Source organism: Marmota flaviventris, chromosome 13 (genome assembly GCF_047511675.1).
Source record: "Marmota flaviventris isolate mMarFla1 chromosome 13, mMarFla1.hap1, whole genome shotgun sequence".
Classification (NCBI taxonomy): domain Eukaryota; kingdom Metazoa; phylum Chordata; class Mammalia; order Rodentia; family Sciuridae; genus Marmota; species Marmota flaviventris.
The window spans coordinates 89,411,560-89,699,917 of record NC_092510.1 but is presented as its reverse complement, the minus strand read 5'-3'; the positions used below and the strand labels follow the sequence as shown (position 1 = coordinate 89,699,917).

General features: G+C 40.8%; 1 protein-coding gene across 1 annotated transcript; it reads left to right on the top strand.

Moving 5' to 3' along the window:
- Positions 1–150,071: 150,071 nt before the first annotated feature.
- On the top strand, positions 150,072–268,920 carry Brinp1 (BMP/retinoic acid inducible neural specific 1). Its single transcript, XM_027939392.2, has 7 exons — positions 150,072–150,289; positions 206,194–206,384; positions 213,363–213,532; positions 216,428–216,533; positions 238,617–238,853; positions 243,528–243,750; positions 267,780–268,920. Exons 1-7 carry the CDS (start codon positions 150,072–150,074, stop codon positions 268,918–268,920), a joined length of 2,286 nt encoding a protein of 761 aa, XP_027795193.1.
- Positions 268,921–288,358: the final 19,438 nt, after the last annotated feature.

The following is a 288,358-nucleotide window of genomic DNA, read 5'->3' as shown; positions in this document are numbered from 1 at the left end:
TTTAACAAACCCTAGTATTCCACAACCTTGGTAAATGTGCTTGCTACTTCTTTTAATCGTTTTTTAGATTCCCACCATTTTTCTTTGATAAGAATCTTTCCATTTTTTTTCATGCAGGTAAATTCACCTCTTTCTTTCTTATTTTTATGCCATTTACATTGTTTTCCTGTTATTGCAAATAATTAGGATGTCCAGAACCATGTTGTATAGAAATGATCAGAGTGTCACTCCTGGCCTTGCCCTGGTTCTCAGGACAGCAGTGTACAATGTGACACCCTACAGATTTGCCCGTAAGCCTTCTAGATGTTCTTACTTGAACAAGTTTCTTTGTATTCCTCATTTGTTTTATCATAATTTGATGCTAAATTTTGTGTAAATCCTTTTTCTGCTTTTATACTTCATTCTGTCAATATGGTGAATTATATGCATTTTTAATTATTACTGAGATAAAATAAGCAAAGAATAAAATTAACCATTTTAAAGTGGACGATTCAGAGAGGATAAAATCAATCTTGCATTTCTGGGATAAGCCTTTCATGGTCATGACAAATTATCCCTTTTAGATAATATACTTGATTTGCTAACACTTTTTACAGTGTTTTTGTGTTGTGTGCATGAAGAAGACTGTTGTATAATTTTCTTTTCTATTTCTCGTAATATCTCTGTGAGTTTTGGCATAAGGTTTAAATTTATGTTTTTTTTTTTTTTTTTTTTACCAAATTGGGGGATGTGTCTGATCATTATTTAATCAAATAGTTCTTTCTATCCATTCTTTCTCTTCCCCTTCTGGAATTACAGTGACTCCTATGCTGGATATTTTGTTATTGTTTCACAGGTCTCTGGATTTTTTTGTCATTGTTTTAATTTTGTTCTCACTTCCTCAACTTAATGGGTTATTTTCCTCTGGCTCCATATTTATTGACTCCTTCCTGTGTCATTCCTGTTTTGGGGGGGTGGGGGGATACCAGGGATTGAACTCAGGAGCACTGGATCACTGAGCCACATCCCCAGCCCTATTTTTGCATTTTATTTAGAGACGGGGTCTCACTGAGTTGCTTAGTGCCTCTCTTTTGCTGAGGCTGGCTTTGAACTCGATCCTCCTGCCTCAGCCTCCGAGCTGCTGGGATTACAGGCGTGGGCCACCATGCCAGACTCTTTGTCATTCTTATACTGGTTTTAAACTCATTGAGTCATTTTTTAAAAGTATTGAATATTGTCATTTCTGGTTCTAGGTTTTTCATTTGCTTATTTATAGTTTCTTAATTTTCTTTCAATGCAAGCATATTAAGTTTTACCTCATTAAACATAGGAATTCGTTTCTTTAAAGTAGTTGTCAGCTAATTCCAACATCCGGGTCGTCGAAGGGCGGCCTCTCATTATCTTCCTCTTGAGAATGGGTGATATTTTCTGGGTTCTTTGAATGACAAATTATCTGTGTTTCCTGAACACTGTGGATATTATAGTGTGGAATTTGGAGATTCTGTTATATTCCTCTGTGCAGTGTTGATGATTATTTGAAGCAGGAAGTTACGTGGGATAGTCTCAAATTGCAAAATCTGTTAGGTAGCCACTCCCCTCTTGGCTCTGATTCCCTGCCCTTAACTTGGCCACTTGTCACCTGCACTACACGCTGGCAGTTGACAGGTCAGGAGGGATTTGGTTAGTATTCAGGAAGAGAATTCAGGCTCTTCTCCGGGGGCTTCTCCCTCACTCTTCTGTGCCTGTAGTTGACTCCCCGTCAGTCCTGGGCATTAGGCCAGACAGAGGCCCCAGGGATGGAAACTGCCCTCACATTGACAGCCCCCAAAGGGAAAAATTGTCCAGTGCCTGCTTCTTCCTCTACATTTTAGCTTCTCTCTAGAATCTTCCCATTTTTTTTCATTATCCAGGGCCCCCCTGCCCTTTTGTGACAAAGAAGTATCACAACGTTAGTCTAAGACTTAATTGAAACATTAAGAAAAGGACCAGAATCATAAAGATCATTTGAAAGAGATGAAAAATGAAGGAAGCTGTGTCCTTCTAAACAGCAAGACATAATCCCATGCTAAATTAAACAATGTAGTATCTGCGCAATAACAGAGTGCATCCAAGTGATATCAAGAAAGTATCGCAACCATATTGAAAATGCAGTGTGTTATAGAAATGACACTGGAGCGAATGTGCAGATGATGAATTGTTCAATAAACAGCATTCGTAAAAGTTTTCCATGTGAGGAGAAAAGTTAGAATCCTATTTCACAAAATGTTCAAGAGCAAGTTTCACATGTATAAAGAGCAAAATATAGGCCTAAGTTAAGTAATGGTAGAATACAATTGATAAAAATAAATCTAACTTGGGAAATCCTTTTTATTGAAGTCACAATACCCAGTAGACACAGAGAAGAAAAAATACTGATTTATTATGTGTATGTGTGTGAAACACACACAAAGATTGTGCAAACATATGTGCAACATATAGGTAAGAATATATATATATATATATATATATATATATATATACACACTTTTTATTATATATATATAAAAATTTGAAGGACTTGGAAACATTTAGAGATGATAAAACAGATAAAAGATTTATACACAAAATATACAAAAAGTTTTTACAACTTATTATCATATATACAAATTATGATACAAATTTTTATCAAATTATATCATGTTATCAAAGCAAATGACATATTTGATTAATTCATCAAAGCTTTAGGCCACTGATTGTAAAGTGGCTAATTAATATTTTTTTAAATTGTTGAACATCCTTCATAATTAAATAAATGACAATTGAGTCAATTGAGATATTATTTTTTCATTCAGTCAAACAGGTCTTAATGCTGCATCTGTACCTGGCAGGTGATACCTATAAAATAATATGTAAATTAACCTTCAGTTAATACTTACAGCAACTATGGGTACATCCTCTGTGACTTTTGGCAGTTCCTTGTACCTAGTAGGTAGATTGAAGGATAGCCCATGTCTCAGTAAAAAAACCAAAAACAGATAAGCATGGACCCCTGCCCTAACACATAAGTAATGAGAGTGGTTGTATTAGTCTTCTATTTCTAGAGTTAAAATTATCTCAACATCAAAAAGGCTATCTATGCTAAGTTCTAGGCCAACATCATTCTAAATGGAGAAAAATTGTAGGCATTCCTTCCAAAAACTGGAACAAGACAGGGATGCCCTCTTTCACCACTTCTATTTAACATAGTTCTTGAAACACTGGCCAGAGCAATTAGATGAAAGAAATTAAATGGATACACATAAGAAAAGAAGAATTCAAATTGGCACTATTTGCTGATGATATGATTCTATACCTAGAATACCCTAAAAGTTCCACCAGAAAACATCTAGATCTAGTAAATGAATTCGGCAAAGTATCAGGATATCAAGAAAAATATCAGGATATCAATACCCATAAATCAAAGGCATTTCTATGTATCAGTGACAAATCTTCAGAAAGGGAAATGAGGAAAACTACCCCATTCTCAATAGCCTCAAAAAAAAACTTGGGAATCAACTTAATGAAAGAGGTGAAAGATCTGTATAATGAAAATTACAGAACCCTAAAGAAACAAAACAAAGAAGACCTTAGAAGATGGAAATATCTATCTTGCTCTTGGATAGGCAGAATTAATATTATCAAAATGACCATATTACCAAAAGCACTATAAAGATTTAATGCAATTCTGATCAAAATTCCAATGACATTCCTCATGAAAATAGAAAAAAAAGTAATAATGAAATTCATCTGGAAAAATAAGAGACCCAGAATAGCTAAAGCAATCCTTAGCAGGAAGAGTGAAGCAGGTGACATTACTATATCAGACTTTAAACTATACTACAGAGCAATAGTAACAAAAAACAGCGTGGTATTGACACCAAAACAGACTGGTAGACCAATGGTATGGAATAGAGGACACAGAGATTAACCCACAAAACTACAATTATCTTATATTAGGCAAAGGTGCCAAAAACATGCATTGGAGAAAAAATAGCCTCTTTAACAAATGGTGCTGAGAAAACTGGAAATCCATATGCAAGAACATGAGATTAAACCCTATCTCTCAGCATACACAAAACTCAACTCAAAATGGATCAAGGACTTAAGAATATAACCAGAGACCCTGCGTCTAATAGAAGAAAATGTAGGCCCTAATCTCTATAATGTAGGATTAGGCCCCACCTTCCTTAATAAGACTCCTGTGGTGTAAGGATTAAAATCAAGAATCAATAAATGGGATGGACTCAAACTAAAAAATTTCTTCTCAGCAAAAGAAACAATCTGTGAATACAGAGCCTGCATCTTGGGAGCAAATCTTTTCCCCTCACACATCAGATACAACACTAATTTCTAGGGTATACAAAGAATCAAAAAGCTAAATACCAAAAAATAATAATAATAACCCAATCAGTAAATGGGCCAAGGACATGAACAGACACTTCTCAGAAGATGATGTACAATCAATCAACAAATACATGAAAAAATGTTCATCATCACTAGCAATTAGAGAAATACAAATCAAAACCACTCTAAGATTTCATCTCATTTCAGTCAGAATGGCAGCTATTATGCATACAAACAACAATAAGTGTTGGTGAGGATATGGGGACAAGGCACACTCATACATTGCTGGTAGGACTGCAAATTGGTGCAGCCAATATGGAAAGCAGTATGGAGATTTCTTAGAAAATTGGGAATGGAACCACCATTTGACCCAGCTATCCCTCTCTTCAGTCTATATCCAAAGGACTTAAAAACAGCATACTACAGGGACACAGCCACATCAATGTTTATAGCAGCACAAGTCACAATAGCTAAAATGTGGAACCAACCTAGATGCCCTTCAATAGATGAATGGATAAAAAAATTGCATATATATACAATGGAATTTTACTCAGCAATTAAAGAGAATAAAATCATGGCATTTGCAGGTAAATGGATAGAGTTAGAGAAGATAATGCTAAGTGAAGTTAGCCAATCCCAATAAAACAAATGATGGATGTTTTCTTTGATATAAGGAGGCAGATTCATGGTGGGATAGGGAGCAGGAGCATGAGAGGAATAGACAAACTCTAAATAGGGCAGAGGGGTGGGAGGGCAAGGGAGGGGGCATGGGGTTATTAATGATGGTGGACTGTGATGATCATTATTATCCAAAGTACAGGTATGAAGACACGAATTGGTGTGAATAGACTGTGTATACAACCAGAGATATGATAAATTGTGTTCTATATGTGTAATAAGAATTGTAATGCAATCCACTGACATATATAAATAAAAATAAATTAAAAATAAAATTATAGTGACATTTATAACACAAATTTGTTATCTTACAGTTCTGCAGTTGAGGCTTAGCTTAGATCTTTCTGGGCATTGAAGCTTTACATCCACCCTGAAGGCTCCAGACCAGCACCCAGGACCTTGCACATTCCTTGGCTCTTGTTGTCCTGCCCCCAGCTTCAGAGTCAGCATTGCATAACTCCCCGCCAAGACTTCTATACTCCCAGCTTTCTTCAGATTATGTCGGAAAGGTTCTTTGTTTTATGAATTCATATGATTTGTCTGGGCTTGGGTGGATAATGCAGAATAATCTCATCTCAAGATTAGAGCCATAATCACACCAGCATTTTTCCCTGTACACTTTAAAAAGTGACATACTCACAGGTTGAAGAGAATAGGACATGAAGAATAGGACATGTGACCGACATTCTGTTTACCAAAATCTAGAGGGTTTTTGCATTATTTTTATTGTTGTTGTTGCTGTTATTATTATTAAACAGTACTGAGGATTGAACCCAGGGTACTCTACCACTAAGCTACAGTCCTTTCTTTATTTTCCTTTCAGACAAGGTCTCACCAAGTTGTCCAGGCTGATCTTAGACTTGCAGTCCTCCTGCCACCTCCTATTGAGTAACTGGGGTTGTAGGTGTGTGCCACACAAAGTAGCTTCTGCAGGTTTGGTAGTATTTTTTTCTGTGAAAGGTATCATCTGCAAAAGGATCCCTTTGTGCAGGCTTAAAGTTCAACAAAATATGCCCTTCCAGTAAAGAGAACACTGTAAGTCTTCCTACAATCGAGTTTTGTATTCTTCACTAATATTAAAGGAACTTGTGTCTTTCTCCTTTGTCTAGTGACATCCATTCATCATCATAGCCCTCGCAGCAACCAGACATCTCATAAAATGACCAAAAAGAAAAAAAAAATCTTAAAAAGTGATGATGTGGTGTGTTGGTGAAGATTTGAAGAAATAGTACTTCTGTGTAATGTTAGTGAGTTTTTAATTTGGAGAAGTCATTTTTATTTTGAGAGGCATTATAGCAGTTATATATTAAAATCTCAGAAACTGCAAATATTTTTCAGTATAACCACTTCTTCGGAGTCTATCCCACAGGAAGCATTCTAATCTCACAAAGGCAGGCGCAGAGATGTTCTGTTCACCACTGGGTTGGTTAAGGCATATCTGGAAGAATTTCAGTGATCATTAATAGATCATGAAATATATTGAAGTAGATTCACACTTGGGCATATTATATTGTTAAAGAATAAAATAGATGTACATAGACTGAAATGGAAAGATGACCAAGACGTATAGCAAAGTAAAAGAGTAGGCTACAATATGAAAGAATATAATCGTATATGTACGTGCAGTACATGTATGTATTAAGTCATGAAAAGATCTGTGAAAATACAAGCAAAAATTTAACAATGATCTTCACTGGGAAGCACACTGAATATTGGATTGGGCATAAACGCTTAAAGGCAGTTCTTCATTGTTACTTATAATTTTAAAATTGTCTTAAATACATTTTCAAATAAAATGATTTTTTAAAAAAATGAATACAAGAAAAACAAGATACTCTTTATTTCAAAATTTGATCAACTCATGATTCTTTATCCCTTAATCAAATGATCACTGAAAGATCTAATTCCAGTGATCTTACTCCAGAGATAAGCATTATTATCCCCTTTTCCAGGCAGACTTATAAGTTGACTCTCCAGCCACCTACAGCCACTTAGCAGCAGGACTGGAAGAGCCACCTCTCTGTTCACTCACAGCCATGTGTATGGCACAGCTGGTAAATGGTGGAAGCGAGTTTCAAGGCACTGATCTGAACCACTGTCTTTTCTTTGTGGACTCAGTTCTTCCCTCTATAGCCACCACATCCCCTCACAAAAGGTGAGTGTACTTCTCTCCCTCATGTTTCAGAGCTTGGCCATGAGATGTGCTTTGGCCAATGTGATGTTAGTAAATATGATATAATCAGGGAGTTGAAATGTGCCTGCTCGGTGGAGCTTGTCCCCTTGGACTTCTGTCATTTCCAGCAGCATGGCTTCTACTCTGAGCTCCAGAACAAACCTGAGAGGACTAGAGTCACTTCAGGTAACCAACAGTCATGCTGTGGGTAGAAGAAAAGAATCCCTCCACTGACCTGCAGATCTATGTGCTAAATTGATTATTAATCTTTTATGTTCCTGAGTTTTGGGATGTTTTGAAAATTCATATGTGACTTTTTATTGGTAAGTATTCAACCAGAGAAGAACTGCTGGGCATATATATGCATGAACATATACACACACAGAGGCTCATTGCACCCACTCGTAGGTACATACATATAAAGCCCCTGTTATGAGGTTTTGGGCTTATGTAATTGTGAGAGCTGGCTAAGCATCTCAGCAGAGCTGTTGTCTTTGCATGCCGGAACCCAAAGCTCAACAGGCTCAGTCAGGAAGAGAGAAGGTGAAGGTCAATTGGGGAAATGAAAGACAGGTTCAACTCACAAGTATAAGCTGGAACACCATGATGCAGGACTGAAACTCCTGTTAGTTTTTGTTACCTCTGCCCTTAATAATGGATGAATTCTGCAGAAGCCATGAGTATTCTTTGTCGTAGACCTAAACACCTAAACACACACACACACTTGGCCCAGGGTGGGTAGAAGCTGAAAGAAGACATGGTACCTAGAATAGTTGCAGGCAGAGCTTCTGCATGAAGCCACAGGTGAGCTGGCTGATCAATAATAACTTGTGTGAGCTATTATCAATAATAACACATGGGTTCTACCCTCTGAAGTTTCCAAGGATCTCCCTTTTGGTGCGACCTAATGGAAATATTCAAGAAGGGGAATTCTGAGAATTCTAGTTCAGCCTAGACATGCAGATCTATTATAAAGTGGTCATAGGCTCTGATAGTTCCCTTTAATAGACAATGAGAGTCCCCAGCGTGTATATGGGACAGGATTCATCTCATAACTGATAACTGGTAGAATTGATATTTATATTAAGTTTTCTGATTTCTGGCCCTATTTCTTTTTCTACATACAATGGATGAATCCTTCATGTCATTTTTATCTGTGATTTTTTGTGAGCCTGGAGGAAGCCATCATGAGTGGCAGCACCTGGAGACCTTCCCAGGGAAAGTGCGAGAAAGGAGGAGCAAGAGGGAACAAGACAGGGCGAGAAAGACACCTGGTGCAGTAGAGCCCTTGGACAATCTGTCTCAGGCCTGCACTTTGCCCCACTAAGGGCCTGTGCAGGGACAGTATATGATAATTAACCAAGAGTCAAAGAGATGGACAGGGCAAGAACAAGAAAGTGACTACACCCTGAACATGGGGTGCAGGTACAGATACGGAAATCCCATGGCCAAGCTGAGGAGGAGAAATAACTTGCACCAATGCCTCTGATGTGTCCAAGGGGTGAGGACAACTTCAGGGCAGACCATATGCTCTAGGCGTGTGGGGCTCTAGGTTTTCTGATCAGCGTGGCACACTGCACGGCACATGATAATCACTCAATAAGCACCTGTGAATCGGCGCATATTTATCTCAGACTTTGGTATAAAGTAGGTTCAGGTTTAAAATTGCTACTTGATCACGGAGTGCTAAAAAGCTGGGCACATTGTGTTATCTCTCTTGGTCTCAGTCTCTTTATCAGTAATTGGAGAATAACTGCATTATCCAACTTGCATGTAAAATGGCAGAAGATACATACAGTATCTGGTTCATAAGAAACAAGAGTGTCAGAAGTGTTATTGCCTGCTATGCTGACTAGAACCTCAAGTCTGAGACATGAATATAATAATATAGTCAAAGAATAGTTATCAAAATTTGGGTGTCAAACAAGGATATGGGCACATTGAAAACAACCAGGGCAGAGGCAAAAAAAGAACCAGAAGGCAAGTTGAGTGGCTCATGGGGTTCCTTAGAGTTAATCAAGGACTTGTGTAAACTCCCCATCAATTCCCGCCCCCCTACAGCCTGGCCCTGGGAGTCTGGAGGGGGCTGGGGAGCAGGCAGGCCTGTGCAGGTTGAACTCAGCTGTCTGTCTCTGTGAGCCAAGGCCCGAGGGGAGGCGGGGGCAGGCTGAGCGCAGGATGATACAGTGGAGCTCCTAGCAGAGAGCAGCTAGAAGATTGCCAGGTGATTTACAGCCTTTAAATGGCTCTCCCCTTCTGCAAAACTCTTAATTTAATAGACAAACATCTTGGGATAAGGGCTCACTAGAGACAGAGCTGATGGGATAAATGTTGGAAGATTAAAGACCTACAGAGGGGAGTGCATAATTCTATTATGAAAATGGGAAAGAACTCTTCCAGCAGAAAGATTCCCCACCCCCTCAACAAATGGAGAACTTGAGAAAATCCTCTAACAAGGGATGTGAGGTACTGAATGTTTCAGAAAACCAGACTCAGAATCGGCATGCTCGGAAAGGGCCTTAGTCACTAAATTGCCAAGCATCTCTTCAAACTGGGATGCAGGTGAGAAGCTGAGTGATGGGAAGGTGAGGCATCTCATCAAGGTGTCTTATTAGCTAAGTTGGTTCCCAGAGTTTGGTGTCTGGGCTCCCAGTCTAGCCTCTTTATGGCACAGTGGAGTATAAACTCTTGCTTCTGTCTTACACCGTGTGATTAGTTAGCTAGGTTCTGTATTCCAAGTAATAACAAAGTCTAGCAAAGTGCCAGACTCATAGTAGGTCCTCTGTAAGTACTTGATGAAGTGTCTGGAGAGCCTCAGGAATATCTTCCTAGAAATTCAACCCTTTTCTTGGCAGGATGCATGAGGCTGGTGCCTGGAGTTGACTGGGTCCTTATCTCTTCAGCCTCTGCTTTCCACTCTATATCCCCCACTTCCAACCAGCTCATTTGCTAGTCTCAGTGATATTCTTCCAGATTTAGCAAGATTTCTGTAACACAGTCGTCAGTCGCTGGCCTGAACACTGCTGTAAGAGAGCCTTAGGGAGAGGCAGCTGGCTCAGGCAAGGCAGCAAGGTGGGGACGGGGCTGAAGGTGGGGAAGGGGCTGGGTTGATATTTACAGGTGGATCACTTAAGTAAACGTACATTAGATTAGAGTTGATCCATGAACTTGATGTTGACTAAAGTTTTCAATCTAAAAATTAGTAAGTGTGTTGACTATAGATAAAAGAGTAGAATTGGCAGATATGTTAGAGAAAACAAGCCTAGGGAACTAGAAACATTAAACACCTGGAAAACCCAGGCCAGGCTCTTTGGAGAGCTGTCTGATCTAGATGTAGCCCACCCAGGGGTTCCAGTGAAGACTGATCTTTCAGGTATGGTGCTTTAAGTCTTGATGGGCAACATTTTCCTCTTGTAAGTAATTATGCCTTAACTGGAGCCAGGGCACTGAAATGTGTAAAAACTACTAGAGGATGCCTCTGTAAGTGTAGATACAAACATTTGCGAACACTGATAGCAGTGGTTATGCCAAAGTTCAGGTCCTTGGTCCACTAAATTGCATGTGCATGATTTAGAATGATTTGTGTCATCTCTATAAGTTTCAGTTTTCTCTTTTGTATTGTGGGTATGACCAGACAACTAATTTAGGTGGGTTTGGGGGACACTTTAATGAGACCTAGCATAATGCCAGGCCTAAGTGGGTATATGTTGTTGGGGATCAGCTCAGCTTAGCCTGTGTTTGTGTGTGTGTGTGTGTGTGTGTGTACGCGCGCGCACTGAGATGTTTTACTTTTGTATACTGATTGCTCATGCCTATGAAAGTATTCTCAGATAGCCATAAATGCTAGCTATCTGCTGGTAGCTTCCTTCAGAGAAAGTGCTTTATGTAGCTTCTCAGTTTTAGAGTGCTTAACCTCATTTTTGAATACTGCTATAATTTCTGGTTTTTGACATCCATTCAGAATTTAATTTATACTTATAATTGTTTTCCTCTCATGAACCATTGGATGAAAGTTTCTCATTATTTTTCTGTGTATTTTCATTCATTGTTTTAAAAAAATCAGGCTTGACAAGACATTCTTTGGTTTTATTCACTTGAATGGTACTTACTGAATACTTATTATGTGCTAAGTGTGGCGTTCTTTTTATATTTTTTAGTGCCTTATCTTCATATTCTGTAGTGATTTTGGAAGATTTTTTTTTAAATATATAAGAAAAAAAACCACAAGGAATAGTTATGCTATGTATAAATTTTATTCTCAACTACAATTTCCAATGTTAACAAATAGTTACAGTGTATACAGATTTATTGATTAGACTATTTCATGGTGTGAAGTTCAGAGGAACAAGCAATATACTGAGTAATTATCAGAATTCAATAACTGCTTGGCTAGAACCCTGGGTCAAATATAAAAAGATAAAGTTGAAAATGGACCAATATCCAGTGACCACTTGGTTCCAAATCCCCAAAATCTATAAATACAGGATAAGGGAGATAACAGTTTATGAGAAGATTGATTATAAGTTTAAGGGTGGGGCTGGGATTGTGGCTCAGTGGCAAAGTGTTTGCCTAGCACGTGTGAGTTACTGGGTTCCACCCTTAGCCCTCCATTAAAAAAAAATAAACAAATATAATAAAGCACGCTGTCCACCTACAACTACAAAAAAAAAAAAAGTCTAAGGGTGCACTTCCATTTACGTGCAGCAGTGTTACAACTCAACAATGAACTTTGAGTGGAACAAAATATGCTGCTGATGCTGTTACAGGCTGAACAAAGAATGATTTCCTGCTCAAGGGAGGAGAAGTGATAACTTCCCGGTAGTTACCCAAGGTCCAACCACATCTGCAAACCTGAGTTCAATCTCAACAGAGGCTTCATGACAACAACCAGGGTGAGGCCAGAGAAGGAAGAGCAACACAGATACATGGGATCACTGGAGGGACTTCTGAGTCTCAGCTTGGAGAAGGAAAATGTTGGCCAAAGTGGCTCGTAGGTATTTAAAAACATTAGAACACTTGAGAAGAAAACACTGAATGTTAGAATAGCATGATAGAGGGAAATTGCAGGAAGACACAGATTATCCCAACATGAAGAATAACTTCCTAAAAATTAAAGCTGCTTCCTTAAGAAATTAGCTGCCTTGGAGATTCACTGGGCAATGGTCAGAACCGTCAGGTGGCTATTGCTGTAGATAGCCCTGGAGCTACACTGTATGAAGTCAAGGGTCACAGCTTAGACATGTATGTTCATGTTAAGTACTCGTTGAATGAAAAATTATCAGCTACCCAGAATTCTCGAATAATGAATATGATTCATAAGCAACCACACATATACACAGAAGACCCCAAGATGTTCACTACATGGAGAAAGAGATTTTAAGCTTGATTAAAATTTTAAACTGGAAAAAGGATAGCGAATAAAGGAAGTTGCTCACTAGAGTTGAAGATACAAAACATACCATGAAGTATGAAAGAAATAATACTGATTATATACTCACATGGAGGATCTCAGCGTTTGCATATAAACACTGGGTCCCATGATTTCAGAACTAAACCTCACCAGAAGAAGTGATCTAGAAGGAGCTATTACTCTCCCTGTCCCTATTTAATATATGAAGTCACTGAGCCTCAGACAAACCAATGCATTGGCCAGGATGTGGAGCAGGGCTTCAAAAGCCAGGTTTTTAATTACACAGCCTAAGTTTTATTTTTGAACTGTATAACACTAATTTGGGGTAAGTAAAGTGAATAATATAGAGGGATGGAGATAGGCTGTCTTTAAATATTTGAATTTCAAAACTTGTCTTTAATTTAAAAAATGAAAATAAAAAAGGATCATTTCAGGAAAGAAGATCTGAGAAACCATGAACAGGAAAAATGAAGGAATTTAATAAAGACATTGAAAAGGCAGCTGCTCAGGGCAGGCAGTGGAGCTGTGAGGCAGGCTTGATGCTGGCATGTTTGTTCTCTCCAACATAATGAGGTTGGAAGGAAGGGGAGGAGAGAGAGAATGATGTTTCCTTTGGGAGCTCGGCATTACTGCTTTGCTGTGGTGAACAGGTAGTTTTGCAAATTGTATGCTATAGTGGCAGGTAATTTATTTTTTATGAATTGTAAGTCCCGAGTCAAGATGGAGAGGGGGGAAAAAGTATCTGAAATAATTAGGAAGGTGTTCCGTGGGCTTGCCTCTATGCGGTCAGAGTGATTAGCACCAAGTATTCCCTGGAGGGAGCCATGTTGATCCTGTTCTGCTGAACCAAATGTGACCTTGGCCAAGAGCTTATCTAGAGATGGTTTATGCCTGAATACCCAGATGTGGTGTGGTCCTGCCTGTTTCCTTAGCATTTTCTAATCTCATTATTGTAGGACACATCACAATGTGGTATAGTTACACCCTGCTATGGCTGGCATATGGGTTAGATATCCCATGAGGGTCCATATACTGGAGGTTTGGTTCCCAAGGAAATGGTATTGGGAGGTGATGTAGAACTTCCAGAGGAAAGGCCTAGTGAGAGGCTTATAGGTCACTGAGGAGAGTTCCCTGAAAAGGGATTAATGTATTTTTTTGTGGGGTCCATGATAATTCTTATGAGAGGGTTGTAACAAAAAAAAAAAAAAAAAAATTCTACCCCTTCTCTGTAGCTTCGTGTATCAAGATCACTTATCATGCACATGCACCTACCATTGCAGTCACCATAACATGAGATATCCAAGGGGGAGCCTTTGCCAGAGCTGCACCATGCTCTTTTGGCTTCCAAAATTGTGAACTAAACAACTTCTTTATAATTTATCACACCTCAGGTATTTTGTTATGGGGGCAAAGAGCTAACGACTGCAACTTGTCTTTGATCACCTGCTCTGCTTGAAAGAAAGAAACAACACTCAGGATCAGTAGGCTTTGGGAACATAATGGTGATAAAGACTTACACCGTATCAAAATTCTGTTTTTTAAAAATGAATAGTAAGAAATAAATGGCCAACTTATAGAAGGAGACACTGAAGTCCAGTGGAGAGAACCCATGGTCTGAGGGAAATCAAAGGAAAACACTTTGATGTTCACTGTTTCACTGTATAATAGTGAGCAACATAGGCTCCAGCCTCTTGGGTCTTACCACGTAAGACAGACATAACATCAGTAATGCAAATCACAATCCCAAAGGTACAAAGCACTGCAGAGAGAGTTTGAGGTGATGTGAGAGGGTTTCACATGGGCCTGGATGTTCAGGTAGTTCTTCCTTAGGCCACACAATCTGTTAGAGGAAAATCAAGGCTAATTTCTAAACCCACATTCAGTCATTTCTTCCATATATATATATATATATATATATATATATATATATATATATATATTTATTTGCTATTATTAAATTAAATTTTTCTTTTTACTCTAAACTTTATCCACACATACTTATCTCTTCCTTCTCTCCTATTTTAAGATTTTGTGCATCTAATATTTTCCTTTTTGCTCCATGTCTTTGAACTTCTTTCTGGGTGGCCTATTGAGTCTCATCAAAACTGTGAATTTTCTTAAACAATGTACACATGTACCCAATTTATAAAATTTAGATATAACATGAAGAACCTGCATGGACCCTTGGGTTTTGAATTGTGGCCCTGAGCCTTTTGTTAGGTGACTGCATCTGCTCCCAGTTTTCTTTGCTCTTGGACCATGTCCATTTTGGAATCTACAGCTTGGCTCTCTCCTGGCCAGGTAGAACACTCAGAAGTTGGCTAAATAGATCTCCAGTTGTCCCATCAGGCTGTACCTTGATCAGGAGATGGTGAGGGCTGTGCTGGGGGTGAGGTCAGCAGCAGCAGCAGCATTGAGGGCCTCAGGAGAAGAGAGAAACCCTTTATATGTATATGAAGGTTAATAGGCAATCACAAAAATATGCCTATTGCTCAGGAGAAGGCTAAGAAGGAGATGTCAATTTTAGAAATGAGAGACTATGAACGGTGGATTAAGTATTGAGTTTGGGTGATATTGCCACCAGAGAGAGAGTTTAGAATAGAAAGGGAAGCAAGGAGAGAGAAAAGGTAGGAAAGAAAAGAATAAAGGGGGGGCATAAGAAAAGTAAATTGAAGGAAAAAGAATATAGTAAAAGAAGATTCTCAGGTGCATTTATATCTACAAAGTCCAAAGAAAAGGAAAAATCTTTGTAGAAACCTTAGAATCCTAGAAAGAAGTTCATTTCAGGAAAGAAATAGCCAAAACCAAATTTGTACTTACGTTAAATAAGAAGCTAAAAAAAAATGCCCAAGGGGTCTTGAAATTAGGAGATCCTTAGTGACTCTGGAAAGAGGATTTTGAATGAAGTTTTGGGGAAGGAGATCCTTGGGTCAGAGGATGAATGGAAGGTAAAGGTGGTGGAAGAGTCAGGGGAGAGAAATCCTTCAAAACGCCCACCTTTCAAGGACTGAAGGAGGAAAAGTAAGGCATCTGGGCGGGGGGCGATGGTGGGAGACAGATGATTGTTGAAAGACGTAAAGGAAGGAGAGGAGAGTTACAGATCTCAGATATGGAGGCCCCTCGCGAGGGAATAAAGTCTTAGAGGAGATGCAGTGAGAGGGTCCAAGACATGAAGCAGAAGGAAAGATATTTGGTTTGCAAAAAATCTTGAAGTAGAATAGAATGAAGGGAACAGGGCAGATGAGGTCCAGGTTGTCCGTAGGACCAGGAGGCAGTTTGTCCAGGGGTTGGGCTAAGTGCTTGGAGGCCGTCCTTCTCTCTCCTTCCCAATGTTCTCTTCACTGCAGCCGGTTTCCTCCTGAGCCTAGCACTCCCTTTTGTGGTAGAAGCACTAAAAGTCACAGGGCTGGTTTTAAATAGCCCTTCAGTCTGTCTCTGAGTCACTGCCTCTCTGTGAACTCAACCTTTTTAGAATACAACCTTTAAAGAAAGTTTAAGCATTAGGTAATCAGAAAACAAGGGAAAATGTTTTTCCCTAATGCTACATGCAAATGTCATTTAAGGACTGAGGTGTCTGACTGGGAAACTGTGAATCCGGTTTCACTTTCTGTGATCTACTCCAGAGTTTGAGGAAGAATGGGCAACCTTCTAGAACCTTCTTTCAGTTCTTGGTGGAACTGAAGGAGTCGTGATTTTTGTGATGTTGTTGCTGTCACATCCTTTTCTGGGTCTTCCTGTCCTCATTTGAGCAAAGCAGTGCTGAGCATGGTGGATCTGGACAGTCTCTTTCAATCCTGAGAAAGATTAAAATTACTTTGGAATCCCAAGTTTCCATTAAGTGGCACATTCAGTTATGAATCACATCTCAATGGATGAATGAAGGAAAGAGAAGAAAAGGATAGAACCCTGATCAACAAAAAAATGAGAAAAAGCAGATGTTCCAGCCTAACGTCATTTTTCCTTTGTTCAAAAGACCTCAGCATAGAAATATCCTGCTGGGTGCCCCTCACTCACAGGAGCAGCCCAAAGCTGGGCTCGCATCTCTTCCTTCCACCCACCCTGAGAAAAGAGGAAAACCAAAGGCAAATGTATAAACACCCAAGAGATTAGGCAATGATATTAGGACACATGCAGTAGAGAAGGCCCAGAGGTAATTGTAGATAGTTTTTACAGGTGTCACCATTGGAGGGGGCTTGATTCAGGAACGCTGTACCTCGCCACCCCTCACAGAGTTGTCTGCCATGGTTCTTTCTTTCCCTACAGGAGAAATTGTGAGCCTGTTCATCAAGCTGTGAATTACTTGTCTGGGTATTTATTAGAACCCTTGCTTTCAATGTAACAAGCTGAGTGCCCCTGAGCCACGTAAATTCTTGAAATTTCCATTTTGTTCATCTGTCAAGGAGGAGGAGTATATGTTTACCTAGCAGGATGGTTTTAAAATCATCTGGTTCATGGGGAATGTGTTAGTCAACTCTCCATGGCTGTGACCAACTATCTGAGAAAATCAGCTTGAAGGAAGAAAGATTTATCTGGGCTCATGGTCTTAGAGGTTTCAGCCCATGGTCAGCTGGGTCTATTATTTCTGGGTCCACGGTGATGCAGAACATCATGGCAAGAGGCATGTGGTGGGGCGAAGCTGCTTATTTCATGGGGTTGGGGAAGCAGAGAGAGGAAGGGGCTGGGAACAAGATATATGCTTCTAGGGCACTTCTGCAGAGACTGCTTCCTCCAACCAGGCCCCAGGCTTATAGTTATCACCATCATCCTATAGTCCTTTCAATTCTGAATCTGTCAATGGAGTAATCCACTGATAGAATCAGAGCCCTTATGATCCAATCACTTCCTGAAAGTTCCACCTCTGAACAAATTGCACACATGAGCTTCTGGGGACATTCCGGATCTAAACCCCAACAAGGAGTTTGCTGATGTTGGAGCCTAATAATAAACCTTACTTTTCCTCCTGCCACTATAAATTAATTGCTCAAATTAATTGGTTCAAATTCTACCACATTCAGTACTCCATTCACCATGATCATTATTTCTTTCTCTTAAAAATATTTAAGTGGTAATTGGACACAATACCTTTATTTTAATCATTTATTTTTATGTGGTGCTGAGGATCGAACCCAGGGCCTCATGTGAGCTAGGCAAGCACTCTGTCCCTGAACCACAACCCCAGCCTGTCACCATGGCCATTATTTCATTTTGTTTTTCTCCTGTGTCCATTCACACCTCCCCTGCTTCTCACTCTTTCCCAGACTTTGCTGCCTATTTCACCAGAAAATCAATGAGAGTCTCTACAAAACCATCACCACTCTGAGCCTTCTGGGATTTGGACCCATATGCCTTACTTCCCCTCCTACCACTATAAATTAATTGCTCATACCTTTATCTAGATCCACGTGTCCACTTCTGCTTCTAGATATTTTTTCCCTTTCCAGCCCAACCTCTATTCAAGGTCACTACTCTGGCAACCTAGAAATGATCTTGACTTTCTGAATTACAGTCATCTTTTTTCCGCTCTGGAATATCTTTGCAATTAGCATAAAAAATAATTCAATGTCTCTCAGGTCTAAAAACGTTCCCCCAATACCAGGCCCACGGAGATGTCCTCAGTTGCAGTAAATAGCAATTCTCTTCTTCTAGTTCCTCAGACCAGAACTTTGGCTCGTTCTTGACTCTTTCTTTTTTTTTTTTCTCTCACACCCTGCTTCCAATACATCAGATGATCCTACTGAATCTGCTTCAAAATACACCAAGATGTGAGTACTTCTCACGACTTCTGCTGTTAACTACCACATCTCCAGGAAAACAGCAACAGCCTCCTCGCTGCTCACTCGTGCCGCCACCAGCCTTTCTCCCTCAATCAAGATTTTTTTTTTAAATTTAGAATATGAACTATACTTGTCCTTTCTCTACTCAAGGCTTTCTTCTGATTGACAGCTTCCAAACTGTTCAGTATTTCGAGGACTGACTTGACAAGCACTTGCTGTGCACTGTGACATCTACACCCTCTGGACCCTATCAGGTAAGGCATTCTCCCTTCCCATGCTCTGCTTTGAGCCTGATTTGCTTTCTTGTATTTCTGTGATCCCACCCAGTTCACTCTCCCTAGAACCCCAGCATGTGGCATTACCTCTGCCTGAAGGTTCCTTCCCAGATGGCTTCGTGCATGTGGGTCTCTCACTTGTTCCATGTCTCTGCTCAACCATGACGTTCAAAGAGGCCTTTGTTAACAATCCTATATAAAAACAGCACATTCCACACAAACACACTCTATCCTTAGACTCACTCGTTTTTCTTCGTGATATTCATCCCCTTTCATGTGATCAATTCTTCTATTTACTGATTTGATTATGATCTATCTTTTCATATATGGATGAAAGTCCACTACTCTGCTGTATTTCCAGCCCCTAGAACAATGTCTATCATGGTAGAAGCTTGAAAATTATTGAGTGATTGAATAAATAACCAAGTAGATTTGGGTAACTTATTTAGATTTGTTAAGTCTTGGTTTCCCCAATTTAGGAATTGAGATAATATTGTCTATTTTGTAAGATTCCATAAGGAACAGAGATACCATGCACAAAATGCATGGAAATTGTAGAAGTGTAATAAGCAGCATCTATTATGATTATTGTTGTGCAGATTGACTAGATAATTTCTACAAAGGCTCTGGCATACTTCTTGACACACAGGAGATGCTCAGGAATTTGTAGCTCTCCGTGTTCAGAGACAACACATTTTCTGACTTCACAGATTGATGAGTAGCAGCAAGATAGATAGCAACAGCCCGGTTTTTCTAGTCTCACAACAAATTTCAAATTATAATTTTACACTTGGAAAGAGATGGACTTGGCAAGTTACTTAACCTTTTCTTAGTTAAGGATTTTCATCTGTAAAACTTGAATAATACCAACCTACTTGCTCAGGCAATGAAATCTCCCCAATATATTACAGGTGCTTGATAAATAAATCCCCCATATCCCTCACTTCATGTGAGTAAGTGGAAATATAATACTATGAGGCTCAAGTAGGTTCTGCCTTTTAAAGTGTCTGGCACAGAGAGTGAAATTGATAAGACCAAGAAAATATATTCTCGTCCCACAGGTACTTGAAAGTACCAGCCACCCTTATGTCACCATGGCAGGAAAAGCAGTCCCCAGAGATGACACTATCCTTATCCTGAGGACCTGTAAGTGGCTGGATTCTATGGCAAAGAGGAACTTAAGCTGCTGTTCAAATGACCTTACAATAGAAAGATTTCCCTGGATTACTGGGAAAGGTCACTGTCACCACAAATGTCCTGAAAAGTGAAAAGGGGAGGCAAAAGGGAACTGGAGACACGAGACGAGACAAGGACTCACCTGGAACTTTCCTGGCTTTAAAGAGACAGGAAGAGGCCATGAGCCAAGGAGTGTGGCCACCCCCCAGAAACTAGAAAGATCAAGATCCTGAGTTCTTCTCTAGAATATTTACAAAGAAATGCAGCCCTGCTGAGCCCAGTGAAGCTCATTGTGGACTTCTGACTTCTAGGACTTAAAGATAAGAATTTACATTGAACCACTGAATTTGTGGAAAATTGCTAAAAAAGCAAAATAGTAGCTAAAAGCAATGTAACGACTAATTAACCACAAAGTAGAGGTGAAAATCAGGCCTCCTCCTCACATTTGTGGGGCTCAAAGCAAGACTAGAAATCCAGGTTTCTGGCCTAGAGCCCCACCCACCCACCTTCTGCCTTCCCCTTTTTACCCCAGCTCTTCCTCACATCAAGAAGGTCCTCATGTGCCTTTGTGCAGGACCCCAGTCTCACACCCACTCCTTCCATCTAAGATGTGCCTCTCTGGCACTTTTCAGACCCAGGGATGAGCACACTGGTGGGTGCGTCCACTCTCAAGGAAACAGACCTGTGGATGAGGCCCTGCAATTGACTCATAGTATTGGGTTCCTGAATCAAGGTCTGGTGGTCATCTTGTGTCTTTGGCTTCTCACTTAATAGCCCTCTCCTCTTTCTCAAAAACTAGCCATGGGGAGTCTATAAAGCAGCAGTCTCAGAGGCTCATTCATGGTGATGTGAATGCTCTATATCTGAGCTCGCAATTGAGGCCACTGAGCACTTCCAGTGTGGCAAGTGTGACTTCAGAATAAATGTTTAATTTTATTGATTTTAATTAGTAATTAAAATTTAAATAGCCTCATGTGGCTAGTAGCTACTGTGTTAGACAGCTCAACTCTAAAGCATGGGGTCCAGAAAACGATGTCTCATTGACTGGATTTCCAGACAGTAATGATGCTACTATGCCTGAGAGGGCATATACTAATCTGTTCTGATTTTTTTTTTATTGCTATCATGGAATTCCCGAGGCAGACTACTTTATAAAGAAAAGAGGTTTGGCCTCATGGTTCTAGAGGCATAGTGTTGAAAGGAGGCATCTAGCAATGGCCTTCTTGCTACAGAATTGGTTTAGGGCATTACATGATGAGAGACAGGGCATGTGCAGCTGCTGGTCTACCTTCCTCTTCTTGTAAAGCCACCAGGATTCAATCACGGGAGCGCCACCCTGATGATTTCATTTAATTCTGGTCATTTCCCAAAGCCCCCCCACTAAACTCTGTAGTCAGGTCAAGTTTCCATTTTCTTAATACTTCACAATGGGGATTAAATTTCAACACCCGAAACATTAGGGGACACTCAAACCATAGCCAAACCATAGCAAGAAGGAAAAGGAAAATAGTTTTGAAAACAAATGTGAACAAGTTCTTCATTCTACAAAAAGTTTCTTGGAGGAAATTATTATCTCAGCCAAAATCCTCTGGGAATGCTGCTTTCTTTTGTCCCTTCAGATATTTCTGCACATGACATCCTCGTCTCTGGATTAACTCCCCCCAGGCCCTGCAGCACTTGGCTCTAGCTATAGTTATCAGCTAGCCTTTGCTGTGTAACAACCCATTCTTAAATGTAGCAGCTTAAAACAGCAGCCAATGATTTTGCTCATGATTCTAGCTAGCTGGCAAGTTGTGATGATTTCAGTTGGAAGGTTTTTGTCCTCTTGGCTGTGACCAGTCATGTGTCTGTGGTTTGCAGCTGGACCAGGTTAAGATGGGCTCAGATGGAACAATTCAACTCTGCCTCCTGGAGGCCCCCATTCTCCAGCACACCTGCTCACTCAACTAGTGGTCACAAACTTCCTGGCTTTAAAGGGACAGGAAGAGGCCACGAGCCAAGGAGTGTGGCCACCCTCAGAAACTAGAAAGATCAAAATCCTGAGAAAGAGGAAGCTACCAAGGCCTCTAGAGACTTAGGTAAAAACAATATTCTAAACAACCTTAAAGTCACATACAAAGGTATAATATGGGATAAAGAGAGTAATAAATAATTGTGCATTTTTTTGGTAGTCTTACCATTATAGTTGGGTATACTGTGGTTTTCTATGTATCTATTTTGGGTGGTGCTGGTGGCTATAACAAAATACTATAACTGGGTGTCTTATAAATAACAGAAATTGAGTTATCAAAGTTTCAGAGGCTAGAAGCTTGAGCTAAAAGTGCAGCCTGGTAGGACCCTCCGCTGGGTTGTATGTGGCTGTCTTTTTACATTATCATTATGTAGCAGGAAACAAGCTTCTTTCCTAAGGGCATGAATCACATTCACCAGGGCTCCTCCTCACAAGCCTTTAGTCCAGCACAGTCTCAAACATGGGATTTTAAATATTTGTCCTCTCACTTAATTTTTACCAAATTTTCATAAATAAGGCATTTTAATTAATATATCCCCAATTTAGCAATGTAGAAATCAAGGGCTGGAAACTTTCCATGTTCACACAACACAGGACAGAACCGGGGATCGAGCTTGGTAACGTTCAATGACTGCAAACCATACGTTCTCAACCTTGGCACTGGCATTTCACTAGAGCTGATTCTCTGTTGTGGACAGCTGCCTTGTGCAGTGTAGGCTGCTTAGCAGCAAAACTGGGCCTCTACCAGTAACCAATCCTCCAGTCATGACAGCCCAAAATGTCTCTGGACATCGCCAAATATGCGCACGGGGAAGGGACCAAAAATCACCTCTGATTGACAACTGCTATTGCTCTATACCAGGCTTTAACTCCACTTCTCAGCTCTCTCCTATTGAGCAAGAGAGTTGAGTCTTATTCAGAGATGTTTTCCTGCTAAAGATGAGAGGAGAACTGAGACAGAGCTGGGGCAGAGGTGGGAGCTGATATCACCATTCCAGCCGACTCTTCTCCAAACTCGCTGTTTTAGCATTTAGCCTTTGTTCCCTGCAGATGCTCTCAACGTCTCATTATGGACTCAGCATCCTCAAACAGGCTGCAGTCAATGAGCGCCAGTCAGTTCTCCAAGGACGTGAAGAGATGGCCCCAGCCCAGGCTAACGAGAGAGCTCCAAGTTGGAATGGCTTTGCCATCAGTGGTGGGGAGCTAAATATTTTATCTTCATAAAATAAACATAGATTGTCTCATCATGAAATATACATAAAAATGTTTAAACATGTTAATTATTAAACCAATATTGATTCATATTGGATGAGGCATTAAGAGGAAAATTAGCTAATGTATTTAATATCTCCTCCACAGTTGACTAGTATCAGAATTCATCATATCTAACCACCAATAATCATAAAAGTGGCAGGCAATATTTATGACCAGGGGTGACTGAGTAGCAGGCAGGAAGCGACAGGGATGGAGGAAATATGAGGATCTCAAGGAGAGAGACTTTGAGCTGTCACAGCCCATCCTCAGGATCCCAGATATAAATCACTGGATGCCGTCACATCATCAAAGTTTGATAAACCCTTCACATTGGGACAGTTATTGAATATCATGTGGACCTGGCTTCCTCCTCAAAAATGAAATGGAATGGCAGATGGAAAGTAGAGGGAGGAAAAAAATTAAAACAGAGTTCAAAATCCTGGGTTTGAAGCTCATCTCTCTCTGATTTTCATTGTCTTAGGATCTATTGACTCATCTATGAAGTGGGGTAATACAATTCACAGGTGGTATGTTCCTCTCTTTCTTTTATGATTTAATCTTTTTTAAAATTGTATGTGGTGCTGAGAATCAAACCCAGTGCCTCACACATGCTAGACAAGCACTCTACCACGGAGCCACAACCTCAGCCCCTTATGCATTAATCTTACCTCATTAAATACATTCCAAAATCCTTAAGCATAGAAATATTTTTGACCAATTCCTTTCTTTTCCCCCCATATCTTGAAAATAGACTAATTTAGTCACTGGAGACTGCTCTGGATTCAGAATAATCTGGGTTTGAATTCTGGATCTGGAACAAGTATCTTTCTTTTGATCTCCATTTCCTCCTTCTGAACATACTACCCCTACCTCATAGATCTGTTGGACTGGGAACCAATGTGATTTTCATAAAGTGTAAGAACATAATACATAGCAAGTATTAGATATTTGGTGGCTGTTACTACTCTATTATCTTAGAACAGCAATAAAGAACTAAATGGCAGATACTGAATGAATTCTCAATACATTGTTTCTATTAGCAAATCATTAATTCTGAGCACTGTTAGTAACTCTAAATATTCACCACGGTGGATAACTATGGATGCCACCAGCTTCTGATCCAGCCTCAGCCGCTGGGAGGAACAAATCTGCTGTCAGTGTCCTTCTACCTTCTGGCAGGTTCTAATGCTGGGAGGGAGACTTTCCTCTCCTTAATGTGAAGACATACTCAGGAAGAGCTTGTTCAAGCTGTACCTCTGTCACCAAGTCCCTTAACTTCTGAAACTCAGTTTCCTCATCTGCCAAAAAAAAAACAGCAACAACAAAACAAACAAAACCCCAAAAAGATCTATTGAAATCTCATTGTGAAAATAAATGGAAATTATTTTAAAACCACATAAAAACCCAATTTTTTTGCCAATTTATATATGTCAGGTATCCTATTTTTCTCAACTTCGAGATGTCCTCTCTTTTTTTCACATTCCTGAAACAGGGACTTCTTACAACTGACACATCCATTAATGTGGTACTTCTCTCTTTTTCTCAAGGAACACTTATTAAATCAGTTTTGGGTCTTATATTCAGAAATATCTTCAAGCCAAGGGAAAATAGTATTATTACCCATCTCACCATAAGAGAATAAACTCTCCAAAGAGCTTCCTCATCCTGAAGCAGTAATTTGGGGGTTAGGTAACTGAGAATAATTGAAAAAAAAAAGGGAGACCTCTCCGTGTTTTATGTTTTCTTTTGCAGTGAGGCATATCGAATTTGTATGGGGTTATTCCTCAGCTAGGAGGTGGGGAAAAGGCAGACTCATGGATATTTCCCAAATGCATTTTTTTTTTTGTAGATGCATTTTGGCATCTGGGAGAAGTTGATGAGAAATGGCTTACCATTCTATATCAAGACCCATCAAACCCCAAGACTGAAAAACCCTCCAACAGCATTTCTCAGCTACCAGATGTTACACAGCTGCATTGCAAATCGTTATCTGAGCTCCAAAGAGAAGAAAAGAGAGGGCTGTTGGAGCCATGAAGGCATATGACACAGTAAACGGTGCATTTAATTTCATCTTAATGTGAGAGATAGCATGCATTAGATAAATATAATCTGATCATTAAAAACGTATTTATGGAAGTGTAGCAACTTTGTCAGGGATGTGTGACTAATAATAAAGAGTTGTGAGGCCTCCAAAACATATTTCTCTTAATCGACTAGTGTTTTGTTTGGATTATTGACTGTTAAATCAAAATAAAAGTTTTCACTTGAGATTTTACATTCCATTTGTGATGGATTTGTCTTCATCCAGATACTCATATCAGATACCCAGTTCACCCATAAAAAAAAAAACAAAAAACACTGTAATAGAATCACAGAATTTTCATGTTGGAAAAGTTCTTAGAAGACCATTCTCCTTCCAGCTCTGTTTTTGTGCAAATGGTATCATCTGTTTTGGATTGCAACTTTATTTTTTGAATAGATGTAGTATTACTATATTGGGGAAAATTTGGAAAAGAAAACAGAGAAAAATATCATCTGTAATCCCTTCACGCTACCATTGCTTTCCATTTCATTTTCTGTATATCTGTGTGTTTTGTATACAGTGGTAATTGTAGTATACAGACAAGTTATTTTTAGTTCTTCTCCATTGTTGCTATATAGTTTCCATGACTGCTGTGTTTAATAACAATACTTTTCTAGAGAATGGCTGTCCTCTGATGTACTGAACTATATTCATTGTTGAGATATTTAGATTGTGTCTGGTAGAGCCGGACAGCCTAAGTTGGAATCTTGTTTCCATGCACTGATCAACAATACAACCTTGGATAAGTATTTTGATATTACTGTATCTCCTCTTGCTTCTTGGTAAAATGTGGACAATACTATAATCACATCACAGAGTAGTTGTGAGAGATAAGTAAACTAGTCCACGTTACATGTTTGAAACTGGTACACAATTGCCCCTCCATTAAGTTTTAGATATTATGCTGATAAGAAAGTGAACCATGGATATCATGCATGTTTTTTTTTTTTTTTTTAATGTTGAAACATGTCCTTCAGGTGGATTCTCAATCCATTTTCACAAAATCTCACACAAATGACAACCCAGACCCTTTTTGAACATTTCCAAAGTAAAATAATCTATTATTTCCTTAGACAGATTATGTCACTTTGGGATGGCTTTAATTATTGGTTATTTCTCCTTCATGTTTGATATAAATGACTCCCCAACCCAGCAAATTCCATACAGTGATCAGGTTCTATTCCTGTTACCATGCAAGCTATTACAATATTTTTTTGAATATCAAAGCTCATTCTCTGGGACACTAGTCACTGCCAACTCCAAGTCAAGTTGTATTGATTCCACTTACAAAATGCCTCTTGAATCAATCCTCTTGTCTCTATTTTTATCACCACCACAATCATCTCCAGCCCTGGTTACAGCCATAACGTCCTGATTGTCTTCTATGCTTGCACCTATCACATGGCCACCAGACTGGTCTCATAAAATGCTAATTTGATTAATGTATTTACACAGAGACCTTCAATAGCTTCTTATTTCTTAGACTATTTTAGATTTACTTTAATCTTCAAAGCCTCATTTGAATCTGCATCTACCTGTGTCTCCACTCTCATGTGCCTTCTTTCTCCCCCTTGTTTACCATGCTCTGGCCAAACTAGTCTTCCTTAGGTATCTCAATTTCATTGATGGTGCAGGGTAATTGTAACAGTGTCCTTTTTACTTGGAAACCTACCTCTTCCCCTTACACCAAGACTGCCGGAACCTATCCTAATCAATCACACTTCCATTTAAATGATCCCCCCACCAAAGAGGCCTTCTTGAATCTTCTTTGTATGATATGCTTTTCTGTTTCACTGTCTCAGAACATCCTCTCATTTTCCTCAAAGCACTAAGTAAGTTTATGATCAAAGCCTTACTTGTGTGTTGATTTGTACAATCACTCACTGACAAAATGATTTCCCAGGCCAACAGTATTTCCAAACTCGTTCTTTTAGTCATCCTGGAAAACAAGCTCAAGCAATTATTGGTCATAGAAAATCTAAGATAATCTCATCTATGTGCCTAGAGCTGGAATGAAATACATCAAGGTGACATTGAACTTGTACTATGTTCCAGGACCTGTTCTAAGCATTTTGCATATTCAATCTTATTACCTCAGAAGTAAGGACGAATATTTTCCCATTTTACATCTGCAAAGAACCACAAGTGCCTAATGTCACAGTCATAGGTGACAGAGCCATCCCTGACAGAGCCATCCCTGACCAATTTCCTCACCTGTACAACTGGAGTTTAATCCTTACCTTTTCAGCATCTCATTTAAAAAAATAAGAAGAAGAAGACAACTTCCATGAGGCACCTGGTCCAGAATGTAGCATAAATGAGATGCTCAGTGCCAGAGCTGTATCTCCTCCCCACCAATCCTGGCCCCTTTCCCCGTCACTTCTGGCTTCTCTCTCCAAACAACTCAACTGAGATGATGTAATGCTTCAATTGCCTGACCCAGCCCTGCTGTGGGATCCTAGCCATGGCCTTGCTTGGTGAAAGCACTGTATAAATATGTCTCTTGGAAATGCTGACATGACCCCAGTTACCATCAGGTGACATCTTGGGAGAAAAAGAGATGAATGCCCTGGTCTCAGACTATAACTCTAGGGAGAACTGGTGACAGGTGTAGCTTCCTTTCCTGGGCACCTCTGGCCTCTCACACCTTAGTTAAACCAAGACCCTTTGTATCACATCCACAGATAAAAGCCCTGTCTGGGTCTGCCTGTGTGTTCACCTGCGCTTCTTTCCTTCTAACCCCTCTTTGTTTGCTGGAGGTGTTTGAAGACCTGTAGAAAGAGTGGGGTTTGGAATGAAGGTACTCAAGGTCAAGTTCCTGCTTTGAAATTTGATAGCTCAGGGATCATAGGTAATTCCCCCTTTCTACTCTAGGTTTCTCTTTACTTTCCTGGAAGGGAGAATAGTTGCGTATGCCGTGGACTTCTTCAGATCAGACCCAAGCTTTGACTGGAAAGGATGTTGGTTGTTTTGTTTCCTTCCCATGTGATTTTACTGGAGAGGATGCCCAAGTTGACTCTGTGAATGGCCAGGTTCTCAGTCCTATATGGGGAGGAACTGTGAGCACTGTCCTCCAGATCTCCTACCCCCACTGTATCCCTGAACACTTTCAAAGAGAATCTGCAGAGCCTCTGAATTTAGATTCTACGTGTTTGGGCAGGTAAGGAAAACAAGGCCTCCATAAACCACAGCATCTGGTCACATGTTCTATGCTTGAGGAGGGAATTGAGCTGCTAAGACATAGAGGAAACCTGATGGTCTAAGGTACCACCTGACCAGACTCATCATGACTTGAACATGCCAGTAGTGTAGGACTAGACTGACCAGTGCCATCCATCCAGAGTATGGAACAGAGGATGCAGCAGGGGCAGAGTGCCGAGGTCGAGGGCTCTGGATGTACACTCAGGATGATGCAGTTTGAATCTTGGCTCTTTCTTGCTTCTTAGGTAGGTGACCTTGAGCAAATTGTTTCACCAATTTCTTTTCTGTTAAATGGAACTAAAAAATGCACCTACCTTTTAACTTTAACAAGGTCACATGTTAATACACAGCAACCTTTATAACACATTCACTTAAACAATATTACTTGTAATGAGTAAGAGGGTGGAGCCTTCTAGATGGGAAATGAGTACAAGTTTCTAAGCTAAGTCCTTTACCTGCATTGTTGCCTTTACTCCTCATAACAATTCCTTGAAGTTGGCTATCATCAGCCCCAACTGACAGATGAAGTGAAGGGTGAGAGAGGCTGCTTTACCTACTCAAGGTCATTCAGAACCACTCCACCTTGGTCTGATTTCTAAATTTTGACCTTGAATGCCCTAAACCATGTGCAATGGGAGCTTACATTTTTATCTATGAAGTGCCAACAGTAAATACTTATTGGCATGTTATGTCCTTTTAATACATTCATTATTTTAATCTTCATAATGTCTTTTTAATGGAGGCAGCATTATCATCCCCACTTCTCATATGAAGAGAAAGGATTAGGAAAGGTAATCTTGATGGCTTCTTCTCTATCTACGATTTATTTAATTAAATTCAAGTGTGTTCAGTTGAACACGAATTTTGTAAGTTTTTCTGTAAAATAAACACTTCTCTGGTAAACATATTTTAAAAATTCTGCCCAGGAAATCCCCTTCTTGGAGAGTCATAGTGCATATTTGCATATCAAAGGGGATGAAGGATCCCCATAGACAGGGAATTTATTAAACTTTGTTTAACCCCATGTTTCCCAAATGAATCTGACAGAGACCTGCCACCCCCTTCCCTCCTGCCTCACACACCTGCACATCTGTCAACATTCTGCAAAGCCTTTTGGCAAAGTTCATTCTAATTCAACTCAAGCTACACTCATTAAAGTTCAGGTCTGTACCCTTCCCCCCATCATGGCTGGATTTAAAGGCATGCAAGAGAAGTTCTGCCCCTCTGCAAGTTCATTATCTTCTTGGTAGGGGAGAAATCGTGCACAGTAAATATTTAGAGAATATTCAAAATCATTCATTTAAAATGTTGGATGTCAAACATGCCTTCTGTAGGAGAGAGGAAAGTGATGGAGAAGAATAAGAGTAGCTGGGATGGAGCAAGAATTTAAGCTGAACCATGCAGAATGAGGACCTCAGCCTGATCTGCAAAAACAAGGCAATTAGACGCTTGAGAAAACTCCTTGCAACAAAACAACATGCATTTATCAGTGGTGGGGAAGTTGTGGATTATTTCATACTCATAAAACCCGATGTTTTTGTTGCAAGACTTTCAATAATATGGATTGCTTACTGTTATTATTAGGATTGTTTTTGTTATAAAATTAGATGATTATATGATTATAAAACAATAATAGTTCTGAGTGAAACCTGTTTGTTTGATTTCCTCCATCTTTTTCTAGTGCCACCTCAAGCTCCAGGACTTCTGCAGTTTTCCTACCCATGTGTATTGTTTTATCGCCCAGTGTGCCATAGACAAAACAAATTTTCTCAAACAAAAAAAGCTGTGTGAAACATCCAATCACCACCACCTTACCACCTTCCCCATGTTCTCCTTACTCATTCCTATTGTTTCTGAATTGCTCTCACCTCAGAACCAATGGTGGTTTAGTAGAAGCCATTTTTTTTTCTTAATTAATCCCTAAGGAAGTGGATTTTCTTTTTGAAAGCTCAGTAAGAAAAATGGCTATTTTTGTCTAGGTGACCTGGAGAGCAGAGTGCACCAAGGAGTGGAACCAAAAGAATCAAATGCTGGGAGCTGGGGAAGAGTATGTACAATGCTTGAACAGGGAGTTGGACTGAAGGCTTGCCTAGGCTGGGACCTCCACTGGGCCTGGAGGAGCTGCTAAGTTTGTAGTGGCACTTCACACCCTTTTCCTGATTGCTTCACAATATTCCCCCTCTCTGCCAATTGGTTCCCAATGCAGTTGCTTCTCTGGATATGCTCAGCCCTCTGGGGATGCTGGTGGGTGCTGGTGTCAGAATCAGGCCTCGAAGTGGAAGTTTCTACTATGGCTTGTTTCACCTTTTCCTTGTCAAGTGTTTCAATTCAAGTACTCTCTAGAACTTTTTGGACACACTTTGGAACCAAGCTACATGGTTTAGAAGACATTATTTACTCAATGACTGTTTTGGTAGGTAGGAAGGTAACTCCTGTTTATGACATGATTCAATACCCATTATGAAAGTCATGTGAATCACATGGAATAGAACAACAGCCAAGGGAAGAATTCTATCAGACTCAGTATCAACATTTATGGAGGAGGTTACATTTGATTGTAGAACAGGAGAGTGATTGGCAAGAGAACATACACAGAAAGCCCAAAGCACTTCCTAGTGTAAGGGATAGAGATTGGAGCCTAGGGATTAACAGTCTCTGGGTGAGTGGTGTTGCTCAGTGGTAGTAAAATGGGAATTTTGGAATACAGAACAAGGAGAGATATATTGGATTTCAAAGAAGTACCCACAAATCACTGAAATGTAGGAAGTGTCCATGAATAGTTACATCTCCAAGAAGAAAAGCAGGGTGCTGTGCTTGAGTGCCTTGTTTAGGTTGGTCAGGGTTTGTCTTCCTAAAGAGGTGGCATTGGAATTAGGACTCCAAAGTTGATAAAGACTAGTTACTTGAAGATCTGGACACAGAAGTTTCTAGAAAGAGACACACCACAAGTAAAGTCCTTAGGTGAGATCAATCTTTCTAACAGAAAAAGACAAGGTGGCCAAGATGGTTGAGGTGGAGAGATGGGAGGTGAGGGGTTTATGCTAAGAGATGAGAGTGGAGCCGTAGAATCAGTAGGACACGGTAAGGAAATTGACATTATATTACACAGCTAGTTGCAGAGTTGAATGAGAAATGGGATTGGAATAAGCAGAGGACCTAGTTATTTCTGAGTTTTAAAATTTAACAGACCTGAAGAATGAACACATTGTCTGTATTATTAATTAGGCTACTTTGGACCAGAAAGACTTTTTTCTTCTGTTCTCCAAAACGGTTCCCTTTCATGCATTAAAGTGAGGATATTAGTAACCAGTACTGTGAGCATAATCCTGATTTTATATCCTAGACTGGGAGAAAAATGGAAACTATTGTTGAAACATTAGCACACCCTTCTTTATTCTGGAGCTGAGAATGCTATCCTATGATGCAACTGGTTACAGTGGACAGGACATATCTGGGGTTGGGTGACATTTCTTTTATCCATCAGTCAGGGTCCTGGCAGGCAACAAGTGTCACACTTAAAGGAGGGATTGAATGTGGTTTAACAAAAGGACTATTGAGGAAGTTGTAGGGAAGGTACTTCCTTGAGATGGTAAACCATCTTGGGGATAATGACAAAAGGAAATTGTCATCCTAAGACAGAGGAAGGGAGTGGTTGCTGGAACCTGGGAAAGCCATAGTCATAGGCAAGAACCGTCTAATAGAGCACTGTCTTCAACACAGTGACTTAGCCTCACAGGAATGCAGCACAAAAAGGAAGGAATAAAATGAATAAATATCTGGATCTCTGCTCTTCCCCTTTTGATGTCCTGCCAGTGTCCTCTTTGGCTGAGTCAGTTCGAAGCTACAAAGAAATAGAGCAAGAGTAGGCAGAATACTAGCTCCTCAAAGATGCCAATATCCTAATCACCAAAATGCATGAATATATTAGGTCATGAGGCAGAAGGACATTTTAGCATGAAACATGAAACATGGGATTAAGGTGGCTAATCAGCTGACCTTAAGATAGGGGTTCTCCCTGTCCTGTTATCTCCATGAACCCAATCCAAATGGCTCATGAAACCAACAAGGAGGCAAAGAAGAAAACTAGGAGATGATAGCCTGAGAAAACCCCACCTGACTTTGCAGACTTTGAAGGGGCCCATGGACTAAGGAGAGCAGAAGGCCTGTGGAGGCTGGAAGAAGCAAGGAATCGCATTTCCCTTTGCGTCTTCAGAAAGCATGCAGTCCTTCTGACACTTTGCTTTTAGCCTAGTGATAAGCATTTCAGAATTCATGCCTCCAGAACTACAAGAGGAAACTTTTATTGTTTTAGCCACCAACGTTATGATTCTTTGCTATAGCAGCCATAGAAAACGGACAGATAGAAAACAGAGTTAGGGTGCAGAAGAGCAGAAGAAAAAATGCCTGAAGATGTAATGGAGGATATTTACCTGGGTTCAAGTTCTGGTTCTACCCTTCTTGTGTGGCTTTGACCAAGCTACTTCACCTACCTGGCCTCGTTGAGTCACCTATAAAATGACTATTCACGTATTCCTATGGGTAATGTGGGGATTAAATGGCATAATGGAAGTAACGATGCTTTATAAACTAACCTTGCATACCTGTAAGGCATCTGCAATATGGTGATCACAGGATAAATGATTCAATGCAAAATCCCCACTTTATACATTCCTGAATTCAAAGTCTTTCACCTCTTACCTACAGATTCTCCTCTTATCTTTTTTTTTTTTTTCAATGTGAAAAATTAGGGCATGCATCTAAAGCATACTTTGCAATGGTGCCTGGAGCCATCCTGGCTGGGCTGTAAATCTTTCCTTTCAATTTTAAGATTTATGGGTCTCGTTGAAGAAGATAGGTTGCAACATGCATACCCAAAATCATGTATGCAGACAAATTGTGTGTTCTGGAAACACGACTGCCTGTGAGAGCTGTAAGTAAGGAATTCATGACTCGTTCACCCACCCATGCTCCTAGCAAGGGTAACACCTTTGTGTGCACACAGACACCACACGTCTTCGTATTAATTTTTACATTTCTTATGAAGGGCACCCAACTAACTGAACTTTCCATCTTCCTCTTGAAGCAATGGATGATAAGACCAGAAATACACATATACTCTACACCTTGTTTTCTCTATTGAACCCACAATGAGTTTTGAGGCCAAATAAATGCTTAACCCTGGCTGAAATATGTCTCCAGTATGACAATCATGAGGAAAAGTTGAATTACTTTTCATGACTTTCAAAATGGCTTGAGGAAGACAAGTTGGTTTATGTATTAAATTTATCTGGAATTTACATTTTGATTGGCCAATGGTCTGGGCAAATTCCACAGTAACCTATCGATCTGACAGAGACATTTGACAGCTCCCAACCATTGCTGGAATGGCTTCTAAAACCTAGCTGGCCGGCGAGAGCTGGGGAGATTTTCCCGGTGAGCAGCATCATTCATCTTCTAATGGCTCTCCTGCCTCCCCCACAGGCCTTGGGGTGGCTTTCAATAAACCAATGGAGACATATTTCCAAAGATACAAAATGGAAATCCTCCTGGAGTCTCCCTCCATTTCTTCTCCTTCATTGGCTACCCCTTTGCTCCTTTTCACCCTTGATCACACCTGCGCCGGTTCTTTTCCTCTTAAATCCACAGTCAGCTCAGGGCCTGCTTGCTGGAGACTGATACAGACAAGAACCATGTGTGTTCAAGCTATCAGCTGGGCATCTTTCTAAAATTTTTCCCCATCATTGTGACCCCAGATACTGAGCCAGGAATCATCTTTATATCTCTTCTCCTGTCTGACACATAATCTGTCTAAGATTTTTTTTTTTTATCATTTCCAAACAGCATGGCTTCTTATATCGTGTGTCTACAAAAATAATTTCTCACTTATCATATCAGTCTTGGATTGCTATGTTTTAACTTGGTAAAAATAAGCACTTACTATGTTTGAGTATTGCTAAAAAAGATGAATTTGTAACAGACCCTCTGGGGAATTATTATGTTAAAAACAAACAAACAAACAAACAGTGGTTTTCAAAGTGTGGTACCTAGGTCAGCAGCATTGGTATTATCTGGGAATTTGCTAGGAACATGATTCTCTAGACCTTCCCCCAAACTGCTGAATCAGAAACTCTGGGGGGGTGTGTTTTAACAAAATTCCCAGATAAGTATGATGCAAATTAAAGTTTGAGATCCTTAGTCCTAAAAGTATTTGAGACATATACATAAAAACTTTGGACTCCAGGGATTCAGAAAAGGGCTTGCTGAACTCTATGAAGCAAAGCAAGGAGAATTTGGAAGATAGCTGGAAGGCTTCAGAGACAAGAGGAACCCAAGCTGTGCTTCAAAGGGCATGGTTAGTCAAAGGATCCAGGGAGAGAAAGGAATAATGATACCGTGGTAAATGGTTAGCACTCAACTGTGCTTTTCAGTTCCAACCATGCTAGACATTACAAATGGATCATGGCACTTCTTCCTGTTGCGCATTGTTAAGGGTCTGAGGTTCTCTCAGAATATATTTCCTAGGCAGCCAATAACCAACCCATCAGAGTTGGCAGAGATCAACTTGTTTCCTGTTTTTTAGAATAGAGTCAGAAATGCTCACACACTAGGCTTTCAATTGAAGAATACTTCATGGAAAAAGCTATGACATGGACTGGATTCTATAGGGCCTTGAATGCCAAATAAGAATTTGAACTTCTTTTCACAATAGGGAAGCCCTTAAGGATATGATCCAGGGAAGTGAGGACATCAGGGATGTTTTTGATTAGACAGTTTGTCCTCTACTCCCCTTAGAGAGTAGCTTTCAGAACTGACTGCCCATTAAAAATACCTGGGGCGTTTAAAAACTCTGGACACTCAGACCAAATAAATAAGGGTCTCTCTGGATGTGATTTGAGTCTCAGTTCTTTTTAAAAGCTCCCCTGGTAAGTACATGATCTGCTAAATTTGAAACTCAGTAGTTTATGTCATTGAGTTACTGAAGTGAGCATTCTCTGTTTTCCATCCATTTCTGTATCCTGCCTCAATCCAGGAAAAGTGTCTTGCATAAGAAAGAGGGGTTGTGCTGTAGTGTGCAATTCCTAGTGAATTAAGTTAGCATCTAACTGGGCTGATGGGTTGCTTAGTTACCTTCTGCGGAAAATCACCTTCTCAATGGGGAAGTTTCATAAAAGGCACAAGCCAAACATCTTGAAATCATAGCACAGTTTCACCCTGAAGTTAGTATTTGGAAGCTCTGCTGAGAGAATCAATGATCCCAGTGTTTACCAGAATTGTATGGACTGTGAATCTCTTTTTATCCCTGTTGGAGTGGCTGGTGGAAAGTGAGAACTACAGCGGAATTGGACAAAGGGTCAGGCCAGGGGAGTGCATATTAAAATGTGGGTGAGATCACAGGATGGATAGATGGAAGGCTGCAAAGAGAGCGCTCAACTGGGAGCTTAATGTTATTTCCTCTGAGTCTTGTTTTGCTTTGTTTCTCCCATACCCCATATCTATCTCCAAATCTCACGGCTTACTGTTTAATTACTCATGTCTCCCTTGGCATAAACTAACAGGGATTTTTTTTTTTCTTTTGCATGCTTTTTTTTCTCCAACCATATGATAATTTATTTCCATCTTTGCATCTATCACAGTAGAATGTAATTCTCTAAATTTGTATTGCTGTTAGAAAACTTGGCCCTGGCCTGGATATCCTTCCATCTCTTTACCCACAGAACCCACTCCTGTAAGCTTCCATCAAAAGGCTTCCTTCTTGACCCCCCAGGACAGATTTTACACCCAAAGCAGCGCCCTCTTTCAAAGCATTTATTTCATTATAGTGAGGTGATTGCTCTCATTTTTATCTCTTGCTTCAGATTATGAAAGATATATATATATATATATACACACACATATATATGTTATGAAAAATATATGTATAAATATACATATATGGGTGTATATATACACACATATATATTCTTTACACATACATTTAAAAATATAGAAGGGTGTTTTGTGAAATATGAAGATCTTTTGTTAATTCTATCTATCAGACAAAAATCTCTGGCAGTGGTTCAGTGTTTGAGCTATTTCTGGTGCCTGTGTTAACCTAGTTGAGATCATAACTTATATCGAGCGGTTTGTGTATTTTTGAAAATATAATATTGATGCAGACATTTTTTAAATTAAAAATCTTTCAAGATCACATATTGGATAATACCATTGGTATGAAATGTCCAGAAAAGGCAACTCTATTGAGACAAGAAATAGATCAGTGGGTTTCTGGGGTTGGGAGTGCAAGCAGGATTACTGCACAAGGTAACAGGAAAATATTTTCAGTGATGAAAATCTGATTAAACAAGATTGTGTTGGTGATTATACAGCTCTGTAAATTTAGCAACATTCATTGAATTTTACATTTACAGTGAGTGGATTTCATGTTATTAAAATTATACCTCAATAAAGTTATTAAAAATTTTAAAAATCCAACTTAAACCTCATTTACAATGATGGCATCGATTTCTATCATAGGAATGTACCACAATTTTACTCTGTCTTCTCTTTTTGAGTACATTTTTTCTAAGTTTGCTATTGCTAACACATGTACACATACACACACAAATTTCTGTAACCTATATCTTTGTATATTTTTTGAGTTATAAATTATTTTCATTGATTCTTATCAGTGGGAATACTGCTTTAAAAACATGTGAATATAATTGTTTCTAGATATTATTGTTAAATTGCTTTCTCAAAAGATGTAGAAATTTATACTCCCAGTAGCAGAGTGCTTATTTCATAGATCCCTATTTACAGAAGGATTTTTTTCTACCAGTTTTGCTAATTTGAGAGGTGAGGATAATAGTTCTTTGTTTTAATTTGCATTTATTTAAATTGCTATTGAGGTCAACTTTTAAAAACATATGTTTATTTAGCATTTGTATGTTCTCTTTTCTGAATTTCATCTGAGTATGGTCTCTTTTCTGAATTTCATCTGAGTGACATTTTATAGCCAGTTATCATTTAGAATCTGACTGTTTTACGTCAGTTTCCTTTGTTATAAAAGCAACTGTTATTCTGCTGTATATATTTGTTTAATTTTTTTTCTATTCTTTTTTCCTGGTATTTAAATTTTGCCTTTGGTGCTTATGTAAATATACTTTGTATTTTTAAAATAGTAACATCTAATTTTTCTTTGTATGTGATTTCTTCTTCTTATAAATTAAAAATAACATCTTTCCTTTTATCTATTGAATTAATCAATTATCAGTATTGCTTTTAACAATTATATTTAATTATTTAACAAATATGAAGTTCATTAAAGTATACAGCATTGGGGAATGTAACCAAGACCTTTGATGCCTTGATAAAAGGGCTCATGACCTTGTATTAAAAATAATATTTCATTTACACTTTGTGATACCATTGTGTGTCAAAGCTGATTTTTTTTTGTCTATTGAACGTGTTGCACCAGAAATACTCTTTTCATTTATTTTCCTGTATAATATGCAAATAAACCTTTCTAATAATTCTTACTTTCCATAAATGACTTAACTATTTTTACCGATCATTTGTGTAGATGAAGTTCAGAGTTGTCTTGTTAAGTTTTCAAAAATCCTGTCAAGATTTTATTGGAAAATATGATAAACCCACAAATTAACTTAGGAAAACTGGATCTCTTTACAATATTGAGCTTTCTTCCCCAAGAACTCTGTTTATCTTCCTATTTAGTCAAATATTTTTTTATACCACACTGTAAAGTGTTCTTATTTTCCTCATAAGCATCTTACATATTTCTTGTTAAAGCTACTCATAGGTATTTTATATTTTCTATCACTATTGTGAATAAGATTTTACAATCATATTTCCCAGCTAGTTATTGCCAGTAAAGAAAAATGCTATTATTTTGGTGTATTTATCCCATAACCAGTCTCTTCAGTGAGCTTTCTTATTAATTCTAATAGTTGTTCAGTTGATGTTTTCGAGTATGTTAGGCGTAAAAATACATCCTTTGCAAATAATGATAATTTTATCTCCTCGTTTTTCAGCCATTACTGTTCCAGTAAAGCTACCTTTATGGCAGGGACTAGAAACCTAAGGAAAAGTGGATGAGTCTGGTGGGAGTGGCAGAGGGGATTCTACTGGGCCATGACATGGAATCAGGAGCCTGATATAGCCTCAGAGGAAGTGGAGCCAGAGAGCTTCTGGAAACCAGAGCCATCCTCTATGTAGCTTAGATACTACATATTTTGTTTCCATCCATATCTTGAGTATCTCTCCACTTTTCTGTCCTCTTTCTTAGAAAATCTCCTCTGCTGGTGAATGGCAGCAAAAAGTGTACCTGTCCTCTTGGTGCCAACATCCAACACAGACCCACCATGCTCAGCAGACTCTCTCCAGTGGCTGGCCAGGCAAGGGACTGGCTGTCCCTTATTCAGGAACTCATCCAGGTCTTGGTCCTTTCAGCAATGAGCACTGCCCCAGGATGGGGCAGGATCATACAGTGGTAATGGAAGCTCTAATGTCTGTTTGTCCTCCATCTATGAACACTGTTTTTGCAAGTTTTGCTAGTTTCACACCAGGAATGATAAACCACGAACTATTCAACTTCTTCCCTACTCTTATAAAGTATTAGAATTATCTGTCCTTTGAAAGTTGGAAGGAAATTACCTGGAGAAAGCAAACAGAACAACAACAATGAAAACACAACACAACTATTTGGAGGGAAGCAATTCTTTGATAATTCTTCCAATCTCTCCCATAGTTAATGCTCCAGTCAGGTCATGAGTATTTCTCTGTTTGTTTTGCTATCAGACTATGACCCTCTGGGCTGCTGGAACCATGTTTCATTTATCTGTTTGTACCCAATTTCAAGCCTGGGGCCTGGCCCTGAGCAGGCCCCTGATTTGTGTTGAGCTGGAGTGATTCAAATCACAGACACATGTAATAAAAAAAAAATTTTTTAAAAAGGACTGGATTTGGAGACAGAGGAGAGAGTTTAAGTATTTTCTCTGTTCTTTGTTCATTGGCCGGGGGAGGATTGAGGTAAGCTGCTTCACTCTATCTCTTACTTCTCCAATGTGTACAGTGAGGCAGTTTGGGAGGGTATGTGTATAGAGAAAATTCTTCAAAATGTTTATTTTTCTTTAATGTTCTGGTCTAAACATAAATGTAAAAAACTGAATTTCTACCAAGGAAATAAAAAAAATACTCTTCAGAATCTTTATTAATCCTTGCAGAACCAGGGTGGTATTAATAAATACATAAATAAAGTAAGTACACGAAATAGGCTTTATTTACCCTCTTACAGTGGGAGATCATCATTTGTTATTGAAGCCCGTAGGCATTGCCTTCTTGACAGCTTGTGAGGCACGTGTGGGAAATTCAAACATTTTTTGTGAAAAATCTGAACATAATATGATTGCATGTGCTTGCAATTTCAATGTGGGCTAACAGCCTTCGCCTAGCAATTTATTGTATTTGAAAATGTAAACTATCCCTAATTCATACCTTGGCTGAAGTTGTAGCCTTGGTGTTGGCATTTCTTGGTGTCCTTGGTTCATATCGATAGGACTATATGGGTAAACATCCCTATTACCTTCTGACTTAAATCAATTGGCAAAGAATCCCTACACACAGTTACTGATGGCTCATGTGCCCTTGTAGAGTATTTTGACTGAATAACTGTAGTCAATCTATGGGAAAGAAAAACTAGGAAAATGACCTTCACAGGATGGGTTAACTGGGTATCTTCCCTGCCTCCTGGCAATGATCAAGGACAACCCCCATCACAAACATCCAAATTCAAAGAAGTCAGCAATTGACAGAATGAAGTCTCAGGATCAGGTCACACCAAGCTCCAGCTTCTAGTGAGTTTCAAATATGAAGCACAAGCACTGATTGCAAATCTGAAGACATTTTCATTTCGCCCCAGGGCAGGATTTTTAATTTAAAAAAAATAAACCTGTCAAGGTCTGCAAGAAAGACTCTTAGATATTCTGGCCAATGGTTTATTTAAAAATCCAATAATGCAATTTCCTCAGCAGCAGGAGGCAAGAGACCTTCTCTAGGTGGAATGTCCCATAAGTGAATGGTAGTCAGATTCCCAGTCCATGAAATAGAAAAGGACTTTATAAAAGGAGTTCTACCTGTGGCTCCAGGTCAGGATATCTATCCTGAATGCCATTTCTGTGTATTGGGAGAAACAAGACCTCACAGTTGTTTCACATATGACCCATGTAAACTTTGTCATTCACAGATAATTTAAATACAACATTTAAACTTTAAACATAAAATTTGAAATTTGTAATAGACCTGTGAATTGTCTCCTAATCCTGGCCCAAGGGTAGAGATGTACTATGTAACCTTCCCCTCTGTATCATAAGGGACTCAGAGAAGCACTGAACTCCTGGGCTGATCAGACTCCCTTCCTCTATAATTTGAAATCACTCACCTAAAAAGGATATTTAGTTACCCACCACGGGCACTGGAGCTGTAAGAGATAAGTATCTCAGAGTGAAAACAATAATTCTGTAGTAGCCACCATCATGAGCTATGGCTGTGGCCTATCTGAAAAACAAACAAACAAAACCTTTTTGTTGACAGGAGACCAGAGCACATGGGTAGGCAGAAACATATATATATATATATATATATATATATATATATATATATAGAGAGAGAGAGAGAGAGAGAGAGAGAGAGATCTGATAATACTCTGTTTACTGTTTCCTATGAGGCCTGCAAGTTAAGTTCCATGAGAGTGTCTTCTGTTGTCTTGAGTTTCTTGGGGTAAATTTTTATTCCTAGAAACCTACCAACTATAAGAGAATTTCATGACAAAGTATCTGAGCAGAACTTCAGTATTATTCTTATCTTAGGTGTGGTCAAGATAAACCTAAGAGATAGGCAATCTAGTTCTAGTTCCTCTATATTCTATCAAAACTGTATGGGCAATAAAAATTCAACTTTCCACATTAAGACACTGGGAAAAAAAAGATATGCTAAATCCCTAAAGTGGCAGAAACAGGATAACAAGATTACAGAGGCAAATTAATTCAATTAACAGTATTTATTGGATATGTTTTATGAACCAGGATCTATGATAAAAGTTAAAAACAAAACAATGAGCCAGACATTCACACAGAGGATGTAGCTCAGTGGTCAAGCACTTGCCTTGCATGCATGAGGCCTTGGGTTCAATACCTATTACTGGAAAAAATAAAAATAAAGACAGGCAAATCATCTGACCTCATGGATCTTAAATGTTTAACAGGAAAATAAAAACCAAGACAAAAATATTAGAAAAAACCCTCATAAATGAATAAATTAACAAGTGTACTTAAAACATAAAAGCCATAATAGAATCTTGAGAACCAGGACAGTGAGAGGGAGCTCTTCTAAGAAGAGTGGTTAGTGAAGCACTGAGAAGAAGTGATATAGAAAATATGCCTCAAAAGCGAGAAGGCACTGACTCTGCAAAGAATCAGAGAACCAAGTTTCAGACAGAATTCATGTTGGTGCATTTAGGAGAAATGGACTGGGATATAATGACTATCAATTTTATGCTCATTCCTCATTCTTTCTTTGTGTGGGCAGAAACAGCACCGATTTTAAGCCAGATAGAACTACATAAAATTCCTGTATCTACTATGTAGCCTTGGGCAACTCAATTTGTTTCTCTGAACCCCAGTTTTCTCATTTGTAAAATGAGAATGAGGATGCCTGTCTTGGTTCTTATGAAGTTTAGCAATAATGTATGCAAATGTCTAACCCAGTAGCTATTTCTATGGTGACAGTTATTATCTCCAAGATTATATTCCATCAAACAATTGGGGCAATCAGTAACCCAACTGTTATGGTTTAGATAGGAGGTGTCCCCCTAAAGGTTCTATGTTAATCAGGAATATTCAGAGGTAAAATGATTGGATTAAGAGAAATGTAACCTAATTACTCCACACTGGTTAGAATAGTGTGGATGGTAACTGTGGGCAGATGGGGTGAGTAAGGAAGAAGGTCCCCGGAAGCGTGTCCTGAAATGACTCATCTTCTGCTCCCCCCCCCCCTGCCTCCTAGGTACCAAGTCCTGAGCTGCTGTCCTCTGCCATGTTCTTTCTCCATGATGCTCTGCCTTACCTGAGGCCTAGGGCAATGGGGTCAGTGACCATGGACTTAACCTATGAATCCATGAGCCCAACATAACCTTTTGGACTCTAAGTTGTTGTTGTTGGGAATTTTGGTCACAGAGACAAAAAGCTGACTAACACACAAAACTTTCGACATTAAGACACTGAAAAAGAACATCCTAAATCCAAAGTGGCAAAAAAAAGTGGGGGTGGGGATGACAAACATCACAGAGGGAAAAAAATGAAATAAAGAATAAAAAACGGGAAAAGTCAATAAAAGCAAATCTTGGCTCTTTGAAAAGATCAACAGAATCGACAAACCGTTAATTTGACTAACAAAGAAAAGAGTCAACTCAAAATATTAAAATCATAAATAAAAGAAGGGCCATTATGACTGGCCTGCAATCAATAAGGATTATTATAGAATACTTTCAACAATTATATGCCACAAATTGGATAACCAAGAAAAAACACTGAACAAATTCCTAGAAAGACACAATCTATAGAAAATGACTGAACAAGAAACAGAAAATCTAAATAATGAGTAAGGAAGTAGAATTACTATTTTAAAAATTATAAAAATAAATCCCAGGGCCAGATTGACTGATGAATTTTACCCAACAATTAAAGAAACATTAACATCAATTTTTATTTTTTTACTAAGACTTCTGAAAATCCATCTGAAAGAATAACTTTATAACTTATTCTGTATGAACAGTAATTTTAATTCTGGAACCAAAGACACCAAAACAAAAGCAAATTAAACAAATATCTCTGCAAATATGGGGAAAATATTTTTTAAAAAGCTGGTAAACTTTATCCAGCAACATATAAAAGTCCTCATGCACAATGATCAAGTGAGAATTATCCTAGAAATGCAAATTTGATTCAATATATGAAAATGAATCAATGTAGTAACTATGTTACTTGGACAAAGAATCAAATTTATGTAATGATTTCAAAAGGTGCAGAAAAACCATTTGACAAAAATCTAACATTCCTTCGTGATAAAAACCTAGAAATAATTTTTCAAATTGATAAAGAATACCAACAAAAACACCATTGGCAACCTCACACGGAAAAGTTTCTAAGATCGGGAACAAGACAAGAACATCTGCTCTCATCACTGAAAGTCAATAGTGTAGTCAAGGTTCTATCCAAGGCATTCAGGCAAAAACCAATATCAAAATCATCCAGCTGGAAAGGAAGAAGTAACCTATCTATTTGCAGAAAACATGACCCTGTACATAGAAAGTCCTAAGGAACCCATGGAAAACTATTACAGCTGATAAGCAAAAAGTTTCCAAGATACAAGATCAATATATAAAAATCAATTCCTTTTCTAAACACTAGCAATGGAACAATCTGAAAATTAAATGAAGAAAACAATTTAATTTATAATAGCATCAAAAATAAAATATGAGCCAGTTCTAGTGGCTCATGCCTACAATCCCAGCAACTTGAGAGGCTGAGGCAGGAGGATTGTGAGTTTGAGACCAGCCTCAGCAAATGAAGTACAAGGTATCTGTTAGGACTTTGCAAGGCCATAAGCAACTTACCAAGACCCTTTCTCAAAATAAAAATAAAAAAAAAAAAAGGTTTGTAATGTGGCTCAGGGTACAGCACCCCTTGGTTCAATCCCCAGTACCAAAATAAACAAATCAATAAGAATAATTCTAGAAAAATAAGTTCAAAAACTTTTATCCTAAAAATTATTAAACATCATCATTGAAAGAAATTAAACACAAATTAAAAGATATAACATGCTTGTGAATCAAGGCTTAATATTGTTAATATTGACAAAAAGATTCAAGGCAGTTTTATCAACATCTTATAGAATTTGATAAGCCAATTGTAAAATTCATATGGAAATGCAAGGGATTCCGTACAGCAAAACCATCTTGGAAGGAAGAAGAAATCTTGGGAACTCAGTTCCTGATTTCAATACTTAACACAAAATGGCAGTTATTATGAGAGTGTGGTTTTAATATTGGAATAGAAATATATAAAAATATGTGAACTAGTATCAAGGGCCTTGATATAAACCCTCATGCTTTAAGTCAATTGATTTTTTTAATAAATATACCAAAACAGTTTAGTAGGGGAAATTGTTTTTCAACAAATAATGATGCAATAACTGGTCATCTATACTGAAAGGAGTGAAGCTTGAACCCCTAACACTGTACACAAAAGCCAAAATGAATCATAAATGTAAAAGCTAAAACAACTCCAAAACTATTAGAAGACATCATAGGATTAAATTTTTGTGACCTTGGGTTAGGCCATAGTTTCTCAGTTCAAAACAAGTGACAAAAGAACTAACAGATATCTTGCACTTCCTCAAAACTAAAATATTTTATACATCAAATGACATGATGAATGTGTAAAGACATCTTACGACATGGAATATAAACAGTTGTGAATCATCTATTTGAGAAAGGTTTCATATGTTGGATATACAAGAAACTCGTGCAACTTAATTGTAAAAAGACAACCCAATGGGTAAATTATATGAATAAACTTTTCTCCAAAGAAGATACACAAATAGCCAATAAGCACAAGAAAAGATGATCAAGATGAAATGAAGAAATAAATGCAAGTTAAAATCATAGTGAAACATTACTTCACAAACTCTAGCATGGCTATAATAAAAAAAACAGATAATAAAAAATGTTGACAAAGATGAGAAATCAAATTGCTCACAAGCTGCTGTTGCAATATAAAATGGTGTATTTGTTTTGGAAAACAGTCTGACAGTTCATTAGCAAATTGGTGGGGGATAGTGAGGTGTGACTGCTAGTAGACTGGGGGTTTCTCCTGAGGGTAAACAATATATTCTAAAATTGATTATGATAGTCATTGCACAACTCAATGAATATACTAAAACAACCCCTGAATTTTATATTAAATGAATTGTGGAATATGAAGATAATATCTCTATAAAGCTGTTAAGAACAAAATATAGGGGGTAATCTTATTTCCCCTGCAGGCTTATTAGGAAAACTGTGTAACCAGCTTTTGGTTTGAATTCATGTCATTATTGTGGATCACCCTAATTTTAGTTAAACATCAATTCAAGTGTCAGATCTTTGGGGAAGAGGGATATTCCCTATGGAATGGGGTATCCCTACACATGAAACTTCAGAATATAAATATAAGGTGGAATTTTTTTTGTGTGTGTGTGTGTGTTTCTTTATCTACTTTGACCTATTTTTTTTAACTCAGATAAGGCATTTAAGACAAGGATAATAATGATGGTGGTGGTGATGATGAAGATGAAGAACCAAGTCTATGTAAAGTGCTACACAAATTTTAGTTTTCTTAACCTCTCCCCAACAATCTTCAGTGATTTGTTTCATTTTTCCCATTTTTAGATGGTCAATGGAAACTCAGATGGGTAACGTGCCCCAAAATCACACGATCCATGGCAAATAAGCATATTTTCTATTTAAAATTCAGGCATGTTTGATTCTAAGATCCACACTATAACTGTAATTATGTGACTTTTTAACCAGTATATATGTGTTTTTGGTTTGTTGTCTTCTTTTTACATTTTTTATTTTTAGTTTTACTTGTAGATAAATACAATACCTTTATTTTATTGATCTATTTTTATGTGGTGCTGAGGATGGAACTCAGTGCCCCACACATGCTAGGTAAGCTCTCTACCACTGAGCCACACCCCCAACCCCTTCTTTTCACATTTTTAAGTACACAGTTAATGCATATTTATGTTGAAAATCTGAAAAACAGATGGCATCATAGATGACATTTGGGGAATAACTGGGCCTTTTAAATGAGGAAATAAAATTGCTAACAAAATTATAATGTATTTATATTTAACACTGTTAAAAGATGCTTATGATATATTTTAAGTGAAATATAGCTTATAAAACAAGTTCATCATACCTCTTTACATATGTGTTATATTACTTACAAAATATATTTATGTACACTCTATATGTAAATTATACAATTGAAAATATATGAAAAGCCGGGTATAGTGGTGCACACCTGTAATCCAAACGGCTTGGGAGGCTGAGGCAGGAGGATCGTGAGTTCAAAGCCAGCCTCAGCAAAAGCAAGGCACTAAGCGATTCAGTGAGGCCCTGTCTCTAAATAAAATACAAAACAGGGCTGGGGATGTAACTCAGTGGTCTAGTGCCCCTGAGTTCAATCCCTGGTACCAAAAAAAAAAAAAAAAAATGTTGAAAGAGAATGGTTTTGTATGTATACCAAAATGCTAATTGTCTCTGAATGGATTTAGGCAAGTATCTTGCTTTGGGTTCTTCTATAATTTTTAATTGTTTGAGCATGGTCATCTCTGACTTTTGAAGGAATCCACTTCTGGATGCTTTCCATTTTCTTTGGAAATATGACTAATGTCCACTGTAAACTGGGCCCTCCTAGTCAGTGGCCTGCTCCTGAATGCTCCTGCATGTTTCTTCTTTAACTGACTTTCCATTAGCTTGCAATTATAGACCCAATCTCATCAGATAAGAGGGACTGTATTGCAGATGGGGGCAGGAGGCGCACCCAATGTCAAACAATTAGTAAACCTACTCCAGTCTAGAGCTGAGCTGTTCTTTAGAGGGAAAAGACCTCATACATAAAGCTTCAGAATGACCATTATCTGTGATCTCAGGCACTTACTGTATTCCCACCCCCCAATTTACTGGTCTTTGAGATTCTTTTCTTTCTTTGTCATTTCTCAAATTTTTAACTGACAGTCTTTGCAGGGGAACTACAGCAACAACAACCAACTGATCAATCTCCAGTGGTTAGGTTCAATCCCTTAGCTAAAAAAAAGGACTTTAGCTATGTGGAATGCAAACAGAGAACACATGGGAAATATTTGGGTATTTTCATCTCATTATTTGGAATAACTTGGGAAAAGCTAGAAAAAGCCAAGAAATTTGATGACAGATCCATCAGTCTTTTATTAATGATCACAAATTCTACTTAGAAACAACAACAGTATATGCATTCACCCTTCTCCAGGGAGTTTAGAGAAAGTCATTGCTTTTTCAAAGAATGTCTTTAGAATGAATCTTTTTGCTCAAGATACATCTCTGAATGCTAGACAAAAGTGACCTTATATACTCAGTCCAATCCCTTCATTTTATTAAATAGACAGTGAGGCCAAGATGGGAAAGTTGTTGACCTCAAAAAATACAGTCAGTTACTGGCAGAGCCAGAGAGAAAACTGAGTCTCCTGACTTCTGATTTAGGGTTCTTCCCATACTGGATCAGACAGTTAAAGTAAGCGGGTAATATTCACTAGGGTAAAAATATAGGGAATGATGTGGACAAGATATACTGAAAAGAACATGGTCTACCACTGGTCTGAAAAACACATCTACAGATTGGATTTAGCCCCTAGGTCTCAGGATGCATGTCCTATTATATCAAGTCACTCATTTGGAAACTCCAAAGCATTTATACATGGCTTATGTTATTTATATTGAACAGACAATGTTGTAGTTTTAATAATGATCATTTAATTCAGTCTCCAGTTAAAATGTCTTTTGCAACCATCAATATCATCTTGAATCCTTTCTTGTTGGGGAAACTTGCTACCTACCCTACAATTTAGCACATTTGATTTCCATTCAGCCCTAATCAGTAGAGGATTGAATGCAGGGGTGCTTCACTACTGAGCCATACTCCCCCAGTCCTACTTTAATTTTGAGACAGGGCCTTGTTAATTTGCTGAGACTGGTCTTGAACTTGTAGTCCTGCTGCTGGAATTATAGGCATGAGCCACCATGCCTGTTTTATAATACGTTTTTCTTTTTAATTGAAAGAAAACAAACTTCCTAGTAACTTCCACCTATTGGCCAAACTTTTACCTTTTAAGGCAAACAGGAATAAGTCTCATCCCTCTTAAAACTGACAGCTTTTGAAATACATGAATATGGCTTATCTGCCCTTCCAAATTTTCCCATCTCCCTTAACCATTCTTCATATGATATATGATACTCAACTGGATGGTGTGTTCAAAAAGGTGAGGGAAAGTCCCTCTAAACCAAAATAGCTTTTCTGATAGTCCATCATAATGCCTAAAATTAATCTAAAGTACTAAAGTATTCTAAGAGATGTCAAAAGAAGTGGAAGAAAGGTTCAGAAAGGAAACATGAGTAGGGTATTTGAAGTTGATATTAATAATAATGGCATCTAACATACATCAAAATCCTGCAGGATGTCAGGAGCTCTACCGAAATCCTTACATATATTATTACATTTGACTCTCACAATTATCCAAAAGCCAGGAATTCCATCCCCATTTTATAGATGAAGAAATCTAGCCTTAGGGAGTTGCAGTAAACAGCCACAGTCACTTAGCTCCAAAGGGGCAGAGCCAGGATGTAAACCAGATCTGTCTCAATATAAAATCGGTGTTCCTGCCTGCCATCATGGTAGAAAGTATTGGAAAGAACACTGGAATTTGAGTTAAAACATATGAGTAAAAAAACCTACCATTGCCTGTTGTGTCCTGAGCAACTTAGTTAAATTATTTGAGCTTATGCCTTCCTCTACCTAATTCATTTCTCTCTCTCTCTCTCTCTCTCTCTCTCTCTCTCTCTCTCTCTCTCCCTCCCTCCCTATTAAAAAAGCACAATTTCCACATGAGAACTGGATATTTTTCTATTAAGGATTGTTAATGGTTCCCATTGGCCAAGGGATGGAGAAGGCTAATGCATGAGAGTTTCTTTGGAGCAAAGTCCCCTTCTCTAAGCTCCCACCTACCTTCCTGGACTTCCTTGTTACTTCTCCATTGAGCCTTCAACATTTGATTAACTACTTGACTTCCAGCAAAGCTGCATATTCTCTTAGCTTTGTACTTTTTTTCCCTTGCTTTCAATGACATTTTCTATCTGGCGAGATTATATCTCATTTTCAAATCAGAGCTCAAATTACCCCCATGCCTTTCACTCCCTGGCCCACCCAAATTAACCTGTCTTCCCTCTGGACCCTTGAACACTGGTTGTGTGTCTTTCTCACTACAGTCTCCTGGTTACATGCTACTTTTAGAATGTGAATGTCTTGAGAGCAAGGGGCACATTTTGTTCATTAATTTTTATCCAACAACATATTAGCATAGTGCCTGGCATGTTTAAAAATACACATGAAGTTGCACCTACTAAGTGCAAGATGTAATGTATCCTAAAACGTAGTACTGGACCCGTCCTTTGATGAATGAACAAATGTACAAAACCAGAAAGACCAGGCTTCCTTCCTCCACATCAATTAGCATTTTATTAAATGTGATGAATTCCATTTGCTGCAAAACTACAGCTCTTAAATGACTTTCATTTGGATATAAAGATGTACTTTCACGTTCAGAGAGCAGAAGATAAAATCAGGTGCCCTGTCATTATTACAACCACTGTCATTATGGTTATGATGATGAATATGAGATTATTATTATTTTTATTATCTTTGGCAAATGAGTTTTCTTTCTTTCCTCCAGAGCTTCCAGGAATGCTTCTCATGTGTTTTTAGCCATCCCATATTGTTTTGACATCTCTGCCAGAGAACTAGATAGAGAGGGGAGAGGGAGAGGGGACCCAGAGACTGACCTTGGACTTGAGCTGGCCTGCAGCCGACTGCCCTGAGGCTGGGCTGCCGCCACCGCTTTGCCTCTTCCTCTGCTGAACTCAAGGCCGCCATTGATCAGCTGGCTGAATGCTTTACGGCTGCAGCCTTGGACAGGCTGCTGGAGAAATTGATTGCAGTCAATTCTCAACAGATTGAGCCACATCGACTTGTCTCTTGGTCCCACCAATGAGTGCCTCGACTCCCCTTTGTAATTACCTCAGTAGTCCTTCTGCATATTGGCCAGAGTATAGGTTAGCAAGAGAGAGAAAGAGAGAGAGAGAGAGAGAATATGTAGGGACTAAAATGAAACAGCCTTCCCCAGGGTGGGGTGCTTTCTTAACTCACACCAGGAAACTGGGTCACCTTTGTTCGTTATGAATTTAATATATAGATTATTAGAAATTTTGATTAGAGAATCAAGTTGAGTTTAAGACTCAACCTCGCCACCTAATTTTGTAAATTTTTCAATTTCATCCATAGAGGTGGGATTTAGTTTCACATTTGTAAATGAGAAATTGTTAAGGAAAACTTAATAACTATAAAATATTTGCAAATATAAATCTTCACCACTACTACTAGTCTGATGAGACAAAGATATGATGTGGGCCAACATTTATTGAGTATTTTAGGCACTAAGTACCACAATAAATGCTTTACAAGGTAATTTCTCTCCTAATAATTTTCAAAATATTTGCTATAATGTGATATAAAGAAATTATTTTCCTCTATTTCATATAAGTGGACAGCGAGGCTCAGGAGTTTAATTAGACTATCGTCCAAATTTATCTTAGGAATCAAATTCAAGTTTCTCTGGACCTAAGGTTGCTATGAATGTCTGAAAACTATCAAGATGCTCACAAGCCATGTTCACATGAGTTTCTTTGGTGTTTCACTTTTAGCCTCGATGCTCATATGTCGCTCATAGGTGACACACTTAATACAGGCACCTTGGTGTGATATCCATGGGGTTAGATAGGCCTAATTTATTTCTTTTCAGCACAAAGGGAAGCTCCTAGTATTTACATATTTAAATTTTTGCTTTTAAGAGGAACTGAAAATTTGAGTTGCTTCTATCTTGTATATCATTTTGATTAAGGAACCAAAATCATGCAGTGATTGATTCTCATGATGTGAGCAACAGATGACCTGCATCAGAGCCCCCTGGAGAACTTGTTCCAAAACCATATTGTGCCCCCTCCTAGCCCTGTACAATTGGAATTTCCAGGGCAGGGTCCCTAAGACTGAATTTTAACAAAAGCCTCTGGTGATTCCTAGGAATATTAATGTTTGAGAACCATTGTGCTGAAAGACACACGTCACCCAGAGTTCAAATTCTAGGTGGTGCTCAGCCTCCCCTTACCAGCAGGCCGAGCATGCCCTCCTCAGTCATGGTGGTGGTGGTCTGAACTCCTGTTCGTCTACCCATCAGCTGTCTTAACCCCAGACCTTTCTCCCCTCAGTAGTCAAGTTTAATTCAGAGGAATGGATTTAAACCAAAAGGATGAATCATAACTCTTCTAATTCAGTGGGCATCCCCATTCCTCTTTGCTGGTGGTTGCTTAGAGGTGAGCATGTGACCTAATTCTGACTGACAGGAGGCAAAATCTTTCCAGAGGATTCCTGGGGAAATTTCTCATTAAAGAGAAAGGAGAGGGAAGGGAGGTCCTTTGCTCCATTTTTCCCTTAATAATTTGGAAACAGACCTGTGAGGATGTGATTCTTAAAGTCCTATACCTATCCTGGAACTATTAGGTGAAATAAGAGAAGCCAAGAAGGTAAGGATGGCATAGTAGAAAGACGTGAAGGTCCTGTGTCCTTGAAAATGGGCTCGGAGCCATTCCACCAATCCTGAGGTCAACTGATGCTGGTCTAATTGTATGAATAATAAGTGGCCTTTGGGTTAAGTCATTGTTAGTCAAGATCTATTATGGCAGCCAAAAACATCTTAACTATCTTCTTATCCTGTCTTGCCCTTAAGCATTTCTTCCCTTCAAAATCAATGCAGAAAAGTCATGTTGAAGCTTTATCAACTCAGCATGCTGCCTATCATGTGAGGGAGTCCGATGAAGAGAAATTAACATGGCCATTTGACTCTGCTGTCAAATATCAGATGTCATAACTAATCTTTGGCAGATTCTAGATTGCACTAAATTGATGGTAGGTTTCTCCAACCCGAATTAGTCCTATTGATCAGGGGTCTGAAAACCAGTGCCCACAGGACATATCTGGCCTCCTGCCTGTTTTTGTAAATTTGATTGGAACACAGCCACACACATTCGTTTACATGTTGTGTATTGTTGTTTTTATGCTACAGTGGCAGAATTGTCACACAAACCAAATTACTTCAAAAGCCTAAAATATCCTCAGTCTGGGCCCTTGGCAAAAATTCTTTTCTGATCTTGATATTGATAATACAGTTGTTGGTCAAGGAGAAAATCCTGTGTTTTAGATTCCAAGTGGGAAGGGGACCACCAAGTTTTTCAACTCAAAACATTTTCAGAATCAGGCTTTCCCCTTATCCAGACAGATGGGCAATCCACTTCACTAAGGGTATAGACAGAGCAGATGATTGTAAATAGGATCAATATTTCTTATATAAAAGACAATGGAATCTTGGCCAGTTTTTGGAAAGGTAAAAAGGTAGGAACAAGTAAAAAGCTAGGTGCTTACTGGAGAAGGAGAAGAACTCTTGGGAGAGATGGGGACCATCAAAAATGAAGCTGGACCCATTACTGAAATGCAAAAGAGTATCTTTTGATTGAGGGCTGAGTGGTGTGGTTTCGGGTTCTAGGATCAGGGAAGGTGGGTGAGTTCGTCCCTAAACCTTGAGGAAGAACAGCTTGTAGATTTGGAGCTGAACTTCAACTTGGTCTTAAAGGGCTTCCTAGGCTCTTCTAGCATGCAGACTGCTTCCGAGAGGTAATAAAAAAGCTGATGGAGAACCCACATTTTTGTGTTTAATTAGAGAGGTACGTGAGCACCCCTCACCTCCCATTTATTTTCTTTAGGGCAAGTATCATGAAATAATCTTATTTACAGAAGGCTTATGTAGGCAGTCAAAAAATATCTTAAGCAAAGAAGTGTGAAATAAATATCTTGTTTTAGATTTTTAAAGGACTAAATAGCATGTAATGCCTGGCTTGTAACCTTGGGCAACAACAGAAACTCTGAGCCTGTTATCTGGTCTGTAAAATGCAGCATCGGGAATATTGACAAGAATATACGAGGGTGTGCACATTGCCTTCAGAAACATGTAAAAAGTGTTCCTTAAATTATAAACTGCTCTGCAAATGTGAGGTGTCACTGTTATTATTGAATGAAACCGCATACTGATAGACCTACGGTTGAGTTGGCTGTCAAAGGTCCCCTAAAATAGCTGTCTAAATTGACCTGTTGAATGAGAATAATTCATGACTCTCTTTAAGATGTTGGAGAAAGCCTGCCAAGATGGGCTCTCTCTGCTTAGTAAAACTGACACTGAGGACATTCTTGTGGCAGTAACTAGCCACCGGATTCAAATTCTCCCAGAGACTGTTCCTTGTCAGAGATAATAGAGTAACTTCATCTGCCTGGAAGGGTGTGCCCATTTTTCTGCTTGCTGAAAGGAGAAGGCACATACAGCGTGGTTACCTAACAGCTCTAACACACAGGTCAGGTTGAATCCAGAGATACAGATGGTATAAGACCAGAAACGCATCCCTGGGTACTAGGATGTGTTCAGAGCAGTGCCATCTGCAGAAATAGAAGCGACCCTCCTAGCCAGTGCATTTGAAGGGATAAACAAAGATTGTTGAACAGGATGTTCTTGGCAGAGGCTTCTAGTTGAGGAAGCTCTTTGTAGTGTATCCAGGGAGGTCCGTTCAGATACAGGAAAACAAGCAGTGTCCAGATACTGGAGATGGGAGAGAGAAGAGGCTAGTGAGCAGGGTTGAGGATCTTTGAGTTTGGGGCAGAAACAATTAATTTAGCCCTCATTTGGGATTTATAGCTTTCTAAAGAAATTCTCTGAGATATTTAAAAATTCATAATTGTGTGTGAGTTGGTGGGCTATGAATGAGGCATAGTCTTTAACATAATACGCTTACATGGTGTATCTAATTCAAACTCATAGAATCAAACAGTAGAATGATAGCTTCCAGAGACTGGAGGGGTGGGTGTAGATAATTACCAACTGGTGGTTATAAAGTATCAGGTAAGATGGTTAAGTTCTAGAAATCTGCAGCAGAACACTGTGCCCATAATCAACAATGATGTATTGTAAACTTAAAAATTTGTTTAAAACATATCTCACATCAAGTATTCTTACTATAATAAACTTTTGAAAAATAATACATGAATCAGGTGTTGAATTTGGAGGTTGTTTAAACCGCTCCTTTCTTTTGAGCACATCTGCACGCCTCTTACATTCATGGCACCTATCCTGTCTTTGCCATTGTTAGATCTTGTGATATTTATTCAGATTCATAGACTTTGTTGAACCTTTATATATGGCCATGTTATCCAGCATTGAGTTTGCAGGTGACTGTAATGGTTTAGATAATGAGGCGTCTCCCAAAAGCTCATGTATTAGACAATTCAAGAAAGCTTAGAGGTGAAATGACTACATTACTAGAACCTTAACCTAGTAAGCGCATTAATCCACTGATACGGATAAACCGGGCTGTCACAGTAATCAGGCAGAGTGTGGCAGAAAGAAATAGATGACTGGTAGTGTGTTTTTGGGATTCATATTTTATTCCTGGTGAGCAGAGCTGCCACTAGGTTCTGGTTTTCATGTCCTGAGCTACTTTCCTTCGCCATGATGTTCTGCCTCACCTTGGGCCCAATACAGTGGAGCCAGCCATGTATTAACTGAGACCCCTGAAACCATGAGCCACAGTAAACATTCCCTCCTCTACGCTGTGCTTGTCAGGCATTTTGGTCACAGAGATGGTTAATCTGACTAAAACAGAGAACCGATGGGAAGTCCTCTAAAGAGTGAAACTCAATGGTCCACAGCTGAAGACAATGGTAAGGATGAGTTTCACATACCTGAATGGAACTGAAGGATGCAGGCCTAAAAGAATTCCTCATTCACTATTCCATCCATATAAAGTATAAAAATAGCAAAAATAACCCAGGTTAAAGCCCATGCTGGACATCACACTCTTGGTGACTGTCAGGCAAGCAGATGCAGAAGGGATCACGCAAAGAGCTTTAGGGGTACTATTGATGTTCTGTTTCTTGATTTCAGTGCACAGATGTACTCAGTTTATAAAGTTTACAGAATTCACAAAGCCACGCATTTGCGACAGTTCTGGAAGCGTGTTATATTTGCATAACAAGTTTTTAAAAAGGAATAAGGTGTCAGGGACAAGCAAGCTAATGAGCAGCTCCGACAGGAATGTGCTGTAGCACCCTGGGCAAGTCATTTCACCTGACTGAGCCTAGAGGCCTTACTTATAGAGATTAATGATTCTTGCCTGACAGGGTCACTTGAATATCAAATTGGAAGGAAACACTGTATATAAAGTATGTAGCGCAGGGATGGGTGCACAGCAGGCTCTGATTCCTGGTGGCTATTAGGATCATGTGGTCCTTACATTGTCCAGAATGACACCGTCTCAGACAACACACTTCCTGTATGCTGGAGGGCAAGAGACTGAGCGATGAAAGCAGAGATGAACACTAATATAAGAGTAGGTAATAAAGCTCAAAAAGCTCACTGGGGAAGAAACCATGGCATTTCAAAGATGTCCAGAGGCTGGATTTTATTCGGCAGATGGAAGTCACTGAAGACTTTGCATTTGAACAGAGAAATCCATGGAACTTAGATGCAGCCACATTAATTCTCCAGAAAGGTAAAAAAGAATAAAATTAAAGACCTGGAGATGAACCTTACTTTATTGAGAATGTATCAGGGCTGCAGAAGTCAGAATTGAATGATGTTGTTCCCATCATTAGAAGCCATGACAATGACTGCAATTGTTATTATTTGATTGTGCACCTGCTGGGTACCACACGTTTAAAGACATATCTCATCTAATACACACTCAAAGCACAATGGGGACTAGCCATCATTTATTGGGTTCTTTCTAAGTGCCAGGCATTCTTCCAAGCCTTTTATACGTATAAATACAGTTAATACCCCTAACAGACCTGTGAGAAAGGCACTGTTGTTATTTCCAGCTTATAAATGAGGAAACTGTAGCAAAGAGGGATTAAATGACAAACGACTTGTGTAAGGTCAAACTGCTCCCAAGTAACAGATCTGGGATTCAAACCCTGGAAGCTGGTCACGCCATGCCCATTCTGACACTCATCGTGCTATATCAACATCTTGGGCATTATCACGCCTGCATTCATATGGATCAACAGTCGAAATCAATGTTCAACAGGCAGTAGGCAACTCCATTCTCACTGTCACAAAGAGGGATGGACCTTTGTTTCCATGATGGTAAGGACTAGGCTTTTCATCACTACTCTATCTGCCACAGGAAGTGGTTTCCAATCAGGGCTGAGGAAAAAGAAAAGATCAGAAAAATATTGAAAGATGAAAGGGAGAGCAGTAACAATAGTGCTCATTCACTGAACAGTGATATGACGGGACGTGTACACATCACACGTGTTTACGAGTGTTGTATGTGTTCATCTGTTGTTTAGTCCTTATCACGATCCTATAGGGAAGTTTCCTTTTTAATCCTTATTTCACGGATAGGGAAGCTAAGTCTCACAGAAGTCACAAAACCAGTGAGAGATTCAAAGTGAAGTCTCACACAGCCCCCCGCAGAAACCAGCTCTCCTCACTCCACTCAACCGCCTCTTAGCCTAAGAAAGCTGATTTCAGGATCTGAGCTCTCCTCTCTCCAGTGTCCTCAGTGAATTCTGTACTTACTTGGTGTCCTGGGGCAGTCTGAAAAGCATTCCAAGTCTTAACCCCTGCAAGGAATTCTCCACTAACCTTTCCAATATAAGCTGCCGCAGCAAATTCCTTCCCAGGTTAGTAGAAAGCCTCAGGCCCCAGAAAAGCAGGTGCTTGCCTGACCCAAGTGTCAACTGCATCTGATATATCTCATTAGCCCTGGGGATAAATGCAGTCTGGTCTGCCTGCCCTTCTCCCAGATGCAGTCAGTTGAAGCAGGAGAAGAACCAAGGACCTATTTAAGAAGGAGCCAGTCAGTGTCTCTCCAGGATGAGGGGAAGGGCACGGCTCCCTCTATCCACATGCCTTCTTGAATGCACAGAGCTTCCTTAAGATCTATGGCAGCCACTAGCCCAGCGGTAGGGCCAGGGCCAGCCCTAGACTTGGAAGAAATAAGTTTTTCCATGGCAGCCACTGAGAAGAGTTCAAAGGCTCCCTTTCCATAGTGGTCTCCACTTCCAGATCTATCTATGGGTCTGAAATCCTCTCCTGCATAATCTTTGGGTAAAGCTCCTTGTATAGTCAGGTTCAAGCAGAGAAGTAGAAGCAGAGTTAGTAGAATACACAAACACACACATACAAACATGCACGTAGAATGTGTATATATGTCTATCTGTGTCTATCTGATCATCTATCTATCTGGCAGACCAGCAGATTGGAAGCTCCAGAGTGGGACGTATACTCTGTTGGTGGGATTTCTTCTTCCCCATGAAAATCTCAGTGTTGTTCTTAAGGACTTCCACTGATGGTATGAGGCCCAGATTGTAGAAGATAACCTCCTTTGAAATTATCTGATTTTGTAAGTTAACCACATCTACAAAATACCTTTGTTGAAATACCTGCATTCATGTTTAATTGTGTAATTATGTGATACAGCCTAGCCACATTGGCCATAAAACTTGGCTCATAAAATGTCATAGTCCTCTTAGTATAATAGAAAGGCCACCAGGATAGCGGTCAGAGTCCTAGCTTTCTTTTTTCTTGGTATCAACATTCCTAATATTACAATAATGTGCATGCCTTAGACTGCGTAATTTATAAACAATAGAAATTTATTGCTTACAGTTTTGGAAGCTGGGAAATCCAAATATATATATATATATATATATATATATATATATATATATATATGTATATTCCAGCAGATTTAGTGTCTGGTAAGAGACCATTGCTCATAGATGGCACCTTGTAGAATCCTCACACACCAGGAAGGAAAAGGAAACTCATTGCAGCTTCTTTTGTAAGGACATTCATCCCACTCATGAAGATGGTGTCCTCATGACTTAATCACATCACAAAGGCCCTGCCTATTAATACTATCATATTGGGTATTTGGTTCTAATAGCACTTGGGGAAGTCTTTTCTTCTCCCTAAAACTCAATGTGACTTTCTGAAGAATGGATGAAGTAAGGAAAGTGAAAAATAATGAAGACATGACATTTTCTGCAGGTATCTGAAAGCAAGCTTGCTTTATGGACGGAAAAACCTGGGTTTGTTTGATGGGATTCCAGAAGGCAGAGCCAAGTCCATTGCACTGAAGAAATGCAAATGTAGATTTGGTTAAGGAAATATATCTCACAATGAGATTCCACTATGAGAGGGGCTGCCTTATGAGATATGCCCTCCTTGTTCCAGAAGAAGTACAACCCCTGAAGGGGAATATACCTTGGGAAAAACAATATAGAATTACTTTTTGGACTAAATAAACTCAATAATTTTTTTTTCAGCATAATTATTCTTCACTACTGGGAAAGCTTGTTTTCTCTCTTTTTTGCTCCCCCTGTATCCTCCACTGCCCCCAAAGTTTTGTCAACTTAATGTGCCAGGCAACATAAATATAAACAAATTCTGAAAGAAATATTACTCATTTGTACCCATCAGATGCATTTTATAGATTTATTTATGAGATTAACTGTCACCGGTGTAATCTCTTAAATCAATTTAGACACTCTCACCCAGAAAGACACAGAAAGATAAAGCACAGTAGCAGTTTTGGAGTTGGTGTGTCAGGTAAACCTCACACTGATGACTGCTGTATGGGAAACATTGCTTGGCTCCTGGCCTCAGGCAGAGTAGTTACAAAGAAAATACCTGGCGGCTTACGCCAGGTGTAATTTTTAATAAGTCTAATGGAATGGGACCATGCCATAGGGAGAAGAGATTAATTATGATGAGGATGAGGAACTACATTTTTATACCTGGAGTAATTTAGCAGAGGATGGTGATGAAAAGACTTGGACAGATGAAAGTTCTAGAGAAAAGCCTTATGTGTGGACAGGACAAGTTGCACTCAGGATAGCTGGAATGTCATTGAGCTAGAGACAATGAGAGAGTAAGATTTTTCAGGGGCCGTGGAAAAATAATGGTGTCATTATTATAGAATTGGAAAGTGAGACTGGGATCCAAAACCAGGGGGTGGTTGGAAAAAAAAGTGACAATTTCCACTTTTAAGAAATTGCCAAGGGACAGAGTTTTTACTACAATTTCCTTTGCTATTCTTAAAAGCCTCCTTACTGAAGTTGTCACTGGGAGTTGCCATATGTCCTAAAGACCTGTGTCCTGGTGGGAAGCAAGTTGCCATCTCTCCTAGTCTTGGTTTCCCCACCCGCAAGATGAGTGTCGGAAGATGCAGCTCATAAGCTGGAAGTGGCCATGTGCACACTTAAATACTTAGGGACAGGTTGTGTTTTCTGGCGGAGTTTATAACAGCTAGAAAGCCAGTCTCTAATCAGCTAAATCTGCCATCAAAATGGAGGTGGCAGAGTTGGCATGGAGACTAGTGACAGAGACATCCACCTTGTAGCCATCAAAGCCTTGTGCCTGTTGTCTGTGGAGCATGTCAGCTCTTTGGATTGTTCAGTGTGAAATTTAATTTGGGCTCCTGGGTGAGCAGGGAGGAGGGTGTGAAAGATACGACCCTGGTTAATTTCATGTTTTAAAGGCCCAACAACCCCAAACGTACATTTCTCGGAAAAAACTGAGAACCTGCAGGCCACTGTGTGGAATGAGATGCAGTCCAGGGGGATAATGAAGATAGAGGAAAAGAAAAAACATAGGGTATATCATTCCCTGAAATCAAATAAACCCGAAAACTTCCATTTCGATGGGTTAGATTGACAGGCAGAAAGAAAAAGCAAGAGGATTTCATTGAGCTCTTGCCAATACCTTTGCACATAACTGTAAAGACTCCTTCATTTGGCCTTCAAAGCCCCTGGCCTCCACCCTAAATCATCTTTCCATGGTCTCATCTCACTCTTGCTCAAAATCTTATGTGCCTCTCTGTAGGTTACAGCATAAAACCCAAACTCTTAACTGGAGCTCAGGTTCCCTTGCATGATGGGACCTGTCCCCTCTCTCCCACATTGAAGCTTTCGCTATCATCCCCAGCCAACTCCATCACTTGAGCACCATTGACTGAATAATTCCAAAATCTGTTGGCGCTGCCCTATGGCTCTGCTTTTGTATGTTAAGTTCCTTTACCTAAAATCCCCTCTACTTTGGATCTCTTCTGCATTTCTGATACTGGCTGCTTGATATACTGAATACTGACTTCCCAAATACCACCTGAAGACCTTAACAAGTTACCCAACTTCTATCAATTTCTACTTGCCCCCTCTGCCTGAAGCAGAGAATACTCCCTACCTCTTTGGTTATTATGAACTTAAAGGTACATCAAGTATGGAGCATAGTGCCTGACCTAATAGAAAGTACTGAATAAATAACTTACTTTCCTTACAAATGTAGCTCAAATATTGATTCTCCATGAAGCCTCCCTAACTCTCCCTAACTCTGAGATGAGACCAGATCTAACTGTAGAATTAGGTGCAGTTTCCATTAATGACGCATTGTACCTTGACTATGTATCAGTTTCTGCTGTTGCTGTGGTGTATGCTGCACCTAACAGTCACTTATATGCCCCTTTTTCCCACCATTAGAATTCAGGTGCAGGGATCAAGTTTGATCAGCTTTGTATGTCCAACACTAAGTCAGAAGTCTGACATGAAACTGTCATTTGATACATGGCTGATTTAATGAATGGCAGAATAAATGACTGTTCATGGGTGTGGGTTGTCCTTTAAGACCTAGATCAAATGGCTTAGGATGTCTTCTTTGACCCTATCAGTAGAACAAAAAGTCCCCTCTTGTACGCCATGTCTCTTTGCCAAAGCCCTCATTATATCACAATCACACAAACTCCATACAGGAGGCTCCATGTATTATTTCTCCCTATGCAGCCATTAGCAGAGAACCTGGAATGGACCTCACTCTATGGACCTCTTCACCCCCTGGTTCTCTTCCTTCTCTTCATTATCACTCTTCCCATGGCATCCAATGTTCATGATGTCATCAGGGTCAGGACGGGAGAAGGTCGTGCCAGATGCAAGGGCAGCCACGTGGCTGGGTTTAGTGCCCAAGTCACACATTCAAATGCAGACTGTGGCAATATCCTCTGGAACACTGTTCATAGCTGTCTCAGAAAAATCGATGCTCAGGAGAAGCTGCAAGAAAAATCAGAAAACAAAAAAGGCCTTTGCTCATGGGCAAGAGGGTGTGTGTCAGCTTGTGAGTAATATCTTGGGCCATTTTGGTTCTGCTTAGGAAGCTATCAATTGATTGAGAGTTTGGAACAAAGCAAAGCTTGGAAACCATTCCAGATAAACAAGGAGGGAAGTAAAAATAATTACTGAAATGGTGCATGTGTATTTGAAACTATTTGTAGTGTGTATTTGTATTTGACAGAAAAATAAGCATAATACAAATTTACTGTGCATTTATTATGTGGCAGGCACCGTGGTTAACACTTTAGTATGTATTGAGTCACTTAACACACACCACAACCCTATAAGGAGGGTAGTATTATTCCCACTTTTAAAATGACTAACTTGCTCAAGGTCACATTGCTAGGCAACTGACTCTAAAACTGATGTTCTTTGTGAATACAGAAGAGATCTGTGGGAATCAGGAATAACAGAGAGGTGCGTGTATGTGGTGTGATTTTTAAAAACAAACGCGACAGGTGTTTATTGAGCACTCAATATTTTTCAAAACCAAGGAAGTGAAGGCAAACGGCTGAGGACATTCCTAAAGATGGGTAGAGCAAAATGCAAAGACTTGAAATTATAGAACGAGGGTCTTCTGAGACTAGAAGGGATGAGGTCCAAGTGGAGGCAGAAGAGAGCTCATGAAGGAGCTTTGATAGCCCCGTGGAGAGATTGTCTTTTCTCAATCCCTACTGAAGGAGGACTGATTCTGAGCATGAACCAGGCAGACACATTTGGTGATGTGGCGGGAACTGAATCAGGACCAGAAACCTCACAGCAGGGGTCGTGGGAAGCTCCGTGGAACCCATGCACGTTCAGGCAGAGAAGACGGACTTAATCAAAGATAAGCCCCGGTGTATTTCTTTTCAGGGGGCAGAGGCACCTGGAGATCAGCCGTCCTTGGGTTCCAAACCCCACTCTGTCGCAGCCTGACAGCGCCGCTGCGGGCAGTTCTCCTTACTTCTGTTGGTTCAGAGCAAGTTGAAGAAAGGAGCTTGGAAATAGCAACAGTGAAAGGCCGTGGTGTATTTGGTGTTGTCCATGATGTATCGGTTAATTTTAAGCAGGTGACATCGTGTGAGTGAGTGTGGGAAGATGGAGGGAGTCTGTGCGATTCTGTGATTGAGCCTGAGAAGTATCTGGGACCCCAGGTGTGCCTACCAGGTGGAAAAGCTCTCCACCTAAAAGCCAGATTCTCACTCTCCATAAAACTGAAATCACCTGCCCTTATGAAAAGATCTCATAGACTGACTGGGGTGGGCACTCCTGGCCCCAAGTTCTCATCAGCAGGAGCCTCAGGTGTAAGCAGGGTGCACGCCATTCCTTTAGAGATCCAGAGCCTCCCCAGAACTGGAAGGGCTCTCCGAGGGCCACTACCCAAGGCCCACATCCCCTGACTCGCTTTCTGCTGCCAGATTCTGGTGACAAGGAGCGTGTCCCCCCTGGAGAGCACATCTTACTCTACAGGCCTCCTGTTCACCCCCCTACAGGGCCCTCCTTGGCTCCTGTTCGGCTTGGCTTTGGCTGATGTGCTCCTTCCTTCCTGAATCGGGGCCCTTCTTCCCTCACTGTCCTCTCTCTCTGGGACCACTGTTCCCCCCTGCTTGGCTCAGCTGAGTGTTTGTCATCTTTCACGCCCCATTTCCTGGTCCCTGCTCCTAGAGGTCTTTCCTAACAGCTCACCCCTGACAGTGTGACTACTTCAGACTAGAGGCCACTCACACAGGTCCCTGCACTTCTGCCTCACACCACAGAGTTGCTGCTTTGATTGATTTGGGATCTTTTTGTCTAGTGTCTATCTTTTCCCCTAGACCAGCAATTGTCAATGTCTAATAATTTATTTTTTTTCCCAAGGAGACATTTCCAACTTGTCCCATTTGGGAGAGACACTAGGGACATTGTTAAGTGTTCTACCTTGCACCAGAAAGCCCCCCATTAATAAATAACTGTCTGACCCAAAATGTCCATAGTGCCACATCTGAGGAATCCTGCCATAGACTGCGAGCTTTATATGGGCAAAGACCTGGACTATCTTATTCATAACTTTATATCCTGATTGGCAGGTGATGCTCACAAATATCTATGGACACTCCTCTCTCGCTCTCTCTCCCCTTATCTCCTCCCCACACACATACACAGAGACACAGACAAACACATCTTTGGACCAGTCTTTTACACAAATCCAGCTCATACATGCCGCCTCTCAATGGCCACACCTAGTTCCCATATATATGACCTAACATATATGTAACACTCTACTGTGATTCTTAAATAAAGTTATATTAATATATATCTCCTACCACCTAATAAGTAATTCATTCTTTGGCCCATCAAATAAGTCCTCTTAGTTTCAACATATGTCCATGCTCTTTCCATGATCCCCATTGAATACCTGCATCTGTGGGGGACCTGCCCAGAGACCTGGCACAGTTACCCCACCTGTATATTGTTTCACCAAACATGTCATCTTAGTAGCAGAGGCTTTGTGTGTTATCTCAGGTAAAACAGCTTGGACTAACAGGCATGCACATGCACATGCGCACGCACACACGCATACCAGTACAGAAGGTGCGGGGGGAGGCCCAGTGCCTAACAAAACCTCCCCGTGGCCCATCTAAGCCATGGGAGTGTGAAATGTATGCCATTAAAACTGGATCTGAAGCCAGACATCAAGCAGAGGCATCAAATACAACTCCTATTAAAACCTCTCTCCCCCATCCCTCCCCCCCTCACACACACACACACACAACACCCCTTTACAAATTATCTTTAAAAAAAAACAGAAGTCAAATTACATAAAATAATTTTAATCAACGTCATGCTAGTGTGGGCTGAGGGTGAAATAGGATATTAATGCTTTTATCTCTGCTGGGGACATGGCTGACTTCACCATTGATTCCATTCGAAGTCGCACCCCAGGTGTGTTCCCATAGCATTTCTGCATTAAGCAGCTGCGAGACCAGGTCTAACGTCTTTTATTATCTCAGCAAAGCGGCACACACTGAGTGGTGGGGCCATAATAGAAAGATCCAATACCCCATTAGCACAGCTAAATATTTGACTTCTAAACTCAAGTGGAAAATGAAACTCAGTGCCTGGAGCGGAGCTGGTAAGGGGTTGTGGTGTCTGCAAACTCCACGGCAGTTCTTTCTTGTGTTACCGCACTTTACAGTTTATGAAACATCTTTTCACTCCATTCTCACAACTCTAAAAAGCTACCTTTGCTTTGGTCAACGTAGCTAGAATTGCATTAAACCACAACAGATAAGAGAAAAAGTCCGGTTGGCAGTCTGTGTGTAATCACTGCTGTGTATGATTACTTATGCCGGAAAGAATGGCAGAAACCCCCCTTATCTCATTTTACACTGGGAGAAACTAAGGAAAATAAACACCAATGTCCCACAGCCAGCTGGGTGGCAGACCTAGGTTCCTGATGTCCAAACCTCCTGACTCCTAAAGCGTCCATGCTGTTCTACGACATCCCTGGGGAGAGAAACGCAGGATAGAAGAGATAAAATGGTAGGGGAAAGGTGAGGTGACAAAGAAATAATGGCCTGTAGGCACTAACCCAGCGTAGGAACTATCATTCCCACCCACAGAGGTGAAGGAACCAAATCTTGGAGAAGGGAGGTGACCAATCCAAATGACCGGTCCTTAAACCCCCATGCCTGACTCCCAGGTAGATGGGGTCCGTAAAATGCATAGCACAGTCACCTTCAATCCATGCTGGCTCTCCTTTTCTCTCCATGCTTTAGCCCAAAATGTCAGCGTTAAACTGAGAATTGTCTAAACAGAAAATATGATTTCAGTTTGACATTGGGGCACCTACTGTCCTCCTTCCCTCCTGGTGTCCTGCCTTCCTCTGTCTCCCCTCACCTTCCAACAAAGACGTATTGAACCCTCACCACCTGTTATGTGCCAGTCCTGTACTGGGCACTTGGGATGGAGGAGTGACTCACACATACAATGTCCATGTCATCATGATCTTCCCACCCAGCAGGAAGGACAGACTGTTATATTAATATCATAACAGAAGCCAGGTGCAGTGGGGCACGCCTGCAATCCCAGCCGCTCTGGAGGCTGAGGCAGGAGGATCACAAGTTCAAAGCCAGCTCACCAGTTCAAAGCGAGGTGCTAAGCAACTCAGTGAGACCATTTCTCTAAATAGAATACAAAATAGGACTGGGGATGTGGCTCAGTGGCTGAGTGCCCCTGAGTTCAATCCCCAGAAAAACATCATAACAGAAAAATAGACTGAGAAACAGAAGGGGCTAGAAGAGTAGAGGAGATGGGCAAGAAATTACCCTAAACTTGGGCATGACCCTAAAAAGTGACATCAAAGCTGGAACTTAAGTCAGACTTGGTCATGAGAAGTGGGGAGAGAGAAATCTAGATGGAGAAAACTCCTAGAAGAAAGATACAAATGCTGAGAAACGTTAAGGAGACTGCTGACTTAGTCACTGTGAGCAGTTCATTATGGTCACAGGGCAAACCCATGTGAACTGGCCAATAAGGCAGAATTTGAGGGGCAAAGGGGCTGGGTTTAAAGGATGCTGGTTAATACAAGGGAGAGGTGCCAGTGGCCCTGGGAAAGGAGGACTTTCTCAAGCTCTAATGTGTAAACAAACCACTTGGGGATCTCCTTAAGGAGCAGCTTCTAAGTCCATAGGTCTAGGGTGCAGCCTGAAATTTTGCTTTTCTAACAAGATCTCGAGTGATGCCCAAGACAAAGCCCAGGGTCCACAGTTGAGTAACAAGGCCTGAACCTGTGCTGTCTGATTTAGTAGTCACTAGCCTTGTGTGGCTACTGAGCAAATGAGATGTGACCAGTTCAAATTGCAATGTAATGATAGTTACCTGTTTCTGAAGACCTAGATAGGAAAAAAACAAATGAAAAAAAAAAGAATTTTTATTTGTAATTTTTAAATTGTTTTCATGTTTTAATGATAATATTTTAGATATATTTCATGAAATAAAATGTCATTAAAATGAAGTTAGCCTATTTTTACTTTTTGAATGTGGCTACAACAATTTGTAAATCACATACTTTGATATATTGGTTTAAATAAATATATTACTATAATTAATTACCGCCTCTTTACTTTTTTTTTTAAAGAGAGAGAGAGAATTCTAATATTTATTTTTTAGTTTTCGGCGGACACAACATCTTTGTTTGTAGGACCGGGGCCACACGCATGCCAGGCGAGCATGCTACCGCTTGAGCCACATCCCCGGCCCACCTCTTTACTTTTTAAGAAGTAGGTGTCATGGGAGAAGAGATATCTCCAGAATAGGGTCTGAGGATTTCCCAGAGGAGAAGAGGAACTCGACCCAGGACCGTTAGGGTTTTTGACTGTTGCGAGCAAGGCTATTAATAATTACCTGGAGGTGGATTGTCTTTAAATGCAAGCGTATATAGAATCACACCAATCATCAAATATGAACAACTAATGTAAAAAGTGTTGGGTGTTCTGGGGCACCCCAACTAGCATTTAGTGCACACTAATTAGACACTATAAGTAAATCACACAATCCTAGGGCAACCAGGAGCCCTAAATGCCTCCTATGCCACATGACTTCTCTTAGAGGAAGAGCAGACATTGTCTTTGTCAGGTGTTTCTCTCCAGCGGATGGCTGGACATCAGGGCATAGTGGAGTCAACCCAGGGACAGACAGCAAGGTGGCCAGTCTCACCGATGTCCTTGGAGCAAAACTCTTCCATGTGGCAGGACAAGTGGTTTAAATCCAGTTCCAAGTTGGTGATGTACGTTGCTGATTACTTACACACAGTGAGAGTCAATGTCCATTGGTTATGTCCAGTGAGATGATGTAATTGCAACTGGACATGTTCTTTGCGCATGTCCATGGCACTGTGCTCTCTATCAGTTGTAACCACTCATGGCTAAGCATGCCTATGGCTAGTGCCCCCTACAGTTCTTTATCAATTGTAAGCAGACATGACTAAGCATGCCTATGGCTGCTGTTCCTTATGGCCAGCAACTTAGTGAGTCTCAGCATATCCCAGCACGTCTATGGTAGATGCTCCTTAAATTGGCATGCATGATAGAAAAGAATTTCAGAATGAACCAGACAAAGGTATACACCGAAGTTTATTTGGAAGGTAAACTTTCAAGCGAGAATGTGGGCTATCTTCAGAGTGAGAAGCAGCCCTGACTTGTATTGGGGTCCAAATTTATCAAAGGGCTGTATCAGGGGACCAGACTGGAGGTGGATCCAGGGTGGAGTTGCACAATGTCATACCAGTGTTCCCTGCTCTTGCATATTTTCCTCATTTTACAAGGCATAGGCCAAGGGTATGGTCCAAGGGCATGACCCAAGGTTTACAACTGTGTTTTCTTCATCTCAATGATTTGAGGGGTTTTCCCTCAAGATTCTATATTTATGTCTCTTTTTCCTTCATCCCTATCTCATATGTATTAGGAACTTTAAAATTACATACATGGTTCTCATTATCTTTCTACCAGACCGCACTGCCCCGGATGTGCTCAGCCACAGTTACTTTGCTCACGGTGGCTTTAGCACTGTGTACTTCTCACCTGGCTTCCCCTCTTAGAATGACCTCCTACTACTAATATGATTTAACCAGTTCATGGGGTCCCCCACCTTGGAATCACCAGAGGAACTGGATACTTGACCCTAATTGGGTCTGATCTAGATACTTGACCCCAGGTTGTTCTTATGTACATTCAAGTTAGAATACTTGAAAGCGGAATTTAGATTTATTCCAACTCTTATTTTGCAAATGGTCAATCCAGTGAACTGAGAATGAGATCGGTTAAGGTCAGGAAACAATCAAGTTCTCTTCTTTCTTCTCTGTCTTCAGTCTTTCCTTTACAGCCTCTTGTGAATGTCATTCAGATTGACCCAACCTGGTGTTTCTCCTTCTAAGGTATTTGCATCTCAATGCCTTGATTATATCTGAAAGGACACTGTAGGTTGAGTAGCTAGGTGAGGGACCCAAGCTGAGAGTTAGGGAGGGACCTAGACCAAATACCAAGGGAGTCTTAGTGATACTTTCCATAAATATAAATAAAACTATGTATGTATTCTCTGTATATTAGTGTCCAGTGTTAAAAAAAAAGCATGGTGACATATTTAGTTATGTAAATACTGGCTGGCAAAGTTAATGCCTCTCTCTCTCTCTCTCTCACACACACACACATGCACACACACACACACAATTTTATATATAACTTTTTTTGTAGACAGTGTCAGCAACCTGAGGCCTTCCATGAACATGAAGCCTCATGATGAATGGCCCACTGGGCCCTAAGATCGTCTCTTCCTGGGACTCATTAGGAGATGCTTTGCAGGTTGCCACCTGATTGCCAACCCCTTGCTTTGATTGCAGTTCATACTTGAAGTTAGTCTTTTGTAGACTGAGCAAGCATTGCCCAGGGCTTCCTTTTATGATTTCTGTGGGATTATCCTAATTATAATCCCCTAAGGAATGTCAACAGAATATCACCAAATAGTGTGGTAGCAGCATAGCAACTCCTGTCCTCACTTGAAGGATGCCTACTCTCCTCTTCTTTGTGGGTTCATATTTTAAGTTTGAACAGTGTATTTAGAGGAATCTCCATTACTCTCATTTTCCCTAAAATGCCCTTCTGGGCAGGAGGGTGGATTTATAAAAATGTTCTCTAATGACTTTTAATAAATTAGAAAGTAGTTCAAAGCTGACATTTGATGGGACAGTTTGGAGGCCCAGTTTCATTCCAGTGTCATATAATTCTAGTTCCAGGAAGGGCCCCAGAAGTCATTGTGTTTAACCCCTTACTGTACAAATGGGAGGACATTGGCCCAGAGGTAGAGTGACCTGGTAAAAGGCCATAGAAACAGTGAGTGGATGTTTTAGTCCACTTCTTCACCACTGATACAAAAAGACTTGACAAGAAGTGCTGGGAGCCATTAGCCAAGTAGGTATGACAATTTCCTTGCCAGCGTACCCCATGTTGCTTAGTGGAAGGACTCTTGGAAATAGGACATTTTGCAGTGACATTGCATGTAGGTGACCTTGCTCAAGGACCAGGGCGGTTTAGGGTGTTCCCGGTTTAGGATAATAGGGTTTAGGGCTTTCCAGGTTTAAGATTATTCCTGCTGGGAATAGGGCGTATCCTGCTGCCTGAGTTCCCCTTGAGTTCTCACGGGATTCAGACAGTATTGTTGGGGAGACAGAAGCCCAGTGGAAGTGGATTTGGGCAGAGAACGTGGATTTCCCCAGAACGTGATTGTAGACGGCTGGTGTGAGTTCGGGAATAAAGAGTTGCTGTTTGAATCTACAAGCTGTGTGGTGGCTCGTGATTGTGTGCCCAGCCAGACTGCGGCATTTGTGCCCAGCCAGACTGCGGCAAAGAAGAATTTCAGAGGAGGAAAAATTTATTTGGCACTCTCAGGTTCAGAGATCTCAGTCCATGGAGAGCTGTGGGCCCAAGGTGAGATAAAACATGGTGGAGGAAGGGAGTGGAGGAGAAGGCAGCTCAGGATGTGGATACCTGGAAGCATGAAAGAGCTCTGCTCACCAGGGACAGAGTATATAGCCAAAGGGCCCACCCCTAGTATCCTATCTTCTCCAGCCACATCTTACCTACTATAATTACCAAGTGGTGAATACATTCAAGAAGATGAATGCGCTGATTACGTTAAGGCTCTCATAATCCAATCATTTCACTTCTAAACTTTCTTGTATTGTCTCACACATGAACTTTTGTTGAACATCACATAGCTAACCATAACAGTTATGGTTATGGTTAGCTATAACATCATATAGCTTTGATGGGGGCTGGGGATGTGGCTCAAGCGGTAGCGAGCTCGCCTGGCATGTGTGCGGCCCGGGTTCGATCCTCAGCACCACGTACAAAAAAGATGTTGTGTCCGCCGAAAACTAAAAAAAAAGAAAATATTAAAAAATTCTCTCCCTCTCTCTCTTTAAAACAAAACAAAACAACAACAACAAAAAAAAAAAACACATAGCTTTGATGGAACATAAAACCAAGTTTCTGGACTCCTACCCCTTTCCATGACCTCAGATGAAATTGAGTTGACATGACACCCAACAAGAGGCAACCTCATAAGTCAATGTTTCTTAACTGAGCAGACATATAGGAAAGAGCAACGTATGACTTCTGCCTTCAGAAGGTTTAACTTCTGCACAGATTCATATGCATTGGGATTGTGACTCTTGGCTCTTTTTTCTCATCTGTTCACATGGGCTTCTATTTTTGAGGGATTTTTTTTCTTTTTTTTTTTTTAGTACTTATGTCCAATAAAATTTCAATAAAAGGCACATATATAAATTCAAAATTTTCAGTATATACATTAAAAAGGTAAAAAGAAACATCCAAATAATTTTAATAATATATTTAATTTGAACAAATAATTCTAAAGTTTATCATTTCAATATGCAGTTGATAGAAAATAGCACTGAAGTTTTTTTTTTTTTTTTTTTGCTCCTTTTTCTCATGTGTATTTTATACTTACAGAACAATTCATTTTAAGATAGCTCCTTTTCAGTGTGCCAAAGCCACATGTGGCTACCATATTGGACCATTCAGCCCAAGGCTTCCAGAGGTCAACACAACCCTGAGACATAACACATGCCCAGTGAATGTGTGATAAGAAGGTGGCCTGGCTAATTGGTAAGAGCAGGGTAGAAGATCTGGGGCTCTTGCCTCCTGCCCAGGGCTCTTTATACTATACCCTGCTGTCATGAAAATTGATTTATTTCCAGGACCTGGGAGAGTGCATAACAATGGCATGAAGGACATGCTGGTGGGGTGCAGATGCTGAAGCACTGATTACTATTTAAATTTCTTTGTGAGTAGTTGTCCAGTGGGCACAGTTGGAACTCATTGTGTCCAGATCTGAATTCCCCTGCAGTCCAGATGCTGGATACCATTTACATAGCAGAAGACAGGCACCTGCTACCCAGGTTCCTTTTAAACAAACATATGCTTTGGGATGTGCCTGGGGCTCACTGGATTTCAAAACTTCCTCAAAGCCACAGGGCATCAGACCTGAGGAAGCATCCCTCTCAAGTTCTCTCTCCTTTAATCTCACATGTCTACATTCTCCAGATTCTTCAGTCCCACCAAAAGTCACCTTTGGAATGCCTTCCTAGATCTGGGCTGGACACCCAGAATAGCCTCCTTCTTCTCTGGATGGGAGAGAGCATAGTTCCCATCATTCCACCTGTACCTGTTGCTTCCTCCCTGTCTCACAGAAAGACCGATTCTAAGAAAGAGTCATCTCTTAAGACTAAATAACTATAAAATATCAGCTCAAACTGACCTTGTATAAGAGTTTTCCAAACTCTGAATAGTTACATGCCACCTCAATCTTTTTTTTCTCTAGTTATCCATGCATTCATAACAACTTCCTTTTTTTTTTTTTTTTTTACGTATTTCTACCTTTTAAAGTGAAATAATTTTATTTTTGAAGAGAGCAATAATATCCTAAAAACATGAAGAAGGTATGTACATTGGGTATTTTTTTCCACATAAAATAAATATGTAGCTATTTTACTAGAGTCAGAATATATTTAATATTTATATATAGCTATATATAGCTAGCTAGTCTCTGTGTACCTCTGAAAACCAGCTGTGCTTCTGCCAGTGACATACATATCTCACTTCTACAACATTTTTCTAGGGTATCACCTTCATTAGATAGAGCCTAAAACTGAAGCAGGGAGAAGCAGGCTCTGTCTCCAGGGAGCTTTTACAGAGATTTGGTAGCAAAAGTGGCTTGATACTGAGATCTGCTGGTTCTAAAACCTGAATTCACACTCTTCTCCTGTTGCAGCAACCAGTGGTGAGGGCTCCAAGCAGCCGTTTGATGTCAAAAGAAAACAGGGGCTTTAGGTTCAAATTCAAAATAGGTTCGAATCCAAGCTGTTCAGTTGTGGGTGTAAAAGCTAATGCCAAGTTTCTGTTACTCCTCCCCAGCCTGTATCCTTTCAAGAAATGGGGGTGAGGCATTTCCTGGAGTTGAGGGAACATTTGCATCTATAACCTGGTTAAGGAAAGGCCCTGTCATATCAATTAGCCAAGAGATTTCCAATAGAATTGCAAAGAAAGCCACATAAGTCATTTTAAATTCTATAGTAGCCATAGTAAGAAAGGGGTAAAAGAGATAAAGTTAGTTTTAATAATATATTATGTTCAACTCACTATATCCAAAATATGCCCGTTTTAAAACATAATTAATATAAAAGTTATTAATGAAATAATTTCCTTCCTTTCATACTAAATTTTCAAAATCCAGAATGTATTTTGTATTTACAGCATATGTAAATTCAAACTCTAAATTTTCATTGAACAGTTTGATCTGAAGTTAGATTTCACAAAATTTATATAATTGAAAAAGTAAATTCAGATATCCAAGTTTTCCAAACATACTTACAATTGCTTCACTAATTGAATTATTGGCTTTTAATTTTAGATTCAAGTTATTGAAAGTTCAATAAAATTACAAATTCAGTTCTTCATCACATTGACTGTATTTCAAGCTCTCAAAAACCACATGTGGCTCTAATGGCTACCATATTGAACCTTATAGATTCAGCACCTACCTTTGTTTTTATATTTTTTTTCACTGTAGAATAGTCATTATATGTATGTCAGAAGTAGGCAGCTTTAAAATTCTTGTACCTGTGTGATTTATTGGCTTATCATAACAATCTACCAGACCATCTAGCTAGATAGTAATATCCCACTGCAGTAATAATAATTAAAAAAATCAACACTCAGGAGATTAAGTGACTATTCTAGGGCCACATAGGTAGTAAATAGTAGGATGAAGTCTAGAACTCAGAGTTGCAAATTTCTTGAACAGAGCTTTGCTCAAAATCCTTAATGAAAATTCTAAGTTTACCTACTATTTAGAGAGTAGTGAGATTTGAAGACAAACTTTCCAAATGTATTCCTTTAAAATACTTGCTTTATCACATACTTGGTATTATGTTAATAGCTTGAACTCATCATTTTTTTTTTCTTAAACTGAAGTGAAAGAAGATGAGGTTATTGGCAAAATGCTGAACTAATTAGCTCTACTGCAGGTTTACTTAGAAGGCTCATTTTAGCAGCTGTATTATTTAAACATCAGATAACTGATTTGTTAATAACTCTTTTTCTTCCTCTAGTGAGTATAATTTTCTTCTCTGGGGTTCAAAAAGGTAAAACTTTCTCCACATAGAGGCCTGATTGTAGTGTTCAGTCTTTGATAAGGTTTATTCTTGCAAGGTTTTCTGGTTCTTTTTCTCTTTTCTTTTTTTCCCCCCAGGTTGCCGGGTGTGTGGGAGTGCTAATCTATATAGGATCTATTTTTTTTTCCTCCTCTGTTTGTCTTCCTTTGACTATTTTCTCATGTGAAGGCAAATACAATAATAACATCTTACTTTCTAAAGCTCTTTTCATCCTGATCGAGTTCTGAGTGCCACAGAACGCATTGCATTTCAAAACTTATGGAAATGCAGTCTTACAGGTTACAAATTTAGACAACACGAGAAGACAGACACATGGGGCCCTTGAAGCACATTAATTCACTCACAACATGCCGGGTCCTCGGAACAGCTACAATTAATCGTCTCCTAGTGAAGCCAAGCCTTTTGCTAAAGGTAGCGCAGACCTTGTTAAGAGAAGGGAATGATGTTTATTTATGTGTCTACATTTCCATGTGATTATTGGGAGCCCACACAGATCTGCTGGGCTCAAACCAGCAACATTAGAAGAGGATTCTGTGATTTTGCTGCAGTTTTGCAGACAAACCAAGCATTTGCATCTGGAGTCTGTGTTACTTTAAACACCGTGCAGAGGTTAACTATAACACTTCAGAAGATAAAACCCAATTCCTTGTCATCTTGTATGAGGCCCTACCTAAACCATAGCCCTGCCTCATCTCAGATATCACTCACCCACGTGGCCTAACCTAACCTCTGAGCTCCCTGTGCTGTCTACCCTCAGCCACATAGGGACTCCTGTTTGGACCAAGCTCCTTCTGACCTCCAGGCTTTCTTCTTAGGGTTTTGCATCAACACAGGCTCTGCTGGCTTTTCCAACCTCTCAAATTGCAGCTTCTTCAATGGGCCTGCTCTGCCCACCTGATGGTTTTTATTATATTTTCCCATGCTACTGTTTTTCTTGCAACACTTCAGATTTGTGCCTTTTGTATGAGGTAGGGGGATTTCATTTGTTTAATTATTTCTGTTTGTGTTCCTCATCTGAGTGCAATTTTAGCCATACAATTGAGCATGCAGGATAGCCCCAAGAATCTGTTCTCCTCAAATGCATCACTTAGTTAAAACAACAAACAAACAAGCAAAAATAGTGCAGTTGAGAGTACTCACAGTGATCTTACTTAATACAAGTTTCAGTGCTTAGGAGTGACTTTTTATCCCATCACCCATATTGAAAGAAAGTAACTTAAAGAATAGCAACTTTATCCATGTCTCCCAAGCTCATGGCTGGATGCAATCATTGCTCAGCTGGTTAGATTGACAGGGGAATATGGCCAGGGGGAGTTTGAATCACTACCATTTCCATCCAACTACCTGTCATTTTATACATTGGTGTTATTTGGGGAGCAACTTATTCAACTCCCACTTTCATAGCTAATTTCTTTTAACTACACATAATGGGAAGGAAACCCTAAAATGAAAAAGAATCAAACTAAATCTCATTATACCTCAGACCTAAATCAAGACTCGAGCTGATTTTCGATAGAAGAAATGAGCTTATTCTACACTATAGCCCCATAAACTCTGGGGGAGACAGAGATGAAAGAAAAGAGAAAAGAAACTCACCATTGTTTAATGTTAGAACGTTCAAAGACCTCTCACTTATATAGTCTCAAGTGAACTCTCAGGATGCTAGAATAGAGGTCACCATCTATATGTTTCCCATGAAGACTATTGGACAGAGGCAAGCAAAGATTTGTTTGGGCAGATTGATGCTTTGCTATATGTGCCATCAAGGATGTGTCTGTTTGTGTGTATGTGCTTCATTTGGATTTCACCTCAAGAGTTTACTCAATAGTCTATTGACAACAACTTTGGGGATAATGTTAGGAAGGAGTTTGAAATTGTGTCAGGATTTTGCCAGGAAATGTGGTGATTGATTAATAATGTCTGTTAGGGCATGGACATATAATTTAAATCTTTGATAATTCCAAGTACCAGCTATCTGTGTAATCTGGATTTTGAGTCGTTGTCATACCTGGATTTTATTTCTTACTCGTCCTGTAAGAGAAGTATGGTCTTCAAAAGGTCGTCTCCTTCTGAAAGGGTATTGGGAGTCTGTTAAATCAGAATATTGGAGTAGATGATTGATACGCCTTTGTTCTGCTGAGATAGTCTATGATTTTATAGGAAGTTTATAATGACTGTATTATTAGAACACGCATACTCTTAGGTAATGGCACATTCCATTCTGATACACCAGCATATTTTTTTCCTCCTCTTCTTCACTTGAACAGATTAACAAAATGGGATGTTTGCTGATATAAATAATGCAACTCTTTAAAATACCAATATTGACTCATTTGGAGTAAAATTAGAAGTCTGTTATGTGTTTGCTCTAACACATACTGGGAAGCAGTCATTTTATCCCAGTGACAGCAGTTGACCTACACATTGTACTCTGTATGCTGAACATAGGCTCGAGATCATGAATGTAGAAGAGCAGGGAGTTACAGAGGCACACTTACAAGGAAAGAAGATCTAAACACACTGTGATTCATAAATTAGAAGGGAATTTTCTTCTTCCTATGACAAAATACAACATGTGCTTTACAGAAAGATTAGGGAGTGTAAAGAAAACAGCTTTGAATATAAAGTCTATGGTAGCAGGACTTCTGTCTGTCTTGCTCACCCATCTGTCCCCAGTGATTTGCAATGGCTGGAAGTAGTTAACAAATAGATTCTGGATGCATAAATAAGTGAATGTATGTCAGCAAGAGATTAAAATCAACCAACCAACCAACCAAACAAACAAACAAAAAAACCCACTTAATTTTGAATCACAAAGACACCAGAGTTAACAAATAATATGCTTCCACCTAGACTTTTCATTAGCAAACATTCTCATATTTAAAAACCATTTTGTTGAGATACAATGTACAGAATAGTCATCAATTTAAACTGTATAGTTCAATGCATTCTGACAAATGTATAGAGGCTGGTAGCCAGCACCATAATCAAGATATTGAAAATTTTCTTCACTCCCATAAATTTCTTGTGACCCTTTTGAAGTGAATTGCCTGTTCCTCTTCCTGACTCTTTCCAACCGCTGATCTGATTTCCCTCAGGATTGTGTTGCCTTTCCTGGGTCTCATATTCATAGAATCAAACTGCATGTTGTCCTGTGTGTCTTGCTTATTTCATGTAGTGTAAAGCTTTAGAGATTCATCCATATCTACGTTTATCAGTAGTTTGTTCCTGATCTTTTTTGTATTTGTTTTAGAATTTGTTTACCTATTCACCAGTTGATAGGTATTTAAGTCATTTCCAATTTCGGCTATTGTTATGAAGCCGTTACTGACATTCCTGTAGAAGTCTTTGTGTGTACATGTATTCAGTTCTATTGAATAAATATCTAGGAATGGAAATGCAAAATTAAAGTTAAACTTCTTGGGAAATTGAAAACTGTTTTCCAAAGTGATTCTATCATTTTGTATTCCTACTGGTAATGTGAGAGTTCCACTTGCTCTACATTCTTAACAAAACGTACTGTTGTCATTCTTTTTAATTTTAGTGATTCTACCTGAGTGAGTAGAATATCTCATTGTGGTTTTAATTGTATTTATCTAGTGACTGATGATGTTGGGTGTTTTTTTTTTCTTGTGCTTATTTGTATTCTGTATATTCTCTGGTGAAGTGTCTGCTCAGATACTTTCTAAAATTTCTTCTTCCTTTTTTAAAAAAATTCTAGATGTTTATCTTTTTTACTAGGGAGGTTAATAGACTATAATATATGTAGATTATATCTATTTATATATAAATTATATATTATATAAATCTAAATTACAAGTACCTTGTTATATGTATACTTATATTTCCCAGTCTGTAATTTGCCTTTACATTTTCATTAGAATGTCTTCTAACATACAGGATTTTAATGTTGATGAGGTCCTATTTGAAAATTCCTTATGATTTGTGTTTTAGGTATCCTGTAGATGAAAACTTTCCTTAACCCAGTATCACAAGGATTTTTTCCTATTTTATCTTCTAAATATATTTCTTTATTAGCCTTTATGTTTAATTCTAGAGTATGTTTTAAGTTAATTTTTAGATCTGACACGAAGTAAAAGTTCAGGTTTAATTTTACAGAAGTGCATGTTCAATTGTGATGAGCAGGCACAGTTTGCTCAAAAGGATAAAATCGTTCTGCATTGAGTTACCTTCTCTCCTTTATTAAAAATCAATTGGCCAATTATGTTTGCAGTATTTTCTAATATTCTATTTTAGGGATATATTATTATCCTTATGTTATAGTTTGAATATGAGGTATCCTCCCAAAAGCTCATGTGGTAGTACAAGAAGGTTCACAGGTGGAACGATTACATTATGAAAGTTATATATAACATTATCAGAGGATTAACACATTTGATGGATTAACAATTTGAATGGACTAACTGGGTGGTAACTAGGCAGATGGGGCATGGTTAGGTCACTAGGGGGAGTGCCCTTAGAGATATATCTTGCTCCTGGTTCTCTGCATGATCTCCCTCTCTCTGCTTTCTGACTGCCATGAGCTAAGCTGCTGTCAACCACCACACCTTTCCACATAATGCCCTGTCTCACCTCAGGCCTAGAGCAATGGAGCTGACCCACCATGAACCTCTGAAACCACAAGCCTAAATAAACTGCTTCTCATATATGTTAGTCTTGTCAAGTATTTTGGTACCAGTGACACAAAGCTGACTAATACACCTTATGCCAAAATAATGATGTCTCAAGTTCATAATTTTTTACATCTTGCAATCTGGTTGTTTAAATCCTCCCTTTTGTTCTTTAAAAAATTGTTTTGGTTACTGTATGTTGTTTGCATTTCCAAATGTATTTTACAACCAACTTCTCAATTTATATAAAGAATTTGCTTGTAAGGATGTTGTTTGGATTTAAATTAAATCTATAGATCCATTTGGGGGAAAGTGCTTAAAAATAATCAGAAAGTCTTCTAATACACATCCCTATTTGTTCATATTTTTTTAAATTTCCCTCTGCAATACTTTCTGGTTTTCAGCATACAGATACTGCCATTTTTATTAAATTTATCTCTCAAGTGCTTCATGCTTTTTAATGCCTTTCTAAATGGTATCTTTTGTATTTTGACTTCTAATTATTCATGATTGATAAATAGAAGAACTACTTTCAAACATTTACCTGGTGTCTCACATACTAGCTCTAGGAGTTTTGTAATAGATTTTTTGGGGGATATAGTGTATATAAATAATCATACTTTCTGCAAATAAAGACAGCTTTAATTTTTATTTCCTGATCTTTGTGTCATTTTTGTTTGCTTGGTTTATTTTATCTTACTGCATACTCTCAACCTCTAGCACACTAATAATGGGAGTGATGAAAACAAACATTCTTGAGTCATTTCTGGAAATGTGGAGTACAAGTCTCTTACCATGAACTAAGAAAACAGCAATAGGTTTTTTTTTTTAAATGCCTTTAAAAAGATAGAAATAGAATAGAACTAGAAATAGAGAAATCTATTTTTTCAACCAGTTTTTGAATGTCTTTATCATAAGTAAGAGTTTGAATTTTTCATGTTTGTTTTGCATTGATTGCAGTAATCATATGAGATTTCTTGTTAGTCTGGTAATTGGTGGATTACATTGATAGATTTTTTAATGTTATTGTATAATGAGTAATTTCTCAACTTTACCCCCCTGGCTCTTGGGATGGATTTTAAAGTACTTGATACATTTCATCTGAGTTTTCCAATTTTATAACACAAAATTGCTTGTGATGAGATATTCTCATTTCATGTCTACAGGGCATGAATGATATCCCCTTTTCCATTCCTGATATTGGTAATCTGTGTCTTTTCCTGTTAAATCTACTAAGCCTTTTGTCAAATTTTATTGATTATTTCCCAAAATTAGATTGTTTCTTAATTTTCTCACATGTTTGCTTGTTTTTGTTTCTTAAGTCTTCATTATTATCATTTGTCCTTTTCTTCTACTTAGATAGATTTTGTTTGCTTTTCTCTTTTCTGGGTTTTAGTCTAGAAATAAGATCACAGATTGAATTTTTTTTTCTTTTCCATTATAAATATGTGATTGCCATAAATTTCTTTCTCAGTACAGATTTTCCTCTATTGCATAATTTTTTTCATGTTTTGTTTTAATCTTCATTCGATTAAAAATATTCACATTTTTTTTCTTGAACCTGTCAGTTATTTAGGAATATGGTTTTTAGTTTCAATTTTTTGAGAACTTTAAAAACTGACTTTCTATTTTCTGGTTTCTAGTTCACTTCCATGTATGTTCATCAGAGAACATATTCTTAACCTTCAATCATTTTACCTTTATTTAGTTCTTTTATTATAGGGTGAGTTCTGTAATGTTATCTTATGTGGTAACCACTACACTTTCATGAAAATAATACACACTCTGCTATTATCCTGAGTCTGATCTTGACCATCGGGTCAAGTTTGTTGATGATATTGTTCAATACTTCAAAATTATTTTTCTTAATTCTTCATATACATATATAGAGAGATATATATGTTTAAAAAAAACTACTGAGGAGAAACGTAAATAAATCCCAATTGAAATCTGAGTTCTTCTTTAATTTATATCAGTTTTGCTTCATATTCTTCAAAATTCTTTGTTAATTTTAAATCTATTGATAGGGTTTTCCAATAAATTGGTGCCTTTATGATTATAAAATGCCTCTTTTTCCTTGTTAATATTCTATTATGGAAGTGTACTTCATTTAATTATTAATTTTGATACTTTATTTTGTTTTGATTAATGTTAACATGGCATATTTTTCCATTCTTTGACTTTATCTTTGGTTTTATATTTAAGTCGTTGTACGTAGCAGATAGTTCGGTCTTGCTGTTTCTAGTCCAGTTTATTATGCCTGTTTCTTTTTAACATTTAAACCACTTTATTAAGGTATAACCAGTATATAATAAATATACATATTTTAAATGTACAAGTTGATATGTTTTGATATAAATATATACACTTAAAAATATCTCAGTCAAGAAAATGAACAGATCCATCTTTAACCAAAATATTCCTTGAGCTATGCTTTGGTAATACATCCTCTGCCTTTCCTCTTATTATACCTTTTGTTTGGAGTTTGATTATTTATATTTTATTAAACTACTGATATGGATGAATTTATAGCTACTGCTATGCTCTTTTCTATTTGTATCACTTGTTCTTTGTTTACTGTATCTTGTTACTTTCTTTATTCTTTTGTATTAATTCATCATTTTCTGTAGCTATACTTCATCAATTTATTGGCCAAATTCTCTTTAAAAAAAAAATAGTTGGTTGATTTCTCTAAGGTTTGCAATGTTCATCTTTAACTTACCATAGTCTATCTTCAAGTAATATATGAAATTACCTATTGTATCTTAAGACTGTATAGTTCCAATTATCTTATTCTGGTCTTTATGCTATTATTTTCATATATGAAATATATTATTTCATATATTTTTACCTCTATCTGTGTTATAAACTCCATAACATTGTTAGTATGCTTTAATATAAGTAGACAATTATCTTTGAACAATATTTAAAAATTAGATAAAGATTCCTAGGTCTCAGGACAAAAAAAGTAGAACAAGATATTTTGCCTCTAAACTTAGTCTCTGGGTAGTCTTTGTATAGATCCAAACTCCATTTGGTATCATGTTCCTCGAATCCTTCAGACTTCTATTGACATTTCTTATGATACATATCAGCTGGCAATAAAGCACCTATTTGCCTTGGTTTGAAAATATTTTTAGGCTTTTCACGTTTATTGTCATTGGATATAGAGTTCTTGCGTGATGATAGTTTGCTTTCAGCACTTCGAAAACGTGGTTCTATTGTCTTCAGACTCTCATGGTTTTTGACAAGCAGTTTGCTGTAATTCTTACCTTTGTTTCTTTGAAAGTGTATTTTTCTCAGACTGCTTTTAATATATTCTCTTTATCATTGCTTTTCAACAATTGGATTATGGTCTTAATCCATTGCTTCTGCTTTACATTTATTGATATAAATTTTTAATTGTTTTTATAAATTTTTAATGATTTTTTTTCTAGAGAATTTGTCTCGTGCTATCCATCTCACAAGATGACTTGATGATATAGTTTTTTAAATGTATAGTTTTCTACAAATTTGGAGAAAATATTGAACACTATTTTTTCAAACATTTTTTTGCACCATTGCCCTGTCCTTTGTGTTCGAATTATACACATATTTGTCTGCTTGACATGGTCACAGAGCTCACTGAAGTCTAAGTTTTTCTTCCTTATTATTTTTGTTTTGCCCTATGCTTCATTTTGGAGAGTCCACTGATTTCATTAGGTTTTTTTTTTTATCACTGTGACCAAAACACCTGACAAGAACAACTTAGAAGAGGAAAAGTTCATTTGTAGCACATGATTCCAGAGGCCTCAGTCCATAGGTGGCTGACTCCATTTCTCTGGGCCCTCGGTGCAGCAGAACATCATGGGGAAAGGACTCAGTAGAGGAAATCTTCTCAGTTTATTGGTGGGTTTAGGAAGCAGAGAAAATGTGGAAGGGGACACTGGGAAGATGTGCCCTTTCAGAGCACACCCCTCAAGTGACCCACCTTCTCTAACCATGCCTGACCTACCTACTGTTACCACCCATTCCATTAAAACTAGGATGGAGTGGTTCAATTACACCTCTCACAGGTCAAACATTTTACAACAATACATTTCCCCTTTAACAGGAGCTTTAGGTGTGTGGGGGGGCTACCTCATATCCAAACCATAGCACCCCCTTTACCACGTCTCAAGTTTATTGAACTTTTCTTTGGAGTTACTAATACCATTTTTCATTTAGATATTTCATTTTTATATCTGTAATGTTCATTTTTGTTTATTTACATCTTTCATTTTTCTCCTCCCTATATTCATGGTTTTTTTTTTTTTACTTTCTTGAACATACTTATGATGGTGGTTTTAACTTCCTTGCATTCAAATTCCATTATCTACATTATAGATCAGGTTCCTTAATTTACTTTTCTTCTGGTTTTTATAGATTTTTTAGCTGATTTGCATGGCTGATAATTTTTCAGTAGCTGTTAGATATTGTGAACTTTTATCATGGAATGCTAAGTATTCTCTATTACTTGTATCAGGTTTATACATATATTCCTTTGTTCTGGCATCCATTACTGTACATGAAAAAGATTATTTTTAGGGTTGTTTTTTAAAAAAACATTTTATTACAAATGATCCAGAATAGTACTTATTCACAGAATACCTTCCTCAGAAACTGGCACACAGTTCATACATGAACAGTTAAGCTCTAGTTGGTGAAAATGGGCATTATTCCTAGTTCTCTGTGAGCTCCAGGAATGGTGCTGCTGCCCACGCAATCTCTTATTCAGTCTCATTCAATGTCATCTCAGAAATAAACAGGTCATACTCAGTTAAAAACATGAGAGGATGGCACAGAAATCTAGAGATCATTATTTGAGTAGCACCTTTCTCTCTGTATTATGCCCTGAAAATTCCATTTTTCTTGTCCTTCCTGAACTACAATCTCCATCTCTCAATTTGATAGAAGCTCCAGGCACCATTTGTTCCCCTCCTTGTTCCACAACCTATACGGTACCTCTCCCAGCAACCAGGGCAGTCATGGTGCTGGCCTCTCAATTCTGCACTGCCCTGCCTATTGTTCACAGTCTTGTCTTTGATTATTTAAAAAAAAATTACTTTGATTCCTAGGTATGTAAGGGAATTCTCATCACTGTCAATCCTTCATAAGTGGATGTAGAAATCCCATAAACACATTTTGAAAGGGCTCATAATATACCTCTTATAGTTTTTTTTTTTTAAATTTCTGCATGCACTATGAACCTTTTCCTAGATCATTAAAATTGTTTTTCAACAACTCAACTTTAAATGCTTTGGAATAATTAAATGGCTTCATTTAATCAATTCTTCATGATTATACATATACGTTATTTAACTACCAAAAATAACACCATTGATATTTATACACTTTAAAATTAAAAATAAACTAAATGATCACTGCCTCCATCAGAGTAGAGAATGAGTGATGAGGAGTCGTGGGATGATTTGCCATAGGCACTCGTTTTCCAGAATGAGATCCTTTAATGGGCCTGACCAAGAAATCTGGAAATAGAGATGTAACCCAGAGTTGCAAAAATGGTGATGCAATTGGAAAGCCATCCATTAGATCTCCTTGAGCCGAATAGTGGGCAGACTGCAAGAGGGAGATATGTGAAAAGTATATAAGTTAATTAAATTTATCTTCTGGGTCATGTCCTTGAATTATAATTTAGTTCAGTTTTCTTCACCTTCTTCATCTTCAACTACCATAATTTAGAAAAGCCTTAAAGGACATTTTAAAAACAGTAGTCTTAGTGGCACTTTCAATAACATTTCTCTAGCAATAAAAGTATCCTAAGTATGTACTCTCTGTATATCTATTTATTCATAGATGGCATACATTATTGCATATATAAAGTATGTTTGCTACTGCTCACATATATAGAAGTCGAATTTCAATATTTTCTTCTCAAACCTCATAATGAATTATATTTTGACTTCTAAGATGTATGTTTATCCACATTGGAGACCACTACTCTCAAATATAGAATAAGTGAAAAACAGGTGAAGTGGCTTATTGAGTTGATACACAGCAATATAAGAATTACAAGGTTATGACTCACATTTCACCTAAAAGGAAACAGAATTAGATAAGAGATACCTGTGATGGCACATGATGTAAGCAGAAGACTCCAATACAAATGCCAGTCTCCTCATTTTGAACACAAAGAACTTTCCTTTGCACCATTATGCACTATCTTGGGAAAATAATACTTCCTGTCTAGTTTATATGGACACCATATGCAAGTAGCCTGTCACCTCCAACCACAAAATCCTCATGATACAATGAAAACCTTAGTTTCAAAAACCAATCACATAAGATGGGCTATTAAATTCATGCAATCTAATGATGATAAAAATAGCCACAAGAGATCCTAGAGGAGATGACATTTAATCCCATGATTCTGTATCATTTGCTCTTCATTCTCTCTCTCATTTCAGTCATAGGAGGGAGTGAGGTCAGTGGGAATTAACTTTCCAATTAGTGAGGGGAGGTTTTGGAGAAAAGTAGGCCTGAAAGAATAAAATGAAAATAGGATAGAAGGAGGGAAGGAGAGCACTTGGATAATAGAGGGATCTTTGGGGGAAATTCCAATTCCCTGCTGCTATCCACCACATAATCATATAGAACAGACACCAAAAGACTGGACTAGATTCAGTCACTGACCTGGAGATGAAATTCTCCATTTTCCATTATCAACTCAGCCAGAAAGCTACTCCCCCTGGAGCCATACTTAGCCAACTTGCTATCTTCCTCCACCCTGCCTGGTTCATAAACACAGATACAGACGTGGAGGGGCACAAACCCAGCACTGTCTTCCCAAAGGGCAAACTATTTTTGTACTGCATCAAGCCGAGTGCAGGGGCCAGAAATGGTTGTAGTAAATAAAATAACAATATTAAATCCTGTTTGCAGTCCTGCCAGTGATGGGTAAAGGAGATAAGAAGAGAAGACGAAGAATCAGAACTGAAAATCTTGAGCCCACTGGCTATAGTAAAGTAAATACATTTCAGAGACTTGCACTTCGGTGTCACAGAACAAGCATGGATTCGACAGTGGAGAGACTGTGCTTATACTCCCAGTTCTAGTATTTCTTGTGCCTAGATTCATAGCACACCACCTCAGCTTGAGCGACCTTAGTTAGAAGACATTTCAAATGGGAAAGAGATGATCAGTGTCATCATGGAGTTGTTTGTGACATTAAGGTAGAATAAACAGGAATATGGTTAGTTACTGTTTAGTGGTTAGTTCTCCAGGGTCATGACCCATCCCCCCTTCCCTCCCACGCTCTTCTACCTTTCAGCTAATGTGACTGATCCCTTTTCCAAAGTCCTTTGGAACAGCTAGTCATCACTTTAGCAAAGAGTAAAATGAAATGGATGAGATAATGTATAATAGCATTTAATTAAATCTCATACATCAAAAATATCATTTCAACATATACCTAACCTAAAAATTATTATAGACATTTTATATTATAATTCTGTACTGTGTCTATAATATCTGGTATATATTTCAAACAGCTCATCTAATTCAGACAAACTCTAATTCAATTGTTCAACAGCCACCTGCTGCTCCTTCCACAGTGAGTCCAAGAGAAGGCAACTTTCTTTCTGAGGACTGAATGCTTTCCTGTCCACTCTTGGGTAGCAATGATCATTAGGTGGCCTGGGGAATGCTTCACGACACCAGCAAAGTTTTGAAGTTTTGATCAGTTTAACTATCTCTCCTGATATTTGAGATTCAAATAGCAGGTTGAAAATGAGATGGAACTTGAGCTCTAAGACCATTTTAGTCCTGATTCAGTGTCCCATGGATATTTTAAAAGGCATCTCCTATTATTCAGATAATAAATAAATAAATAAAGCTGAGAAGAGATTGGGCCAGAACATATTAGAGTCCCTGTGCCCTTCGTTTCCCATCCAACAACGCTCACAAGTTAAAATGCTGTTTGTGTGGCATGAATGCAGATGTGCCCAAGAGTATAAAACCCTTGCTCATTCTACCATAACCTAAATTTGGCTGGCTCGCTAAGGCATGGAGGATTATACAGTTTAAATTGGATGAGAAGGGTGATGGTTGTTAAAATACCATCAACAACAACAAAAAAATCAAAAACAAAAATAAAATAGAAATCCCATGGTCCACTCATGAAATAACATTTTATCCCAATCTCTCGGCTAAACCAAAGCTCTCCTAGAAGACAATCTTAAGTGACTCTGTTAAAACTGAGATTGTAGCTACTCATGTGTGGAAAGGTGCCCTTGGATTTCTAAAAGCACGGAAGCCCTGGCAAAGGTCTAGATCTATGGGCATCTAATAGACAAGGCAGTGTGGGCCCCTGGATCTTATCTAAGGTAGATGCCAACTTCCCAGGAGACAGATGTTTGTGCAATGGATTCTGGGCACAGTCAAATAAGACCACCACTTAGAGAGGTATTTGTTCACAGAAGACAAACATAGTCATGTTCCATCAGAGAGTTAGAGAGCAGCAGAATATCAATGCAGCTCTCCAAGAGCCCATTCAGCCGAGTTTGAGCTTATGATGGACAGGTATGACGACTCCAACTCTGAAGATAACGAATGCCACAAGTGCTTGAAAATGGATGGGAAGAAACATCTCCAGCTTCTTCCCAGCACACAAGCTGTGCTTTGTGAAGACAGCCAGAGGAGCAAAGAGCCGGGTCTGAGTCTAGCTCATGGATCAAGGGACTTCACAGCCGTCTCATCTGTAGTATGTCCACGGGAAAGGATAAGTTCCTTGCGTGAGGACCCTGACTGTCTTCAAAGAAACTTTGGAAAGCAGGCAGGACCTACGCTGGCCCACCCTGGGTGGCCTCCTGGGGTCTTGCGGATCCAGTTAGTGTTAGCCACTTGTAGGCCATTTTCCGGCTCTCAAATGTATTTCAACTTACAGGTAATTTTTTTTTTTCTGAACAAAATGAATTTTTAAAAACTATCTCCTCCGTCTCATATCCTTGACCTTCTTCACTGCATGGTCTAAATATGGTAACGTGGTCCATAATACGAGAATAATTTCCATTGTTTGACTAGTTGTCATAGTCCAGGTTAATGCACCAAGAAGGAGATATATTCTGGTTTCTTGCTACGTGGCAAAAATTCCTAATATCTTGGCATGTAGAAAATAAGAGAGACAAGAAGAGGAGACTAAGTGTGGGTGAGCCTAGGTGTGTGGATGTTTTTTCATAGTCTGAATGCCTGCTCCATGCCTGCTGAGCCTTCAGGTTCTGGGTTTTAGTTCTGAATCTGCCACTCATAAACCAAGGCCAGTGCGCTTTCTTAATTTTCTTGACAATGAGGTAACAAACCATCTGATTTAATCACCTACTTCAAAGAGTATGTTAGGCACTACCCCAAGCAACAGTATTTTTAATCCTTACTCAATTAAACAACTTAAATGATGATGTGTCAACTTGGCATAGGAGAAAAGTGAGACTCTTAGAAATGAATCAACCTTGGACCAATTGAACTAGTGGCCGTGGTGGGATTTGAACCCAAGACATCTTGCTGCAATGATTATGCTTTTAACCACCGTGTGTAGACCTTATAGCAGAACTGTCATCCTAAAGCGTTTTACAGTGATATACTTAATTTCATGCATTAATCTTAAGTATCTCGATGGTAGCTTAGGAGCTTCAAGACTGCTTTTACCAGCCATCTTTCAGAAGGCTAGCAATGAACTGTGAGGATAGAAAGTGGATCACTTAGTCCTCCCTGGCCTGGTGCATGAGAGAGCAAGGTCTGAGCCGGGATTCTGTTGCCATGGAGCTGAGACCTAGACTGCACACTTGGTGCTGCTGCTGGTGGGTCAGTAGCTCCTGCGTGGATGTGATACAGCAGCTGGCTGAGCTGCAGTGAGGTCCGAGTACACGCTGCAGCTCTCGCAGTACCACCTGGCTAAGACAGAAGGTGCTTCTGAGGTTTATTAATTTGGTTCTCTTGCAAGGAAAGCCCAAAGGATAAAATAATGTTCTTAGGGTCTGTATTAGTAAGAATTTTCCAGAGATTACAGAAATAACTGGATAGATAAGATAGAGAGATAATTAAAAGGATTTGCCTTATATGATTATGAAGATGAACATGTTCCCCCCATCCTGCAAGATCCTGCAAGTCCCCAGCTAAGATGTAAACTGACCCAAGAGAGCAGATAGTGTAGTTCCAGTTTAAGTCTCAAGGCTGAGAAGTAGGGGAGCTGATGTTTCAGTTCAAGTCCAAAGGCAGGAAATAGGCAACATCCCTTTTAGAAGACAAACCTGCAGGAAGAATTCTTTTGTATTAGGGAATTGGGGGAAAGTAGTGACAGATACGATCAACCATTCTGTTCTATTCAAAATTTTAACTGGTTGGGCAAGGCTCACCCACAAGAGAGAAGACAATTATTCATTCTAGGATTTGAAGGTCAATCTCATCCCCAATACTCTCCCTAAAAACACTCCAAATAATGTTCGACAAAATATCTGGGCATCCCACTCAGGTCGCCATGTAAAATTAATCCTTGCAGGGCACACTACCAAGTAAACAAAATAAAGTTTACAAATAAAGGGAAAAGCCACAAGAAAAACATGAGCTTTCTGAATTCAATGTGTGCATTCTTTCTTTTAAAATACTAATTTCCTACATTTATATCAACATATTGATTAGAAATAGCTACCCATGTGCATTAAGTAAACCACTGTATTGAAGTTACTGAGAGAGAGATCAAGGAGAGGGAAATGCCACACACAGGTTATTGGTAAGTGTTTTATTGGCATTTTTCAATGTATAGATACCTGAGTTATGTTCTGTAGTCTACTTGAAAGAAGAGGCAATTAAAATAATATTTTAGGTTCCACTACCTAATCACCTTCACTTTCTCTCATTCTTTCTAATGCTTGTGAGTTTGTGCATGCAAAGTTAAAAGAAAATAGAATCAATTTTTTACCATCCATGGTAATATTTAATGACATCATTAAAATATTTCAATATTAACTGTGACCATTGAATTGTAAAATGTGTAAGGTTCAGCACTATTTAAGAATCTTTCTGAAAATATGTTCTGAGAGTCTAATACCAACCTAAGAAAGATGTTAAAAAAAATACTCTCTCTATTGAAGATACTCATTCTAAGAAATTTCTGAGAGTCCCTCAACGAGTGAGGAAGTTGACTATCTAAAGGTTTACCCAGTGTCTTTTCAGGTAAAAATTTTAAATATGTACATAAAATATTTAAAATATTTTAAAATTTAGAATTACTGGCATGTTTCCCTAGAGATGATTAATGGAAAGATTCCATTAGAGCGAGGGGCTGGTGATGTGGACATGGTTGCTTTTGTAGACCTGATCTTTACTGCATATGTTTGGTAATGATCTCCCCAGTCTTTTCAGAGAACCAGGATGGAGGTTCACCAAGGGGAACACAAGCCTTCAGAGCCAACTGGGCCTTGGGTTGGGATGGCTGGAACTAGTTAATATGGCATTTGAGCTATGTGTGGAGTGGTCCTCCTGAGAGCTAAGAGCCCACACAGAGAAAGAGGGGAGAGAGGCAGAATGGATACTGGCAACACGGTCAAAACCCAAACATGGCCAAACTCTGCAGTTTCCAGTTACAGGAGCCAAAACATTTCTCCTCCTCCTTTCTCTTCCTTTCTTCTTTCTCCTCTTCTTCTTCTCCCTCCTCTTTCATCTTCATCTTCTCTTCTTCCTCCTCCTCCATCCAGCATCTCCCCATCCTTCTCTTTTTCTTTCTCCTCTTCCTCCTCCTCCTCTTCTTCCTGTTTCTCCTCCTCCTCCTTCTTCTTCTCCCTCTCCTTCTCCTCCTCTTCCTTCTTCTTCTTCTTCCACTTCACCCCTTCTTCTTTCTCTTTGTTTCAGCTAAGTTTCATAAGTTTCCTGCCATTTGCAGGCAAAGAGTACTCATTGATATAGCGGGTTTGATAAACTACTCCGTCTCAAAATCTGTCTAAAGTTGTGTAGCCCCTGGTGTGTGTAGTGATCCTGCAAGATCATTACTGTGGAAAAGTATATGACTTGGTTGTATCATGATCTGATTATTTAACAGAGTGATTATCAGCAAGATCTAATATAAGCAAATATCTTAGCACAGAAAAACAATGGCCAAATTAACTAACTGTGACTTTGTTTATCATCTTTTTGTTAAATCAGAACTTGATCTGTTTCTAGGGATACCTGTCCCTAGTAAAGTCCGTGATGTCCATATATCAATGAAAGAGCGTTTCCTATCCACAAATATGTCTGAACTTCATAATGTTGTATTTTATACAAGTAGCACCAGGGACTCAGGCTCTGCAAGCAATTTTTTTATGCTAAAATTTGTAATAAAATACAAAGAATGATCTGAGCTATCTAGCACTGGCCCTTTAGAGTAGAAAGAAATGCTTAATTCACAACTTGGATAATTCTTTCTATTTGATCTTGCCACTGGCTTTTATCTCTGAAATACAAGGAGGAGCTTCACCAGGGATGGAACCATACAGGTCTGCCATTTGGATTTCAACCTCCTGAGCCAGATCTCATTGATTGGCAGTCATTGCTGGAAGGTTGTGCTAAGAAGTGTTTTGGGTTTTGCAGGAGAGAGTTCCGTGATCTATTAGTAATGGCTACCCCAGGTAAGAGATGGGCAAGGGGTGGTGCAGAACAGACACTAAGAGATGCTGAAAATTCAAGAATGTGTGATGGTATGCAGCAAAGATTAACCAGCTGAACTTGAGCTCATTGCAATAGAAGTTCATTATAAAGTGGCAAAAAAGATGTTAAAGTCACAAAATAACAAACCAACCAAACTTCCTGAAAATAGTAAATATGAATCTGTAAAGAAAATATATTCCAGCACGATGTCCCTTGGAACTCAAACAGATGAGACTTACAGTCACTGGTCACATAGTGTGTTTTGGAAAAGAGCAACCTAGCTGAGCACAGAGGGGCACAGCCACTGAAGAGGGCTGGGTTTCCAGCCCAGGTCAGCTCTTCTTGCCAGCTGTGGGTACATAAGCAAATCACTTTACCTCTCAGTTTCTTCATCTGCAATAAAGGGAATAATCTGACTCACTGCTTTTTTGACATTTATTTTAATTCACTTAATTTATTAAATTAAACAATATTCGTGAAGCATTTAGCATTTTCCAGAGCCTTATAAACATGAAATAAATGGCAAATAAAAGCAAAAAAAAATTACAGAAGTTCTGGTAGTGCCACTTTGTCTACCTCTTCCTGATCAGTGTGGTGACTTGTCAGTTTGTCACATGTGGGGTGCTCATGGTATGGAGGTGGCACGTGTGACCACGTGTGGAGAAATGTTCACTCAACAAACAAACAATAAAACCTCTCTACTCTTTCATCCCATTTATTTTAAAGGCCTCTGGCCAGAGTTGGCAGGACATCAAGGTTAAGTACATGGACTTGAAAGCACAACTATATGAATTTAAATCTTAAATTCTTACTAATTCTGTTCTCATTGGGGACGATAATCATAGCCTCTGCCTCTTGGTATTTTTGTGACAATTATATGAATTAATGCAGGGAAAGCACTTAGAGAAATGTTTGACCCAATGCAAGTGCTAAATAAATGTTATTAATAACTATATGATTCCTATTGGGAAGCATGAGTCTTCTCAGGACGACACCCTTTTATTGAGTCCTATGTCATGCTCCACACTAAATGCTCATCTCATTTAACTGTTATAATAACTTGTTGGGATAGGTATTACTATTAAGAAACAGACAGATGAGGATGGTGGGAATATAAGATTAAGATAATAATTCTATAAAATGGGCCCACTGTGCTGACCCCCACATGCTTTTTTTTTTTCTTCCAAGAAGCAATTTACCTTGCAGCCCTGCCTGGCCCCAGTGGACAGGATATGTCACATTCCTCAGCAAACTACTGGCAACTGCAAGGGAAATATAGGCCCAAGATCATATGGATAGGAGGAACCCAGGAAACTCTGGAAACTAAGGATAGTTCCTCCTGACCATGAAATCTATAAGAACTTATGATCAAGAATTTAATTAAAACTGGTCAGCACGGGCCAGGGTGCCCTAGAGTTACCATGGCAGTGGGTACTTGAAAGTCTGATGTCTTCTTGCTTTCAGTCACAAGTCAAGAAGTGGACCTCGGTGGGACTCTCCGGAAACTTCTCTGGTTCCCCCAATAAAACAGGAGAAGCATACTCCCTTGAGAATGTCCCCTTTCCCTTTTCCCACCTCTTCAATAAAGTCATTCCTATTACACTGAGTGACATTTCTGAAACTTTTCTGACTTGGTCTCAAGAATGGAGGTTTGAAGGACAGGTCTTTACACTGCCTTACTTTCTCAGAAGAGCCCAGCTCTATAACATTACTTCCTAATGAAACTGTATGTTTCAGGAGGGAGTGGTCTGTTCAGTGCTCCGGACTAAATATTTGGCTCAGAGAAGGCACTAGAAACATAATTCTGGATAAATTATTGGATCCCCATTTGACAAATGACTTTGAGGCTTGACAGGGCTACAGGTATGCATGGAAGGCTTACTATGCGACTTCCTGGGGTGTGATGATGTCAGGTCAGGGCTCCAATCTAGTTGACTCCAAAGTCCATTTCTCATATCCATTTTGCTCAGTGATTTGAAAATAATTAGTGATTATTCACATCTAAGCAAGAGTGATGTCATGAAATTGGAACACTGTTTTACTGGGAGCAAGGTTTATATCTATAAAGCAAACTCATGGCACATACCCTCACCCCAGTAGATATTCATCCAGATGGGATTAGCTTCCAAATTACATATTATCAGGGCAAGGCTTTATATAGAAAAGAAGTCACTACATGGGTACAATTTTGTGAGCTAGAGTAGGGTGATAGTTTTGTCCCTCTCTGGCCTGAGAGATATTAACAGGTGGACATGAGGATAGGTTATCAGGGATGGGATATATGAGAGGAAATCTCAGATAGGTTAGTACCACCTGACCGTGAGATGTCAGGGCTGAGAGAATGACTGTAGAGATGACTTGATCCTGCTAATTTATGAGTAGATTGTATTCATTTTCTTTTGCTGTGCAGCAAGTTTCTATGCATTGAGTGTCTCAAAACATACACACACACACACACACACACACACACACACACATATATATATATATATATATATATATATATTTTTTTTTTTTTTTTTTTTCTCACGGGTTGTGTTGGTTTAAAGTCCAAGAATGGAGTAACTGGCTTATTCTCTAAGGGGCTCATCAGACTGAAGTTAAGGGGTCAGATGGGGCTTTCAAGTTTAACATTGGTTTCTTTGTGGTTGTAGGGGTGAAGTTCCTGTCTTATTGCCGTCCTTACAACACAACCCTCCTAGGCATTTCATTACCTGGCCAACTGCTTTCTTGTAGACTAACTAGGCATGTCTCTGACTTCCTCTTCTGCAACCAGCCAGAGAAATACTGTCTTGAAAATTAACATGATTTAGCTGGCCTGCCCAGCTTTCACCATATAAAATAAAATATTCATGTTATTGTCTCATTATATGCACAGAAACCACTGTTTAAGGCCATCTTAGAATTCTGCCTTGGTGGGGAACACAAGACCCAGAAGGACAGATGGACTTGACGTGTCTGAGGCACAGAGTTGGCTGGAGGTAGAATTGGATTAATAGCTGTGCATTCCTCTTTTGGTTTACTACTGCCAGAACTACTTTTCTTCTCTCTTTCAAATACTTTCAAATTTCTATATCTAAAGCTCAGTCACTCAGATATATAATGTTCTATTAAGATGCATTTGGTATCAGGTGACAAAAACCCCACTCAAACTGGTTTAGATAGAAACCTTTGGATCCATTTCCTCCATGTTGCCTTTGTCCCAGATTCCTTCATGGTGGTGACAAAGGCAACCTCCAGGACTTGGTCATCAGATCCTACCAGCCTAAGTGTATTCATTGTTATTATTTTGCTTTTAGGAGTACTTTTAAATAAGATTCAAGCAATTCCAGCAAATGTCCTGTGGTTGATTTGTGTGGGATTAATCTATATCAATATCATGTCTAAACCAATCACAGGAACCACTGAGATAGACCAATAAGACTTTCTGACTAGCTGGCCCTGGTCAGAGGTCCTTGAATCAGGGAGTAGTCTCAGCATCTCTTGAATCATTTGGATTGAGAATATTAGAAGGGTGGTTTCCCAAAGGAAAATAAAAGTGCTGTTAGCAGAAGAGGAAAATGGATGTCAAGGCAGGCAGAGGCTAAAAATAGCCTATGTAGGGCTCCCCCTAGTGGCCCACGAGGAGAGTAAGAGCTGGCTGGCCTGTTAGAAAAAGGGAGGGCCTAGGAGGGAATAGGGTTCAGCGAATTGTTCATCAAACTACCTACAACTGTGTCTAATGAGAAATGAAGAAAGAACTGGTACACAAGCACTGATGCATTTGTGCCTGGTTCAAGTTGTGGATTCTTCATTACAAACTATTATCCTCATGCAATTCATTCTATGGCCCTGAGCTGATGATTCCTGTATCGTGGGGCTACCTGCTGGGCCTACCTCATCTTTAAGTCATTGCAAAAAAAAGTAAGGTTGCAGAAAACAGAACAAAACAAGGGGTCAACTATGTGGGAGTTAAAGAAAAACAAACCTTACATGAACTGAATTATTAATTCCAGTAGGATATCAAGGGAGTTTGCAATAAGGAAATTTCTGGAGCCTCAGCCAACAAGTTAATATTTTCCCAGACTCCTTTCCTGATACCTGTTTTAGAATCATTGGTCACCAAAGCAAAAATCTGGGCAGACTTAGGATAAGGAAGCTGGAACTTTAGCAATCTAGAAGGAAGAGGGAGGAGAGAGTGAGAAACGGGGAGTGGGGGGGCATGCCTACCAGAACCAGTTTGCATGTGCTCTTGTCCAAACACATCCGCTCTCATAGCCCGGGATTCGACGGGAGACCAGAGCAGGAACAACTCTTAGTCCAGGAGTCAGTGTGTGGGAGCAGGACTCCAGAGTATCAGTATGTGTGTTGAAGGACCACAGCCAGTAGCCAGGAATACAAACAAGGCTGCCATATGCAAATATCCATCATTAAAGGCAGAAAGTGAGAGCCCTGCAGACCCAGAAAAGACAGAATATACTTAAGGATTGGAAGGACTGAAAAGAACTTCTGTTTGCTGAATAAATATGTGCTAGGCTCCTCCTATGTAAAGTGCTAAGTATCATAGTGGCCATATATGTGGTTTCTTTAGCTGGTTGTCCTGGGTTTGGATCTTGGTTCTGGTATCTGATATGGGACCATTTATTTATCTCTGTTTTATCTGAAAACGGGGGTGATGAGCATAATAACAATAACAACATCATAGAGGTGTTGGAAGGATCAAATGAATTAATATTTGTGAAGCACTGGGAGTAGCTACTGAGATATAGGAACTAATTAATACATGTTCATTATATCTTTATGTGCCAAGCTGTCATCATAGATATCAATTTTATGCTTTTTGAGTTTTAGTTCTGGCTGAGGAAACATACATTAAACAAAAAAAATGTTACCGGTAATTATTTAATTACAATAAGGATACATGTTATGAAGGAGATTTTCAGGGTTGTGAAAGAGCTGACAGCCTTGTATGGGGGACAGGAAGGTGACATTTACAATGATACTTGAAGGATGAGAAGAACTTGGCTGGGCGTGGAGACCTAGCATGAGCTTAGAAGCGGAGAGGACTTGGTGAGCTCTAGCAAATGGAAAAAGACCCTGTGAAGGGCAGAGCCAGGCTTGATAGCAGAGAGAAAGTCGGGGCCGGATAGCAAGTGAGCTAAGTAGTCAAGGAGAAGTCAGAGTTAGTCATTTGGGCTCAGAGGACTGCTGGGGAGAGGAACGTAACAGGACAAGGTGAGGGCACCCAGAGAACTAAGAACTAAGAACTAGTGAGCACTGACATTTTTGCAGACGGAGAAGGTACAGGGTGATCACCAGGCACAAATAAGATTGTAAAGCATATAGGGGGCCAGAGGGTAGGGGGCAAGGAATTCTGGGCAAAACAGTTCTGACTTTGGTATGTTGTTAAATCTCCACCAGGCCTTGGATAAAGAGAAGGATGGACGAGAATTTCATTTTCAGCCCACTGCCCCAGCGGTTTGGATGGGAAGTGAATGGGGATGTTGGGGTTGGGGGGAGGAAGGAGGTTAAAAGAGACATGCTGCCTGGTACTTTGACTCAATGAGGAGATGCTCGAATCCACCTCACTGAGAGACATGGAAGGCTTTGATTGCTTCTGACATACAGTGATCACTCAATAAATATTAGCTCCTATTAATTCAACTGCTTTTAAAATGGAATTAAAATAGCTCTTGATAGGTGTGATATATTATACCTTATATAGAAGCAAACTTTTTTTTTCTGTTAGCTTTTCCTAGTACTTCCTAAAGACTCTGAATATGCCAGCTACATTCTACAGTGCACCGTGATTATTTAGGCATAAGTTCAGCTCCGCAATTGACTCCAGATTTCTCCACGGCAGAAACCCAGCAACTTGCTCATCTCGGATTCTTTCATGCCCCCTCACATTCAGGAGACACTTAAGAAAGGTAGGTTTCTCTCTGCAGTTGCTGAGCCTCTTCTGAACCCAAAGCACCTCGGATTAAGGGATTTTAACTCTTTTGGGATTTGGCAGGAAGAGTCAATGGAAGCTTTTGAGGCAGTAGCAGGTGGCACAGAGTCCTACACAAACAGGACAAAATCTTATCTTTATTTAAGGAGTGGGAAGTGGAGCCTCCATTCCACCACTGAATGTTGATCTATATTTCTTATATATTTTTAGGAAATAAAGCCCATTTACCTCCTTATTTATATCCCATTTGACTTCTTCTTTTTAATTTCTTTAGCTCAAATTTAAAAGAAGCAACTTATAAAAATCTAACTTCAGGTGGGAGACCAGAAAAGTCACCTAATCTTGAGGCTTTACAGCTGGGGTTTGAGAATAGACATTCATGAATGGGGTTGGCAAAGAAGAATTCATTAAAATTCTATGCAAAATTTTGTAGGCATGTTTGTGCGCTTTTTTTTTTTTTGCACAACATGAAGAGTTCAGAGCAATTATGATGCTCTTAAAATGAACTGTGACTTTAAAAATATTGTCTAATTCTTCATAGTATGAATAGGGTGTTGTGAAATATCCCATTTACTTAGTTAATGCTCTTGAAAAGATTCTACACAAGAATCACCCCAAGGTCTACAGACAGGAAGTTCTTTCTTAAGTCTACCCTAATCTGTAGCAACTCCTCCCCATGCAAGCCCTTGGTAAATTCAGTGGAAATAGCAAACAGCTGCTCACCAACACCCACCCCAAAGAAAGAACAAGACATTTCTCACATATCTCAAGCTGCTTTAAATGTTCTTTCTTTGGCAAAGAGGAAAAAAAAAGAAATATATTTTTGGCCTATAAACCTTTTCCCACCCATGTGTATTTCTGCAGAAATGTTATCCATATGGTTCTGATTGCTTTCTCCATAAGTCATTAGGAATGCTTTGCACTAGGAACTTTTCTGATGACCAAGGAGTCTTTGGAGACATTTTTAAATGGCCCTCTTAGCCTTTCTTCATAGAAACAGGGAAGCTAAACAGCCAAATGCAAATGAACTAAGGCCTGGAAAGGTTGGAGTTTTATTCAAAACCCAGAAACCATAAGGCTCCGGTGAGTCTTAAATCTGTCCATGCAAAGTCTTCACCCCCTCCTCCAGGGGCAAGAGCTACTAAATTCTCCATTGGACAAATTATGCAATGAACCCAGCCATTTAAGTTTATATTTAGGGTTGGGTGCAGTGACTCCTGTAAATTCTAAGATCTTCTAATCATTCCAGGGCTTCTCTGTTATTTCTTAAGATACATTAAAGATTTTGAACTTGGTCATGGAGGTGGAATTTCTGACTCCATCACTGACTGACTAGTTGTGCTTCAGTATGCTACCCAAGTTTTCTGGGGTCCAATTTCCTATTATGTAAAAATGGGGTAGCATTATCTACAACATACTTCATAACTCTTTGAAAATTATAAGCAGTGATATAGGGGCCATTTCAAATGGAATATCTGGTGCATGATAAAAGTTCTCTCTAACAGTAATTGGAACTAGGATGGGATCCATGTTTCCAGAGGGAAATATTGACTATGTGGGGTGGAGGAAAGAAAGGAAAATATTCCACAGTGTTATGTCTTTCCTAATAAGGCAACCAGATCATGATCCACCTTGAGAGACTGATTACTAAGGTAGAGCTGAGGAGAGAAAACAGTCTACATGTTCATCTACACGTGAACCTGCCTGCCAGGTTTTCAGAACTGCATTACCAATAATGTACTGTTGCCTACTATTGCTGAAGGAGACAGTTCTGAGATGGAGGGTGATGGAGAAACAGAAGAAAATGCAGAAAACATGCATTGAATATGTGAAGGAGAAATACCGAAAGAGGAACAGTACAGAAAGAGAGAAAGAAAGGGGAGGGAGAGAAAGGAATAGGCGATAGCAACCCTAGGCTCCGTAATGACATGGATGGAGAAGCAGGTGTATGGTGAAAGTATTTCTTCATAGACTCAAAGTCAAAGTTGCCCCTGGAACCACTGGCCAGGATCCAAATCTGCTCCAGATACCAAGGGAAGGAGAAAGTTGCCCAAGAAAAAAAAATCAGACAGAAAGAGAAATCACTGGGCTGGTCAGTGACCTGAGAGCTGTCCGTGGTGCTGACTTCCTCATTTAGAATAGAGTGAATTAGAGGAACCCAGAACTGGTTGCTGCTCCCTCCCCTTCCCTCCCTCTCCTTAGTCCTGCACTCTGGAGACCCAGGGCCATCCTGGACATCTCTGTGTCTTTCCCCTCTTTTTCTTCTTCATTCTTCGTTAATTACATACATTTACTCAAGTCCCCAGAGCATCACTCAAATATTTCTCTTCATTTTATTCCAAGACTCTTCTTCCACCTTATTTCCTTAAAGACCTTCTTAAAAGTCACATCTCTCTCCTCTCATCCTTTGGATAATAATAAAGTGATTACAATAGGAATCATAATTGCAGAAAACATGCATTGAGCATTCACTAGGTGGGAGGGATCTTTTTATATGCTTTTATATACATTGGCTCATTTAAATTCCACATCAACTCCCTTACATAGGTAGTCACATTATCCTAGTAAACATGAAAAATCGAGGCTTAAGAAGTATGTAATTTGGCCAACATCCTGTAGCTACTGGCTTTGCACCCCCTCTTGAGCCTGTACTTTTGAATCTGGGTTCCTTTAAATTCCCCAACATTTTGTCTTTATGGTTTCCTGCTTCTCCACTCTGTTAGTTTCATGGCTGCTTCCCACCCTGGCTTAATGTTTAAGGGACTAGGAATGTGCATTACTGGTGCGGTTTAAATCACAAGGGAAGCAAAGTAAGCACACGTACAGAATATGCACCGTGTGGGCATTCCGATCGCCTGAGGGCCTTCTTTTCTGCTTCAGAGAGAGGCCCAGTGTCAGCAACCCCAGCCGGCAAGCACCTCGGGCTCTATGCGGAGTCTGGCTGCCTACATTCATGTCTCAGTCCCTGTACCCTCGCCTCTTCCCTGCCTCTGGTGGTCTCCAGAGAACTTTGCGTTCCCCTCAGCTTCTCATTCCTCCATCCTGCCCACGTAGAGAAGCGCTTGCTTAATTCCTGGGGGTTATGTGGGCTCCCGCCGACACAAGGAAACACAGTCTCAAACGCAGAGAGGCACAGACACAAACGGACCCACATGGATACCTCCCCGGAAAAAAGAAAAAAAAAAAAAAAAACACGCTCCAATGGGTTCACGCAGCCCCACGAGTACCCGCATACTCAGAAACACTCGGGTACTCGCGACGCACGCAGCTACAGACACGCTTAAGAACACCACCATTTGGGATCTGCGCACACACGCAGCGTCGGTGGATGCTCAGACCCCGAGACGCACAGCCCTGTCCCCAGACCCAGGAGACTCCCGGGTGGCTCAGCCTCAGCCCACCCAGGCCGCCCCTCCCTCCGGGCGGCCTCCCTTCTCTCGGCTGCCTTCTCTTCCTCCTCCGCCTAAAGACGTACAAAACACTCCTCGGAATAAACCCGGCGCTCGGCTCCTCCCTCCCCGCCCCCCGGCAGCCGCTCCCCCATTCATTTTAGCCCGTCTCCGGCTAAGTCCCGCCCCCTGCCTGGCCCGTCCTCCGCTGCTCCCCGCCCGGAGACCGCGGCGCACTTGGACTTCCCTCTCCATTCGCCAGCCGCCTCGCTCCCGGTCCCCACGGCTGCGAACTGATCTGGCGCGGGGGGAGGAGGAGAGCGCAGGCGAGAGTGGGAGAGAGCTGGCGAGAGAGCAGGAGCCGGGAGGCACAGGGAGTAGTGACCGCCTTCCGGAGCCGGGATTCATGCCTGTCCTCGGGACCAGCGAAGGGGACTTTACGGCTGAGTATGAGCCAGGCTGCTAGGAGCCAGGTACCCCCACGCCTGCAGTCCCCGCGCCGTCCCCGGTATGCGAGCTGGACGCAGGGCTCTCCCAAGTTCCCACCGAGCAGAATAAAAAGCGTCCGCCCGCAGCTCTCCGCCAAAGACGGACATTGACTCCAGGTAAGGCGGCGCCGGTGCAGCGCCCCGGAGCCCCGCTGCCCTTGGAGAGGGCCCCGCGCCGCATTCGGGGCGCCCCGGCCGCCCCACTCCCCGCGGCACCCTCGTCCGCTCTTCCCAGGCCACCGTCCGCCGCCAAGTCCAAACAGGTTCCGGGGAGGGGGGTCCCTGTACGTGGGGCTCCGAGGGTTAAATGCGGCTTTTAGTAAAGTGGCATGTGTGCCCCCGCGCGCTCCCGACGTGTGTACCATGGTGGGAACTTGATGTGGTGCTAGTGTGTGTCTGCGTGTGCGGCGTCGTTTGCGTTTGATGCGTGTTTGTGGTGTGTGTGTGTGTGTGTGTGTGTAGGGGAGGGGGTGAAGAGAGGTCCTATAACCTACTTACGGCGCGATATGTGTGTGTGTGTGCATGTTTGTATGTATGTTTGTATGTGTGCGCTTGTGTGTCTTTTTAATTAGGTCTCTCCAGCTTACACGAAATGGGATCCTTACTATAGGATCACGTAGCCATCGGGAAACCCGCTGTGGACTTCCTCCCTGGGCTCCGGGCTCGGATTTGGCGGAGATGATAGGGATATGGATGGCATCATATTTAGTCCAGTGTTGGTACCCTTGAAGGAAAATTCCTCCAAAGGATGGACCTTCTACACACTTGGACACACCGTTTAATATGAAAGAGAAATGACCAGACCCTGAGGCAAATGAGATGCTGTCACTTTAAATTCCACACTGGGCAGACTCCAGGATTCTGAAGGGAATTTGGAGGCACTGGGTAGCCTGTGATAGAGGAAGGGGAAAGTCAGCGCGGTGGGCTTCTTATCTGGGGCTGGGCAAGTCTGGGATAGAGATGTGCCCTGTCTCTTGGTTTATAATATCTCAGCATAAGGACATTTCCTGTTTCTGGTGGTTTTGGGGGAGGATCAGGGCAAGTTTATGTGGTTCTCCCTCTGGGAAGGGAGAAAACATCCTCTGGGGACTTGCTTGTCCATCACCATTGCATGGGGTCTCAGAGGAGATTTCATGTAGGGGCAGCTCTGCAGCTCTGGGTGATAGGAAGGCGATATCTGGGGCACTTCCCTAAGACAGATTTTTCTTTCCTTCCCCATCTCAGGCAGGCTTGAGAAGCCCCCTGACCCCAACAAATCTTCTAAAACTGTGTCCCCGCTGGAGTTAGAAGGATACAGGGAGAAGGCAGAGGTGTGTGTGTGTGTGTGTGTGTGTGTGTGTGAGAGAGAGAGAGAGAGAGAGAGAGAGAGAGAGAGAGAGAGAACCGGTTGGGGAGACTTAAAATTTGGGAAGGGACCCTGGGTATTGAGCCCATGATAGAATGTGGCGGTAATTGACTTAAACTGCTGTCTGGTTTGTACCTCACATCTCTTGTTTAGCTCCAAAATACTGCCAAGGGCAGGGTGGGGCGTGGGAGAATCTCTTTTAGGAAGACAGTTTGGGTCCAGGCCCTCTTTCCTTTTTCCTCCACCTTTTAGGAGTCTTCCTAGGTAAGTCCCTTGGCCACCTTGGCTAGGTACTCTTGGGCTTGGGCTCTGGGGCCAGCCATTGATTTGATTCCCTGCTGTCTCTAAAAGGCTTGCCCTACTCAGCAAAAATGCTGAGTTTTACTGCTGTTAGCATGGCTTCCAGACTCGGCAGCTGTTACTTTCTCAAGGTAAGAGGCAGCCGTTCTGCTACCAGGCAGCAAAGCCAGGAGAAGACAAGGCTGAGAAGGTGGAGCCCAGCTTCTTGTCTACCTCAGCTTGAAGGGACCACCAAAAAGGGTTTGAGAGAAGAAGAAAAAAACATAGAAATACACTTGGCTTAAACATTATTTATATATGTATATATTTGTCTTCTGGGGTGAGATAAAAGCAAATGTGTGTTTGCAGGAACCTGCCCCAGTGAGTGGGTGGCTGTTCTACCTGCAGGCACTTGCAGACATACCATTCTCTGGCCAGAGGCAGCTACCTCAGGCTGAAGCCTTCACATTGCCACAGAGAATCTGCTTCAGGAAACTCCAGTTAGAGCAGAGCTGCCTGGTTCATTTTGGGTAGGGGGTGTGAAGGCAGAGGAGGAGACCCCCTGCTGGGAACCACTCTCATTTTCTCTCTTTTCCAATCCATAGATGATCGAAGCTGGAAGGAATATGAAAGACCAGACAGGCAGGACTCTGTGGCCCAAGACAGGATGAGGATCTCCTAACATTCTCTAGGGAATTGGTGGCATGCCCAGAGTTAGAACCCAGGTTGCCTGTCAGTCATATCAATGTCTTTCTCTCAATCACTCTGCCCAGGGATTGTGTATTGTTCTCCACCCTGCCTGGCCACTATGTTCCCACCCAAGGGACAGCTGCTTGTCTTTCCCTCATGAAACTTCTCATTTCAAAGACGTGTTTCAGAACTTCTCCATCTGGAAATGTGACCCTGGAGAGAAGTGACCCAATGTGTCTCAATCACTGTTCCCCATAGGCAGGCATATCCGTGCACGTATCAGACACACACACACACACACACACACACACACAACATAGATTCTTTCTCCAGTGTCTTTAGATAATCATACACAAGCAGGGAACCAATACTGACTATGACTGGTAGACAGAACCCATCAAAGCATCTGTACTAAGCCTGAGCTTCTTTATTAAGGAAAACTTTGCTTTCCAGAGTGCTAAGTGTACACCCACCCATTAGTGCAAATACTTCAGGCAAATTAATCTCTTTATATTAATTAGAATCTGAGTCCCATATGTTTATTCATGTTGCAGGCATAGGAGCACAGGCAGGCACGCATGCTTACAGGCACTCGCGTGCACATGTGCTCACACAGATCTAGAAACCTTTTCTGCTTGCTGCACTCCCAAAAGACATTTGCGACCTCCACACCAAATTGGGTTCCCCCTTATAAAGGCATCTCTCAAAGTAGTATTGGGACTCTTAGTTCCAGGGAAAGGGAGATACAAACCCCTGTGAGCCAGAGGCCCTTTAGAAGTCAGAGTCAGGCTCACTTACAAGTTTGCTCTCAGTCTTCTAGATGCTCTTTTTTGGGGTGCAGGCAAGTACTGGGAAGCACAGGGTTTTAGGCCCAACTGCTATAGTCTTTTCCACGCAGGTTTATCCGGGGCTGAATGGCACTTTTGCTCCCAGAAGGGGGAGCTGTGACTCCATTTCAACCAAGGAAAAACAGCAGAGAGATTCCAAATCAGCTGTTGGGCCCCTGTTGAGTTTAGAAGGCCCAGCTCAGGCTGCAATGAGTACATTTGTAGCAGTATAGGTGGAAATGGTAAAAACACCCTTCCCTGTTCTGCTCAAGTAGGACATCGCTTTCTTAGTGCATTAAAGATTTTATGTTATTGACCCAAAAGTCCTCTTTTCTCTGAAAAGGTCTTTGTCCAAAGGTCCTTCAGTTGTATGAGGAGACATTTTATGATTGGCATCCTCTCTCTTTCCCCTCTCAGTTCCTTAGATAAAATGATCAGCATGTATCACCTAGATATCCACTAAGGTTAAACATACCTGGTCCTTCTCTTCCTGCTTCCCCTTTGCTAAAATCCAAAGTTGAACAAATCAATTACCAAACTGCAGGTGACCATACTATCAAGATGGGGTAATTTGAAAAGGACAAGTCTTCAAATGTCATTCTTCAAATAATCTCCCCCATTGTTTTCCATTTTAATCCTTTATCATTAAAAATAATGAATTTCTCTACCATTCTTTCCACCACTTCCTACCTTTAGGGTTTACTTTGTAAAACGCTATCCATATTTTAACATCCAGCTCAAATAACCCTTTCAAGAAGACTTCCCAAGACCTTATTCTGGAATTAATCTCTTTCTGCCTTCCATTGCTACATAATTTTATCTGAGACTGTTAAGCTTGTCTCCATTTTCCTGGATTGCACCGAGGGGATGGGTCTGTCTTGCCCTCGTCAGTGTTCTTCTTGGGAGCCTCTTTGTATCCCCAGGGACTGACACCAGTGGTTGCTCTGTAAAAGTTTGCTTTGGCATTTCATGTCCAGGCTCAGCAGCAGCTGTCATCTCTCTTCCTCTCTCTCTCACTCACTCACTCTCTCTGACAGTCGCTTCATATTTACTCAAAGCCATGCTGCTGTGGCTTCCAAGTAATGGCTCTTTTACTAATAATATTGTAGGGATGTTGATCATACAGACAGAAAGTTATGTCCTACTTGGAAGAGAACATTACCCCAACTGTGTTCCCAATCTTTCATTCTGTTCTCTCCTTTCATCTCCCTTCTCACCCAGTAGGGCAAACACCGACCGTGTTTCAGAAGAGAAAGTGAAGCTCATGATGGTGAGGTTCCTTTCCCAAGGTCACATAATGAGCAGAGCATGTGAACCTAAGTCCTCCTCACTAGAGCATCTCTGTGCTTCCCTCTGTATAATTGAATTAATGGATGGCACATGAGATGGGTTTATTCAATGGCCAGAAATAGCAGATACATATTATTAACTTTTTGAAATTGATGGTATGAAGGTGTTATGGAGTCATTGGATAAAAAAAAAAAAAAAAAAATCTCAGTATTTTCTTTGAGAAGTTTCTCTAAAGAAACCCCTGATGGTTTTTCAATAACTGAAGTTTCTTCTTATTCAGGAATCAAAAATCCTTTTGGTAACACACTCCATTTTAGTTTGAGTCCTTTTGGAGCCCATGAGTTCATTACCACACAAAGCAGTCTATGTTGTATTTGCACAGCTTTGTTGGAATATTTTCTTTTTCTTTTAGACTTTGACCCTAAATCTGCCTTCTCTCTATATGTCTCTGAAATCACACAAATACAATTCTCTTTCAGTTTTCTGTTCTTCACATAATATGCAAGCATAATCACATAACTCCCAAGTTTTCTTTTTCCGAGAAGGGCCTGTCTTCACAGTTCTGTCTCCTGTAACATCCTTTTAGGAGGCCTCTGACTATGCTGGATATTGTCCTATGAATATTCTCTTTTTTATCTTATTTTTTAAAGGATTTTGGTTGCTGTTGTTGTTGTAGATGAACACAATATCTTTATTTATTTATTTTTAATGTGGTGCTGAGGGTCAAACTCAGTACCTCGTACATGGTAGGCAAACGCCCTACCACTGAGCTACAACCCCATCCCTTATCTCATTTTTAAGGTTTAGAAGGCACAAAAAGGGGGATCGACAACCTGAAATTGAGTGAGGATTAAAAGAAAGCATTAATTTATTAAGGTACTCTACACATACTTATTGGGTCCCTGATATTTGGAAAACATTGCTCTAGACCAGCACTGTTAAATAGAACCTTCCGGAATAATTAAAATATTCTCTGTGCTGTCCAATATGGTAGCCATTTACTGCAGGTTATTACTGAGCACTTGAAACATCTCTAGCACTATTGATAAACTGAATTTTTAATTTTATTTAATTCGTATTGATTTTTATTTTAGTTTGCATAGTTATATTTGGATAGTGGTTACTGTATTGAACAGTGCAGGTCTAGACACTAGAAACGGATCATGAACATGGCCCTGTTTTCAATGGAGCTCACACTTAGTAGGCAGAGCTAGATAATAAATGAGTAAGCAAATAGACCAGCACTATAGTGTCACAGAAAAGAATTAGGGGAAATCTGCTAGAAGAGAATGTGGGTGATTTCACCTGAGGTAGGTTAGTCAGGGAAAGCCCTTTCTGGGCAAGTGGCATTAGAGCTGAGATTGGAACGAGGAAGAACCAGCCTTGAGGTTGTATTGGGGAGGAGCATGAGAGGCAGAGAGAAAGATGACAATGTGGTACTCACCCAGAGGGAGGCTGGGGATGGACTGAACTCTACGTGGCTGAGGATTTGAATGAGAAGGAGAACCATGACGAGGCAGGCAGGCGCCAGAACCCACAGGCCTCAGAGAGGGAAAGACGCGGCGGCATCTCTCCTGTGCTACCGCCCTGGCTGGGAAGCAAGTGGTGTGAGACCTGAGGAGAGTTTGGAAGTTGACAGAGGCTCATCATCAGGTTCTCATGATGGGTTTTCATCCTGTTCAATTTTAAACAGGTGTTTAAACAAGTTCTTCTAATCTGAGTTCCTAGGCCTGCTTTGAGTGCATACCCTGGCAATGCCAAGTCTGAGGAAGGGGGAGGAGTAGGAGTCAATTGGGAGGGAAAAAAAGGAAGAGAATGAAGACCTGGGGAGAAGGTGATTGCAGTGAAATCTGGAGTGAGTTTCACCTGCCAAATATTAGGGATCTTGTCTGTGAAAGGCCTTGAACAAAGTGACTCAGGGGCTACATCACTGAGTCCAGCCAGGTGCTGGCCGTCTAATACGAGAGGTCTGGCAATCCCTACGTAATCATCACGCATAATAGACTAATAGCACCATTTCCCAATTTCTGTGAGAGCGTGGGGAGTGGAAGCCACATCAGTAGAGAAAGTGATGATGAAGATGGTGACGGTGTCAATGATCAGAGACCGTATCCTTTCGTTTTAGATCTCCGTAGTTCCAAACCTCATACAATAGGAGCACAGGGACACGGGGCTGTGGCCACTGCATATCTAGACCTCCTGGGGAGCCTGTGTTTCCCTCTGTGGGCTTGTCTTTGTAAGTTGGGAAGGACCTCATGTAGCTTGACCTCACTGAAGAGGTGTTGCCCAGTTCTACAGAAATGCTGCGTGACACAGTTGTTGTACAACCAGAAAGACACGTGCACGGTGGCCATATGTCACTGTAAAGTCTAGATGACCTCTCAAAAATGAGCAAATCTAAAAGAAGTCATACCTCAGAGCACAGAATGGGATCCAAGACAGGGTGGCCGAGGGGGATAGATAGATGGTTATCTTGTGCTGCTGGTGAAGTTCTTAATATCTGAGTGATTCAATGTTGCCACGAAACCCAATGTCCTCCTGGAACACAGAAGGCTGCCTGGAAATCCGTAGACAATCCTTCCTACTGAGGGGGCAAAGAAGACAATTAAGAAGATAATGAGGCCTAGGAGAAGTGAAATTAGTTTTTTTTTTTTTTTTTTTTTCATGAGAGTGAAGGGGATCTTTGTCTCCCAAGACAACTAGCTTTTGGATATTGCAGGTGGCCTAAAGGAGAATAGACTGAAGAAGAATGAGTGTGAGAAAGTTAAGAGCAGTAAATGATCAGACCACCCTACTATCCACACACATGAGCAGGGAGCCCAAGGAGGAAACGCCATAGATCATTCTGCACGAATTCTGCTCTCAGCGTGCAGTGGTTTCTCATGGGGTGCAGAGCTGTGTGCCGGATGCTAGGGCCAACTTGGGAACAGCTAAGTGATGGTATGCCCCCAAGGGTGCAAGGTAGATTCATAAGGCAATTAACAAAGGCAAGATGCAGGGCTTTTTTTTTTTTTTTTTGGTGTAAACTGCAAAGGTCGGAACAGCGGGACTGCAAGTAAATGACCCATCTGAACAGCTAGAACTCTTTGTAAGGGTTAATTCAATACTGGCCCCAAAGGGTTTCTGAGAGATAATTTATCTAGCCTTTTAAAGGTCCTGCAAATGAGCCAGTGGGAACCTCTCGGAGAAAGAATGGATCCTGGGGGTAAGGCGGAGGAGCCCAGTTTCAGATCACAAGTGGATACTGGATACTGACGGAGGAAGGACAGACATCCAGTATATGAGTGAACCTTAGAGGATCCGCCCTACGAAGTGATGAGTTGTCTGGTTTCCGTTCTAAAATTTAGCAGTCTGCAAAAGTAAATGAAACTCTGGTGGGCTGTGGAATTATAAGAGTATCTGGAAGCCCCAAGATCATCCTGGAAGTGCATTCTGAGAACTGTGACAGAGACAACTGGCTTTAGTAAGTCTGCTCTGTTTGCACAGTACGAGGTAAGCTAAAATGCTCATGGAAGTTGATGAGTTCTGAGTTCATCGGCACCTCGTAGGGGAAGGACCGACAAGGAGCCGTGCCGCTACTATAAAAACATCTGCACCAGCACAGTAGCCATTAAAAAAAGAAAATCAGCACTTTGGTATGTTTAGGAGTGTAGGGGAAAGATTGAAAAATAGATTACCCGGCAAGGCTTGGTAATACGGTTTTGCTGCTGGGACACATTTTGGAGACACGACTCTTTTAGATGAAGTGGTCCTCGTCAAATGCCATTTCCAGAGATGGCCAAGGATGGGGAGGGCTGCGGGGGGTCATAAAGAATTTTATTCTGAGTGCATATCAACAGAACAGCATCCTTCAAAGTCCAGTGAAGCCTTACAAATGATTTCTGAAAATATTGCCAGGTCAGCCTCAGTTTTGCTTATCCTTTCTCTTTCCTGACAGTGGAAATTATGCATTTATGGAGAACTCGGGATCTTCACCTAGAGAAGGCCGGAATGTGACTGTACTAAAATCATTCTTGTAGTGGGAAAGTGTCTGGGCTAAGGGTGTCACATGTTCTTTGTTCTGTAATAGATGATTGATATAGATTTCTTGTTGAATCTTCTCAACAAGCTCATGGGTAGTATCTCCCATTTTAGAGATGAGGAAACTGAGGCACATAGAAGTGATACTACCTGTCTAAGGCCTGTCAACAGTGTGTTATTGAAGATTTGAGCCTATTTCTATAGGACTTGAAAGGAGAGAGGTTAAAAGCTTCAACATTGGTGTTTAATACCTGCTTTTCCATTTAGTAGCTATTTGACCTTGCTCTTCCATCGAGTAGCTATCTGACCTTGGCCAGATTGCCCAATACTCCCATGTCAGTTTTCTCATCTGTAAAATGAGAATAAGAATGGCAAGTTTGCATAGAGATAATGTGGGAAATTAATTCATTTACACACTAGGTGCTTCACACAATGCCTGGCAGATCATCGGAGCTATATAAGCATTTACTGCTATTGCTTTGTGTGGTTGCCCTGATACACCCTGTTGTATAACATTAGCATTGCCTGCACTCCTGGGGTGTGTTTTCATGCTAGAAATACCCCACGTGAAAGAGATTACTATTAGGTTCAAGGAACTGCCTTGCTGTTTTAATCAGCTTTTTTGCTGCTGTGACCAAAAGGCCTAAAAAGAACAATTTTAGAGGAGGAAAAGTTTATTTGGGGGCTTATGGTTTCAGAGGTCTCAGTCCATAGATGGCCAGCTTCATTGCTCTGGGCTAAAGGCGTGGCAGAACATCATGGTGGAAAAGTGTGGTCTACTAAAACAGCTCAGAACACAGCCACCAGGAAGCAGAAAGAGCAAGTGCCCCTCATGAAAACAGCATGTATGCCCAAAGGCATGCCCTCAATGACCCATCACCTCTAGCCACACGCTACCTGCCTATAGTTACCACCCACTTAATCCTCATTGAGGGTTTGATTCACTGATTAGGTTAAGATGCTCATAACCAAATCAGTTCACTCTAAACTTTCTTGCATTGTCTCACAATGAGCTTCTGGGGGACACTCATATCTAAACTATAACATTGCAAAGGAACTCACTCATCATTTTTGTCAACATCCTCCCTCCCCATCCTCCAGGGTAGCATGTGACACTCAGGAGATACTGAGAAAGCAAGGAAGGCAGAGAAGTATGCAAAATTACTAAGGCAGGTTTTTTAAATTTCAGAAAACAGATACAGACATAAGGTCATCTGTCCCCAGAGCTGAAAATCATCTTCCACACTGTTCAGTTTAATTTTCACTTTTGTTTTTGTTGTTGTTTTGTTTCATTGTATACACAGACTCTTCTTTCTTAAGATCCAACAGTATCTATGTTGGTTTGAGAACCTGAACTCCCGGCAGCCCATCTCACTGTACCTTTTGCTTGGCTTTCTAATCTATTAGTGTGCTTATCAGGTGTGCATGGGAGGGTGGCTGATGGACAGGGTGCTGAATGCCCTGGTGTGATCTGGTCTCCTCTTCCTCATGAGTCAGTCCACTCTTCATCCCTGTCATCACTTACTTTACCAAGAACTCGAATGTCTTGACATGATTTTTATAATCTCATTAATCTTTATATTAACACTTTACAATTGGAACTATTCTTCCATTTTCCTGGTGAGGACATTGAGGTTCAGAAGTGAAAGGACCCACTCTAAGATATTAAACTGGTGGTGGCATCAGATCTCAGCTTGTGTGTGCTATTGGTCATTGGTAATGTTATTACATTAACGTGCCTTCCCTCCTTCCACTAGTCTAAGGCATTGTCCAGCGGTCAGCAGCTTGGTGGCTTGCCAAAATTAAGGTTGATGATTGCTACTTGGTCCCTGTTGTCTTGGGCCAGGTCAGCCATTGCAAATCTCCCCCCTTCTGTTATGCATGTGCCCGGGATTCTGATCTTATACACGCCTAAATGAGAAAGGCATCCATCTCACATGTTCTAGGAGATGTTATAAATGGCGCTGCTGGAGGGAGGCTTCTTAAATCTCCTTAACAATCTGCATTTTACTTTCTCTCCTTCTTTATCTGTCAGCATCATGAATATCTTCCACTCTTCCAGTGCTTTCTGGCTGCCAACTTCATAGCCTCTTAAAATAGTAATTTAACTTCACAATGCCTCAGCAGGAAACCTTAGCTTAGCCTGTTTATTTGTACCCATAAGTTGTAAAAGTTCAAATGCTGCTGAGACCGGGACCAGTAGTCATAGAATATGCTACTGTTTACCACTGAACCAGAGTCAGGTGCCAAGATGTTACTTTTCTTGGGGATAGAACCACCAAAGGCACTTCTGATTACAGTAGTGCTTTTAAAAGCAGTCAAAGAAAGAGGGTGGAGGTGGCAGGAATTGTGGCAGCCAGATGTTGCAAGATAATATATGTACATTTCTCTGTATGTGCATCTGTCTCTCTCTTCTCCTCTCTTACACCCACATATGTATATGTGGAAAGAAAGGAATACTGAACATGGTTGAGTGTGGGAAGGAAAGATAGAGAGAAGCAAGTCCAACGCCAGTTTCTTTTTTCTTAATAATGGGACATGAAGCCAGAGATGGTCTGGAGATCACCTACGATCAGAAGATGGTTTGGAATAGAACTTTCAAGTCACAATGGAATGGGGAACACATGTGGTCAATATATTTATTAAAAAAATATTCTGGTTCCTTAAAAATCAATAGCAGTGGGATGCCAAATACTATTACCAAAGTTTTGTTTTGTTTTGAATGTCACTTCCAATTTGGACATTCATGCAGGGAAAAGGACACTTTGGTGTAGTGTTGGCGGTAATATGTATTAAATGCAGAGTCTTTTTATGAAATGTGACTTTTATTTTTTTTTTCATTTTAAAACAAATGAAAAAGCAAACCTTGTTTACTGAGCACTTCTTCTGTGCCAGACGCTGTTCTAAGTGGCGTGACAAAACCAAGACCCCCATCCCCATCTTGGAGCTGACACTGTAATTGAGGGAGAAGATAATATATAAATAAACAAGTAAAAATATATTATGTGTCAGATGGTGGTAAGTGTAATAGAGAAAAATAGAACGTGGTTGGAGAGGGAAGATGTGGGGACAGATGGTGAGGTGGGAGAGGGCTTGTTGTTCTGCGTAGGTGGGAGAGGGAAGCTTTCATTGAAAGGCTGACACTGGAGCAGGGCCACCAGAGGAGACCAAGAGGGCGCCAGGTGGACACAAGAAGGAAGAGCATTCTGGGTGAGGCAGTGAGAATAGAGTCCCTGAGGTGGGACGGTGCACACGAGGGAGAGGGTGTGGAAGGGGCAATGTGCCTGGGCTGAGTGAAGTAGGGGTGAAGGAGGAGCCCCATTAGCAAGAGAACAGGACTTCATCTTGATCTGGAGGACTCTCAGCTCTGTCTCTCTCTATCTTTGTCTTCATCTTTGCCTCATCTCTGAGGAATTCCCCCTTCTAGGAAGTCAGTGAATTAGATGTGCACAAATTTGTGAAGAAGGGATGTTATTAGAACTTTTGTGGAACAACGAAAAAAAACAAAAGAAATTGTATAATGGAATACTGAACAGACTTTGAGAATGGTATTAGGGAAGCACATGTATACATTTGAAGGCAGCATCAAAATACAGAGGCTCATCTGTAAGGTGGGCCTTATTATATTATATCCGTAGGCACTCAGCAATGCACCTCATATGCAGTAAGTGTTTCAAAAATGGCACTTACGACATTTATTGATGTCAACCTATTTTTTAGTGAACTGTTAAGTTAAAGAATCATAAGGTCAAAACACCATGGATAGCACCATTGATTGTTTTATAAAATGCACCTATTTAAGGGTGGCTTTATTTTGGTAATGGGTTATGAGTCAATTCCATCTTTTTCTGCTTACCTCTATTTATAATATTCTGTAATGAATGTGCATTACTTGGGTAATCAACATTTTAATTAGTGGGATGTGGGGGATCAGTGAGCAATTTGAGGTAAGAAAAAGAACCAAAGCAGAGGACATGTTTTAATGCAGAGTTTTCTACATTTCTAAGTCATGCATCCTAAATCAAATTTAAATAGTCAGCATATATTTTTTTTTTTCTGATTTGACCTTGGCCCGAGCAATGATAGTCCTAAAAATTGAAGATTTTCTAGGTGATTTATACTTTCTATTGAATATCAAAATAACTCTCACACCCTTTAAAGGAACTGCCCCCACCTCTGTATCACCTGGAATCATTTCCCGTCTGGTGGGACTTTGTGCTTCAGTTCAGTAGCAGGTAGGTGGCGGCTTCCTCGGCATCAGGAGACTTTTCCTCTCACGCTGTCTTCATTTTGAATTTTGGGTAAATCAAATCTGTTCTCTAGACCTCAGTTTCCTCCCTTGTAAATGAAGGTTTGAGATTCAAGAGAGGCTCTGAGGAATGTTCTGCAGCCCACCTCAGGAGGAAGGAGGGGTTGATCAGATGAGACTGGATCTGAGACCCTCCCCAGCCTGCCACCTGCATCAGAGCAGCTCCACTTCATCTGCTTGGCTTTATTACATTTCTGTATTTGAATAAGAGGCTTCAAGGCTTTAAAGAAAGCTCACAATCATTGCCTTAAACTTTAAATTGTCTCTCCAGTGGACTTTTGAGTGACAGAGTCTGTCCTAGATTAAACCTTTGTGCTGAACTCTTTCAGACCACAGATGACGTAGGCGCATCCCAAGGGTTTCAAGGGAGGAGAAGACATGTGAAAGAAGGCACAGAAGGAGACTTCGTCACCCTTGTCCTCACAATGCCTGGCATATAATTGCCACCAACTGATGAAATTAATTCCAAGAAAATGTGCTCCATTTACGATAGTATTTTATAGAAATGAAATGTCTGTACAGGAAGCCTCAGGAATACATGCATGTTAGTTCACGTTGCCCAGGGAAGTCTGGGCAGGTGGTGGCATTGGAAGTGGGCCTGGAAGGATCTGGACTCCTGGAAGTGGAGAAAGGGGGCCTTCTGGGTAGATGGAATGGTGGACCCCAAGACATGACCTAGCTGTGTTGTCTTACATCACAGAATCATAGAATGTGAGGGCTGCGCTAGAAGACATGTTAGGATTCATTATATCTGTCCCCTTCTTCTGACAGATAAAGACATTAAGACCCTGACAAGGGGGACTGTCTTGGCAAAGGTCACATTCTTACTTCACAGGACACTAGACCTAGAACACCAGGTTCCTGCCTCTCCGTGTGCATTTGTTCCCGTGGCATGGTGTTTTTACGTCATTGTTCATTGTGCTCTGGTGCTTGGAAAACTTGGAGACTGGAGAGGCTTTGTGATTTACCCTCTTGGAAATCATGATGTATATAAGTGTATTCAAGGCTTGGTCAAGTGTTGTAATAAAGGAAGCTTTCACATCTTGATGTCAACTTTCTGAAAATTGTTTGAGTTTAGAATTTTTACTTGACACACACACACACACACACACACACATATATATATATATATATATATATATATATATATATACACATATACATATATTTAAATTTAATTCTTATTAGTAACCTGCATAATGCACTTTGGGAAGTTCTAATACTAGACAAGTCTATCCTCTCTAGAAAAATCAGAATATTATACATGTACAATTTTTTTATACAGACAATTTTGGTGATATACATTATTGTAGAAGTGATGATCATATAAGAAAATTGTCAAAGACTAGTAAGAAGCCGGGCGTGGTGGCGCATGCCTGTAATTCCAGTGGCTCAGGAGGCTGAGGCAGGAGGATCACAAGTTCAAAGCCAGCCTTAGCAAAAGCAAGGCACTAAGCAAGTCAGTGAGACCCTGTCTCTAAATAAAATACAAAATAGGGCTGGGATGTGGCTCAGCAGTCGAGTGTCCCTGAGTTCAATCCTCAGTACCAAAAAAAAAAAAAAAAGGACTAGTAAGAAGGAAAGTTTCCAAGGTTTAGTGTAAGCTTTCTTATGGGGAGTTGCTCCAGAAAGCATTCTAAGTCCTAATTTCAAATCAAAAGAGAGCTTTATTTACCTGGCCAGGGACTATAGAGACACAAGCTCTGAGATAGGACAGCAGCTTCCTGGTCCATCCAAAGAGAATATAAGCAGAAAACCACAACTCAGTGACTTACTTATCGTCATGTAAGCTAGCCAATCCTAGAAATTGGGACCTGTGGGCTATTGGCAGGACCAGAATTTTCCAGTCAGCAAGCAAGTGATAAACAGAAGCTAAAAAAGCATTAGTTTTGCAGTTCAGTTGACCACAGTCCTGGGTTCAAGCAGGTGCCAGATAGTCACATCCTGAATTTGGGCAGGGGTTGGCAGGTCGAGAATCTACTTCAAAGTCATGTAGACCCACAAGGGCATTTAAACCTAGGATGTAGCTCCCCACCACCATTGCTGCATCCTAAGTAGGGTATAATTTGTGGGATACAAAGTATAGAAAGACAATTTTTTTTTAAAAAAATAAGGAAACAGCTTTCATTTCAGTTTCTCAGAAACAGCTCTTGTAACAGTTTTCTTATAAAAGGCAGCAAAATGGAGTCTTAGGTCTGTCTATGACAGTTCTTGCTTTATAATTATCTTATCTCACTTATCAAAATCTTATATCTATAATCTATATCTTTTACTAATCTATAACCTATCACTTACACTCTTATTGATTGTATTTCAGTTCACACGATGACAGCTTCACCTCTTTCCTTCTTTCCCTCCTTCCTGTTTTTAGTTTATTTTATTCCTGATATCTTCTATTCTTTTCTTCAAAAAAAAAAAAATATATATATGTGTGTGTGTGTGTGTGTGTGTGTGTGTATATATATATATATATATATATATATATATATATATATATATATATATAAAATCTACTTTGTTCCAGGTTCTAGAAAATCTACCATGAATAGAGTATCTTTCTAATCAGAAGCTTCTGTCATCTCCATAAGGTGACAGATGTGCGGACTGAGATAACGCACTGGAGCTGGTGCCGTGGTTGGGGTACCACAGCTCACTAAGGCTTAGAGAGGTCAGACTGTGTGGGTGCTGAAGGCTGAGGAGCCAGCTGGAGAGGCCCGGAGGCCCTTGCAAATGGAGTGGGAGAGGAAGCAGTCAGTGAGTCTGCAGAGCATGCTAGGGGTGCGGCTCAAAAAATAATCTAGGGTAGAGCACACAAAGCCTCAGAACTCAGATTAAGTCATCTCCATTGAGAAAATTGCTGAGAACTTTTAAGACGGCGCATTGACTTGATCAGAGATGAGATGGAGAAAAATAAGTAGGTGGGAGAGGGCAGAAGGGAAGCCTGTTGCCCTTTAGAAGGTCATGGTAGTGGTCCCTGTGCCAGATACAAGCTGTTCTTCTAGACTGGCACAGTAACCGGGAAGTGGATGGACCCAGGCGACTTTGCGATGGTGGGCCAAGGGAAAGGGAGGGGTTGAGGGCGGCCCTCTCCAAGGCTGTGTCAGATCTAGGCCCGCTCGCTCTAAATAGAGCTTCCAGAAACAGCAGGGTCTCAATTATCTCACCGTGGGCTGTGGAATTCTAAAAAAAAGTTCTCAAAACAAAATTAAGTTTAATTTGCTTTAATTGAAAAATAAACACATGCCATGTACAGCACTCTCAAGAGGAGGAAAAAAAGGGCTAGAAAATGAAATGAACAGTTGGGTGTGGAAGGCCCAATTATTGGATATCCTGAAATGGAAATTGGTATTGATTGAGAAAATGAATTTAGAATTAAATTCAGTTACAGAATGCGTAGGCCTCCTCTCTAGGCTTTGATTTCCTTAATTTTTTTTTTTTTTTTTTTTGGTGATGCTGCTGTTTTGATTGTTATTGAGGACATTATGAGGCAGCTGTGGAATTAGAAAGAAAAAGAGAGCTATGAACTTGGAGTCAGACTCTTTGACCACTTTTCTATCACTTAAGTGACTTTTGGTAAATCGTGCATTTCTTAGCCTCAGGCTTCTCATCTGTAAAATGGGAGTAATAATGCATACGTCACTGAATTCCCAAAAGGCTTAATAATTAGAATACATGGTTAAGAGCTGATGGAGAAGGAGGAAGGTGTGGAGGAGGGTTAGGAGGCATTGCCCAGGATGCAGGGGTAAGAGTGCTTCAGTGAGTTTAGGTGATGCATTCTTCCACAGAAGGCTTATTGAGAGGTATGCTTAGGCGGTTCCCTGGAAGTTGGGATACAAGTGGAGAAACAGCTGAGGCTGGCCTCAGGGGCGCTGTCTTCTAGCAACAATCTTTAGGCCACAGAATGGAACCCAGAGTCGGATGGGGTGGAGAGTGGTGGCTGGCAGGCCCTGAGCTTTGCTCTAAGATCTCTCCTTATTCTTTCTTATGACCCTCTGCCTTCCCATTAGACATGCGGCACTTGACCCTGACTTGGGCTCCTCCTCGTAGAGAATGGCATGGCAAACTTATTCACATTTGGGGGATAGCCACTTAGAATTCTAAGCTCTAATTGCCAGATTCTTAATAATATCAACATCTGAGGATCATAACGAGAATTTTTAGAGTCTATCAAACTTTAGAATCAGAGACTCTTTGAATAGTGAGGACTCAAAGTCAGAATCTCATAGACTCTCAGAATGGAATGTGCATACAAAATAAAAGAATGAACCAAAATATGAACAGGCATCCCATCTGGGGGCGGGGTGGGGTTTGGAAAAATGGGTGTTTCTCTTTCCTTATATTTTTCTGTACCTCTTACATTTCCTGTCATGAGCCTGATTAACTTTTGCAAGCAGAAAAACAATTCTGAAAAAATTAAAAAGAAAATAGTGATTTTTCTAAAAAAAAAAATTCCAAACTTAGTACCAAATCTTAAAAATAGAATTATGGAATCAGAGTCTTTCAGAAGGGAGTGGTATTTTGTGGTTATCTGGTCGACCTTCTTTCTCAATTCTAGGAAAATACTAATAGAGCATTAAAAAGGTAAGTGATCTTGAGACTGGATACATGTGCAAAAATGTCTAGGAGGAAAACACAAAGCTTAGTAAAAGTCTGGTGAATAAACTGGCCAAACTGGGGCACTAATGGCACAAACAGGTGGAGCTTCTGAATATCGTAAGGTTGCTTGGAGGGATGATTGTTGACTTTATTGACACCTAAGACAAACACTTATCATGAGTAATGGAAAGCTTGAAGCAAAGCAGGATTGATGGCTGTGCTCACTGACCATACCTGCTATAATTCTTATGTTGGCTAAACCTATCCTTGCTGTCATTTTAGAAAATATTCCCTTAAATATCCATCTTCTTTTCTAGGACTGTAAGCTCCAGGAGGGTAAGAGTGATACATGAGTTTCTAGGACTTCTCTGGAGATTCTAGAAAAGTGCTTTGCACAGCTGGGCACTTGAGACATCTGTTCCTAAAATCTCTTCCCTCAGAGCTTCCTCTCTTAGACACATGCTGAGCTATTGTTGATCTGTGCCCTTGGTTAGGTTTGCTCTGAAGCATTGGTTTGTGTAGTGAGGGCTGCTTCTTAAAGAACCTGCATCTGTTTTGTGTGTGTTCCTTGTTTCTTTCACAGTCCACGTTCTCTCCCAGGACCTCAAATCCTAGTGCCGATTTTGACGGGTACAGGAAGAACCTGGATGGGAGGTTTGTAGTCTGAGCGAAGCTCTTTGATACCATGGAAGCTGCTTGAGTGAGTGAGTGTGTGTGTGCATGTGTGTGTGCTACTCACATAAATTGTGAATGTTGATGTTTTGTAGGGGAGTGTGTGATTTCTGTTTGCATGTATTCACAGATTCCTACGTGCGATCACGTGTGAATAAACTTGTGTGGAAATGAACGTGCAATAGGCATGTTACACATCTACCTGTTGACAAGGAGCGTACTTTGTTAATGGGTAAGATGTGAATGCATACCTTACTTCTGACAATGAAGTAGGTGCTTCCATGAATGTTAATATATCTGATTTTCCAATGATGACTTAGGTATTACAGTTTTTATTTTGAAGAGTGTCAACAAAGGCTTTTAAAATTGAAGTGACTAGGGCTGATATTTAAAGTGAAGTTCATATTTTTAAGTGTGCTGGTGTTGAGTACTGGGGTATGTGTGTGGGATATACATTCATGCTCATGTGGAACATGCAGGCATTTTTACATGTACTTCTTAATGCATGTGTGTATTAAGTGAATATATGTGTGTGTATATCTATGTCTATCTATATGTATATATAGATTATATAGATAATTAAATTACATAATTTAATTTTATATATATATATATATATATATATATAAAATCAAAACACTATCTTCCATCAAAGAAAATGTGTGTGATTGATTTGAGGATTGGGGGAGCAGGGGAAGATGAACTGAGTCATATGGGAAAAACATCTAATTGACAGAGAATGGTAATTTAGTATAATTTTTTCCACATTGCTGACCCAACTGTGTGCTTTTCAAGGTTCTGTACCATAAGTTATTAATCCCCAAGAACTGTTTTATTTCAAAGCATATTCATCCAGGCTCTGCCAGGCCCATTGAATCAGGGGTTCACATTTAGGGATCGTCTCCAGTATTTTGTGAAATTCCCCTGGCAGCTCTGAAAAGCATCACTGGCTAAGAGCCTCTGCTCTGACAGCCTTCATCCAGAGCAGCAGTTCCCAAATGCTGATGTGCATCCCCAGGACTGTGGCATTGATTGACAGGCAGGATTCCAGCCTCCAAGGTCCTCAGAGGCTTGCTCAGCAAGTCTATGGTCAGGACTTAATATCATTTGAATAGCACCCAGGTGTGTCCGTTTCAGGTTATCCTGAGACTGCAGTTTGTGAGTCACTCATCTGGATGTTAAAGTAGACTTGAAAGATGGAAGAAAGGCAGCAAAAGAAAGCAAATGCCAGAGGGTGTTCACGAAGCAGAGGCTTTAGAGGAAAAAGAGATTGGGAGAAGAGGAATATGGAGGAAGAGGAAGGTCATAGGACTCTTTGGGGTGATTATTTTACCAGTCTTCCAATGATAATAAGACCTGCAGGGAGGGATCTCTGAAACAGGCCATTTTTCTGTTCACAAGTGATGAAATTGAAGCTCAGGGTTGATTTTTTTGAAGACACTCAGGTTCAGGGCTGGGATCTGAATCCAGGTTTTCCTACCTTTCCATCCACTTCCCCTTCATGGTTCCCTATGCTGGGGGTTTTCTCTGGCTAAGACCTGAACCCACATAAATCTTCTGCTGTCTCACACCCAGCCAAACCACATAAACATTTTGCATCCACTACACTGACGCTCGGAGGGGCTGAAATAGAACTTTGAAATTCTCCTTCACTTTTAATTAAAAAAAAGATTTAGGCCAACCCTGGGTTCCCAGTTCTATTTAACTGAGACTGCTTTTAACCGTTGCTGTATTTTTATCGTTGCAAATGTGACGCACAGATCCATCTTCCTTGCAATGCTTCTCGGTTTCTGCTCCATCTGTTGAAGAGAAAACATTTGCAGAAATCGCTCGGCTTCTCTCCAAGGGCTGAAACTTCAGTGCTAGCAAGGAATGCAGTGCAGGAAGTGGGGCTGAGCACTGGTGAAAACCGGAAATGGCTGAAATTGTTTTCCAGGATCTTTTTGATTTTCATTTTCCCAAACTAACAGTGTTCAATGTATCCAGCCAGGCCCTCATGTTCCCCAGTGTGTGTGTGGAGTGCACCTACAGTGTAGCTTAGTCTAGATCCCATTGTAGGTCTGCACTCTATACGTACTCCCACCCATTCCGAGGTTTTTCCACTTTCTCTTTCAATGGATTCAATGGATTCATCGTTCTGTCTCATTTTTTTTTTCTGTCCCCTATTCTTGGCAAGCTCCTATGTTGGGGTTCAATAATTATGAGAACTACATTTGGTGTGGGAAAGAGCATTGGAAGACTGGGGTTCATGTCTTTTCTTTTATATATTAACTTTGCTAAGTCTCTCAAAAATCTCCAAGTCCAAATTGCCTGCAAAAGCCCCAGGAGGTGATGAGGATTAAATGGTTTATTGGAAGCACAAATGCATTGCAAATTGTGAGGTGCTACACTCACGCTCTACATATTAGCAAGTCATTCATTTGTTAGCTGATTTTGTTTGCTTGTACATTTATATATTTGTTTATTGATGGATCATTTGCTGGATGAGCACTATACTGCAGGAACAGTCTTGCTATATGAAATTGAGGAGGATCAGGAGAAGTTCATTTCCTCAAAAAGCCCACAGGTATGACACCTTGATGTGTTGATCTGGAGTTATGGAGCCTGCTGTTTCTTCTTCCTGTGGGGTCTAGGGATTCCTCAAAGAGGGAAAGGTCTTGAGTTGCATGTGAAAGAATGAAGGTTCCCACATCCAGAATATTGACAGTCTACATGCTGATGAAAATGTGGAGCATCAGGAACTCTCACTCATTGCTGGTGGAAAGCCAACATGGTACCATCATAACTACAAAAAATAAGCACCCTCTTACTGTAAGACTCAGCAGCCATGCTCCTTGATATTATCCAAAGTCAGTGAAGCCTTGCAACCACATGCAAAACATCACACAGATGTTTATAGCCACTTTATTCATAATTGCCCAAACTTGGAAGCAATCAAGATGTCCTTTAACAGGAATAGGTGAATGAATAAGCAAACTTTGGTACATCTAGATAATGGAATATTTTAAATATATATATATATATATATATATATATATATATATATATATATATATATATATATATATATATTTAATATATCATATGTAATATTGACATATATATATATTTATATGTCAATATTACATATGATAAGTGTACACACACACAAACACACATCAAGCCAGGAAAATATTGAGAAAACTTTAGTGCATATCCCCAAGTGCAAGAAGTCAATTCTAAAAGGTTACATAACACAGAATTCTAAATACATGACATTCAGGAAGAGGCAAAACTGGAGACAGTAAATCTCAGTGGTTCTCAGGGGTTAAGAGGGAAGGGAGGATGAATAGGTCAAATGCAGAGAAATTTTAGGGCTTGAAATTATTCTGTATGATGCTATGTTGTTGGGTATATGTCATTATATAGTTGTCCAAATGCATGGAATGTATGTGGAACAGAAGTGAACCTTAATGTAAAGTTCAGACTCTGGGTGACAAGAATGTGGGTTTACCAGTGCAACAAGACTACCACTTGGATGCAGGATGATGATAAGGGGAAGGTTCTGCAGATGTGCAGGGGGAGGGGACATATGGGATATCATTGTTCCTTTCTTTTAATTTTGCTGTGAATCTAAAGCAATTTTTTACAAAAGTCTTTCAACAAACAAACAAACAAAAAAGGATAAGGTTTTATTAGACTTGAGATGGGGATAAGGTAGGAAGAACATTCTAGAGAAGGAGCAGTTTGGGAAAAAAAAAAAAAATGGCAGAAGGGTCCAAGAGATTTGATCAGCTGAAACTAACTGCAGGGAATCTGGAAAGCAAAGGTAGAGAGGCAGGGAAGCAGGTGGAGAGTGAAATGTGGGGAATAAGGAAGTTAAGTGAAAGCAGACAATGGTTCTCATTTAGAGGTGGGAGGAAGCCATTGATGGAGGTGTCTTCAAGGAAGCAGCCGGCTGACAATGATAGCTGCCTTTTACCAAACACTGTCTATGGCAGACACTGCATTAACTTAGGTTTACATTCATTATTTCATTGTGCACTCACACATTGACCTGTGTACAAGGTACAAATGGACTGATGAGGAAACTGAGGTTAAGAGTTGTCATGACTTGTCCACATGGATAGCTGGCCCCAGGTCGGGAGCCAAAGCCTAGTGTCTGCTTGTGGACTCTGCTTTCAAGCTCCTCACCAGGACATTGGCATTTGAGGACTCTCTGCATAGCTCTGGGAGGGAGCTGGTCATGGGGGGTGATGCTGAGCCAATAAGGGATGGTGGTTAGTCCTGAGGGTAAGAAATCCCTTAGAACTGTATAGAATACGTCAGTCTGGCGGTTGAATTCCAGGCATGGCTCTGAATATTTGTATGGGGACATTTTGGGGCGAGAGGAAGAGCTTTCAAGAAGTACACCTTTGTGGGCAAGCTCCTGTGGCACTGGGGGAGGAGAGAAGCTCTGCATCCTGCTGGCTAGTATCCTTCAATAGACTCAATGTGTCTTTTGGGGTTCTGCAGAGACACCTACTATTTCTAAAGAACGTCATGGAAGCTGCCTTCCTTGGACATTCACCAGAGACAGAACTCCAAAGGGAAAAGGCCATAAAAACCCCTCATAACCTTTATTTTTTCCTTCTATAATGAGATTTTTTTAAATAGCATTTTAAGTTCCTTGAAGGAAAAGCCATAGAATCACAGCCTTATGAGGTCTGAAATGTCTTTGAGATTTTGAGCCTCTGTGAATACCAGTGCCAAGACCCCTCAGTACAACCTCTATTTCTACATCCTCTGCCCGTTGGGCTTTTCTTTCATGTGCATGCCTGTCTGTGCCACCACCCTTCTTTGGCCAACATTTGTATGTTCATGGCTCTGAAATGCTGTTCTGAAGTTTGCTGTCAAAATTTGAAGAACAAACTCTCATTTTGAGATTTTTCCCTCTCTATTATTATAATATTGGTGGTTAAAATGTACACTCTCTTACAAAATGCTAATAACGGTAATTGTAATATTGTTTAGTTAAATGCCCTTTCCTGGAACAAGAAAATGTTGGTAGTTTCATGTTGGTCCAAAATATTAGTTTTACAAATTGGATTTGGTCATGGAGCTGAGAAGGCTGATGTTGACACTCCAGGACATACAGTCTCTCATTCCACATCTGACTAAAACATACCCTATCTTTGCATATTCTGTTGTCTTCTATAATGTTTTGTAATGTCTTGCCTGCAATGGATTGTCATTAAATGCATGAAAGTAAGTGAATCTTCAGGAAACCAAAAAAAATATATTATATTGAGTGCCTTTTCTATGTTCTAACCTGCTTCATGTGGCATAGCTTGCACATAAAATTCAGTCTGGTATGAAGTTTATAGTCAAGGCTTTAGAATTGAATGAATTTAGTCATTAAGAATGCAAGATCTAGAACCTGCTTGCCTGAGTCAGGCTTCCCCTTTAACTAGCTGTACATCCTTGATAGGTTTCTTTATAATATGGTAAAAAAAACTTTAGCTTAGCCTGTCTGTAGTGTAACCCTGCTAGCATTCTTCTGAAGATTGTGAAGTTCATTCAGGCAAAGATCTTAGAGCAATGCCTGGCACACAATAAGTTCTCAGCAGATGTTAACTCTTGAAAGGAAGGCTTGCACATCAGAGATGCTGGCGTAAGGAGCCCTGGTTGACTTGGATCAAATCTGGTGCAAGTTTCTGCTCTGCCATTTACTATTTGAGTAAATTTGGAAGATTGAGTTAACCTTCTTATATAAAATTCAGTCCAACTGCCAAAAAGACTTGAAAGCTAATACATATAGCATGGAGGTGGTGGAAAGGCCTCTCTGAAGAGGGACCTTAAAGGACACGTAGGGTATCCCTGTGATTAAGGCAGCAAAAGGGACAGCCAAAGAGGTGAAATCACCTATGTGGAAAAGACTTAGGGAAGACTTGTATCCTGCCGCAGTCCGGCTGCAGCAAAATAACCGGGGGGGTGACAAGCAACTTGTGTACATTGATACAGCAGGAGTGGAAGCCGTTTATTGTAGGACAGGAGGGGTATATATACATTCCACACAGCTTACCTTAATTAACATAAACTAGATACAGCAGTCAACCAATAAAGAATCTCGACACTTAATGGCTCGCTGGCATTACTTCACAAACCACCCCCTCTGGCTAAATGCCAGGCGCCATCCTGACTTGTTTACAGACCCTAACAGTATCCACCTGCTTTCTTCTTTCGGGAAAGTTCTTTGAGGAATTAGTAAGAATTCCTTGGAATTGGAACTATTGTAGTGGATGGGGCATTGTTTTTAGTAGCGATACCTGGAAATAGAGTTTCCCCTGTCCCCAAGAATCCACTCCCTTAATGAAGACCCTATCATAGGGGAGTTGAGGAAAAGATGAAACCAAAGTTGATAAATCGAATTAGGGGACATAATTGTTAGAATGAAGTTGTTCAGAGTCTGCCAAGTATACTTAAGCTAGGATCAATCTGGAAAGGGTTTCTGCATGACGCAAATAGAATCAGATGTGTGCGTGTGAATATTCAATAAGACAGGGGTTGCGGGTGCTTCTGGCTCTCTGGAGTTTGCTTGTTGCCAGAGATTAGGCTGCCACCTGGATCCTACCTGCATTCAAGATGTTGTGTGGATTCTTGCTGATTTTCTGAAGTTTTATTTATCATCATGCAGAGAAGAAATAAGTGCTGGAATGTTAACGTTCTGAGAGGGAGCTGATTGTGGGGTGGGGAAAGAAGTGTGAGGCTCTACATTTTTTTTAATATGCCCAGAGAATCTTGATAAGACATTGCAGGGTTTGAGTTTAAAAATAAACCAGGTGTGAGCAGAAGACACTGAATGGATATCCTGTAGCAAAGTATGGATATTTACACAATTTCATGGTGGCTGTGGCATCTGAGGTCAAATGTGTGAAGTCAGAAGCTGAGAGAGGTGGAGGTGGGTTCTGAATCTCAGCTCTGGGTATCAGGCAAGCAATTCCACCACAGCATCTTGGAATACATCCACACTCACATGTTCATCTATTCTTGAGCATGCACAGAAAGAGTTCTCTTTTGCTAAAGGCTGTGGTTAAAATGAGAAAGTTATGTGCCTTGGATCTGGATGATTTCAATCAGTTGATAAACATGAGTGATGCATTTTGTATGTGATTAAGTGCTGGTTATATATATGTGAACAAGATGGTATAGCCTTTCCTTTTAAGGAACTTACAGTTCAGGAGAAAGATTAAGATCAAGCAAATAGAGTCTAATGTGAGAATGCTGAAACATGTGTGTGAATACATTTGGAGAGAAAGTGGGGGGAGGGGAGATATTCCAGATAATTATATTTTGTTGAGCATTTACTATGTGCAAGACACTGTATCAAAACATGTTGCAATGCGCCATCTCAAATAATTCTTCCTGCCATCCTCTGCAGTAGGAAGAATACAGTTATTATCCAAATTTTAAAATTAGAAAATCGATTCAAGTATGTTAAGTAAGTTGCTTAAGGAAACAAGAAGAATCTAGGCAGAGTGGGAATGAATTGAGGTCTTCTGACTGCACCCCTATTTCTTTTAGCTTCTCTCCCTTGTACCATCTCCCCAAGGTGCTATAGGGGCTCTGAAGGAAAAAAGCAACTCACGTGGTTGCAATGTGGTAAGAGAAGGAGGAGAAAGAAGGCTTCTGCTGAGCACCGCAGCTCTGTAAATGCACCAGGAGGAAAACCTGTGACCCTGAGAACAATCTATGCCAATACACGCATGTCCAAACGATCAGGCACTGTTGAGGAAGAATATCAGCTCTGAGTAGGTGGGCTGGGAACAGCTAGGGAGCCTGGGACATCTTCATCCCTCAGTGTAGTACAGCCTCAAGCAGAGAATGGCATCTCACTTTCAGATTCTGCCAAGGTTCACTTCTCAGGGACTGAGTGAGGGAGGAGTGATTCACTGACCCGATTAGCAAACACCCTACAGACATGGAGATAAAGAATGAGGAAGCAGGTATTAAATGTAGAAAGATGGGCTTCCAGATTGAAGAACTCCTTTGGGGATCAGCGGTGGCTTTCAAACAGGGTCCCAGCTCTCTGCAGATAGAGCAAGCAAAAAAGGTTAAAGGTAAAAGCAGGGAACCTGGTCAACGTGAGCGGGTGAGTGGGGAGAGGAGCTGCCCAGTGCCAGGCGAAGGACTGGAGCAGTTGTTAAGTTCAGGGTTTATGACTTGGAGAACGTGACCCATATAGCCAGCTTTCTCTTGCTGATGTGTTTTTAATCGGATGTTCTTCTAAAATTCACCCTTCGCCGACTCCATATCTCATTCCCTGGAGGCAGCGCGGAGCAATCTGTTTGCATCTGCACTTTATACAGCTGTGAGTCCCTTTGCCGTCACACCTGGTGGGTCACATCTTGGACACAGCGCAACAGCCAGCATACCAGCGTGCTGGATGACCTGGAGGAAGCTCGCTCAGCACCCGGAGCTCACAGTAGCGGAAGCGTTCAGGGCACACTTCCTAGGCTCTGCGCACGCTGCCAACTGCTTTGCGCGTGTTAATTGATTTGATCCAGGCAACGGCCCAGTGTATTACCACGATCGCTATTTCACAGATACTTATAAACTGAGGCAAAGAAAAATAAGGCCACTTGCCAAGGCCGAGTAGTTAATGACAAATTTAGGATTTTTTGGTGCTGGGGATCCAATCCGGCCCCTCCCATGTTGGACAAGCAGAGTACTACCGAGCTACATCCTCAGTTCCCAAACTGAGATTTGAATTGGTGGCTATCACAGCTCTGGAGCCTTGTGTTTAGCTTCTCTAGTGTGTCGCTGTCTTGATGCTGTTCATGGGCTCTCTAACACAATCGTAGAGAGTGGCAGCCTGGGCCAGGGGGTTAATAGTACTTCTATCTTAGAAGCAAAAATGCAAGTAATGTCTGGACCCCACCAATACGATTGAGTTAATTTTGTTTCTAAGTCACTGGTGTCCACAGGGGGAGTCTTATGGGTCTTGTATCCAGAGGTCTCCCAGGGGTTGGATATGTTCAGTTTGGTTTCGCTCCAGGCCATGAAGAAAATACATGTAAGTTTTCTATTTCATGGACACATAAATAGAGGCTTGGGCAGACACTGTAATAGTCCTGAGGGAACTGTAGTAGCTGCCAGATTCGGAGGTCAAACTGAGGCTGACCTGATTCCAGAGTCAAGACTTTGTGCACCTTGTGTAAGCCATTCCCTTTCTCTTTGTCTGTTTTATTCCCCTACCACCCTCCAAAACTAAGACATTGGATTATTAGGTCAGTGTTTCAGAAACACCAATCTTTCAGGCACCTCCATAACAATTTCTGCTCTTTTCATTCTGTCCACAATGCTTAATATTTTTCTTTGAATCCATCTACTTCTTATTCAAACACACGTACCTCCATAGGAAACTTCAGATCGTTACTATGAATATAAAAATAAGATAATAATTATATGGATATCCACAGTGGAAACAGAAAGCATACAATGATATTCTAGTATATATATTCTAGCTTACAGATTCTGTTCTATTCTTGTGGACCCAAGTCCATGCTGAGTATATGTTTGTGTTAAAAAGTAATATTTATAAATACTGGAGAGATGCTAGATATTTAATAGAAACACAATTGGGCTTCCTCCTCAGGATTGGGAGAGAATCAAAAGGATCTCTTTCTTCATTTTGTCATTAAAGTTATTAAAAAAATGGGTCTCCTTTGAGAAGCCGTGTGTCCCCAATCCAGGGTGGCAGTAGCTCTCATTTTGTGTGTTGCTGGTGTGGGGAACATTTGCATCTTCTCAGTGTTTGCATTCTATGTCTCTAAGACTCTTAGGGTCTCTGCGTACTTGGAGATCCAGTTTGGGAGTACTAGTCTTGATTGGATGAGGAGGTGCGAAGTCCGATTCTAGACTAAAGTGAAAGGAGAGCTATTGCTTTGCTCTGGCTATCTTGAAGCAGCTAGAAGGAAGGCAGGCATTGGGTTCTATAAAAGACCCAGGGCTGGAAATCTGTGCTCAGAGCCATACCATCCTATCCAGCAATTCCAGTTTTTTGCCACTTTGCCTTAGATGCCCACTGGCTACCTACCCCGTGGGCCTGTACCTAGTTCTTTCTTGCTGGTACCTCCCTTGTTCACTAGGGTGTGATACCAATTTAAAAACTGTGTCTATGCTGGGAACAGTGGAATGTACTTGGGAGGCTGAGGCAGGACGATTTCAAGTTCAAGGCCAGCCTCAGCAATTTAGCAAGGCCCTAAGCAACTTAGCAAGACCCTGTCTGAGAATTAAATGAATAAATAAATGGCATTAAAAAGGGGTGTGTGTGTGGCGCTGGGGATGTGGCCGGTACTATGTCCAGTGAGAACGTGACTTTTGTCCTTTCTGCAGTTACAAGGAGGAATGAATGTGGAGCCAAGTTTCCTCTGTCCCCATCAGTGCTTGGGAAGTTGGCATGTTATCTCCCTTTGCTCAATAAATCAGTAAAATAGGCAAGGGTTAATTTCTCATTTTATACATCAGAAAATGAGGTTTGGAGAGTGTCAGTAACTCAATGAAGTCCCACAGCTTCTGAGACCCATAGAGTGGGACCCACTCCAAATCCTGGGCTTGTTTTCTGGTGTTGTGATGTGCTGAGATTTGCCTGGTTTGGGGGAATGTAGGTTCTTGGGCTGGTTTCTGGGTCCTCCCTGCACCATGGAGCTGGGACACAGTGTCACACCTCTCAGCTCAGCCTTTCTTTGTTCAGTTGTTGGAGTGTGATGCTAATGAGACCCTACTCATGGATTTTAGCCCCTTGGGGGCCAATTAACTTCTCTTTACTTCAGCTGCCAGGAACCTCAGAACTAAATCCAGATCAATTAGCTCATCCCAGGTGCCTGGTAACATCTATTCCTTCACTCGTTTTAACTATTCTTTGTTCCATTTTTATTTTTAATTGTCCTGATTTATATCTTATTTAACTTTGTAATATCACTTTAACTGTGTCTTGGGGGTAGATAAGGTATGAATTCTAAATAAATAAGTAAAACTGCTTTAGGGTCATCTCTGGAGAGGAAGAGCAGCTCCGGAGTCCTCTTTGGGGTGGAGGCTGAGGTTGCCCCTGGGTGAGCGGCTGGGGGAGGTGAATCCTTCCTGGGACACATGGGCATTGCAGGAGAGGGGCAGGGAGAGGGAGTGAGTGGGAGTAGCTGGGCAGAGAAACCATGTCCACGTGGGTAGGTTAGTGAGTACAGCTTAAAAAGTGGAGCAAGACTATTCTTAAGAGCTCATGGGGGATCAGAACTCAACCAGGATTCTGGGGCCATGTGGGATGTAACCCTGGAGAAGGATATTGTCGAGCAAGGTGACACTTGCTGAAATGTGGTGGGACGGCTTTGATTGAATCTTTACCCTATCATGATGAGCTGTGTGACTGTGGGTCAGTTGCCTGACCTTTCTGACCTTGTTTCCATATCTAAAATGGGAGAAATAATTCCTGTAGAAAGTTAAAAAGACTGCACGGTTTAGAAGTAGGCATTTGCTCGGTCATTCATTCATTCCAAAGATCCCCTCCCTTCCTTCCTTCCTCCCCTCTCCCTGTTTGTGAGCTGGAAGATTTCTTCTAGGCCAGTCTTCGTTTATGAAGAGGATGCCAAGCCCCAAATCCTGCAGCTGATTGCCAAGATGGGGTGACAGGGGAGTATGAAGGAGCACTCTTCTCCAGTGTCTGTCTCTGCATCCAGCACACGGTGAGGGTATGAAAAGACAAGAGGACGTAAAGACACAGGAAAGGCACTCAGTGGAGTGACTGGTGCATAATAAATGGTCCATGCAGCTGAGCCGAATTCAGAGAGGCCTGGTGTAGTTGTGGTGGCAAAAAACAACCCCCCTGTAGTTGAACTGCCAGAATCCAGTCAGAGCCTTAGAGGTTGGTGTTTTTCAAGACTGCAGCTGGACTGTTCTGGGGAGGCTTCCCTGCACCCCAACACCCTGCCCTGCATCATGAACCCACTTTGAAAACCACTGACTCAATCCAATACCTTTAATTCAAAAGTGGTGGAAATGGGGTCTTAAAAAGAGGAGGCCACTTGCCCAAGGCTGTGCAGCCAGGTGGGGGAGCTAGGATTAGAATCCTGCATCCTAGGTTCCCCAGTACCCTTTCCACTGTAGGACTCTGTTAAGTACCCATAGGATGCCATGGATGTTTGAAAGGACAAAGAGCAATTACATCCCCTCCAAGCTGTAGGGTCTGAGAAAAAGCTGGTGCAATCAGGAAAAGCTTCCTGGAAGAGGCAGGGCTTAGGTGGGACTCCAACAATGAGCTCAAGATGGGGAAAAGGCAGAGAACCTGTTGTGCATCTCTAAAGACAGCAGGGAGTCTCCCAGTGTGTTGAGATGAGAGTGACTGCAGGATCAGCTTTGCAGAAAAAGCAAAACGGGATGAGGGAAGGTAGGTCAGGTCTAGTTAAAGGAGGGGCTTGGGTTTTAATCATGCCATGAGCTTGTCAGCTTGGGGTCACCAACAGGTGTACCTATAGGCACATGATGAGTTGAATTTGACACTCAGAGCAAATGGATGTAGAAGGCTCATTTGTTAATGCTTAACAATAGAGAGATTTCATACACAAATCTGGACTACTTCCTGGCTACTCACTCCTAAGGGACCCGGTGACCTGGCAGCGTAGAGAACCTCCTTCCTTGTGGAATCTGCTGTCCTTGTGGACCTGGACGTGAATCTGCCATTTGTGGCCAGATGTCCTTTATAAGCCCCACACCTGGACACTTCTTTCCTGTTTACAGCTTGGCCATTGTGGGCTTTCAAGTTTGCATTCTGTGCAGAAGTATCGAGGCCTAAAAATTAGTCGTCATTGACATGATTAAATCAACGTTTGGGGCTGTTTATTTGTTCATCAAACATTTATTGAGCATCTGTTTCCTGCAAGGCTTTAGAAAGGGAAGGATTGGGCTTGGGAGGTGAATTGGGAGGCTGGTCAGGTCCGAGGAGAGAGGATAAAATCTGTTTAGGGACAGAGCCACCACCACTGAGATAGAGGTTATATCCTTCTCTCTTGGTCCCTTTAGTTATCCTTTTAAAAGAGAAAGCTGCCTCACCCGTTCCCATAGAATCAGGTACCTGTCATTTGACATTCTTTCACCTTGTTTCTTTTATATTACAGTAAACTGCTGTTATACATTATTATATTCATCTAAGAGGGATACATCCTCTTTCCTTCTCATATTTTGTCTCCCTTTCTTTTTCTTTCTTTCTGGTTCTCTCAAGTGAACACGTCCCATCTGGCCCTCATTCCCCACAATTGCCCCCTGCGTACTGATGGACAGTTCTGAACCTCAGAGGGAGGTTGTGTGTCTTCATGGACCTGCTGAGAGCAGACCGGGAAGAGCCAGGCTGGCTCAGAGAGCTGCCTTCTCCAATCAACACAGTTGCTTTGTCTCTGTGTCTGCATTTGACGACAGCATTCTTGTTTCCATGCTTCCAGTGCAGTTTCCTCTCCCACCCCTGCAGCCCACCCTCTCCATCACTTCTCCAGCGCATTCCCCAGAGCCCCAAATGTCTCTTCATCATTCACATCTACCGTGCAGTATGATTGCTCTCAGAATAACGAGAAGCTGAATCTGGGAAGTGGATTTCACTGGAAATGGTCCTTTTGCTAAAACAAAGCAAAACAAAACCTTATAAAAAAAATCAATGTCTCTAGGAAGAGGAGAGGATGCTTGGAGTCGTAAAAATAGTTTACAGGAGGAGACACGAAAATGCGGTCTATACTCTTGAGTTTCTGCCATTCACTGCACTGGGACCCTGAGTAAGCATGGTTTCATTTTTTTTCATAAGATGAAGCAGATGTATTTGATTCTCTTCAAGGACCACTCCACCTAAAATATTTTCCTCCTTGAGCACGAGGAGGAAACTACACTCTGCCATTTCTGATGGGATTTCTTTTCAATCTATACCTATGCATAGGGGGATGCCCATAAGACATAATGGATGTGCAACCAAAAACTCTTACCCAGACGTGTCAGCTTTAGCTAAAACTATCTCTCTGGAGAGTGAGCAAGCTCAGAGAGACCTGAAGGAAGATCTTCCTGACTGCCTGAGATCTTGGTGGCCTAGGAAAGCCCTTTCCCTCCCTATGGATCATCAGAAAGAAGATGAACAGCAAACCATAGGGTGTTAAGATTCTGCACTTCCTAAAGATAGAAGGAAACCTGGGTTGGATGAACTTTGGCAGCTCCCCACCTTAAGAGAGTGTCGTTAACCTCATGGAAAGCAGAATTTAGGTCTAAGAAACCAGTTACCACATCCCTAAGCACATGGCCTGGCACAGTTGTATGAGTATCTGCTGAGTAAGTTGATGTGGGCAAAGTATTCAATAAGTACTGTTGAATGAAAGTCACTGGTATTTGGTGATGGAATGTCATAGAATGCCCAAGAGAGAAGAACCTTAGAGATCATTTCTAGCCTGTTTTCTACCCAGGCAAACTGAGGTCTGTGGTTAGGACAAGACTTGATCCAATTCGCATGATGAATTAGGGCCCGAGTACCCAGGCCTCATGAATTCCAGAATAGGTGTTTTTTTGGTGAACTCTTTTTGCCTCCAACAATGTAAATTGGCTCGAGTGGCCTTGGGTTAGGCATTTCCAGAGGCCCCTCTGGCATTTGTGTAAATCTGGAGCAGGCTCAGCTGGTGCCTTCTCTCCTACTCTTGGGCTGGCACTTTCTGTTAGTCTCAGTCAAGAGAACATTATAATCCTTCTCCCTGCTCTCCGGCAGTGCACGGCCACCCCATCACTCACTCTAACAGACCCTGCTGAGCACCCACAGTATATCTGGAAGCCATTTTCTGTTTGGAAGTCAGTGGCGGTCAGCCAACATTTCAGTAATATTTGCTTTCCTAAGGCTTAGACAAATCAAATCCATTCACTTCCTCAGACTCCATCTCTCTTGTCTGGCACAATGTCCCCTCATCCAAGGCGAGCCAAGATTGAGCATGGTTTTTTTCTCTCTCTCCTTCTCTTATATAATGTACAAGTTTCTTTTTTTTTTTCTACCAGTATAGAATCATAGCCGATATAAGATTAAACTTGAAAGAAACATAAAAAAGAAAAAAACAAGCAACCAACCGACCAAACAAAAATACGCTTAAGTCAGCCTTTCTGGATAGATGGGTGCAGACACCAAGTTCCAGAGATGTGCGGACATCAGTTGCCGTGAGTCTTGCCTCTACAGAGGTTGTAGGAACAGGGCTGAAATTCGAGTATCCTCACCTAGTCACATCACCTTGCCTCTCTGAAACTCAGCTTTCTTAGCTGTGAAGTAAGGGCTCAGTTTCTCATTGTGCTGGCCACACGGTGTTGTTCAGGAGGAAAGCGGTTGAGTCAATGTGTCCCCCTGGGTTCTAAGGTGCTAGATGCACATCCGCCCCTGCCGTGGGGCATTATGAGTCTTGTTCCTTGCGCAGGAGCTTTGAGTATTTCAAAGTTGTGTTTATTCTATAATGAGCATTTGGGACATCCTGGCAAGGAAGCAGGTATGATATTTTGGGGCAAAGGATCTCTTTCAGGAGCCCTTCCATTCATCTAACTGCCTACTGTGTGGCTGTCCCAGCAGGGAAGCCGCCATGTTCTCTGATGCATTTAGAGCGGCCTCTGTCAGGGAGTGTACCGGCTGGAAATAGACCAGGCATTTCCTTTGGAGTTTCACAAAAATGGATCCTTTGGGTCAAAGGCCCCTTAATCTGCAAAACACAAGCTGTTTGCCTGACTTGAGGCCTCCACAGACTTCCTAGACTTGAAGGGGCTTTGGTATGGAAAATGGATTGTGTTTTTGAAGATTAAGGGTCCTTTCATCCATAAGATGCAATATATATATATATATATATATATATTTTTTTTTTTTCTTTCTTTCCATCAAGCTCCCAGTGAAACACCTTGCTCCTTTATGGCTTAAAACCTGCAGGCTTCCTTTCTTATGCATAGATGGATTAGGCTGGATGACATAGTCAGAGCCTCTGAGCTGCAGAGAACCTCAGTGAATACTCAGTGCCACCCCCACCCCCCTTAGCACTATTCCTTCTGTCCTCCAAATGTGGGCCAGTCATCCCCACTAATGCATTAAAATCAAGTGCAAGTGATTTAAGACTCCAGATTCTGGAGCTTCATCTCCAGAATTTCTGATGAAGTCTGGAGGAGCTGGTGCATTTCCCAAGCAGAGACTGCTGGGGCTCCACAAGCTATGCTCCCATAAAGTCCCTGAGGGCCAAAGACCTCAGTCACTAGCTGACAGCATAGTGCAAGTGGACAGTCTAGGCTTTGGATAGACCTGGCATCAGATTTCAACTCTGATTCTTAAGATTCATGGGGTTACTTTGACTAAGTTATTTAACTTTACTGCTCTCAGTTTCCATATCCCACAAAATGGGAATAATAATACTACGTAGTGTGTTTGTGAGCTACACCACAAACTTGCTGTATAGCAACCTTTCCTCCCAGCTCAGGCAAGTCAGTGCCTTTAAGAACCAGCATGCATCATAGGTCATGCATTGGTGAGTCAGCTGGGGACCACCCCATCTAACCCAGTCTCACTTATCTAGGCTTACCGCCCCTGCTCTACAGTTCAGTGTGTGTGTAGGGGGTCTGCTCTATGCTTAGCCTGAGGCATTTTAAATGAACAGTCTGCTCCACATGTCCTTCAGCCTCTTTCAGAAACACTAGACACATCCTTCTTCTGGCAAAGGCAGAAGTACAGAAGTTAAATGGAAGCCCACAGGGTCTCTGGAGGTGCAGAGCTAGCCCACCATCACTCCTGTCTCACCCTAATGACCAGAACACATAATGAGGAAACTCAAGGAAAGGGGAGTGGGCTCTGCCTGCTTAGTAGAAGAACTATAAAATGACATGACAAAGTGCCTGATTATAAGAAGGGGTGATAATTTGAGGCATTAAATAACCTGCCACCACCATCCCACAGTGGAGATCAATTGAAGTAAAGTTTGTAAATACCTTGACTCAGCTCCTCTCATTCACTAAGTGTTCATAAATTATTTTAATCACTATCATTAGTATAGCAAGGACTCAAAAATGGTGGCAAGAACAATTAAATCCTGAGCTCCTGAGTCCAGCAGCACAGATGCTCAGGGAGGTGCTCTCGTGTTCTCAGAATGACACAGATGGGATAGTTGGGCCCTTGGAAAGCAGATGGTGCAATGTTTTTTTTTTTTTTTTTTTTTTTATCTTGGATTTGAAGAGCAACAGGAAAAACCCTAGTTCTAGCTCATCACGACCTATGACATGTCACTAGGTGTGGTGGTGCATGCCTGTAATCCTAGTGACTGAGGAGGCTGAGGCAGGAGGATTGTAAGTTTGTGGTCAGCCTTTGCTACTTAGAGAGACTGTTTCTCAGAAAAATAATTAAAAGAGCTGGGGGGTGTAGCTCCATGATAGAGTGGAATTCAAGCCCCAGTCTTCAGTCCTGCAAATATTAATTAATTAGTTAAAATATATATATATTTCCAGGTGTGTGTGTGTGTGTGTGTGTATGTGTATGTGTATGTGAGTGTGTGCATGTGCGTTTGTGTGTGCATCTCCTTCCGGAGCTGGGATAGTGTAAAATGCATAGCATTCACCTAGAGATTTTACTAAAAGTTCAGGATCCCATTCCATTTTATTAGAAATTGTAATTCAGTTAAGTTTGGTGAAGTATCCCAAAGGATGAACATGTGTTAAGCATCCCTGGTGATCAGGACCAAGATGGTCTGTGACTTATTCTTCAAAACTTGAGTTAATACAAACAGGAGGGAAATAGTGAATTCCTATATTCTCATATTAATAGGACTGGAGATCTAGTGGAAAATGCTAGCTCTGCAATATGTAGGGGATTAGAGAGGCCCTGGAAAAGGACAGTGTCAATATAAGAAGACAGATGTGGTCATGTATCAAGGAACACTCATGGCAGCAGGGACTCCCCAAACCAGAACCATAGGAAGAGTCAATTACATAACATTAGACTGTAGCAGTAGATTTCACACATGTACCACACATGAATGCAGATATGTGTTGAGAAATTCCTATTATCTGTTGGCTTATATTAATAAACATAAACCTAAAGATGCAGGGATGAACTAGAACCCAAGCCCTGCTCTTAGGATGCTTCTTACTATCCAGTGGCAGAAGCATGGAATGGGTCAGAAGTATAATTAGAGGCACGGGCAAGTTTCAACCAACTCCCAGTGCTGGAAGTGTCCACTCCTACTTGTATTTATTCCCATCAAGAAAGGCCTTCAAAGGAGAAGACACTGGAGATGCATTTTCAAGGGAGAGTCAGAACCTGCTCTTTATTTAGATATATGAAGGAATTTTAGGGAATTTGTGAAAACATCACAGTAAGATGTTCAGCATGCTGGAGGGAAGAGCATAAGGAGAGTGGGGCACAAGTGGCAAGATGATTCTGGGATGTAGGCAGGGTAGACGTGGAATTCCTGTTAAGGAGTTTGGACTCTATCCTGCAGGCAACAGAGAGGTAAAGACCAGAGTGATAATAGCTCTGGTATAGCTAAAGGCAGAGAAGGAATATGGTTAACACTTCTAGTGCTTTTTCATATCCTGAGACTTATAGAAAGGGTAGGAAAAACTAGCACCTTCTTTAATATGTTTACTTCCCACACTGATGGAACCTAGCTGTGTTCCTGTGTTGGAAGTAAGTTGTTCTTCGTCAATATGCAGAATGGATGGGACAGTATGAGACTTAAATACCATCTGGGGCCTACTGTGAGAGGTTAGATCCAAATCTACTTTTCATTATGAAATATGGTCAAAAAATCATTCACTAATGATGGTAATACATGTCCAGGAACAAGACTACCTGCATTTGGATTCTGCTACTGCCTCACATTCGCTGTGAGACCATTTGTGCATTTCTAAGCCTTCCTGATTTTAGTTTCCTTGCCTGTTAAACAGGACTGATGATCATCCTGCTTGAGATGCTTGTTTGGAGGGTTAAGTGAGTTGTGCATGTTTTATTAAAACAGTTTACTGAGATGTCATCTCTCTGACTTTATTTTCTCATCTCTGGAGTGAGAGTTATAAATCCCTGCCCTGTGTATGTTAAATGTGATGTCGCGGTCAGATGGAAACTCAATTCTTTTGCAGTGTGAAGTTTTGCTGGAATGCAAGGATGGTGTAAGGAGTGCTAGAGGGAGTGGGAGGAGGCAGAGCACTCACAACCTCCAAATTACAAACATTAAAAAAATCTGTGATTGCTGATTTAGGCATATCTAGTACCTGCTTCCGATGTGTCCCCTGACTTCTTTCTTGAATTTCATGTTTGTCATGGGCAAGAATCAGCCATGGGTGTCCTTTTAGATCATCATTTAGCAGGGATGCTATAAAAGGATGAAGCCATTGCACAAGAACTAGCAGAACCTATGGATCTACAGGAACATTTCAGGTTATTCATTAATCGCCTGCTGGAAACATCAGAGCAAGGGACAGAACTTTTTGATAGATAAATATTGAAATTATTAATAATTATTAATAAGTACAAGTTTCCAATTATTAAATTGGAAACTTGTACTTATTCCACTTAATATTAGCATTAGATTAACCATAGGGGAAAAATCAGTTGTTAACTCACAAGAGCATTCTTATTTTTTTATTGAGCAATTATTGAGCACCTATATAGAACTAGTTCCTACATTTGACATAACTTTCTGCTTCCAATCTCTTTGGTGTGCCTCTGTGGGGAAAGCACCTTTTCTGACGCATCTCTGTATCCCATGAAGCCTCTCTGTCTTACTAATTTTCACATAATAGGTGGGTTCTCATGATCCCGTGCTTTTGCTCACCTTGGTCCTGTGACCTGGAATGCATTCTCTGACATGCGTTTATTAATTTTTTCAACTTGGTAAGTCCCTGCTTGAACTAGTAAAGACCAAATCAAATCTCAGCTCTCCTGAGAAGTCTTAAACTCACTCTGAGTTACTTTTCTCTTTATTTTCAACACTTATACAGGTATCCAATAAAACCCAATCAATTGTTCTGCAATTTGAACTTTACAGGTTTATCTTCCTGTGGCTCCCTATAGCCATAAACAGTTTCTTACTTCTCTTTGCCTACCCAGTAGCTTGTCCAAAATTTGACATTCAACCACAACTCTGTGAAGACCTCACACAGCTCTTTCAATCAGTACTAATTAGCTTTCTGTCCCCATTCTTTATTTTCTTCTTTAACTCTGGGTTGGACCTGTGTGTTTAAAAATTTATTAAAGCCTCTCTATATGGAAAAAAAAAATCTTCCATTGATTATTGGTTTCCCTTTCTGGTAGGGAGAAAGGAGAGGTGTTGGCTACCATTCTTGTGTGCTTTCCTTCTTAGCCAAGTGCTGGGCACTCTCTGTCTCCATTCATTCATGTCCCATTCATGCTTCAGTCTCTTCAAAGGAATCTTCAGTCCTTGTCAAGCTGTTGAAAACTGTCCACCCCTATTTTGTCAAGTGCAATAGGCATTTGAGTCTTTCTCTTGTACCACTCTGCAGCTTTTGAAACTTGAGACCCTTCTCTCCTTAAACATCGCTGTTTCTCCTCACTTTCATAGAGTTATCTTCTCAGTCTATTCATGGGATGATTTTCCTCTTCATGCTGCCTAAATATGAGCATTGCTTATTGTTTGTTCCCATTACTCTGGACTCACCTGTGTCCTTTGAGTGATCTCATCTGCTCTGAGAATTCTAACCACTGTCCATCCATAGTGTGCTTTACAAATCTCTATCTCTAGTTCTGGCCTCTTTTTCATTTGACTTAAGGTTCTATCGCCTTCTGGAAATCCTGCCTTGAATATTCTGCAGACACCACAAACTCAACAGATCCAAGAGAATACTTTGTTTTTCACTCTAAATCCATCTCTTTTTCTTTATTGTTTATTACCATGACTGTCATTATGAATCTAGTCACCAAACCAGAGCTAGGAGTCATAGTAGACACCTTTCTTTCCTCACCTAGCCATCAAATCCTACTAATTTTGCCCCTCTACAATTTTTTACCTTCTATCTCTCAAATATAGAATAGCTTGTAGAGACCACATTTAACCTGATCTATTAGTTGGCCCCTTTATTTTCTCCTTTTCCCTCTTTAAATCTCTTCACTCCCCCTTTCAGATGGAGTAATTCATCTATGTACAACTCTAGTGCACAACTTTTCTGTCTCAAGGTCTTCTGTGGCTCCCTATAATCCCATGGGGATTATCCTAGCTCTTGGTTTGTAGAGTTCATTAATTGAATCAGTATAGATTCAGTATCTGCCACAGTCTGGCTGGGCACAAATGCCGCAGTCTGGCTGGGCACACAATCACGAGCCACCACACAGCTTGTAGATTCAAACAGCAACTCTTTATTCCCGAACTCACACCAGCCGTCTACAATCACGTTCTGGGGAAATCCACGTTCTCTGCCCAAATCCACGTTCTCTGCCCAAATCCACCTCCACTGGGCTTCTATCTCCAAAATATACTGTCTGAATCCCGTGAGAACTCAAGGGGAACTCAGGCAGCAGGATACGCCCTATTCCCAGCAGGAATAATCTTAAACCTTAAACCTGGAACCTAAACTGGGAACGCCCTAAACAGGATTATCTTAAAACCGGGAACACCCTAATCTGCCTTGGTCCTTGAGCAAGGTCACCTACATTCAATGTCGCTGCAACATGTCAGCAACATGGGGTACGCTGGCAAGGAGGGGTACGCTGGCAAGGAAATTGTCATACCTACTTGACTAATGGCTCCCAGCAAGTATCTACCATATGATTGGTTCCAGATACTGGACATAGATAGAAGGAATCTCTTTGTTCAAGAAATATTATGTAGAGATATGATTATAAAACAAGCAACCCCATTTATCTCTTTATTTTTTGCTAGTCTCTGCCGAAAAATTTTAATTGTCGTAACTCTGAAGTGTTTATAGGTCTTATATTCATAGCACCCTCCTTCATTTTTTTCTTGTGTTCCCTAGCCTGGGATTCAGGGTCCATTTTCCTTCCTTCTTTCCTTCCTTCCTTCCTTCCTTCCTTCCTTCCTTCCTTCCTTCCTTCCTTCCTTCCTTCCCTCCCTCCCTCCCTCCTTCCTTCCTTCCTTTCTTCCTTCCCCACCCCCTCTCGTTTTTTCTTCTCAAATACTTCTTTGCCTCCTAAGACCTCACCTGAATGCAATCCCCAAGAAGTATTGCCAGAGACCCTGGTTTGAGGCTTCATGCTTCACAGCTCTCTGGATGTACTGTCTTTGCCCTGCAATTACATTGTATTGATATCACCTGTTTCTGTGAGAGCCAATTAAAATAGTATAAACACAAGACTGAGAGCCAATTAAAATAGTATAAACACAATAGATAATTGTTAAATTTTACTAAACTGGCCCAGAATAAACACTCCAAAATGTTTATTTCACTCTCCCTTTGAAAGATTTCCTGCAGAGACTGCTGATAATCTGGGGAGAAAACTCAAAAGGAAGAAATTTAGGTCTTCACATTTCTAAAAGTGGCTCAAATGAAATATTTATGAAGAAAAAGATGCTACATATAACTTATGCTTTTATTGTTAATTTTAAAAGTAATACTTGAGATCATGAAATTAAGTATTCTGTATATTTCCATTTTTGTTCAGATTTCCATGACTTTCTCTAGATTTGATATATCCAGAAATTTCATACCTCAAGTTGACTTATTGGTCATTTTCTTCATTAGCATCTTTATAGTAGATTTGTGACACTTCATGATTGTCAAGGTAAGAAGACTACAGGCAGGGATGTGTGTTTTTGTTGCTTAGTATTTAAATTCCTGAGTCATAGAATTGGCTTGGGTTGAAGTTAAATTCTGCTAATTTTAGATACTGTGACACTGGAAAAATAACTATATTTTTAAAAAGAGCCTCAGTTTTATCATCTGCAAAAGAGAAATAATGCTATTTATCCCAAAGGATTGTTCTGTGTATTTAATAGCCTGGGGCATGAGGAGAGCCAGGTATGGTATCCAGCAAGTAGTCTATGCTCAGTCGTCTTTCACCCTCACTAAGGCATCTAAAATACAACGTGAGTCCTGACTCATCTAAGATGGGAAATGGGGGTGGACATTTCAAGGAAAGGGAATGTAAGCAAATATACTGAAGCATGTTCCATCAGTGAAGTCGCAGAGAGAATCTGGAGAACTGGGTGAGTTGAGAATAGGATGTGGAAGAATGTGAGTAGGAAGTGGATGTCTCTTCTGAATATAAGACCTAGGGATAAGCAATCAGAGCGAATGATTGGGCCTGTTTAGATCGGGCAGTCCTGAAGCACATCTGTATTTAGAAAGATGACTGGCAACAGGTGCTCAGGATAGAAGAGGTAGAGAGGAAGCAGGCCCATGCGAAGATGATTGTGATAGCTCAGGTGATAGTCGTTTTGCAAAATAAGGACACATGTCAAGAGAAGATGGACATGAGAATTCATATTTGTCAAAATAAGAAAACTACAGGCAGAGAAGATGTGGTTTTGTTGTTTAGTGTGTTAAAGTCCTGAGTTACAGAACTTAGAATTGGCTTAGGTTGAAGTTTAAAGAGACGTTTCCATTAGAAAAGACACATTTCTGGGGTAAAGTGTGTTTATTGGAAGGAAGGATACATGTAGGATCAGTTTGAGGTTTACAGAGAATATAGGAGAAGGAAATTATTAGCAAAGAAAAAAGATATCTATGAAAACAAAGTAAACTGACGGGTTGGGAAGATGATGATGATGTTGATAGAGCGAAGGAGGAAGTTAGGGTAAATCCCAGCTTCTCACAGGGGCCTGATGTGGGAGATCCTGTGGTTCATTTGGATGAGGAATACTGGGAGAAGACAAAGCAAGAGGGGGTGATGATGGGTTTAGTTTGGGTTATTTTGAGTTCCAGAAGCCTGTGGGATTTCCTAGAGATGTTGATGATGTGGTTAAAATTCATAATACAGAATGTACAAAGTGTAATGAACTCTCATTCCACTGGTCTTAACAATCAGTAAGTTTTTGTCTGTATATCTTTTTAAGTGTGTGTGATATAAGTTATTTACACATATTACCTTCACTAGCTAATATGGCAGTTCCTCAATGCTCAGTGTCCAGTTACAGGAAAGGTCAGCATTAGTAACAGTAAATGTAAATCTGTGTTTTCCTCAGTCTTCTTGATCATCTTGAATCATTCTGACCAACACATGGTAAATCTGATTAGATCTGACTATTTTGATTTAGCATTGCAGTGTGGCTGTCTCTCTGCTATTTTCTTGCTCATGTTGCCTTGAATTAGTATCATTATTGTCAATTCATAGCTCTGTTGGCAGAGATCTTTTTAAATTTAACTTTATTTATTTGGTACTAAAGATTTAGCCCAAGGGTATTCTACCACTGAGCTAGATCACCAGCTCTTTATATTTTGTTTGTTTATTTATTTGTTTTGTTTTGAGACAGAGCCTCACTAAATTCCTGAGGCTGACCTCCAACTTGCCATACTCCTGTCTTAGCCTCCCAGTTTGCTGGGATTACAGGCATGCAACATCATGCCCAACTGACAGGGATCTTTTAGTCACTTGCCTAGTTTGTGACAGCTAGTTTGGTTAAAATCAAATGTGTTACTAAAGTGCATGTCACTGGGCACAGGTAAACATCAAGGTGTCACAATACCCTGGAAGTGAAATAAAGATGGAACCCAGCCTCTCCTTTCTGGGGGCTCCCCTTCTGTACTCTAGTACCATTGATGAGTTGGTACTGATATTTGTGCTGAGTCTTATACCTAGCTAATAAACCAGGAATCCTAATATTTTTTCTTGCCTTATATGCCTTAGAAAGTAAATTGTAATTGAATTTAATTGGGGTTTTACACTGAGTTGTACTCTGAGTGTTTTTGTGAAATCTTTACTTTAGTTAAATAGGATTCATGGGGTAAGATTGGAAAACAAAAATAACAACAAAATCCACTTGAATCTTGTCTCCCACTACTTAAACCTCTTCTTCCAGGTTCCTCCTGATATTTGGTTGAGAGTATCATTTTTAAAGAACCCTTTCAAATTATTTCTGTTCACCTCTGTTTCCCATAGAGCTGTCAATGTCCAATTGAGTACATGATGACAAATAAATCATTTGAAGTGGAAACTTCACTCTTTCTCGTGATTCTCCTTTTTCTCCTGTTATGGGGTTACCATTATCTCTTCCATCTTGCTAAATTTTGATTTCCAACTTCAGGGTTTGGCGGAGATGGAGAGGCAGGGAGGTGGGAAGGCTCTTCCTGGATAACCCTTTTTGCAGAGACATTAGTGCCTGGCAGTTCGGCAGGTGTTTAGTGCTGACCTTTTCTTACCTGCAGCATTTTTGAGTTATCTTTGAACACCACTTCTGGAAACCTCTGACTAGTGATTCCTCTGATACAGGAAAATATATCTCTTTTCAGCTACTTACCTACTCCTCAGCCTTTAGGCCCTTGGGAAACGGCAGGACGACTCCAGTTCCTTTTACGGGGATCTGGGCAGCCTGGCCCAGCTCTCTCCTGCATGTTGCCCGTCTCTGTTCCATGGCAAGGGGAGCCACATTCTCACCCAGGAGTTAGGCAGTGTCTTCCCAAATTGCAGTCCCTTCTCTGCTTCCAGGTTGCAGCCCGTGTCTCTTCAGGTGTCTCTTCTTAGCATTCTTTGTGTGGTTTTCGAGTGTAAGTGAGGCGACCACCTGCCATGCTTTCCTAAGTTCCAGGGAACAGGACCGTGTTGTTTAAGTGGTCCCCTGGAAACGTGAGGCGGGAGACTTCGTCCCCTTCCTCACATCCTGAGGCGTCGAGGGGTGCTAGGGATGACTCAGCAATGCCACCAGATTCCACTCACACTCCATTTCTGGCACCAAGGCCTTACCTTTTTATGCTGTGATATGAGTGTTAAGAGTCCCCCAAAGTGCACTGAGGCTGTTTGTGTTGTAAGTCTAACATGATGGTCACATAGCTCTCCCTGCAATCGGGTTGTTTTTGTAGTTTTGGACTTCAGCGGAAACCCAGCTAGTACACCCTATGAATCCTTACCTGAACCCCACACAGTGACCATTGTCCTGTTATTGCCCACGTTTTACAGATAAGGAAACTGAGGCATGGGAGGGGGTGGTTATCCACATGCCCAAGCTCTCTTAGCTTGGTATGTCTGCATCTTGGTAAGAAGTATTATCTGGAGATCCAGGTTTGGGAGTAGAAGCCTCAGAGAGGCCACCTGATTGGCTCAGGTTCTCTAGGCAGGTGCTGCGGGCTGCCCTTAGGTGTAGCATTAGCTCAGTTCCTCAAGGACCCTGGGGAAGTAGAAGGAAAAGCCATTCTCTTCTACCCTCTGGCCCTGAATGGGGGCCATGGCCCAGCAATCCATGCCGAAACCTCCAGAGGATGAGCTTGGTACAGGCTGCTGGAAGGCCGTTCTCTCTCATCTCTTTCTCCTGAGTGTGTGCCTCGGATGTAAATATTTTACAATGGCAACAATTAGAAATGTGCTCTGTGTGGGATGAACCGGTTTCCTCAATGACACCGCAGGCTTATATATAGCACAGTTCAGCCGAGTGCCTCACGTGTGCGCCCTGCTACAGCCTGTGACAGCGGCTCTGTGGACCAGAGCATCGCACAGCAGCGGGTCTGTGACTCACCAAAGGTCACAGGGGGTCAAGGGCAGTACTTGGAATAGAACTGGCCATGTGTTCCCGGGCTCTGAACTCGAGCGGCAGGAAATTCCCTTTGTGAATCTTTTGGAAGAACAACAGAGCCAAATGCATGGTGGAAAATATCCAGGGTTGTCTCTACAATGTGCAGATTAGGAAATTTGGCCCTGGAATGTAAGAGTTTTTATTTATAATATATTTAGTGTTTGGTTATTGATTTCAGAAGCAGAATGCAAGTGACCAGTGTTAAAGACAAATATATATGATTTCCTTTTTTTTTTCCAATGTTGATAGAAATGTGGAGTTAGATGAGTGACCTTCCCAAATGGGGTTGTAGAGCACAAGTGTTCATCACTGTCCTCCAATGCCCAAGATAAATGGAAGAGGAGCCACATGAGTCATTTTAAAGTTTCTAGCAACCACATGAAAAAAGAGATGGGAATAATTCATTTAAATATCTCTTATCTAATCTGATATATCAAAACTAATATTTCAGCCTGTAATCAAAATAAGCATTAGGAAGACATTTTACTTTGTGCTAGTTCCACTAAGTCTTTGAAATTCTGTGGATGTGTATTTTGTACTTAGAGCCCATCCATTTGAACTGGCTGCAGTTAGCATCCTTGTGAGCCGTATGTGGCCTGTTGCTCCAAAACTCCAATTCTAGCTGCCATTTGCTATCATTGTGGCATTGAACCAGTTCCTGAACCTCAGTTTCCCCTCTCCTCCAAGTGTAAATTGGGGACAAGAATGACTTCCTCTCATGAAATTGTCATAAGGGAACATTAGCAACTGGTGTGATCCCTGTTGCATAGCAAATACTCATTTAATGCATAATTTCTTCCTTAAAATGACTTTTGTGGCACCTGAACTCCCTGTGGAAGAATGGACTGAAACCTCGCTTCTGACTGTATCTGAACAGGAACCTATTCTGGTCTCTTTTTCCCTTCCTTCCACGGACATTTCTTTGTCCCTGAGGCATCTGTATCACTTATTCCTTCACCTTCTTCATATCTCTGCTCAGAAGTTCCTGTATCAGAGATGCCTTTCTTGAACACTCTGCATAGGAAACCATACTCTCTCTCCCAGCCCCTGTGACCTGCTCCGAATATGTCGAGCATACTCCTTACCACCTGTTTCCCCAATGGAAAATCGTATCCTCCCAGAGCGCTGGGTTAAAAACAATTTCTCTGACCTCTATCCCTCTATTGGACTGTATTCCTTTCTTGTAGTATTTATGGAGAACATTTTATCTTAGAATCACTCATGAGCGTGGCTTTCCCAAGGACAAGACCTAATTTCACCTGGACATTGGGGTGGGGAATCCAATTACCATGGTACAGAAATTTAATGAGATACACACAGGTTAAAATCCTGCATCTAACACTGAGGAGTTGTGAGCTTGGGAATGTTATTCAGTGCTTATTTGTTACAAGATGGAACAACTGTACCACCTTGTGAAACACACCTTTCTTAACATCTGCTTCTCTTTGGATTCTTAGGCTATTACTAAGAAAACACACATTTTTAAAGCCAAGCACACAATATATGCAAAACATCAGTCATGTGACTCTTATATGATCCCAAGTCTCCATGACATTTAGTGCTACCATGGTCTTGTTTATAGAACAGGGGCCACATTGCCTATCATCATATCTCATACAAAAACATTTAGGTAACAAACATACTAGTCTTTGTTCTAGTTCAACAAAATATTCCTTTTTATTAAGACGTTCTTTATAGAAAACCTCATTTTTATTTTCAGTGCTCTGTGAATCACCCTGACTTTCTAAGTCAATAGAGATATTCTCCGACTTCTTCCATGTAATACTCATCTATACCTAATAAAAGGTAGAGGTATCACAGACTCCCAAAATGAATCAGACACAGCCTCACACATCTACTGCACTGCCAACATTAAGTGGCAGAATGAGAGTCCTTAACGAGTAATTAGAAGACAGGTGTCCCGATTCTCCACCCAGGCCACGGTCTGTATAAAGGGACTGGATTTGGTCAGAGTTCCTCAACTTTTACATGATCGACATGTTGGTTCCAGAATCCTTTGTTGCAGGGGTCTGTCCTGAGCACTGTAAGATGTCTGGCAGCATCCCTGGCTTATATTCACCAGACGTCAGCAGCATCCCCTTAATGACAATCAAAGATGTCCCCTGGGGGAAAAATGGTCCCCACTTGGAAAGCACTGGGCTGGGGCTTTTAAATCTTAGCTAATTCTAGGACTATGGGTGAAGCTTCACTCCCTTATGTACATACATGTGCGTGAACACACAAACACACACACATGCACATCCACACCACGTTCCAGGAACAACCTTGTTCCTGTCCCACTTTTGATAGCTGCGGTGTTCTCCATCCTGTTTCCTCGCCATAACCACTCAGCATTCTCTCCAGGCTCCCACCCTCACCCCTCACAGCAGAAGCTATGGAGAAGGGCTGAAGGGGTGCCGTGCTGCGATTTCAGCATACTGTAGCTCCTCACCACAGGGAACTCTGAACGGTCGCCTCCACCCCCTGTTTGCCACTCCCGTGGGCTGTGGCAGACAGTCTTGGCAGCTGTGGCTGTTACAGTTCTGAGCTCAACATGGAAGCCTTTGTTTTAGGCTCTGAACGAAACCTGAGGCCACAGCTTTTTCCAGCCCACTCCTCTGCACACGTGCTTCTCTCCTCTGCCCTGACAGCTGGGGCTTGCTGCTACAAGTGGATTTTTGTGGCAACTCATGATAAAATGGTGCATTTGTGCAATACAGGGAAATATTCAGTTGGGCAGGAAATCTCTGTCTCTCTCTTTTTGATTTTTTTTTCTTTGTTTAGCTTTATTTTCCTCCCATAGTCAGCTGGAAGAGTAAATAAATAAGGTTTGGCTGTTTAATCGTGTGTGGAGATGGTTCTGCAGTTGACAAAATGTTTGTGTCCTCATTATATTTTTACATGGTAGTCATAAACATCCAAGATGGAGAGAGGGGATGTGACTGTTCACAGCAACATGGCTAGTCAAGAGCAGAAACAGTTTTCAAAGGTTCTTGCTAGTTAAAATCTCACAGCCCAATGAACAAGACACAGAGACAACGAAGTATCATATGAGATGATAAGTGCTGATGCACAGTTACAGGAAAGAGTAGAGCGAGAAGAGCTGAGTTTCAGGAATAACACTTTTAAAAGGAATTGAAAAAAAAAGTAACGACCACTGAAAATCTGACCTTAAGTGGTTACTAAAGGATTTGGGTCCCCAAACTATGGGACCACTGTGATCAACATTCCCTAGCAGAGAATAGATTAACATCGGGATTAGCATTCATCATCATCGTTATCCTCCTTACCATTCATGCCATTTTTTGAGCATTTATTATATTCCAGGCTCTTGAAAGGGCACATTACATAAATTATTTCATTTGATTGTTATATTAGTCCTGTATATAGGTGTTATTGTTAGCGACATTTTACAGATGAGGAAAATAAGTGAAGTTATCTTGTCTAAAACAATACCACTGATAGTTAGTGCAAGGTAGATGCAAAGCCTTTCAATATGGAGTAGGATAAGCTCTCTTAGAATCAGCAGAATGAGAGGTACCAACAGTACAGCGTTAAGCTAGTGAGGAGATGAAGCTAGTGATGGGAAGATAAAGAGTAAGGCTGGTGAATTTTCCAAAGGCCAGGCATGCCTTTGTGGTTTCTGTGATTTCCATGAGGAACCTTCCCCTAAGCTTTCTGTTGGACTCAAGCATTTCTCCAATGCATTCCCACACTTTGCCCCCATATCACCCAGTAAGACTGGTGTGCAAGACCCCACCTAACCCCTCCTCCTTTAGTTTCCCCTCCAAATGCCCTCTGAATGCTGGGAACACTGAGGCTTACAGGCACCATGAGTTCTTTGATTCCAAGTTTCCTTGGAGTCTGGGAGACACTACACTGAGCTGCATAGAAGCTACCCCAACAAGCTCCAGGAACTCATCTCCAAGGTATCCAGCCCAGATAGGCATGAGGATAACCCACCATGAGACTTGGTGCATACATCTGATCATGCAAAAGCAAAGCACTCATCTGTGTGTATACATCTGTGTGAGATGAGAGGAGAAAGGAACTCTTGTTTATTGAGTCTCCGTGATAGGCACAGCAGGTTGTGAAGATGGAGGTTGAGACAGAAGCTCAGGTTCTGTGTCTGTGTCTCTTATCGGGAGTAGGAGACTTTGTTCCTGCATTAATTCCTTTCACTCACTCTTTCAGCACATCCTCAGTGTGACACATGAGGACAGTGCATTCCTAAGAGACTAAGGGGTTTACAACATGTGAACGGCCAAACAAAGCAGGGTTGGGAGCCCAGATCTCCATAGAGTGTATGGCTTTAGGCACGAACCATACTGACCTGCGTAAACTTTAATGCATCCTGCTAATGGAAGGGATCATCGTGAAGATGTGTTAACTTTTTTCTTCTCTCTTGTCTTCCCCCGCCTTTCCTCTCCTCCTCCTCCGCTTCTTCCCTCCTTTCTCTCCTTTTGATTTTGTTCTCTACAGGACTCCAGAGAATGGAGCAAGAATGAGAGGAAAAAGGCCGGCAGAAAAGCATGAACTGGAGGTTTGTTGAGCTCCTCTACTTCCTGTTTGTATGGGGCCGTATCTCAGTGCAGCCCTCCCACCAGGAACCAGCTGGGACAGACCAACATGTCTCCAAGGAATTTGATTGGCTTATTTCAGACAGGGGGCCTTTCCACCACTCCAGGAGCTACCTATCCTTTGTGGAAAGACACCGACAAGGATTTACAACCAGATATAAAATATACAGGTATGATGGAGGCTAAAGAGCCCTCGCCTTTCCTTTCTGTTGGGCTTTGTGGGGTCAGGCCCTGCCACACCCTTGCTGCTGGATAAGTGTTTGAGTCAAGAGATCGTGTCCCTTTTACAGGCTGTTTTTCATTTCGAAAAGTAAAAAAGAAAAAAAAAATTGACAATGACAAGGAGACGATCAAAATATCAGATACCTAATATTTATCCAGTACTTGTGTGCTGGGCATGGTGCTTAATACTTCCTATTTATTATTTCATTTACAATTTCTAATAATTATCTAATACAGATTTTGGTAGTTTTCTCCACTTTTCATCTTCCGTAATTGAACCTCACCAAGGTTAAATAATGTGTCTAAAGCCACAGAGTCAATAGGTGGTAGGACTGGGATTCAAACCCTAGTTCTGTCTGCATCCATAGTTATGGTGATTCTCAACCACAGGAGGCATAGGTAGCCTTGTTTTACAAATGCTGCTAGGGAATCTAAGAGCCTACTCTAATATATTCATGAATTTGAGGAAAAAAGTGGACATTCAGTAAACAAACCTTTCCTTCAGCAGGTATGAACTGGGTCTTGACTTATTGGAATCCTACTCAAAGACTTAGCTCTCTACAAGAGAGAAAAATTTTTCTCTACCCTTTGAAGGTTCAGTATGTGAGGAAGCTACATCACCAATTGACAGTAGATAGATTAGGAGGAGGAAATGCATTTACATTAAGGGCATGCATACCTGGGAGCCCTACAAAATAAGAGCCACGAAGAAGGGCCACATGATTGACATCTGTTTAGCATCCTGAGCTGCAGAAAGAAGTAGGGGACTGGGGTTTCTGAGGGGTGGTAGCAAAGAAAGTTATGAGAGGGTGAGGGGAAGAAATGATGGAGAACATCATTGTCTGGTTGTACAGATAAAGTCTCTCTGGTAATAAAAGTCATCTCTCAGAGCAGCTCATTAGAACAAGAAGCGATAGCTTGTGATAAAATCTGTCTGGACCTGTGTCTCCTGTCCTATGAGTTCATCTCCCTGGTTGATGAGATTCCTGGGGAAGGGATTCATGAACATTGAATTCTTTGGGGGGAGAATGTATCTGTAAGAGCTTAAGGGAATTTCAGTGAAAGCCCCACCTTGTACTTTGGGGGAAAAAGAGAGACCAGAACCAGGAGGGCAGGGGAAGAACATAGAGACCTTGGCTCTCAGTTAGTTCAGAACATTCAGCATGAATAACGCCATGCTTTGAGGTCCTGTTTCTGAGCCCCAACAGCTAATAGCCCAAAGTCCTTTCTTCTTTGAAACTCTCAGGTTTTCCACATTCTACTTACTCATGGTCTTCTTGATCTATTCACTGCTGTCTCTACTTACTCCCATTTAACTATATCACCGTTTGCAATTAGAGTGCATTCTTGTATTACAAACTATTTGGAATCTCCATGTATTCTTTCATTTTTCACCTAACTGGAAACTTTTTGAAACAAGTGTGTGTGTGTGTGTGTGTGTGTGTGTGTGTAGAATTCATTCACTTCTGTGTCCCCAGGGTGATTTTTACTCTGCCACTGTTATTATAAGCACACAATAAATAGTGTGGACTGGAATTAGTGCAAAAATTCTCTGGAGCTTTGAGTTAATGTCAAGGAAGAAAGGGCAAACCCTCACATTTCTGGGCCCGTTAGAATACAGGAGCGGGAAAGCATGGTGCAAGAGAGAACACTGGCCTACAGCTAACAAGGCCTGGATTGAGGTCTACAGGCTTCTCAGTTGGTATGAAGAGTAGGCCTGTCTTCCTGGCTCATTTTGTGGTATTATGCACTGGGAGTGAGGGATTCATGAAATCTCTACCAGCTGCATATGATACTATGCTGAATATTCAAATCCTCCTCTGACAATGGGCCCACAAGTGACTGGGGTCTCACAATGGTCCTGTTTATGTGAGAGTTCACATGAGCTTTCTGTGTGCCTTCTTGAAGAGTGGTCAGTATAATCAGAGAGTTATGTGGGAGAGAGACTTATCTCTCTGGGCATTATGAAATGGAGGAACAGACAGGAGAATGAATGTTGGACAAGAAAAGGGGGAAAATGTGCAAGGGTGAAAAATAGAGGGGCATTTCTTTCCTCAACAGAGAAGAATGTCACAATTTTAAATATATAATGATGATTCAGTTTCCCTTGGGATAACTCTCCCCAAATCACCCAAGAACAGTAGTCATCTACTTAATTTCCATTTTGGATCCTTAAATAGTCTCTGGCAGAGTGTGGACACTACTGTTTGTGATTAGGCATAAACCAAATATGGGTGCCCATTGCTCAAGAGGACACATCAATCTCAGAAATTCCTGATACTGGAGAGAAGGACGTGGGTTTGAGATGTTGGATTTGGGAGGACCAATGAAGCAGAGATCCCGATATTTCACTCTTTGTGTTTTGTCAAGAAATAACATCTTCTTGGTTTTATGGATGTCCTTCTTGTCTGTTTGAGCCTCTCCAGGACATTTTCAGGTTCAGTTGACTAGAGTTCATATTAGCATTTTAAAGATGATTTGATGAGTGACTTTAGGAAAGTCATGTAGTCAAGAGAAGTTACGGTCTGGGCTGGAAACAGAGAATAAGTCAGTCACTACACTAGTGACCAGACCAGAACTGCTGGGATCCATTTCTTATTTACTAAAGTTTCTGAGAAAATGTGGTCTTCTTGTCCCTTTGCCAGACACTGAGGGTATGAGCGGGTCTGAGGATGCGTAGGCATGATATGACATCGTATTGGTTATAGTGCAGTATAATAAGGACAGATATTGCCTCTGTTAGATGATCAATATAAATTGTTGTTGCTGTTGGACTAACACATTCTTAAATATGTACCTTAAGTGTTGCCATGCACAGAGGCTTGATAGCATCCTTTTATTGAGCACTTATAAGGTCCTCACAACATCCTCTACCAGGTGGATAGCGCCTTGTCTTCCTGTCTTCTTCTTTTATTTCTTTTTTTTTTCTCTTGTGATACTGGGAATTGAACCTGGGCATACTGTATCAGTGAGCTTCAGCCCTAGCTCTTTTTATTTTTTAGTTTTGGGACAGGGTCTTGCTAAGCTACCCAGGCTGACCTCAAACTTCTGTTCCCCTTGCCTCAGCCTTCTGAGTCACTGGGATTATAGTGTGCGCCACCACATGCTGGCATGCCTTGTCATTTTATGGATGGAAAGCCAGGACTTGGGGAGGTTGGGTGTATTGCTATATTCATCCATCCAGTAAAGAGTGGAGCTTGGTTATAAATACTTGTCTACCTGACTCCAAAGTCCTTTAAACGCTCTGCTGGATGTTCACTCCCCTCCCAAACACATCTGTATGGCTTCCACATGCAGAGCGTGTCCGAGCTCTGAAAGGGTGACTCCAAATATCCTTTATTACAATGGCTTTGTCAACATTTTGAAGGTAGTTTTGGAGATGTTGAGAGGTGAAAGGTGGCTAATGAGGTTGGGAGACGAGACCTCTGAATGCTAATGCCAGGTCTCCGTGCACTGGTCTTGTGACATTAGGCAAGGCCCTTCCTTTCCTGAATCCCACTTTCCTCATTTATCCAATGACACGGTTGATGTAGATCAGTGCTTTTCAACCTGTGCTATTTGAAATGCTGAGGATTGAATAAAGAAGCCATAGAAACTGCTGCAGTGTGGGGACAGGGGCAAAGGTGCCCTTCAGGCAGAATTGCCAGCTTTTATCTTCCTTTATAAAGAAAAGATTGGCATCTGCTTTTGCTTTTAATTTTTACAAATGCTTTATGTTGGATTCCATGGTTTAAACTAAATTTGCAATCATCCAATGAGCTGGTTTCTAAGATCCTTTTTGGCTCTGAAATTAAGTATAAGATTTAATGAAGGTCACGTGGGTAATTAAATGATGGAGTTCGACCCAGAAGTCAGATCTTTGGTCATCTAGTTATTCTTTCCTTCCTTAATTTAATCCTCAAATAATTATGAAGCACCAGTTCTAGGCCCAGCACTGTATTTAGAGCAGATGATCCAATGATGAGTAAAATAAACATGGCCCCTTCTCTCATAGAAGAGACTGACATTAATCAAGCATGTGTGTGCACGTGCACTCACGCATTTACGTACACAGTAAGTGCTATGAAGGAAAATGTGCAAGAAACTGGGAAATCATGAATGCCACAACAAAGATTTGGGCCTTATGATGTTATAGGATTAGGTGGGGCTCTTGTCATATCTGCACAGGGAAACATGCAAATGAGTACCCAGAGACCAATGCCCACCCAGGCACAGGCCAGAGCAACCCCCAACTAAGATGTGCTCATGGGGACAGTTGTCGAATGATACTTTTTCCTCCCTGGTTGCCACTTTGTTGAAACACCAAAGCATTCTCCAATGCATCTGTCTTTCTGTATGCTGACATGGATGCAAACATTAGAAAGTTGGCATTGCTTCATTAAAGAAAGGTCTTCTTATCAGGCTGCCATACTGCCAGGTGCCAGAGCCAGCTCTCCCGAGATGCCCTGGACCTCAAGTTTGAGTCAGATCCCTCTGCCCCAGAAGCCAGTCTGGAGCCCAGAGTGGCTTGAAAGCAGGGAAGGATGACTCACTAACGTAGGTGAAGTTCATCCTTTTCCTTCTGGGTGCTCTCTCTGGTTTTAGTTCAGAGTGCTGGTGACCGTGGTGATGAGGGAGCCTTTCCAACTGAATCCCAGCAAAAGCTTCCTCTAACATTGTCTCACAAGCCAGGCAACACCATGAGCACATGCAGTGGATTGGGTACATGGGGTACACACACTGTCACTTGATTATTTTCTCATTTTAGCTTGAGCTAAGAAAGGCTTGAGCTAACAGAGGCTAAGGACAGCATGAGCTGAGAAATGCTCAGGGACGCTAAGAGAGTTGCCCCCCACCCCCCGCCCATGAATCTGCCATGGTGCAGTGTCCACACCCTTTGCCCTGAAGTCAGGGAGCCTGGTCACTAGTCCAGCTCACCTGCCTCCTTTCTGCATGATTTTGAAGTAACAGGACTTCTTTGAGCCTGTGTGTCTTCATTGGCAAAGTGGAAGATCTAACTGAGGTAGTCTCCAAGGTCTTTCACATCCCTGAAACTCCATGATCCTGTGAAATGTTGTCATTTTAAAATCGGGCACATCCCAGCAGAATGGACTGTGGGTTTGGAGTCTGGAGAACCAGGCTTTGTTTGATTTGAAGTCTCCTTTTAGCTTTATCTTTCTGGTCAGTTCATTCAAGCAGCATTAATTTAGTTATACATTCATCACTTTAGAATTTAAGACCAATTGTATGCCACTAACTGTGCTATGATTTGGTGATACAGACATGACCCAAAGTAGACAGTAAAGTATACACAGCTACACACACAACACACACCCACTCACACAGCCCATACCCCCTCCTCTACTGAGCTCAGAGTTGGGAGTGAAGGACGGGGAGGGTGGACAAGCAAAGACGTGTCACTCCATCTATAGGAAAGATCCCTCAGATACAGTTTTCCCCTCTGTGGATAGGAATAACAATGTCTGTCATACCTGCCAGGTCAGGGGACATACAGTTTGTGTGACAGCACTGTAAAATTTACATTTCTTTTTGCTTGGAAAATATTTTCATTTGAGTTCAGCCATTCTGTGAGGAAAATACAATTATTTTCTCATTTTATGAATGAGATTACTAAGGCACTAAGGGACGAAGTACTTTGCTCACCTCACACGGTTGGGAAGTGCCAAAGCTGGATTCAGAAGTAAGCCTTTAGGATGGTTCCCCTAGAGCTTTTATCATTTTCTCATGGCTTTCTGTAATTTTAGTTACTTCATTTATTATCAAATATTTACTTTGACTATGGGCAAGTTGCTTCCTCTCTGAGACTCATTTTTCTCATCTATAAATTGGTGATGATAATAAATACTCAGTGAAGATTTGGTGAGAAATAACATATTGAGTATATAAGGCTTGGGATTTTGTAAATGCTTCATACAGATGAGTTCCCACCTCCATTCCAGGAGCAGAGTGCATTTGTAGAAATTGTTTCTCTTTGTATCTTGATAATTTAAAAGTTAGTTTGGTCTGAAAGTGTTTCCTGTATTCCTACTGCCCCCTTTTTTTTTTTTTTTTTTTTTTTTGGTACCAGGGATTGAACTCAGGAGTACACGAGCCACATCCCCAGCCCTATTTTGTATTTTTAAAAATTGTTTTAGAGACAGGGTCTCACTGAGTTGCTTAGCATCTCGCTTTTGCTGAGGCTGGCTTTGAACTTGCGATCCTCCTGCCTCAGCCTCCTGAGCTGCTGGGATTACAGGCGTGTGCCACCACACCTGGCCCCTACTGTCTTTTGTTTGTTTGTTTGTTTGATTTTTTGTTAGTGTTTTCCTGGCTTTGAGATCATCAGTAATTGCTGTAAATGTAGTAGCTACTTCAAAGGTAGCTTTAATAGAAGGGCTATGGTTCCATTTGTAGGCTTTGGATTTGGAGAGTCAGGGCAGCGGGGAGACAATGGGGAGACAATGGTAAAGATGGTCAGTTCGCCACAAGAAGTGGTTTCACATTGAGTGGTTTTCTCTGCAGGTTGCAGCACAAGGGATTTGTGGCTTATGTTGCAATCACTTTGAGCTCAAAATATGTATCTGAAAGTCAAGTATAAATCGAATCTTGGTAGACCAAGTCTAATTGCCCAGCTGTCTTGCATATTTATTTCAGAGTTGTGTGAATCACCATTCTAATGTGCTATCTTGATATTCCTTCGTGTATTTAACAAGAACCTCTATTGTAGGTTTTGCATTAACACTGTTTGGATAAATGAATGGGCCTGGATGGGTAGAAGGTTCTATTAAGTTAAATGAGATGTGGTTCTCTCAAGATTATACGTGGGACACCTTGCTCTGCCAGGTGCTGTTCACTGGGGAGTCCATAACATATTAAACAGGGACAAACCTGCCTTCAAGGAACTCAGAGAGCAGTGGGCTGAGAGAGAAGCCTACTGTTACCCCACTGTGGAGACTTGTGGTTGAACTTGACAGAGATCTCCAGCCTCTTGGTTCCAGATCAAATCTTAACATCATATTGTAGAAGGGCTATATTTCTACCTGTGTGTCTAAAATTAATGTAGATCAGCATTTCATAACATATATTACATGGATCTCCAGTTCAAAGTGATATTAAAAGTGTTTTTCTGAAAGTAAAAGGGACCCTCATAGTCAAATAAGTAACAATAATAATAATCATTGATCACATGGAATCTTAAGTGCCTAGCATTGCACTATACCAGGTATAGACATTATTCCAACTGATATTGACAATAATCCTGTGCAGTAGATTTTGCTCTTATCTCCATGGACGTAACTTGTACAAGGTAAAAGGATTAATTCGAGGTACAGGACACGCTCCCAGGCAAGTTTGAATCCAGAGCCTGTATCCTCCACCATTCCCTGCTGCCTTTGAAATGATGTAAAGATACATATGGGAAATGGAAACAATGTTACAGGGGCCTCCTTACCACAGGGCTTTTATTCCGGTTAAATTATGTAGCAGCATTTAGCCAAACCTCTTTGACCATGCAACCTTCTGCTCAGCAGACCTGAGGGATGGCTGGCCTTGCCAGCTTTGACAGCTTGAGTGTCACCTCTTTGGATTCCAGGCCATGTCAAAGCACTCTGAAAGGGAAGCTCCTTCAGTTTGGGTACCTGGCACCTAGCAGAGGAAACCAATAATCCTGTGGAGCTTTTGTTTGGAGGACTTTGGTTTAAATCTACCTTCTGGTTTATGATTGAAAAACATGGAATCAGTAGCTTCAGTTTTGCTATCACAAATTTTATATATATATATAAATTTCCTGCTTTCATTTATATTAATAAATTTGGATTCCACCCTGTGATATAAATATGGGAACTTCAACAGAGGACAGGGTCACAGCTGAGGAGTTAGATAACCCTAGCATGTATGAGGCCCTAGGTTTGATTCTCAGCACCACATAAAGATAAATAAATAAAGGTAAAAAAATAAAAATAAAAAAAGACATGGTTTTCACCAGCAAACCAGTGGTTGGACATTATAATCATGTGCAGAACTAAAAAAATACCAATGCAGAAATCTTTCCACAGTATTTAGACTGAATTGGTCTAGGAGAGACATGAGCTGGAACAATGATTGTTATCTGAGGTCACACACACACACACACATACACACACTTGGCAATGGCTGAGGACATTTTTGGTGTCTAGCTGGTAATAGTGGTGGGTGATGCTACTGGTACCTACGGGTAGTTGCTAGGAATCAGGGGTGTTGTTAAAGATGCTGTGGTGAACAGAACAGCTCTCTGCCGCAATGTATTGTAGATATGGGCTCAGATATGGTTGCAGTTGAAATGTCTGAACTCTTATGGAAATTCTGATGGGTTTCTACTCTGATTACACTCTCTTTAGGAAGTAAAACATTGAGGCTGTATCATCAGTTCTTATGTCACTAAAAAACAGCTTAGACCAAGTATATTAACAGACACTTTCTTTCCTTTTAGAGTGTGTCCACTTGGCTCAAAAGAAGATGAAAATGGGACGATGTTCCATGTTCATATTTGTCAATTTTAACCACTTAGAGGTTGGCAGCAGGCTCCCCTACCCCCACCCCCACCCCATCTCTCACTTAATCCAAATTCCTGATCAAAGGCTCCCTGAATAGATTAGAGTAGACAAGGATAACAGGCGAACTTCTCCTAGGCCACTTTCAAAGATAATCTTCAGTGTTGACTGCTTAAAACTGATCTTCCAATTCCAGGAATGATAGTTTTATTGCTGCCAAATCAGTATCATTGCAGAATTTTACCTCTTTGCCCTTTGCCACTGTTCACCTGGCTTCTGAGAGTGGCAAACCATCATTTGCTGCAATCTCCGCACAGCAATTGTCCAGCTATAGTCAGGGGCAGTGTCTAAAAAATGTACCTGCTTGCCCACCCTCTGGCGATGACACACGGTGTCTTTAACCTGACACCAAAGATGGCCACTGCTGTGACTGGGGAGATTCAGAGGAGAGATGGAGACACGCCCCTAGGGTTTTAGACTCCAGGCTCCAAACCTTAGGTTAGAAAGAAAGAGGGGATGGAGCCTCCTCTGGACCACCTGCCACTTCCCTCATTTATATTTGAAAAATCTTTGCTGATCTCTAAACTCCTACTGGTCAGGTTCTGCACTGTCTCCTGGGCATGAGGGAGGAGAGCTTTGACTTCTGCCCTCAGGGAGCTCATGGGATGGGGGATGGGGGGACTGATAGACAGACAGATCACCACAGTGCCATATGCTGAGTTCCCTGGTTGAAAGGTGCCAGGGGATGCTATGTTCCTGTAGAGGAGGGGAGCTTCCCTTGCATTGCGGTGGCAAAGTGGGGTGGGGGGGGAGGCTAAGTGGGAAAGAGCACTCTGGGAAAGCATCTACAGAAAGAGGTGCTGAATGCAGTCTTCAAGGAGGAGTAGGGTTCCATATGGGAACATCATCTCATGCAGAGGAAGATGCACCTGCCCAGGCAGGAGTGAGGCTGGTTCTGTAGGTCCTCATGCATCATGTGTGTTTTTTTTTTTTTTTTTGAGTGGTATTGAGTGATACTGAAGGTAGGACATGAGGAGGAAGAGCAACTTGAAGCCAACAAGGAAATGAATTTGAGATGGCAAGTTGATTTCAAACTCTAGATAATTAGCAGGGTATTGCTAGAGAGTTATTTATAGCAGTGTCTTGTTGCTGTTGTTGCATTTCCTGACCTTAACCCATGCAAAGAAATACAGTTTACTTCCAATAAACGTGGCCAGAGAGGTAGATAAAAACACGATTGAAATGAAAATTTACAGAAACTGAACCTTACCGCAAGTGATGCGTTGTAAATATTTTCTCTTCTGTTCCACACAGATGTAATCTATTCCTTTCTGATACATTTATTTTGAAAATGCTGGTGCCTACCAATGAAATAGATGTCATCCTCTATAATGGGGCTCTGCAGTTTGAAAAGCACAGACACTGTGGCGGTCACATTTTGGCTCAGAGGAACATTGTGCTGCATTTGATGAACAACGTTTGCTCTGAACTTAGAGTAAGCAGGTTGGAACCTGTGCCTTGCTGTGGGTATCCAGAAAACAGTGAAGGGCTTGAAGCAGGAGGCCAATGCGGACTGATGTACTCTTGCTCTGGCTGCAAGTGAGCAGCTGGTGAAAGGGAGGAAGAGAGAAGGGTTAGGAAGACACAGTTAATTCAGAGAGAGAGAGAGAGAGAGCTGGAGCAGGCAGGTAGATCAGGGCAATGGAGGAGTTCATTAACTCCCAAGGACCACTCAGTGCCACCAAGGCAGGCTATAGACCCACCACGCAGACAGCTCCCTCTTTCTGTGCTGCATGTGCACTTACCTGCCCCAATTCCACACTGGGCACCCTGGGCAGAATGCATTCTTTTATGTAGAGTTCTTTAGCTGCTGGATACCTTTGTGTCTCCAATGAAAGGAACCCGAATGCCCAAGCTTCTTCCTCCAGGCAATTTCTTTATCTCTCAAGATCATCCTTTTGGGCAGAAGAATTACTGTGTCTCATTAGTAGATTCTCAGACTCTTGGAGAAATGTTTTGAATTCCACCCTTTATGTCTGCCTTAACTCATCCCTGCTCACCTGAATGGAGACAGGCAGTTACAAGTCTGGATCTTAAGCTTAGGTCAACCCGAGATGCTCACTACAGCTTAACCAACATTTAGACAGAGACCAGCCTTGATTTGAATCCTAGATCTTCCACTTCCCATCCATGAAATCTTAAGCACATGGTTTAAATTCGTTGAGTCTCACTTTTTTCAACAGCAAAATGGGAATACATGCCAAGGTTATTCCAAGGTTAAGAAAAGAATTTATGATAGTATTCCTCACAGTACCAGGGCTTGAGAACTGGTAGATACAATACAATATCTAAAGTATCAACCCCTGGAAATTCAGGAATGGGGAGTCTGAGGAGTCTTGCTGGGACCTTCAAATGGGGGATGGTTGGCCTGTATTTTGTGTAGGACAGGTACCTATGGAATCAGCATTCTCGTCCTTCGTCCTTCTTAGACCAAAGGTTACTTCATACCAGGAAGCTAGATAAAGAGGACCAGGGAGAGGAAGGGTTCTGATGCCTTGAGGCACATGTGGCAGGAATCCAGCGGCCAGTATTCCAGCAAGCTGTCTTTAAGACAGTGGTATGCATTGATTTATGCATACACTACACGTCCCAGAATTTTCAAGCTTCTAATTTATTAATCAGCCCAGGTGATGGGAGCAGTCTGCGACATCTCATCTTCCAATTCCTGCCACATGGTGTTCACCAGGTTGTCTTTGATGTGCAGTGCTCAGGGGACATTGGTCCCCCAGGGATGGTTTCTCACCCAAGCACCTTCACAGCAATCAGCAGCATTTCAGGGTGTGGTGTGTGCATAAGTGTGTGTGTGTGTGTGTGTGTTTTGTAACTTTGCTTTTCTGCAAATTGCAGGTTTGTGATTCAGAGAAGGCCAGCAAGGTGTAGCCTCCATCCCTGAGAGCTTGTGACAGCCTCTCTGTGACTCTAGTGTGACAAACGTTTTATTTCACATTGATGGAGGGGGTGGATTCTAAGAAGCGAATACAAATGATATCAAAGCCTCTGTGCAGCAGGTTAATTTGGGATTGTCTGACTTTATGGAAAGAAAGATCATCCTTTTGGGCAGAAGAATTACTGTGTCTCATTAGTAGATTCTCAGACTCTAATTATTGAGTCCCTACTATGTGCAGGCTCCTTGTTAGTCTTGGATGACACCAAAGCATTAGTGATCTTTGCCCTACATGAATATAGTGGTGTAGATGAGAAAAGATCAAAAACAGTCCAGTTGACCTTTAGTATGTAACATGCTGGGAAAAAACAAAAGTATAAAATGGAGCTTAATGCAAAGAAGGTGTCTAAAGTTGGTCTTGAAAGATTAAAAAAGGATTTCAAGAAGAGATTTTTAAGTAGGGGTGTCTGCATGTGCTTGTGCATAAGCGTGCACATATATGTTTTGATAGACTGTCCAGAGAGGAAAAGACACGTTCTGGGACCTGTAAATAATTTAGCATAGGTGACAGAAAAAAACAAATGTTAGCACACAGGCCAGAGAAGTCAGTCGGAGAGTCAGGTCATGAAGCCCTGTGCACATTGTACAAAAGACTTCGAACCTCATCTTAGGGAAGCAGCTCCCACACATATTTATTTCAAGATGTTTTTACTGTTTCAGTGTTTTTATTTTTATGGTTCCTCTAGGCCAAAGAAATACTAATAACTCTCTTTATTAAGTAGTTAGGTCCAACAAATCAGTGAAGTGTTTATGTCCTAACAAGCTCACTGACCATTTTAAAAAATAATACATGCAAATTCAAAGAAACATGTTATTTTTATTTTATTCTTAACCTCAGTTACCTGCTACTTCTTCTATTTGGAGTCTGATGTCACCACCCTCATTCCTTGTTCCTTGTTAACTCCACGTACCACTTGACCTTAGCCAAACCTCTCTTGTATTTCCTACCATCCCCAAACCCTGGCAATCACTATTTGTTCTCCATCTCTATGATTTTTTTTTTTCATTTCAACAATGATATATAAATGAAATCATAACCTGAGACAGAGGGAGAGTGTGACAGTATTTATTAGTGTTTGAAGATGAAAGTTAAGAGAGAAAACTCAAGAAGCCAGGGAAATGGTTTCAGTGGTGCATCACTGGATCTATGTTAAGTAGGAAAGAGAGAAGGCAAACATGTCAGATGTGGTCAGCTGAGTGGGTGCTGGTGTTCTTTCATCAAGGAAGAGCGTTTTGGAAGGCAGTGGGACTTTTTGAAGTTGAAGATGATAAGTCCACTTTGAAAATGCTGAATGTATATTATATGAACCACCCAAATAGCAGCTTGGTAGGCAGTTGTCTAAATGGTTCTGCCCCTTAAAAAAAAATGGGATAAGAAAGTATGATATTCAGAGTCATCAGGTGGCCAATGTTAGCCCTTGGGGCTGTGCTCCCCTGTTCAGTAAATGCAGTAAAAAACAAAAAAACAAAAAACAAAGAATTGGAGCAGTGGCCGTTGTTATGGGTGAAGACTCCTGGCTGTTTAGCATCATGAAGGCTACAATGCATGAATGTTCGAGAAGGAAGGTGGAGGTAAGCCAGGATCGTGGTTTCCGACACAGCACACCTGGTAGGAACTGTGAATAGACTTTTATACTTAAAATTTTGATCTTGGCAAGAGTTGTTTAAATAGAAAAGAACCCGAGTGACATTGTAGTGGACAAACAAGTGAGAAGAAAGGGAATAGACATTTAATGAACTAATTTATTTATTTAATTTTTTTAATTGTAAATGGACAAAATAGTTTTATCTTATTTATTAATTTTCATGTGGTGCTAAGGATCAGACCCAGTGTCTCACACATGCCAGGAAAGAGCTCTACCACTGAGCCACAACCCCAGCCTCTATTTACTTATTTATTTATTTAAAGCAGCACAGCTATGAAAGGGGACAGAGATATGAAACAAAGAGTTTATTTATTGTCGTCATTGGTGGGTGAGTTTTTAAGAGGAAGGGGGCCATTGAGGGCAGGAGACACTCATGCTGGGGTTCAGGGTGGGGTTATTTTTATGAAGCTGTTCCTGAAGAGGCAGGAAGGGAAAGAGTAAGAGAGAAGGTGGACGTAAAAGGAGAGGTGTCTTTTCCTTAAAAAAAAATGAGAAAAAGGGACAAAAAAGAGATGTAGGTGTAGATAAGTCTACAGATGTCACTTGTGAGGATTTAAAGGGACTTCTGATGGCCTCTGTTCTCTTTGTGAAGTAGAATGTCACCATGGAAGAGCATGCAGGGGGTGCCCAAAACATTGGCAGTGTTTGGAGATACTTGGAAATGATTTATCTGCAGGATGGTAGGAGGTTCTGATTAAGAAAATATAAAAGGGTTACTGGGAAGCAGGGCTTTGATAAGGTAGGGCCAGCAATTCATAAAGGCTATAGTCTGTGCACCTGGGATATTATTCTAAAAAAATGACTGAGGAGTTTGGGTAGCAGCACTGAAGACAGAAGAGTTAGGGTCAGCAAGTTGGGGTTTGCCAAGTGGATGGAATGAAGACAATTGTGCAAGAGAGTTAAAGTGGCAAAATTAAAAAAAAAAAAAAAAAGAACTCCCATATGATCCAGAAACCCCACTACTAAATTTGCCTGCATATCCCAATGTCATGAAATTAGTATAGCAAAGAAATATCGCATTCCCATATTCATTGCAGTCTATAATAGCCGGCATATGGAATCAACACATGTCCATCAACAGATAAATGGTAAAAAAAATGTGGTTTATACACACAATGGAATACCATTTGACCTTTCAAAAGAAGGATATGTTGTCATTTGTGACAATATTGATGAACCTGGAGGGCATTCTATGAAGCGAAATAAGCCGGACACAGAGAGAGAAAGAATGCACAGTCTCACATATATGCAGAATCTAAAAAAGTCAAAATCTTGGAAGCAGAGAGTAGGATGGTAGCTCCCAGAGGTGAGCAGATGGGGCAGTTAGGGAGATGCTGGGCAATATAAAATTTTAGTTAGACAGGAAGAATAAATCCAGAGGTCTATGATTCAACATGGTGACTATAGTTATCAACAACATATTATATACTTGAAAATCACTGAGTGGATTTAAAGCATACTCACCACAAAAAAAATAAGTATATTAGGAACTCTATTAATTAGTTTGATTTGACCATTCCACAGGGCAAACATATGTCAAAACATTAGACTGTGTACCACAAATATATAAAAATTTTATATATTTTGTTAGTTAAAATTAATAGACTGGCCAAAAAATATTCATCAAAAGTAAGAATATGGATAGGTCATTGGATCTAAGTTGTTTATAAGAAGAAGTGAAGACAGTGGACAGTAGGTAAAGAAAGGGAGAACATCATTGACTTGGAGGTGTTGAAAAGGTGGGAGAAAAGGTGTTAGGATAGGTAAGTTAGAGACTGGAATGTTTTAACGTAATGCTTCAGAGTTAGAAAGGCTTTGGTAGATATACATTCTAAAGTAACTAAGGGAAGAAGTAGGGGGTGAACAATATTTACTGGGAGTAGACGAAGGGGTCGAGATGCTGGGGTAAGTGATGTAAAGCACATGGATCGAAGCAGGACTTAGGATGAAGAAAGTCTGAAAGTCGTTCCTTAAGTGCTCGATTAATTAGAGAATACTCTGAAAGGTGGTTATTGTATTAGTCTGTTTTTTGTTGCTATCATAAAATACTTGGTGCTGGGTACTTTATATAGAAAAGAGATCTATTTAGCTCAGAGTTGGGGAGGTCCAAGAGCATGGTGCCAGCATCTTTTTTGGCTCTAGTGGGGATTTCTGGGTACACCACAACGTGGTGCATGACATCATGGTGGGAGCATATGCATACAGGGAGAGATTGATTTCACATGGGAAACAGTAAGAGCCAAGAGAGCCAAACTTGCTTTGTAATGCTCTGCACTTTTGATAACTAATCCACTCCTCCAGACCAGCATTAATGCCTTCAGAGGGCAGACTCCCCATAACCTAATCTTACTTCCCCTAGACCCCTAAAGATTCCACCTTTTCACCACTGCTGCATTGGGGACCAAGCCTCCTGCACATGAACCTTTTGGGGGACAAACCATATAAAAACAGTAGCAATGATTGCATACAACAAAAAAGATGTGGAGGAAAAAGATGGGCTAGGGGAACATTCAATCTGGAAAAGATTAGTATTCGAGTCCTGTTCTATTCTCCTTTAGGTTTTTGAGTAGTGATTTATCCTCTCTAAGCCTTAATTTCCTCCTCTTAGAGAGGAATGAATAATCCTTACCTCCCCTACAGAGCTGTAGTGTGATGCTCAAAAGAGAAAGTGAAAGTGAATGTGCTTAGCAAACCCTGCTCCATCGTGCCCATGTGGGCTGGATTGTTCTGTGCACTGGCGCTGGGGGACAGGCTTTGGATTCTTTCCACTGCTCTGATGGAAGATAGTGCTTTGGTACCTAATAATTGCATTCAAATGGCCTGATTTCAGAATGCCATTTTAGAATAACAAAATGAATGGCAGCTGTATCATCAGAGATGGGCCGTTAGATGTCCTATCTTTTAGATGTCCAGAAAAAATGTGCGCGAACAGTTGACCCAGACAAATTGACCGATGAAAGGGTAACTTGTGCTTCCACATAACGAGTTCAATATTCTTTTGATTTACCAAAAGGCACTGGGGCTCCCAGGACTGGGAGACTCGTCAGAAAAGGGAGATGCACGGAGTCCTTCCTCTAATAGCTTCAGCTCAACCAGCTTTTTAATTTTTGTTGCTATTGTTGTTTTTGTTATCGTGGTTATTACTGTTATTATTATAAAGAAGGGCAAGAAAGGGACCACCAAAAGCCAGGGATTTCCCAAGGGAGAGTTTCCAAGAAGTGTAATCTCCTTACATCTCCCACCATTGATGTTGCCAGTGGAACAGAAATTAACAGAGCCATGGGGACAACCCCACAACAGAATCCAGTTGGAATTCATTAACCAAGAACAGAGTTAAAAAAAAAATAAATAAAACTGATCACAAAAAGATTGGGTCTAAAAAGCCATTTTTATATCAAATATATTAATAGTGAAAGCTTCTATAACCCTTTGAGCCATTTGATGTTCACATCAATGTTTTGTGACAGCTATTGCCTGTAACTCAGTTTTACACATGGGGAAATTGAGGCCCAGAGAAGTAATATGCCCAAAGGTGTACAGTTAGGAGGTGATATGACTGTGATTCTGACCCAGGCAATCTGCTTCCAGAGTCTGAGGGGAGTGTTGGGGAGAAAGCTGGGAATCCAGCAGCCAGGGTCCTGCTCCAACTTTGACATGGCCTCCCTTTGTGGCCTCAGCACATCAATATCCTGAATCCCAGGTCCCTTTTCTGTAGCTCTAGAGATTTAGAAAAAAATGCTTAAGACACTTTCCATTTCTTTTTGCTTGTTTGTTTGTTTTACCACTGTATTGAGGGCTAATTGACAAATTGGAATTGTATATATTTAAGATGTACATCTCCATCTTTTGATGTATGTGCAAATTTTGAAACCATCACCACAATCAAGCTAATCAACATATCCATCATTTCACAAATAACTCCACGCTCCCCTTCCTCTCTCCCCTCCCCTTCTCCCCCCTTCCCAATCTCTCTTAAGGTTCATACTCTTAAATTTCAAGTAGACTGTGCAGTATTGTTAACTGCAGTCACCAGGCTGTGTCTTAGGTCTCCAGAATGTATTCGTCTTGGATGACAGAAAGTTTGTGCCTTTAACCGACATCTCTTCATTTCTACCTCTTCACTCCATATCCGGCAACGTCCATTCTATTCTCTGCCTCGCTGAATTTGAACTTCTATATTCCACATGTGAGACCACACAGCTCTTTGTTTTTTTTGTTTCTAGTTTATTTCATTCAACATACTATCCTCCAAGTTCATCCATGTTGCCCCAAGTGTCAGATTTTCCTTCTTTATAAGGCTGAATAATATTTTCTTTGTGTGTGTGCATGTGTGTGTGTGTGTGAGACATTGTTTTTGCTTTCATGGGTTGATAGACATATGCACGTTTAGATTTTTTTCATATGTAGTGTGTAATCCTCAGTGAACATAGGAGTGCAAATAATATTTTCACCATTCTGATTTCATTTCCTTTGGAAATATACCCAGAATTGGGATTGCTGGGTCATATGGTAATTCTAATTTCAATTTGGGGGGAGCCTCCATATTGTTTTCCAAAATGGCTTTATAAATACACATTCCCATGGACACTGCACAAAGATTCCATTTTGTCCACATTTGTTGTCTTTTATCTGTTTTTAATAGCCATTCTAATAAGTGTGTGGTGATGGCTCATTGTGGTTTTCATATGCATTTTTCTGATGATTTGCGTGTGACATTAAACACCTTTTTATGGGGACTTGTTGGCCTTTTGTCTGTCTTCAGGGGGAGGAGTTGGGGGAGGGGGGGCGTGTCTAATCCAGTTTATAGCCCACTTTCTAACAGCTTTTTATTCTTTCTTTTGCTATGGAGGTTCGAATTTCATAAATATCTTGGATATTAATCCCTTATCAGATGCATGGTTTGTAAATATTTTTCTCCTGTCCCATGAGTTGCCTTTTCACTCTGTTGATTATTTTCTTTGTTGTGAAGATATTTTTTAGTTTGGTTTAATCCCAGTTGTCCATTTTTGCTTTTGTTTCCTACACTTTTAGGAAAAGTGTATTAAAAAAAAAATATTGTCCAGGTCAAAGCCAATAGTATTTTCTCCTGTTTTCTTCTAGTAATAATAGGATTGCAGGTATTATTACTGTATAGAAATGCTAGTGATTTTTGCATCTTTACTTTGTATTCCACCAATTTTACTAGATTCAAAGTTATAATAAGCTTTTTTTTTTTTTTGGTGGTGGTGGTTAGGATTTTCTACATGTGTGATCATATCATCTGTAAACACAGATAATTTGACTTCTCTTCTGATTTAGACACCTTCTGAAAGTTTTCTTGCCTAATTGTTATGGCTATGACTTCCAATACCATGTGACTGGAAATGACAGGAATTGCCTTGGACTGAGTTGGAGAAAATCTTTCACTTTCCATTTCTAATTCTCCACAATTCTTATTTCTCCTCCTTCCCTATTTTCCTCCTTTATTTTTTTCTTTTCTCATTCTTCTTTCTCTTATTCAAATATACCATATTTTAAAATTTTATGTACCAATTTTTAACTTTATGAGTACCAACTTTAAAGTTTTATGTACAGATGGTATATTTGAGGTGGTCAGTAGCAACTCATTTTACAGATGAGGTAGCTCAGGCATGGAGCAGCTGCCTGGTTGGCCTAGTATCATCTATCTGGTAAGAGACAGAGCATTGACTTCTCTCCAACTCTTCAGTCATGGCTTTCAATACTCATTTTAACTGTTCCACAGGGGCCCTTTTTATTTTTCTTTACCATTGGTACTCAGTTTATATAGATTTTTGTTGCTTCTTGCAATACTTTTCAAAGCAGAACCTTGGAAAAGACTTTTGCAAGCATGCATCAGGGAAAATGAGTCATATTTAGCTTTTGGGAAAAAAAAAAAAAAAAGAAACCTGGAAAATTTTCTCTTTCCTTACTTCTTGGAGCAGAACATAATCCCAAGAAGATTTATATTTTAGCTCTCTTTTTCCCTGGAGTATTCTTATAACCTGTCACACTCCAGGGGGAAATTTATTTTCAATTTTCTGGTTATTCATACCATAGAGGGAGAACTTTAATAGAAATCCCCATCACGTTTTAGGAAAATTCAATCCAGAATGTAAGCTCAAGCAGGTCATGGATTTCTGTCTTCTTTAATCATCGATATTATCTCCTCAGAGCCAAAAAGTGTGTCTGGTATATGGGGCCGTTCAACAGGTCTTCATGGACTCAACAAATAAATCAGTAAATGCATTTCAGTCTCCTTAGAGAAAGTCTTGTTAGCAACCTGGGTTCTGAGCTCCCATTCCTGTGTTCTTGACCTCAGCTAAATTCTGATCTTTCATTTAGTCACTCTCATGAAAGACAAATGCAACAAAAGACAACCCCCTCCACAAACCCCCTCATCATTGAGGGGATCCCCAATTTACAGACCTGTGGTCATAAAACTTCTGTTTGCCTCTGATATAGATTAGGACATCTCTTATCAGATGAAGGACACCAGTTCACATGATTTCAAGCTGGAAATTGGATTTTTTGCATGGGCAGAATCTATGAGAGGCTGAACTTGAGTGAGCCATGGACTAAGAACAGTATCATAATTCCTTGTGTTTATCGTCATTTCAGTCATTCAAATGTTCTTTCACGATGTCCATATTCAAGCCTTATTTTGTGGCAAGCATTCTGCTGGTTACTATGGATATGGATAATGACATGACCTCCTAGATGAAGGAACAGTGGCAGAAGGTCAATGACAAGTAAGTAAACAGTCATAAAATAATGTTTAAAGCTAGACTAAGAGCATATACAGCTTTGTTTATTTATTTATTTTTCCGGTTCTGACTGTGTCCCTGATGTTTTTCTACTCCACATCTAAGCAGTCATCTGGAGCAGTGGTAGAGGGTTGTAATCCTAGATTTCTGTCTAGTCTTTGTCCAATCCAGGGCCCTTTTCAGTTTTTACCTGTAGGGTTCAATGGGTCACCTCCTGTCTAAAAGTTTTCCGAAAATCAAACTTTCATTGACTGTCATCCTCTGACTTTGGGAATAAATGCTTTCTTCCCCCTAAGATTCTTGTATTAAAATTAGCAGAGTGATGTTGTATCATTAAGAAGAGCCAACTCACTGTGTTTCAGGGAAGAGATGGATCCTTTTGTCTCTGGCTGATGGAGGATGGTAGAGAGAAGGTCAGGGCTGCACCTATTATGCCGTTCTATTTCAGCCCACTCTTTTATTCTTTCCTTTTTTTGCCACCCACCTACTCCTGGGAGACAAGGCCAGGTGAAAGACATCCTCAGACGTCTCAGCTGCTACCTCATCCACCAGTTACCGGATACTGGGCTGTCTGCAGTAACGGGGGAGCGTGTTTTTAAAGATAACTGGAGAAAGTAGCCATTGACATCATCCTGGTATCTGTTATGTGCAGGAAGTTTGTAAATGTAATGTATGAAACCCTGAACTGAGGAACAGGGAGTTCCTAATGGGCTAGCTCCAGGGAGAGAATTGGTCTTTAGTGGCCAGAATATGAGAGTGAACACCTTGATATAACCAAGAGAACAATCACTGTCCTGTCACCAAAGGGATTCCAATTTGCATAGTGTGACCAGAAGAGAACACAAGTACAGGTGGGAAATTGGCTTCAATGGCCCTTGATAGCCTCAACAACCCAAAGATGGATTTTCTGGTATATACTGTTGCATAGTTTGTGAATCTCAAGAGGACTGATGGAGGCTACTTAACTATGCCTGAAAGGGGCACATTGTTGTCATGTATCTATCTAGATGAGCAGCCTTTTCTAATCTCCCTGTGGCCTCTCTTGTATGAATGGAGGCCCTGATGGCCTGATTGGAACTCTGTTTATCAGTGTTTCATCTAAGTCTTCTGTATGAGTCTCCTCTTTCAGATGTCAACTTACTTCTATTCTTTCCTCCACTCTTCCTGGGCAATCCCTCTCTCCTTTGGGCTTCCAGTATATCTGACATTCCATCAATTCCTCAATTTTCATCTACAGCTTTCTTCTTTCCTCCAGATTCTAAAATTCTGGTACCAATTACCAGAATTTCCACAGCTTTTCCATGAAATCTCAGAACCCCCATTTCCCTTCCTCACCAATCTGCCTCCTGAATTCTCTGTTTCTAATAAGGGCACCAGTATTGGCAGAGATCCAAGCCAGAAAGTTAGTGACTATTCTCAAGTAGTTCCTCTTCCTCAAATAACAACAATAATAATATACTTTATAGGAAGCACTAATATTCATTGAGGGCTTGTCCCTTCTTGGCCTTGGTTCTCTTCTCCTCTGGAAGGGTGTATATTTTCACCACTGTTTATTTCTTGGGGTTGGGGAACATCTTCAGACCAGAAAGACATAGACATGAAATTTTTACTTTTTCCAGCAGTAATTTTCAAGAGTAAATTGTCCTATGCTTTCTGTCTACTTTCAGAAGCAATCAACAGTCTTTAAATAGTTGTTATTTTTGAAAATAAATCCAGTTTTTAGAATGGTTTCTGTAAGAGGTATAGCTTGACCACGTCACTCTTGTTTTTACCAGAACTTCTTGATTTACTTAGGTGTGAATCAACCAGAAGGGAGAATCAGAAGGTAAATGGAGACCAATAAAGAGGCTATCAAAATTGCCCAAGCAAGACATAATAATGGCTTCAACAAGGGGTTATAATGGGTCCTGTGAAAAATTATCTAATTCATAGGTTTAAGGTCACATGGATGAACAGAATGGAAAAATGGTAGTCTTCCAACTGGTGTCAGTAGGTTATTGTTCAATGATGGGTTCTTCTGCATTTCTCAGTTGATGGAAGCTCAGAACGAGTGAAGGCTGAGACACTCAGTGCTCTTAAGATTTTATCTATTGAATGTGGGGTTCTGTGTTCTTAAGTGATCCATAAGGAAATTTCTAAGACACAACTAATATAAGCATGTTCTCTTTGTCCATTTATCAAACAAGTCATCAAACTATTGTTTCTGACTTCCCCTTTCTACCCTCTTTTAATTTCCTAGCAACATTCATGCCATCAGCTTCTCTTATTCCCATAATGGCCATAGTATCCCAAGCAAATCTTCCTTTACATGAACTATTTGGAGTTAACTGATCTCCTTGAAATAAAGATCAGGTCACACTTTGTTTCTTCTTTACTATTTTCAACAACTTCTAGGGCTTGAAGGTACAAAATCCAACTTATCTAGCTTATTATTCCAGACATTTGCTTACTGTTTCATTTCTTTCCATAGGCAAGATCACATCCAATCCCTGCCTGTGTACCTTTTCTCATCTTGTGCTTTAGCTTTAGAAATCTTTTTCCTTATCCTCCCTTCTCTGCCTTTCCAAAGTATATTCAGACTTTAACAATTGGCTTAAATGACATCTCTGTTTGGGAACATTCACCTCTTTGCATAGGCTTTAGATACTTTTATTAAACACCTAAAATGTGTCAGGCCCTGAGGTATATCCTAAGACCATGAATTTGAGTGGGAAACATTTCTTCTCCCTCATTTAAAAATATCAGTGCTAATCTGGAGATGTGGCTCAGTGGTTAATCACCCTTTGTTCAATCCCCAGGACCTGTTCTTTCTCCAAAGCATCCAGCATTATATTTTGCACATGTTACATCATAAATTTATGTATAAACTGTGGAGAAAGTTTTTTTTTTTTTTTTTTTTTTTTTTAAAGGGAAAAGAGTACTGGGTGGCAATTGTTGACTTTTATATATTTGGCCTCCAAGAGTCACATAATGACATGACATCATCATTTAGAAAAAAAATATTTACAGAAAGCTGCTGTGAGGTTAGGGGTTTTTTGTCCTCCTAAAAGGAACCTCTTCAGGTGAGGTGAGAAGAAAGGATGATGAGAAGGGGCCCTTGCATGCAAAAGAACAGACATCTAACAGTTCCCATCCGTCGGTTGTCATTCTACAATATAATTTCTAAACCTTGCCTCAAAGACATGTTTTTGCTTGACCCATATGAGTTCTTTTTTTTTTTTTTTTAAAGAAAGAGCCTTCAGATGTTGGTAATGCTCAGGTTTCATCACTAAGATGGTGTTATTGGTATATTTGAGCATTAATTCAGTGGCCTTGGAAACCCTTCAGATTTTTATTTCCTGGGATCTTTATATTGCATTATTCATCTGTTTCTTTTCTCTGTTCATCAAAAAAGAGGTCTGGTATAGCAGGCTCAGTGTTCTGATATATCTCACCAATTGAATTATCAACTCTACCACCGAGATGTGATTATTCCATTTCTACCAATAAGATACTTGCAGCTCTGAGAAGCTAATGAACTTGTCCCAGGTAACGAGATGATGTGCAGTGTGAAGATCAAACCTAGAGCTCTCTATTCCCAGAAGAGTATGTGGAATTAAAGTAAAAAATGTGAACGTCTCTGAGCAAGGATAATGAGGAAATTTTATCCTGCAGTGATATATTTAGGATGTTATTCTAGAACTGTTCTTTGGAACCTGGTCTCTCATATGATGGAACACATTTGAAAAGCAGAGCTTAAAGTATCATGTGAATTATTTAAAACGGAAGTGCATTAGAATGTAAACTGAGCATTTGGAATAACCTAGGATTGGGTCCCTAGAGAGGCAAGATAAGTCAGATGAAATTTGCCAAGTGTTTTATTTTACTCTTCTCCTATCATAAATTTCTCTCTCATTTGGATTCATTCAGGTGAAATCAATCATACTGGTCATTTAGGGGGAAAAAGTAGGCAACCACATGTCTATGTGATTCAAGGGTTCTGAGAATCTTTAGTTCTGGAGAGGGGGTTTCAGTCCTGTCTAGCACTTGCTTCTCCTCTTCCTACTCAGTAACTGAAACCAGAGTGGTTAGATGGCTTGATCAAAATCTTGGATGCATTAGTGACAGACAGAAGGCTAGAATTCTCTATGCAGTGAATCCCCTCTGTGTGTGCTCTGGTGCTTAGTCTGGGACTGTCTCTGAACTTTCAGAATACCCAATGGCATTCTTTCAGCATTTAAATCGGAGTCTTGTGTTGTCAACTATTTTGTCTACCAGAAACATTGAGATTTCACACATATGTGAAGCCTGTACCCTCTACCCATCATATTTCCATTTCATAGTAGGCATATATTAAATTTTTTAGACTTTTAAAAAAATATTGATGGTGATAATAGTCTTGATACCCTTAGTGATGTGCAGGAAACATCAGTCTATTGACAATGTCATAACATTGATGCTGACAATGATAAAAAATCAGTGATGACATTTTGGTGGTAATAATGGCAATAATATCTTCAACTGGTGCCAATGCTTATGCTCATATGAATGATGATGGTGATGGTGATTTTGATGGTGTTGATAACTGGAGGAGAATGACTCTGTTTCCACATATTCAGCCTTTTGCCCAGACATCTTTGTGCTTCTACTTGAGCACATCTGGTACTGGTTCTCCTCCCTAGAACTAGCTAGATCTCAGTTCTCCTAAGAAAATAATGAGTTAGCAGGGAACCATCAATGGAATTAGACAAAGCCTCTCTGGAGCCTCTTTTCTGCTTGTTCCTACATTCCAAGACACTACTGTTGAGGTCCCAGAAATCTATTGTATATATAAGATTTTTTTTTTTTTTTTTTGGACAGTCACAGGAGGAGGAGGAGGAGAAAAAGAAAGAGGAAGAGGAGGGGAGTGTGATTGGGTAAATAGGATGAAAGAATGGGGAGGGTAAAGAAACTTAGGGTCTAAAAGCCTAAACTTGAAGTTCCTTCGTGTTTTTAATCCGAAATTTTCACCACCAGAAGAGTAATTAGATTGAGGGCTACAGGGATGGGGCCTATACTAAGAAATATCTAAATTGAAATTATCTCTCTACCACTTATTATATGTGGACCTTCACTAAGTCAGTCAGCTCCTCTTACCTTCAGTGCTTGTCTATTAAATGGGGACATTCATATCTAATTTTCCCTTCGGTGAGGTTGAATGTGTGTGAAGATTGAGCTTAGATTCCTCAGCACTTTTGGACATTCAGATCTGTTCTGACCAGAACCACAACAACCGTTCTCACTGGTTTGTTCCACCTCAGATTTCAGTGATTCTGTGATTCTCTAGAACTTTTTTTTCCCCCATGCCTGTAAGAACTTGATTAGTATGCGAAGGAGTGGCCAGTCCAAGCTACACTGCAGCAGGAGCCCAGAGGCAAACAGAAGGCCTTGGGAACCTTGTGCAGTATATTTCTCAATGGTAGGAAAATGAACCCGGGACAAGCTAAGCTTTGCTTGTTTCAAAAACTCCATCATAAATTAACGTAAAGATGTTCTTCTTCCTCACCAGCCAGAGGACGGGCGCATTTCAGTAGGCAATTAATCTTGGCTGATCTATATTAAATATTTATCTGCTGAAATGAGCCCAGTATTGTAGTGGTATTTTTCATTATAGGACTTTATCATTTCCAAAGAGATTTCCATGTGCTGGCTCCCTTGTATATATTAAACCCAAATTTCCTGTGGAATGACACATCTTTCTTGGCGGCGACCTTTTCTCTCTGTAACAAGCTACTGATATGTTGGGATTTACAGGGTAATAAACACATTTATTGAGAAGGAGGGAGTAGAGTGATCCAGTATTTGCTTCCCTAATAAAAACCCCCGAGACAGACCAGGAAATGTAGAAATTGGTACCCATTTTTCAGCACAAGCAGGAAGGGGGCAAGTGGTTGAGATCAGCTCTGGAAAAAGCCCCGAGGGTAACATGAGCAAGAGTGGTTTGGATAATAGCCATTATAATTCTTTGCATTTCAATCAGGGCTTTAACATTTATTTCTACTATCTAATTCTAGACCCACAACCATCCAAGGAAGAAAAAAAACTAAGATTTACATTTTAGAAAATAGGCTCTGAAAATTCCGATGTCTTTGTCAAATACAATGATGGGGCAGCATTAGTCCTGGGACTCTGATCTCATGGTGGCTAAATTCAGGCCTCTGGCCTGTACCACACTGCCTCCCACAGGGAGAAGGGAGAAATGCAGCTCCATTGGCTTCTGGCTCTATGAAATCTGATACTCAAGTCTTTGGCAGAGTGTGCAGCTTATTGAATCTGAGTTAGTCTAGGTTTAAGCCATGCCTGTAGGAAACATGAGCATTTCCAAGGATAAGTAAAAGAAAAAGAATGTGATGCAATACGTGACAATAGGAATCAAGAAAAGAATAGGAGAGGTATGATAGGCAGCACAACCTTCTTTAAAGTGTATGAGAATCAGCTCAGGATCTGATGAAAGATGTAGATTATGATTTGCTCAGTCTCAGGTGATACCTGGGCTTTGAGTTTCTCCAAATGTTTCAAAAGCTCACCAGTGGATGCCCATGTGGCCTGCTGAAGGACTGGGATTTAAGCAGTAAGATGGTAAGGAACAGCTTAGAGAGGAAACCGGAGGAAGGACAGCGTCAGGTGCTCATGTGACCCTTGGCCTTGGAGAGCTGAGACTTGAAAGTGTTGCTTAACATTGTGTTATTTCACTCTCCCCCACTCCAGCCTTTTTAAATCTCTGGGCAAACCCGTGGTTATGTACAGTGGCAAGTGATTTAGTGATCTTTTGATTCAGTGTTTCTCATCCTGCCTCCTAATCACCCAGAGGGCTTGCTGGGACAGATTGCTGAGCCCTCCAGCAGAGCATCTGAGTCACTGAGTTTGAGGCAGGGCCAGAGATGTTGCATTTCTAGCAAGTTACGAGGTGATGCTGATGCTATTGACGCTGCTCTTCCGGGGTCTTTAAGGACTCCTTCATTAGAAAGAAATACACAAGGAGGCCCACAGAGGGAAAGTGATTTCATTTTCAGCTATAGAACCAGCGTGGAATAGAATTACACTTCAAACTAATTTGAACTCCCAGCCTGGTTTTCTTTCGACCTAGCCATAGCTCTGTATCCTTGCTCAAGTCCTGTTATCAATTTTTGTTCCAAAAATATTTAAGAGAAATCTAAGAAGCAGTGGTCACTGATGATTTTGGCAGCTGTGATTAATATTGCAGTGAAGAGCAAGAGCCCACCTCCCTCCCAGGAGCGTGGAGCCTTGTGTTTGCGGTGTGCACAGAAACACACACCCGCCAGAGGTAATCTATCACCACACTCCTCCCCAGTGACCAGCCATTCCTCTCCCTTTGGTTTCGCTCAACATGAAAAAGCATTATTTCTGAGCAAAATTAAATTTGGGGTTTTTGAAAACAAAAGAACAACATTCTCGTTCCCTAGCCCCTTTTCAGAATCCCTTTCTCTTTCTTCCAAAGGTTATAGCTCCTGGCACTGCTGCACATTGAATTTTTAAAAGGCTTTTCTGGAACAATAACTGTGGAGGTGGGCTTATTTTTCATTGCTTCCTCTATTTGATTTCCTCCTTTTTCTTTTGTTCTCTATTTAGCCTCTTCCTCCCCTTTACTTCACTCTGTTATATCCTTACCTTTCTGCCTCTATCCTTCTTCTTCTTCACTCCTCCTTTCATGAGTTTGCTATACCTGAGCCCAAAGAAACCTTCATTCATCAAATTAAATTTCTGGGCTTCTCAGAAGGGACATAACCAGGGTCTTGGCAGTATTCAATCGTGTGGGGGTGGAGTGGGGTGGGGGGTGTAACACAAGTACTTTGGCTCCATCCTCTCATGGATCTCATCTGCTCTCCATCTAAGCACCATCTCAAGTTCAGCCCACTCCCCAGCACTGACGTCTCTTCTACCCAGGAAAATTCTCAGGCTGGAGACAGGAGTGAGTATGAAACTAGGGGATGAAGATTGTCTCCAAATTATCCAAATAATGGAGGATGTGGAGAAGCCAATATTTTCAGACTTTGTTGATGGAAGCATAAATCTGTGCTTTTGAAAATTCAAGATATCTATGAGCTATGACTCTGTAATTCCACTTTAGAAATCATCTCCAATAAATCCTGTGTGTACAAGGGTGCACTTAGCAACAATATTTATTGCAATACTGTACTAAGCCAAGAACAACAACAACAACAATAAGATGGAAACAAACTGGATATGTGTCACTAAAAGACTGCTCAAAAAAATTATGGTGCATCCTTATAATACCATAAAGCAAATGAAAAAGAATAAACTAACCTATATATTCATACTTGGGAAAGATATACATACACACACACACATTTAGTCAAGGAAGTTGCACACATGCATGCATATATGTGTGTGTATGTGTGTTTATGTATATATGTATATATATATATATATATATATATATATATATATATATATATATGTATGTATTCATATTTAAAACCTGATCTGGTTTTTACTTAAAAAACTTTATGTGTCTGTATACATAAATGCTAGGTGTATATGGGCATAAGTGAATATATGGAATGTATTATAAGCCAGTGGAATGGTGAGCACTTTTCAATACTTTAAAAAAGAGAACACCCTCTCAAGTCTTCATGTTCTCTGACAATTCTGGTTTATTTTCCCTTGCCCTTAGAGAACCTGTATTGCTCTGAAGTACCCGCTGTCTCTCCTTTTGCTCTGTCTCTCTTGTCCTCTCTCTCTTCCTCCTAAGTGACTTTTGAATGCTTACATCAATGCAGAAGGACCCACAGAGGAAGAGAACTAGTTTCCTGGTAGTTCTTCCGCAAAGGCTGGCTGATTGATTGCAGATTGCAACCAGGTCCAACTTTCTGTCCCAAATGACAAATGAAGAGCTCTTAAAAACAGAAGAAAATATTCCATATGCAGAGAAGTATCTCTGCCAGGCCAGGCATGACAGGCAGTGAGCAATGGGAATTGTGTGTAATTCCTGACCCATCCGTAGCCTGTCTTGTTTCTGTACTCGAGGGACCAATGTTAGCAGTGTGGGCTTGGCTGGGCTCCTTGTTCAGCCCTCAGGTTCCCTCCACCAACCATGCCCCAACCACACACATTCCCATCATCTTCCTTTCCTGGCATATCTGCTGGTGTCTCCGAGTGCGCCTGCAGTTCCTAAGTATCTGGGACTCTCCCAAACCTCTGTGGCTTCACTCTCCTTTTCCCTACATCTTTTAAAATCCTGAGCAGTCTTCAAGGCCTGGGTGATGGCCTCCTTCTCTACCTAGTCTTCTTTCCTGCTTCCCTGCTCTTTGAGAATTAAACAGGTCTCACATGCTCTATTACTAGAACAATTATGTCATGCTGCATTGAACTGAACCGAGTTGGTGCTGGTTCTTGACATCAGGCTGCTCTTGAGAACAAGGATCATGCCTTTTTCTTTGCATACTACATAGAAGAAGTTCAATGAATGAAATGAAGAATGAATAAGGAAACAAAACGGTTAGATGATCAATGGAGTAGTGAGCTTCCTGATTTAGGGAGGCCTACTAAATAATTACTACTCAATCTCAAATGGGCTTAATTCAACAGCATTTAAAAATACTAGACATTCTGCCCATGATCTCACTATCTGAAACTGCTGAAGTCTTTCTCTCTTTTTAAAAATTAATTAATTAATCTGTTCTAATTAGTTATCTATGACAGTAGAATGCATTTTGATCCATTGTACACAATTACAGCACAACTTTTCATTTCTCTGGTTTTACGTGATGTAGTATCGCACCATATGTGCAGTCATACATGTACCTAGGGTAATGGTGTCCATCTCATGCCACCATCTTTGCAGCCCCCATTCCCCCTTCCCGATCCTCCTTCCCCTTTGCCCAATCAAAGTTCTTCCATTTTTCCCACCTCTCACCCCATTATGGATCAGCATCCAATTATCAGAAAGAAATTTGGTCTTTGTTTTTTTGGGATTAACTTAGCATGATATTCTTCACCTCCATCCATTTACCTGAAAATGCCATTCACCTATAGCTCGAGCATTAACAAACTGCATTTTGTTTTGGTGAAACTTATATTTATTAAACACCTGTGTCTGCAAAAGTCCCTTCTGAGATTGTCTACCATTTTTCTAGTTTGGACATTTTACTGTAATGCTACCTTTTCAAAATTATAACCAAGGCTGCTATGATCTTCTTTGTGCACATAACATTTTTCTTCTTTTGAATTATTTCCTCAGGATAGATTCCCAGCAGAAGGATTATTAGGTCAAAGCATATGAACATTCTTATAAGCCTCATTAATTTTGACCCCGCCAATTCAGAATTTGTGCTGATTTGGGCATGTAGTGAGCTTTCTTTTGCTCTCTCTTCGAAAAGAAAATTGCTAAATAATAAATTGGCGTGAACACAATTTCCAGGGTGCCATTGACAGTACTTCATGTGAACATTTTAAGCGTTTTTGGTAGACTCCCTTTTCTTGCATACAGAATTGATACGCTAATTATAATTTATTCTCGTCAGTTCATTAGTGCGGACCTTCAATGATCAACACTTGTTTAACTAATTTCCACCTTTTCAAACACAATGGATGTGAATGGGTCTTTGGCTCCCTCTGAAGGGTTTCCTGCTGGTTTCATTTGAGACCCATGTGTTAAGCACCTGTAATTTGCTGGGCGTTATTTTAGGGGCTGAAGATACTGAGGTGCATAAGTCCTGGCCTTTTCTCTCAAGGAGCTCAGTTCTATTGGCAGAGCCTGGTAGGCAAACAGATGCAGCCTGAGGGATCAGGGAAGTGGATGAATGGGCAGGAGAATCTGGCAGCACCTCAGAGGAGAACTGTGCATTGGCAGGCACCAGGGCAGAACCCCCAAGGTCAATCACAGAGCTGAGTTGAGTTCCCCAGGAGAGGGAATTAACCAACTAAAGATTTGAGAGGAGAGCACATTTTTCAGTTACTACCTACACTAGATGATATTTGTTTGTTTTCAAACATTAAATTACTAAGCCCTTCCATTAATTCAGCCTCAACTTCCACCAGATAGGCCGACAGCATATTGCTTTATTTCTCTTCTCTGCAAAGGAACTGGACTGTATTCGAGGAGGTTGGGGTTCTCTGCCTGGCTCTGTTACACTGGCAAATCAGTGTGTATCTCTGAACCTCAGTTTTCTCATCCATAAAATGGACAAAAATATTCTCTCTGCTCCCTAATTTGGAGTGTTATGAGTATTAAAAAACCAATTGACAGAAAAATGCTTTAAATTACACAAAAATAAAATGCAGGGTACATGAATTTGTCTTGTTTACTTAGAGCCTCCTTTAGTTTCTCTCTCATCCATCTCTCCGTTTGAAGTTCCCCATTGGTGCTGTGTCACAAATATAATCTATGGAACATGAAAATGGTTTCCTAATAAGCTCTATATGAGGCCAGGAAAAAAAAAAGTGCCAAACAAAATCAGCAAACAATCAGTCAGGAAGGCAGCAGCACCCCTGACTGTGTGGGGAACGGTTCACTGCTCAGAAAGATTAAGGCTCTAAAAGCAGACAGCGCCCTGGTGCAGCTGGGGCTGCAGAAGACGCAGGAAGGCGGAGAGGGGATCTGTGGGAGGGCTGGGACTCAGGGCAGTCAGGGGTTCTGCAAGGGACCTGAGAGATCATCCAGAACAAATCCTGAATTGTAAATACAGAAGAGTCCCAGAGAAGCGGACAAACGAGGACTAGATTTATGTACCTTCCCCGAGCACTGGGGAGAAGAGCGGTAGGCAACAACATGGGGTGCAGTTTGATTCCACATAGATGAGGGCCAGTCCTAGGAGCTAGGAAGATGCTAACCACTGGGAAGCTCTTTAAGCAGAGTTAAAGTGGCCTGTTTTTAAAATGCATGAGATATTAGAGGAGTAAGTGGGAGGGGGACTCTGCTCACCCATCCTCAATGCTTCCCCATAGACGCCATCCTTCCTGCCTGGGGAAATGCCTAGATTGGCAAAAATCTCACTCAGGGAATCCTTCCTCTTCTCTGAAATGCTATGGTGATTTGTCTTAGTTCAAGATGTGAGGCGCCTATTTCTGTACCAGACACTCCTTCCCCTTACATTTCCCTGTGTCCTTCTGTACTGCTCAGTCAAGACCTTATCATAAAGGACTCTGAGGTCTATCTCTAGTTCTGTCATGATAGGCTCTACTCTTAAGACCAATGCTGGTATAAGTTTAACAACTGACTTCTACCACATCTCCTCCAGAAGCTCTGGTTATTAGTGTTTGCCAATGTCCTTGGTGTAAATATTCCCACCATCAAGGAACCGGTGTGACGCCCCTAAATGTGGAGCTGAGAAGAGAAGGCTGCACTAGGCTTTCATGAAGGAGTAAGAGCGGACTCCTGCACCCATGTGGGAACTGTGTTTTCTGCTTCCCTTGTGGGGGCTTCTTCTCACCCAGCAGAAGGTGATGTACTGGAAGACAGGGGAGAAGAAAAGAAGGTAAATATATGCATAGAAGGAGAAAAAAAGACAGGGGAAAGAAGAGTGGACTGTGATCCTTTGTACCACAGACTACTGAGGAGACCTGAACGACCCACAAACATGGCGCTAGGGTGGATCTCAGAAGGACTGTGCCCGGTTAAAGAAGCCAGAATCAACAGAATGCAGACTCATTGATTCCATTTATATGCCCTTCTGGAAAAGGAAAATCTCTGGGGAGGGAAAGCAGAGAGGAGCACTGAGGGATGGGAGGGAGCTGTAATGTGGTGGTGGTTAATAACACTATACACCTGTTAAAGCTGGCAGAACTATGTGTGAAAACTTCAGTTTTCCTCTATGTGGATTTAAATAATAATAAAACAAAAGTGATGATAGAAAAATCAAAGAAAATAAAGAAGTCAAAAAAGACTGTACATTTGTATAGTTGCTTTGGAGGGAAGTCAGGAAGCATCTTCATCTTTAAATGAGGCAGATCCCCTGACCCAGCAGTACTGTCTCCTTGGAGAAGACACACAGCTGTGTCCTGGGAGGCATGGATAAAGTTACTGGATGATCTGTTAAATAACAGTGAGACTATCTACCAATAGGTTAATGCACAAGGTCATTGTGGTTTATTTCTGGTGTGGAGCACTCTTCAGTAATTACAAAAATAAAATACAACTATTCATCTCGCCATAAAGACTGCTGTTGAAGATTTTGTTCAAACACATGACACACACACATACACACACACACCCTCACAGATTTTACACAATGGCTTATAGAGTAGCATTTCTCATACGTATTAAGTCAATGTGCACACACACAAATATTGTACATTTTCCAAGAGTGTATTTAAACATAAAAGAAAAAGTCAGGAAAGTTTCACCATGATAATGGCGATTATCTATAATTAAAACTTCTTTTTAAAAGAAACCATACTCACGTATCGCTTGGATAATTAAACATAAATGAACTCTCATTAGGAAATATCATGATGGAAAGTTATGGACCTTATTTTGGATGTATTTAGGAAAGAACTCAATTAAGATGACTGTTAGAGATATTTCAGGAATAGGAATTCCTTGAGTAAAGATGTTTTGTCTGACTGCCATGAGGGGGAAACATGAAAGAGAAGGAAAGAGGAAGGGAGTAAGAGGAAAAGATAAATGATAAGGACATAAAGGAGACAAGGAAAAAAAGAAATTGTAAAAGGAATCAAAGAAACTGGAGGGGAGAGGCAGGGATGAGGGAGAAAGGAGACAAAGGGCAGAGATGGGTGAATGGTCAGATGGGAGGACAGCGGGGAAGACGTGGCCCTGCTCTGCGATGAGGGCATTCTCTTTGCAGGGAGCCAGGGTTACATGTCTCCCTCTTCTGGTCAATGGGCTTGCTTTTCGAATGCCTTGTTATGGCTTAGATATGCGATGTCCTTTAAAAGCTAATGTGAGAGACAATGCAAGAAAATCTAGAGGTGAAGTGATTGGATCATGAGAGTCTTAACCCAATCAGTGGATTAATCCACTTGAATGGATTAACTGGGTGATAACTGTAGGCAGTTAGTGTGTGGATGGAGGAGGTGGGTCTTTGGAGCCATGCCTTTGGGATATGTCTTTTGTTCCTGGTGAGTGGAGACTCTCTCTGCTTCCTTATTGTTATATCGTAAGCTGCATTCCTCTGCCTCTCCTTTCTGCCATGATGTTTTGCCCCAGATTGGATCAAGTACAATGGAGCCGGCCATCTATGGACTGAGACCTCAGAAACCATGAGTCCCTCATAAATATTTCCTCCTCTAAAATTGTTCTTGTCATGTCTTTTGGTCACAGCAACTCAAAGCTGACTAAAATATTCTTTAAGTGTCTGTACCATAGAGAATAAACCATTGGTAGAGTATGCTCCCTCAGGATAATTGATGTCCAGAAACGCAGAGCCCATGGCTTGGAATAATATATCCAGTAAAAAGAAGTGAAAGTAGAACTTCAGATATGCCTGGGTCTTACTCCTTATGAAGTTGCAGGAGATTTCATGGTATAGATGGACTTGGTTTCCAAACATCTAGTATATTGCATTAGGCCTACACAATGGCATGTCCATTTCAGGATTAGTCTTGGAAGGTCCATCATATTAAGACTGCAAGAAACCACTTTACCTCTGTTAGCACCTTAAGATCATTGAAGGTAATCAATCAGAGTGGAAGACTTAAATGGCCCTAATGGTCTCAGCATATATTTCATGAAATTACATGAGTGTGATAGTCAGCTTTTCTTCACTATAATGAAATACCTGGCACAGGCTGCTTATGAGATGGGAAGGATTATTTAGCTCATAGTTTTGGAGTTTCAGCATCCAGGATCAGGAAGCCCCATTGTTTTGGCCTCTAGTGAGGGGATAGGTGGCAGCACATCATGGTGGACCATGTGTAGGAGCACATGGTCAGATCTTGGACAAGAGCAAAGAGAAAGGGGACAGACAAGGCCAGTCTTGCTTCTTTGATAATAGCCCTTTCATGAAAACTACCAAAGGGGGTCACAAAGAAATTCCTCATGCCTCCAGTGACTTAAGGACCTTTCAGTAGGCCCCACTTCCTAGAAGTTTTGCCACCTCCCAACAGTGACAACCTGGGGATAAAATCTTTAGTCACAGTGGACCCTGGAAGGGCACAATCTCAAGCCTTAGCAGTCAGCAATTGCATGGCGTAGATACATAAATCAAGAAAAGACAAAATAGCAACACACTTAGAGATGTGTCAAAGTTAACAAGCTACTGTTTCCTCATTGTTTAGGAGAGGTCCTATTCATTTTAAGATGGATTTTTATGAACCTTTTAAAGTATTTATTAAAAGAAAAAAAAAGTAACTTTCTTTTCTGATATGAATTATAAACTTTAATCATCTATTATCAGGAATCAAGCAATGCAATAGTTCAGGTACTAAAGTTTAGAATTAGATGAAACCAAGTTCAAATCCTGGCTCAGGATTTATTTATGGATGACCTTGGGCAAGTAACTCTCCTGTATAAACTTCAATTGCAGAATTAATTCATGGAGATATGATATATGCCAAAAGAATATTAGGTTATAAGCATCAAATAACATAATTATATAAAGCATATAGTACAGTGTATATATGCTCTTACACACACACTATAGTATACTCGTCTATAGCATGTATACAATGTACATATATTTATTATGGTATATATAGTATACATGTGTCTATGCATGTATTTTGTTTGTGTCTTTGTTACCAGATCCTCCAAGTAAAAAGCTGTGTTTGCTCTGTGATTTGGAGCTGCTTCTTGATATTTTGTGATTCTGACTAAAATGACTTACATCTCTGAGCCTTAGTTTCCTAATTTTTAGGATGGGTATGCCATTAATTCTGTGCATTTCTTTTTTCATTTTTAGTCCCTGGGGATAACCTGTAAGATAGGCATCTCTGGTATAATCCTTTCCACCCTACAGAGAAGGACACTGGGGATTGCAAGTTGGAGAGACTTTTCCAGGGTTGCCCAGGGGGCCGGGGGGGAATTGTGTTCCTCTCGCTCTGTTCATGGTCTCTCTCAGGGCCAGCTGGGGTTCAGCCCAGTGAAATGGAGCCAGATCCATTGGCAGAAGCACACAGGCCCTCAATTTCTTCGTAAATCCCAACCAAATCCACCTCTTGCCCCTCCGGTTTAGCTGTTCACCTCTGCTCACTCTTCAGTTTGCTTTTCCTACTAGATTTTGTTTTGCCCTCATGTGTCCTCCCATCCCAGGGTCCTGTTCTCCAGGGCTGGATCACTCAAGACCAGCAGAGGGAAGCTGACTTTGCCCTCTGTCCAAATTCCCTGTGATACACCCTCATTTTTCTGAGCTGAGAAGCGCATGCCTTTTAGAGAACACAACTGGTGGGTGGGAAGAGAGACAGAAGTCAGAGGTCTTCTTTCCTGGGCAACCTGGAGAATGAGTCAGGATAAACAAAATAGGTTTGGCTCAGTGGGGTTGGGATGCTAATTGCATTCACTCTGCTTTTTAGCTTCCTAGCCGGCTACAGTGTGAAACTCAGTCTAGGCATACACTATTGTTTTATTTGGGTTTATATTTTTATTATCAGCTTTAGCTCTGTGCCAGGTGCTGCGAATACAAAGGTTGTGATGACTTGCTCTAGGGAAGTTCATCATCCAGTAGGAAAAAAAAAAAAAAAAAGAAGCCATAGATAAAACAATGAAATTGTTGCAAAACCCTTTGTTACCCACCAGACACCCTTGGGCACGTAATACAACCTCTCTGAGCCTGATACTTTTGCATCTTTGCCTTGACTTTAGTAATACTATCCTCTTTTAGTTTGAACAGTTGAGTGAGATGCTCTTTAAAACACATGGCTCATTATGGGGGTGCTCCACAATTCATTTCTTCAAATGAGTACTAGTGAGATCATCCTATAGTACCAGTTCAGGATGAAGAGGGAGTTTGAATGTTGGAAACCTGTGGACTTCCTGGAGGAAGCTCTGTGCTGGGCTTTATAGTTTGAGCCCCATCCTTTCATGACATTTTTCTTCCTTCCCATCCATCTGGCCTTGCCCCCACTGCTCCCTACCCCACTGCTCCCCACTTCCTTTATTCTTTTGTTTGGTCACTTAAATCCTCACCAGCCCCAAAGCTCTGCAAAATCCTGCCCTTCCCTCTGAATCTGGGCTCATTTTGGATTCAGATTGAGAGTCATCCATGGTCCACACTCACTTGTTCCGTTGTTTCAAAGGATCCTAGAATGTACTGCAGGAGACTCCAGAGAAAAATTCTTCAAACCTTTGCTTTTATGGATGGGGAAAGAGGCCCAGAGAGAAGACACAGCTTGCCAAGGTCACCAAACACCTCGGCAACAGCCAAGAAGAAGGCCCTGGGTCCACTCTGTTTCCCAGGGTTGTGTTGGTTGGATTTGCCTTCCTGGCTGTCCTTCTCTTTTTCTCCCAGGCAGTGAGTGCTCACAGCCTGCAGAGCTGTGCTCAGGAGCCTCAGGGCCCTGAAGCTCTTGCTGCTGGCACAAGCTCAGCTCTGGCTTGTTAAAGGTGATCAGGAATTTTGTGTGTTTTCCTCCCAGATCCACATGAACTCCCTCGAAGGACAGGGGACCCCATAACAAGACCTACCTCAAATCGCTTCCACAAATGAGCAAATATTATGTAAATTCAGATTAGCCCGGGTTATGGAACAATAGGAGAGGGAGCTGGTGCAGCAGCAACCTCCTGAGGTAGATTTGGACACGGGGAAGCTGTTGGCTGTTTTATTATTTTTTATCTATCTATCTATCTATTTATTTTACTTATTTCTTGCTAGAACAGGAAGTAGGTGGAAAGAAAATGCCTGGGAGTTGCTGGCTTCAGACACTCAGGGCCTGTCGCCTCTTTCTGAGGTCCCCAAGAGTCAGGTGGTATCTGGTTAGCTGCCATTCCCTCTCCTGGGAGCCAGCTTGTCAGGACTTGCAGGTGGTGGCCCTGAGGCACTCTGGTAGCCTAGGACAGTTTCATCTGCGCCTGTGAGTTCAGCTTTGGTCTTTCTCAGACTCAGTGCAGTACAGATGCCAGTGGAACTCTCTCAACAAGGTGTTGCTCTGATCAACTATATCATATCTATGCAATACTCTTCAGAAAGGGATTGCCCCAATTTTCTATTCTAAAAAACATTTTTTAAATATTTCAAAAATTTCAACTTAAAAATTGAAAAGAGAAAGAAAAAGAAAATTAACAGTATACACTATCTACATATTAGTGTTTTTTTGTTCTAGCTCTGTCTCTTTTCCTGAAAAAAGAAAAAAAGTGGAAAATAAGTTGCAGACACCATGGCGTATGCCCCCTATAATATTTTGCCATACTTCTTCTAGGATTGAGGGAATGTTTAAACAATAAATAAATGGATTTAGGAAAATTAATAATGTAACAGCATATTAATAATAATTAAACTTGATAATAAGTCAATAATCATGCTATTAAAATACATAAGAAAATAAACAAATTTTATATTCCGATAATCAGTATATGTTTATTCAAATATTCTCAATGTTCTCTGAAACTATTTTATTGCTGCTTTTCCTTTGCTGGGTCCAACCCAAGGTCACAAATTGTAGTTTAAAAATTTTTTCTAGGGCTGGGGTTGTGGATCAGTGGTAGAGTGTTTGCCTCACATGGGTCAGGTACTGGGTTCGATTCTCAGCACTGCATATAAATAAATGAATAAAGTAAGGTTTATCAACAACTAAAAATATATTTAAAAAAAAATCTTTCTTGTCTCTTCTGCCCTGTGCCCATCTCTCCAGTGTCATCTCCCGCCATTTCTGCACAGCTCTCCACCCTGTCCCCACCTGGATGGCTTCTCAAGTTTTCTTATTCCTTCTTATATATCATGTTCTGTCTCGCCACCCTCCACCCCACCCTCCGGCAATTCCTTTTGGCTGAAATACTCTCTTCCTTCTGTGCTCCTGGCAAACTGCTTTATCTGATATTGTCCTAAATCTTAACTTCCTCCAGGAGGCTTTTAATAAAACCCCTGGATTAGATCAGATGCTGCAGTTATATGCTACCATTACCTACTATACTTCTACCACCCCAAAGGCCTGATCATATTGCAATTTATTTTTATAGTAATTTGCTTCTTATAATTCCTGTTGAGATAGACTATAAACCCTCTGAGGCAGGAACTGTGTCTATTTTCTTCTCTCTGCCATACCAACACTAGTCTCTAGCAGAGTTCCTGCTGAGTAGTCATCGTAATTAATGTTGGTTGGGTGCATAAATCTTCACTTAGATTAATTTTTGAAAATGAATAGAGGTATCAATAATTTTTCTCCCCGAACGCAGATTTGTAAGCCCAACTGCCCATTGAACACCTGCATGAGAGAACTGGTAGACTTCTCAAATATATCATGTCTAGACCTGTTCTTGTGACTGTCCCTCCCACCTCCTGTCAAATCTATCCTACTGACAGTCTTTATCATCTCAGATAATGGAAGGTGCACATTGCAGGTTGCTCAAGCCAAAAATCTTTTACTCTTCCTCGATTCCCTGTGTTCTCCCAGACCCACATTTGATCCATTAGGATATTCTAATTTTACTACCGTGAAAATACAAATCCAGAGACTCAGTAACTCATACTCCCTCTCCCATTTCTCCCTTGTTAATCCACCACCTTTTCTCTCCTGAGCTATAGCCACAGCCTCTTGTATGGCCTCTTGTATAACCTTATTCCTCTCCATACCATTCTCAACACTGAGTGATCTTTGTAAAACAAGCTTGGTTGTGTTAATTATTTAGTTCTATGCCCCGATATGGCTCCTCCTTTATTTCAGAGTAAAAACCCCTCTTTTCAGTGGTCAACAATGGTCAGACCCTGGTTTCTCTCTCCTTGCTCTTCAGTCGCCAGGATCCAGGTACCAAGTATCCTGGGGTCTCCTCTGTCTAGAAAACTCACATAGCTCTCACCCACCTCTAGGTGTCCGCTCATATGTCTCCTTCTTAATGAGAGCAACCCTGACTGTCCCACTGAAAGTTGGGTCCCCCTCTGCCAGCACGTCTAATGAGCCTTACCCTATTCCACCTTTCCTATTTACCATAGGACTTATCCCTCTGTTAATTACCTACTTAAACACCTATTGTTTGTTTTAGAAAAGAAATTTCACAAGGAAAGTTCTATAAATGTTGTGTACATTAATGTATCTCAAGTGCTTAGAATAGTATCTAATGCTTAGTACATATTTGCTGAATGCATGCATTCGTGAATGAATTAATGAAAGATTAAATGAATGAATGAATGAATGGTGTTGTGGCAAAGGGGAGAGAATAAGGACTTCAAAATTCACGTTTACCTTGAATCTCCTCTTGGTCACTGCTTTCTTCCTTTGTGACCTTGTGTAAGTTATATCGTGGACAGAGCTTCAATTTCTACATTTTAAAGATGGAGTAAATAAACGTCCTTACCACATAGGGTAGCCTTAAGGATTAAACCGAGGCATTTGAGATGTGCTTTGTAAACTGGAAGAAACGGTATAAATGTTAGCTTCAAAAGTGGGTGAAGGAGAACAAAAGGAGAGAAAGAAACCATGCTGAAAGAGTGACCAGCAGGGATTATACAGGCAAACTCCTGCAATTCCAGTGTAAGCAATGGAGGGGATCAGACAGGAGTAAAAATGATGGAGTCTAGAGATTCAGCTAAAAATGCTTCATGCTTCTGTAAAACATGGATTGAGTGTGAAACATTACCAACACGTATTCACAAGGAGTCTAGGAATTGCAAGTCACCAGACTCAAACAGAGCGGAACTAGTATAGATAATTCAGAGTGATTGATGGGGGGAAAACTCTCCTTGTAATCCTGGGTCTGTCACAAGAAGCAGCTTTGGGAGTACAGAGGAAGGAGAGATAATGTTTATGCAGTGGTGCTCACCCCTTGAACCCCTCCCTGTGGCCAGGCCTGGGTGTGTCTTTGCTGGATTCTTCTCTTTTCAGTCTCCAGATTTTGGAAAAACTGAGATTTCGGTCTTGGGTCTCTTCTCTGCCTGTGCCTGTGTTTTGCTTATTCATTCTGTTGTCATTTGTTCTCATGGTCTTATAGAATCTGTCCTCATGATTCACATTTATATCCCCAGCTTAGACCCATCCTCTGAACTTCAGATTCCTAAACCCAACAATTTAATAATCTCCTTAGATGTGTCATGTCAAATTCTGGATTCTTGGTTTCTTCCTTCAAATGTGTTCCTCTACCAGTGTTTCCATTTCAATTTAGTGACATCATCGTTGACCCAGTTAGTTGAACCCCAAGTCAGGAAGCATCTCAGATTCTTCCTTTCACACGCACATCAGCAAATCCTATGACTTCTACTTAGAAGACATCTCTAGTGTATCCACTCATCAGCCTCATGTGGGCCGCAGCTAACTGTTGTCTGCCCAGGGCAGGGCCTGTCTGGTGGCATCCCTCCTTCCAGTTTCATCTCTGCCTCCTTTAGCCCATCTCTGCACAACAGCCAGAGTGATACTTCTGCAACCTGACTCAGGTCCTGTGACCTTTTTCCGACCTCTCCAGTGGCTTTCATCTCATGTAGTACAAAATCTGAAGTCCTCATCCTGATCCACCAGGGCCTCTTCCTTGTAGCTCTGGTCCCTTTCCTTACCTCTTGGAACTGGTCTTCTTCTCTTTTTTCACTCTAGGCTCACTTACAGCATTGGGAATTTCACATTTGATTTTACTTTGCCCAGTACAGAATAGTTGCCTCTAAGTCTTCCTTCTCTCATAAGAGAAGCTTTTACTGCCCCAGTCTAAAATAAGCCCTCTCTACTTGGACACTTGCTATCTCCTTAGCTTGCTCTATGTTTTGCATTTTTTAAAAAAATTTTTGCAATGTCTGATATTTTGCTGCATATGCATTGGTGTTTCTTGTTTGGCTCCCCGGCTGGCAGGTGAGCTCCCAAAGGGTGATAGCTTGCCTGTATTTCCCACTGACTGTTTATCTCCTGCATTTATAGAACCCTGGAATACAATAGGTGCTCAAAACCTCTGGTTGAATGCACATACAGGTTGGGAGTCATGGAATCAGTTGAGCATGAGAGAGACATGGTCATTGTTTCAATTTAGAGAACTTACTATATGCCAGGTCCTGAGATAGGTGCTAAGCATATTTTGAGCAGGCTACCTGTCCCTTTCCCAGTCTCATGCAGAATGCATCATGTAGCAGGGACAGAAGGAAAGTAAAGGGGCCATTTCACGCAGGATGTAGGGGTGATACAATCTTTGAGCATGTACAGGGTGCTGTTGGTTAGCAATCATAATGGAGCAAAAGAGTTTTTCCAGGGAGGAAAGCTGCATGTGGGTAGGAAAAGCTGGAGATTACAGTGGATTTATGAACTTGATGAAGCTTTAGAGCAAAACTAAACCAAATACCATGTAACTGCAAAGGGAAGAGAAGATTAGGAATCAAAAACAAGGTAGAGAAGCAAGTAGGCAGGGAAAGGCACAGAAGATGCTTCTTCAGTGTTCAGATGCCTGGGCTACATTGTAAGTAATGGCTCGTCTCTGAAAGTTGATGCAAATGTAAGGAAAAATCAAATGTTGGTGATATCATTTATGATAGGTCCATAGAGCAGCAGTTCAGTTTGAGCAGAATGAGGACAAAGTAGTGCAGGAAGGAACTGGGATCTTGTAGTATATCCCTGAAAAAAATGTTAACTGTAAATTGAAGAAATTTTCAATTGCTTTGTGAGACAGTAGGACTCATATCTACTTTCCAATAAGCTGGAAGTTGGCTTGAGCCAACCCACACTTGGAGAAGGTTATTTTGGCTGTAATATTTAGGAAGCATTGTAAGGTTGTCAAGGTGGAAGCAAAGGGTCCAGGGGGGCAGCATTTTGTGCTTCCATGTGTCTTGGCTAAGAACCTTGCTTTACTTAATCTCATAAAACATCTCTTCTCCAGTCTGTGGACTTATTAGACTTGCCACTGATTGAAAAGAGGAAAAATGAAAGCACAAAGGTGTTAAGGATTAATTCCAAAATTCCCCACTTCTGAGGATTTAATTGCCACCTCTGCCTACGCGTGGAACAGGGTGCAGTAATAAATAGAAACAGGAAGCCACTGAAGACTCGGGCCATTTGGAATCAGAGTCTTAAGGTAACTTGCCAGACTCCAGGGGCTCAGTGTTGGCAGATAAACACTCTGATGGTGGGGAGTGCCTGAGAACACGAGTTACTTCATGCTGGAGAAGAGAGAGGAGCCATTCATAAACCTTTTGGCGTTGCTTTCATCATTCGAGGATTATTTTTTGGGTAACTTATAAATTCCAGGCAATGTACTAAGGCAATGTACTAAGAGCTAAGAAAAAAATTCTGCGCAGTCCTGACCCCTAGAAGGAGCTGTGTCATGGAGAGGAGTGGCAATAAAATCACTACATGGTAGATCATCACAGCTGTGTTCAGTGGTCTAGGGTGGCCGTTGGAGTTGGGGAAAGTACCCTCTAGGAGTGACCTCTAGGACCAGAGCCAGAAAGTTGAGAAGCAGACTGCAAGGTGGGAACGGGGGGAGATGTTTCCTCCAAAGCAGAGGAGCGCTCAGCCGTGCTTCAGTCCTGATTCTTCTGTAGAAGAGTCACCTGGGAGCTTGTTAGACAGGCAGAGGCAGCGATGTTGAGTTGCTCAAGTTTCGAGTGAGCTCCTGCCTCTATATTTTAATGTGGATTCCCACCAAATTGTGATGTGGGTGGCTGATGGACCTCACTTCAAATACCACAGATGGAATCAGAGTCTGACTCTTCTCAAATTGTGCTCCTTCACCCAAAGTGCAGGATGGTGGGAGGACAGACCAGGTTCTGGAAGTATCCCATCCACCAAGGATTGTCTACTTATATCTCATTTGCCTATTCTGCAAAATATTTATTGAAATATTATCTTTTGAATTTTTCCGAGCAAAATAAATGTTCTTTCTTTGGGTATACTCTTTATACCTGTAGCCCTAGCATCTCACATAGAAATAGAATTATAGTTGATGCCACTTACCCAATTATTTGAAACAAAATATATATAAATGGTTCAAATATTCCAGGTCTAAACAAAAGTTGAAGGTCATTAGTCTAGTGTATCTATCCATTTTACAGATGGGAACAGTGAAACCAGGAGAGGAGTTACTTGTTTATGCTAGTCCAGAGTATTTAAAGTAGGTGGCAGATTCATAACACTTTTGTCCACAGCCCAGTTCTGGTTCCTCTAGATCCAATTTCAGCTTTAGTAGAAGCCAAAATATCAGGAGCAACTTGCAGAACATGCAACAGGCAAGCAGGAAATATGAAGTAGCTGAAGAACAGTCTGTATGATCTCAGGACTTGAGGTTACTAATGGGTCATCAGCTTGCTAGACAGAATCTTGGATTGAAAATGATCCTGAATCAGATCTAGAGTGTGCATAGCATAATAGACAGAGTTAACCCTGGGTTGGGATCTTTGAGTCTGAGATTCTTCTGTAAACTGAGGATCATCATAAGTAGCTCCCAGTGTACTTGTATTCATGTGAATGTCAGTATTATCAGTTCTAATGGGCAAACCCATATCAAGATCTGGAAAAGCAAGCATGTTCAACATTGGAAAATAAAGATCTGCACTGGAGAGAGAGATGGAAGGGAGGGAGGAGTGGGAGAAATAGCATAGTACTTTCTTCTGGAAAATTCACTGTGAGCTTGCAGAAGCATGGCTGCTAGGAAGTTGCTTTTGTGGAATGTGACCATCATCATATCTTTATACTCAAGAAGAGTAACATTTAATAGTCATGTATGGCAACATGAAGAAAGATGAACTAGTTGAAAGACCATTTTTTGGAGAAAACCATTGTGTGTTCTGTGCAAAAAAAAAAAATGGAATTAAAATTCAGACTGTGGGGGTTGTTTTATCCTATAACTGGAAACTGACATCTCTCAGTGTGTTTTGAGGTATTGTTCTACTAACTCAGAGCTGAAAAAGAACTAAGTAGGTAATCCTTTCTGTAACTGCTGTCCATCTTGTTGGTGCTATGTGAGGCTGATGCTCCTGTCAGTGGCCATAACAATTAATAGTTACTGATTGAAACATTTCCAATTCTCTTGGGCATTCCGAAGACAGTTCCTAATTTTCCATGTATATTTTCCATTTCTGAGACTCACATCATCTCCTAGTCAGTAAGGACAGCAACAGTAACACTTTCCAATCACCTTTTAGATTCTGAATTCCTCCCCAAAGTATATCTGTCAATCAGTTATGCAAATTCAGCTTCACTATCTTCAAAGACAGGGACCTCCCTGTTTCCCAGGGCAGCCCGTTCTTTTCTTCTCATTCTGACAGAAAGAGCTTGCTTTATTGAGCAGGGCTTTACCTTGCTGTCAATTATTTCTGGTCATTCTGCTTCTAGCACTTGGAGCCATATTTCCATGACAGTACAACTCCTTAGATTCCCCCACCTGGGAAGCCTGTTGGTATCTCCCATCTTCTTGTGCTCTTTGGACAGTCAAAAAGGAATGTGTTAGATGCCCACCCATGGTGTTTTCATCCCGTGTCTATGAAATCAGTTGTCTTATTTAGTCATCAAATCATAAAATTTCAGAAGAAACATGTTTGTTCTTAACTCCAGTGTGATCTGGATATTTTTAATCAGTTTATTCTGGTGTGTATTTAAATAGTGACTTTGTTATTTGGTTTAAAGTTGTTCCAAGAAGACTGTGTGGGAAAATATTCTTGTTTTATAATTTGCTTTAGCCCAGACATTTTGAATTTTTTTTTTAAATGGGCAATGTCTCTTTTTTGCAAAAATCAAAACAAAACAAAATAAAGAAAAATCACACAGAATATACTGACCTCTCACACACGCTCTCCTACCTTGTTCAATCTATAAGTCTTAAATCTGGCATTCTCGATTGTTTCCTTAAAATACAACATTTAACTGGGAAGGTTAATGTATTAAATCTGGATGGGCATTTTTTTTTCCTATACAGGGTCAGAATAAATACTTTCAATTTCATGGGCCTCTTGGGTCTATACCTCACTCTGTATTGCAGGTCAAATGCATCCATAGACCACACCCCCCTACTCAAAGCAGAAAGACTATTTTCCAACAAATAATTATTTACAAAACAAGCACTAGAATTTATTTGGTCTGTGGGCCATAGTTGACAACTTAGGAATTAAATAATTTTTAAATACTTTGGTACACTCAGTTTAAATAAAGGATGGTTTTAGATCCTTAGTTCCTGATATTGGCCAGAACTTTAGCGCATGTGTGGAGAATGAATTGAATAAAAATATATTTCTTAACTAATTTAAAGCAGGAACAGGGAAGTTTTTTTTTAAGGAAATGAAAGAGGGGTCTAGCTGAGAATATGGATGAGGTGGGAATCTGAGATGGCAGAGTGCTTTCTAATCCTAAAACATTTTACTGAGAAAGAGATATGGTAATTAAATGAGCATTACTTGCTGAGGGAAAAGGTATTCACTTTTCTCCGTAAGAGATGTAGGATAGGAGAGGGAAATGAGTGAAGACCCGGATGTACAAGACCTGGATTGCAAAATCAGCTCTGCTGCTTACAGCTATGTGTCTCTGAGAAAATTCTCTCCCTTCTCAGAGTCTTCATGTTTCTGTTTGAAGATTGAAGACACAGATGAAGACATTCTCTGTGGTCCCTTGGAGCTCTCAAATTTTGCGATCTAAAAGGGAAAATTCATATAATTGCACTGTTTAATGGGATTTATGATAATTGGAAAATAATTGCTGCTCCAAACTTTTATTAATCCATATTTAGTTATGAGTCATGCTTTCACAATAGATGCTTTGGAAATAAGCAGAGAGGCAAATCGAGTAAACAGAATTTTAAATATTTTATTTATATGCAGTTCATGTAATCCCTGAAGCCCATAGGCATATTAAGATCATTTAAAATATCCATTAAAAGTTATGTGCTGTACAACAAACTCCCCTTTTAGAATGCCTAGCCAAAGGATAAATAGCTAACATTTATTGAGTAGCTACTACTGCCAGATTAATTGAATTCATTATGGTTAATCCTTCCAGCAACCCTGCAAGGAAGGTACTAAGATTTCTATTGCATTGATGAAGAAGCTCAGAGACACCGAGGAATCTGCAAACATTCACTCAGCTAATGAGTGGCTTTTTGGCTGGGATTCAGAGCCAGCCTGTCCGGCTGGAAAGTTTGTGTTCATTCTCTGGTGCCACAGTGTCTTCAGGAAAGAACTTATTTTCATCCTCTTTTCAGATGCTTAGTGGAATAAACATTTGCTTGTTTTTTTTTTGTTTGTTTCTTTTTTTGTCTTCTATTTCTTAGCTGAGCTTTTCAGGGACTTCAAGGCAGTTTGGGAGACTGTTTGCATAATGACACCAAAGTGAGCAGGGGAGAGGAGACTAGGAAGATGCAGGGAAAGACTAGACAGAGAACCATAGGATGGGAATTGCAATCTCAGTTCTGGCATGGATTTACCAAAATGGACTTTTTCATCCCGATCCCCAATTTTCTCTGCTTGTGATTGGGTGGGAACTGTTCCCATCTTTCAGGTTGAAGGGAGGAGAGATTTGTAAAAGACTAAGTGCAGGGCTTGAGATATAGCTCAGTTGGTAGAGTGCTTGCCTTGCATGCACAAATCCCTGGGTTCAATCCCCAGCACCACACACACACACACATACACACACACAAATAAAATAAAATAAATAAAATAAAATAAAATAAATATAACAAGATTAAGTGCACTATAACCCCCCTCCAAAAAAAAAATTGTAATAATGGAATGGAACAGTGGATAAGAGTGGAAAACAATAAAACTGAGGTCAGAAATCCAGGTTCTGTCCCCTCTAGCCACCAATGATATTGTGACCTTGAGAAAGACCACCTCCCTCTCCAGGTCTCAGTTTCCTCATTTGTGAAATGACAGTGACAGCCTTAGGTGATCTCTTCTGAGGCCAGTTGAGATTCTATATGGCAAAGCAGGAAGCAAGCAGCATGCTCAGAGTGAAATAAAACAGGTACATTCCAACCTGCCTTCCATAGGTAAGTCCCATAACCTCCCTCGGTAACAGTGCCCCAGGAAGAATCCCACTTGCTTTTTGGAAACGGTCCGTTTATAGGAATGTTGTACCATCCTGTGTGTGTTTCTGTTTTCTTCCCAAGTTTCTACTCTGTGGGAAGCACAAAGTTCCATTCCAACACTTTTTACCCTAGAGTAGGTGCTGCCATTTCTCTGAACTTCATTCCTTTACTATGAACCTTCAGAACTTTAATGGGGTTGTTCTTAAAAATAAAAAAAAATATCATTACTTAAATGAACAAACTTAGAAAAATAGATTTATGTGCAAATTCTAAGCAAGGATTATTTTATTCTCTAAAGTCAATATCTTTGATTATAATTAAAAATAATAACATTCATAATCATGTTTTCAGAAATAGTTCTTTTTTTTTGTTTTAAACATTTTCTTCTTTTGCTGCATTTACCCTCCTGGGCTGAAATGATTCGATAGATCCACTTGGATGCGGCCGCTCCCACCTGCCCTCTCACTGATGTTCCGGGGCTGGGAGGCGGGCAGGGGATTTGGCACCGGCACCCTCTCTCGTTAAAACGCATCATTTCTACTTCACGTGTGCCCTTGGGTTCACCTTTCCCTGATCTGACTGGAGATCCTGCAGGGAGACCAGGAACAGAAGGCAAGAGATATGCCCAGGCTCCTTCTCTCAGCTCAATGATTTCATCTCCTTACTCTCCTCTGTGATTCCCCTTGTTCCTCTCTGGGAATAATTTGCTGCTAACAATAATGGAAGCAGCCCCAGAATGCTTCTCCATCACCCTCATACTCAGAGGCTTCTTCTTATTCCATTTCCAAATGATTGCTTAATGCAACCAAAGGGATAAAGCCACCCAGGAATAAACAAATGCAAACATCCCAGAACTGCAATCAATCATGCTCTCAACAAACATTTATTAGGACTATAGTGTCCATAAAATGTTCTAAAACGTACGCTTGGATAAAGTCAGTCTACCAGACAAGTATGATCTAGCTTAGAACACTTTTGACCCTTGCGGAATTGCTTCGCTGATGGGCGCGTTCGAATTTGCATTTGGCTAACTTGAACCAGTCAAACTGGGTGGATACATTGTTGAGGCCATCGCTCACCGACACCGACTCCTTCCTTGTCCGTGAGAAAGCACTGGGGAGGTTTCTGTCTTATTAGGGTAGCCTGGAAATCTGTATTTCTGCAACCGTGTTGTATGTCAGCTACTCTGCTACCTTCTGGACTGCATAGTACTTTGGGCTCTGATTTTTCTTTGTCCTCTGAATGCAGGGAAGCCTGGAGACATTTGCAGTTCATGTCCATTGAGTTTTCAGAATTCATTTTTCATGTGATTTTAGCCCCAAGCTTCCTTTTTTTTGTATTAATCCCTTTATTTTTTTTTTCTGTTTTTCCTATATTTTAAAGCCTCAATTACCTAGGAAGCAAAGGAAGAAACTCAAGGTCATCCAGTGCTTCCTGGGGACCCAGGAGTGCTGAGGAGGACTCTATACAATATTTCAAGCAATAGAAACATCATACTTATGTCTTTCCTATGCAAATAATAAAATAATGTCATACCAAGAGCACCTCACTGCTTTTCACACCCTGGTGCAACTTTCAAAGAAGTCTTCCAACCATTATTTCATTAAACTCTTAGAACAGGACAATTTGTAGGATATAGGGTGAAATAGACCAGGAGAGAATTTCTAAACTGAGTCTGTATCTTAAATCCAGTCTCACTGCTTTTACGATGTTTCACAAGAATCAAATCCCTCCTTTCCCCAAAGGTCTATCTATTGGTACCTTTAAGAAGAGCACAGCGGCTTCCTCTCCCTTCCCTCCCCACCATCCACCCCCTGTCACCCAACTTCCCACTGGAGCTGCTCATGTAATCATAACAGCAGTAATAATATTGAAAATAGCTTTGCACTAATATTTTATTGAAGGCTGGTAATGTTCTAGGCACTATGCTTCCTGATTTAATATAATCCAAAACCCATCCCTCTAAGGCAGATGCCATTTACATTTTATGGAGTGTAAGCAATGGGTGGCAGAGTCTGGTTGTAACCCAGGCTTTCCACCTCCAGACCTAGGCTGGCGGAGACAGGGCTGAAGGTGAACTAATTCAATCAGCGTATTTCACAGGTGGAGGCACTGATGTCCTGGAGAGGCAGCACCTTCCTAAGGGTACAGAGACAGTTCTCCTTTCTGTCTCATTGTCTTTTCTCTCTCTTCAGTGCAACTTGTACTCAATGTGTCTTTGAGTGAGTGTGTGTGTTTGGAGGGGAGCGTGCATGAGTGTGCATGCGTGTGCATGTGTGTGTACAGAATCGCAGAGGGCTGATAAAGAGGGGGAAGGAGGATTCTTGAAAGGTAATGAATGCTTAGTTCTAAAAGGAACACGTTGGCCTTGCAATTTTCTCTCCAGCCTCATCTCAAACCCTGCAACCCTAGCTCTAGTCATCTTGCTTCTGCTGGCCCTGTCATCACCCACTCTCCAGCTTCAGCTCCCCAAGTGGAGTGGGCCTTGCTGCAGACTCCCCATGCCTTCCATCCAGGATCCTTTTTTTAATCTCAGTCTAATTGGTTCACCCACCCTGCTGGGATGCTTAATTGGGCATAAGCATATTCTGCACATCTTCTGCCATCATGAGTTCTGCCTTCTCCTCCAAGGGGAATTTGCCTGCTCTGTGAGCTCAGAAGGAAACATATATTTTATGTTGTGCTCAATTCACTGAGAACTTACATGAAATTGTTCCTGGGCCAGCAGAGCAGTTAGACAATATGGCAAGCAAAGTGTGCTTTCTTTTCTTTTCATACTTTTTTTTTTAAGGTCGTATGTTCCATGGAAAGGGTTCTGTGATTGGAGTCATGAGCTCCAGCCCTGCTAGTCTTTTGATGTCTAGTCTTATGCAAATAACTTAATGTCTTTGACATTTATTTTTCCCATCTGTGAACTAGGTGAGTTAGATTTGATGACTTTTATGAAGAAAGTATCAGTAAAACTTTTAGAATAGAGGTTATACGACTGTTGAACCAAATCTGGCCTTCCAGTTGCTTTTGTAAGTAAAGTCTTATTAGAACAAATAAGTTTACTTAAACTTACAGGTTTATATAATGAGAATGGCTGCTTGCTTCATATCATAAGGACAGAATGGAGTGTGTGGCTGAAAAGCATGAAATATTTACTCTTACTCTCTGGAAATTACATTTACAGAATGAATTTGCCTATCCTTTTTTTTTTATTCCAAAAATCAGTTTATGTTAGCTCATAATCTTCTTTTGACTTTTAATGTTACTTAAAATTTAAAATTCCTCAAAAGATCTCTGCCTGTCCCACTCCATATTTCAATCTTAGTTTTTTTCCTCTCATCTTCTTTTTCATTCAGTTCACCCATTCTACTTATCTGAACCTGCCTTCTCATGGTTCCTCACACCAACCACATCCCTACCTGAGGACATTTGCAATTACTGTTCTTTCCTTCTAGAACATTCTTCCTCCACAAGATGGCCCCATGGTTCCTCCCTTTTTGCCTTTAAGTACCTCCTCAAATTTCACCAAATCAGAAAGTATTTTTTTTCCTGACCACATATAAAACTAGACCTTAAATTACCCCTGGGCATACTGTTTTCTCTCCTTCTTTATTTGTGTGAATAACATTTATCTCCCTCTTACATACTACGCATTGGTTTCATCTGTCCACTCTTGCCAGAATATAAGCTCCTTCAGAGCAAGACTTTCATCACTTTTGTTTGTATCCTCAGGGTCAGAAAAATATTAGGTGCTAAAATTATGAATAGATAAGTCAGCCTTTTCAGCCCACATAGTTAAATCTTCCTCAGGATAGATCTAGGTGCTTTGGAGGTCTTTTGCTAAAGTGTATTTTGGTGGAGTCGAAAGCTGTCATTATTTCAGTCTTTGCTCCAACATCCCTATACTGGTTACAGAAACATTCCTCAGAATGTTTTGGTCTGGATTGTTGGCCAATAAGAACAGGGTCTACACACTGAGATTTAATAACAGTGTCTGACCCATAGTCCTTTAGCCTGTAATCCCTGAAAATTTGTTGTTCTTGTTAGCATTTTTATGACACACGTGCTGGGTATTAACAATACCCTTATGTATCACCTGAAAGTGGACCCTTCCCAACACAGCCGTGGGTGACTGCAACCTGGCCAGAGACCCCAGGGACAAGGCACTCGGATGCCCAACCCGCACAAACTGCCCCTAGCTTTGTCTTGTCAAATCCTATGTTTCCTTCAAAATTCAATTTATACAGGAGAATTCTAAGACAGCATGCTTCCCACCCACACCTTTTTTCCAGACCTAGTCAAGAATATTCCTCCTTGATCCCTCCATGATTAGAATTACCATTGCAACTGCAGAGTATAGTATGGAAACCCAGGGGAACAGCCATTTGCTTCCTTTGGCGTCGGGAACTCTGTCCAAGGTGCTGAGCTGGCAGTGCCTGGCTTGGAGCTGAAGCTTTACAATTGCAGTCCCTGTTCCTGGGCTCTCCCAGGGCCTGGCTCCATGCTCAGCGGGTCACCCGCTTCTCTCACTCTGGCTTCCCATCCCCCCAGGAGGTAGGTGCTGGGTACCCAGCACTGGCTTCTTTCCTGTTTTTTTCCAGAAACTACACAGATGGCAAGCCCTGGGCCTGTAGCCGTTGAGCTTCACAAAGACTGTGAAGGCTGTTAAAAAAAAAAAAAAGAAAAAGAAAAAGAAAAGAAAAAAAGAAGAGAGAAAAAAAAGGAATTGAGTCATGGCCTTGTAATTTAGTGGGGATGGCATTATCCCTGTGTGTCCAAATTGGTTTTACTATTTTTTATACCTTCTCTCTACATATTTACCTTAAATGTGATTTAAGGGACAGGATATTTATGATACCATTCAATTCCTAGCTCTATCATTAACTAGCTGGGTGACCTTTAGCAAGTTACTTAAATTCTCTGTGTATTAATACTAAATAAATATTAATTCTGAGGAACATAGTCATATTCATATGAAAAAGGACAAACCAAAAGTTCAGTTTATACAATACTTATAATATACATAACTATATAAATGTAGATATTTTTATGTATGCTGATATATGTGTGTATATATATGTGTACACACACATAAAACTTTTCATTTTATGGTATATAATTTTATAAATTTCAGGAATAAGCTGTTAAGGAAAGATTCTTTTTCTCAGATTTATTTGGTGATTCTCACTGCCTCCCATTGGCCCTCAATGGCTGACTAACAATTTACTCCATTACTTGGTGTCTTAAAACAACATTATCTTACAGTTTCTGAGGACCGGGAACCCGGGTGCCTTGTCCCTGGATCTCTTGCTATGCTGCAGTCACCATGGCTGGCTGCTTTCTGTTCAAGCATAGCTGTCATGAAGACTCAGCTCCACATGAGGTCCCAGGTCCTCAGAAGAAGCTGATTGGAAGCTTCCCTGGGAGACCCGCTCTGCAGATCTCTCCAGAGTATCTTAGAACATGCCATGAACGAGGGAGAGAGAGCCATGTTGAAGTGGTAGTGTTTTGTAACCTAATCATGAAAGCTACATTTCATCCTTTTCATCTTCTGTTTATAGGAAGCCAGTTTCTGGGTCCTAGGATCATTGGGTCTTATGTCACCAGCCACCTGCCCCACCTATAAAATTCTCAACTGGCTGTCAAAGGCTCTCCCGGCAGTTGGTCAGCCCACTTGTTAGATCCTGTCCCTTTTGGACCCCCTTCTCCATATTCCTCCTCTTCTTCTGTGCTCTTCCCATGACACATTCCGTGTTCCCTCCTCTCATTGGGCTCCTACTCTTTCTTTCAGGTGTTTAGGATTTGTATAAATGCTCTGCAGACTTTGAACTTGGAGTTTACACAGGACCTTCTCTCTGAAGTTTTCCCTAGAGGCCAGAGTGGTCCATGCTCTACCTCATCCTGTAGTCCTTGATTTACAATAAAATAGAAATGTTTTGTCTTCCCTGACAGACTGTGAGCTGAGGGCCATCTCCACCCCATAGGTGCCCCTCAGGGTTTCTCTAAGTGCAGTAGACTAAGTACCTAAGATATGCAGGCACTGCGTCGCCTTATCATTTGAACTACATTAAGAATTATGGACAAAGATTTCTTATGCAGACAGCCCATGAGCTCTGTGGTTTGGAAATGTATTCTAACATTAAAGCTTCTTTCAGACTCATCTCCTGTGAGTCAGGGGTCAGACTCTACCACTGAATTACCAGGGCATATTCCGGCCCGATTCCCACCCTGTTCTACTTTTTCTTGCCCCGTGGCCCTTTCTTCATCTGTCTCTCCCATGCTGTGGCAGAGAAGAGAGACCTTTTCATTAAACTCTGGTTCTGTCATTTATCTAGGCTGACCTTACGGCCCTTTTGACTAGTCTGCATTTCTCAAGGGACAGAGAGTCTGTAACTCAGGCAGCCCTGTGAAGCCAGTTGCTCTGGGAGAGCTGCGTCTTTGTCTTTGCTAGAACAGCCAACTGTTATTTAAGCAGAAGCAACCTGAACCGAGTCCCATTAAATTTGTGCTTGTCTTCAGTTTGTGGGATCTATGTTCACCGTCTGTGCACATTTAATGATTTACATGTACCTACCTGGGAATTTGTGAGGAAATAAAGTTATAAAACAATAGTTTACATTGGATTAGCGCCTTGTAGTTTCCAAAGGTATTTTCATACCCTATCTTTCATGCAATTCTGCTCCAGTGGGAGAAAATAGATACTACTAATTCATATTTATAGAAGAAGAAACGTAGGGATGGAGAAGGGGCATGATTTGCACAATATTGCGAGACATAATTTGCAAGGAGCAGAAGAAGACTTGGATTCCCAAGTTCGGTGCTTCTCCATCTTGATCTCTATAATTAGTGAAGGATAAACCAAAATTTCTCCACAAGAACACAGCTTCATTTCCTCCAAGAAGTAGGTGTTCAGGGAATTCATGTTACAATTTAGTATTCAAGTGAGCTCTGGGCTCAATGTTTGATTTTGGAACTATCTCACAAAAGATCTCAGGCTGCTTTGTGTCTTAGATTCTGCCCATCCCTATATGATCCACCTGTCCCCCTATCTCCTTCCCATCTTTTCGTCCCTCCGTTTACTAATTTATTCATCCACTATGAATTCTGCCATGACACAGGCAGAAATCCATCTAGATGGAATCCTAGAAGATTCCATCTCTGTAATGTCATTCACAGTCTAGTGAGAGAGACAGACAAGCAACTAGACAGCAGTGGGAAAGTAGTTCTTGTGAGATGAACTAGAAATGGATAATAGTCCCCTTTCACGGGGCTACTGTGATAATTAGATATGAAATGAGACCTGCCATCCTGGTGAACTGTAAAGTACCATGAAAATCATTATCACAATCATTATTATCAGATGATGCTGATGAGCCAGGCGCAGTGGCACAAGCCTGTAATCCCAGCGGTTCAGGAAGCTGAGGCAGGAGGATCATGAGTTCAATGCCAGCCTCAGCAATGGTGAGGGTTTAAGCAATTTAGTGAGACCCTGTCTCTAAGTAAGATATAAAATAGGGCTGGGGATATGGCTCAGTGATCAAGTGCCCCTGACTTCAATCCACAGTACCAAAAAAAAAAAATGCTGATGATAATGATTAATGTTGGTTTCTCTTTTTTCCCCCCTTCAGTTTTCCACCCATAAGGTAGTAAAAGTGACTCCTGACTTTGTTTCCTTGATGCTCTGTGAGCAACTTGAAGGCGTGACTGTCTATCTGGTTCAGTATCCCGATGCTGAGAGTAGTACTTGTTAAATATTTGCTGACTAAATAGGACTCAAAATTCTAGATCAAAGAGTCATTTGAGAAATGTTAAAATTATAGACAGTCTCACCTAAAGAGAGGCCTGGAAGGGTTGGTTGGGTGGGCTTTGGCTCGAGGGTAGAAATGGTAAATTGAGTGTTGCTCCTCTCTCCTGCGCAGGGAGTTTGCCCGTTGGAAGGTGAGGAACACAGCCATTGAGAGGAGAGATCTGGTTCGTCATCCAGTACCCCTCATGCCAGAGTTTCAAAGGAGCATCCGTCTGCTTGGCAGGAGACCCACCACTCAGCAGTTCATCGACACCATCATCAAAAAGTACGGCACTCACCTCCTCATCTCTGCCACGTTGGGAGGTAGGTCAGCATTGGGCCTTGATCCTGTCATGACTTTGGGTTTGGGTTGGACGTGAGAGTGGAGTGCCCTGGGGGGAAAGCCTTCTTAGCTCTGTGCTGCTGTGCATCCCTGAAAGGCATGTATGGCAGAAACACCAAACTGTCTTGTTTGTTGTGGTTATACATCAGCAGATAATTCCCTTCTATGGGAGTCTAGTCTGGGTTTACTAACTTTTGTAAAAATATTGTTTAACCTTGGAATTGTCTCAGTTTGTCAGGAATGCTTTTTTTACTGATAATTATCTTCAGTCCTCTGAAATGGGGTCTGATCCGGGGAAGAAATTAAATTTCAGATGTTGTTTAGGGAATTGCTTTTGTTTATGTAAGTCCACTTTAGGGACTCATAACTGGAAGTTATCATTTTAAAAATGGGCTATCATTTGTGTCTCGTATGGGCTTGGAATGGGTTAATAGGAAAGTAGGCTAATTGCTTTACCCAGTTCAGTCTTCCCCATCCCTGCCCATCAGGTCCAATCCATCTTTGAGGGAATGAGGAAACAGAGCTGTATAAAAGGAAGGAAATTGATGCAAAAAACATGGGAAATGGTACAGACGAGACCATTTAGATACTGACTGGCCTCGCCTGCACACATCAGTTGATATTATGAGTTACAATCCCTCAGGCATCTGTTTCTATCCATGGTGAATGGGTCCACTGAACTTTCACAAAAACCACCTTGATGGTACAACTCTGTGCTACCTGCTCACAGAGATGATATGATACATTTAGTCATAGCCCTCGCCAGGTAAAGAGATGGTTGTATTAACAGAGGAGGGGTGGACACGGTTGTAACGTGGATCTTCTCTTTAAAGGTGAGTGGAGCACTATGAACTCGAGCCATCAGTCCAAACTTCATGGCGGAAAGTGGTGGTTTAGTTGAACAGGAGCTTGTTAGGTAAAGGCAGGTGGACGCACTTTCTAGGCTGAGCATACAGCACCCGTTTTGAGGAAGGCAAGATCAGTCATTTGATAATGTGGGTAAAAATGTTGATTGGGCAAATTCATTCATTCTTGCTGCACAATAGACGCTGTATACCGTCTGTGTTTCTCTAAACTTCAATTTAGTCATAACATTTTCATTTTATAAGTAAGGAAACCCAGAAAGAGGTGTAGCAAAAAAAGTGGGAAAAGCTAAGTTTTTAACTTAGGGTTTTCCAGTCTCTAAGCTTACAGTATTTTTATCCACCTAATACCATTTATCTCTTTTACTAATTCGCTTACCCTCCAACCTACCCACCCACTTCAACAATGACCCAATCAGCAGATATTTGTTTTCTGTTTTCAGACATTAAATTAAGTAGGACTTTGTAAAATAATTCATAAATATTCTACTTTAACATAAAGTGACAATGAGTTAATTTCTATGCTGAGTGTGACATCAGTCTGTACCCTTTCCTTTGAATATCTTCCACCTCCCCTTTCACTTGGAAAAAAAAATCATCATTGCAACTAATTCAGTTCTTCCATTAAAAGCTGTGCTCTGGTCCTAGTGCCTGGAAATCCCATGTAGCAAAGACTTTTCTTTCTCAGTGAAATATATTTTTAATTTCTCCAAGGCGAGGTGGTAAATTATTCACAGAGCCTTGTTCCGCTACTGTTTTTACAACACAACATTTTAAAATATGCAAAGCTTCGGATTGAAATCTGGTGTCGGACAGCAGGCCCTAAACGTTCCCTCGGCCCTTGCCATGGAAGAGTGGAGGGAAGGAAAAGGGTTTACTGTTGAATGAATACTGTGTGCCAAAAATCCTGTGAGGTCCTTCTCATATCATCATTTAATTCATTTATGCATGGAAAATTACTTCTTAAGGACCTCCTTATGCAAAGGGACAGAAGGGGTGTGGGAAGTTGTAGTGAGTGAAGGGGCCAGGATTTTAATCTCCTGGGTTCCAGTTCTGGCTCTTGCTTTCACCAGCTTGGTGTTGCCTCTACCAATAACTCAGTTCTCTGAGGCTCCTTTTTTATAAGTTGTCATAAAAATATTACTTGATGTAAATTTCAAGGATTAAATATAATGATGCATTAAATGTGGTTAGCATTCTTACTATGATTGTCTTATCTGGACTTAGGAACTTGCAGATCCAGGATTAAAGCCCAGTCTTGGCACTCACTAAGTGAGTGGGAAGCATTCAGAAATTCATTTTCTTGTCTGAATATCAGTTTCCCCATCTACATAGGAAGAAGTGCAGAAATGTTATTTAATTATAGTTTTTTTTTTTCCCCAAGAACACCATAATCATTTAGCATAAATGCCGTGATGAACTCTTTGAGGTGTCAAGTCAGTTCCTAAGGGCATCATCAAACAACGGAAGATGACTCTTAGACTGTCACATACATGACAAGTCAATGTGTGTGTTTGGCTTTTTAGAGAAATGAAGGAAAGAGGAAATGGGGTGGGAATCAGGAAGCGGAGCTGGTGGTGGGGTCCAACAGCTTGGACATTTTCTTGAGATCTCCAAATTTTTGGTGCCCACTGTTAAATTCATAAAAATACTGGGTACGAATGACTTGGTGGAAGGTGGTAAAGAGACAAATTCCACACCTGGAACAACAAACAGGGATAGTAATTTTCCTTTGTTCCTCTGAATATGGAACTTGGGGTCAAAGGAAACATATTGAAGATGTTTGTGTGTGTGTGTGTGTGTGTGTGTGTGTGACATATGTGACTAAGCTTACCAGCATGCATGGAAGTACACACCTATGTGCCTAGAAAGATATTCTGAAATGCCTGTCTATGCTTGGGTGTAAGCTCATTTATATGTGCATGCACACATTGCACACATATACATGGGGATGAAATGTGTGTGTGTTTTTACGTGTACATGAATCGTGTGTATTGCATGAATGTCATTTTTTATAGGAAGCCTCATGATTCTTATCCATTTGCGAATGTTAGTGTGTGTGCGTTCATTATTTCCCACACTGTGTTTTGGGACATCTTCCCTTGGCTAATCAGAAGGCTGAGAATAAAATCACAGGGGCTAAAGAAGGAACGGAAGAGGGATATCCTAGAAGACTGAAATCCAGACAGCCTTGTTCCCCATCTGAGAACAACACCTTCTATTGACACAGAGGTAAACGGATCAAATCCCACTTCTTCTCCCATCTTGTGTATCTGATCCTACTTTGCTCTCTTCTGTAAGAAGGTGCTACAGAGTGAGGCAAAGCTCCCTGGAGGACAGGAAGGCTGAGCAAAGGACTTTGTGGGGTGAAGAGGCAATTTACAGGAATGCCCAAGTGGCAGAGTAACTCCAAACAGAACATTCTCTTAATAAACAAGAAATTAAGTCTTAATAATGCAGCAAGAAGTCCATTAACCCCTCTTGATCTAAGGATTGCTTCTGCCAGTTCTCAGTCCAGAGGGAACTGGGCTTGTTTCACCTTCTGCTTTGTGGGGCCCTAAGAGAGCCTGAACTGGCAATTGGAATATTTATTTCCTCTGCCTTGTGACTCTGATTCCCAACATATTACTTAACCATTTACTTCTCCAGGCATCTATCTATGCATGTATCTATTCAATCATCTATCCATCCATCTGTCCATCCATCCATCCATCAGTTTATCCATCAAATGATAATTGAATATCTGCTTTTTATCAGAACCTAGGAGAAGATTGAGAAACATTAAAAAGATGAAATGGATACTACACGTTACCCCACTTCACCACCCATCATTCCTGGAACTCAAAGTATAATTGGATGTAAAGTCATTTTTTAAGTCAAATCTATTAGGCTCCTTTGGTGTTCAAAGAACAGAACATTATGCCCTCATGTATAACAGAAGTCCACGTGAACTGGAGTGTCTTCCTTTGAATTCAAGTCAAGTCTAGGCATGTGGAGCCTAGAGATGAACTTGGATGATCATGGGTCTTCCTGTTGGGAGGTGTCAGTCTAGTTGTTGAGGCAGATTTGTTAGTCAATTAACATGGTACAAGTAGGTCCACTTCTGTGTCCATTTATTCATCTGTTGGCTTCCAATCATTTCTTAAGCACATAATGCATGCCCATATTGTGCTAGGTAATGCCACGGGGATGGGAAAAGACTCTAGCCTGCTCCCTGACCTCAAAGTGTTTCTGCTTTAGTAGGGGAGACCAGAAATCTCCAGGAGGTATGATAGGTAACATATTGGAGAAATACAGGGAATCATGAGGACATGCCTTATAAGAGTTACTCAGTTCAAGAAAAGAGTAGAAGATAGTTAGAGGGATCCCCAGAAGTAGTGCTGTGTTAGGTAACATAGGGATGTGTAGAAATTAGCCAGGAGAAGAACAGAAAGGCAGAGTCCCAACAATGACAGAAAATGGGGCACATTTGTACGGGAGAGAGCATACCCAGAAAGCAGTGAGGATACAGCTAGAGAGACCAGCTCATCAGAGCCTGGTGACCCACGTGATTTACAGAGATGTGGGCCACCCTTCTCTGGTCTTCATTCTACTATCTGCCTCCCCCTTCCCTGGCTCTTCACCTGCTGTATTGAAATGATCGCCTTCTGCCTCTGTCTCCTTCCTCCACCACCGGCCAATAGCAGCAGAATGCAGTCCTCAAGTGAGAGCTGCATATGCCACTGTAATTTTTTTTTTTTGCATTTTTAGAAAGAAAAAGGAAAAAAAGAAGAAATCAATTTAATAATATATTTAACATAACATATCCAAAATATTACCATTTCAACGTGCAATCGCGAGAACAAATTGCTAAGGGAAGATTTTACTTTTTTTCGTACTCAATGTTGGTTTGCAGTTACACTCGCAGCACATGCCAGTGTCTTATTCATTTGTCACCCCAAGGCCTGCCAAAATGCTCAGTGCAGGCACACGAAGCCTAACCAAAGGCCATGCTGAACAATGACGAAAAGAAGGTGACTCCTTCCCTCTGGATTCAGGGTGTGGCTGGGGATGCTAGTCCTCTTTGAACAGGTAGAGAGGAGTGGAAATGAACGTGCCAGGGAAGGAGGGGTGAGCAAGAGCAAGTGACAGTGGAATGGGCCAGAAATCGGGATACGATTTCAGAAGTCAGACAGGATAGAATTCCCTCTGCAAGCTGATGGCTTTTTTTTCTCTTCAGCTTGAAAAGTAATCAGCATTCTACAGACACTGCAGTTGTCATAGACACCAGGTTTTGTTTCTGACAAAGTACTGACAGGTTTTGTTCTCTAAATATTTTATTTTTATGAATGAATTACATGTATGTATAAATATCATACAACTGTCAGCTTGCGGTTATCAAATCACAGTAGCTAACACTGCCACAGTGCTTACTATTTGCCAGGAAGGGTTAGAGTACTTTACCTAACTAACTAACCTAATCCTGGAGTCAACACTATGAGGTAAGTATGGTCAGTATTACAACTTTACACATGAAGAAATGGAAGCAGAGATGTTAGCTCAACTAGTTCAGGTCAAGGATGACTAGCTCTGTGATTGTAAATACTACTAATAATCAATTTTCTTTCTTTGTCTCTCCTTCCTTCCATCTGTCCTTCCTTCCTTCCTTCCTTCCTTCCTTCATTTTTTCTTCTCTCCTTTCTTTTCTTCACACCTTTACTTTCTTCCTTCCTTTTTTTGTGTGCTGGAGATTGCACCCAGGGCCTTGTGCATGCTAATCCCATGTTCTACCACTGAGCTACACTCCCAGTCCCATACCAATTGATTTTCAAATACTACAATGAATTGGACGTTTTTCTAAACACTTATTAACTAATTTATTCTTTTTAGTAATCCTGTGGGAGTGGGTGCTCTTTTCACCCAATATTGCTAGTGAATAAACTGAGAAACAGAGAAGAGAAAAAATGTGCCCACGCTGGCAATGTTATCAGAAAGTGGAAGTAGTGGTATGCAGAAGTCCATTTGGTGGAAATCTGTAGAGCTTCCTTCCTAATGTGTTACCAAGAGATCTCATTATCCAAAAGGAAAGTCACCATAGCTTAGCAGTGTTACTAATGCATGCATGCATTTCCAAGGAAAACTTTATGGAGAAAAATCTATAAATTTGTGTATTCATGTTATATCTGTCTTCCATCCAGTCATTCTTCTGTCCATTCAAATATCTATCTGTCCATCCACGTTCTCTTAGATCTAAGTATCTCTTTTCCTTCCTTTCTGTATCAAACTTTCTGATCATCCCTCACCCCAACCCCCAATGTGACCCTTTTCTCTTTTGTACTCTCAGAAGTACAGTGCCTGGCATATGGTAGGTACTTAAAATATTGAGTGAATGAAAGAAAAAGATGAACTAACTATTGATGTCTACTTTCCACTACTATGTGGAAAGCACTGTGCTGTGTGTCAGGATAAAGCCACTGCTGATACCTTCACAGAGTTGGAAGTTCAGTTTTCCCTCTCTCTATGGGGACACAGTTGACCCTATTTCTAGTTCTAGCTCTGTGTCTATCTCTAGCTACCTCTGAATTTCTATGTCTTATCTACTTATATGTGTGTCTATCTCTCCATCCATACACTTGTTTATCTAGAATGCTATGGGGCAGGAGAATTTAAGAAGAGAGAGAGAGAGAGAGGAAGGGTTGAAGGAAGGGAGGAGGGAAGACGAGGAAAGGAGGAACGGAAAGACAGTGAAGAAACAAAGACGGGGAGGAAAGGGAAAGGAATGTCTATGCCAAATCCACCATTTTACAAAAGAAACTGAGCTTTCTTGGAAGAGGGGGAGTGGTGATGTTGTGAGATGAGGCTGGTGAGAAGTACAGAGTGGATTCAGTGGGGATTGGATTCAGTGGCTGAGGGTGTTTCAGTGACCCTTGTCCTGATGGAGCTTGCTGCATGCTGTCACCTTGGGACTGCTGATTTTTCATCATTCCCCTGATTTTTAGAGAAAGAAGACATAATGAGGTAGAAACGCCCAGCACTTGTCAGCACCCAGGTCCTCTTTCCTCTCCTCCCACGCTGGGTCTCCATTGGCTCCCTTGTCTTGTTTCCCTTCCCATGCAGGAGAGGAGGCTTTGACCATGTACATGGACAAAAGTCGCCTCGACAGGAAGTCAGGGAATGCCACTCAAAGCGTCGAAGCTCTGCACCAGCTGGCGTCGTCCTACTTTGTTGACCGTGATGGCACCATGAGGAGGCTCCATGAGATCCAGATATCAACTGGAGCAATCAAGGTATGGCTGGACAGTGGACTTGGGTGGCAGGCCCTCAAGGCAGCAGCACTTAGAGGAAGACATTCTGAGAGCAGCTGGACAGATCCAGTTCCTGACTTCATGCCCATGTACCCATGGTGCCCATGTACCCATGGCACCCATGCCAACTTCTCTGATTGAGGTGGTCACATGCTCTGTAGCTTCATGGGCACTGTGGTTAGGGTAACATGTGCACTGATGTAGGGGAGCACTCTGGCTATGGCCATGACATCATCAATAGTCCTCTGATTCAAAGAATTGGATGATCTCCACATCCCATTTCTAGATGAAGAAACTAAGCTATGATGGGGTAAATGATTTTCTCAAGATCACATAGATAGTAAAAGTCAGATTTGTGATATCTAGATCAACAATCTTTTAAAACGTTTGTGTCCTTTACAGATGGTAAAACTGGGGTCCATAGTTTGAGGCCTTTTGATCAGGGTTATACAGACAGAGAATACCTTAACGTGATTAAAACTCTCTAGACCAGAGGTCAGCAAACATATTCTGTAAAATGACAGATGATTAATATTTAGGCTTTGTGGGCCCCATGATCTCTGCTGCCCTTTCTCAACTCTGCTGTTATATCATAAAAGCAGCTGTAGACTGTATGTTCATAAAAGGGCTTAGCTGTGTTCCAATAAAACTTTATTCACAAAAGCAGGCACAGGACACACTGTGGTTTGTGGGACCACCTTCTTACACAAGGCATTGTTCAATATAGAACCTTCTAAGATGATAGACATGCCTAAATTTGTATTGACTTGAGATAGTAACCATTAGTCACACAGGTTTATTGAATTCTTGACATGTGGCTACTGATGAAGTAAATTTGTAAGTTTATTTACTGTTATTAATTCAAAGTTATATAGGCATACTGGATAGAATAGCCCTGAACTTTCAAATCAGTGCCTTAGAGCATGGGGACTTTAAAAAAAAATATTTAAAATAAGATACATTCAGACACTATTCTATAAAGAGAGGTGGGAGGACGTTTGTGATATAAAGAATTAGTTCTGGGGTTTCAATGCAGATTTTTCCATCTCAAAATTTCTTAAATTGTATTATGCCTGCATTTTGCTTCTCTGTCTTCACTCTGACTTCTGAATAAAATGCAGTCCTAACCTTATATTAAGACTTCTCAAGATATCTCTTGGGGACAAAAGGTGCAGAGGAGAGGGAAGGTCAAGGGGAAATGACAGATGAGTCAGAATTTGACCACAGGAAGGGAAATGTGGGCGGGAGAGAGTTATGGAGGAGGGAAGTAGTAAGGAGAGAAATAAATCAGATCCACAAACAAAGGGCTAGCTTATCTGAGGAGAATCACTTATATTGGGGGGATTATGTTGTTAGGAAACTCGGCACTGAGAGAGGGATCTTTATGAAGCCATCAGAGTCAGGGAGCTGCAAAGACCTGGTTTTCATTATCACCAAATAGTTCTCTGCCCCCTGGATGGGATGCGGAATTGAGATATTGAAGCTCTGTCAGAAGATAATCCTCTTTTGTGCATCCAGGAAGTGCAGTCTGCCTCCTTAGGAGGAATTTCTCAGACAAATTGCACAGAGTTCTCTCAAGAAACCATTCTGACACGAACACTGCCTTCCGCACTCAATTTGGACTTGGATTTTTCTAGCCATTTCTTGCTACTCTCCTAAGACCCAGTGGACTAGAATTGTCTCATTACCAGATTCCTTCAAGGCCAGCCCCTGAGCCAGGTCAGGGGAGTTTTGCCTAGTTCTTTTCCTTCCCACCATGGATATCTTTAATTAAAAAATTGGTTGTTTTAACTATCACTTGATAATACCATGTTATTATTCTGTTCAAAAATGAATCAGTCATTTGTAAAACAAAATAAAATCTGATTATCTTCCATTTATTTTTTTGCATCTTAAAATGCTAAACATGTCAAAAATATGATCTCATTACCTGTTTAGGTGATAAAAGCAGGGGTAACATCTGATAGCAGGGGAATGAGGCTTAGAAGGGGAAAGTTACTGATCAATGTTTCACAACTGGAAAAGGGCAAAGGAGGTACCTGTGACTGTTCCCCAAGTTGCCACTCTACAATGGAGGCTGTCTTTATGGTTGAGTGCATCAAAACATATAATGGAAAGTAATGAGATGAAGAGGCCTCTTTTCAGACTAAACAGTTCTTATTTTAAGGTTAGTTTTTGAATAACTGTTCTTCAGTTGCCCATCACCTCACATCGTTGAAGACAGTGTCTTGGAGATGCACAACCTTAGGATCGGGATGCTTTTCTCTTGCAGTGGCATTGATTGTTCGTTGCTCAAGTTTGTTTTGCAAAGTATGGATAATTTATTGTTCTTACCTGGTAATAATGTTTTATAGATTCCTTACAACGTATAGAGATATATTGTAATTAAATGCTCATTTTGAGCATTTGACACTCCTGGCACTTACCACTCATCACGTCTGTCTTACAGCTTCCCTAGAAAGCATTTGCTAAGTTTGAGTTTGCAGAAGCTTAGAGAAGTTAAATGACTTCCTTATGTCACACAGCAAATAAATGACCCAACTGGGATTTAACACTGATTTTACTGATTCCAAAGCCTGTGATTCTGTAATGTATATATAATGCTTCAACTTATTAGATAGACTACAGCATACTCACAGCGACCTTAGTTAGGGAGTGAGGGCCAGGGATAGAAACCAGGCCCTATGGCTCCAGGCTGTGTGCTTCAGCATCCTGCAACCCTGTCTGCTCTTTGACAGGAGAGATGTTGAGGAGACAGCTGTGACCTGAGGTCACAAGACCTATCTGTAGGCTGTGCTCCGCTGGGGAATGACTCTTCTGGGTCTGCCCTAGCGAAAGACGTCTGTCTCACACTTGTCTATTTGACATCCACTCTAGGTCACAGAGACACGCACTGGGCCTCTGGGCTGTAACAGCTATGACAATCTGGACTCTGTGAGTTCCGTCCTTCTGCAAAGCACGGAGAGCAAACTGCACCTTCAAGGTAGGAAGCTAATGGGGAAGGTGGGGCCAGAGGCAGGGAGGGGACACAGCAGGGGTGTATTGTAGGGGAGGAGAGAGTCCAGTCCAGTCCAAGGGAGAATGAAGAAGAGAGGAACAGAACCAATGGAACAGGAAACCAATGGAAGCTACAGATATGGAAATCGGTTATGATATGATACAATCTTTTAGAATTTTAACATATACAGGGCTTTAAATTTATGGATATTAATTAGTTTTCAGATAGAACACATGGGGATATGAGCTTTATCTGGTTATTTTGATGAAAATGTCTAAACAGTATTATTTATAGATGCCCCAGATCTAATATATATTAAAATTGCATATCATATCATCTGAATTTCCTACATTATTGTTCTTGATTTTCAGTGTGTTTTGGCAGGTGTTATTTGAATCTCAAGACGTATAAGACATTTTATAGAATTTCTGATTCTCCATAATTTTTCATTCCCCTTATTTGTTAATAATTTGTATTCTTAAATAAACACACACACACACAGAGACTTTTAGCAGCTTAGAGAGTAAAAATATTCCCAGACTTGATAGTAAAGAATGCAAACATTGCAGGGATTGGTTTGTTGATGTTTGTAAATGTTTGTACTTATTCAATTGTGTGTTGTATATCAGGCTCATGTCAGATGCTCCATGTGTGTTTATTATCTAAAGAAAATATACCCTTTACAATAGTAAGTTAACTTTTTAATCCACATTTTAAAGAGGAGAGATGATTGCAAGGGAATAAAAATGAGTAGGATCAAAGTACAGATGGTGCTGTTTTAAGAAGCATATTTTATTATATTTAAAAGAAACAATGTATACATCTCAATTTTCTACATGAGAAGACTAAACAAATTGTGTTGCATCCATAAACATAATTTTAGGCAGGTACTGAAATGTTATTTATTAAGATTTCTTTTCCTGAATATGTGAAAGTGATTTGATATTAATTAACAAATGGAAGATTTATGATTGAATGTATGGTATCATCTGAACAGTATAAAAAAAAAAAAAGAAAATTGATACTGTAAGAAAGTATCCCAAAGTGTTAGAAGAGGTTACTGATGGTTGGTAAGGATATAGACAATTTATTTTAGGCTTCTAGTTTCTTTTCTAATTTTCCTACAATGACCATGTATTAACTTTATAGTCAGAAAAAAAATGACATGCTTTAACTTGAAGCAGACTAAAAATGTGACCTTCCATAAAGGTATATGATAAAGGTGATTCTGAATGTCAGTGGGAGGAAGCTGGGTTGAGATTGACAGGTAGTGCTAAGCAGAGCCTAATATGACTTTTATATTCTGGTTCCTTGGCAACTCTTTGATTCATGCTCCTGTTATAGAAGATGGCTGGAAAAAGTTTCAGGGAGGGCTGGGGAGTGTCACCTGGGAGCCCCCAGTGAAACCCTCTCAGGGAAACTCAGCCATTGATAACTGTATAGTGTTAAAACATAACACAGTAGAACTTAACATATAGGAGTTGGGGGAACCTAACCCCATTAATAAAGAAAAGAGTAAACAGCATGGTGAGAATGGTTTGCAATACCTGTTAAGAAAGTGGATGAGAAAGACAGATCTGCCCCGGATGTGGCAGGTTTTCAACATGGTGGTTTGCATGATATCCACAACAACTTTGTGAAGTGAGATCCAGGATTTGATTCCAGGTTTTTTTTTTTGGACTCCAATGTGTGTTTCCAGCATATTAATAATGGAGACATCTAAAAGTTACAACTGGAATAAAGTTAATAGGAAATTAGCAAGATGTTACTACCAAGGAACTTCCTGACATCTTAGGGACAGTTAGAAAAGGCTGATCTACCTTGATGGCAATGAAGTTTAATGTTCAGGGAGTTCTCACAATTTCTCATTCTAAGTTTGTATTGAGTTTTGTATTTAATCTTGACTTTTTTTCTTCCAAAAGCAACTATTGTATAAGAGTCTGTCCTTCAAAATGTGGATCTGCTCTTGGTTTCATTACTGCAAGTATTCTAGCCACTGTAAAGAAGGTGACAGCCTTTTCCTACTCTGTACTGGTCAGAGCAAACCTGGAGAACTGGATCTGGGTTCAAGCATCCAGCTTTAAGGGGGATGTTGAGAAACTGCAGTGTGTCTGGAGGAGGTATCTTATGACAAGGACTGGTCTACTGATACTTGTCTTGCAGAAAAGACAGTTGGCTTCATTATTATGAATAAAATGTGCAAGACAACCTGGTGAGGGAACCAGAAGGATCCCAGCTTTCAACTCAGTATAAAATAGATCTACCTTTCTTCTTTTTTTCTCATGCTGGAGATTGAACCCAGAAGCTTGTAAGGACTGGGTAATTGCTACATCCTAGCCCTAAAATAACTAAAATAGACCATCTAATCCAGTTTCATGTCCAAAACCTGAGATGACCTGCTGTGTGACACAGTGACTCCCTCCTATCTGGGAGTTACAAGTAGCTGATATTTGGTGAGAATCTTACAGAGTTTATTTAGGCAATGTTTAATTTGGGTTGTTGAATTAATGCAGATTCTAGGATTTTATGATAATGATGATTCATCAAATCTTTACTGAGACTATGGGCCAAATCCAATACTAGAACCTAGACATATGGTCACAGATCAGTTTAATTCAACAAATTATATATATATATATATATATATATATATATATATATATACACACACACACACATATATACATATATAACTAAATAAAATAAATTGTATGTTATAAATTTATAAATAATTATATATATGTGTGTGTGTGTATATATATATATATATATATATATATATATATATATATATATTTTTTTTTTTTTTAAGAATCCATCTTAGCTAATGAAGTAGGCAAAATGATAGTTGTGAACCAGATAGACATTATTTCTGCCTCAAAGAAATATAAACTGTATCAGAAAAGACAGACTTCAAACAATCGATAAATGTAATGAATTTTAATAGAAAAGAAAATCAGTGTTATTGGTGGTACCAAATTTTATGAGGATATATAGATATAGATATAGATATTATTAAGGAGTCAAAAAAGTTTCCTATGTAAAAATACATAGAATGAGATTTGAGTGTTGAATGGGGGTTAGGGCATGGATACAGAGGCAGATAGAAGCATATTTATCAAGGGTCATTTGAGAAAACTGAGGATCTTATGAGATTATAACAAAGGAATCAGTGGTGAGAAAGTCAAGGTTAACTTTTAAATTCACGGAGGCCTCTGCAGCACATTAATGAGCTGAATGTTAATTTGGGATCTGTGGACATTAAGAAAGAGGAAGTAGCATGAATAGAATAGTATTTTGGAAGATTACTCTTGCTTCTGTGTGGGCAATCATTTAGAGAGGGGTGTTAGAGATTAGTGACAGCCTAGGAGGTTACTGAGTTCTCAAGATGCAATGACACAAGTTTCCACCATGAAGTTAGCAGTTGGGGTAGAAAGAGAGAGACCAGTTCTAGAGATATTAAGGTCATTACATCAGGTTTCAATAAAAAGATCATGAAAAATGTAGATAATTGAGCGAATGGGATTTAATGCTGATAGTGAAGGTGGACAGGTAGATATCTATGATTCAAGGTAATGCATAATATAATAGGAAAATGAAAGTAATACATAGAATTATGGGAATTGAGAAAAGGGAGTAATTTATTCTCTCTGTCTAGGTGGAGGAGTTATAGAAAAATAGATGTCTAAGGAAGAATAATACTCTCCTAGTTGAAGGTAAAATGAAGAAACTTTTTCTTAAGTACAAGACAGGAGAATATCTCATGGCTTTTGAGTACGCTGATATTTATTTAGTAGGATCCAAAAAATTAAGTATAAAGGAAATGAAAAAAGCTGGGCTATATTAAAAAGAAAAATGCTTGTCATCAAAATATAGAATGAAACTTACAGAATGAATGCAATAGAACGGAAATGCAACTCATACAACAGAACAAAATATTTATCATCCATATATCTGACTAGGAACACTTCAGCAGAATATACAAAGAACCCCTAAAATCAATTAAAAAAAGCCATCAGAAAAGAAAATGGACAAAAGACATGAGCAGGTACTTCACAAAGAAGAATATGAAATGGGCAAGTAAATATTTGAAAAGGCACTCAACTTTCCTAGTATCCAGAAAAATCTAAAGTGACATTGAAGAAAACAAAATCATGGCATTTGCAGGTAAATGGATGAAGTTGGAGAATATAATGCTAAGTGAAGGGAGCCAATCCCCAAAATACAAAAGGCTGAATGTTTTCTTTGATATGTGGATGCTGACTCATAATGGTGATTGGGAGGGGAAGGGAGCATGGGAGGAATGGAGGGACTTTAGATAGGGCAAAGGGGAGGGAGGGGAAGGGAGGCGGGAAGGAATGATGGTTGAATGAGTTAGACCTCATTACCTTAACTACATGTAGAAGACACGACTGGTGTGAAAATACTTTGTGTACAGTCAGTAACTTGAAAAATTATGCTTTCTATGTGTAATATGAGATGAATTGCATTCTGCCATCATGTATAACAAATTAAAATACCTAAAAAATCTAAAGTAATAGTACAATCTAATATCAATCATAGCACAGTAATCAGTGTGGCAAATGAAAACGACTGACAATATCAAAGAGGGGCCGTGAAGCAGAGGGAACATACACACATTGCCTATGAGAGCATGAGTTAGTTATAACCATTGCATTTCTGTATATGCAGTGTGCATCTAAACATGGATTGAATCATGTGTCCCATCTTGACATCCTCTGCAAATAGAAAACATGGATCCAACAGAGAGGCATTAAAGAAGAAGAGGTAGTCTAGCTCAGGAGTGGACAGGCCACATGGACTGAGAGCAGGGAAGACAGAAGTAACAATGAATAGTTATTTAATCAGTGCTTTAATATGTACCAGTGACTGCAGAAATTTATTTTTATTTGGTTTATGTTTTCCTATTCCTATTTAATTTATTCCTTTTTAGCAAATTTATTTTATTAGATTGTTGATTTATTACAATTTCTTGGTGGAGGGGAATACCTGGGATTGAACTCAGGTGCGCTTGATCCCTGAGCCACAGCCCCATCCCTATTTAGTATTTTATTTAGAGGCAGGGTCTCACTAAGTTGCTTAGAAACTTGCTTTTGCAGAAGTTGGCTTTGAACTTGCAATCCTCCTGCCTCAGCCTTCTGAGCCTCTGGGATGATAGTCATGTGCCACTGTACCTGGCTAATCTATTACAATTTTAGTGATCACATGATTCCTATGAGCAAATCGTATATAACATCCCTATTTTGCAGTTGAGTAAACTGGGGCTCAGAGAGGCTACTCAATGAGCGATTGAGCTGGAATTTTAACTCAGCCATCCTGACTTCAAAGCTCCTCCTTCTTGAAATGGTGTTGCCATCTATTTCTCTATTCCTTTCCCATTCCTTTGAATGAGACTGGCAGGAGAGATTCTGCCAAGATTTGTTATGTGAGATTGAGGAGGATATGAAGGGCACACTAATGACCTCCAGCTTGTGGTGTTTCATACAGTGTTCATTAAAATAGAGCAACAGTAGAGTGAAATGGCAAAAAAAGAAAGAAGAGTCCTGGAGAAGACTAGAAATTAGAAAGGACCATGGAAATGAGCAGAGGCTATTAGTAGTCATAGCAGCAACAATCGAACTAGTAGTAATAACACTAATGGCATAATGATAACTTCTTATTTTTATACTTCTCTCTCCAAGAAGCCCATTGTGTGTTTTACCGACATTGTCATGTAATTTAATCTAGTATCCATCTGGCGGAGTACACAGAGCTCTGCCTCAGTAGCTCATTGATGTGAAAAGAGATGCAGAGAGAATATTTTGCTGAAATCTATGGATGGTATAGAGATTTATTCTCTCATATGGTTGCTCATTTATTTAACAATCTTTTAATGGGCATCAACTATACATCAAATATGGCTTTAAGAAGAGGAGAAGCAGAAGAGAATAAGCTAACTCAGTCATTTTGGAGCTTATATTTAGTGTGGGTATCGGGGGGAGCTGATAATAAACAAGTAAGCAAAGAAATATATTTTCTTTACAGTCAGAGAGAGAGTTTGGGAGCAGATCATGTAGAAATTTGTAGACCATGGAAACAAATTTAGATTAGGTTTTACTCTAGATGAAATGAGAAGCCGTTGAAAATTTGGGCAGAGGAGTAACTTGACCTGACTTACATTTTAAGTGGATCACTATGGCTATTGAGTAAAAAGGACCATTAAGGACAGAAACATGACGAGGACCCCAGTTAGGGAGCTATTGTGTTTATCAAGGTAAGAGGAAATGAAGGTGGTGTGAAGTACTGGAATTTATGGATATATTTTTAAGACATGCTAACATTATTTGCCAATGGACCAGAAAATGCTTATAAGAGAAGGAGAGAAGTCAAGGGCAAGTTTGAGGTCTGCCTAAGCAATGGTACTGATGACATTGCCGCTCATTCATGTGACAAGACTGTGGGAATGGCCATTTTTGATGACCTCTGAGAAATTGGGTTAGAACCTCAAGTTGAGAAGTCTGTGAAATATCCAAAATGTAGATGTGGAGTGGGAAAATTCGGAAAGTCAGAGGAGAGGTCTAGAAATATCAATTTTAGCATAGAAATACCACTTAATGATATGTGCTTGGACAAGAATACCTTGGGGGAGGATGTAGATAGAAGAATTAAAGAATAAATTTATGGAGTCACAAAGAATTAAATATAGCAAGGTTGGGACAATGGTATAGTGAAGAACAAGAAGTTCAGAAGTGCCTGGGAGAGGGTAGAGTGCCAAGAGAGTATGGTGTTCTGGACATCATTTAAGGAATATTTTCCAAAACAGATAGTGAGTTAAGGATGTTGCTTTGTGGCAGAGAACTTGTCTAGCATGAGCTAGGCCCCGTGTTTCACCCCTAATACTTCAGAACAAATATAAGCAAGCAGAAAAAGGAAAGAAAAAACAGAGATAGTGGTCAGCTATATCAAATGTTACTAATAGGATAATTAAGATGGGTACTGGGAAAGGAGTAATGGATTGAGCAACATGGAAGTCATTGGTGACCTCCACAAGAAGTGTTTCAGTCCAATTACAAGGGTGAGATTCTAAGTAGAGTGAGTTCAAGAGCAAATTCTACAGAGGAGTATTATAGTTAATGGCACAATAGCACAAGGTGATGTGGTGTCAAGTGATTTTTTCCCCTTCTTTTTAAACCTAGAAACAATAAAACTTTTGTGTAACTATGGGAATTATTTTGTTGAGAGGAAAATATTGTTGCTGTGAGCAAGAGGTGCTGATTTTAGCATCAAAGGCGAGCACACAGAGTGAATAGGGTCTTGTGTGAAACATTCATTCATCTTAGGTAGGAGCTCCCAGCCATTGTGAAGAGTAGGAGTGGAGGAAAGACGGCATCAGGGTGGGTGCACCTCACAGACGTGGTAAATGGAGGCATTCTGTTGAACTTTTTGATTACTTGTCATCGGTTTTAAGTTGCATGATTCTTTAGATTTAATATCTCTGAAATTAGAATGCTTCTTACAATCGACGGTGTGTCGTAGTTTAATTGGCAAGGTGTTATTTTCCTAGTGTATATAAAGCAACGGTATGCTTTACCATGAATGGCAACTTAGATTCCACGGCATATGCTATTTTTTTTTTCTCAGTGTAGAAGGAATGAGGTTGTTAGCTCATTTTATTTCTGAAAGAGAAAGATGGATGGGAGGAGGGTGGAGATTGTTAGAAGATGGGGGGACTAAGCCAGTGAGAGGAGAAGGAATCAAGGATTGCTAACTTGAGGCAACACTTCCCATTTGCCTAAACCTCCAGATGAGGTCATCTGAGACTACTGTGTTCTGAGAGCCTCTCTCTCATTTTCCCATTCAAATGGTCCATTTTATGTCTTGGTCTCAAGTCATCTCTCCTTCTCCTCTTTCTTACCCCTTCCCTCCAAATTCTCCTCTTTGACCCTCACTTTTCAAAGTCCTGTTTCTCTTCTTGAAATGGAAGTTTATTCCAGACTTGGCTCCATCTCTGACTGCTTATGCGTCCAGATGTTCTTCATGCCTTAAACGTCATTGCTCTTCTCTTCTTTCGAGTTTGATGCATCTTTCAATGATCAACACAAATGTCCCCTCATTGGAATCATCCTTCTTTATCTGGCCTTAGTTCAGCCCTTCATGTCCTCATTTGTCCCCATCCTGGACCATCGCATGGGTTACTAAACGAGCCTCTTAGATTCTCCTCTACTCCTGCTGACCCACACCATCACAGCACCCAGTACAGTCTTCTTAGAGCCAAATCAAATACTGTCACTTCCCTCCATAACATGTCACAGCCTCTGTGGAGACTTTTTGCTGTATAATTTAGACATAAACTAGCACCAGACTCTTCAGCATCTAATTTTTCCCTCTCTTCTTGGGTTTTCTTACTCTGCTATCCAACAGATGCCCACATCTGCACTCTAGGCCTATGGAATTTCTTACAGACATTGTTTAGAACTTTCAATTTTGTGTCACTCTGTACCTTTTTCATGCTCTCTCTCCAATTCCTAACTTCCCACATCTCCCAGGAAGTTTTCTTCATCTCCCCTCCCCAGGCTATTAGACACCCTGCCCTTCTTCTTCCCTAGGATTAACACAATAGTATACACATCCTGTTACTAATCTGACTTCCCCATTGGAGCACAAATCGCTAGGGAGTAAGCCCCATCTCTTTTTCTAGCAGAATACTTAGAGAGCCTAGTTTACAGACACTACTCAGAAATATTTGCTAAATGAATTAAGAAATGAAAGGATGAATGAATGAATGAGAAAACCAGAGTCCATAATGAGCTCTGTTTTCTCTAACCTTTTTCCACTTCGTATCCACATTGCACCGAATCCAGTTCAACCTGATGACCATTTCCTGAGGATCTGTGTCTTGCTGAACACCGTGCTTCCTTGTGAGGATCACATTCTTAAAAGGGCTGTGCTTTTTCTGCTGCACTGGATGCTACATCATCCAGGCAAGGGTCATGCAATTGATTCCTCCAAATGCCATTTCTTCAGAGAAGCCATTTGGCTTCTCTTGCCTTCTATATTATGACCTTCATCATTTTCTTCATTATAAAAGAGTTCCAATGTAGAAGAGTGGTTTCAATAAAAAGCCTTGGACTGAGAAAGACTTCTAGCCAAGTACTAGATCTGACCTTTGCACACTAATTGATCTCAGACAAGTCAATGCAGCTTTTGAGACTGTATTCCTAACCTACATCATAGGGTTATTGTGAGTATGATGCTTAAAACAATATGCAACAATACCTGGCTCAGATTAGGCATTAAAATATGTTAGGCATCCTTTGTACCATCTTGATCAACATGGTATTTGCAAAACATTTACTTTATCTTTACATCCTCCATGGCCTATGTGCTTTGCTGGTATCAAATGCTCTTTAAATATTTGCTAAATGAACAAGTGCAGTGTTCCTTACCTAAGTAGGAACTTGATAAATCATTCCACAAGACCTTACAATTATTTATGATGCACCAAATGCTGAGAACAATCACTGTACTAGTTAAAGTGGAAAATCATAGACCAGAAGATTAAACCAAATACATATTCATAGATTGCATACTTGGCCCCTTAAAAGATAAACCTGAGTTTGATTATTCTCTTTATGGCTCAAGCAAGTGATCAAAAGTTTTCTTGATGGGTTGATATTCAGTGTACATTAGTTCACACTTTTGGATTAATTTTTCTAAAGCATGAGTAATTAGGATTGACGCTTGCCCAAAAACTTTCAATGGCTCCCCCAGGTCCCTAAAATATTTAAGAGTCGCTTTTTTTTTTTTTTTTTGTATAAGGAAGCTTAGCATCTAAGACCCTTCATGACGATGGAATTCCAATCTCCCTTTCCAGGCCAGAGTTAGGCAATGACTCCTGGTCAGGATCTGCTTGTCTAATTAGCAGTGACCTAAGAGACACTGGTAAGAATCCAGTGTGTCTACCTTCTTGTGGCCCTAAGAAGCTTGCTCAATAAAAAAGCTATGTCTTTATTGACAAATGAGATCTCTTATTTCCACCCAGCTGGCTCCATCCAAATGTTGGTTTTCTTTTATGTGCCAAGAAGCACCCTGTTTTGTGCTGTGTCTGAGGAGAAGAAGGGTTGTTCAAGAAGGGGACTGAAGATGTCAATCAAAGACTCAATCAAAAAGAAAATCGAATGGAGAGGACCAGTAGAGAAGAGTTGACAGTGCTAAATCTTTGGACAAGTTAATTAAATCTCTGAACTTCCCTAGATGTTTCAGTCTGCAAAATGGGAAGAACACCTTCATCTCCCAGGGTTTTGTTCAGCATTTAACTGGAAAACATATATCTCAAGACCAAGGGGACTGACATAGTAATTATCATAGCTATCATAGGTAATTACCATGCACGGGATGGAGGGCTCATTTCTTTAGATCGACATCTCATGTGAACCTCAACGCAGCCAAATTTTCCATATTTTTAAGATGGAGGCTTATAGAAGTTAAAGAATTGTCTTGAAGGTGGCAGAGCAAGAATTTGAACACAGTGCCCCTGAAACATTTTTTTCATGCTGATTCTCAATCTGGGGTATGCAGATAATAACTGTGGTTTTTATTAGAGCAAGTGTTTTTTATATCTCTTTCTGTGTAAGAGCACCGTAAACCCTATTTACTGTAGAGAGTCTGTAATCTTTTTTTTTTAAGCTACTTGCCTATTGTGTATGTGTAGATGGGACTGATTTCCATTTCTCATTTTCTTAAAAGGACCCATAGCCAGAAAAGTCTGAATACCCCTAGAATAGATGATCACTCAGCCTTAGAATAGTTCATGAGGAGAAGACTCTAAAAATGCTGCCTCTGACCTGGAGAAACCTGGGATCTAGAATAAGCTCCACACTCAGACTTGAGCAGGAAGGAGGTAGAAATTCAGAGCCAGGGATTACAGTTGGGTGTGAGCTGATGTGGAGACAAGACTCCTCAGGAGTTAACATCGGCATGGTTATGTGTGGCTGTCCCTTACTAATAAACTCAAGGCCAAGTTTGCAGGGTGGAAATCCTGACAGATTAATGATCGATGTGGTCATTCGTTGTTCTACTTAAAAATCATGTCCCTTTGGATTCCTTGTCGATAGCATTGATTGTGCAGAAATCAGGCTTCAGGTAGCCAAAACCTGAATAAGTCACCCAAGATAATGAGTTTATTGACTGCTTATAGATATGGTACCTGTTTGTTTTTAAAAACGATTGAGTCAGTCCTTATTGTTTCCCTCATAGTTCTCCTTAGAATTTAACTTTCCTTTTGCACTGCAAATGCAGCACTTTTGATGTGCCTTATATTATATTCTAATAATTCCGTCAGGTCTCATGGGCAGAAGTGTACTTAACTGCACCTAAATTGTAACTGAGAACCCTGAGAGTAGAAACCACATGCTTTACAATGTGTTCATTGTTCGCTTCTCTCTTGTATAGTGTTTAGCTCAGAGTAGATGTTCAATAAATGTTCGCTGATTTGAATTAGTTTCAGCTGTCCAGTCAATTTGCTTCGAATTTAAATTTTTATGGTGCTAAAATATATACAATGTAAAATTTAACATTTTAACCATTTTAAGATGTACGCTCGGTGGCATTAAGTACGTTCATGAAGTTGTGCAACTATCATCACTATTTCCGGAACTTTTCATCATACAAGCATAAATTCTGTAGCCATTAAGCCTTTCTTCCTTACCACCCCCTCTCTCCAACCTCTGGCCATGGCTTTGTTCTCTGTGAATTTTCTTATTCTGGATATTTTAAATATATAGAATTATGTAGCACATGATTTTTTTGGTATAGATACACCACATTTCATTTATCCACCATCAGCTCATGACATTGAGGTTATCTCCACCTTATAATTTTTAGGATTAGAGCTGATACAAACACTCATGTACACGTTTTTGTTTTAATACCTATGTACAATTCTTTTGGATATCTTCCTAGGAGTTAAACTGCTGGATCATTTGGCAATTAAGTTATGAAAAACGTTTGCTGTATTTTGCAGTAGATTTCATGATTGCATTATTTGCTGGCTCCTCTGAGAGATTCTACGGGCTCTGGTGTGCTGCCACGTGATTGGCAGTGCTGTGCTGCGGGAGGATTGTGCTGCCTATTCAGTCAATACTGGTTGTGGCCATGTGATCTGCTTGAGCCAATGTAATGGGAGAGGACATGGTACTTCACCTCGGAGCAGGTACTTCAGGAGACATTGCCTAGCTTGTCTTCTGCTCCCTTTCATGTACCATGAGAACAGCATATTCCTGATTGGTCTACTCTTTCAGCCTAAATCCTAAATAAATAAATGCATCAGGAGCAGAGCCAGAGCCTAGTCAACATTAAACATGAGCAAGAAATAAACCTTTGTGGTCATAAGCCACTGGGATTTTGAGGTTACTTATTACCACAGATTAATTTAGAGAAAGCTCCGTAATATTGAAACACTAGATTAAATAACATAAACCACATTTATTTACTGCAGGACTTCTCAGTGCCTTCACTGTGCTAATGGGTATTATGAGTCTCAAGAGGGGAATTAAGTGACCAGAGTTTTCCGAATGTGTTTGAGCCTGGGGATATTTGCAGATCTTTGATTCCAAGGCATACAACTTGGAAAATGCTGTATTATACATTACCTCTCAGGTTCAATCCCATCCAAAATAACTTTTCTGATATCTTCTCTTACAGAAATGGGGGCTTTTTTTTTCAGTTCTACTGGAACTTGTGCTGGATTATATTTACATGTTATTATCATTGTACACTAATGAGTCTTCTTATGTCATACAACTCAAGCTTCTTGAGGTCAGACACCATGATTTCAGCATCCAGTGTAACACTTAACTAAACCCAGAGTGGATGGAAGGAGTTATTAATAGATGCTGAAGAAAGTACTTTCATTTTTGCATACCTACAATGATCTAGTGTTGTGCTTTGTATTTTGGAAAGCCATATATTACAGTTATCTTCAAGAATCATATCTTATAATAACCGATCCAAAAAAAAAAAAACTGGGCTGAAATTAGTGGTCAAGTCTTTTTCTACCATTGATCTCTCAAACTTTTTTAGGAAATGTGTATTTTTTACTCAGATCTTTCTGAGTACTTGTCTGTGACTTCTGAGATGAAGTCAGAATAGCTTCAGGTCTCAGGCTATGATATTGGGAATGAAGATCCAGGTTCTGCTTAAGAAGAGAGGCCTAGATAGGCGGGGCATCTAAGCCTAGACTGAACAGGGGGCATCTCTGAAACACTTCCCTCTAAATTCACCTTCCTTCCAACACATTGCTGGGCACCTACTAATATGCTAGATGACAGGAAAATGGATGAGGAAAGCCTCCTGCACTCAAGGAGCTGTCAGATGGGGGGAATGTGAGCATCAGCACACATAATCAGATGCAGTCGTGTTTCTGTGAGAATCTGAGATATGCTCAAGGTGTCTTTGTTGCCAGCAGATGAGCTACCTGAGGCTGCCCATGGCTTCTTTTTTTTTTTCTTTTTTTAAATTTTTTTATTGTTGGTTGTTCAAAACATTACATAGTTCTTGATATATCATATTTCACACTTTGATTCAAGTGGGTTATGAACTCCCATTTTTAAAGGAAGCTGTAGAAAGTCAGGCAAGAACAGGAATTGGCATCAGTTTAACACGTATCCTGCAACTTCATGTGTGTTATTGATTTGATTTTTATATTTAGGTTCATTGATGCATAATTGACAGGTAGACAAAATTACTCTTTTGGGTTGGATCTTTATATAAATTTCTGTGAAAGAAAAACTGAGGAACAAAGAAGTTAGGCCCCTGAGCTTCTCCAAGGTCAAGTTGTTGGTCAGAGCTGGAGGCACAATCTGAATGGGGAAGAACTTGGTGTGTTCAGGGGCACAGCAGGAGGTAGAAGAGGGGGGCCTGGGTGGGTAGGATTTGGAGACATCAGTTCAGCTAGGAGTCAGATAGCACCCGTTCTTACAGGAATCAAGTTTGGTATTTATCATGAATACGGTGAAGCAGCTTATATTTAAATTGAATCAAGCTCTTCTTAAAGTTTCAAGAGTATCTTCATGATGAAATTGAATAAAAATGATGTTGGCTTCCTTATCTCTTATCTTTTTTAGAGTTAAAATTGTCATTTAGAAGTCGGTCTGCTCCCAATCCCTTTTGTTAATATCAACCGTTGTCTGTTTTTATTTATTAATTGCTGTCTTTCTTTCTTACGGTAAGATCCATGAGAGCAAGGACAGTGTTTCTAGTATCTTGCCCTTTCTTCAGAGCCTAGAACAGTACCTGGGACATATCGCATGCCGAATCAATCTTTGCTTAATAAAAGAAGGAACAACCACTCAGAGTAAAATCATGGAAAAATAAAAGTTGGAATAAATCTTAATGGTCATCTAGTACAGAGGTTGACAAACTTTTTCTTTAAAGAGCAAGATGGTAACTATTTTAGGCTTTGTGGGCCACATGGTCTCTATTGCAACTATTCAACTTTTCCATGTGCATGACTTTTTTTTATTTACAAAAATAGGCTGCAGATCAGTTTGGCCTATTGGCCACAGTTTGCCAATTCCTGTGTCTGTCAGTACAGGGTCAATTACATTCCGCTGATAGACAATTCCTGAGCCTCTGGGGTGCAAAGGTAAATGCTTCTTTCTTGCTTAGGCTGCATGGTGGTCATGGTCTGTGATGATTCTGCTCCTCGGTGGTCTCTACCTGGAGCATTGTGGTCTCAGGCAAAGGAGAAACTGAAAAAGTTGTACATTGAGTTTCATTTTGTAAGTGAGGCATCACATGCACTTACAGTTCCTCGGCTGGAGTGTGTTGTATAATATGTCTGAGTTCAGAGGTTGTTATGATCTTAAAAAGGTGTCACTTTGTGTGAGTGTGGGGGGTGTCACTCAACATGGATTAATGATAATCCAGTCCACCGATGCCATTTGATCTTGGCATTAGATAAAGCCTTCCTTCATGTCATCTTTGAAACTCTGCTTGTCCATTTTCAATGGCAAGGAGTTCCCCACCTACCAACGCAGCCCATGTTGTTCTTCAGAACTTTAGCTATCTGAAAAGGCTTTCGCCTTATTGTCCTGAGTTCTATCTACCTATATTTTTCACCTAAGGATTCCAAGTCTACTCTCAAGATCCTGCAGGACAGATGATGATAGTTGCAAATACAACCTATTACCCTCCCCAGGAGGGGGCATTTCCTAATCCTACATGGAGGGAGCCAGGACTCACCCTTGGCTCCCCCAGGTAGCTGCCTTTCTTCATTTCCCAGAGTGTAAATGACCCATCGCAGAGACAGGGCTGAACTTCTGAATGAGATCATAGCCTTTTCGCCCTTTCTGCACAGTTTCACCGGGTGAATTATTGTCTTATTTTCATTCCACTCCAATGAGCTGTCAGCGATGGATACTGTAATTCACAGCAATAGAAACACAAACAGATGGGTAATTGACCTGCATGCCTTCATTACACTGGAATTCAGCTTGGCTGTGTGAGCCATAAAGTCCTTTAGCTGCCAGTCTGAAATCCCAGAGCTTTCACAAGGAAGGGGATCAGGACCACCTTTTGCAAAAGGGGCAGTCCTTGTTGTTCTCTCACCTTGTGCTTTTCAGAAATGGACAGGATTTGACAGGCAGAACTTAGCAGGTACACGACAACAGCTGGGATGCCTGGAGGGATCAGAAATATCTACAGGGGTCCACGTTCAGAGGCAAGACCAGGGGGGGAAATGCTTACACTCAGCCAGAAGAGAACCTGTATTTTCTCCCTCTTCCTTTTGGTAACGTAAGAGATCATGAACTTAATATCTAATGACATAGGTCCCAAAAGAGAAAATCCACTGGATCAGGTGATTAGGATTTAGGATAAAACAAAACAAAGCTGGTCAGAAGCCATCCATGATGATCTCTGGCTGGAATAGGACCTCCATCAATCCAAAGTGTTCGCACCCGGACCTGTGTGTGTTCAAGGTGTGCCCTCTGCTGTGGCACCTAGGGCTGCCCCCCTTTATCTATTTGGATTGTGCTCATGTTTCAAAACTCAACCTAAATCCCAGCATGATGTTTCCCATAGTGGTTTATCTTCAAGCTTATTTTCTTTCATCTTCATAATAAATCACTGACTTTCTCAATATAGGAAATATATTTATCAAACACCTACTATGTGCCCAGCACAATGCTATCTTGATATTTTAATCACCAGTCAAGGCCTTTTTCTCTTGTTTTTGAACTTTGTGCTTTGATCTTGAATCTTCAAATCACCCTTCTGTTCAATCAGAAGAGAAAAAGCATGTGTGACATGTATTAAACCTCCTCTCCATCTCCTCCAATTCACAAATGCACTATTTTGAAGGAAGGAGGGGGCAGCTAAGAGATCCTATCAGCAAGAGGAGGATCCATCTCCAAGATGGCAACCAGACTGGGATCCTATGTGTGCGGTGCACCTGCAGCTGCCATTGATGAAGGCTTCCTTTGCAGATGTTGGATGGCCCCCAACCTCACACAGCATGGTCAGCAATCCAGCTGCCTGCTTTAGACAGCAATATGGGTGGTGTCAGGAGGGTCTCCAGGATCCAATGCATGAGCCCCCTGAAAGTTCTTCTGCTCCTTGAATGTCCTTCAGTGGTTGAGACTCAACATGCAGTGAGCCCCAATTCTTTTCCTGAGTGTCAGAATCCCTACCTGTAATGGGCAAGGATCCTTAACCTTTTATGTGATAAGAAATGCTTTTATTCTAATGAGCTCCCCAATCTCTACTCTGCCATTCTTTTCCTTCAGAGTTTTCATGTCCTTTAAGAATCAAGAACCATTTTTTCTCTAGGTAACTTTGAAGTAAATAAACACATAAAAGGGGTTGAATTTTTTGTTTGTTTGTCTTTGCTATTAGGTATTAAAAATAGGGGCACTTAACCACTGAGCCACATCTGCAGCCCTTTTTATTTATTTTTATTTTTAAATTTCAAGACAGGGTCTTACTATATTGCTTAAGGCCTCACTAAGATGCTGAGGCTGGCTTGGGACTTGCGATCCTCCTGCCTCAGCCTCCCGGGCCACTGGGATTACAGATGTGCGCCACTGTGCCTGGCAGGGGTGAATCTTAATCAGAAAAGAAGGTGATAACCAGATTGATTCTCAACTGGAAGGAGTTCTGTTGTTGAGACCTTTACCATGCTTTGTGCACTTTCTAGATTGTTCTTCAGAGGATCATTTATCCCCTAAAACCCATTTATCCATTAAGAAAGATTTCCCAGGAAAAGCATGAATCTGGTTCTGGGAATGGATCCTGATCGGATGTGGGGTTAAAGGGAGAAACATAACATTCATTGCACATTTAATTCCATCTTGGCATGCTTAGGCTGGTATAACAAACACTTCAGCTCACACAAAAGACACGGTTCTGGGGGACAGGGAGTGGGATGTCACCGGGACGGCAGAGATGGTGACTGGTGAGGCTCAGCTTCGTGGCTTACAGGCAGTGCCCTTGGCACTGTGGGCTCACATGGCCTTTGCTTGAAAGTCAAGGGATAAGCTCCAGAGTCTTTTCTTGTAAGAGACCTAATCCCCTAGGGGAAGGCACCTCCTTTGTGATCTCATCTTCCCCTAATCGCCGTTCAGAGGCCTTGCTTCCTAATCGCACCTTGTTGGAGGTCTCGATTTCCACATATGGATTGTTTGGGGGTCACAGACTTCCACTCCATAGCAGGCAGATTGTGGTTTAAGTGTTGTTTTTGCGTTTTTTTCCCCTCATTAGTAAGTTAGGGGGTTGGTATTTCAATTTATAGGTAAAGAAATTCTGAGTTTCAGAGACCTAAGACATTGCCAGTTGCTCTATGCTAGAGATATCTAGGGATATTGAGCCAGGAGTTCATCTTAGAGCCTGTTATCTCCCCCGGAGAGGTGGAGGACCTTGATTGTTTCAGAACTCAGGAGGCTGAAACAGGAGGATCTCAAGTTCAAAGCCAGTCTCAGCAACTTAGTGAGACTCTGTCTCAAGTAAAAAATAAAGAGGGCTGGGAGTATATTCCAGAGGCTGAGTACCTCTGGCTTTAATCCCTAGTATAAAAAAAAAAAAAAATTAGTCTGAGTTTCTGAATTCAAGTCTTCATCCTGTTTTCCTTTGTTCCTTTAGTTACGGGGTTTTGGATAGGTCACCTAACATTTCAGTTTTCCCAGTCCCAAAATCTAATGGGAGCTTTGCCTCATTTTAGAGTCTGGGATCTGTAGTGAACAGACAGTTCCCTTCCTCCCCAAACTCATTTTTTAATGGAAGATATGGAAAAAAAAAATAACAAACTTATAGCCTAGCATAAGCCCGTATTTAATTCTTTTGAAGAAAACAGAAAGACATTTCAACTTGAGTACTCTGGGAAAGTCTGCGCTTTAGAAAAAGGGCACAAGCAGACGTGTGAGAAAGAATATTCTGGGTACTGGGAAGGGCAAGAGCAAAACTGTAAGAGGAACAATTCAGACCCATTGGAAGGACCCCCAAAATGGCAGAGTGCCTAGTGTGTTGTGAGTCAAGAAGACATTGTTGGGAGACACAAAGGAGGCAGGCAAGGACAGAGAAGTGGCCCATCGTGTGACAGATAGAGAGAGAGAAATAAGATCCAAGCACGAGAGAACTGCCTACCAAACACAAAACACAAAGCATGTTGTGAGATGCACGTATTGAAGGTGGGATAAGGAGAAGGACCAACGGGGATGCAGCGCGAGTCAGGAAAAGGAGGGAAGATGGCTCAGGTGGAATAGTGATGCATTCAGCTTTAAACTATCACAAGATCTTTAAAAAAGTTAACAAGATTGGAGGGAGAATATCCCATATGTTCTGTGGGGGTGCGTCGGTGTTCAGATGCAACTCTCAACCATCGCTTTCCTGGGTTTTGTGAGGCCAATTTATATGCTAGGCAATAATGGCGGCCTTTTTCTCTCCGATTTTCTCAGTTTTCCTTTCCCTGGGTATGTGTGTGTCTTTGGGAACCATGGGGACAGAATATTCCACCCCAGCCGGCAGCTGTATATCTTTCAAACAGTGGTTCCCCAGGCCAAATCCCCCTCCAAATTATTTATGACTCCCATTGAAGCCGGCAGGATTCGGGCACCAATCTAGGAGGTCAGCAATGGGCCTCTTTGTTGGACACAGGTCATCGGGAGACGACTCTGGCTGTGACTGCTGTGTGAACCTCCGCTGCCGTAGAAATGGTTATGTAACTTTAAACAGTAATGACATTTTGCAGAAAAGTGCTTTTTAATTGCTATGTCTTCATTATTCTCTTTTGAAATTGCCCAGGAGATTCTGCCTCTGAGACAGCTCGGCATGTTCTGAGTTTCCATTTTTAAAGAGCAGCCAGTTTTGTGTTTCAGCTGCTCCCAGAAAACCCCCCAACCCCAAACTTCATCTGTTTTCAGTTGCATTAAACGGGGTAGGTAATACTGCCTTTTGTATCCTTGCCAAATGGAGAAATGATTTGACGCAATTTTCTAAAAATGCTCTCCCCAAATTCCTTTTGGGCTGGGACCAAGAATAGAATATTTTATCCCCTACAAAAGGGAGAAAGAAAATGATGAGCAAGCTAGAAAAATGGCACTGAGAATATAGTCTGTAGAGTTCCTCTAAGCAACAGAAACTTAACCCCAATCCATAGACCCAGTTGCCTACGGGGGATTGGAATCAGCTAAAAATAAATTGTGCTTTGGAAGAGAAAATGGTGATACAGATAAAATGACTCAATAATGCATACTCTGAAAGAATTGTGTAGACTCGGTTTAGAAGGGACTTTACAATTCGATTGGTTTTGCCTGACCTTCTGACATGGGTATCATACCCCTGTGCAGTAGTTTTCCAAGCAATCAGTTTCATATGGACCCCGTCCTCATGGGTATGGAGGTTACCCAGCTTTGCAGGTGACCATTGTCCAGCTGCCTAGTTCTGTTAGAAACCTTTCATGTAGATGGAATATGGACCTTCCTGAACAGCCCTCTGGTTCAACAGGCACAGAGTTCTGAACCCTCTTCCCTGTGAGAGTTCTCCCAACAACGAAAGACAAATTCCTGAAAGTGCTCCTCTTCTGACTAAGTACCTGCACCCGTTGTTCCTCCATTTATCCTAACGGTTCTGTTGAACCCTCAAAAATTTCATCATAGGTGTGACATCATCATCACCATCATCTTCTTCTTCATCACATCAACAGTAGGAATAGATAATAAGTTGTTTGCTTGCTGTGTGCCCAGGAATGTTCCAGAGAGTTTGCAGGGATCTTTCTTTTAGTCTTCCTAACAGTTCTCTGATGTTGGTATTAAAATGTTCTTTATCTGTGGGGCCTCAGAGGCCAAATAATTTGTCTGAGAAGATTTATGTAGTTAGAGAGGCACAACAGGTGTGATGACCAGCTCTTACCTACTACTGTGGCTTCTTACCACGAGGCAGGCTCTTTCCCACGGTGTCCCTCTGAAATGGTCACTTTACCTGCCATACAAGGACTGGCTCAAGTATGGGGGTTTATAATTTATATATATTTTCATCATATATAAACACACACACACATACACACAATTTGAAGGAACAAGAGGGAAAGACAGACTCTAGAAACACAACTGTGAATTAGCAAGCCACAGTGTGTGTTAAGTATATTCGGCAAGTCCCTGATGAGTAGGATTAGGGGGTGTCTCTGAAGCATGAATGATAATAAAGAGCAATCCAAATAAGAATACAATTCTCTCCTACACGCTGGGTAATGAAACTGTTACCCCCAATGTATCTGAGCCTAAAGCTGTTAGCAGCTTCAAATGAGCTGGAGAGAGCCGTCCCAGGTTGAAAGTGCCTTAATGAGTTGAGCTGCTCCAGCGTCCTTCTGTTGGGGCTATACAGGCAATCAATGCGCTGTGCTGACATTTCAAGGTACCAGAGTTCTGCCCCTGTCCAGATAAATCCTTCTCCATCACTGGCTCTCAGGAGTAAGACTTTGATTATTCAAATAAAGCGAAAAGATCATGCCATGCGGTTTAGAGTACTCATCCTAAAACCATGGACTAGCTATAAAGGTCCTCAGTATGTTTAGTTTTAGAGCAAAGAAGAGACAACTAGTTATCCCTGATGTCCTTCTAACTGGTATTTTAGATTTTATGATACATATTGGTATTAAATTTCATTGTTCTAATTATATCCCTCTTTCTCTTGAAGTCTACCAGCACATACCCGTGACCCACCAGATGAACCCCAAATTCCTCGGTCTATACTAAAGCCCTTTGCAATCTAGCCTCTTTACAACCTGTTTTCCTACAGCACTGTACCCCCTTCCATCCAAGCTCATTTGTTTATCCAGAGCTCCCAGACTCATTTGTTAATGTTTTGCTCTTTCTCTTCCACTTTTTACAATGTCTTTCCTGTTCTTATAACGTGATGATCTCTTCCTTATTTTCAGTTCTGTCCCCTGTACAGGTTGCCTTGCTATCTAGGCCATGTTATTTGCAGTCTTCTGCTGTCCAGTGCCTCCCATGGCCATCTCCGCTCTGTGCCTACAAAGCTGTTAGGATGATGTGTGTCCACTGTCTATCCTGCTGATTATATTGGAAACTCCTCTAGGGCAAAGATTGTGTTCTTTTTTTTTTTTTCTTTTTCTTTTTTAATCTCTGTAGATGGTGCCCAGCTCAGGACTTGTTTTTCATAAATAGGGTTCATAAATATTTTAAGAAAGGGACAGAAAATAAATGAAGGAAATAAAGAAAGATAAACAATAGTATTCTGCTTTCAATAAAGATTTTCTCCACGAATGGAAAAGGTACATATCAGATCTGCCCTAGACTCAGTACTAATATCACGGAATGGAGTGTGCATTTCAGAGATGGCCAAGGTCATGACCTGAGAAGTCCAAATAGAAGTGAAGGAACTGCAGGCCTGGCTGGTTATGCCCTGTCTGGACCCACAGAGGCCCAGAAATAGTCTGGTTTTAATACACAAGGAGAAATCTAGCGGCTTTGGATTCCTGTGTATCACCTTTGGAAACTGTTAATGAAACACCTTTTTTTAACCTTTCTGTTTCCCCCTCTTGCTGTTCTCACACAGGTCTTCAGATAATCTTCCCTCAGTATCTGCAAGAGAAGTTTGTCCAGTCGGCCTTGAGCTACATCATGTGCAATGGCGAGGGCGAGTACGTGTGCCAGAGCAGCCAGTGCCGATGCCAGTGTGCCGAGGAGTTCCCGCAGTGCAACTGCCCCGTCACCGACATCCAGATCCTGGAGTACACGCTGGCCAACATGGCCAAGTCATGGGCTGAAGCATACAAGGACCTGGAGAATTCAGGTAGAGAGCCTCAGATAGTCTACGGTACGAGGGGGCCTTTGCAAAGCCCAGAGGAGGGCCTCATCTAATTGCAATTAGGTCTACCGTGAGGGGAAAACTCAGTGACCCAGACTCTGTCAGTTTAGAGGGTCCAGAGCCAGGCATAGCAGCTGACATGGAGTGGGAACTCAGTACATCTCCATTGGATGAAATAATGAATAGCATAATCCAGTTTGTGGTCACATGATATATGGTCTCTGTTGTCCTCAGAAGACAAAGTAAGAGCACTTATCAAACCTCGAGAGAGTGGAGAGTCAAAGGCATATTGATTCTTAGTCTGTGTGTGTGTGTGTGTGTGTGTGTGTGTGTATAAATAAACACACATACATATGTATGTAAGTATATGTATATTCATGTGTATCGATATGTGCATATATATGTGTGAGTATATATATATATATATATATATTCAAAGCACTCACAAATTGTCAAGACTGTCAATCACTTCTCTTTTACAGTAATTTAGCTATTTCCTGATTTTCGTGGTTCAGAAAAATGAGTCACAGTGGAGGAACATCAGTTACCCAAGGTCATAAAGTGGGTTAAAATCTAAAGCTGGCTCTGCCTTTGTGGAGCTTTGAGTTTTGTGAGAAAGTCAGGCGTTAATGACACAACCATACAAATGGTCGTGACATTTCAAGTGTCCATGCTTAAAGAAGGAGGAGCTGCTGTGAGCAAATGATGTTGAGTGGGGAGTTCATGTGATCAATGAAGTTAGGAAAGGCCATGTTGAGGAAGAGCAGAAGTCTAAGTATCCGACTGTGGTGCAGAGATCTGAGGGAGCGTGCAGGTAGATCAGGGGGATGTAAGATGTGACCTATACTTTGGAGGAGGAGATGGTACCAGAAATAAGACAGGAAATGTGCAGAGATTCTCAGATAGTTAGAAGGGGCAATGAGCAGGGTTTGATGTTGTATTGGATATTATAGTTGAAGAGAAGAGGTACTGAGATGATGTTCAGGAGCGTTGTTTAAATATGCACATGTTAGTTAAGTTGATGGATGTTGGTACCCCTCACTGAGCTAGAACACCTTGGGAGGTTTGGAAAGAAGACAGCAAGATCAGTTTTAGACACGATAAGCTTGAGAATCCTTGACATTTCCAGGAAGATATGCCAAGTAGGTAGTGAGCACATAATAGTGCTCAAACATTTGGTGAGTGAATGGGCTGTGTATAGGGTGTTAATGCTTCTAACATCACAAACTTTAAATCTGTTAAAAACAGCTGTGTTAAAGCCAGCAGTGGTATTTCCATCTTATAGAGCAGGGAGGACATGAAGACTCAAATCTTCCCCAAGGTTACACAGTTAGTAACTGACAGCCTTGGTAATGGAATCCCTGATTCCAAATCCAGTGCTCACAGCAGCTTTTGCAACTTATTAATTCTGCTTTACCCCCCAGGCCTTAGTTCCCTCATCTGATAAATGAGAGGACATGTTTGTATTTTTAATATTTGAATTTATGTAAGTCTTTAGCCAAAAAAAAAATCCCTTTGATCAAACAAAATCTTACCTTGGAGCCACTGTGTACCACAGATAAAAAGCAGAGCTTTACGGAGCAGAGTTTGAAAATGACTGGTTTCTGTGAACCCCGAGCCCCCATCCAGCACTGGGAGCACAGGAGGCACCAGGGATTCTGCTTTCACAGGGTCATGCAGCTCGAAAGGAGCTGTGGAGGCCTATGAACCTGCACCCATTAGTCTATTTAAAATCCGGGGAATCCATAAAAGAGGCTCATGATGAAAATGTATTATGATGATTATTTGGACTGAAATGAAAAAAGCATTTGATAAAATGCTTTTGCAAAGAAATTTTACTGATTGCTAAAAAGCAGTCGGAAACTTTAATTCCCAAGGAACAGAAACCACTTCGAGTGGGTTAGAACCAGAGTTGAGATGCTGCAGGCTAAGAAGATGATTCATGTTACACATTCCCACCAGATACCCCCTCCTTTATCCATGGGACATGGATTTGCCCATAAAGATAGATCCATCCCTTCTTACTTGCGTCTGTGATTTGTGCTGGGATGTATTCCTTTTGCTCATTTTCAGCCTTTACCCTAATGCCTCAGCCTCCAATAACTTGGAGGGTAGTCAACAAGACCTATTTTCTATAAAGTGAGGTCTGTACTTCCTTCCTTTGGAGAGTCTTGTCTCCTTTTAGTCAAGAAATTTTAAATACAAAACTTTTAAATTCTATTTTCTTATCAAATTTGAATTTGAGTTCATTGAAAGGGCTGTTACCCCGTTAACAGAACTCTAAGATGAGCTATATATCGTTCACAGGAGTCAGGCTGGCCAAGAGAGCATAGGTCATTAGGGGCAGTCTCCTGTCTTCAGTCAGCTCACTAAATAAATCAATCAGTGCAGAGCTCTAAGTTATCGTGTTAGGTTAGTCAGCTTTCCAATTATTGTAACAGTATACCTGAGATAATCAACTTAAAGGAGAAAAGGTTTATATTTGACTCACGAATTTAGAGGCTTCTTTCCATCTTTACTTGACCCTGTTGGTTTGAGACCAAGTACATCCTGGTGGGAATGTGTGGCAGAAGAGTTGACTCTTCATCTCATGGTGGTGGAAAGCAAAAATAAAGAAAGATCCCCAATCACCTAACTTCCTCCCAATAAGCCCCACCTCCTTATGGTTCCAACACCTCCCAATAACACCAAGCTGAGGACCAAGCCTCTAACACAAACCGGGCTCTCATCAATCTTATCCTGCCCTTTATTGAGGTATTATGGTATATCTGTAATTATTTAGGCAGATATGATCCTATGTCACTCTATCAGATTTGAATTAGATACCATTGTACCCATTTGACAGATGGGGAAACAGGGCTTGAGAGAATAACTGTTCATAGTTAAAACATGATTTGAACTCGTGCATATCAACTCTCTGTAACAGGGTGTTAGAGGTTTTCTGGGGATCATATACTTTGGTTTTCAGCACTTATTATTAATTTTTTCTCTTAGTATACTGAGCCTCAGGACTGCCCTCTTTGAGCGTGGAGAGTAAGTGTAATATACAAAGTCTAAAACTATGATTTGGAGCCTCACTAGGGTTTGGATTCTACAGTCTATTCACAACTGGTCCTTGAGCAAATTATCCAACTTCATTGTGCCCTAATCCTACAAAATAGGGGCACCAAACTACCTACTTCAAGGTCTGATATAAAAATCAGTTCTGTTAGGTGCTCAGGATTGTGTCTGTTGCTTACTGAAAGCAATGCGAGCATTTTTAAAAATAAAATGAGTGCCTAAGATGCCTGGAGTTTTCTTGTATGTTTTTAAAATATGAAGTAAAAGTTTTAGATTGTAGATAGATATGCTTTTAATCCAAACATTGTCCTTTTCTCCTGAAAAATGATCACTCCTTCAATTCTTTAATTTTCCCAGTAGTTGAAGATGTATGGTGGGGCTGGTGCAGCAAGGAAATTTTAGACTGGAAAGCAAGATTTTGGGGTTTGGACCTGGCTCTTGTAGCTAATCAGCTGGGTTATCTTCAGAAAAGCATTTCCCCTCCATGAGCTTCAGTTTCCCAATCCTAGATGGAGAGCAAGAAAAACAAACTGCATCATTTCTAATACCATGTCAAGCTGTAGCCAATAATGATGTTTTTGAAACTCATCGTCACAAATTGAGATGGAAACTTTCACCAAGGAGACTCAAGAGTGTGGCACCATGTCCTCTCTCTCTCTCTCTCTCTCTTTCTCTCTCTCTCTCTCTCTTGTTGTTATTGAAACTAGGATTTAATCCCAGGGCGCTTAACCACTGAACCATATCCCCATCCCGTTTTATTTTTTATTTTGAGTCAGTGTCTTGTTAAGTTGCTGAGGCTGGTTTTGAACTTGCAATCCTCCTGCCTCAGTCTATGGAGCACCAGGATTACAGGCATGGGCCACCACCACCAGTTGTCACCATCTCTTAAACTGGGGTTTCCCAAAGCCAAAGATGATCAGTACAACTGCACGTAACACTTGGGTGCCTGAATGGGGAGGATCATCCATTTCAGATCTCTGTCAAACGTTCAGATTACATCAAAGAGAAAGTTTCTGTTTGGTGCTAATATGCCTTTAACACCTTTCTAACACGTGCTAATTTTCTATGTTTCAAAGTGAAAAAAGGCATGAGGGTTTGATCACTTAGCAGGCAACAGTGTCTGACTAGAGTTTATTCATACTGTTTTCTTCAAATTTATTTTTATAGCTACCATTCTGCTGTAGGCATGCAATAGTGATTTTCAACGTAGAATCGCATTAAGAAAGTGTTGCTTCAATTTTTAATTTTTAAGTTAAATTTTAATTTTTAAATTTTTAACTATGGTGATTTGATTCAAAGAAAAGGCTGCATATAAGTGCAAATGAGATGTGAATATTTTCCTAAAGTTGGCGTTCCAATGCAGAAGTCTGGGAAACCCTGTCTTAAACAAGGATGCTGTGTGAGGATGCATGTCATTAAAAAAGCACAGCGGCTTTTGCCTGCCTCACAGGAGAGCAGGGTTGTGCAATGCTCCATGGGCCTTGGACAAGTTGGTTTTATTTGCAAGCCTTCTGCATTAAGAGGCAGGGCTAAGTGTGAGAGCTTCTGATGGGTGCTGTCATGCTTAGCCTTTCTCTCTTGACCTTTGTCTCCTGCTAGATGAATTTAAGTCATTTATGAAGCGTCTCCCCAGCAACCACTTCCTGACCATCGGTAGTATCCACCAGCACTGGGGCAACGACTGGGACCTGCAGAACCGCTACAAGCTCCTGCAGAGTGCCACGGAGGCTCAGAGGCAAAAGATCCAGCGCACTGCCCGCAAGCTCTTCGGTCTCAGTGTACGCTGCCGCCACAACCCCAACCACCAGCTGCCTAGAGAGAGGTATGTGCTGCCACCACCTCGGCTCTGCAGGCACCAGTCGGTCACCTGGTGTTTCTTAGATCATATCCACTTATTACAGAAGGAAATGCAATGGAGATGGTGCATCTGGGGTGGTAAGCAAGGCCCCGTGCTGTTCAGATCAGCAATGCCTTGTGACTGCCTCTGGCTTCTCACCTACTGGCTCTGGCCACATTGGATTTCACCTGGGTTCCTGAACATTCAGTGGACTCTCCATATCAACAGGTTCTGCATCCACAAATTCTACTAAACCTGAATTGAAAATATTTTTGGGGGGGGGGGGAATTGCATCTGTACCACTGAGCATGTTAAGACTTCTGCTCTTGTCATTAGTCCCTAAACAATACAGTACCATGGTGATTTACATAGCATTTACATTGTATTATGAATTACAAGTAATCCAGAGATGATTGAAAGTATGCAGGAAGATATGCATAGGTTATATGCAAACATCACTCCCTTTTATATGGGCATTTGAGCATCCACAGATTTTGCTATCCATGGCAGTCCTAGAATCAGTCCCCCAGAGCTGCCAAAGGAAATTGCACCATGAGCTTTCAGCCTTCGGTTTCTTTCTGATCTGTCTGAGGAAGAGAAGTAACACTAGCCCTAACAGCTATGTGGCCTTCTTCTGGTGGCTTAAAATGTAGTATCTACTTAACTTTAAAATTACTTGGCAAAGTAGACTTTAACATCCCCATCTTAAAGGTAAATGTATTGGGTTAGCTGATGAGTCAGTCTACTCAACTTTTGAGGGCTTTTGACCAGAGCCTGGAGTGAAATGAGATAGATGGGGCACTTATAGCCAATCATTTAAGAAGGCCCTCACTGGCCAGGTCCCTGAGTGGGCCCTCACCTGACAGCATGTGCCTCCTTAAGAGTCTCACTGCCCTACTTGACTCTCAGAGGCCCAGCCTGCCCTGAATGGACCCGCTGTTCTGATGGATGGTGGGAAATAGAGACGGACAGGGTGAATGCCTTCCCAGAGTCAGGGCTTCCTGTCCTCCCAGGCACAAACAGGAAAAGAACCAGGATGAAAATCTGGGTCCTTCAGACCATTCTTCCAGGGAATTTTGGGCTTGCTGCTGGGAATTGTTTGTAGTGGTGACTCCAGGGTTTCTATGAGGACATTGCAGGACAGCAAGTAGTTAGGGTTGGTGGTTTACCACCCTAATTCATCTGGAACAGCTCTGCTTCTGTTCATTTCAGAGCTGAGAGTTTTGCTTTCAATTTATTTTAAAAAGAAATCCACTGGTTAAAAGAAATGAGCCAAGTCAAACTCACTTTTCAGGCTCTGGCAGCCATAATTGTCTCTGTGAGTGTGTGTGTGTGTGTATGTGTGTGTGTTTGTGTGTGTGTGTGTGTGTGTGTTATATAAATTTGATGCCCTCTTGTACAGTCCAGGAAACTGAAGTTCAAAACTAGAAGAGAACAAATAATCGTTCCAAAGCTACAGTGTAAATTGGTGGTTCTCAAATAAGAATGATTTTGTCCCCTGGGGACTTTTGGACATGCCTGAAGACATGCTTGATTTCTGTAACAGGGAGTGGGTGCAGTTGTACAGGGAGTTCTCCAAAACAAAGAAGTAGCTAGCTTCAAAGGACAGTGATGATGAGTTTTGTAAACCTCATGTGAAGGGAAGAGACAGGATGCCACCTACATCTTATCCCCTCAACACCTGCTCTGCTGGCACTCAGGATTTAACCCCTTCTGGGTTCTTTTAGGTAGACCCTCCAACCTAACCATCCTGTCCGTGCACCTAGTTTCTTTCATCCCCCATGAAATCTTTTACAGTTGCATCAGACCATACAGAAGGCTTCTTCTTCTAAGCTCCCATTTATGTAAAACCACTTTTCTTGGTGCATTTTCCTCTCTTTTTTTCCATTATGAAATGGACTCTCTATGCCCTTGAATGTACTCATTTCTGATTTCTTCAATCCATCCAACTCAGAGCCCATTGGCTTTGTACCTCCTTTGCAGTAATTATTTTGTGAATCAAGTAGATTTTGTCTGCCAGTCTCTTACTTGTTAGAGTGTTGCTGGACCTGGAACCTGGGACTAACACTTGCAAAATGGCTTCCTTGTCACATGCAGTAGATGCCGCCACTGCCATCATGAATATGTTTCTGAAGCAGTCTTCTCTTAGATCCATCAGTCATCTGCCACATGGCCAGCATGAGGCACTGTGGGGACCCAGAAATGAACACAGTGGGGTGTGTGAAGGGTTCTGTTGGTCATCAGGAGAACGTCCCTCTCTATGTTTCAGTCCATAAGAGCTGACATAACTATACAGCACAGACTGGGTGGCTTAAAGAGCAGAAGTTTATCTTATCACAATTTTGACAGCCAGAAGTCTGAGAGTAAGGTATCGGCAAGTTGATTTCTTCTGAGGCCTTTCTCTTTGGCTTGAGGATGTCAGTCTTATTCCTGGGTTGTCATGGTCTTCCCGCTGAGTACATCCGGGTCCTAATCTCCCTAAAAGGACACTAGTCATGTTGGATTAGGACTCAACCCTTTTACTTCATTTACTACTTTAAAAACTCTGTCTCCAAATGCGGTCATGTTTTGAATTACCGGGAGTTCAACATTGGAACTGGGGAGGGGTGGTAATTTAGTCCATAACACCCTAAAGGGTAGATTGGGGTTGAATCCTTAGGTCAAGAAACTGTGCATCCTAAGGACTGATCATGCTGAATGCAAATCTTGTAGAGGAGAGACACATTGAGCTATTACAGGCTTCAAACAGGTGCATCTATCTTTTGTTAATTGTCCCCTCAGAGAAGGGAATGCAGGTCTAAGTCCAAAGGCACTGAGCAGGCACTTATGTTAATAAAAAAGAAGAATCTCCAAAGCTTGGCATCACTGAGCATGCCAGCTATGGAGAAGACTCAGGAGGACTCCTGAAGGAGAGTACCTGGACAGGCATTAGAAGGGACAGAATGGGGTACCAGGAAAAACACCCAGGCAGAGTCATGGAGCCCTATTTTGAGATTATGCTCTACCATTAGTAAGCTGTGTGACCCTTGACTCTTCTGAGCTCAGGTGCCCACTTTTGTGAATAAGTCTCTGCTCCTCCTGTGCAAGTTGTCAGGTGTGGATAGCAAGAAATGTGCTGTGACCTCTGGGAACTTTAAAGAAAGAACTCTCAGTGATGCCCTCATTCTCCTGAGAGGAGAAAGCTTGCCCCAGTCTTCACATCCTCCCTGCATTCACCTGGAAAGCAGGCCTAGAATGCCACCACAGGAAAGTCACTCAATTATATTCATTTAAAGAGCATTGACTGTTGCTGCTACGGGAGTGGGGACACACGGAAACTGGGCTCTGAAGGCTTCCCAGGACAGCTGAACTTCCTTGGCCTGGCTGTGGGCTGCTTCCTGACATCTGAATCTGAGGCTCTAATGAGCATTTCTCACACGACAGGGCACCTGTCTGCCATGGAGCAGTGTCAGACAGAGGTGCTAACACTGGGAACCTTGGACCACCTCTAGCTGAGCGAGTTTGTATTTGCAAATGAACTGATTGCTCAGCTCCAATTTGTCTGCTTGTTGAACTCTGTAGGAGACAGAGTGCTCTGAGCGGGTGCCATTACTGCAACAGGTGCCAAGGAGATTTTTACTTGTCTCACAGAGAGGTGGCATTTGCAGCAGGATGGGAGAAGGAAGGAGTAGAGGGCATTAGCTGCACATTGATGGGTAGAAATCCTGCCTGCATCCTGTCACTTACCAGCCATAGGGCTTTATGTAAGTGCCTGTACCTCATTTGCTAAACCGGATAATGACTTGCCTTCAGGTTTAGTATGAGGATTAAGATTTTAAAAATTAAAGATCCTAGTAAAGTACCTGACACAGTGAAAAGGGAAGAAGAAAGAGAGAAAGGAAGAGGGAAAGGTGAATTTTAGTATATATGTTCTAAATGCCAAGCATTTTACATGAATTAAACAAGTCCTTTCTCTTACTGTAGACTATAGCCTTATTAATGAGGTGCTTTTGCTATTTTTCCACCATATATGGTTGGCCAAAAGCCTAGCCCAGGTGGAATATTTGAATTCTGGGAGCTGTAATTCAATGCAGGGGCTGGGGCTGGGGAGTTCTTTTTTTTCCTTTTTCTTTTCTTTTTTGAGATTAAATACTACAGGAGAAACTGAGTACATTGGATATGGAGATGACTATACCAGATAGAGGGCAACTAAGATAAATAATACTATCACAAACCAATGCCAATAGCAACTGTTTTTACAGGTAATTGAGCTGGCTGTGTGTAAAGATTTTGGAGTTGGACTGCCAGATTTCATAGCCCAGCTCTGTCACCTTACATTGTTATTCTGGGAGAAGTCACTAACATCCTTGAGTCCCCATTTCCTCATCTGTAAATTGGGGCTGATAATAGTGCCCATGTCATAGGGTTGTATTGAGGATTAAATATCTACACCAACATCAAGTGCTCCCAATGGTGGCTGGCACGTGGAAACACTCAGTACATGATAGCTACTTCTCACTGTTTTTTATCCACACACTGATATTTGCATATAAATTTCTGATCACAGGGACTGACTGTTAAGGATGATGGCATATATGTTTTTTTCATCTGATCCTCACACTATCACCATGAACTAGATGCTCTTGGACCCATTTTATAGAAGAAGGAACTGATAGGCAGAGATGTAATTAGCTTACCCAGGGTCACACAGGATCAGACTGATCTTGCTGATTTTGCCGGTGGGCTTCTTGTCAAGATCCCTGTGGAGAGAAGCAAGAGCTCCTGCTTTCTAAACAGTGTGCAGCTGCAAAGAGAGGTTCTGTGCTGTGATTGGGGCCTCTGGTGTGGCCAAAGGCAGGGTGAGCTCACCAAGGCTGGGCAGGTGTAGACTAGGATTGAAGGAGGGTGATGTGCTGAGATTCAGGAAACAGGTCTGGGGTGAGCCTGACTCACCTGCAATTGCGAAGCCTTGAATCACGTTCAATCCAAGCAGATTCCCAAGTGGACACATTTCCTGGAGGCCACAAGAACAGGCCTGGCTCATTGCAGGCCAACTGAACACACAATTCCTGAGCATTTACTATGGGCTAGGCTTTAGATGCACTCTGATAAGTGAGACCTCTCCCACCACAAGGCCCAGTGTTTGCTGAGATGAAAGTAATAAAACTAATTCCAGACTAACCCGCTGATGGGGGATTAAACACTCAACCAAATTTTTATGAGGTTCCCATCTTGTGTGAGATTTCACTTGAGGCTCTGGAGACACTATGATGGACTTCTGTTATCTTACAGGGGAGGTGGCCCTCATGTCAGGGCATACTACTGTTGTTGGACATGTCAAGGGAAGATGAGGACTCACAAGGAAATTTCTGTGTATTGTCTCACCACCAGGAAATCCTTGAGTTGTGCAGAGTTAAAAAGAGAGAAAGAGAAGAGATAGACTTTGGGTTTTCTAACTGTCATTACTGGACATTGAGACTTTGTAAACCTTGTTTTTCTCAGTTGTATAATAGACATAGTCATTTCTGCCTACTGCCTCAGAGGGCCACTTTTGGGCTAATCATAGATGTGAGTAGCCTTGTGAAGTCTAAGTGCTGTAGAGAAGACTATGCAAGCAAGATGAACTTGAAACCACACCCATAGGGAGAAGAATGAGGATAAATTCAGGTCCAAGAGAACATTTAATAATTAACATTTCCAAAGCATTCACCGTGCACCAGGCACTATCCTGAGTTTCACTTCATCTAACCATTGGAACAATTCTGTGAGGTAGCACTGATTCATCCCACTTTATGAATGAGGAAATTAAAGCACAGAGATTTAAATGACTTGCTAAAGATTATGCATCAGGCAGGAGGTAGGAGTCAAACTTAGGAAGGATGAGTTCCTGTTCCTTCTACCCTATTCTACCTGTCCTGGGGTTTGATGATCCAAGGTGTTCAGGTGTCAAGTACCAAGACTGAAAATTGCAAACTAATCTTAGAAATCACCTCTTATTACAAAAGGGAGAGGAAGGGAAGGAGGAAGGATGGAAAGATGGAGTGAAGAGGGGAAGAAGAAAAGAGGGAGGGAGAAAAAGTAGAAAAGAAAGAAGGTACAAAGGGAGAAAGAAAAGAGGCACAAAATAATGTTGGGAAATGCTGAATTCCACTGGCTTTGGTGCAATACCACGAATGTCTACTGACCACCTGGTCTCCCAGCCCTGAGCCAGTTGCTCAAAGGCATTTAAAGATACAAGCCAACAGTGATTTTGTCCTCAGAACATCATTGTCTAGCCTCTGGATGTGTTGAAAAGGACATTGTTTGGGAAGCAAGGGACCTGAATTCAAGTCACCCCTGCAAGGGTGGCGTATAGTTGATGGTGAACCATTGTTGCTCTCTTTTAAATAGAACAGCTCTTCAGCTGTTTTCTCTATGGGAATTCTGAATTAAAACTCATTTGGGAAAATAAAGTGATTTTTTTTTTCCTAAAACAATTTGAAGACAATGGAGCTTAATTATCTCAGAGGTCCTTTCCAACGCTAGGAGAAATAACACTCACAGAGAAGGAGAGAATAATAGTTCAATTGAGAAATATTGGGAGAAGGTCAGTAATTGAAACTTTGAGCAGCGTTGCTTTCAGAAGATGCTAATTAGTCAATTTTAATGAGTTGGTTAGAGTTCAAACTAAGATCTTCTTTTGCCTGAAATTACAACAGCCTCTTAAGTAAGTCTCCCAGAATCTACTCTGATCACTTCCCAATTTATGTTCCAAGAGGGTCTCAGAATTATTACTTAACAAGCAAATTCAATCTTGTCCCGTCCTTGCTTTAAACTTTTTGGTGACTGCTCATTTGCTTTTAGTAGAAAAATGCAGAATTTTAAGGTGACCTACAGATCTGCCATTACCTGCCTACCTGCACCTCTTACATCATGTTTCACACCTGTTTCTTGTCTGGTCAGCTAGAGACCCACACTGGGCTTTCTCTTCACCAAATGTATGCTGCCCGCACCCACCCCAAGGCCACTATGCAGGCTGTTCCTTTTACTGGTATATGTCTTCCTCCTTCCATTACTTTCTCTTTCCCTTGAAGTAGTAGCTTCTACCCTTCCTTTAGATCTCACCACCAATGTTCCTTTCTCAGTAACAGTTTCACTCCATTGAAGGGCTTTCTCAGGACTCGTTCATATGCTTTCTTGGCATTCCAACTTCCCAGCTGCTTTGCAAATCTCAGTTTACCATTATACCTTTGTTTATCAGTGTCTGTCTCTCCCATTAGACATACCTCATAACTTCCCAGCGCGGTACCCAGCACACAGTAGGGTATTCAGAAAACTTTGTGTAAGGGATAGAGAAATAGATTATTTTGTACTGAGATTGTGTTCCCCAAGTCATGTTGAAAATTGAGTCTATAAGCATATAAATAATAAGCATATAAATAATAAACATATAAATAATAAGCATATAAATAATCTGGGGATTTTTTTTTACATATGTTGAATATGTTTAAATTGTCTTCTTCATTCACCAGTGGAAAAAACTAAGAACAAGGGAGTGAAATGACTTGTCCAAGTTCACTGGGGAATTTTTGAGGAGACTATGACTGAAATTCAGGGCATCAGACTAACAGTTCAGGCACTTGGTAAAATGGAAACCATAAATGGAGATTTCAGCTGATCCAGGTCCAAATCCCACTAGTATCTCTTATGAATCCTATTATGTTGGGAAATGTTCCTCATTGGGGAAAAGAAAATTTTAAAACAGGATCAAAACAAACACTTCTTAGAGCTCATTCATTTCAGTAAATTGAAGCAAAATTCATACTAGGTTTGTTTAATGTCGATGTGATTTGAAGCTTCTTTCTTGAATTCTACTGATTTTTTAAGAGATTATAGTATGGCGAGGCAAAGCAGATTCATGGAAGATTAACTCAATGGCAGTCAGTATAATTATTTGCCTTTTCCAATGACTCTTGGTCTTTGGTTTATTTTTACTTCTCAAATTCACACGGCCTTGACCTGGTGGTCCAGGCTGCAGCCAAGCACAATGTAATTATGTATTGTCAGGATGGAAATTTCTTGGAGGCATCAACTTCAGGCTCCAATCTTGGGGCCATAACTTCTGAACCCATGTCAGCTGTTAACATATTCCCCCAACCATCCAGTGTTTAATTGGTTTCTATACAAAGATTCTGGCTACCAGGATAATCATTATCACTAATCAGATGACCCTCAATCTCCACAGTGGTTTCCATTCTTCTTTCTGAACTGTATACAGGTTGCCTCCGGATTGAATCTTCATATTTTCTTGTAGCGGGACAAAATGATGTGGCTTCTTACACTTTACTGCACCCAAGTCAGTTTCGACTTATCAGACTGACTGTTCTGGCCTTGCCACTTATTAGGTGTGTAACTTCCACAAGCCTTTAAACCTACCAGAGCACTCTGTTTCCTCATCTTCATGGGCAGGATAAGAACAGCGACCCTATGGAGTTGGTGGTCATAATCCAGCACAGAAGTAGGCTCTGGGGATTTGATGATGATACTGTTTCTGCTTCAAAAAAAAAATAGATGTTTTTGTTGTATGAGACAATGCACAATCTTACCAAAATTAAACCATATAGTAGAACTTCAGTAGAACTTTGATTCTTACAACTCTTAAGTCTGACAGGGCAGGTGTGTGACTACCAATTCCATGTCCATGTCAACGAGGCCCAGTATGAAGATATCCAAACTTCAGTTTCCTGGTTGGTATGACGGAGTTGATGGGAGTACCTAACCTAGGAGAGTCAGTAATAGTACTTATATCACATATGCCTCCACATATGCTGCCTTTAGCACATAGTCAAAATTCAAAGAACAAGTCTTCTTCTCAGACAAATTTGGAGACCCAAAGTTTGTCAGTGAATAGAAAAAATTAAATTGAAGGAGGGATATATATATATATATATATATATATATATATATATCAGCCATACGTGCTACACATAAATAAACCATTTTGTTTTAACTTACATTGTGTAAGTGTGAATTCCTTAGCGATATTTTAAAAGTAGAACTAAAAACTCTTTTTGAAGTGTTGGTGTATTGTGATTGCATTCTACCGACTTTCTTGTATAAACTTACACTCATAGTCATATAATATTTCCCACTTTAGCTTATACAAAGCAAAACAACAGTTTAGACTCTTTAGAAACAATTTCAATATTTCTAGATTTTTATAATCTCTCCCCATCTTTCTCAGTTACTTCTCTTTTATTTAAATTGATGACCATTTTTGTTAGTAACTGATCTTTATAGAATTTTCCAACAGAATTCAAATAAGTTTTCACCTAGAAGAGCAGCTCACACATCACTGATTTATTCTACTCTTAATTTCATGATATACTTATAGCAGATACTGTTACCGGGAAATGAAGTTCCACTTATCACTTCCACTAAAATCACCAGACAGAGCTTGGTAAAGAAAATAGGTTATTGAAAACCAGCCTTGAGGAAGACAGAGGAGACCTCTTCTGTCTCACCTCTTCATCTGCAGGGGACTCAGGAGCATGAATGTCCTTTATAAGAGGAGACAGGGTATAGTGGGACAAAAGACAGGAAATATATATATACACAGATTCAGCTGGACTGAGCTCCTCAGAAACATATCAAGGCCTCTGTTTCTCTGGGGTCTTCCTGAGGCAGGGGGCAGCCCTACCCTCCATTCTCATAAGAGGAAACTCTAGACACCAAAAAATAGTTCTCAGATAGTTTTAAAATATAAATTTTAAAGGGACTCTGTTCCAATACAACTGGCATAAACAGGTTCAGGAACAAAGAAAAATTTAGTAAGTTTGTCTGTAATTGGTGGGAACGGAAATGTGTGGGATCTAAAGAGCACACCAGCCAAGAGCACACAGTGTGTCATGGGCATTGATGTCATATTTATCTGATGGAAGGGGGATTGTCAGTTTCCTGGCAATCACTCACATAAAGGTCAGTTATAAGGGCTTGTCCTGCTGAAGACTGAAGCTCTTATTTTTGGTAACCTGCCCCTGTGAGTGAAGCAAATTGTTCCAGGTCATGCAGCAAGAAAAAAGATAAAAATTGTGGACACATATTGACCATTTATTATGCACCAGATACAGTGTTAAATGCCTTACATGAATTAACTCATTTAATCCCTACAATAATCCTATAAAATAGGTACTATTATGCTTCCCATATTATAGGGTTTGAGTAACAATAAAGATAAATCCTACAAGAGAAGGAAACACATTCTAGTTATGGAGATTGGAGAATCTGCTCCCTCTTTGCCAGGATTACACAATTTATTCATCCTTTGAATTTCAGATTATCCCCTGGTATCTGAGGAATGCTTGGGCTGATATCATGAAGCAGATGCTAATGCCCTACTGTGTGTGTTTACTGTATCTTGCATGTCATTTTTTTCACCCTAACACTTTGCCAAATTTGCAATGATATGTTCCATCCCAGACTTCTTTTACTTAGCCACAAATTCTATAAGGGTGGAGACTCTGGTATTTGTTTTGAGCTGACCAGTGAGTGCATCCTGGTGACAGGCAACAGATCTGGCACATAAGGATGCAGCGTGTGCTGAACTGAAGTGGGGGAGCATTTGAGATGGGCGTTGAGCAATGGTGATGCTTTGACCTTGCAGGGAAGAGGATGGTTTTCTATTTAAGAAAACAATATATACTTATGAAGAATTGAACATGGGATTAATTCATTCAGAAATGGGAAACTAGAAGTCAGGGAGACTATCTGCATCACGATTAATTAAGTGCATGGGCTCTGGAACCAGTATGGTGTTAGATCCTGATGAGTAGTGTGATTAGTGTCATCATCTCTAAAATGAGGATAATGACCTTAAAATGAGAATAATGACAGTATCTTCTCCACACAGTCCTGGTGAAGATTTCCCAAGATATATATCTGATGTACCCCAGCAATGTTTATTAAATGGTTAATAAACATTAGTGCTTTATGTCATTTGTTCTTACTATTATGAGTAAATCCAGACTGGGGATGTTGGGATGAAATTACAGAGAGATTTAATACCTGGATGTCTTAATCTTAATGTTATCCCTTACAGAGGGATTGAGCATCTAGATGACTTAATCATATCATCTAGATGAAAGGAAGCCATTGGAAAGGAGAAATAGAAGGGATGTTTTGGTTTCCTAAGCATTCTCTGGAAGCCATTTGAAAGATGAACTAGAGAATTGGTGGACTTTTCCCCCTGAATATAAGGGGTTCAGTGTTCCTCCCCTGTGTTGACATGAGCATCATCACTGATCAAGCTGCAGTGGAACCCCAATGACTGCCAGATGGCTGGTCCCCATGCCCAAAGCTTCTGATTCAGTGGGTGGGGGTGGGTCTTATGTCCAGGTGATACTGATGTTGCTCATGTTGGGACCACACAAGCATTAGATGTGCGCTCCCCTCACTACACAAATGTACTCTTACCTTAATGTATGTTTGGTAGAAACCAAATACAACTGAATTCCCCTAAGTGAATCCTACAAGATGAGGGGAAGAGGAGAAACCAAGTGATGCCTGTTGTTGAATAAGTTAAAATATGTTTTCAAATAGTTTTCATTGTAGATGGACGCACAATACCTTTTATTTAATTTATTCCTATGTGGTGCCGAGGATCAAACCCAGTGCCTCACACGTGCTAGGCACATGCTCTACCACTGAGCCACAACCCCAGCCCAAAGTTAAAATGTTTTATTAAAAAATAAATAAATAAACTAGAGAAGGGGTCAAGTTTGCACATTTCCAAACTTACTTGGCCAAGAGTTCTTAAAATTTTCAAGGGATAATGTTTCTCAGAATACAGGCTTATAAGAAAGTGATTGACACCAAGGGAAGAGGCAAGGACCCAGACTGTGTGGTGTCATGCACAACTGGCAATTTCCCTTCCTGTTGATAAAGATCCCCGGTCCTCCAGACAGTCTTCTTCCAGTGGAGCTTCCAACACCTTCTGCCTAAGCAGCTGTTAATGGCTTTGTGTCCCTGCAGGTAGCTTCCCTATTGAGAAGTGGCTTGACTGCTAACCAGCAGTTGCCAAAGTAGCAGCAGGAAGGTGCTCCATTTTCTGGCATAATTGGGAAATAAATTTACCCTATTTGGCTTAGGGACATTCCTAATCTTGAAAAGTAAACGATTCCCAAGACAAATACCTTAAATGTAGGTTATTTTCAAGTTCTACCCTGCAGATCTTATCTGATCCTTGTTACAAACCATGGAGAGCAAGAACAGAGTTTGGTTTCCCTATTTACAGATGAGAAAACTGACTCACATAAATTAATAATATGCTTGAGGTTATAAAATAATATTCCGTTTTTTGATGACTTCCTACATAGACATAGTCCTCTTGTCAGAATATTTATAATACTATTTGTACTGAATCTTCACTCGTTAATTCCTTCCTACATTCAGTAGATAATGTAGTGACTACCTACTAAGTTTCAGACATTATAGGCTTTATACAAGGGGTAGTGTTAGGGTAGAGAACAAAACAAGAGAGCTTGAAATCTAGCCGACATAATAAAACTCACTGAGGACTGGTCCTCACTCACACTTTACAATAGCAATCAGTTTTGGAAGGCGAGATGACCAAACACTATGAAATTGTGTATCATACATGGAAGGGAACCTTAAAGATCATCTTCTCAATTACCATCATGTTATTAAAACAGAGAGGAGAAATGTACTGCCCGGAGTAACTGTATTAGTTTTATATTGTTGTGTAATAAACCACCACACTTTTAGAGTTCAAAACAACAGAGGTTGATTATCCAAGTTCCCATGGGTAGGAGTCTGGCTCTGTTATAGCCAGACCTTCTGCTTATGGCTCACAGGCTGAAATCAAGTTGTTGGCCAGGCTAGGCTCTTCCCTGTATGCTGTAGAGAAGAATGAGTGTCAAGCTTCTGCTGGTATTTAGTAGAATTCAGCTTTGAAGTTGTAGGACTGGCTTAATTTCCTTGCTGTTGGTTGACCAAAATTCATTCTGTGTTGCTAGAGGTCATTCTCCAGTCATTGCATATGGCCCCTCCATCTTCAAAGGAATAAAGAAATAGACTGCCCTTCTCATGCTTCAGACATTTCTGAGTACTTCTGTCAACAACCAGAGATTATTCTCAGCTTCTTAAAGACTCATCTGATTAGATCAGGTTCACCCTAATCTCCATTCTCTCATTAGATCAATGGCACTGTATAAAATTACACGACCACTGGAGTGGTATCTTGTCATAATGTCATGCTCTGGGGATTAGATCCTAGGATCCCGGGAAGGGAGAAGGCATTTTAAAATCCTCCCTAGAATCAGAGCATGGCTTGGTAATTATAAAGCAGGAAAGAGAAATCCTGAGTTCTTTTGGGGACGCAAGGTGCATAGTATTCTGAATATCTTTTGGTCTATAACAGATTGATCTACATTGAGGGGCTTAAAACACCAATTGCTATACATGTTATGATCTATGAGTCAGAAGGTCATGCTGGGATTGGCTGGGCAATTCTCTTCCACATGTAGTGGACTGGAGTTACTCACCGGTGTTCAGCTAGTAGCTGGGCTAGGATGGAGGCTCCAGGGAGGCTTTATTGACATGTCAGTGCCTTACAGAGGTAGTCAGAAGGCTGGATGCCACTGAAGGCTCTTCATCTCTGGGTCTCCACTTGGTCCTCCAACATGGTGGCCATATTGTTAGAAGGAGTCTCCAGAGCTCCAAGAGGGAGTTTTCCAAGAGGCAGGCTGTAGAAGCTGCTGCTCCCTTCAGGTCTCTGTCCATAAACTGTTGGGTTTCTGCTGACTTATTGTATTGGTTAAAGCAATGACAGAATTTGTCCAGATTCAAGGAGAAGGTACATAGATTTCCTGTCTCTGTGGGAGAAATATCAAAGCATCTGACACATATAAGCAGGTTTTAATTTGTTTATTTTTCCAGGGTGGCACATTTTAGTACAGAGAAGAACACACTTTTCAGAGATCTTGTAAAGAAATGTTTTGTAATGCAAAGCTGCCCTTTAGAAACTTTGTCAACCAAGATTTTTTTTTTTTTTTTAGTGGATTTATTTTAAAGTTTAAACCCCTTGCTGGATGCTGCTCCTCAGGTGCATGTTTTGTTGTTTGCGTCATTGTATTGTTGTTGGCTGTTTTTCTTGGAATATGGTTATAGGGGGACCATTTCCCATAAGTTACTATCATTTTATTATTTGGCGGGTATATGTATAGTATAGGTAGTGGAAGAGGAAAGGAAGATATACTTTCAATTGCTAAGTATTTCAATTTTGGAATAATCCCAAATGTACATTCTAAAACTGGGGCAGGGTACCACAGAAAAAAAACCCACTGTGCCTGCCATGAGATGAGCCTGAGCTAAAACTCCATTGATCAGTGACCACCACTCTTATTCTGACCAGTAGACCACAGTGACATTTTGCATCTTCTGAAACTAGTGTCAGTTCAGAGTCAGCATGCAGTAATCTTCTGAAAGTGAACTATTTCCTTTCCCCAATGCACAGTCCCCCAGGTAAAATTTTTAGGTTCCTTTGGAGAAGGCTGAGAGGAGGATTAGCAGTGTCATTCTTGGAAAGGTTCAGGAGCCACCCTTAAGGCTAAGATTTTGGTGTCTGGTTTGTGGGTACAACTCCTGTGACCATCATGGTGGTCACTTAATGTCTCAAGACTCAATTTCCAAACTTTGGCACAGACCACGCCTTGCCTAAGCATCATTCAGCTTTGGGATTCTGATATTCTATTACTATAAACCACCCTAAGGCTACTTCCCCCAGAGGTTACTTTGCTAGACCCTGACTGGTGTGTGTGTGTGTGTGTGTGTGTGTGTGTGTGTGTGTGTGAGGGGGGGGGAGATTTGGAGGGGGCAGTAGTGGCACAGATCCACGAATAAAGCCAGGCTATCCCAGGACAGCTGTCAGTCACCAGAGCCAACAAATATCTCCCCGATCATGTGACAGTGAAACTTTAAAGCTAAAAATATCTTCAGCATTTCTTTTCTCTTTATAGTGTAAAAAAGAAAACCGTGAAGCCCAACACCATGGTATCCCAAAGGGGTGGAGTGTGGATGAGGGGCAGGGAGCTGAGGGCTGGTGGCGGAGCACTACATGAGGTCTGTTTAAGCCAGCACTGGTGGGGATGAATCCATTCCATCCGTGTCTGTCATTCTGCATTTGTAGCAAGTAGTTGACTCACTTTGACAACCTAAGGCAAGAAAATAAGCATCTCCAATTCCTTTTATTGTTTTTTAGTATTTTTTTTTTTTTAATTTTCCTCAGGCTTGGAAGTAGCTTTCTATTTGGAAGAGAATCTGGCGGCTCAGGGGATTGTATCAGAAATAGAACTAAGTTCTTAAAATTTTTGTGGGGAGCTCTTTTTTTATCCTACTTCAGAGGCACCTCCTGACTCTTTCTCCCACCTCTGTCCGTCCTCTAAATTCATCCAACAATCTCACACTTGTACAAGTTATAGTCTGCTGACATGACAAGTCACTGGTGACCATCAGGACCACACTTCTCCTGTCTGAGTCTTAGTTTTTCATATGACAATGTGATTCATGATATCCTTTTAACCCAACCCAAGACACAGAAGATCACTGGAGCTAGACAACAAACAAAAGGACTTTAGAAACTTTGAAAGTGGTATTAAAAAAATCATGTGCTGTTGCCTTAACATTATTGTTTTAAAGGATTTATGTAGTTAAGTGTCTCATGGAAGTATTGCATATTTAGAGAAACAGTCAGTGCATATAGCAAGGTGAATTTGTACAAACTGAATCCACATGTGCAAACAGCACCTGGATCAAGGAACAGGGCCTTCTATCAATAGAAAGGAAAGAAGGAAGAAAGGGACATTGAGAGCGATGGAGGGAAGAAGGAAGGAAGGGGCAGTCACTGCACTGAAGCTCTCTGTGTCCTCTTAGCCTAGGGTGTAGTCACCTTCTCTCTGCGGGAGTAGCTCTGCCCACGGCTGCATCCACACTAGGTCAATTTTGCCTTTTAAAAATGCAGCATGGACACTTTGTGTCTGGCTCTTTCGCCTTTTCATTCCTCAGTGCTGTTCCTCCATGTTGTCTCAAGGAGCTGTGGCCCACTCCTCCTCCAGTGTACCCCGTAGGGTGTGTAGACCCTATTCCGCTGATGGCCATTTCCCTAGTCTCCAGCTTGGAGACTCTCACAGTACTGCTTCAGTTGAACTCATGTCTCTTGGCAGCCTTAGGTACACATTGTGCTGGGTACTACTATAGGAGGAATTGCTGAGATGTAGAGTATCTACATACTCAACTTCCTTGATGCCTCAGTAGATACTTGCAGTTTTCCAAAATTGCTGAACCAAGTAGCATAATCGAGTTTTGTTTGCTCCACATCTTTGCCAATATTTGGCATTTTCCATCATTTTTATTTTATCTTTTAATTTTATTTTAGCCATCCTGATGCAACGATATCTCATTGCACTTCTATTATGCATTGTCCTGATGATGAATGAAGTTGGGTTTCATGTGCTTATTGGCCTGTTGAATATCCATTTTTATGATGATGTGACTGCTCCTACCATTTGCTTATGTTCCCTTTATGCTAATGACTTCCTTACTGATTTGTAGTGCTTTATGTAATGTCTTATTCTGTTTAAATGGCTAAAACCAAAGGCTTTAGGCTGGGTGTCTTATAAGCAACAGATTTTTTCTTTTCTTGCTGTTCTGGAAGCTCAGAAGTCCAAGAATGAGGCATTGACAAATTTGGTGCTTGGCAAAGGATTTTGGATTCTCTATGTAGCCAAATCCTATGATCTAATGATCCCCCAAAGGCAACACATCCTAACTCCATCACCCTGGGGATTAGGATTTCAACCTCTGAATTTGGGGACTACAATCTGACCACAGCATATATTATGGATCCAATCTTTCATTGGCTAGAGATATTGCAAATATACTCTCTCATTGAAAATTAGCTTCTTCCTCTATTTAAGTGACTTAAAGAACTCTTTCCCTACTCTGACATCATGCATAGATTTCCCCTGTGTTTTCTTCTGAGTTCTTTGGTGGTTGTTATTGTTTCACATACATCTGCAATCCATCTGTTTTGATTCTGGTGTACAGAAGAGGTTAAGTATAAAAATTCTTTTTGTTTAACATTGATATTCAACTGATCTAGTGGCATTTGTTGAGTTCTCCCTCCCTTGTATTTTTACACCTATAATAGCTGATTTCAAGGGGACCATTTGCCCTTTGAGCTCCAGAGGAGCACAGTAGATTGTTTTCATGAGAGACAGTATGCACCTACTGTATGTTAGAAGTATTTGTCATATCTTACCTGAGCCTGGAATATCCTTGAATGGGGTGAGTTATCATTCAGTTCTGTAGTTGAGACAACAGAAGCTTGGAAAAGACAAGCAATCAGTTCAAGGTTAAATAATAAGTAACAGAGCTCAGATTCAAGACATTTTTGTTTTTCCCCCTGACTCCAAAGCCTATATCTAGCACTTTCTTGTGCAAACATCACGGAGACAGCATTCATTAGAACTATGGAGAGTGAACAGCCAGGGAGACTAGGATGTTATGCTATAATCAACTTGGCTGTTCTAGTTACCAACAGGAATATTTTTACCTGAGTCATTGATAAAACATGGCTGCTCCTTGCCTTCGGTAATGATGATGGCTAATGGTCAGTCAGAGCTTCCTTGCACTGGAAACCTCCCAGGAGTTTTGCAGATTCAATTCTGCTTCTTAAGACAAGGTGCAAAGTAGGTTATTACCTTCCTCATTTGATGGATGAGAGAAATCAGTCAAAGAGGACAGGGGAGTTATTCAAGGTCAGATAGCAAGGTCAAATAGCCAAGGTTAAACAGTGCTAGAGCAGGGCCCTGCACTTACAGTACTCCCACATCCTAGAAGCCCCTCCTTTCTTTGGGATCCTTTTGTTTGGAATCCTTCCTGGTCCAGCCAGTAGCCCTGGAAGGATGAACAAGCTCTCCACCTGCGAGCACCAGGCTGCTTCCAGTACTGCCCTCATCCCGGCTGCTTCTGCTCCTTCCCTCACTTGTCCTCAGGGCGACCATGCCCCAAAGCAAAGCACTGCATTTGAATATGCAGCTGATGTCGCCTGTCACCTCCTTCCAGACACAGAACTGTGTAATTGCAAAAATCGTTTCATAATCCTCCCCAATTAAGCTCCTGACAACCTAATTTTAAAGACCCCACTGGATTTTCACGTGGCTGCTCTCCTCCTTCCTTCCTCTCTTCACCCCTGCCCTCCACAAGGAAGACCTCTTGCCTTCTCTCTATAGCTCCAAACTAGAAAATATCCTCAGCGGGGCAAGAGCCCAGGATACCTCACTTTGGTCTTTTTTTCCTAGTGGTTCTGAGCCACTTGATGTGGCTCCAATAGCACGTGAAGAACTGGGGGAAGTAGGGGACATGGGTTATTAAGGCAATGATAGAAATTCAGATAGGAGAATGACTAAAAGCTAGCTGTTTATCAGGGAAAGTGATGAACAGACTGGCTCTGATGGCCAGTTATAATTCATACTAGCACATCCATAAACCACCTTCCAGCTAAGCCCCAAGCACCACGGCACCATTGACATATTCATCTTGTAGGAGCACCATTCCTTACACGCGCGCTCACACACACACACACACACACACACACACCCCACCCTCAGCTCAACAAAAGAACAAAGCAGCCTCAGAAACCTAAACCTAAACACAACGATTCGTCTCCCCAGTTTCGTCTCTGGTCTCCATAGTGGATCCACACAGAATCACTCAGACCCCATTACAATGTCAGAGAAACGCCAAAGAGGGAGTGCAGGGCTTAAATAAAAGAATAATTCAGAACTCCAATTTCATTTTTTTTTTTTTTCATTTCCTCTCCACTTTAAAAAAAAACACACTCCTGTGAGGCAAATAAGACTTATGGATTAGAGTTTTCTATTTTAGCCTAGAACCGGCTCCCCCTTCTTTGGCACACCATTTGTATGATCTTCCCTAAAATGCCAGAGGCCAGGCACTGCCTTCCCATCTTAGGCAAAACCTCCAATTAAAATCAGCAGGGAGGTTGCTTGAATTAGGAATCCCAGCCAGGGCTCCCCAGCCCGATGGTTCTGAAAGGGAGATGTGAGCCTTTGAAAGCACTGATGGGAAGCCCTGGGAGGCAGAGCCTCTGTCCTCCAAATGACGAGCTACCTCATGGGGAGACCTGTCGTGTTGCCAGAAAACCCTGGCTGAGGTAAAGACAGAGCCAGCAGGGGAGTAGCAGAGGTGTCTCCGTGGCCCCAAGCCTAGTTGATCTTCCCGTCTAGGGTTTTGAGAATCAGGAACAAATTGCAGGGTAACTGAAAGAGAATTGGTTGGATTTGGATCCAGAAATGCTCAACTCTGGTCTGCCGTGTCTATGCTGTGTGACCATGGGTGAATCACAATCCCTCTCTGACCTTCAATCCCTTCATCAGTGGAATGGAAGTCTCATGGGGTGATGTAAAGAGGTGACAGCCATGAGGTAGAAAGCCCTTGAGAAACACTGTTCTTCCATCTCACAGTCAGAACATGAAGGAGATGGGCCGAGCGTTTGCAAGCCTTCTTGAAAGTTCTCTGCTTCTGTGATCCAAGCTGCTCCATTTGGAGCCACCACGGGTGCTTATCAATCAAGCGTCGGGGGTTTCCAGTTTAGAAATGAAAAACGCAGCTTCCTGCCCTACCCCCTTCCCCCAGCCCACTCTTCTCTCTGCTGGCCCCTCACCAGAATGAACTGAAATTCCATCCAACCGAGAGATGCTGATTGGGATGTACTGGAGTTCAGCTCTGGATGCAAATGGAAGATACTGGGGATCCCTAGGGACCAAGAAAAGCATTTTAAACCTGGTCCTTGTTGCCTCGCACTGACTGTCAGTTTTGTAAGACCCTCCCCTCCGGAGCTGGCCTATTAAGCTGCTTCTCTGTTGCCAGGGTTGAGGCAGACTGTCACCAGCTAACCTGGGAAATGATATTTATAGATCACAGTCCCTCCTACCCCGGGTCCCCAGCCTCTCCCTGTGCACTTGTCCATGAGCCCCAATTATCTGTGAATGGAGGAGAGGGACCCTGGCAGGTCCAGAGGAAGCAAGGAATGTGATAATAGGCCCTTCACAAGCTCAAACTTTCTGTGTTTTTCCATTATCTCAATTCATCTCTCTTCGGGTGGCTTGCTTCCCCCTTGTCTGGCTTATTGTAATAATTTCACCTTGTGGTTCACAGCAGAAAGTGCACCCATGCCAGAGGTAGGGTCTGGGGCTTGAATGTGGAGTGACTGCGTGATCATAGACAGGTTATCTCATGTCCCGAGAACTCTTTTATCTTTATCTGTAACACTGAGACAGGTACACATGTTGCTCAGGGGACGTGGGCACAAAGAGCCTCTAGCACTCTGCCTGTTGTACAGTGAGTGCTCAATAGCTGTAAGCCACAGACTCCCCCAGCTGGATCAGGGTGCCACCTGCAGTTGAGCCTTGCAGAGTTGTGACTTAATGGTTATCATTCAGAGCACTGCCTGGAGATGGAGAAGGTATAGGGGATTGTTCACATTGATGCCAGTTTCACATTACTGGAGTTTTCTTGTGTTAAAAAGAAATACACCAAAAAAAAAAATGATATGAGCTTTTTATTTTCTGGGTATAATCTCAAGATGAAATATTGAAAAGCAAAGAAGTGCTCACTGACCTTGGGAGTCAGGGCTTCCTGGTAACCTCGGTCCCTCTCCGATCCGGGACAGGGATGAACCACTAGCCCACTCCCAGGCGGTCCATCCAATGTCCACACTCACTGAGTCTGTGAGTTCTGACCAGCAAATCTCAGCAGAGTGTTTCTGTTTCTGGAACTGCCTACTCTTATTGAATCCCTTCACCTTCTGCCCTTCCAGTGGCTCTGGGTAGCCCCTTCTGCTCATCGGCTCCACCTGCTCCCTGTCACTCTGTCCCCAAGTCCTTTCCCCTTCTCTTACCACCCATCCCCAGGCCCCACCTTTTTCCTTCGTCTTTCCTGCAGCCTTGCGCTCCGGGCTCCCCCTGAACACCACCTCCTTTCCAAGCCCTCGAGCTGTATCATTAATGCCTTCTTTGATGCAGCCCACGACCTCATGATTATTCTGAGGTCAGGAGATGCAGGTGCTGCGCAGCTCGCTGAGGCCTCTCAGAGGGCCTCTGTCCGCCACCCCTCCTGCTCGACAGGGCTGGAATCCTAATGGGCCACTGGCCCCACTGCTCCCTGCAGCATCACCAGGAACTTTCATCTTCGTATGTCCCCCCTCCCGAGGATTCTGAGAGTGTAGCCACAATGAAGCATTGATTCAAGGAGTGGGGGCTGCGGCCCCGACAAAGGGTCCCAATGATGAGACACGGGAAAGGGGGCGCTCTACGGGGTTATAGAATGCCTTGCAGATGGGGACAGAGGAGCTCTAAATGGGGTACTGTCCTGTCACTTGGAGAGGGAGTGACAGGAGCAAGTGTGGGCCATTTGAAAGAGGCATTTTGAAATGACGCTCTTGTCAGATGGAATCACGCAATCAGAGCCGCGTGGAGGGCCCCTGCAGCTCACAAAAATATCAGATGACTCATACCCCAATATTCAGTCAATGTTCTGGTTTGGGAGGTGAGAGCCACACAGCTCATTATTATTCCAGCTCCGTGTTCCTGAAGGCTGGGCCTGCTGCTGTTCTCCAGGCTGTAATGGGATTGGTCTCACGAAGCAGAGACCAGGGAGGCCGGGAGCGGTGTGGGCGGATGGTATGAAAAACTGATCCTGCAGTCCTGGGGGGGTGGGGGGGGGGAGACAGGGAAGTTTGTTTTTCTTTTTCTTTTTTTTAATTTTTAAGTGAAAAATATTAATAAGCTCTGTTCATTCATTCAGCAAAATTCATTTGTTCAGCAAAGGTTTATAGAGCTGGGCTCTGGGCTGGGTGCTGGGGAAGGAGAGGCCCCTCCTCTGAAGCCTAAGAGCCTGAAGGGAAACTGAGGAGAAAGGGTGGGGTCCCAAGGCCACGGTCTGGGGTGCTGTAGGGTGGTCTCGTTGCCAAGGGCAGGGAGGGTTCTATGAATTTAAAAGGCAGAGTGTTTCCAAAAGCTAATTATTCCTCCATTTTCTCTCAGCTGATAAGCCACTTATTTGAAGCAAAGCATGCCAGGAAGCCATTTCAACAGTATCCATTTTCAAATGGGTATTACAAAATGGCTTCCCTCAAACCCGGGAGAGATAGCGGCATCCTTGAGAGTGTCTCAGTGCCTTCAAAGGAAACGCTTATTCTCTGGGATAAGAGTACTTTTTATTACTACCTTTTCCATAATTGCTCAATGCCAGGCTTTTCTAAGCTCTTTAAATATATTATCTCACTGTATCCTCTCACCAGCCACATGAGATGGGCTTTATGATCCCCGCTGTAGATATGGATACTGAGGCCTAAAGAGATGAAGTGACTTGCCCCCAGCGCCATAGCTGAGCTTAAACTCAGTTCTGCTTGGGTCCATAGCCATGCTTTTTGGGCACCGGGCTCCACTGGCTCCTGGTACTCATGCTGTGGTCATTGTGGATCATCAGTGCAGGGATAGCACATGTGGTCTGCTAACACTTCCCCCCAAGGGCCCAATGAGGTAAATCGGCTCCTGTGTCCAGCTTCCTAAAATGAAGATCCTGAACCACAGACACCACCACTGTCACCATCCACATCACCACCATGCGTGGGACCTTAAGAAAAGTCTTCTTGACCCTTGATTGACTGGTCCTGCCAAAAGCAACAACGAGGAGCCAAGAGCTGCCTGTACTCATCACATGAGTTGGAATCCGTCACTTTCCATCTGAGTTTCTGTTGCCATGTCTATAAAACAAACCTGACAGTCCCTTTGCAGGAATAATAAGAGCTAAATTTTATCGGGCTCTTAATACCTACCAAGTTTGAAGCTAAGCCTTCGTATAAAAATTTATGTAATCCTTACCGCAGCCCCATGCTGTGACTGGAGGGCGAGGGGCACTGCCCAGCATTCCTCAGCTGATTGTGGAAGAGTCAGGGTTTTAGGAAATCTCTCAATGGCCTCCATCCTTAGGCTGTTTTAGGGGTGTTGTTGTGAGACTCAAATAAGAAGATCGAAGTGACTGCATCCCGTGCAGGGTAAAAAGTGCTAGACACATGTAAGGAATTATTTGTGGCATGGAAGGCAGCCAAGAGGTGACTTGCACAAAAATGAGGAAAGATGAGAGGCCTCCAGGCTGACTGTCTTGTGTATTTGTACCCGTTCTCCTGTTGCTTCTTATCTGAGCATATATCCATCTTCATTGGAATCGGGGTATAGATTCTGGTATCATTTATAGTGCTGAGGGGCAGACGGGCCTAGAGATGCATGTGACATTGGAATGCCACTGAACTGAGAATTTGGAGCTCTGGGGAAATGGCTGAAATAACAGCTTTCTTGCATGTTTTGAGAAAATCACTGTGAGAATCATGCAAGGTCATCAGGATGGGGGCACCACATGATTTCAAGAATATGACAAAGTATAATTTGGTTTTTGTTGAAGTTGTTGAATGTTATATAACCCTATTGGATCACTGTGTGGAAGGGGTTGAATCATCTGATATGGATTAAAAGAAATAACCCCAAAGGTCCTTTCCATGACTCTTATTTATTATTATTATTATTATTTTTACAATTTCTTGTCATCCATTTAGAGTACTTGTGTTTAGATACTTTTATTTCCTAAATAATACTTCTTTGGGGCTATTGGATTGGAATCATAGAGCTGAGGGGAATTCCCCCAAATTTACTCCACCTCCTGTTTACAGATGAAGACATTGCATATTATGAGAACAGTAAGGTGTGATGTCATAGAGCTGTTTTGTGGCATTGGAGCCACAATTTAGTCATTGCAACTTACATTCAATGTTTTTCCAGTTATAACTTCTCCCCCCAGTCTAGTCACTCTTTGGGTGGCTCCAATTTCTATTATCATTTGTACAGAGCAACTCAGACCCCCGCCAAGTGGTTAATGTACTCCATTTTTCCTCTATTCCCCAGGACAATTCAGCAGTGGCTTGCAAGGGTCCAGTCTCTTCTCTACTGCAACGAGAACGGGTTTTGGGGAACCTTCCTGGAGAGCCAGAGGAGTTGTGTGTGCCACGGTAGCACCACACTTTGCCAGCGCCCCATCCCCTGCATCATAGGAGGGAACAACAGCTGCGCCATGTGCAGCCTGGCCAACATCTCCCTCTGTGGCTCCTGCAACAAAGGCTACAAGCTGTACCGAGGCCGCTGCGAACCACAGAACGTGGACTCTGAGCGGAGCGAGCAGTTCATCAGCTTCGAGACCGACCTGGACTTCCAGGACCTGGAGCTGAAGTACCTGCTGCAGAAGATGGACTCGCGCCTCTACGTCCATACCACCTTCATCAGCAACGAGATCCGCCTGGACACCTTCTTCGACCCTCGGTGGCGCAAGCGCATGTCCCTCACTCTCAAGAGCAACAAGAACCGAATGGACTTCATACACATGGTGATCGGCATGTCCATGCGCATCTGCCAGATGCGCAACAGCAGCCTGGACCCCATGTTCTTTGTCTATGTCAATCCCTTCAGCGGGAGCCACTCCGAGGGCTGGAACATGCCCTTTGGGGAATTCGGCTACCCTCGTTGGGAGAAGATCCGTCTCCAAAACAGCCAATGCTACAACTGGACTCTCTTGCTGGGCAATCGGTGGAAAACGTTTTTTGAGACGGTCCACATCTACCTACGTAGTCGGACTCGGCTACCTACCCTGCTGCGGAATGAGACTGGCCAGGGCCCCGTGGACCTGTCTGATCCCTCCAAGAGGCAGTTCTACATCAAGATCTCGGATGTGCAGGTGTTTGGGTACAGCCTGAGGTTCAACGCCGACCTCCTGCGCAGCGCAGTGCAGCAGGTTAATCAGTCCTACACACAGGGCGGCCAGTTCTACTCCTCTTCGTCGGTGATGCTCCTCTTGTTGGATATTCGGGACCGAATTAATCGCCTGGCCCCTCCGGTGGCCCCGGGGAAACCCCAGCTGGACCTGTTCTCGTGTATGCTGAAACACCGCCTGAAACTGACCAACAGCGAGATCATCAGGGTGAACCACGCACTGGACCTCTACAACACGGAGATCCTCAAACAGTCGGACCAGATGACAGCCAAACTCTGCTAACGCGGGACCCCGGGCCATGGACTGTCCCTTTTGTTGTACAAACACAACAGAACAAAGCAAAGCTAAACAAAACACAAAAATTTGTAAAATGTAATTAATGTTCAAAGAAAAGGAGGAAAAATCTTCATTTGTTGGAAACTAAAACGTTCTAGCAACTGTATAAAAACCGTCGGGCATGTTTGTTACTTCTATACTCTGTCATGAAGAAGGGTCTCAGCCTTCGGTGGAGCTTTGAGGGAGTGGCTCGGTAGGCCTCAGGTGCTGTCTGGAGCGGGGAGTGGGAGAGCTTATGCAATGAATTGTAAAGATCTCTGCTGTGCAGGTGCTAAGATTAAACACTAAAGAGAGAGAGATATATGTAATGTACAACTGACACTGCCATTTTTCCTTGTGGGAGGAAATGGACATAGATAAAGAAGATATTTCTTCGGTTAAGATTTCTTCCCTCTTTATGCTTATTTCCTTGTGGTTTTTTTTCTTTGACTCATTCTCAAACAGGGGTGGGGGGATGCAATGACACTACTTTCTTACTCATATGGCTTCTTTTCTTCTCAATAAATGGAAACTGATGCAAGTTGGCCAGCAGGTGAGCTTGGGAGGAGACACATTCACATAAACACAGGGCGAAAAGTAACCTCAGATATTAGTGCAGGAAACTCTTTAGTTTGGAAAATAGGTACCAGGGGGCATGGCATACCCATTTTAACACCCACAATAACTGCCTGAATTGAGTTTGAATCCTGCTTTCTGATGCCCTTAAATGTGCAGCTTCTTACAAAACACACTGGCCACTTTTGTGTTTTCCCCTTCAACAAAGCTTCCAAGGGATGAAATGTTCTTCTGTTTGATAGTCATTCTGTGCATGTGAAGAAGTTCCTCCTGCTACTTTCACCAAAAAGAAATAGGGTAGTGTCAGATTTCCTACAAATGCATTCCATATTAAAGTCTTAGTTTGAATAAAATCAAGGGCCATGATTTAAAAAAAAAAATAATGTAAGTTTTAACATTGCTTTGTTTACCATTGTTCGGCCACACAAGCTTCCTCAAGTATCTAAAATAATTTCATTTCATTAACACTTAATACACATGGGTATGTACCCACACCCACCTGGCCATCTACACAACAGCATAAACACTGCCACTTCTCTGGCATCTGTGAAAAGTGAGAAGCCATGTGAAGGATTTGAGGTTGAACAGAAATGACTAAAGGAAGAAAGCTCATCTCAAAGCACTTTTGTAGAGGATTTGGGTAGACACTGCTTCTTAGTCTCTAGGGTTCGCCATTCATCCTTTTGCTAGAGGTTGCTCATAAGAGGTGCATCCCAACCATCTGGATCCTTATTTCTGCATTGGCAGCAAACTCCAGAATCACAAAAATTTAGAGTTGGAAGAGAAAATAGGATTACTTTGGTTTAAGCTTCTGCCCAGTGCAAATTTCTTCTTCATTGCTGTTGGGAAGTCACCACTGTTCCCTGATTGGACCATTGAGGGGACAGGAAGCTAATTAGTCCTCTTTTCCATTTTCCTTAAATTCTTCTTTTGCAGAAGGGAAGCAATAACTCTCATTCCAGCTTACATTATAAAACAAAGCTAGCAATTAGAATTTCTTTCCATGCATTGACCATCTTGCATACCTCCAGTTATGGAGGGTATATTTCTCTCCCACATTAATGCTATACTAGATAAAATTCAGAGACTTGTCTTTGAAGTCTCTTGAGTTTGTGATAGTATAATGGAAAGAGAACACCATCCCTCATGTACTTTATATTAAAGTGAAAATGGAGGACTTCAGTGCATAAGAGGTAAAGTATTATCCAGTTCAAGTAGGGGTAGTTTTTTTTTTTCCCTAGAATGCTAAATCCCAACTTTAATGTTCTCATTTTTAGTATGAATTAGCATACATTTTATGCCATCTTTAACAATTAGTGTGCACTTCACACCTACATAAATTTTGGGCTTTGGCTTTTAAGAGGGTTCAGTGTTCATTTAGTGTGGAAATCCTTTGCCAGAGATCACATCACAGTTTATCTATCAAGCACAAGATTTTGCGAATGGCTAGTAAATCATCAAATCTTTCGTAAGCACCTAATAGTGGCAGGATAATACCAAAGGTATAAATATTTGTAAGTAAATGGTACATGCCTTGTGCTACTTAAAAATAATGAAACACACGCACCCATACGCACACACACACACACACACAGACACACACACACACACAAACCTATTACAAAGAACAATACTGAGACAATACTCCAAGACTAGCTATCATGAGCCAGGCACAGAGAGAGGCATGAGTTTGGAAAATAGCTTTACAGAAGGGATATGTTTCTGAGAGTTGAGAAATGATCAGGAGTTGGACCAAAAGACAGGAACGGAATGACCAAAGAAACCATGAATACAAAATCGCAAATGTATTAATAGGCCACTTAAGGGCATGGGTCCTAATAATACTTTTTTAAAGTATCATTTTAAGTAGTAAACCTACCAAGTGGAATGAGGATTGTGATTTGATAAAAGAATATAAGACCATCATCCATAACCATTATGACCTGAAGAATGAATTTCAGACAGTTCTGCAGTTGCCCCCCCCCCCCTTTTCTCCTTCATCTCCACCTACCATGCACATCCCTGGATTCCTAATGTAACAACTCTTGTATTTGCTCAATACTTTACAGATAGACACACAATCTCTAACTGCACTTACTTCCTAAGCCTCATCACAATTTAATTAGGACTTTCAATCTGAGTTCTTCACCAGATTTCACCAACTGAATGTTTGGGAAAAGCCTTTGCTATTCACCTTGAAAGCATTAACTCAATCCTTTCATGTGAGAGAATACAGCCATGTCTAGTGATTGGAAAGGTCATAAACATAGAGAGAATTTCAAGGAGAAACATTCAGACATCAGAAATTTATTCTTGGGTAAGAGAAAAATACTTTGCTATGAAGGGCCACAAAGTTCTGTGGATTTCCAAATGCTTCTTTTTGGCCCTGTGAACTAACAGGGTTCCTCTCTACCTGGGAGGAAGAGAAACCTGGAGGCTTCAAGTGAGATTTTAATTCAATTAGTGTCTTACCAATTGGATGCAGCACCAAGGACCTGCAGTCTCTGATTAATATGCTGATGCTAAGACACAAGAGTGAACAGAATGCCCATTTGGATAAGGCCTGGCAGCAAAGCATGCCATTGCCATGGAAACCACAGAAAGCCATTAATTAGCTATCAAGTAAAATCATTGGAAAATTCTGGACCCTGATATATCTGCCCCTATTAAAGAGAAGGGCAAGAAGAGGGTCACACTAACAGTAAGGCTCCTTTTGGCGGTTAAAATCATAGTCACAAGAGACTACATCTTGCTAAGTGGAGAAAAGATTGGCATATAAAACAAATGGACACAATAAAAATGAAGATTTGGGATTATTCAAGTCCAAGAATATAATTTGGAATGTGCGATGCTTGTTGGGGTGTCTATATTGATAAAATTATCTCCATGGAAAACATTTTTATCCTATTATCTGTTCTTTGGAATGTAAGTGATAATAATAAGAATCCACTAGATGGTGATAAATGATCAGGGGAAGAGATCATACCACCAAAGGGCGAGGAGTGATTAACCCCTAATATAATAGATGCAGATCGCATAACTTTCAAGTTAATAGAGGAAAAATTAAAAATGGAGAAGAAAGCAGAAAAGAAAAAATTAAAATAACTGAACATATATAAACAGATACAATAACAAAGCTTGCTACATAGAAAAATCACAATAAATGTAACTGGATAAAACTGATCAGTAAAAAAAGCAGGTTGTCAGATAGGAAATCGCAAATTATAAAACAGGTTGAAAATAAAACATGCCAGACATAATAAATAGAAAGAAAGCCAATTTAACACGGTTAATGACAGTTAACATAGATTTTAAGGCCACATACATGATTAAGGTTAAAAATAGTCCATTTATCAGGAGGAATGAACAGAAAATCAAATACATAGAATTGAAGATTCTTAGGGCTAAAGGGGTCTATAAAGATGTTTAAAACATCAGCTTTCAGAAATTAAGGACTTATATTCAAAGTTATTCTACAAGCTTTGTACACTGACTATAAAGTTTAGCTCCCTTTCACCATTTCAGAATGAAAGGTTGTGTAGCTCCATCGCCATAGCAACACAAGAATCAGCCCCTGACTTTTCACCTAATGTGTTATCCAACTTACATGCACAAAACATAATTCTATCTCTGTCTCTCTGTTTCTCCCTCTCTGTCTTTTCCTCTCTCCATTTCTTTTTCTTGAAATCAAAATCATATACACGGGCATTTTTCCATTAAGGATCAGTCAAATCCTTAGATGGATAATGACCTCAGGTTAAGTGAAGGTCACAATCCTCCTGGAACCTGCATACTATCAGTAGCTCTGGTCTTGCCAATCCAAAATTCCTAGAAGGCAGAGATTGCCTGAGTGAAGTTTTCAATCTCTATTCTTTCTCTTTCCAAACTATGCTAAGAGCCTATAGTTACAAGCATAAGGTCATTCTTTGCTTTTCAGCATCTCATCTGTCAACATTGAGTCAAGGCATATGGTGCATTCTCTGACCATCTTGGCTTGGAATTCTCCTTTCCTTCCAACCAACTCAGAAATCAAGAATGATGCAAGGGATGGAATGGAATAGATCTGAATCATGGACCAGGAAGTGCCTCATGTTTATTACATGAATTTATATAATTTTGGGGAGGAATTACAGGTCTCTTTAATTTTACTTAATTTGCAGGGAGTTACATATCTCTTCAAGAAATGTAAAAACTCTGGGATTTTTCCTAGTAAAAATGTGCCCTGGCATACATTTTGAGCACTATTTCACAGACCCCTTAATATTATATCTTGAACATTCTGAAATGCTACACACCTTGGGTCGGCATCTCCAATCCAGTCTCAACCATACATATAGTTCCCTTTTAACCATCTCAAGTAGAATTGTCCTAGGATCACAAATCAAGTTCATGTAGCCATTCGTACAGCACCATCCTGTCCTCAAGCAGTCTTAATATAAAGATAAATCTCTTGATAGGAATATGGTGCTCACTTTAATAAATCTCACTCAACATATGCTAGATCTAAATTTGTTGAGAAGGTATTTTTTTTTTTATAAGTATCAACTAACAGATGCTTCAAAATTAAAACATAACAAGCTAGTTTAGAGGATGAAGAGCAATGCACGGGTAAGTGTTGCTTCTTGAATAGACAAGAGAGTCTAGGTCATCAACCCTGGTACAAGGGTGGACATGCAGTTTGAAACAGAGTTTGCTAAATCTGTAAAAGAAAAACCTCCGTTAAGCAGCTTGGATTAAGCAAGTGGATTTCATGAATCAAAAGTTGAGTTAAAACACAGAAAATTCCTTGTTGGTAGGCCTCTACTGAAGCTGCCTTGGTTTCATCCCAGGACCAGTCCTTCCCACAGACAATACAAAAAGACTCTGATACCGTTATGACTTCACAGTCTTGATAAAACTTCTAAATGGAATCATTTATCCCAAGAAGAGAACAGCTCTCATATAAATTTTGAATAGAAGCTTAATGGCTTATGATAAGGAGAAAGAAGGGGTACCCACGCTGCAATTCTAAATTTGAGTGTTGACATCATAGAAGATGACTACCCATGCCCCACGTGCACCACATCAACTAATGATTCCTGCCAGCTTTATCCAGGGATGGGAGACTGGTCTGACATTGCCACAGGTCTGAATAAGGAAGGAAATCATAATGCTCTCATAAATTAGGGAATGATTATAAACAACGCTGAGAGTTTGTTCATTATATGATGTTATTTTTGATACATGATTAGAAATTAATGTAATGTCACCTGTTACTCCTCTAGTGCCCCAAAGGGTTTTGAGCTAAAAGGCTTGGCCCAAGCACTGGAGTTTCCTCGATTATCAGGCCCCTACAGAACAGAATTAGAACTCGAATTTTCTAATTCCCAGGTTAGTGATTTAACCATTATACTTAACAATATTCCTGAATGAGAAACAAAAGGCTAAGAGCTCTGGTTTAGAGATCGGAAACAGGCCTTAGAGCTTGGCTATTGACTAGCTATGCAACTTGACTGAGATGTATAGCCTGTCTTGGATTCAGTTTCTTCTTCTGTAAAAGGAAAGGAGGTTTTTCCATAGGTCCTCCCTAATATGGTTGTAAATAGAAGAGAGTATTTTTAAAGAGCCTAGCACAGTGCCCAACACAAGAAGCCTATTTATTTGTTAAATAGGTAACACAGTAAAAAAAAATGAAATAATAATAGCTGAAATCAATTGAGCTCATTTTTAGACCAAGTAGTATAGTGAGGATTTGATGTGCGCTATCTGTGTCGTAGTCCGTTTAGGCTGCTATGACAAAATACTGAGGCTGAGTAATTTGCAAACAACAGAAATGTACTTCTCACAGTTCTTGATGCTGGGGAGTTCAAGATCAGGGAATCAGCAGATTTGGTGTCTGGTGAGGACCTGTTCCTCATGGAAGATGTCTTCTTGCTGTGTCCTTACATGGTGGAAGGGATGAGGGAGCTCCCTGTAGTCTCTTTTATAAGAGCACTAACCCTATTCTTGATGGTGGAGCCCTCGTGATATAATCACTACCCAAAGTCCCCACCTCTGAATATTATCACAATGGGTATCAATTGAAAACCTGAATGTGAGTGGGCCCCAGCATATAGACCATAGTATCATATTTAACTTCACGGTGACCCAAGGAGGTGAGTCTAATTTCCACTTCAGTGCACACATGGAGAAAATGAGACTGATATAGTTAATGTAACTTGTCTGTGGCTACCCAAGTAGTAATGGACTATGAATTAGCCTCCTCACTGCACCACAGGCTATTTCCTCAGTAAGTACAACATAAGCACTCTAACAAATCTGTCTATAAGAACAGCCAAACTGTAAATATCACAGGGTGCCACTCCTTTAATATAGAGCTGTTAAATTCCTCCACCAAGCAGACTCAGGGTAAGGGGATAGTGTTATACATAATGACACCTGAATCCCAGAGCTTCATCAGGGACCCAGGAGAAAACAGGCTGCCTGCGGCCAATTTTCTATCTGGAAGAGTGGTGTCTGGCTCAGAGCCCAGATGCATTTCTTGCTCAGCCATGAGCTCATGAGCCTGCCTCTTTGGCAAAGGACTATTGACTTGCATGCCTGGTTCTTCTCTGAAAAAGTTACTGTGGGAGTGAAATGGGCAGGTGGTGTTTGGTGGCATGGGTAATTGAGGTCAGAATAAAGGTTATCATCTCTTCTCCAAAGCTATAGTACAAAGAGGAGACCTCTGGTCAGCAAGGCTGATACCCACATTACAACATAATGGGTGGAGTTGGACCAGGCTGGTCCAAGGCTACTGAGAACTCATCTCAAGAGCCATCCACTGTTGGCCTCCATGACTAGCAGGGATCTTTAGAACAGAGGGGAGGGATGGAGAATGACTTCTAAAGACAGTACACGGTACTGGGTGAAGACACTATCCTTGTTGAGCTTCCTGCTCTCACCATACTTATTTATATTATTTGTGTCTTCCTGATCTCCTAAGTTGCAGAATTGTCATCCTTGGCCATAACATACAACCCATGTTTTTTTTTTTTCTTCTCTGGTTGATGGAAAGATAAAAATGAAGAAACTATATCATGAGGAGGGATTTTAATTGCTTCCAAAAGCATAATAATGGTCTTTGAAAAAAAGGGAATTGAAATGCTACCCTTGAACCCAGTAGGTTCTACATCAGCCAAGTCGTAGGAAATGGACTCAGCACATATTGACCAAAGAGGAAAAGAAGGCACACATTATTCCCTGAACCCACTGAAACCTAAATAAGTCTTCAAAACTGAAACCTAAATAAGTTTTGCAATTACTTATTTAGCATAGGTATTAAGTGTTCAAGATGAGGTGGAAAGGTTTGAAGCATTGGGTCTGAGGCCCCAGGGGTTCAATTCTTGGTGTGGTCCTTTACAAACTGTGTGATCCCGCAGTCACTGAACCTCCGTGCACCTCTTTTTCTTCTGTTGTGTGAAGAGAATACTCCTACTGCATTGGGTTGCCATGACACATTTCTTTGGTTCACATTCCCATGACTTACATGAGTTAGTGTAGTTAAGGCCTGCCTAGGTCTCCCTGGTACCTAGCAAGCATCCAATAGAAGTTAGCTTTCATTATTCCTTTGATCCAGGCATGGCCCACAACCAAGGTATGAAACATTGTTCCATTATGCCCCTTGGCTTCCCTTGTTGTGTGTGTGTGTGTGTGTGTGTGTGTGTGTGTGTGTGTGTGTCTTCTGGCATCATCTCCAGCATAGGAACGGAGAGGAGTTAACTTCTAGAAGTTAACAGTTGACAAATGGCAACACTTACCTTTAAAATCCCAAATAAGGCAAGGGCGCAATCCAAAGAGATAATAGAGTTTTTAAACAAAGAGAATGGCATCTAGAAACAGAAGCCAAAAATGACTGAATCTGTAAGAGAAGGAGCTCTGAGTAACTGTACCCAGTGTCCTCTTCCCTGACAAGCTTGGTACGAGCCTCACCCCATTTCCAGGCAAGCAGGGATGTTGCTTAGCAACCCAGCCAGGAACAGCAGAGAGAGCTCCGTGCTGGTGCATTCAGAGCTGCAACTGTAGCGGTGAAAGGGACCAAACCTTCACTTAAAACACCACCTCCAGGGAAAGGGACCCCATCAAATTGGAAGCACCTGGGAGGAGAGTCCTCTGAGGAGTAAGGTTGAGTAGCAGGCAAGCAAAGGGGAAAATACTCAATCTAAATTAGTGAGAAAATACAGTGTTTCCTTTTCTTTATCTTCTTCAAACACTGCAGAAACTTAATGTGCAAAGAGAATTGCCAACCCAAGGACTTGGTGAGTCTGCCTTATTGAATTTTGACAATTGAGGCCAGCAGGACCTACCCAGTTTCCATCTCATGTAGGCAGGCCATCTCTCCTTCAACTGCAGGCACTTGATTACCTCCTACAGGTTCAATCTCAAGTACGATCTGCAGAAAATATTGTCCTTAGTGGAGATCAAAGGTGTTGGAGTTCAACTCTGTATTCATTCTTTCACTCAATATATATATATATATATATATTTGAAGCTGGCAGTTTAGAAAGGAAGCCAGACAGTAGATTTAAAATTCCTGTTAAGGAGAGGGAAGTATAAGATGGTATCCGATCATGTAACATGGAACCTAACCTGGAATGGACAGGGATTGGAAGGTCATGAAAAGCACCAGAGTCTTGGATGATAAGTCAACTTGAGTAAAGAGAGTAAGGAAATCTTATTCCATGCAGAGTAAACAGTTTATGCTCTTGTCCAGTTCAGCTGGAGAGGACAGGGAGAGAGAGAGGAGAGAAAACTGGGGATATGCACAGGAGTAGTAGCTAAAGATAGAGTATTACGTAGTCATGGAGGGAAATGTAATGCAATTCATAGAAGCATTCTAGGTTTTATTCTAAGAGCAATGGGCAGCTATTGAAAAATCTCAAGCATATTGACATATGATCAAAAATATTTGGCATCTTCTCTATATTTGTCTTCCAGCATTTGGGTCCTTGCTGTAGTACATGGAACTGCTAGCTGGGTATTCTAATAGATTTCCTTGTATTTGGAGAAAGAAGACCTGGCAATGTCTTTGGGCATGTCTCCACCCCTTCCCTATGTGCTACTTGCTTTCATTTTCTCCATTTTCCCAACATTGGTAAAAATCTCCTGAATAGTCTTTGTCCCACAGTCTGTAGCAGCTGGGTCTGAATGAACTATTTGACCAGGAACTAATAAAAGGGATTGTCTCAAGTTCTAATGAGCCCACTGATGGTGTAAGAAATCCATCTGGCCCACTCATCCCTTTCAAACAATGGCTGAGAGCACAACTCTGAAGTCAGCACCCCTGAGGCCTTTAAGACTTAGCTGTGTGACCTTTTGCAAGTTACTTCATCTCTCTGAGCCTGAGTTTGTCATCTTTACATCAATATATCACTCACCTCATGGGGTTATTATGAAGACTAAAAGAGACTGTAGAAAGAAAATACCTATAATAGCATCTTGCACATAATGGAACACAATTCAATCTTATTTTCTTTCCACCCTCCCATGAAACTATGTTTTTTTGCACACATTTCTGATTTTGATTCTTACAGTGACTTCCTGAGATTAGAGAATTAAAGGAGATTATGCATAGAAAGCACCAGGTACATAGTAAAAACAAGATAAATAGAGCTATTAATAGTAATTATTATCATTAATGAAGCAGCATACCCCAATGGAGGGATTAACTATGTCTTATTTTCTTGAATATAGGTTCATCATAAGTGAACAAGAGGCAGCCATCCATTTTGATGGCTCCTTTCTGTGTTTGCACAAGTTCCACCAGCAGAATTCAACATTTATTCTCTGAGAGCTCTTCCCAATCTTTGAGAAGAAACAGCAGCCTTTGAGACCTTCATATTTGTTTCAGAGACCATCTGGGAGATTATCACAATGGCTGCATCATATAGCCTCGGGGGTACATTCTCATTATAGAAGAATGGCTGTCTGTGGGACAATTGAGAATGGTCATGGTTGCTATGGGTCTAACTGTGTCTCCTCACCCCAAATTCCTATGTGCAAAGTCTTAGCCCTTAATACTTTAGAACATGACTGTGTTAGGACATGGGTATTTAAACAGGTGATTGAGATTAAATGAAGTTGTTAGGGTGGGCTCTCCTTTTATTTTATTTTTTTTTTTTTTGAGAGAGAGAGAGAGAGAATTTTTTTTTTAATATTTATTTTTTAGTTTTCGGCGGACACAACATCTTTGTATGTGGTGCTGAGGGTCGAACCCGGGCCGCACGCATGCCAGGCGAGTGCGCTACTGCTTGAGCCACATCCCCAGCCGTAGGGTGGGCTCTTAAACAGTCTAAGTCGTATCCATATAAGAAGAGGCCACCTGGATTCGAAAAGAGGTCTCAGAGATGTGTGCCTCATAGAGGAATGTACTTGTGGGGACGTAGTAAGAAAACAGTCATCAGCAGGCCAAAGAGAGAGGCTTCAGAAGAAACCAAACATGCCACACTTTGGTTCCTGAAAATATAATTCTGCTTTTGAAGTCTTCCAGTCTGTAGTAGGTCAAGGTAGAGGTCAGCAGTGACTGAGAAACAATGTTCTGCCTCATCTTTCTGGAACCACATGTGTTTAGGATAAATGTCATATCCAAGAGAGGGGTCAAGAGAACTTCATCTTGCTAATCAGGTCAGTAAAAACACAGAATCAGATATAATATGACGTAATATATATATTCTAACATCCATATGTTGCTCAATAAGCCAATATCCATTACATATAAGTAGGTGGAGCAACTATAGTGTCATAGTATTAAAATAAGGGAAATGCTTATCTAAGTTTCCGTCCATTTTGTCCCTGGTACCAGAATAGCACTTCACACCAGGGATGTGCTCAGTAAGCATTTGTTCAATGGAAAAGAAAAAGAAAAAGAAAATCGAGTAGCCACCGGTCCCATTCCTCAGTCAGAGGTGCACAGATAGAGGCCTAGAGTGATAAAGACACCTAGCCAATGTCACAGCAAGTCAATAACAGAGACAAGTTAGGACTGCAAACATTCGACTGCCGTTCCAGGGCTTTGCTCAAGACCTATGAAGATATTTAACAGCCTTTCCCTGAAAGTATCTGCTTCAGCATTCTTCCTGGGCCAGGCCAATGGATGGGCAGAATGATCTGGTATGACAAATCCTCTTTTCCTCTGTCCCTGTGCAAAGGGAATTTGCCATCTTCTGTGATCATCAGGCCGGCAGCATCAATCTGGAAGTTTGTTAATGACACTGACCTGAATCTGTCATGTTGCAAGAAGCTCTTCCCAGCAGCTGGGATGTGCTGCCATATAACAGCTTTATTGAACATAGAACTCTCTAATAAGCTGATTAAAAAATAAAAATTTTGAAGCCTTGATAGTACTTTTCAGGCATCAGATAAGAAGCAAAGTGAATGGAAACATCATATTGAGGGTAAACCATGAGGAATCCTGCTGCATTAGAAGATGCTCGTATTTAGGGGGCATATTCTTCACTGTTGCCAGAACAGAGGTCTGGCTTGATCACGTCCTCATTTTAGAACTTTCTTTGGTTTGTTTTCATGATGCTACAGCATAGGAGGCATAAAATCAGAGGTGAGCAGTGCGCCTTCCTAGGAGGGATTGACTTCTGACTGTACCCCAAGGAAAAAGCCCATTTTATTACGTATGTACCTCATGCTTAGGTGGAGGTACACACATCTCCAAAAGACTCTTAAAGAAAGAAGTGCATTAAAAGCCTGATGCCAAATGCTGCAATGTTCACAGGTATAGATTTTAGGAAATGATTAGGTCATGAAGACTCTGACCTCACCAGTGGTGATTAATAGTTTCAATGGACTATTGAGAGGGGTGGTAGAAACTGTAGCGGGTGGGACCCAGCTGAAAGGAGTGATCTTTGCGGATGTAACTTAGGGACTATATCTTTTCCCCAGACACCTCTCTCTTTCTCTGTGTCCTGGCTGTCATGAGCTGAGTAGCTTTCCCTCACCACACCCTTATACCATGATGTTTTGCCCCACCTTGTGCTTAAAGCAATGGAGCCAGCAAAGTAGGGAAAACTAAGAAAAACTATGAAACCTCTGAAACCATGAGCCAAAATAAATCTTGCATTGTGTAAGTTGGTTTTCTTAGGTATTTATCATAGCCACGAAAATCTAACACAGAAGGGGATAGCCATACGCATGTTAAACAAAGAGGTAACTGAGTCTCGGAACTCAGACTGAGTCTCTTTTTCCTTGGGACTTTGGAAGAACAGGATTCACAAAGGTCTGTCTGGTCTACCACCCAAGTTCATGTTCCTGAAGCAATTCAATGTCTACTCTCATCTAGAAAAGCTTGAGTATCTATCATGTGCTTGGTACTGCCTATAGGTGGCTTGCTACCTCAAAGCAAGAGAAAATGCAGAAACAGTCTTCATGACCAGAAAGTTTTCATAATATGCTTGAGTGTAGTAATCTGCTGGTTGAAATATAGACCTCATTTCTATCAGCATTTTTCCATTTTATTGAGAAACTTCACCTTGTAAATGAGTACACTTCTTTAGAATTGACCATTGGGCAGGAAGGATTAACTCAGGAGACCTGGGTTGCTCAAACTATGCACATTTCCAAGAAAAATCTGTCTGCAGAATTGGCCTTTGACCCACTCCTGGGAGATGATGTCTCAATGTTTGGGATATTCTTTCTGGTAAGAGAGCTTTTATATGCCTATAGCCTTGATCCTTGCTGCACCAGTTTAATCAGATAGTTTCTAAGCAGTCTTACTTGGGTCCAATACCTGTTTTTGCTCTGTAGTCAAAGTACCTGAGACCAGCCACACAGATGCTGTGGCCTATCTAATTAATCCCTAACAATGAAGCCCAAGTGAGCCTGCCTGGGAGAAACCCTTCACCTGTGTTCCCCCACACTATTGCTGGGAGAAATAAGGGGGGTGCCCCTGCAACTCCACCAGGGGAGGATACGTAGCAACTTGCCTCTGGTTTTTCTTTATATCCACCTTGTGTATATATTTACTTTTGCTATTTCTAATTTATACCTTTTGCTGTAACAATTTTTAACAGCAAATAAAAGAGTCATTTACTTCCCTATAGATCTAGGACTATACCTCAAAGCCCATATCTGATAGTTAAGATAAACCTGTAATTTTCCATAGCTTATTTCACATTGTATCAGAATGCAGCAGATACCCTGGCTCTGTCAACCTCTTTTATTATTATTTTTATTTTTTCTTAATTTTTTAAAAAATATATATGCTAGCAGAATGCATTACAATTCTTATTACACATATAGAGCACAATTTTTCATATCTCTGGTTGTATATAAAGTATATTCCCACCAATCCATGTCTTCATACATGTATTTTGGATAATGATGACCATCACATTCCACCATCATTTCTAACCCCATGCCCTCCCTTCCCCTTCCACCCCTCTGCCCTATTTAGAGTTCGTCTATTTCTCCCATGCTCCCCCTCCCTACCTCACTATGAATCAGCCTCCTTATTTCAGAGAAAACATTCAGCATTTGTTTTTTGGGGATTGGCTAACTTCACTTAGCATTATCTCTTTGAACGCCATCCATTTACCTGCAAATGCCATGATTTTATTCTCTTTTATTGCTGAGTAATATTCCATTGTGTATAAATGCCACATCTTATCTCAGCCCTGTCCTATTTAACAGACTAAAAAATGCTGTTCTGAGACATAGGGTTTTGTTTGTTTGTTCATCTCAGTTTCTTTCATTCAACTGTCATTTAATAAAAATTCTTTAAGCATTAGCTATGTATCAGATGTTGCACTACATACTGAGAAGAAGACAACAATGAAATGCCTCGGTTTTAGGAAGGGAGACGTGCTGACAAAACATGAAATCGTGCGTCCCAGAACCAAGACAGGTGCATCTGCAACCTATGGACAAAGCAGGCAGGAGGCAGTGACCTGATGCTGGGTCAATCATCTCTTATTTGCACTCCAAAACATCCACTCTTCCTTTATCATTCATATCAACTCCTTATTCTTTCCTCACCTTTCAATTTTCTTTTTTTGCCCCATTCTGTAGTGATTTCCAATACCCACTTGGAATTCAGCTAGCATCCTCTCTAGATCCCTCGCCAACCATGGTCATTTGGATCAGATGCTCTATCGAACGCCACTCTTGGTCTCAGCCTGTACTAATCTCAAGGTCATTCAGATTTGGGCTGGACCTGCCTTGCAGTCTTCCTAGAATTTTTGGCTGCAAGGCTTTTGCTGCCAGAGCACAAATTGTACCTCCAGAGACCTAGAGGCTGTGGGGTACATTGTAGTGCAAGTCCAGGTCCCGGATTTGCTTATCCCAGCTGAGTCACCATCCATTCACCTCCTGGTTTCAGGGCAAGATTTAAAGTTTTCATGTTGGCTTATTGATTTCTTTAGGTATGCTCCAAACTGGCTCTCTGCTGTTGCATATTTTAATTGTTACTGTTTTGTTCTTCATCCCAAGGTGATTTTATCAGGAAGAACACATGCTTTAAGAAGCTGAATTAAATACACACAAATCTCACTAATTCAGACTCCACTAACTCAGGCTGAACTCAAATATAACTTTCTACTCTCTCGGAGTAAAAATAAAATTCTAGTTAAATTAGTGGTGGAAATAAGATTTTAGGGAAAGGAAAAGTTTTCACCTGCTTCAAAAACAGTGTTCCCAAACACTTTTAGGCATTCTAGAAGGCTACCAACATATAAATAGTTTCCTTTATGTTTTTTTTTTTTTTTCAGTAAGGCTAATGGCTTGCTCTTCAAGGAATAATTTCCTAGGTGGCAAAGTTTCTCTTTAGTTAGCTATTCTGCAGAATTGGGAAAAAATAGGCATATGTCTTATAAATTTTTACCAAGTCCAGCCCCTTCTAAATATAATAAAGGCTTATTTTATCTATGCCTAAATATATATGCATGCACTAAAACCACAATGGAAACATATAATTAAGTGGCATACTTATGGTTGGTAGAATTTAGGGTGATTTTTATATTATACTTCATATTTGTAAGTATTTTCTGTGATGAGTTCTTTATCACCCATGTAAAAATATTTTTCTTAAAATCACTAACATTTTAAATTATTTAACAGATATTTCCCCCTATTTGGTATATATTGAGTAAAGCTGAATTACATTCAGCATGCACAAACAAGAGGACTTGGTGGATAGTGTGAGAAGCTGGCTTACCACTGGTCTGAAATTTATCTTCAGACCATCTTTGTTGAATGAAGTCAAACTTGTCTTGAATTCAGTTAGGAATATAAAGTGAGCCAAGGCTACTTCTTATTTTGTGTCAGAAACCACTTATTTCCTTCATATTTTGATAGGATTCTAATTAAATTGTTATTAAATATGAAGGATGTGTTGATGTTGCCCTTGTCCATAATTTCCAGGTGCTCCGAGGTGTCATGGAATCTAAGGCAGCTTAGATTCACCATAGTGGATTATGTGGTTACTCATGACATATAAGCTATAACTAGCACTAAATACCTCCAAGAAAACTTCTCTGACTCCTGTTAGTTAACATTACAATTATTACATTAAGATCATTGAAGCAATATTGAATATCCTATTCATGCCAGGTAAATTTCCCTACATTTGAAAGGTACAATTTACCTTTTAGAGATCAATAATTACAGATTGATGCTCAGGGGTATAAAATAAACTGCCTAAGATCCCTCAGCTCATGAATTGTGGGGGATTTATTGAAACCCACGTTCATCCAATGTGAAGCTCCTGCTCTGACCACCAGGCGGAACTGGCTGCTGCAAGCCTGGTAGGTGGACTTCATTCTGATGGCTTCAAATGTCTGTCTAGGCAGTGTGCTGGGACCGCTAAAGAATGTTTTGAGTTTTCTGGTCCTTCTTGAACTTCCATGCTTGATTCTTGAGATAAACATGGGGTTGGATTGACCCAGATAACTCCCATGGAGACTGGAGCTCATATATATATTTTATGTTTTTCTAAGAGAAAGCACATTGCAAAGAAAGATCAGTGGATTAGGGGTCAGATGTGTTGATTTTCAAGCTCTGTTTTGGCTCCTAATTAAGTGTGTGAACTTGAGCTTTATGTTTCACCTTTCTAAACCTCTACTTTTTTGTCAGATGATCAACATACATATAGCTGGTGAGAAAAAAAAAATGAGATAAGTTATTTTATAGTATCTTATTTTTTCCTTTTATTAATATAACTCTTAACTAATAAGATACTCATCTTTGTAATCAATTATCATTACATGTCTAAGCCTGCAATTCAGAATTCTCTGAACTATGCAGGGCAGATGAGTTTTTACTTAATATAGGTTTTGGTAGCCTCTGGAGAAGCAAAAACTGCTATTTTAAATAAGGGTCAGTCCTACTTGAGTCCAGTCTGCAATCAGGAAGGTGATAATTTGTCTTCTTCTTGTCCTAACCTTCTAAAACCTGAATCTGAGCTTGGATAGTTTAATATTAATAGAATAGATGTCAAATACCTTGATGAACAATCAGGGAGGTTGTCCTAACTGCAATAATCCCAAGATCTCAATGTCATAACATAATAAAATTCTATTTCTCCTTCAGATGGTAGTCCAATATGGATTGGTGGCTCTTTTTTTAGTAGTTCCACTCTAAGGAGACAACAGTCCACGCTCTCTTCTTGCAATATGCCCCTCTTAGAAATGGCTTCTGGGGCTTGCTGCATGGGAAGAAGAGATGGAAGGTCTTGCTGAAGATTTGAGGGGCTCAGAACTGGGCGTTCTGTATGTCCATAGACCACACCATGATGCCCAGAATGAGTCACCTGGTTCCAGCCTCCTGCAGTCTTGCCATGAGTAGTACAGCAAGAGGAGATGGAAGCTGTGAGAGCTGAGGCTTCTCCTCAGGAAGCAGAGCAGAAGTGAAGCCTTTGTGCGTCACCATGCCCGGAGTCTGTGCCCATTGGCTGGTGTCTCTGTGGTTCCAGTTGTTCAATCTCTCCTTGGCTGGGATTGCTTGTTCCAGTAATTAAAGGCAGTATTGAAATAGGTTTACATTTTGTTTCATTTCATTTCACTCCATTTTATTTTATTTTATGAACAGAGTGTGATTTTATTGTCCAAAAATTACTCTCCCAAATGTCTTATAATTGGAGTCATATAGTATAGTTTTTTTTTTTTTTTTTGACTAAGATTTTCACTTAACAGCATGTGCTTAAGATTCATCCATGGTTTGGATATCTGGATAACTTATTTCCTTTAATCACTCCCTTAAACAGGTGTGCTGGTGTATTGACCCATTCACCTATTGAAAGGCTATTTGGTAGCTTCCAGTTTGAACATTTACAATACACCTGCTATAAATATTCAGGTGAAGATTTTGTCTAGGAAAACACCTTTCAAATCAATTGGATTTATACTTATAAGCACAATTGTATCAATGGTAAACCACTTTTGGTTTCGTAAGAAACCATCAAACTATCTGTCAAAAATGGCTGCATCATTTTTCATCCCCAACAGCAATGAATGAAAGTTCCTGTTGATCCATATTCTCATCAGCATTTGGCATTTTTAAAAAATCCATCATTCTAGTAAGTGTGTAGTTTCTAGGAATCCCTTTAAAGATTCAAGTGGTTTAGCAGATCCTCCTGGCATATGCATTTTTCATTCTGGGCAGGAATATAGCAAAATGAAGGTTAGGTGGTAATGTGAGAGAAGAGATGAGCCCCCTGGTTAAAGGGTGAGAAACAGCATGGGGTGAGGCTGTATAGCCTCCTCACTCGTTAGAACACCGAATGATCTCTGGTGAAAATTCTGACTTGATCCAGCAGCAGTAAACTTTTTAGTGGTCTTTTCTGAATCTGTCTCCTGCATTCCTCCTAGGAACCCGGATTCACCACTAGGTGACCTCTGTAATGCATTTCACATGACAGAATTAACAGGAATAAACAGATCTCAGTTATCACCTGGAGAACCTTGACCATATAGGGCTTCCAGAGAAGCACAAGATACTCAATTCTTTCAGAAACAGAAATCGATCTCTGAGGAGATGAATGCCCCTAGATAAGAGGACATAGGAGATTCAGTGAGGAAGGAGTTTAATCAATATGCTTCCAACTCTCCAACTCCCTCTTCTCTTCACATAAAGCATCGGACAGCCTGGAAGAAGAGTTCTATTCAAAGATGATTGATAACATAATAGGATTTTCTATCATGCCTATGTATTATGGATAACGTAGGCCATAAGGGACAACATGGGGGAACACAAATATGCACTCACTTTCACTCCGTGCTTGGAGTAGAATACATGATTAAAACCAACCAGAAGAACAATATCAAATGTAGAATCAGAAGAATAAATAAGACCACGGGATCTTTTTAAAAAATATTTAATTTTAAATAGTTGGACACAATATCTTTATTTAATTTATTTATTTTTATGTGGTGCTGAGACTTGAATCCAGGGCCTTGTGCATGCTAGACGAGTGCCCTACTGCTGAGCCACAATCCCAGACCAGACCATGCATTCTTAAATGCAGTGAAAAATTATTTCAGTGTCTGAAAGAAAATTTAAATAGAGAACAAAGTTGAAAAAGCAGTGCAAACAAGGAAAACAAGATAATAAGGAAATTGCACACAAAAAGTGAGTTGGATTAATTTTAAATGAAAAAGAACTAGAGGAGAAAATAAAGCCATTAAAGAAATCAGAACCCCATGAGAAAGACAGAGGAAAAAAATTGAAGACTTCTCTGAACACCAAAAACAGGGTTGTGGAGGAGGGGTTTAAAAAACATAATAGTATGAGAAAAGTAAAAGGGATAAGAAAGAAAATTATAGCTACATAATATAGAAGAAAACAAACATATGGTTGATTAATGTTCTTG

Coding starts and splice junctions, on each gene's coding strand:
- Brinp1 (XM_027939392.2), top strand. CDS start 150,072: ATGAACTGGAGGTTTGTTGAGCTCCTCTACTTCCTGTTTGTATGGGGC. Junction 216,534..238,616: donor GAGCAAACTGCACCTTCAAG/GTAGGAAGCTAA, acceptor GTTCTCACACAG/GTCTTCAGATAATCTTCCCT. Junction 243,751..267,779: donor CACCAGCTGCCTAGAGAGAG/GTATGTGCTGCC, acceptor TCTATTCCCCAG/GACAATTCAGCAGTGGCTTG.